This window comes from Bos grunniens, chromosome 5, assembly GCF_055505025.1.
Source record: "Bos grunniens cultivar Pamir isolate PY7600 chromosome 5, Bosgru_T2T1.0, whole genome shotgun sequence".
Taxonomy (NCBI): domain Eukaryota; kingdom Metazoa; phylum Chordata; class Mammalia; order Artiodactyla; family Bovidae; genus Bos; species Bos grunniens.
In genome coordinates, this window is record NC_141169.1 from 113560306 (window position 1) to 113841391 (window position 281086).

Below are 281086 nucleotides of genomic sequence, written 5' to 3' on the forward strand. Positions count from 1 at the left end.
CAGGAAAGAATTTTTTTTTTTTTTTCTTGCACAAATGTTCACACATTACTTTCTTTTTATTTATTTAGTTTTGGCTTTGCTGAGGCTTTGTTGCTGCACTGGAGCTTGCTTTAGCTGTCGCAAGCGGGGGCTACTCTTCGCTGAGGTGCACGGACTTCTCATTGCAGTGGCTTCTCTCGTTGCAGAGCACGGGCTCTACATGCACGGGTTTCAGTAGTTTGGCACACGAGCTTAGTTCCTCTGCAGCACGTGGGATCTTCCTGGATCAGGGATCGAACCCATGTCCCCCGCATTGCAGGTGGATTCTTATCCACTGCATCACCAGGGAAGCCCTCCAGGACAGAATCTTTCTGCTTCTTCCCTTTTCCAGCTTCTAGAAGCTGCTCATGGCTCTTTTCTCCATCATCACAGCCAATTGAGTAGTAGCTTCTTTTCCAGACTCTTCTTCCCTCTGCTTCCTTCTTGACATGGCATCCTAACCCTGACTCTTCCATCATCCCTCTTATAAGGACCTTTCTAATTACATCAGGCCTACTCAGAAAATCCAGGATCATCTCCCTATCTCCAGATTCTTGGCTGAATCACATCTGTAAAATTCCTTTTGTCATATAAATTAACACTCACAGGTTCTTTGAATTGCGACAGACAAGGGAATCTTTGGGGAACCTTTATTCCACCTACCATAATTTTTCTTTGAATGTTTAGTCGAATTTGCCAGTGAAGCTATCTGAGACTGAACTTGTCTTTGTGGGACATTTAAAATTATTAATTGGATGTCTTTATTTACAATAGGCGTACTCACATTTTCAGCTTCTCCTTCTTTTTATTTTTTTTTTAAGTCACATCCGACTCTTTGGGACCCCGTGGACTGTACAGTTCATGGAATTCTCTAGGACAGAATACTGGAGTGGGTAGCCTTTCACTTCTCCAGAGCATCTTCCCAACCCAGGGATGGAACCCAGGTATCCTGCATTTCAGGAGGATTCTTTACCAACTGAGCCACAAAGGAAGCCCAGGTTCTTCATTTTTGGAATAACTGTATTTATTTTTGGTTGGCTGTGCTGGGCTTTGTTGCTTCACGGGCTTTCTCTTGTTGTGGCAGGCAGGGGCTACTCTTTGTTCCAGCACGTGAGCTTCTTACCGTGGCGGCTTCTCCTGTTGCAGAGCACGGGCTCTAGGGCACAGACTCCATGGTTGTGGCACATGGGCTTAATTGCCCCGAGGCACATGGGATCCTCCCGGACGAGGGATCAAACTCAAGTCTTCTGCACTGGCAGGCAGCTTCTTTACCACTGAGCCGCTAGGGAAGTCCTTAGCTGCTTCTTCAGGGAGTTTTAATCGTCGTGCTTTTCTAGAATTTGCCCATTTGATCTAAATTATCTAATTTGTTGCAGTGCAGTTGCTCATAGTATTCTCCAGCTTTATGGATGTATAATTTACAAATGAAATTGTATACATTAAAGGCGTACAACACGATGATTTAACCTATGTATACTTTGTGAAATGACTACCACAGTCAAGTTAATTAACACATCCATTATCTCAGATAGTTACTTTTTTTGTATGTGTGTGGTGAGGATGAAAAAAAAATTAAAACTTCTGGTTACTCAGTCATGTATAACTCTTTGCAACCTCACGCTCCTCTGACCCTGGAATTCTCCAGGCAGGAATACTGGAATGGACAGCCATTCCCTTCTCCAGGGGATCTTCCCGACCCAGGGGTCGAACCCGGGTCTCCTGAATTACAGGTAGATTCTTTACCATCTGAGCCATGAGGGAAGTCCAAAGTCTATTCTCTTAGCAAATTTCAAGTACACAGCATAATATTGGGCAGAGTTTCATTCTGTGCATTAGATCCCCAGGACTTATTCATCTTATAACTGCAGATTAGTACCCTTTGAGCAGCATCTTCCCATATGGTATCCTCTTATAATCTTTCCTATTCCTTAAGTTTAGTTTAATGTCCCTTCTTTTAGTTGTGATTTTAGAAATTTTAATTTTCTTTTTCTCTGATCAGTCTAGCTAAAAGTGTATCACTTTTGTTGACCTTTTCAGAAACCTTTGGGTTTTATTGACGTTCACTCTTGTTTTTCTGCTCTTTAGTTCATTTGTTTTCTGCTCTAGTGTTTATTATTTCCTTCCTTCTCCTTCTTTTGGGTTTTATTTGCTCTTTTTTTTTCTAGTTCCTTAGGGCGGAAGTTTAAGTACTTGATTTAAGATCTTTCTTTGTATTAAAACTAGGCATTTACAGTTATAAGTTGTGCCCTGAGCCCTGCTTCAGCTACATGTTGTGTAGGGGTTAAGGTCATAAGATCAGGACCCACTCCCTAGGTTGAAATTCAGCTCTGCAACTTATTAACCCTTGGCCTTAGGCAACAGCCTCATCTGTAAAATGATATAATATGATAGCAACTACCTCAGAGAATTGTTGTAAGGATTCTATATATATTAATATACTTAAAGGACATAAAACAATGCCCAGAAAATAGAAAGCACTTAATAAGTATAGCTAATATTATTTATTTAACAAATATGCATTGAATCACCACTATGTAGCAGTTTGGTTGTCATGAGAATGATAAACGAGACTAAGGTCCCACTCTCCTGACGCTTATGTTCCAGCTGGGAGAGACAGACAGTAAATTAATTAATTAGTTAATAATAATTTTTAGTCAATTAATTAATTAGTGTGCTAGAGATAAGCTGAGGAACTCTTTTAGATTGGGAAAAGTGGGTTAGGGAAAGTTATATCCAAATGAAATTTGTCAGGGACAGAATATGCCAAGCTGAGGAAAGGGCTCATGTAGAAGTCCCACAACAGGAACAAGAACGGATTGTTTGAGACCCCCTCAGGAAGGCCGGAGGCGGATAGAGGAAGAGTGGTTTCAGAAGAGGTCAATCTGGGACTTTAAATGACTTCATGGGATTCCAGAGTCTGGCTGTTCCGTAGTATTTTTGAATTTTTTGTTGAAGTTATAGTTGGTTTATAATGTCAGGCTTAATTTCTGCTGTACAGTAAAATGATTCATTTATATATGTATATATTCTTTTCATATTCATTTGCATTATGGTTTACCACAAGATATCGAATATAGGTCCCTGTATCTAGGACCTTGTTTATCCATCCTATATATAACAGTTTGCATCTGCTAATCCCAAGCTTCCAGTCCTTCCCTCCCCTCACCCCCTTGGCAGCCACAAGCCTGTTCTCTGTATCTGTAAGTCTGCTTCTGTGTCATAGATATGCTCCTTTGCGTTGTATTTTAGATTCCACACAGAAGTGATATCATACAGTATTTGTCTTTCTCTTCCTGACTTTTAAAATGTTCTCTTCTGAGTGGTTGTTTCCCAATTTGTTACTCTTACAACAATGCAGCACACAGGTTCGTCTCTGCATTCAGCAAGTTTCTAAGATAGATTCCAAAGGTAAAACGATTGGGTTGTATTACTTTTTAATTGGAAACAATGTTATTTAAAAAAATGAATAAATGAGGGACCATACAATGGGGAGTGGGACCCTCTAGGGGCACCACAGCACATTCTGGAAGATTGTCATGTGCTGAGAAGTTAAGCCTTCAGGTAGCAAAGAGCTACTGAATAATAAATTGTTGTTCATCACTTATTAAGTTTATTATGCACCTGGCACTCTGCTTCTTTACATGCAAATTCATATTTCATCCTTGTGAAAATACTCTGCTACAATACTATTGGTCTCCATCATTTTACAGCCAAGGAAACTGAGACGAGGTTAAAATAACTTGCCAGAAAAAGTGGTCCAGCTCATAGGCAGGGTAGTCTGGATTTGAATCTAGGAATCTTGATTCCACTTCTAAGTTTAAGCACTATGTCTGATGGTTGAAGAGTTGGGAATGGGTCAAAGGCAGACCAAAGTGAAGGTGTCTTCTAGCTATGTGAGAACAGCTCTGAGAGTTTTGAAAAAAATCAATGGTTAAAAAAAAAATGAAATACTTGGTTACCACTCATGACTGAAGTGACTTAGCAGCAGCAGCAGCAGGATGCCTTGAATCTACAAGTGAATCCTATTAGTTGCCTTATAATGAACGTGCTCTCTCCCTTTTTTCCCATTGTAATATCACTAAAAGGGCACACAGTCACCAGCATGAAAATAACATCTCTCAGGACTTCCCTGGTAGTACAGTGCATGGCAATCTACCTGCCAATGCAAGGAACACCAGTTAAATCCCTGGTCCAGGAAGACCCCACATGCTGTAGGGCAACTAAGCTCGTGCACCACAGCTACTGAGCCCACGCTCTAGAGCCTGTGAGCTGCAACCACAGAAGTCCACATGCCTAGAACCTAGAACTCTACAAACAGGGAAGCTACCGCAATGAGAAGTTCATACCCCGCAGCAGGGAGTCGTCTGCACTTGCCGCAACTGGAGAAAGCCTGAAAGCAACAACGAAGATCCAGTGCAACCAAAAATAATAAACAAATAAAATTACAAAAAATAAATAAATAACATCTCTCACCCTCCTTGCACTAGATGTGACCATGTATCTAAACTCTTGCTGGTGAGCTATAAGTAGAAGTGTTATATGGCAGCTTCTAAGAACAGAAAATAAAACACTGCTGGGGCTCCCTTTGCCTGCTCCTCCATCTTTCCACAAACTTCTGCCTCGTCTGAAGATACTGAATTGGTGCTGAGGTAGGAGGCAGCAGGCCTCTGGACCTGACACCTGGTGTTTGTCAAGTAGAATAAAACCTAGCCTTTGGTCTCACCCAGACATTCCAAGGACAAAGCTATGGCAAAAGCTGAGCTCTGCTAAAGAGATCAGGTGCCCACTCCTGAGGTCAAGGAAGACCTCCCTGTCTGCACATGCACAGGAAGGCTTCTTGAGGGTCAAAAAGGGAGGGGGCCCCACCCCATAATAAATGTGGACATGCACTCACAGGCCTCTGCAGTGGGATCCATCTTAGCAAAAAGTTGTGCATGCATCTAGGTGTGAAGAAAGAAACAAGTTAATTGGCCAAAGCAATAAACAAAGACCCGGAAGGACTGTCCCATACAAATGATTTACATCACCTCTTTACTGCACTCCTCCTCACTCAGGGTGTCTGCACTTCCGTCCGGGTGTGCATTTCTGCCTGGTTTCTGACTTACTATGCTCCTCCTCACTCAGGATGCCCCCCACTCCACTCTGGGCGTATGTCTCTGCCTAGTTTCTGACTTACCGCAGTCTCCCTCATTAGAAAGGATGTCCATACACTTTCTTTCTGAGTGTGTATCTCTGCTGTGCTTCTGAGTTGGATAAATAAACTGTTTTCCGGTGTGCTTTCCCATACATTGTGCTGTGTCTCTAATAACAAACTTTGTACCTGTTTTCACAGTTTTTGTCTCCTTGAAACAATCTTGCTTTCAAACTGGGGAAAGAGCCAGGGCCATTTTGCTTCTGGGCTCTAGCTCCTGGTGGTCTAGTGGCTAGAATTCCTGGTTTTCATTCATGCTACCCAGGTTCAAATTGCCATCTGTTGGATCATAGAAAAAGCAAGGAAATTCCAGAAAAACATCTACCTCTGCTTCATTGACTACATGAAAGTCTTTGACTATGTGGATCACAATAAATTGTGGAAAACTCTTAAAGAAATGGGAATACTAGACCACCTTACCTGCCTCCTGAGAAACCTGTGTGCAGGTCAAGAAGCAACAGAACTGGACATGGAACAGTGGACTGGTTCAAAATTGGAAAAGGTGTACATCAAGGCTGTATATTATCACCCTGATTATTTAACTTATATGCAGAGTACATCATGCAAAATGCTGGGCTGAAATCAAGATTGCCTGGAAAAATAACAACCTCAGATATATGGATGATACACTCTAATGGCAGAAAGTAAAGAGGACCTAAAGAGCCTCTTGATGAAGGTGAAAGAGGAGAGTGAAAACCTGGCTTAAAACTCAACATCCAAAAAACTGAGATCATGGCATCGGGTCCTATCACTTCAAGGCAAATAGATGGGGAAAAAGTGAAAACAGTGACATTTTATTTTCTGGGGTTCCAAAATCCAAAGACACAAAATTAAAAGACCCTTACTCCTTGAAAGAAAAGCTATGACAAACCTAGACAGCTTATTAAAAAGCAAGGACATCACTTTGCCAACAAAGGTCTATATAGTCAAAGCTATGGTTTTTCCAGTAGTCATGAATGGATGTGAGAGTTGGACCATATAGAAGGCTAAGTGTAGAAGAATTGGTGCTTTCGAATTGTGATGCTGGAGAAGACTCTTGAGAGTCTGTTGGACTGCCAGGAGATCAAACCAGTCAATCTTAAAGGAAATCAGTCCTGAATATTCATTGGAAGGACTGATGGTGAAGCTGAGGCTCCAATAGTTTGGCCACCTGATGCGAAGAACTGACATTGGAACACTGGAAAAGACCCTGGTACTAAGAAAGATTGAGGCAGGAGGAGAAGGGGGTGATAGAAGATGAGATGGTGGGATGGCATCACTGACTCAATGGGCATGAGTTTGAGCAAACTCCGGGAGCTAGTAAAGGAAGGAAATCCTGGTGTGGATTCATGGGGTCACAAAGAGTTGGACATGACTTAGTGACTGAACAACATCAACAGCCCAGGTTCAATTCCTGGGCAGGGAACCAAGATCTCCTTGAAGACCGCTCACTGCTCTCCCTCTGAGATCAGTGCCAGAGTCTGAAAGCCACCAGTTAGCCATGGAGGGTGAGCCAAGGCGCTGGAAGCAGCTGAGCAGGGAACTTTGTGGAGTGAAGCTTCTATTCCTGCCCTGAGCTGCAAGCATCTGATATTTTCTATTCTATTCTAACTTATTTAAAAAACAAAAAAACAAAAAAGTTGGCTGTGGCCCACTTGACATCACAACACACTAATGTTCCCAACAGGGCAGGAATACTGGAGAAATGGTAGAGAAAGTTCAGTCTTTGGGTGTGTTGGGTGCTGTTTGCTTTCAAGAGTTCTCAGAGAGCAGGACACAGAAGCGCTCCAGTCTTCAGCAGAGGTACAAAGGAATGTACTCTGCTGGCAGCCCCCAATCCAAATTGTCCCAAAGTTCCATAACACAGAGAAGATTCGGGGCTGAAAGAAGCCATCTGCTTTGGTATTTCAAACCTAAGCAATTACAAGGAGTGGCTTAAAGCAATGAGAGATAAGGCTAACTTTCCCCCAGAGGCCAGGAGCCTGAAGGCAAAAATGGGATTAAGGAATGTGCCTCCCCACCCTGTTTTAGAGGCTTTGAAAGTGGCGGCCATCAGGCTCAGCCCTGGGATTCACTTGTAGACCAAAACGCGTGCTTAGTTCCTCAATCGTGTCCAACTCTGCGACCCCATTAACTGTAGCCCCCAGCTCGTCTGTCCATGGGATTCTCCAGGCAAGAATACTGGAGTGGGTTGCTATTTCTGACTCCAGGGGATCTTCCCAACCCAGGGATCAAACCCACGTCTCCTGCAATGGCAGGCAGATTCTTTACCCCTGAGCCACCAGGGAAGCCCATAGACCAAAGTATCCAGGCCTAAAAGTTATATGTAGGTGAGCTCTTTGGCTGTGGTCACTTCCTTGCACAGGAAGCAAATAATCTGGAGCTGCTCAGAGAAAGAATTAAACAGTAGTTCCAAAAAAAAAAATAAACAGTAGTTCCCACTCGTCCTCGGGGGACACGTTTCAAGACCAGCAGTGGGTGCCTAAAACCACAGATAGTACGGAACCCCATACATACTGTTATTTCTAGCATCACTACTCTTGATCTTTGGGGTCATTATGATGTGAAATGAGTAATCTGAACACAAGCACTGGGACATTGAAATAGTCTATCTGATCACCAAGAAGGGTGCTAAATGTCTTCTCCATGGGAAATATGTGCAGTGTGGATACACTGGACAAACGGATGACTCATGTCCCTGCAGGAGAGAGCTGGACGGGGCAAGATTTCATCACACTTCTCGGAACACTGTGCAATTTAAAACTTATGAATAGTTTGCTCTGGAGTTATCCAATTAATATTTTCTGATGGCGTTTGACCCTGGCTAACTGAAATGGGGCAAAGTGTAAGTGAAACTGAAACCGGGGATAAGAGGGGACTACTGTATTAGCAAAGAAACCACGAACTTGAGAACATCTGTGACTACTCAACCCTGAAGGAAACCTGCATCAGCAGGAGGCAAGCACTGAAACTATGCGGCCTCAGTAAGCCACCTCCCCAGTGCCCACCTTCCTTGCGTCCTTGGAGAGTAATGGACATTTTCAGAACAGTCATTGTGATTATCTTGTTCTCACTCCACTTACGTGTGTCTGTGCTCGGTTGTATCCAACTCTTTGCCACCCCATGGACTGCAACCCACCAGGCTCCTCTGCCTCAAAAGATCTATTTCCAAACTCCCTCAAATGAGGCTCTGCACAGGACAGCCTTGCTGCATGGCAGCTGGATTTTCCCAGAGTAAACCATCCAAGGGAAAGGGAAAGTTAAACCCACAAGACAGAACCACCATCTTTTCATGAGCTAATCTTGAAAGTAACATTCTGCCACTTCTCCTGTATTATCTTCTCTGTACGCACATGCTCAGTCGCTCAGTCAGGTCCAACCCTTTTGTGACCCCATCGACTGCAGCCAGCCAAACTCCTCTGTCCATGATTTCCCAGGCAAGAATACTGGAGTGGCTTGCCATTTTCTTCTCCAGGGATCTTCCTGATCCAGGGATTGAACCTGCGTCTCCTGCATTGGCAGGCAGATACTTTACCACTGAACTACCTGGGAAGCCCCTCTTACTCCACTGCTGCTGCTGCTGCTGCTAAGTCGCTTCAGTCGTGTCTGACTCTGTGCGACCCCATAGACGGCAGCTCACCAGGCTCCCCGGTCCCTGGGATTCTCCAGGCAAGAACACTGGAGTGGGTTGCCATTTCCTTCTCCAATGCATGAAAGTGAAAAGTGAAAGTGAAGTTACTCAGTCGTGTCCGACGCCTAGCGACCCCATGGACTGCAGCCTACTAGGCTCCTCCGTCCATAGGATTTTCCAGGCAAGAGGACTGGAGTGGGGTGCCATTGCCTTCTCCACTAGTATGTATTTAAAGATAGTTTGTCTTTTAGTTTTTAGGTTGCACCTTTATCTGAACCAGGACTTCCCTGGTGGCTCAGACGGTAAAGCATCTGCTCACAGTGTGGGAGACCTGGGTTTGATCCCTGGATTGGGAAGATCCTCTGGAGAAGGAAATGGCAACCCACTCTAGTACTCTTGCCTGGAAAATCCCATGGACAGAGGAGCCTGGTAGGCTACAGTCCATGGGGTCGCAGAGTCAGATGCGACTGAGCGACTAAACTTTAAAAACTTTTATCTGAACCCGATAGGTAGTTACAGACTTAGGTTATAGTTTGAGCTGGATACAGTGGGATTTGGAAGTTTCTTTATTGGGGAGCAGGTAAGTATGTTTTGTAAGTGGAGAGAAAAATATATAGGGTGATGATTTAATTTACCATCCAAACTAGGACAATTTTTAAAAACTGTTTGTTTTTGAGGGGGGATTCAGGTTGAGCTGTGTGGAATGAGAAATCTTAGCTCCCCAGCCAGAGATCGAGCTTGTGCCACTGCCATGGGAGCGCAGACTCTTAATCATCAGAGTGCCAGCAAAGTCCCTCTCCAAAAAGCCATTTATTTTAATATTATTTATTCAGATGTTAATGTAATTGTGTGTGCATGTTTAATTTAATAGCACATATAAAAACTGTACACATTTAAAGTGTATGAATTAAAAAATTTTGACATATATAAACCATCATCACAATCAAGATAATGAACTTAGCCATCACCTCTTCCAAAGCTTCCTAGTGTTCCTTGGTGATCCTTCCCGCTTAACTTTCTTGTTCAGTCACTCTCAGTCATGTCTGACTCTTTGCAGCCCCATGGACTACAGCACGCCAGGCTTCTCTGTCCTTCACCGTCTCTTAGAGTTTGCTCAAACTCATGTCCATTGAGTTGGTGATGCCATCCAACCATCCCATCCTCTGTCATCCCTTTCTCCGCCTTCAATCCTTCCCAGCATCAGGGTCTTTTCCAATGAGTCGGCTCTTCCCATCAGGTGGTCAAAGTGTTGGATACCTCTCTAGGCCACCACTGTATACTCCCACTATACAGTAATGTGCATTTTTTAGAGTGTATATAACTGCTATGTATGAATATGGCATATACTATTTTTTATAATTTTATTTATTTCATTGTTTATCTTATTTTTGTCTGCGCTGGGTCTTTGTTGCTTTGGGCGGGCTTTCTTTAGCTGTGGCAAACAGGGGCTGCTCTTGATTGCAATGCACAGGCTTCTCAGTGTGACAGCTTCTCTTGCTGTGGCACACAGCCTCTAGAGCTGGCGGGCTTCAGTAGTTGTGGCTCCCTGGCTTAGTTGCTCTGAGGCACGTGGAATCCTCCCAGATCAAGGACAGAACCCGTGACCCCTGCACTGGCAGGTAGATTCTTAACTGCTGTGCCACCAGCGAAGTCCCAGCATATACTACTTTACTGGCTTCTTTCACTCAATATAATCATTTTGAGATTCATCTATCTTATTGTAGGTATCATCAACATATTCCTTTTTTACTACCAAACACTATTCCATTGTATGGATATACCAGAGTTTGTTTATCCGTTAACCTCTTAATGTATGTTGGGGTTGTTTCCATTTGGGGGCTATTGCAAATAAAGCTGCTCTGAACTGCCATTATTTATAATGGAAATATATGCTTTCTTTTCTCTTAGGTAGATACCTTAAGCTTTTTTTTCACTTTTTAAAAACTGTGGCAAAATACACATAACGTAAGATGCTTCATTTTAACAGTTTTTAAGTGTTCTGTGGCATTAAATACATTCACGTTATTGTGTTACCATCACTCTATACATTTCTAGAACCTCTTCATCATCCCAATAGAAACTCCTGTACCTGTGAAACGATAACTCTCATTTCTCCCACCTCTCAGCCCTGGTAACCACTTTCTGTCCTTATGAATTTGCCTATTCTGGGTAACTCGTATCAATGGAGTAATATAGGATCTGTCCTTTTGTGTCCGGTTTCTTGCACTTAACATAGTGTTTTCAAGGTTCCTCCATGTTGTAGCGTGTCTCAGTATTTCATTCTTTTTAACAGCTGAATAGTATTCCTTTGTAGGTATATTTCACGTTTGTTTATTCTTCAGTCTGTTGATGGACACTTGGTTGTTTCCACCTTTCGGCTATTGTGGATAATGCTTCTATGAGTATATATAGGTATCTGGTATATAGCTATCTGTTTGAGTTCCTACTTTCCGTTATTATTTTTTTAACTTATTTTTAATTAGAGGATAATTGCTTTACAATGTCGTATTGGTTTCTGCTGTATAAGAATGTGACTCAGTCTTAAGTGTATGTATATTCCCTTTCTCTTGAGCCTCTCCCCCACCTCCACCAACCCAGCCCTCTAGGTCATCCCAGAGCAGCAGGCTGAGTTCTCTGCGTTATGCAGCAACTTCCCACTGGCTATCTATTTTCACAAGGGAGTGTATATTTGTTAACGCTACTCTCCATTTGTGCCACCCTCTCCTGCCCCCACTGTGTCCTCAAGTCCATCTTCTATGTCTGTGCCTCTGTCCCTGCCCTACAAATAGGTTCATCAGTACCTTTTTCCTAGATTCTATATATATATATATGCACTAATATACAGTATTTGTTTTTCTCTTTCTAACTTACTTTTCTCTGTATGACAGTCTCTAGGTTCATCCACCTCATTTCAATGGACTCAAATTCATTCCTTTTTATGCCTGAGTAATATTACATCGTATATATGTATCACAACTTCTTTATACAGTCATCTGTCGATGGACGTCTAGGTTGCTTCCTTGTCCTGGCTGTTGTAAATAGTGCTGCAGTGAACATTGGGGTACACGTGTCTTTTTGAATTATGGTTTTCTCAGGGTATATGCCCAACAGTGGGATTGCACAGTCACATGGTACTTTTATTCTTAGTTTTTTAAGGAATCTCCTTACTGTTCTCCATAATGGTTGTATCATTTGCATTCCCACCAACAGTACAAGACGGTTCCCTTTTCTCCACATCCTCTCTAGCATTTATTGTTTGTAGATTTTTTGATGAGGGCCAGAAGATCAGTGTGAGGTGTTACCTCATTGTAGTTTTGATTTGCATTTCTCTAATAATGAGCAATGTTGAGCATCTTTTCATGTGTTTGTTGGCCACCTGTATGACTTCTGGGGAGAAGTGTCTGATTAGCTCCTCTGCCCATTTTTTGATTGAGTTGTTTTTCTTTTTAATTCTTTGGGGTATATACCTAGAAGTAGAATTGCTGGATCACATCATTGGAACTACTGATGCTGAAGCTGAAGCTCCAATACTTTGGCCACCTAATGTGAGAAGCCAACTCATTGGAAAAGACCCTGATGCTGGGAAAGATCGAGGGTAGGAGGAGAAGAGGGTGACAGAGGGTGACATGGTTGGATAGCATCATCATCTACTCAATGGATATGAGTTTGAGCAAACTCCAAGAGATAGCGAAGGACAGGGAAGACCCGTGTGCTGCAGTTCATGGGGTTGCAAAGAGTTGGACATGACTTAGTGAATGAACCACAATGGCAATTTTATTTTTAACTTTTTGAGGAACCACCAAACTTTTCCCTTTTCTGCCCTTTTGAGTGAAAAGGAATTCTATTAATACACAGATAATCGTGTAAGCTGTGGCAATCCCATGCAAATTGGGATGTATGGTTGTCTTTTGTGTGTATAGACATATGGAAGAAATGTGGCAGAGAAAATTGTTTCCCTGTATATGTTCTCTGCTTGGCCTATAAAATTTAGGGGTGCATGTGGCTACTCAGAATGAAATCTATATTTCCAAGGCTGCCTTGTGACAAGGCATAACTGTGAAACTAAGTTCTGGCCAGTGGGATATGTAACAGCCGCTACAGTTTCCAGGGAGGGTTCTTACAGGAATCTCTTTCTCCTGACTGGGATGGAAATATCCTGGCTGCTAGATCTCAGAACAGAGATGATTAGGAAAGGAAGATGCACAAGGCAGTGAGATGGGGTTGAAGGAGGCTGGGTCTCTCATGCCCACTGGAATCCCTAATGCCAGCTGTGGACCATCTACCTCTGGACTTACACCAGGAGCAAAATTAAATTTTTGTTTGGTTTGAGGTTTTCTAATTCTAATTCTTCCAGGTATTCTCAGTAGCTAGTTATTGATTGTTTTAGTGCTTGAAATGTGATAGTTATGATCTTGGGGTTAAGTTGGTGGAAACCCAACCTTAAGTCTGACTTTCTTTGATTTGTTCAGCGCTAGACAATTTCAAGCTCCCTCACCCAATACACCTCCTCCTTCCTTTTCTTCTCAGCCCTGTGCTCCCCCTTCTGTGGCAAACAAAGCCCCTCAGCCTGGACCCTCACTTCCAGCAGCTTTCTCTCACTGGCAACCGGAGAAGCTGGCTGTGTCCCAGCAGCTACGGGAAAGAGGCTCCTCCGGGCCCCCTCACCTTCTACTCCCGGAGCTCTAACTCTGCAGTCTCCTCCTGCCAGCCCTTCACTGTTTGTCTCTTCAAGCCACCTCCCGCCACTGTTTACTCATCGAAAACTCGGCACCAGGGCCCCAGGCAGGGGCAGGCAGTGGAAAGCAAAGGGGTCAGAGAGCTGGGCTCATGGTTGACCTCAGGGTCTGAACTGCTGTCATGAGGAGCTTGGCATGAGATTTCTGGGGAAATCTTAGTCCCTAGCATCCCCTCCAGCTGTCCCACATACCCACTTCCCCTGCCCTTTGGAAGCATTCAGCCTCCCCATTTCTCCCCACCCTGAATTTCTTTCTCTTGGCCTCACCGTAAGCAGGCTGTTTTTGTCACTCTCTTGAACAATTTATTGTCTCTCCAGCCTCACCAGCATTTCTGACTCCTGTGCTCCTAACCCTCACCCCTGCCTCCTTGAAGGCAGGAGTCAGCAGACTTTCTGTAAAGGGCAAGACTGCAAATATCTTAGGCTTTGCTGTCCTTTTGCTGTCCCTTGTAGCAAGAAAGCAACCGTAGACAACAGGTAAATGAATAGGTGGGGCTGTGCTCCAATTAAATTTTATTTACAAAAACTGGCAGCTGGAAAAAACAAAACAAAACTGGCAGCTATTCTTTGCCAGCCCCTTCTCTAGGGCATTGTTCTGCCAGGAATCCCTGATTCTCTTCTGGATTTTTAATTTCTTTCCCTGTGTCAATTTCTTCTCCATATTCTATGAATATGTTCAAGTATCTGCCTCTCAATGGGAAAATAGCTGAAAGGGGAGAGAGGATGAGTCAAGGGTGAGGGAACACAGAACAGTCTGGGGCTGAATTTGAAGGAGAGAGCAAGAGATTGAAAGTGATTTCAATGAACATACATCAGGAGCAAGTCCTCATAATGATTATATCTAAAGCATTAGAATAATAAGAAACTAGCATTTTAACTAACTGAAGTAGTTTCCAGGGCCACACCAAAGAGAACCTAGATCATTGAGGATTAGCTTTGACTGGCAGAAATTGGAAAATCCAAAAAAATGATGACTTAAACAAGATAAGAGTTACTCTTTCTCTAAATAAAAACTGAGAGACACAGCCCATGGAGGGAACGGTTCCTCCACAATGACAGGACTCTGGCCCGCTCAGCCCTTTTACTGTGCCATTTACATCTTCCACTTCCAAGATCACCTCATAATACAAGGTGGCTGCTTGAGTTCCAGCAGTCATCTCTGTCTTCTAGCCAACAGGCAGAAGGAAAGGTAAACAATCACTGAGCACACCTTCCCCCCACACTCCATGGTGTGTGTGTGTACGTGTGCTAAGTCACTTCAGTTGTATCCGACTCTTTTCGACCCCATGGACTACAGCCCACCAGGATCCTCTGTCCATGGGATTCTCCAGGCAAGAATACTGGAGTGGGTTGCCATGCCCTACTCCAGGGATCTTCCCCACCCAGGTATCGAACCCGCGTCTCTCATATCTCCTACGCTGGGAAGCAGTTCTTTACCACTAGCGCCACCTGGGAAGCCCCACTCCAGTATGAGCGGCTTCTGTAATGACTTCCAGGTATCCCTGCCTCCCTGGACTTATTTATTCACTTCTGGGAAAGACATAGGAGACATGGGTTCAATCCCTGGGTCAGGAAGATCAGCTGGAGAAGGAAATGGCAACCCACTCCAGTATTCTTGCCTGGGAAATCTCACGGACAGAGGAGCCTGGTGGGCTACTGTTCATGGCATTGCGAAAGAGTTGGACATGACTGAGTGGCTGAGCACATGCACACAGAGAAGACAATACAGGAGACGTGGTAAAATGTTCCTTTCAAGATTAGTCCATGAAAAGACGGTGGTTCTGTGTTACGTGCTAGCTTTCTCTTTCCCTTGGATGGCTCACTGTGTGAAAATCCAGCTGCCATGTTGCAAGGCTGTCCTGTGCAGAGCCTCATTGGAGGGAATTTGGAAATGCATCTTTCAAGGACTGCCGATAGCCACAGGAGTGAGCTCAAATGCAAATCCCCCACTACACACACCCGCAGCAGGGTCTTGAGGTGATTGTCGCCCCAGCTGATACCTTGATCACATGAGAAAGAACCACCCAGCTAAGTTGCTTCTGGATCCCTAACCTGCAGAAACTTTAAGAAACAAATATTTCTTGTTTCTAGGTTTGTAGCTTTGGGATAATTTTTAATGCAGCAATAGATAAAACATTCCCCTTTGAGAATACTTCCCAGAAGTGCCTTCATCAAGCATGTCTATAGATGATTGGTCAAAACTTGCTCCACGACCACATCCAGTTGCAAGTGGTGCTGGAAAACATAGTCTTTATGAGGAGAGTGGCAAATGTCCAGCTAAAAATTGAGAATTCTAAGTGAAGAAGGGATATTGAGAACTACTGCCCATCCCTAGAACAATGACAGTGACCAGAGATATGGCTTGAGGTGATTACCTTCAATGAAAGTTGTGGAACGGATCACTGGAGAGAGGAATGAGTTGGCCATATTGGCTCAAACGAAACAATCTGGGAATGGGGTCAGATTCCCAAGGTTCTCAGGGGCTGAGTGGTGAGGGGGCAAACACCTGAACAAAACTGAGGCTCTGGTAGGAAGAAGGAAGGGTATGTGAATGCTGGGAAGTCAACCAACAGTGTTCTTGCAGACTGAATACTGTATAAGAGGGTGAAGATTGGTTTTCTTCCTTCTCACTTTCCATAGTCTCCTGTGGAGACACAGACAAAAGACTCTGCTACACATTTCGTCCAACAATTCCAGAATCACTTTGTCCAGCCCAGCCCAGATCACCCCATGAGGATGAGACGCACACATCCAACTGTCCACTGCCAACGGGGCACAGTCCATCCACAGGTCCCTCTATTGCAAGGTCCCTCTTCACTGATGGTGAAGGTCCCTCTTCACCATCAGTGTTAACTCACTAGGGCTGCCATGATGACATAGCACAGGTTGGGTGGCTTAAACAACGGAAATGCATTTTGGGGGGACTTCCCTGGCAGTCCAATGGTTAAGACTCCTCCATGCTTCCACTGCAGGGGGTTCAGGTTCAATCCCAGGTCAGGGAACTAAGATCCGGCCTGAAAAGAGAAAGAAAAAACAAAATGTATTTTCTCACTTCTGGAGTCTAGAAGTCCAAGATCAAGATGTCAGCAGGTTTGGTTTCTGCTGAGACCTCGCTCCTTGACTGGCAGATGGCTACCCTGAACTCTTTTTACAATACCACGTGACCACATGTATGGTTCTTCTTCTGTGTGCTCAGTCATTCGGTCATGTCTGACTCCTTGAGACCCCATGGACTTTAGCTCACCAGGCTCCTCTGTCCATGGGATGTTCTAGGCAAGAATACTGGAGAGGGGTGCCATTTCCTTCTTTTCCCACACCAACAACAAATTCTCCAGCTCTTGAGATACCAGCTGCTGCTGCTACTACTGCTAAGTTGCTTCAGTCGTGTCCAACTCTGTGGGACCCCATAGACGGCAGCCCACCAGGCTCCCCCATTCCTGGGGTTCTCCAGGCAAGAACACTGGAGTGGGTTGCCATTTCCGTCTCCAATGCAGGAAAGTGAAAAGTGAAAGTGAAGTCGCTCAGTCGTGTCAGACTCTTAGCGACCCCATAGACTGCAGCCCACCAGGCTCCTCCATCCATGGGATTTTCCAAGCAAGAGTACTGGAGTGGGGTGCCATTGCCTTCTCCGAGATACCAGCTGGGTGCCCAACAATTCAATCAATTCTGACACAAACTGCCCAGAATAGGCAACAGACCGTACAGGTTAGGGCTCAGTCTCACAAGACTGTCCCCTATTTCAGATGCCAATCACCATTCTCAGACTTCTCATATGTGTGTGTGTGTGTATATATATATATATATATATATATATATATATTTTTTTTTTTTTTTCCCCCTTAATCTTTTGACTGCACCACACAGCATGTGGGATCTTAGTTCCCTGACCAGGGATCGAACCTGCATTGACAGTGCTGAGTCTCAACACTGGACAGCCAGGGAAGTCCCAGGCTTCCCACACTTCTGACAGAGGCTCTAAATTAGGGGTTTCCATGACCCTCTCTTCCAGTGCAACTATTTCTTAAGATGGCTCACTCAGGAAGGCTGTTTCCTGACTATTCTCCATTATAAAGGACACACCTGAGGAACAGGGGATGAAGAGACACACCGGGCAGGCAGGATATGGGGGAGGGGGTGAAGCCTCCCAGCACGTCGATGCATTCCCCAACCTGGAAGCTCCATGCTGCTGCTGCTGCTGCTAAGTCGCTTCAGTTGTGTCCGACTCTGTGTGACCCCATAGACGGCAGCCCACCAGGCTTCCCCGTCCCTGAGATTATCCAGGCAAGAACACTGGAGTGGATTGCCATTAGGGTTTACGAAGATTCCGTCATGGAGGAATGATCGATCCAATCAGGCTCCTCCCTTCTTCCCAGAAGTGAGTGGGTAAAGATGGAGTTGAAAGTTCCATCTCTCTAATCCCAAGGCTTCCTCCTTTGGTAAGGAGCTTCCATCTTGAAGCTATCCAGGGGACCCACCAAGAGTCACCTCATTAGCATAAACTCCAGTATGATTGAAAGGGGCTTATTATGAATAACAAGACGCTCCTCTCACCCCCATCGCTCAGAAAATTACTAGGATTTTAGGAAGTCTTTGCCATGAAGTAGGGCATGTGTGCTAAGTCACTTCAGTCATGTCCCAGTCTTTGTGACCCCATAGACTGTAGCCCTCCAGGCTCCTCTGTCCGTGGGATTCTCCAGGCAAGAATACTAGAGTGGGTTGCCATTTCCTCTTCCCGGGGATCTTCCCGACCCAGGGATCGAACACACATCTCCTATGTCTCCTGCAATGGCAGGCGGATACTTTACCAGTAATGCCACATAGGAAACCCATAAAATGGGGACGAAAGACCAAATGTATATTCTTATATCATAACATCACAACCACCTTCTCCCTATGTCCTCACATGGTCTGTTTTCTGTGTGGTCCAATCACTGCTATCTGTTCCTCTTCTTATTAAACACCAGTCTTGCCTGGAAAATTCCATGGAACAAGAATCCTGGTGGGCTACACAGTCCATGGGGTTGTAAAGAGTCAGATATGACTGAGCTCACTTTCATTTACATACACATAGTGGATTAAGGGTCTCATTGTAGCTTAAACGCCTCTTTAAACATCTTATCTTTAAATAAGCTACATTCTGAGGTACTGGGCATTGGGACTTCATGAATTTGTGGGTGGGTCATAACTGACCTTTAACATCATCTTGCTCCAGAAATCTTCCCTTTCATTCACACACGATTCATTCAACAAACTTATACTGGACATATATAGAGATGGCACTAAAAGCCTGCCCAGGGGTAGAGAATGGTATTAGAGGGCCAAGAACTAAGCCTTGGGGAGTGCAGCATTTTTTTTTTTTTTTTTTTTTAAATTTTGGCTGCACCACGTAGCTTGCAAGATCTTAGTTCCCTGACTAGGGATCCTGTGCCCCTGGCAGTGAAAGGATGGAGTCCTAACCACTGAATCACCATGGAATTCCACTCAGCATTTTAAAGACAGAGGAGGGCCCAGAAAAGGAAACTAAGGAGGAGTGAAGGCTGCCCTTTCTGGCATGTGGATCTTCTCATTCTCTCCTCTGGCTCTTTGGCCCTTCCTCACTTTGAGCCCTGCTCCTGCCTCTTGGGGGGCTTCCTAAGTGGCGCTAATGGTAAAGAAACCGCCTGTTAATGAAGGAGACATAAAGAGACACAGGTTGGATCCCTGGATCAGGAAGATCCCCTGGAGAAGGGCATGGCAACCCACTCCAGTATTCTTGCCTGGAGAATCCCATGGACAAACGAGTCTGGTGGGCTGCAGTCCATGGGGTCACAAAGAGTCAGACACCATTGAATGCACACGCACCTCTTCCCCTTGGAACTCCCCATCCCTCCAGGCATGAGAGAAGCCCTTCTGGTGTCATATTTCAGTTGGATGTCAGTGCAGCCCTCTTGCGCTTGGGTGTTTACCACTTTCCAAGAGGATGATGCCCAGATGGGGGTAGAAATGGGGGTTGCCCTGTACTCTTAACAGGGATATAACATCTTAGGTGTTCAGTTTAAACTCGCATCAGCAGAAGCTGTAGCTGTTTCGCCCCTCAGTTCCCAAAAGGCAAACTGATCTTCCCACCACAGAATTCATTTCTTCTAACTCCACACTGTCCAGTCCAATGAAAAACACAATTTCCGGGACTTCCCTGGTGGTCTAGTGGCTAAGACTTTGAGCGCCCAATGCAGCGGGCCCAGGTTCGAACCCTGATCAGGGAACTAGATCCCATGTGCCACAACTAAAGATTCCTGCATGCCACAACTAAGACCCGGAGCAGCCAAATAAATAAATATTTTAAACAAACAAACAAGCACAATTTCTTCTGATAGATAAGATTTTGCTCTGTTCCCTAAGAAATGATAAAAATTCCTTGGGCTTTTTGTCTCCCAAATGCATTTGCTTTCCTCCTGGGGATTTTTTCCATAAAAATGTTATATGGTAATGCCTCCACCTGAGGTACCAGGGAAGGATAGCACTTTCTGGCATAAGTCTTCTCTGATTCCCAAATTCCTCCTCTAATCTAGGAAAGGTTTGATTCCTTCTGCCACACTGTTGAAACCAGAGAAAGGGTAGGAGTTGTGTTCTGATGCTTTCTCTTTGCCCTGCAAGGTACAACGCAAGGCCATTTACTGAGAGTGAAAGAGGAAGGCAAAGAAGTACATAGTTCAGCGGAAAAAAAAAAAAAAAAAAAAGATTAGCAAGAGTCTTGTGAAGACCAGGAGAGAGAGCTGACCAGAGATGCTGGGTAATGTTCTCAGCAATGTTAGAAGGCCCAGGGAGACGGGTGACCCTGAATTTTAAGCCAGACCAGCCTGCCCATACTGCGTACGGCTGCCTGGGTACATCGCTGCCTCCTCTCCCTGTCTCCTTTTCCTGGTTAATAATGCTACTGTCCCCTACCTGGAAACCTCAGCCCCACAAGGAGTCAGTCACTCAACCACCAAGCTTATAGATTCAATTGCTTACATATTCCTCACACCCATCCCCTCTGCAATGTTCTTTCATTGTGTACAACAAATTCTTCATTGGACTCCTACTTCTCTCCTTTCCATTACTCCAGCCAGCTATTACAGTAACTTTTCAGATGCCTTCCAAATTCTCAGAAATTTGGTGATGTCATTCTTTTATTTAAAGCCCACCATGGGTTCCCTGTCACAACCCTATCATCCGTGGGCTTCGTTCTCAGAGCAGTGCAAACCACCGGAGGGCTTTGAGCGTGACATGATTCAATTCACATGTTGGAAACGTCACTCTGGCTTTTACGTGGAGAATGGCTTTGATGGGGCGGGGGTGGGGGGGCGGTGGCGGGAAGAGCAGCTGCAGGAAAGGCCAGTGAGGACATCTTCTGATGCAGGTGAAGTGCTGGCTGAGGCCACATTGCTGGTGGTGGGGATAGAGATACAGGGAGAGATTTCAGCCCGGTGGTCCAGTGGTTAGGACTCCACGCTTTCACTGCCATGAGCCCAGGTTCAGTCCCTGGTTGGGGAACTAGGATCCCGTAAGCTTCACAATGCCACCAAAAAATAAATGAATAAAATAAACTATAAAATAAACATGGTGGCTCAGTGGTAAAGAATCTGCCTGCCAATGCAGGAGACTCTGGTTCAATCCCTGGGTCAGGAAGAACCCCTAGAGAAGGAAATGACAACCCACTCCAGTATTCTTGACTGGAGAATTCTATGGATAGTGGAGCTGGTGGGCTATGGTCCACGGGGTCCCAGAGAGTCAGACACGACTGAGCAACTAAGCACGCACTTTGGTCTAAGCATGCCAATAAATTGGGTACAGATTCTGTGGGAGAGGGGGCTGTTAAGAAAGACCCTTTACTTTTGGAGATTCCAAAGTCCTTGTCTGGAGAAGGAAATGGCAACCCACTCCAGTACTCTTGCCTAGAAAATCCCATGGACAGAGGAGCCTGGTAGGCTACAGTCCATGGGGTCATGAAGAGTCGGACATGAATGAATGACTTCACTTTCACTTTTCACTTTCATGCATTGGAGAAGGAAATGGCAACCTACTCCAGTGTTCTTGTCTGGAGAATCCCAGGGACGGGGGAGCCTGATGCACTGCCGTCTATGGGGTCGCACAGAGTTGGACACGACTGAAGCGACTTAGCAGCAGCAGCAAGTCCTTGTCTTCTGCAGCACTTCACTCTTCCCCCAAGACGTGACTCTCAGTCTTGCCATTGCTCCACAGTCACTGCCAGCTCCTTAAAGGATATGATTCTTTAAGGCCCATGACCCTCTTCCACTCCAATTTTATTAGCTCTCTCTGGGAAAGCTCAGTTACCCCTTAGCTTCAACTCTTAACTATAGGTGACATTTTCTTTTTTTTTTTATAGGTGACATTTTCCAAGTCTGCCTCTCCATTCTTGTTTATCATGTTGCGATCAGTCTTTCTGTAGGTGCCTCATTGAACATGCCCAAAACAGAACCTATTCTTTGACCCTCAATCATGCCCCATTTTCTGTGCTCTTGATCTCAATGCTTTCACCATCTCTCCAAATATTCCTCATTATCTACTAGAACATCATCATCGTCTTTCTCTCCTTAATCCATATATGCTGTGAGCCAACAAATTCCATGGTCCTTAAATACATTTGTCATTCAGTGTTTCTAGCCATTTCCAAAGTCACAGGTTTATTTCCATTCCGCATTATCTCTTGCTTGAACTATCTTACCTCCATGAACCACTTTCTCTAGCTTTTCCCTCTGGGTTTCTGTTGCTTAAAATTAGCATTTCCCTGGGATTGCTCCTCGTGTGGCTTGGTCAAAGTTCAGGTGATGTCATCAGGAACCAGTCTCATATCTCCTCCATGCTCTGCTTCCTCCATGATGACTCTTCCTAGGTTCCATTCCCCCTGTGCCACAGATACTCTCGTCTTTCTCATTCAAGTCAGGAAGTAAGACCTAAAATTGAGCCTCACTGGCTCTGATTGGCCAGATTTGCATCATGAACCCCGTCTTGAACCAATGATTGTGTTCAAGAGTATAGAATGTTTTTATTGACTTAAGACTAGCTCACATGCTTCATCCTTGGTAAGGGGCTGGAAGAAGTTTCATCGAGAGCATCATGGTTGAAAGGAGGGGAAGAATGGTTCCCTTAAGGCAAAACCAGGGTACCATTATCTCAAGAAGGCAGACTGGATGCAGATCATCATCTACTGCAAGTTTCCTCTTCCTATATCCCTTTTCTTAGTGAGCAGTACCATCCTTAACCATCTGAGGGAATCCTTGGCACATTCCCCACATCCAGTCAAATCCCACCAAATGCCAAGATTCTAATCAACTTTTCCTTTCTTTCCCCAATGACAGGTTGCAATAAACTGTCTTATATGTTCATAGTCATTCATTCCTTCCAACCCATAACATGGAGCTTCCCAGGTGGCTCAGATGGTAAAGAACCTGCCTGCAATGCGGGAGACCCAGGTTCAATCCCTAGGTCTAGAAAGATCCCCTGGAAAAGGGAATGGCTACTCACACTAGCATTCCTGCATGGAGAATTCCATGGACAAAGGAACCTGGTGGGCTACAGCCCATGGGGTCGCAAAGAGTTGGACGCAACTGAGAGACTAATACTTTTTTTTTTTTTCCACCCTTCACATATCTCCCTGGCCTACTGCTTTGGATCTTGCCACTTGATCTGCTTTGGCCACTGGGATGTGAGTGTAGGCAACCTTTATCACAACTGAGTAGAGCTTTAAACCCAATCGTGTGGCTTGTCTGGGGGGCTTTTGCGCCAACACTCCACTATGAGAACACGTCTCAGAAGGTGGCTGTTCCTTCATCCTGGGTTCCAGGAAGAAAAGATTTGTGCGGCTGCATTTAGAAGGGGCTTCCTAGGTGGCGCTAGTGGTAAAGAACTAGTCTGCCAATGCAAGAGGCGTAAGAGACGTGGGTTCGATCCCTGGGTCAGGAAGATCCCCTGGAGGAGACAATGGCAGCCCACTCCAGTATTCTTGCCTGGAGAATCCCATGGACAGAGGAAACTGGAAGGCTGCAGTCCATAGGGTTGCAAAGAGTCAGACAAGACTGAAGCCACTTAGTATGCACACATCTAGAGGAAAGATAGCTAAACTACAACCTTCGTGTTTCTTGAGCAAAAAATAAAGTGTATGTGGCCACATGCCATGAGATTTTAAAGTATTTGTTACGTAGCGTAACTTAGAGAAAGCTGAGTATTACATACACCTGAGTTTGAGTCCTTATCATTTCTACCAGGATCACTGCCAGCATTCCCCACTCCCACCGCAGCATCCTCCCCACCATCCTCCTTGCTGGTCATCTGGCCTCCTCCTGCCCATTCTCCACATTGCAGACACAGAGATCTTTCTAAAGGGCATATCTGATCACACGACCTCCCTGCTTACCTCCAAAGCCTCATTTTTCAGATAAAATTCAATCTCCTGGGAATTCCTTGGCGGTCCAGTGGTGAGGATTCCAAGATTCCACTGCCTGGGGCACAGATTCGATCCCTGGTCAGGGACCTAAAATCCCGCTGGCTGAGCAGCGCGGTAAAAAATTTTAATTTAATTTTAAAATTCAATCTCCTTTAAGCACACCCCAGTTTTTCAGGAGCTTATCCAGATCTTCAAGCTTACGCCTTCCCCATACAGGCACCCATTCCCCCAGTCTCACTGAATCCCAGTGAGGTTACTGAATGCAGCCACTCTGCTGGCTCTGCCTACCACGTTCTGCTCCTCATTCACCTAGGTGTTGCTTAGTTGTTCATCAAGGTCTACCTCTACCCATATCTTCTTTGCCTTTTTTTGGGGGGAGGGGCCATGACTTATGGCTTGCGGGATCTCAGTTCCCCGACCAGGGATTAAACCTGGGCCACGGCAGTGAAAGCACCAAAGCCTAACCACCAGACCACCAGGAAACCCCCAGCCATACTTTCTATTATGGAAGCCCCAGCCCACAGTGGAATTAGGTCTCTTCTCCTTCCTCTGTGCTCCCATAGCACAGTGTGCCCAACTACTCCTCTTACAGCGCGAGGTTCCCTAATCTCACTCCTTCCTGGCCCCAAAGTCCCACAAGGTCAAGGACAGCGTCTGGTTTACCTCTGTGTTCCCTGGGCTTGGTGATCCCTGGCACAAAGTGTGTGGTGATACTTGGAAGATGACTCAATAAAAACACATGAATATACGTGTCGGATTTTCTACGACCTATTTCTCCAAATCAGTCACTCTTCTACATTGCTGCCAGAGCTGTCTTCCAATAAACAAGATTTGTTCATGTGACTTCCTTGCTAAAAAAACTATTCGGGCTTGTCTTTGCTCTTACTTAACTTGTCCCAGTCTAATTTCATCCACTGTTTTGACCTCAGGCTGTATCCTCATGATGCCCAAATTTCCAGCCCAGAACTTTCTCCAGTTATATATATAAAACTGCCTATTGTACTTAACCTACTCAGGTAGGGTCTCACAGGAACCTCAAATTGGAAGAATCAGATGAACATTTTCTTTCTCGAAACTTCTTCCTCTCTTGTGTTTTCTCTCAATAAGTAGCATCATCGACCACTGAATTGCCCAAACCTGACATCTGGGAGTCGCCCTTAAGAAATGGGTTAAGGGCATGAACTTGGCAGCCAGATAAATGACTTCAGATGCTGGTTCTGCTGCTTAGTACCTAGGTGGCTTCAAGCAAGTTCCTTAACCTTCTTTAAATCTGTACATTCTCATCGTGGTAGACATACCTTCCCGATCACTAAGACCACTGAATGACAGAGTCATGCTGGGCAGGTAATACCACGTGGAAAGTCCTTACCAAATAGTAGCTTTTATTATTATACTGATCTTCTCTCTCCTTCTCCCTGTCATCCAGCCACTAAGTCTGGTGATTCTATTTTCTCAATCTCTGGAATTTGACCCATCCTCACTAGCCTCACTGCCACCCTCTCGGTCTAACCACCTGTCTTCTGTCATCTGATGATGGCAGAAGCTTCCTAACCAGTCTTCTGGACCCCACTTTTGTCCCCTTTCAATCCTTTCCTCACACTTCGACTGTGGCTTTTTCTGAAAACCAACTCAGTTCATGTCAACTTCCGGCTGGGCCAAACTTCTTTCAGTTCCTCAAATGGCCAGAGCTCTTTGTTCTCCCTCCACAAATGCTGTTTCCTCTTCCGGGCCTGTGGTCTCCAGCTCCACAGGCTGGCTCCCTTGTCCTTCTGCTCCTCATGTAAACATCAGGCTGCCCACCTACAAGGCTCTCTTAGATGACCCTGCTCTGTGTCAGTTTCCTCCAAAGTGCCTCAATGTCCTATATTATAGCACTCATCACGTCACCATAAGGATGGCTTTAGTGACTGTCACCCCTCACTAGACCAGGAACTCCAAAGGTAAAATCTCTGTTTTGTTCACCACGGTATTGCTAGGATTTAGCACAGGCCTGGCCCATAATTGGATCTCAGTACATTTTAAAATTATTTGGACTTTCCTGGTGGTACAGTGGATAAGAATTTGCCTGCCAATACACGGGACACGAGTCTGATCCCTGGACAGGGAAGATTCCACATGGCACGGAAGAACTACAAATCCCATGGGCCACAGCTACTGAGCCTGCGCCCTAGGGCCTATGAGCTGCAACTACTGAGTCCACGTGCTGAAACTACTGAAGCCCGTGCGCCTAGAGCCTGTGCTCTGCCAAGAGAGGCCACTGCAATTAGAAGCCCAGGCACCGCGACTAGAGAGTAGCCCTGCTTGCCACAACTAGAGAAAGCCCATGCACAGCAACAGAGACCCAGCACAGCCAAAAAATAATAAATAAAATAAAACTGTTTAACTTACATTTAATAGGTGAAATGTACACCTAGTAGAAAACCCAAAAGGTGCGAAGGGATGTACAGTAAAAAATAAATCTCTTTTCGCCCTGATTACCCGATCATCACTATATATTTTCTTAAGGGTCCTTCCAAGATATTCTGTGCAAATCCAAGCATATATGTACATACTGCAGGTGCAGTAGCATATTATATACAGTATTCTACACCTGGCTATTTTTCCTTTTCTTTTGTTCTTTCTTGTCTTTCGGCTACACTGCGCCACTTTCAAGATCTTAGTTCCCAGACCAGATCTTAGTTCCTAACCACTGGACCATCAGGGAATTCCCTGTATTTTTTTCTTAACAATGTATCTTAAAAGATATTCATTTTCAGCCTGTATAACTTAAAAAATAATCTGCATGTTCCTTTGTAAAGATGTATCTCAAATTACTGAAGCAGTCCCCAGCCGATAGGTATTTGTTTTCCATCTGTGCTATTACAAACAAAGTTACCCTGAAGATCTTTGAACGCATCATTTCACAGATAACTGAATCCATACCTTTCTCAACCTTAAAATGTGGTGACGTCACTAGAAACCCATCATAAGTTGAAAATATTGTAAGTCAAAAGTGCCTTTAGGGCTTCCCTGGTGGCTCAGTGGTAAAGAATCTGCCTGCCAATGCAGGAGACATGGGTTTGATCCCTGATCTTGGAAGACCCCACATGCGGAGAAGTAACTAAGCCCATGGGCCACAACTGCTGAACCCACGTGCAGCAACGATGGAAGCCTGTGTGCCTAGAGCCCGTGCTCTGCAGCAAGAGAAGCCACTGCAACGAGAAGCCTGCACACTGCAACTACAGTGTGACCCCCCCAGGGCTGCAACTGCAGAAGGCCCAAATGCAGCAACAAAGACCCAGCACAGCCATAAATAAGATAAATACAATGAATACATCTTTATAAAAAATGCACTTAATACTCCTTAAAAGCACATCAAGCTTAGCCAAGCCAACCTTAAACATGCTCAGAACACTTACATTAGCCTTCAGCTGGGCAAAACTATGCAACACAAAGCCTATTTAATAATAAAGTGTTGACTACCTCATGTCATTTTTGGAATACTGTACTGAAAGTGAAAAACAGAATGACCGTCTGGGTTCAGAATGATTGTAGCCATATCGGTAGTTAACCCTGGTGACCACGTTTACCCTGGGAGCTGTGGCTGCTGCCCTGACCAATATCCTGAGAAAGTTTTCTCCCAAACACCGCTAGCCTGGGAAAGACCCAAATTCAAAGTCTGAAGTATGCTTTCTGCTAAATGAACTTTGCTTTCACACCGTCCCAAGGTTGAACCACCAGAAGCTGGGGACTGTCTGTGTGTCATGGGGTAAATTCCTAGAAGTGAAACGGCTGGAGTCAAACCACACCTGCATTTCACAGTGTGCTAGATGTGCCACACTAGTCTTCAAGTTCACTAGTTTACACACCTGTGTGTAACGGACTGCTATATATCCTTCACATGCTTGTCAGCACAATATTACCAGACTCCTTGATCTCTGGCTAAGCTGGTAATAGCAAAAACAATGCCGTCATAGTTTTGTCATCTCTTTTTATAACTGAGGGTGAGCATCCCATGTGCAAAGTTAAAAGACAAATGACATAGTGGGAAATTACAAACCATCAATCAGACAAAGACAAACGAACCGACAGAAAACTGAACGAAAACTTGAACTGGGGACTTCTCTGATGCTCCAGTGGTCAGGACGCCCACACTTCCACTCTAGGGCACGGGTTCGTTCCCTGCTTGGGGAACTAGATCCCATATTCTGTGCAGAACAGCAAAAAGAAAAAAAACAGTGTAAAAATAAACAAAACTTGAACTGGCACTTCATAAAAGAAGATATCCAAATGGGCATTAAGGGAAATATGAATTAAAATCACAGCAAGACTGCACTGTATACTCACCCGAGTAGCTCAAATTAAGAAGTCTGACAATACCAAATGTCCCCGATGATGTGGAGAATAGGAACTCTCACAGAGTTCTGGCAGGAGTGTAAATTGATAAACTGCTCAGAAAAGCTGAAGATATGAATGCTTTATATCCCAGAAATTCTATTCTTGGCATCTATGTTCCTTGAGAAAGTCTCGCCCATGTGTACCAGAGAAGTTATATGAAGGAATTTCGGGGCAAAACTGTTTCTACTAGGAAAAAAAAATGTAAAACCTTAACTCTCCATTCTAGTAAAGTGGAAAATAAATTGTTTACTCATTTTTATGATTTTTTATAAAAATATTTTAATGTTTAATAATTAAAAATAAAAATATATAATATTTTGGAAAAAATAAATCTCCACAACAATGGAAAACCATACAGTAACAGAATGAAGGAATCACGGCTTCATGCATCCACATAGCTGGGTTGCATAAAAATGCAAGCTAAATAAGTCACAAAAGAAGAACATGACTCACCTTATGTAAAGGTCAAAAACAGGTGGAGCTACACTTCTGTACAGCGTCTGAGGATGCAAACACAGAAGGAAAAACTACATTAAAAAGATAAAGAAGGGCTTCCATGGTTGCGCGGTGGTAAAGAATCCACCTGCCAATACAGGAGACATGGGTTCAATCCCTGATCTGGGAAGATCCCATACGACACAAAGCAACGAAGCCCGTGCGCCACATCTACTGAGCCTGTGCTCCAGAGACCAAGTGCCACAACTACTGAGTCCTCAGGCTCCAGAGACCGTGCTTTGCAATAAGAGATGCCACTGCAGTGAGAAGCCCAAGCACCGTAACTAGAGAGTAGCCCCCACTCACCGCAAATCGAGAAAAGCCCTGCCAAGATGCTGGCTTTATTTTACTTTACTGTGTGGGTGATGGTTCTGCAAGTGTTGGCTACGTCTTTAAAATGTACGTATATGTTTCATACACTCCTCTGTGGGTATGATAAAAAAAATAAAAGAAGTTCAGAATGACATGTGTATAATACCACTTAATTAAAAAGAAAAAAGTTTTTAAAATATAAAGAAATAGACATTTATTTCCTCATCTATGCACTGATCAGCTCTGGGAGCTTATGGAAGAAACTGGTAACAAAGATCATCACTGGAATGAGGCAATGGGTCACTGAGAGGCAGAAGCAGGAAGAAAAAGATACTTCTGGGGACTTCCCTGGTGGTCCAGTGGCTAAGACCCCATGGTCCCAATGCAGGGGGCCCAGGTTTGATCCCTGATCAGGGAACTAGAACCCACATGCCTGAACTAAGACTCAGTACAGCCAAATAAATAAATATTTTTTGAAAAAAAAGAAGAAAAGATACCTTTCACAGTGTTAAATCATGTTAACATACTACTCACTTAAAAATACACTTGCATTAAAGAAAACAAGTTCTGTTGGTATTTTCTTTCTTGATCTATTACTACATAACAAGTAGCAAATTTAGTGGCTTTAAACAATACATACCTTTATTATCTCACAGTTTAGGTGGGTCCATCCTAAAGGAGATCAGTCCTGAGTGTTCATTGGAAGGACTGATGTTGAAGCTGAAACTCCAATACTTTGGCCACCTGATGTGAAGAGCTGACTCATTTGAAAAGACCCTGATGCTGGGAAAGATTGAAGACAGGAGGAGAAGGGGACAACAGAGGATGAGATAGTTGGATGGCATCACTGACTCAATGGACATGAGTTTGAGTAAACTCTGGGCGTTGGTGATGGACAGGGAGGCCTGGCGTGCTGCAGTCTGTGGGGTCACAAAGAGTCGGACATGACTGAGAGACTGAACTGAACTGAATTTAGGTGGGTCAGGAGTGCAGGCATAGCTTAGCTGAGTCCTTGACTCAGGGTCTCCCAGGGCTGCACAAGGACTGGGCAGTATTTTCACTGGGAGGCTCACATGGGGAAGAATCTATTTCCAAGCTCATTCAGATGGTTGGCAGAATTCATTTCTCAGTAGCTATATGACTGAGGGCCCCAGGTTTTTGTCCCAATTCCTTGAGACCACTTTGCCAGGTGGGCTTCCCAGCAAGGCTGCTCTAAATGCAGTCATAGGTAACACAGCATGTTTTGGGAGTGTCCTCCCATTATATTTGCTGTATTCTACTGGTTACAAGTGAGTCATACATTCTGCCCACACTTAAGGGGAGGGAGTTACACCAAGGCATGGACACCAACCAGGAGGTAGGAATTACTGGGAGTCACCTTAGCGCTTGTCAGCCACAACTGTTTATTATTTGGGAAGATTTTTTCCCCCAATATTTTTCTATTTTATTTTTTTCCTTTATCTATTTGCAAGAGACCTGTGGATAAGTTAACCCTTTGTTTGCCACATGAAGTGCCAATTCAAATCATTTCTGATAAATTAATAAATGACTTCATGAATCTTCTATTTAGCTGGTAAAGAATATGCCTGCAACATGGGAGACCTGGATTCCATCCCTGGGTTGGAACGATCCCCTGGAAAAGGGAAAGGCTATCCACTCCAGTATTCTGGCCTGCAGAATTCCATGTGGTCCCAAAGAAACGGAGAGGACTGAGCAACTTTCACTTTCACACACTGTTAGCTACAGCAAGAGTGACTTCACTGGGCCTTTGTAGAGTCTGTTTCCCTTACCTGGAAAGCTGAACTGGGTCAAGGCACAGAATTTGATTAAAATTCAAGGACAGGTGAGAAGATTGATTTGGGCCTGACTTGAAGTTTCTCTGACTTTGATTTATGTCAAGATGAACCAAAGAAATAGTGCCAAGAGGAACGTCCCTGGTGGTCCAGTGGCTAAGACTCTGTGCTCCAAAAGCAGGGGGCCTGGGTTCAATCCCTGGTCAGGGAATAAGATCCCCCATGCTGCAGCTAAAGATACCTTATGTCACAACTAAGACCCAGCACAGCCATAAATAAATACATTTTAAAAAAGAAAAAGAAATAGTGCAAAGACAGTGTGTGCTGTGCCAGTTCTGGGCACTCTTCCCTTACCTGTGCCTGGACTACAGAGCCAAAAGGGAGTTGTTCAACTCTTTCACATAGGCCTCTTCCTTTTTAAACAACAAAAGCAAGGATAACACTCTGAATCATTCCAGATTCAGCTCCTAGGCTGTCTCCTAGAGGGACATCACAACTTCCAGGCCAAGGTGGTCATACCATCAACCAGTTAGCCTTCACTGCAGAGAATTGTAATAGATCTATTATTAATATATTCACATTTCTAATTCTTTCACTCCATAGCAAGACCCTTCAAGGCAAGGATGGAATTTGCTTTTCATCTGTATGTCCAGCTGTCCACTGGAGATCTCCATATAGGTATCCCGCAAGCAGATCACCCTGTCCAAAGCTGAATTCACTTGATGCACCCTGCCCACTAAGTGTCTAGATAGCACCCAAGCCTCTTTCGTTGCATCTTTTTTCAAAATTTTTATTTATTTATTTTTGGATGTGCTGGGTCTTCGTTGCTGCTCAAGGGTTTTCTCTAGTTGCAGCAAGTGGAGGCTACTCTTCATGGTGGTGCCCAGGTTTCTCATGCAGTGATGTCTCTTGTTGCAGAGTATAGGCTCTAGGTGCTCGGGCTTCAATAGTTGCAGCACAAAGGCTCAGTAGTTGCAACTTGCTGGCTTTATGGTGCACGGGCTTCGGTAGTTGTGGCTCCCTAGCTCTACAGCTCAGGCTTAATAGTTGTGGTGCATGGGCTTAGTTCCTCCATGGCATGTGGAATCTCCCCAGACCAAGGATCGAACCCGTGTCCCCTGCATTGGCGGACAGATTCTTATCCACTGTACCACCAGGGAAGTCCTCATTGCATTTTGCATGTAGGTTGTAGTTTTCTGTTAACAAAACTATCTCTCCCATTAGATAGTGAGAAACTGGGGGCAGAAACCATATGAATTTTATTTATCTTTGTATCCCTGGAGCCCAGCCCAGACCTCCAGTGTAGGAGCTATTGAATAAATGGCCACTAAACTGAACTGGGTGTCTATATCTTCAGGCCCAGGTACCATACGGGTACCTGGGAAATGCTCAGGACATGTTTGTTCCATTAGATTCGAGGAAAGATGCTTCTCCGAGTCCTCTGCCCGCCCTCCTTCTCTAGCAGGCTTGGATTAATACTGAGAGCCAATAGTTTGTCACATAGCAACAATAGTAAAGAATGAGCTACTGCCGCAGAGAGCAGAAGCTTGCCTGCCGCAGAGAGCAGAGCTATTTTGAGATCCTTTAGGTAAAGTCACAGTCTGATAGGCCCACGCGTTGTGGCAAGTTACCCTCAGCTTAGGGGTACAAGGCACTGAAAACATCTTATTTGCATATCTGTCTCTTTTGCCATCCTTTGGAGCACCCTTTTAGAATATGAAGTACCACATTTTAGGTCATGGTTTTTCTTATTGTTCAGTCAATCAGCTTTTCACTTGCAATAATACTAACATATTTTAATATTCCACTGAATTACTGTACAGATGTGCTAATTTAGAGATCAAATGGCCACAAAACCCAAACAAAAAAGCAGGACTTAGGTCTCAGCCCAAACTTCTCGGCATGACACATGGGCCCTTTGTGGCCTGGCCAGGCCTACTTTTTCGGGATCTTCTCCTCCCTGGCTGTTCTCATTAGCATATGCTCCAGCCTTGGTGAGCAACCTCGAGGCACCAATGTGGCAAGTGCTTTCGCTCATGAATTATCCATCTTTGTTTGCCTTGAGAGAGCCTCTATTGCTCTGTCCAGGAACTATTTACCTCCATGAGTTTCTTTCCAAATAGACGGTGTGCCCAGTGGACAGGAATAGTGGTTTTTCCCTTGTTGAAATCTACAGTATCCAGCAAAGTGCTGGGCACAGAGAAGATGATCAGCAAAGGTTGGTTCAGGTATAAAGAATACAAGTTCTTCAGGTACCTTTCAGGCTCTGCTAGTCCACTTCAGTCCTGGTGGTGGGACACCATGCCTAATGACATGGACAATTATTACACATTCTATGGTTGTTTTTGTGGCCTTGGCAGTCTGTGTTCTTATTTTACAGAAAAGACATTGTGACTGTATGTTTACGTATACAACTGTCTTCTTCCTTTATTCATTCATTCATTCAACAAACACGCATTGGCTCTGAATTCTGTGGCAGTTCCTAGAAGCGGTGCTTCCCGCCCCAAAGGTTCAGTGGTAAGAAGCCTGTATGTGGGGTTGGAAGACCTACGGTCAAGCAAGCCTTGCCTTTGCCTCAGTTTGGGGTCCTGAACAGGACATTTCACTTGCCTTAGAGTCCTAGGTTCCTAGATCATCAGTGAATACAAACACTTATTCTCCTTCTGTTGTAATTGTAAATAATTTGGGTCAAGATATTCAAGATGCCAGGAGAGAGGAAGATAGACTGGCATCTTGATGGACAGGAAAAAAGAAAAAAAAAAAAGACCAAGTCCTTTTCAGGGCCAGAAAGTCCTCCTTGCTGCATTAGAACAGATGAGGGTGGGAAGGGAGACCTGCCCACCCAGACCAGATTCACAAGTCAATGATATCCATTCATTTGTTCAAGAAATTTGAGTTGAGTTCTTGCTTTCCCTTGTAGCTCAGTTGGTAAAAAATCTGCCGGCAATGCAGGAGACCCAGGTTCGATTTCTGGATCAGGAAGATCCCCTGGAGAAGGAAATGGCAACTCACTCCAGTATTCTGGCCTGGAGAATCCCATGGACAGAGGACCCTGGCAGGCTACAGTCCCTGGGGCTGCAAGAGTCGGACACGGCTTAGCGACTAAACCACCACTTGAGTTAGGAGCTGGGGAGAGAGAAATGGACCATATGGTCACCCTTCTCACTGTCACAGGGAAAGACCAACAAGGACTGTAACAGCATGTAATGTGGGGCAATTCAGAAGTATAGGATACTGGCCATGGAGGCCCTGGGAGGAGTCAGGGACTGGGGAGGACTTTAGTGGAAACGGGAGTGTAAGCTGAGATCTGAAGGGTGAATTGGCAATTCGGCGGGGAAAAGGGCTGAGGGTGGTGAGTGTTTCAGACAGAAAGAATATTTGTATGACTGTCCCAGGCACAGAGAAACCACGGCTCGAACAGAACAGAAATAATTCCACTTGGCTGCAAGGAGGGAAGTTGAAAGGAATAAGACAGGTGGGCAAGAGCCATTTCCTGAACATGAAACTTTGCCCTCACGATAAAGAGGAACTATTGAAGGCTTTTGAAAAAACACTTTTGGGCTCTGATGTCATACACCACAGAAATTCATATTGCAGAATGAAAGCTCTCACTCTGACACTGGTAACAGTTCAGTGCATATTCACTCCCATTATTATCATTAATAACATTCATAAACGTAGAGCCATTCTTTACCTGCTGTCTTATCATTTTTTCCCTGTCCTTAGTAATATGGATATCTTTCTATGGTAGTACATATCTACCTACTAGTTTTTAAATGACCACATAATATCCCATTATTGTAAGGCTGTTTGATTGCTTTGTATTGTGGTAAAAAAAAAAAAAAAACGTATATTCCCTGGTAGCTCAGTTGGTAAAGAATCTGCCTGCAGTGCAGGAGACCCAGTTTGATTCCTGGGTCGGAAAAATCTGCTGGAGAAGGGAGAGGCTACCCACTCCAGTATTCTTGGGCTTCACTTGTGGCTCAGCTGGTAAAGAATCCATCTGCAATGTGGGAGACCTGGGTTTGATCCCTGGGTTGGGAAGATCCCCTGGAGAAGGGAAAGGCTATCCACTCCAGTATTCTGGCTTGGAATATTCTATGGACTGTATAGCCCATGGGGTTGCAAAGAGCTGGACTCGATTGAGTGAATTTCACTTTTACTTTCCCCATCCCTCCTCCCCCCAGCCCCTGGCAATCTCCATTTTGCTTTCTGTCTTTATGCATTTGACTGCTCCAGGTACTTTATATAAGTGGAAACATATCCATAGCATTTTGTTTTGCTTTTTAAAACATTCACATAGAGATAGGCAATTGATTTGTTTCCCCCTTTTGGGTGAGGGATATTCTCATCTCTGTGTACTTGTATAATACATCCTAGAGGTACTGGAATTTTCAAAGTCTGTAAACATTTGGTATGAATCTAAACATTTATACCATGCTCTATCCCCACTAACAGTGTATGAAAGCCACAATTCTCCATATCCTTGCCAATTGTTGTTGTTATTTAGTTGTTAACTTGTGTTCGACTCTGTGACCCCGTGGACTGTAGCCCACCAGGCTCCTCTGTCCATGAAATTTCCCAGACAAGAATATAGAGTGGGTTGCCAGTTCCTCCTCCAGAGGAGCCTCCTGACCCAGGGATCAAACCTGCATGTTCTGTGTCTCTTGCATTGCAGGCAGATTCTTTACGTCTGAGACAGGGAAGCCCATCCTTGCCAAAATCGGCTATCACAAAAAAAATTTTTTTAAGAACAGATCTTATTAAATGAGTAATATAAAAAATGTGTTCTTGCAAATGTGGACAACATTTTACATATAGTATATCAATCGATAATTCCTTGTAATGGGTGTACAGTCACTTTCACCTCCCCGTGAGTGTTCACATTTGCAGGAGCAACCCAAGTTCGTGAACTGTTTTTCCCTTGATGACAAGTGCTTTGGAAAAAACTTTGTTGAGGCCACACCTGTAAGAGTTCACTTTAATTTTTGTGAATAGGTGATACTTGCACGTGGTTCAACATCCTCAATTTGGAAGATAATTCAGGAAGTAGTATTCATAGGGCTTGATGACTTGGTGTGAGGAAGAAGGAACAGGGAAGAAGACTATGTGGATTCATGGATGGTGCCCAGATATCCATCCACAGATAGAGGGATCGTGGGGTTATTCGTAGGAATAAGAAACACAGAACACAAGGTATAGATCCTGGGGAAAGGGGGCAGAGGTGAACTAAGCTACAGTGCCAGGGGGTCACAGGGGTAGTATCTCAACCAGAGGCAACTGATGGATACACCCTGCGCTAACATCTATCTCCTCCTATTCTTGTGCCCATTATCTATGTGTGTTTGTGCTCACTCATGTCCAACTCTGCAACCCCATGGACCGTAGCCCACCAGGCTCCTCTGTCCATGGAATTCTCCAGGCAAGAATACTGGAGTGGGTTGCCATTTCCTCCTCAAGGAGATCTTCCCAACCCAGGGATTGAACCCTTGTCTCCTGCATCTCCCGCATTGACAGGTGGACTCTTTACCACTGAGCCACCTGGGAATCCCCAATATCTAGATGTCTCTTTTGGCAATCAGGGCATCTGGAAAGCTGAATTAGTGATCAGAGGGTTTCAAGGTGAACCGAGAATGTCTTAAAAGGAGTTGGATGACCCTGTGAGACACTTCCTTCTGACGACGGAGAAGTGAGTGTCGTAGCTCAGGAGCGCTAGCCAGGCCTGAGGTGCAGGCCTAATCACCTTACATGCAGTGATCTCATTTGCATTCTCCCAGCAACTCTCTGAATTAGGTAAGATCTCTTCCCTTTTAGAAGGAATGACCAGAAACTAAGGTGTACTGAGTACTTGCTGTATTCCAGGCACTGTGATAAACACCATTCATAAATTATCACATTTCGTCTGTGAAACAGTAAAGTAAGTCTAATCAAGAAGTCCACTTTACCAACGAGGAACCAAGTCACACAGCTGCCAAGTGACAGAGTCAGGATTTAAACCCCATCCTGACTGACTTCTTACCTGCCCGTCTCTACTGCCTAGCGTGTGTCCCCCACTCTCCCACCACCCAGCTACCAGCAGGCAATTTCTTCTTTATGAATGTACTCTTCATTTACACATGGCACTCCACATTTGATTAGATTTTCATTTGATTAGGCTAGATATAATCCAAGCTGAAGATTCAATTCCATGTTTTTGGAAACATGTGAAGTTTTCACCCTGATCGCATTTTGTGTGATAAAATGCCTTCAGTCACTCGCAACATGGCTGACTTCAGTGTCAGATTCTGGGTGAAGACCCAGAGGAGTCAATTGCCTGAAGAGAAGGGCGTCGAATCAGAATTCCCGGTTTACAGCAGAGCCTTCCCTTTGCCAGGTCCATGGCCCCTGACTACTCTCTGCAGAATTTTCCCCTGAGATGTTTCACAGGATCTTCTCTAATAGGTATTCCGTGGTATTTGGGGCTAGGTGGGCCAGGGACGTTTGAATGCTGTTTAGCCTCAAGCTGCACCATCTGCAAACAAGGCAAATCTTTCCCCAGAAGTCATGAACTCTTCAAAAAAAATCAGATGAGAAACCTTTCAGGAGGAAATGATGGGCAAAATTTCCAGGTGTTGTGCATATTTTTTCCCTCTGTCCTCTTTACTGTGAACGTGGATATAAACTACTAAAGAGAACTGAATTATTCCTGAAGGCCAGTTCTGACTGTAGCCCAACAAGGTGAATCCATCCTATAACAACTTTAAGGTAAGTTGGTACTGCCCTTTTCAATTTGCCTGCCTTTCTACTGCTGCTGCTGCTAAGTCGCTTCAGTCGTGTCCGACTCTGTGCGACCCCATAGACGCCAGCCCACCAGGTTCCCCCGTCCCTGGGATTCTCTAGGCAAGAACACTGGAGTGGGTTGCCATTTCCTTCTCCAATGCATGAAAGTGAAAAGTGAAAGTGAAGTCACTCAGTCGTGTCCGACTCTTAGAGACCCCATGGACTGCAGCCCACCAGGCTCCTCCATCCATGGGATTTTCCAGGCAAGAGTACTGGAGTGGGGTGCCATTGCCTTCTCCACCCTTTCTACTGCAGTTTGGGGTAAATAAGGCCTGAAGTCACAGGACGGAATTCATCCCTGTTGGCAACCTGAATTGCTTTATTAAGATTTTCACTTCTAGGTTCTTATTTATTCTCCTAGTTATTCATTTAAAAGGCAATAAACAACATCTACCGAGTCTGATGCTGGGAGGGATTGGGGGCAGGAGGAGAAGGGGATGACAGAGGATAAGATGGCTGGATGGCATCACTGACTCAATGGACATGAGTCTGAGTGAACTCCCGGAGTTGGTGATGGACAGGGAGGCCTGGCGTGCTGCGATTCATGGGGTTGCAAAGAGTCGGACAAGACTGAGCGACTGAACTGAACTGAACAAAAATCAAAGTAAACTTGACAGTAAGGAAACATCAACTAAGAAGCATGAGATCTGAAACATGTTTAAAAGCTTTTAACTATCTCCATAGAAACTGGTTTAGGGGTTTCTTTGGGGAGACCTTGCCATCAATTTACCCAAGGCCAAACACAGAGAAATCCTGTAACATGTAGGTACGAATGCTGGTGAGGCCTTCCTCTGCAAAACTGATGTCATAAACACATTTTATTTATATTCAAGCATTTTCCTCCATCATTTTCCCCATAATTACATTATCTTTAAAGCACTGCCTAAACATGGCCTTTTTTTTTTTTAAGCTGTTTTATCGAGAGCGAATTAAAAGAAACACCCTAAAATGTCATCAGGTCCTGGATGCGTTCAGAAAAGTAATTCAACGCTCCTTTGGTGAGAGTGCCGCCTGGTAGGGGCATGTGCACACGTGGTGGGCAAGAAAAGAGTTTAGTAGATCTGGTCTTAAAAAATCTTCCCACTGCTGTGATTTTTGTTTCCTGATTATCAAAATAAAGTATGTTCATTGTCAAAAAAACCTAACATTAAAAGAAAAAGGAAACAACTCGTAGTTGGTGTGATTTTTGGATGGGAGCCCTGGGAAAGCGACGGAGAGGAACGCACGATCTGTGGCCTGGAATACTGGGCGGCAGGGTACCCCTGCCTAATAAATTAACAGGGCTGGGAAGACTGGCTTCCCAAGGGCCCCGGGCGCAGTGCCATCCCCAAGAAGCTCCTCTTCGGCCACCTGTGTGGCGACTTGTCGCCTTCCCTGAGTAGCTGCGCGGCCCCGTCACCCCGCCACCCAGTTCCCACCGATCTCCTACGCAAAGACCCAACCCAGGCACCTTCCCCCGTAAATGTCCACCGACTGAAAATAGATCCCAAGCCCGCCCCTGACCCCCCCCCCTCCGCAATCCTCCCCTTTAAAGGGAGCCACCGGGTGACGCCGGGGGAGTTTGCGGAAGCGCCAACCGCGTTGGGGCCTTGGGCGGATCCCGTGATTGACCCGGCCCCGCCCCCCGGCTCCTCTTCCCCCATTGTGTGAGCGGCTCGGGCCCAGGCCCCGCCCCCTGCCACCTCCCTCCGGAGGCCCAACCCCTCCCCTTTTTTTCACCCCCCCCTTGGCTCATTTCCGGCCGCCGCTGCTACCGCTAGCCTGTAAGGAGGATTCGGCAGAGCGAAGAAACAACAGCCGCCATCTTGTTTGTGTGCTAGGCTTGGGGGGGAGAGAGGGCGAGAGGGAGCGGGCGAGAGTGGGCAAGCGGGACGCCGGGCTGAGTGCGAACTGCGGGAGCGAGAGTGCGGAGGGGAGCTGGGCCGGAGAGAGGCGGCAGGGGGCCGAGACAGTGGCAGGGGGCCCGGGGCGCACGGGCTGAGGCGACCCCCAGCCCCCTCCCGCCCGCACACACCCCCACCGCGGCCCCGGAGCCGGGCCGGCGTCGACGCCTAAGGGGGGACCATTACATAACCCCGCGCCCCGCGGCGCCTTCGCCCGCCGTCGAGGGCGGCCCCGAGCGGAGCCCCGGGGGGCGGGCGCTCCAGGCACCTGGCCGCCGAGGGTGGGGGCCGAAGCGGCGGCCGTATTTATTTTCCGCGGGAGGGGAGGGCGAAGGAGGAGAGAGCGCGGCGCGAGAGGAAGCCGCCTGCGCCGCTCGCCAGAAGCGGGGCCTCCTCGGTGGGCTCGGCGTCGGCGCGGGCAGGCGGCGCTGCTCAGCCCGGCCCCCCTCGGCCCTCTGGGCCGCCGAGCTCCGCGCCCGGCGTTCTCGCCGCGCCTCCGCTGCGCGATGTGAAGCGGCGGCGCCAGCCTGGCTCTCAGCTCGGGCGAGCTCTCTGCGGCCATTAGGGGCCGGTGCGGCGGTGGCGGCGCGGAGCGCGGCGGCAGCAGGAGGAGGAGGGTTCGGAGGGTGGGGGCTCAGGTCCGGGAGGGGGCACCGGGAGGAGGTGAGTGTCTCTTGTCGCCTCCTCCTCTCCCCGCTTTTCGCCCCCGCCTCCTTGTGGCGATGAGAAGGAGGAGGACAGCGCCGAGGAGGAAGAAGCTGATGGCGGCGGCGGAGCTCCGAGAGACCTCGGCTGGGCAGGGGCCGGCCGTGGCGGGCCGGGGACTGCGCCTCTAGAGTCGCGAGTTCTCCGGGATTCGCCGCAGCGGACGCGCTCGGCGCATTTGTGTGCCTGTGCCCTCCTCCGGGCCCAGGCCCGGCCCCTCGCACTTGCCCCTACCTTTTCTCTCGAGTCCACATCCCTCTTCAGCCACCGCGATCCGGCGGAGAGAAAAAGGAACTTCCCCCCACCCCCTTCGGGGGCCGGCGGAGCCCCCTAAGCCCACCCCCGGGATCCGGGCGGGGACCCCGGGCTGAAGAAGAGATTTCCCGAGGATTCTCCTTTTCCTCGCCCGTGTCTCCGAAAGAATTAAAAATGGCCGAGAATGTCGTGGAACCGGGGCCGCCTTCAGCCAAGCGGCCTAAACTCTCATCTCCGGCCCTCTCGGCGTCCGCCAGCGATGGCACAGGTTAGTCTCTGAAGCCCTGGCCTTCCACCTCCTCCTCAGTCTTTTCTGCTCGCTGCACCTTTATTCGTCCATATTTTCTTCTCTCTTCCTAGTTCTCTGCCTCTTGATTGATTTTAAAGGTGTTTGAATGAGCTGATCGAAGGCGTCCAGTAGCCGAACCATTTTCTTTGCTTCCTAAACATTCGTTGCCACACTATGTCATATCGATGTGTGTTCTGGAATTAGGGCTCTTGAGTGGTGCTGTAAAAATGGCCTTTATTGTCGTTATCATGCAGTTTAATTTTGGAAATGCTAGTGCATTTGAGTTGTAAGGGCTTTTTTTTTTTTTTTTTTTTTGCACTTTTAGTTGTAATTTGTGGTTAAGTGAGGAATTATGAATTCTTTCTTCCTGATCGTTACTTGTCCTGTTTCTTCTACTTTCTACTACTCTTCATGAATTCCATTTTGCATAAGATTTTCTGTTGAGGATGAAGGTGTAAAAATTCTTGGTTTTACTTGTTTGTGTGTGTGAGATCCAGGATTTCAGGCTTGATGTGAAGTTAAACGTCAAACTTGAAATTTGGTATGAATTATTTTACTAACCATTCCTAGCTCCCTCCGCCCCCTTATTTGCTTTAAAAATCAATATGGAGCGCAGTTCATTTTATCTCTCTCATTTCTTTGGTGCCAGACCAAAATGTCTGAAATTCTGGGGTTTTAGGTTGGAAGAGAGCAGAGGCATTTTCTTTGCAATTTGTAGTTACTTTCTCTTTGGGAAGAGTTGGGGGGTTAACTGATTCTATGGAGTTATATACTTGGAAATCAAGACTAGATATTGAAAGAGTCGCAATCAAGAACTGCCCACATAAACTGATCATAGAAGAATTTAAAATGTGTGTTAAGTTTTGTATTTGTGGGTTTTGTCTTTTTACACTTTAAACAATGTATGGGGATCCAGATTGCAGTTTTAAGAAACTTCAAATTTTTTACTTCACTCAGTTGTGGACCAGCCTTTTGTCAAGAGAAATGAGACTTGTATCATTCCCTTCTCACAGTGAGTTTGGTGCTATCCTGATGGGCACCGACCTTCTCTTTGGCTTGTCATAGTTGTTTGAGGTGCCAGGATAATGAAGACGAAGAATGGCTGGCCATCTGACAGTCTACAAGATGTTCCCCTTTACTACGGAGCATCTCTTTAACACCCTGAGAAAACAGGCTCGACGTCATCCCTCCATCTGCCAGTGATAGTGCATAATGGAGTTAAATGTACCCTCTGAGTTTGTAGAGAACTTTTAAGCGCGGTTCTAAGTAGGTTTCCTTTCAGTGGGTGAAAAGGTAAGGATATGGCAAAATGCTGTGGATTTTTTGCTTTTATAAGATGTATCCTGAGTTTAAGATAACCTGCAAAGATTGAGGATTTTTGCAGAGTTCCTCTGCTTCAGGCTTGTAACATTGACAGTACATGAACTTTGATCTGTCCTCATTTCTTGAAGTTTCTGTAGTCTTCAGGGATTATTTTTTTTAACCTGTTTTTTCCCTCAGAATTCCTACACGTATTGAGTATCGTATTCCTTTGCGCTTATTAAAATGTCGCTCGGGACAACTTTCACCTTAACTTTAGACTCATTTTCCACCTGTAGATTTGTGTGTTGTTTCTTTAGTTTTTGTGTACTGTGGTAGTTTTTGCTGATTAGTTTTTGTGTAATATGGTAATAGATTTGAGTTAGCCAGTGACTGGGGATATTGTAAAGAAAACTTTTTACCTGTACTATTTTGCCAATTCCTCATTTAAGCAGTTTAGTCTTGGGAGTACTGCAAGGCCTGAAAGGAGACTGCTCTGTTGTTCAGATACTTCTGTTCAGGTTGATCTGTGTACTTGGTAACTTTAACTTACTTTGGTAGTGTTTCACCTGACTTATACACAGAAACTGTTTTGCTACTTTAAATACCTGTGAATAATTGTAAGAGTACTAAATGTATCAAGTAGGTTTTTATATAAAAAAAAAAATTGCTCAACATTGAGATTTAACTCAGTCTTAGTATTAAGAGTTTATCTTAATTACTTTACTCTAAATTTTGTAGTGAAGATTGATTTTTGTACCCCTGCCCCGCCCCACTTAAGATTCTAATCCAGGAATTGTTTGGTATCTAATTTTTAATCCTAACCAGTCTGGATTTTTTGATTGGGGCTGGAGGAAGGATATACTGTCCCCCTGTGAACTTCACATTGGGCACCATTGTATTTCTATCGATTGATTGTTTTACATCCAGCACGGTGTAGTTTTAAGTTTGCAGGTAACTTTAATAGAAACATTTCACTCTTTAAAACTTTACATTTTAAACTTGTAACTTCTGAATTTTTAGAGTTGCCACCCTAGGTAGTTTATAAATGTGAATGTAAATTATGCCTCAGTACTTAACTGATTGATTTTATCTAGAACTGTTCAAAATGATCCCCGAATTCTAGACTCCAGAAACTTTTTTTAAATGGTTGAGGCTTGCAGTTTTAATAGTGTACGTGTACCTGCCAAGAGTGTTTGCATGTGCCAGTTTTATAGGGAAGAAAGTTGGAACACAATTGGGTTGACATGCTAAAGCATTACAAAACAGAATTAGTGCTTTAATCTCCAAATTTGAACTTCTAAGGTTATCCACTGATGCAGAATGAAAATGACTTATTTAATTCTCAGAGATTCTTCTAAAAGATTTTCCAGGTTGATTGTAGTAGCTTGAATTAAGTTCAAGTTTTACATGTCAAAATGAGGAGAAAGAGAATTACAGCTTTTGCATCTTTATGGTCTTGTCTCAATATTCGCACATGATCCATTGAAATTTTTACGTAACTTGGTATGGTTAGATCAGAATTATTTGAGAAATCAAATGACTTTCTGTCCTACCACATCTGTTACCGCCCTACATCATAAAAGCATTTATAAAAAAAATTGTTTTGGTAAAATTATTGACCAGAATAGTTAATATGTAAGTCCTACAAATATTTCTTGAACCTGTTTTGGTAATACCTTGAGTGGCGGGAAAGATGGGGATGATGCGTTGCCTTCATTGCTCACTGGACGTGTTCTAGCACTGCTTTGTGTACATTGGATGCTGTATGGCCAGAGTCTGGAAAGAGGCATGACAGCATGATCTGGTATGTTTAGTAGGCTCTTTCTGGTCTTGATACGGTTTTGTGGCTCTGCGTGTACTCTGTGTCAGAATTAGCTTGGATTTTATGCCCGTTTTCATTTTGAAGGCAAAGGACAGCTATAGCTGCATTTGAACACTAGATTATGGTACGTAATGGATTTTTTGTGTGTGTGGCAAGGATTTTTTAAATGTCTGTTTCTTTCTCAGGACACCATTGTGTCTTAGTGGTTTATCATCAAAGAAAATATTTTTGATTGGAGACTCTCCTTTCTAGCTCTTACACCGGTGATACTATGTTTTAATTTTATTTTGGGGGCATGAAGGTTTGCTTGAGAGTTCTGCTTCTGAAGTTTTTGAGTTATGGCTGTTCAGTCCAGCAAAGTATTGCTGACCTTGTGTTAAGTTAAATTTCAAAACATTTTAAGTGCCTTAAACTCTGGCAATTGCTTATTCTTAAGACTTTGTAAGTTCATTTATAAGGCTCCCAGAAAGTTGTCTGTGGTTGATAGTAAGATAAGATGACGTTAAGTTGTAAATCTTGTGTGTGTTACAGTAGGGTTCCCTTTTTCAGCTAGAGTTCACATTATTTTGTGGAGGTAAGAAATGCATTGCCATGTCTAGCGATTGGATGAAGGGGAGGGAGGAAAGGGTTTCTGCCTTGGTTGCCTTTTGGCGTTGTTTTCTGTTTTACTTTGCTTTTGAACCTTCTCCTTAGTCTGTTCTGTAAAACGGAGGGGAATTAAAACAAAAAGTTGAATATTAGTGCATAGTGGGTTTGTAAGAACAGTAAGCGGTAAATAGGAAAGAGAGTAGGAAGAATGTTGCAGATACAAGTGGGAGTGTAAAAAGCTTCTTCCTGGTATATTTACAAAAACAATTCAAGAGTTATTCTGCCAGTTCTTACACCCAACAATTAATGGAAAAATAAGACATCTTGTTTGGTGTGATTTAAATTTTAAGGTTTCCTCCTTTGAGAATTTCTGAAGTTGATATTTTTTCCCCCCCGTATGGCAAGGCATTAAGAGAAATTAATGGGCAAGCTGAAACTTAAATTATGCCACGTGTAAAATATTTAAAACGTTGGCTATTGCAGATGATTTTAATTAGATGGATAGTAGTTTTCTTCTAAAATTTTAATGGGAAAATTTTTTATTACTGCTCAGTTCTTGAAAAAGATTTAAGAGAATAAATACTGAGCTTTTAAGGCCTATTCTGAACAATCTGGATATCATTTGTTTTTGAATGTACATTTTTTAAAATAAATGCCCCCAACATCAATTAGGAGTAATTTAGTTGAGAATGTAAATTTTGACTAATAGGGAAAAAAGTGAAATGTACACTACTGGGAAAGTGAGTGGCTGAGAGAATGGGTTTTAGAGTCTAACTAGCGGAGTTCAAATCCCAGGCCTGCCTTTATTAACTGTGTGCCTTAGGCCAGTTACTTAATCTTTCTGTCTCAGCTTCCTCACCTGTAGTGCCCAATGTGTAGGATTGTGGTGAGGAGTAAATGAGAGTTCTCTTTATTAAATGCTTAGAATAGAGACTTCCCTGGTGGGCCACTGGCTAAGACTCTGTGGTCCCAATGCAGGCAGCCTGGGTTCGATCCCTGGTTGGGGAACTAGATCCTACATGCTGCAGCTGAGACCAGGCACAGCCAAATAACTAAATGAAATAAATAAATATTAAAAACGCTTAGGGTGGTGCTTGCTGTAATATAGCATGAGCTTATTAAGTGTTAAGTGTTTTTAACCTTACTGCTAAATATACCCCACAAAAGCAGTTCTAGGTATGTTTTTTAATGGATATACAGATAGGTTGGCTAAAGATAATGAGAGAGTAGTCTTAAAAGTAAGGCTTATGGTGCAGAGTTAGCCTATACATCATCTACTCAAATGTGAAGTTTTTTGAGAATATAATATGGCAGCAGAGATTTAAGAGTATATATATGTGTGTGTGTGTGTGTGTGTGTGTATACACACACACACACACACACACATACACTGTCACATATTGAAGGCAGTTAAGAAAGATTGTTCTTACTGGAAATGCTCAAGGTAAGAATGTCTTTTTTTCTAAAGAATCGTGTGGTTGAGCATTTTTTATTTATCTGGATTTTAAAACTTTCTTAAAGGAGGAGGAAGAAAAGTAGAAGGAGCAGGGTACAGCTTTTCAGTATTTTTGGCCACACCCAATAAGAACTACAGTTTATATGGAGAACCAGAGACCCTGTCTCAGCAAGTGAACAAACAGTACTTATCCTGCTTATTTCTTGTGATCTACTCTGATATTTTCTGTTGCATTTTATTTTTTTAAAAAGTGGTGGTTGTGATCCACTACATTGATTTCATGACCCACCATGGCTTGTGGCTCATGACTAGTATTTGAAAAATACTAGTTTAAAAGAGTTGACAGTCTGCCAGTTAGTTGTCCTGTGTTGGACCAACATTTTCTGTGTGCTAGGCATTTATCCTCAGAATGAGGAATATTGTGGTAATCCAGAAAGTCATGGACCCTTCCTTCCTGGGGTTTGCAGATAAGGGGAGGAGAACAACATTCAAGTCTGATGGGGCCAGTATTGTATTTGGGAAGTACAGTGTACAGTGGGAGAAATGGGGGTACCTAACCTGTAGCTACTATTGCTCTGGTGGCTGTCTTTGAAGAAACTGGAATCTGATCTTGGGATTTGAAGGATAGACAGGGCTGCTAAGAGTGAACCCAGGTTAAGGAGAAGAGTCTGGTCTGTCAGGGAATCTTTGCATGTCATCTAGTTGGGGGACAGCAAGAAATATAACTGCATAAGTTAGCAAGGGGTCAGTCATACAGGACTTATTGGCGTTACTGCTTACTAGAGTTTAGACTTTCCATTTTAGCTTTTTTAAATGTATAGACAGAATTGTACCTTAGAGTCTAAGGCTTAGATGATTGACAAATGAGGAATGGTTTGGAAAGGAAAAGGAGAAAATAGGGAGACCAGTGAGATAACTGTTTCAGAATTCCAGCTGTGATGAGAGTGGCCCGGATTAGTAGATGAAAAGAAGTGAGGTTTGAGGGGGCATGGGTGGTCAGCAGAGCTTGGTGATTAATTAAATGTCAGGATATTGCCAGAGAGGGAAATTCCCAGATTTCAGGCTTGGACAGCAGGATTGATGAGGATATCATTTACTGAGACAGCAAGCATAGGAAGAGATGTGTGTGGGTATGGATGGGGGAGGGGTTTTGATGAGTTAAGTTTTGCACATTTTGAAGTTGTGCAATTCTCCTGAATTGAGTAGTCACTATTTTCATTTGGAAAACTTTTCATTTCAGCTAACAAACATTGACTGCCTACCGAGTTATAAGTGTTCGCACATAAAGATGAAGCAAGGTGCAGTGTCTGGTTTCAAAGCCTTTAGAATCTGCTGGAATTGGTATACATATCTACACAGTTTTCCCATAAGTTATACCCTGATACAAGTTGTTAAAATGGGTTAGATGAAGGCAGAGGATAGGGATTATTTCTTTCTTGACATGTATAGCTGCTATATTTATTTATTTTTGGCCACACTGGGTCTCTGTTGCTGCAGGCAGGCTTTCTCTCGTTGCAGGGAACGGGGGCTTCTCTGTCGGTGCACGGGCTTCTCTGTCGGTGCACGGGCTTCTCTTGTTGGGAAACACAAGCTCTAGGTGCACGGGCTCAGTAGTTGGCTACTTGCTGGCTCTAGGTTGAGTGGGCTTCAGCAGTTGTGGCTCACAGACTCAGTAATCATGGCATGTGGGCTTAGTTGCTCCGAGGCATGTGGAATATTCCTGGACCAGGGATCGAACTTGTGTCCCCTGCACTGGCAGGTGGATTCTTATCCACTGTGCCACCAGGTAAGTCCAGGGATTATTTTTGACAGAATGGGTTTGAAGTATTAGGGGAAAAACTTCATAGAGGAAATGTATATTTGAATAAGGGTAGGAGAGCATGACCTACCTTTTCTTAGAAGTAGGGAAAGTTGGGAATTAGGACTCCTGCACTTTCACTGCCAAGGGCCTGGGTTCAGTCTCTCAGCAGGGAACTAAGATCCTGCAAACCTCATGGGCCAGTTAAAAACAAAAACAAAAAACAAGAAGTAGGGAAAGTTGGAATGGTATTTCAGGTGGAACAAACATAAGTGGTTTATGTGTGACCGGAACACAGACTATATGGTGGAATGTTTTCATAGGCGACAGATGGGAAAGGATGTTAGGGTCCTATTTTGGAAAAGACAGAAATACGCTAAGGAATTTGACATTTATCTCACCATCAGGATAAACATTTTATGAGAATAGTGGCATGGTCAGGGGAAGAGTAGTTCCAGAAGCCTTGTACGAAATCGGTAACAGCGACAGAACCTAATGGCTGGAAGACCTAGGGTTTGTCGTTTATCTCTTGGACATGCACATATCTTTTGTCTTTGAGGGTTTTGGTAAGTTGTAATTTTCAAAGTGAATTGTTTATTTTCTTAAGATCCAAGTTTTGTTACCAGTTGTTTGTCATACATGTAGAAAATACAGCTGATTAAAAAAAGTCATGCTCCTCTTTTTCTTTACAGATGTACAGTTTCTAGGAGGCTTTTTTTTTTTTTTTTTTTAAGAAAAGAGTATGATAGCTTCTCTAGGAGTCCCCTAGGCATTCCCTTGGAACAAACTCCAATTAGGCAAACAAATCCAGCCCTCAGAGCAAAGCTTCTCATAACATGTTACTATACTCAAAATCAAGAAATGATCAGTGGTAGTTATGTTAGCATGCTGTTTAGGCTTAATATAAACATGTAATTGAGTTGATTGGTAAAGTGGGTATTTATTGAAATGAAAATAATAGTGTCCTCATCTTTTTAATTTCACACCAAGAAATATCATAAATATGTTAGGGTTAAGAATAAAACTTCAGGTCAGTCACTTTGCAAAGTATAGGTACACCTTTTGATGTCATGGTTGCAAGACTGTTAAGAATGCATATTTTGAAAATTAATACGTGCTTTTGCCTGTTGGCTTTCGAAATTCAGCACCAGCCAACATGCATAGCTGTATGATCCTATAAAACTTAATATTGATTATCGTCTTTGATCAAACTTGTATCTTACGAAACAGATGTTTCGTAAAGTAATAGAAGTCTTACCTGTCTCTCCAGCATGGATTTTTTTTTTTATATATATATAATTTTTGGCTGTGCTGGGTCTTTGTTGCTGCAAAGGCTTTTCTCTAGTCGCAGTGTGTGGGCTTCTCATTGCAGTGACTTTTATTGCAGAGTACAGGCTCTGGGGTGCACATGCATGGGCTTCCGTAGCTGTGGCTCTTGGGCTCTTAGGGCACAGGCTCGGTAGTTGCAGTGCATGGGCTTAGTTGTGGGATCTTCCCAGATCAGGGATTGAACCCATGTCTCCTGTTTTGGCAGGCAGGTTCTTTACCACTGAGCCACCACGGAACACCCACTGTGAATATTTCATTACATTTTTTAGTGTTCCTTTAAGCTCAGTATTGTAGTTTTGAGTGTCTGTGATCTTTTCCTTGACAGGTGGGTTTTTATGGTTAGATTAATTCTGCTTCATCTACAGAGTATTAAAATACTTACGAATTACAGTACTGAATAGAAGTTACCTATCATGAAGTTTACAAAATTGCCTCGATTTTAAAGGCCAACATTGTGCTTTTTTAAGCACCCAAAACAGCTGAGTTAATTTAAGAATAGAAGTGCCCCAAACCATTAAGGAGAGATCTTTGTGAGATTGATAGTTTCATATCTAGCCAAACCGTTTTCAGAATTATTAAAGTTCTGTAGATTTGACTTTCATCTCCAATCCCTGTTTTTTTAAAACCTCAGCTCTCTGCCCACCTCGTCACTCACCTGGCTCCCCTTCAGTTTGCTGTGGCTCAGTTCCTCTCCACTCTTAACTTGTCCCATTCCTACTCGTCCTCTGGCCCCACCACAGGGATGAAAGAAAGGTTTTGAGATCTGGATTGTACATTAATTTAAAGGCACTTTTAATATCACCAGGGAAGTCCTTTAATATCACAGAGAAAGCTAGCTTAAAGGAGTGGATGGATAGATTCTGTCTTTTGAGCAGATACTTGCAAATTGACTAGTTTTAGAATAATTTGTACAGGTATTTCGCTTAATGTACACAGTTTAAGAGAACTGAGTTTTTATTTGAATTCAGCTTACCTGAAGTATAAAAAATAAGCCTGTTTATTCAGCAAATAAAGTTTGAACTTTCTAAATGGGGAAAAAAATTAGTAAGTGCAAGAGATTCTCTTATGCAGTAGAATTAGATTTTGAGCCAACGTTATTTCAGTTTTGCATCCTAGTTTGTAGTTTTAAACTTTTCTTTATACTCAGACAATCCACTGTTTGGGATTATATTGTTAGTAATCCTAATTTTGAAAGTTATACTTCAGTTATATATTTCACAGTAGTGAATGTCTGCCCAATTTCTCAGCTAAGTATTTATTGTACAAGAGATGATACAGTTAAATCTGCTGTGAGGACCACAGAAATAGAGAAGACACCAAGGGTAATCTACAGAATCAGAATGTAAGAATGAAAGGGTGTTTTGACTCAACACTAGTTTCCTACATGTTCAGTCCAAATTCATTTTTGTTTAAATTGTCACATTTCTTATCCACGGTCCATTGGCTGAACCTAATGTATTATGCTAAGCTTTTCAAACCAGATTAAAATCTGTCCTGTTTGGCTCATTTTGTGCCACCATGTTTGGACTGAATGTATACTCAGGTGAAGAAACATTATTTTTTACCACATCGCCTGGCATTTGGGATCTTACTTCCCCAACCCAGGGTTGAAACAAGCCCGCTGCAATGGAAGCGATGGACCATGGACCTCCAAGGAAGTCCCGAAGAAGCATTTTACTCAAAGTTCTTTTGTATTTGAGCATCTGAGAACTGTATATGGAAACCTGTCAATAAACTATTTGATAGAAGCAGCCTGCTGTTGATGTTGATCGGTTGATACTTTGAAAAGTAAGCAGGAAACATCTTACAGGATAAGACGTTCAAGTTGTTCGTGATACTATTCTACAGTGTTTGTCATGGGATACTTTAAAGGTAATGGGATAAATTTCAGATTTATACATTTCTAATCAAAGAAAAAGGGGAGTCAGCAAATTAAATATGTTAGAGGCTCACCTTAGTATCTAGAAAAAGTTCTCTCTGTCATTTACTATCTTAACTTCCTATTTCTCAGTCCACTGCAGTCTGGCTTATGCGCTTCACTGCTCTTAACTTAGACCACCAACTATCTCCTGTTATCTATATTCAGTGAATTCTCTCTCAAGCATGGAACACCACGAACATTGCCTTCTTGGAACCTGGTTTCCAGGACAGTATTCCTGGTAGATGGACTGGAGGAGGATGTTGAATTTTAGCATCCTTTGCTGGTAAGATCATTGTCCTTTAAATACGGGCATGTCCAGGTTATCCAAGAGAGTAACTTCAGAGTCATTCCTCTCTTTTTCTCTCCGTAACCCCCTAACTACAGTTAGAGAGTTCTTCTGGTAGACCTCTTTGATGCCCCTTTAGCAGCAGCCTCCTCACCAGTCTGCCTTACTCTAGACTTGTCTGTCGATTTATTTTTCATCTTCTTTGTCTGAGTGAGCTAGAGCATGAAGATTTGTTCATATCCTGAAAAGTGAAAGTGGCTCAGTCCTGTCTGACTCTTTGCGACCCCATGGGCTGTATTAAGTCCGTGAAATTCTTCAGGCCAGAACATTGGAATGGGTAGCCGTTCCCTTCTGCAGGGATCTTCCGCACCCAGGGATCGAACCAAGGTCTCCCACATTGCAGGCAGATTCTTTAACAGCTGAGCCATCAGGAAAGCCCAAGAATACTGGAGTCGGTAGCCTATCCCTTCTCCAGTGGATCTTCCCAACCCAGAAATTGAACCGGGGTCTCCTGCATTGCAGGTGAGTTCTTTACCAGCTGAGCTACCAGGGAAGCCCTTTATTCATGTCATATTTTGCTTAAAACTCTTCAGTTGGGAAATTCTTCTCTTTACAGTAAAAATCCCAAGGTATTAACGTTAAGGATCTTCTAGGTTGCTGCTTTTATTTGTTTAACACGTAAATTTTATTCAGCTGATCTGACTAATCCCTGTGAAGGGCAAGTTGAGGTGGGGGCCTCAGAAGGTGATTTATTTGAACGTTTATATTTTTCCTTTCCTTGAACGAAAAGGAAGAAGCTGAGGAGCTTAGTAAGAGTCGTGGATTGAGGCTGGTCAGTATTGAGACCCACTGTTCAGTATTTGTTTAAATCCTGGCATTTAAATTTCTAATTATTTTTCCCTTGCATCTTCATACATACTTTTTGTTTGGGATTTGCTTTTCTACTAGTTTTAGATCATTGGGTTTTATTTCTGTTTATGACAAACTGGTTAAAGACATAATATCTCATTTTTAGTAATCTTTTTCCTATATGCTGCTCATGAACTTGGAACCAGGTTTTTTTCTGGGAAGCCCCTTGCAGAAGAACCTAATGGGGAAAGCTTGGAAGTTTGATTGTTAAAGTAAAACCCTCGTATTACATTTATTGAGCTTTAGTACTCTTAACCCTTTGGGGTTTCCCTGTTGGCTCAGTGGGTAAAGAGTCTGCCAGCAGTGTAGGAGAGACAGGTTTGATCCTTGGGTTGGGAGGATCCCTTGGAGAAGGAAATGGCAACCCACTCCAGTATTCTTACCTGAAAAATCCCATGGACAGAGGAGCCTGGCAGGCTGCAGTACAAAGGGTCTCAAAGAGACAGATGCAACTGAGTACACCTCTTATCTTAACTCTACCAGTATAGAACTGATACAGTTTGGGTAATTTTTCTTAGTCTGTAAATATTTAAGTTTTTATTAAAAAATGTTTTCTCAGTTTAAAAATGTTCAGAAAAGTTATACTTCTCATAAGGTTGACTACTACTCTAAAACAACTGCTAAAAATGAAGTCTATTTGCTTACTTACATAGAACATTCAGCTGGAATCCAGGGGCTTTAATAGAGTCCCTATTCAGTAACAAAATAGTACAATCTCAGGGAAGCCGGTGATGGATCACTAACTGCACCTATAAAATGAGAGAATCAGTCATTTCTGATCTTGGGCCCTCCCTGGCAGGGGCCGTGTTCTCTAAGAGGCCTGAGGAAAATGCATCTTCGCTCTCCCAATTCCTCCCCACCCCATGTGTGCTGTGCTCAGTCTCTCCAGTCATGTCTGACTCTCTTCGACCCTATGGACTGTAGCCCACCAGGCTCCTCTGTCCATGGGCTTCTCCAGGCAAGAATACTGGAGTGGGTTGCCATGCCCTCCTCCAGGGGATCTTCCCCACCCAGAGATTGAACCTGTGTCTCTTGAGTCTCCTGCATTGGCAGGTGGGTTCTTTACCACCAGCGCCACCTGGGAAGCCCAGTATGTTTCTGCTTTTATATTTTGTCTGTTTCCAAGTAAACACTACTAGGTGATCTGAGGATCCTTTGCTCAGTCCCACCTGGTATATAACTTTTAAAAGAGGGTTAATGAATTTACACGTTTTTTAATAGGCACATACATTTATATACTTTGGAATTTTACTTTTTTTGTTTTTAAATATGTAAGAACCATCTCGTTCTTTAAAAAAAAACACCATTCATTCATGGGGGTAGAATAAGTAGCCTTTTGATAGAAGAGGTAACATGAGCTCAGTTGGAAAGTAATTGGTAAATTAAGTCAGCTTATAAGAATTAGGTTTTAAACCCCAGGTATTTGGACCCCTTGAACTGTGCTGTTAGGTACCAGTGATGGCTGATGGCATTTGGGAATCCTAAATGTGCAGAACTCTGAGGCACAATCAGACTAGCTCAGAACAGTCAGTGGTAATCAAATGAAATAGTAAGATCTGTTTAGTCGTGGGTCAAAGTAGATGCGACTCTCAAGCCTTCTTTGCTGTGCAGGCTTTTCCCTGACTGCGGTGAGCGGGGCTGTTCTGCTCACAGTGCGCAGGCTTCTCACCTTGTTGGGGAGGACGGGCTGTAGGTGCGCAGGCTTCCTTAGTTGTGGCCTAGGGGCTTAGTTACCCTAGCATGTGGAATCTTCCCGGATTCAGGGATTGGCAGGCGGATTCTTTACCACTGAGCCACCAGGGAAGCCTGTGACACTCTAGCATAGTCTTCCAAATTTAATTAATTTAATCATTGAAAATAACAAGTTTTAAGGAAAGGTTAAGAGAACTTTTATAAATTTGTAAATCACCCAATCAGATATAAATATAGTGTGCAGTTGCAGAATTGCTGGAAACGTTTATTATCATATTCATTTATTGAGTATATGTGAGGTGCTATGGGAAATGTAAATGTTAAATGAGACCCTTACCTTTCAATACTTAAAATTTGGTAGAGAAGAGCACACAAATATTTAGCTATAACAACAGGTAGAAGATAGGAAGTACATAATTGAGATTGTAACAATGAACCATCTTAGAAAATAGGAGTACTTGAATCAGACTGAGTTGAAACCTGAGTGGATCTTTTGTAGTGATCACTGAATTAGGTCAATTGAAAATACAGGATTGCCATTAAAAGAATAACCCTATAACCATTGTCAAGGTCTACCAGCGTTAGCTTTCCTGTCTGCTTCACAGTGGAGCCTAACTTTGTAATGAGATGTTGAATATTTTGAAACAGTAACCAAGTGCAGCAGATTGGCTGTAGTACAGGTTAAGTTAAATCCTCAAGGTGAGGGCCTGGAATAAGGCTTCTGTATTACTGAAGTTGATATCTCCTCAATGAACTCTCTATATGTGGCTTTTAACTACTTCTGAGATTCTTGGAGGATTAATGAGAATAATGTATTTATTGAGGAAATGCAGACAATATGACACATTGAAAGTGCCTTATAAAAAGTTGTTTTTGTTATTATAAGCTAGTTATAAGCTAGTCTTACCTCCTAATAGAGTGATGATTCTGTTGAATAATAGGTAACATTTTCATAGTTCTTAATATGTGCCAAGCACTACTATAAATACTTATATTGTCGAATTCTCACAAATAATCCATGAAGTGGCTACTTCTCCTGTTGTGGAAACTAGGTTCTTCTGTGTATACTTTAAAATAGTCTTGTCTGGTGATTTGAAAAATTGTTAGGTTGTTTTTTTTGTGGGGGGGTGGTGTTGCTTGGCATTTGGGATCTTAGTTCCCCAATCAGGGGTGGAACCAATGGCCCCTTGCAGTGGAAGCATAGACTTAACCACTGGACTGCCAGGGAAGTCCCCTGTTAAAATTTTGATTGGCCTTGCATTGAATCTATAGGTCAATATTGGGGAAGAGTTGATGTCTTTATGTAATATTGAAGATCTGTACCCATATGTTTTGTGATGTTACTCTGTTCATTTAGATGGTCTTTAGTTTCATAGTTCACGTGTATCTTCTAATACTATTGTCAGGTCCCCCCCTCCCATTTCTTAAATTATTTCTAATCATTTTTTACTGATATACAGAAAATGCAATTTAATTTGCTAACCTCTTACTATTTCCACTTCTTTGCCTTGGAATTTCACTGTTGACAGGTGTATTGTTTGCATACAGTAAGTTATGTTTCTTCCTTTTCAGTCTTGACTCATGAATATTTCTTGTATTATTGCTTTGACTAGAGACTCCAGTTCAGCACTGAATAGAAATGGTTGTTTTGGGTATCTTTGTCTCGTTCTGATGCTAAAGAGGCTGTTTTTAATGTTGGTGCGTTATCCATAATTGCTGTCAGTTTTTAGGTTTTGGAAGAGCCTTTTTTATCAATTTAAGGAAGTTCTCATCAGTTGTGTGTGTGTGTGTGTGTGTGTTTTATCGGAGTGTTACTGATTTACACAGGCTTCCCTGGTGACTCAAGAGTCACCTGCCAACGCATGAGATGTGGGTTCAATACCTGGATGGGGAAGATACACTGGAGAAGGAGATGGCAACCCACTCCAGCATTCTTGGCTGGAAAATCCCACAGAGGAGCCTGGCAGGCTGCAGTCGATGGGGTAGCGAGAAGAGTCAGACACGACTACAGACGAGAGCATCGTTGATTTACACTGTTAGTTTCAAGTCTACAGCATGGTGATTCAGTTATATATATATCTGTTCTTTTTCCCGTCGGGTTTTGATTGCTGTGGTTTTGTTTTAAAAATCGTGATTGGGTATTGACTTTTATCCAGTGCTTTTATTCCAGTCACTGAACCTAATGTTTTCTTTCTTCTCTGTTACTATGGTGAATATGCAAACCTCTCTTTCATGGATTCCTGAGATGATCCCAACTTGATCATGAGATTACACCTTTAAGACACTGATAAATTTGGTTTGCTCTTTTTTAAGGATTCTTGCTTCTCTGTTCATGATTTTCTTTTCTTGTACTGGCCATGTGTGGTTTTTAGAGTATTTCTGTTTTCTAGAAGTATTTGTGTGAGGTTGAATTGTCTTTTCCTTGAAAGTTCAGTAGGACATGCCTGCAAAAATACTTACATTTGGTCTTTATGGGAAAATTAAGCAATGGTTCTTTGATAGTAATAGCAATATTCAGAGTTTCTCTGTTTCCTTTTAAACTTTTTAAATGGAAGAATTCAATTTAATAGAAAAAAGAATTCCCATGTGCCTGTTACTTCAGGTTACTAATAATTTTGTCTCTTCCCCCACTCTGTTTTTTCTGCTGGAGTTTTAAAAGTAAATCCCAGGCTTCTTGTTTCACTAGAAATGCTTAAATATGTATCTCAGGATTTATTTCAATAACTATTCTGTTGTCGTACCCAACAAAATTAATGATTTTCTTAATATCCATTAATCAGTATTTGTGTTATCTTGATTCTCTTCTTAAAATGTATTTCCACAGTTGGGTTTGAATCAGGTATTCAAACGAGGTATTGTTGAATCTCTTGAGAACTTCTACCATTGACTTGTTGGAGATGCAGGGATATGTATAATTTCTTTTTGATTGAGGTTTATTGAGTGCTTAACAGGAATTCATTAGTTTTGTCACTTTTCCGTTTTTTCTTGGTATAAAATTGATTAGTAATGCCACTTTTTCTTTTTATTGTCTTTTCTCCTTAACTTTCCCAGAAGTTTATCTTTTATTACTCTCTTTGAAGAACTAACTTCTGGTTTTGTTCGTAACCTCTCCATTTTTCTTTTTTGTTGCATTGCTTTTTTATTTGATCATCTTTTTCTTACTATTTTTTTCAAATATCTTAGATATTTGTTGATTTCTAGCTGTATTTCCTTTAAGTTTTGAAATGTATTCTTATCATTATTCAACCAGGGATTGAACCCAGTGAAAACCTGGAGTCCTAACCACTGGGCTGCCAGGGAATTCCCCATGTGTATATTTTAAATTTCTAAATAGGTAGAGATTATTTTTTCTTAAACACTAAACATATGCTGACGGTGGAATGTTTCCTTGTGTACTCCAGGGGGTCAGTAGAATGCAAAGCTGCTTAAAAGTTTGTATGATTCCAGTGTTGTGAATTATGTAAATAGAAGGAAATGAAAGAAATATATAATTAAGCAGTTGTCTTGAGTAGTGATGTCAGGTAAATTTTATTTGAAACCTTATTTATATTCCAAAACTAATCATGAGATACTTTATTTTTATGATGGAGGGGCACATGATTTTTCAGAAGGAAAGAGAATAATTCTGTACTCTAAATCACATCCTGAGATCCTGAGGTACAATTCAGTTCAACTAAAATATCACCCTTTGAGGAGTTGGTATGTAAGTAAGTAACTCATGTCATTCCCAGAGCTACAGTCTGGGTGCATAGGTGGGGTGAGGGGTGGGGGCGGGGGGAAAGACGGCAGGAGAGGAGGAAGAGAAAGAGACACACATGTGATTTCAGTGCCATGACAGAATGCAAAAGAACAGGAAGTTCACATAGAAGAAGAATTGTACTTAAGAACTGAGGGTAATTAGACCAAGAAGATCATTATTAAAGTGGTATCTTGTCTTTGGGTGAATTATCTTTAATAGGATTATCAGTTGTAGATTGAACTATATTTACTTTTTAAATACCCAGTAGGGCCTTTTTTGTTTAAAATTAATTACTTTTGGCTGCGCTGGTTTTTCCTTCCTGCGCGCAGTCTTTCTCTGGCTGTGGTGCTGGAGCTCCTCATTGCAGTGGCCTCTCTCGTTGCTGAGCAGAGGCTCTAGGACACATGGGATCACTAGTTGTGGCACTTGGGCTCCTAGTTGTAGCTGGAATTCGTGTCCCCTGCACTGACAGGCAGATTCTTACCCGCTGGACCACCAAGGAAGTTCAGCAGTGTCCTTTTAATGTTAAAACTACTTGGAGAATTAAAACTCAAAACACCTCAGTCCTTCTATTTACATAACACTGGATGGAGGAGCCTGGTGGGCTGCAGTCCATGGGGTCGCTAAGAGACACGACTGAGCGACTTCACTTTCACCTTTCACTTTCATACATTGGAGAAGGAAATGGCAATCCACTCCAGTGTTCTTGCCTGAAGAATCCCAGGGACGGCGGAGCCTGGTGGGCTGCCATCTGTGGGGTAGCACAGAGTCGGACACGACTGAAGTGACATAGCAGCAGCAGCAATCATATATACTTTTAAGCATATACTTATAAGTATATGCTTTAAGCATACTTTCATTCTACTGTCCCCCTGGAGTACACAAGGAAACATGCCACCATCAGCATATAATGAATTAATACTGTCAACAACCAGGGACAGTTTTGCACTTCCAAGGCACATTTGGTGATATCTGGAGACATTTTTTATTGTCACAAATTGGTTAGAGGTACTACTAGCATTAAAAGGAGAGACCAGGGATTTGCTGAGTATAGTGCACAGGACAATTTTTCCTTCCTCCCAAGCAGAATTATCTAGCCTAGAACGTTCAGTAGTGCCAAGACAAGGAACCCTAGGTTAATCTATAGTCTTCGCATCTTTTTGGCACGGGGGTAGGGCAGAGATGGAGTGGTGATGGTTCGTAGGTTGGTGAAGGAACTGGACGCATGGTTTCATATCTTACTCAGCTAGATTTTGGTTAAGGAGAACTATTCTGTGGTTTGAAGTCAGGTGAACACAACTTCATTCAGCTTTGTGGCAGGCGCTGTGTGATAGCAGTTAGAGGTAAGCAGCTCCTGTCTTTCTGGAGCTTACCCTGAGTGGTCTACAAAGAGCAGGTCTTTTTCTTTATATCAGTTGTCTTTTTTATAATTATTATATTTTTAATCTTTTGTTTCATTCTGAATTAAGTTTGTGTATAGATTCTGGATTTAGTCTGTGTATAGATTAGTTATTTTAACCCCTTGTAAGAAATTCTGGAATAGTAAACAATTTTAATTGTATATCTTTTTCATGACTGTCAATACAAACTTTCAGCAACTTGTAATGTATATCACACTAATATGTATTCTTCTTTGGTTTTATTTTAGGTACAGTTTATAAATGTTTAAACTTGTTGGCATGATAGTACTCTTTTATATATATTTTCTATGTGCAGACACACACAAACATGTAAAATAAAACTTCAGTGTAACATGAAAAACTAATACAAACAGTATTCCATGGGGTGAGGTTTAGAGATGATATTTAATGCTGATCAAGAACAAGTATAGAGAAATCTGTAATTTTGACTGTCATACTTTAACCTTTATCTTTCCTCTTTGTTTTTAGATTTTGGCTCTCTGTTTGACTTGGAGCACGACTTACCAGATGAATTAATCAACTCTACAGAATTGGGACTAACCAATGGTGGTGATATTAGTCAGCTTCAGACAAGTCTTGGCATAGTACAAGATGCAGCCTCTAAACATAAACAGCTGTCAGAATTGCTACGGTCTGGTAGTTCCCCTAACCTCAATATGGGGGTTGGTGGCCCAGGCCAAGGCATGGCCAGCCAAGCCCAACAGAACAGTCCTGGATTAGGTTTGATAAATAGCATGGTCAAAAGCCCAATGGCCCAGGCAGGCTTGACTTCTCCCAACATGGGGATGGGCACTAGTGGGCCAAATCAGGGCCCCACGCCGTCTGCAACAGGTGTGATGAGCAGTCCCGTCAGTCAGCCTGCCATGGGAATGAACACGGGGATGAACGCTGGCATGAGTCCCGGCATGCTGACTGCCGGCAATGGACAAGGGATGATGCCTAATCAAGTCATGAACGGTTCAATTGGAGCAGGCCGGGGGCGACCGAATATGCAGTACCCGAACCCAGGCATGGGAAGTGCTGGCAACTTAATGACTGAGCCGCTGCAGCAAGGCTCTCCCCAGATGGGGGGACAGACGGGACTGAGAGGCCCCCAGCCTCTCAAGGTGAGTGCAGTTTCGGTTTGTGTGCCCTGTCAGTGTATTTCTGAGTGTTCCAGGGGTGGAGGAGGAGGGCCTGAGGTCATTTATTCTTTACTGTTCATGTTTACTCTTCTTATATTATGTAGCATCTCCCACATATTATATGCCAGGGATCTATTGTCACAAATTTTATACTGCTCTTACATTAAATGTAAGTGATAAATTTATTTTAACAACTTTGAGTACCTTCACAGTTTGTTTCAAATGATTGCCAGCTAATTCCTGTTCCCTGTGACACAAGTATTAGAATATTTTCATCTCATTTTAGCCTTCATAGCCTCCCTTAAAACACAGTTTTGAGAGAGCTGGCATTATACTATCTTCAGATAGATTTCATTTGTTCCCATTGCTTGGAATGTCCCTGGTTTTTAAGAGATGTGTTATTTTTTTTCCTTATTGGTTGATGGATATTAAGATGCGTTTTTGTTTAGTCACTTAAGTTGTGTCCCACTCTTGTGACCCATGGAGTCCAACCTGCCAGGCTCCTCTGTGCATGGGATTTTCTAGGCAAGAAAATGGGAGTGGGTTGCCATTTCCTTCTCCAGGAGATCTTTCCGACCCAAGGATCTAACCCACGTCTCTTGCGTTGCAGGCAGGTTCTTTACCACTGACCACCTGGGAAACCCTAAGATGCCATTAAGCCCCAACCAACGTCCCAGGTGTTCTAATTAACCTGATCTTGGCTGTTATTTGAAAGACTTTTCTCTTTTAAAAAGCCTACTTTCTTAGCCTTATCAAGTAGAGAATGTTAAATACATTTAAAAATACATTTAAATATGTACTCTGTGTAATTAAAATTTTATCAGTGTATATTTGATGTTTATTCCTCCATATTTTTCCTGCACATTTCATTCCTTTTTCTTGAAATGGCATCACACTACAGTTGCCAGTCTCTGACATGTAATTATTCCTAAGTTCTTGTTGAATGAAAGAGATGGCTTCACTTGTAAGGTGATATTAGAGGTGGGAGAGATTTTCACATTGAGTTAGGAGCAAGCATGCTCTGTAAGAGGAGTAATTTGAGCAACATTAGGACTTGTGTATTCCTGAGAATCATGATGGTGAGGGTTCTAGAGTGAAAGTAAAACGTGGATGAATTGGGAGCGGGAACCCTGAGGGCACGCAGATAAATGAAAGCCCTTAAATATATGTGTGTGGGGGGGGTGTGTGTGTGTATATATTTTATAGCTACAGGGTAAAAAATACAGACAACTTAGGAAAGGGTTCTGTTTGGGGTCAGCTGCCTACTCGAGGCTCTCCCTTTCCGGCACTGTCATGTTGTGTGTTGGTGTGGCTTACTTAAAATATTTGGAATGAGAAAGAACAAGAAGGTAGAGTATTAAGTACCTCTTCTGGATTCTGGGGATATGCCTGTTAGGAGTCCCTGCCCTCCTGATGTTTGTATGGGGCAGGGATGGTACACCTTACGCCTTCACTGACCCAGCAAATATTTACTGAGTTGTGGCTTTGATGCTGAAGCTAGAGCAGTGGATAAACTCACTTCAGGGAACTTACTTTCTAGGCTACACATAAGATGTAAATTAATAGTATTCCAGGTAGTGCTGTGAAGAAAAATAAGAAAAGGCTCATTAGGAGAATGCCTAGGTTGAGAGTGGATCACTGTTGTATTTATAATCTGAATCACACATTTCTACATCAGCATTGTTTCAGGTTGGATATATAGCGAGTAAATTAATCAGACAAAAAAATCCTTGGCTCTGTGGAGCCTAATGGGGAGGGGTAATTCAAATATAAAGATTCTATTACTAAAATATTTGTTTTAAGTGAATACCACCTATATGAGTACTGAACCCATAAAGTTTAAAAGTAAGAGTATTAAGTATAAGGCAGAGAGGAAGAATCCATGCTGAGAGAGAAAAAGACAAGTCTTTATGCCAAATCCTGATGGATTTTAAAGGAGACTCTTTCTCCAAATTTGCAATCTTGATGGGTGTGGTTTTAGGTGTGCTGTATCAATTTGAAAAATAGTCCCTATGGGGAGGTGAGGCCCCTGAATTAAGTGTAAGAGTCATAGGAATGAGTATGGAAAATGTTTAGGATTAGATGTCTTTTCGCTTCTGAAAGATCCCTAGTCTTCCTTGTTTATCGTTGTACATACCACCCTGCCACCGCCTCTCCCACCCACCACCAATTGACACAGTGCTTGGGGAATGACTGGATATAGATGTATTTATCAAATCCATTAGGTAGACCAGGTCAGGATGTAGTTTAATTTTGTTTTTATTATTTGGGGATTCATGGAGTGTGTGCATTACTGTTGATGCATGCAAGTCTTATTAAGGGATTTTGTTTCTTAAATATTCCTGAACTGTTCACGTTGTTGTGTTCTGGGCGCTGGTTTTTGTTTGTCATGTGTGTTACCATCGTGTGTTTTATGTGTTCCTGTGTTCCCTAAGTTTCTGTTTTTAATGCATCGGACGCTAAGAAACAACCTGTAGAGTCAGATTTATTTTTAAAGAAAGATAAAATACTCCCCTGCGGTCCTCTGGTTTTAGTTGCCTGGAACTGACTGTGGCTTCCTGGTCCTCTGCCTTTTCAGTTGAGGTGGAGATCTGTATCACTGTGGTCCAGGTAGGTGGTACGTAGTTGGACATCTGGATCACATTAGCTGTAGGGAAGGGAACAAGATGAGATAACTCACTATAGTGTAGCAGAAATTAAGTACAGTATATTCCCTTCCTGTTATACTTAGTGAGAGAGTAGAGGGGGTTGAATAAATAGAAACGATAGGGGTGAGGGGGTTGGTTGTGTTTATTTTCTAACACAAAACTCTGAGGGAGATGGCACACAGAAAGCCTGAGGGCCTTTGTTGGTCACGGTGACCAGAAGTGTTAGGAATGAATTATCGCCATCTGACCAGCAGTTAGTGCAGTCTGTATATTTGAGACCAGGGTCTGCTAGAGTGAACTTGGAATTTCCAGGTTATGCATTGTGATTGAGGAAACAAGCAGTGTCAGAAATTGTTGAAACTTGGTGAGAGCAATCAAGGTGATGTCTGTGTGAACAAATGTTTGAAGGACCGAACTCTACGAGGATGTACTTGATAAAGACATTATGCATCTAAACAAGAGATGTGAAGGCATCTTACTAGTGCCAGGGTTTTGTTTATATAAATTGTGGACTCTTAAATGGCTTTCGTTTTACATCTACCGTGGATTTCCATGCTAATAAGAAACACAAGTGAAATCCAACTCCCCCAAGTGTAGGCGAGCACACTGTTGGAACTGTTAGTGTAAATATCAGTCCTTTAAAAGCAACATGTAGCAGCAGTGCTCCCAGCCCCATTTGGAACTACCAGAAGAAACTGAAACTTTTCACGTAAGCCTGTTTTTGTATTTGGTTATCCCTACATTTTCACTGGTCAGATTCACATAGGAAATTCCAGTTATCGGAGACCAAATACGTTTTTACTCTGGCTGCATCCCACTGAGGCTGCCTGTTTTTTTATGCTTTCACCGAAACGATGCCACTTCCTCAGTCTCATTCCCTATCATCATCCCTGCCTCTTTGTGAATTTAGTATTTTATTTCCTTTACAGGTTAGCATTCAGGAGCCAAAAAATAGGGAAGGAAGGTGTGCCACTCACTGCCTAGTTATAGGGAAAGGGAAAAGCTGAAGCAGATATTGGAGATTCAAGAAACATGATGCTCTCAGGTTTGCAAGTAAATGGGTAAGGGAGATAAGTAGTACTTCTGCCATGGAGAAGTAGTCAAGTTCTCATGAAGATAATGAAAGGTCTGGTACACCATCATTTTTTTCCCCCTTATGAGTAGAAAAAAGTGAGGACAGATGGCAAGAAAACCTGTTACATGTAGTCTACAAAAGCTGCGTTCAGGGACTTGAATTAAGACAGTGACAGTGGGCACGGATGCATGGGACTGGGCGGCTAGAGGTAGAATTTGAAGGACCCTTTGATAGATTGGATCTGTCCAAGAAAGGTGAGAAATCTGGCATGACTCCTTTAGCATCCTTAGTTTGTATCCTGAGTGCTTGCAAGTAGGCAGTGATTGACTTACATGGGGGTCTTATGTGGAAGAATAGAGTTGTGAGTTGCATCATTGTTATCAATAAAACATTTGGCTTTTGAATAATTAATGCTGTGTTCTTTAAGCTACAGTATGATGGCTCCACACAGACTTACATAAAGACAGGGAAATACTTTTTTTTAAAGCCATGCTCTGCAGCATATGGGATCTTAGTTCTCCGACCAGGGATCCAACCTGTGTGCCCTGCAGTGGAGGTGCAGATTCCTAACCACTGGACTGCCAGGGAAGTCCCCGAACTTCCTTTTTAAAGTACATAGGGATTACGAATATACTCAGATTACTTTAAGAGCCAAGGAGGCAATTTAATAAAGCAGCTAGGTCTAAGATATCAAGAAATGCAGGCTTTAAAGTTTATGCGCTGTATCTAGGTAATTCAGATTCAAAAAAATTTTAAATCACTGTTCTACTGTGTCCCTAAATTTAAAAAAAGACATATCCCCCAAACTACCAGTTTTCTACCTTGTTTTTGGTATTTGTTTGTTTGTTTTTTTAACCCAGCCACTCCACACAGCATTTGGGATCCTAGTTCCCTGACTTCAAACCCATGCCCCCTACACGGGAAGCACAGAGTCTTAACCACTGGACAATAAGGGAAGTCCCCTCCCCCACTCCTTTTTTTTTTTTAATGCTGGAATAAGCATTCAAATGCTTTGGTATATCAAGTTCTCTAATATATTTAAGGATTAGATGGTTTATTGAGTTGAATTGAATTTGTTAAGTTACAGTTTGCACATTAAATGAAAGTTATTTAGTCATTGAAAGTGGAGATGAATGGCAAAACCTGCTTAGTAGGTATAGCTAAATGAAGACACATTTTTAGTAACATCTCATATTTACAGGCAATACCTCTAAATTCACTGTACCTCAGGCCCCTAGTCTTTTTATATATGGAGAATTTCTTTTAGAATTGTCTTTGTAAATTAGGAAGTGGAAAAGGAAGGGAAATAGTATGTCCTGTTAGTGTGGGGAATAAGATGTAATTTCTTTTCTGTTTCTTGTTCTTAGATGGGAATGATGAACAACCCTAATCCTTACGGTTCACCATACACTCAGAATTCTGGACAGCAGATGGGAGCCAGTGGCCTTGGTCTCCAGATTCCGACAAAGTCTGTACTACCAAATAGCTTATCTCCATTTGCAATGGACAAAAAGGCAGTTCCTGGTGGAGGAATGCCCAATATGGTGGGTAGTAATCTGTCTGCAGATTTGTTTTCCATCTGACACTTGAGCAAAAGAAATGCGTTTGGGACTTCCCTGGTGGTCCTGTGGTTAAGACTCTGTGCCTCCAGTGCAGGGGGCGGGGGTTCCATCCCTGGTTGGGGAACTAAGATCCCAAATGCCATGCATGCTTGGTGCAGCCAAAAGATTTTTTTTTTTTTTTTTTTTTAAAGAATTCTGTTAAACTTTTATGTTTTCTGTTCTGCTATAAAGCACAACACTAGGATTTAATGGGATGGTCCCTGTGATCAAGGAAGCTTATGCCTGCCTTCCATTTCACATGGTTTTTTTTTACTTGGGTATTGATCAGTAAAGCTGTTAGCCCAAACAGAAGCAAGTGGGGCTGCCACAATGAAAGTTTGGGGGTCCTGCCATATTCAACTCCTTGTATATGCAGTTCTTTCTATAGAATAGGAAAGTGGAACCTTTTTCCTCTTCGGTCAGTCATCTGGATATCTATTGATTTATATCTGGTACTGTTAGACAGAAGTAACTTCTCCCTCTCAAAGTTACACATTTTTAACAGTGACTGTTATGGAAAAATCTCCAACTCTTCTAACATTGCTGTTTTTCTAAAGTAAAACTATCTCTAGTTGTAAATGTGTCAAATAGTCCATGTGTGTCTTCAAAAATTGTACTGTAGGAATTTTATTTCTTTTTCAGATATTTTAGGTTTTTTGCTTTATGTCCCATAGTCACTGAATGCCTGTATTTCAGATACTCTGCTAAGTACTGGAGACAAAAGATTAACACGTTTCTCTGTCTCCAGAAATGTTTACTTTTCTATAGGACAAGACGAATTTTGTCCAGAGTTTACAAAAACTAGTTTTTCACCCACCTGAAAGGCCCCTGCCAGGTCTTCTGAGAAGCTCTTCACTGTTTCAAAACCTAACTTGAACATGCCTTTCACAACAGATTCCTTTATTTTCCCCCTTGCATTGGACTTTACCGTGTCCTCTTTGTTTTACTCTATGTTACACATACTTTGATTATATTAGTTGTTAATATAGTAATAGTAATTTATTTTCTTGTTAAATTAAGCTTCTTGATGGTAGAAGCCATCGTTTATTTATCTTAGAATCCCCTGTGTTAAAAAATTGGGTGTGGCACCTAGTAGATGACATGTCGTTAAAGGTTTTCATTGAAAATCTCCAGGTCCGTGTTTATTCAGGAGGTAGCACCCAGTGACCCCTAACATTGAATGTGTCTTTACTGTTGTACCCCTTAGGGACAGCAGCAGGCCCCACAGGTCCAGCAGCCAGGCCTGGTGGCTCCGGTGGCCCAGGGGATGGGTTCTGGGGCACATACGGCTGATCCGGAGAAGCGCAAGCTCATCCAGCAGCAGCTTGTCCTCCTCCTGCATGCTCACAAGTGCCAGCGCCGGGAGCAGGCCAACGGGGAGGTGAGGCAGTGCAACCTTCCCCACTGTCGAACCATGAAGAACGTCCTAAACCACATGACACACTGCCAGTCGGGCAAGTCCTGCCAAGGTGAGTGGGCTCAGAGGTTTTTTGTGCTCCGCAGTCAATATTTATTTATAGTCAGAGCTGATCACATTTTCTCTCCCCTGAGACTCCTTACTGATAATGCCTTACTCTATGTTATGATCAAATTCAGTATCATTTTGTGTGTATCTAGAGATATGGTAGTAGAGGAAGTTTTAGAGACTTCTCTTTTGCAAGGGACTTTTATTTGCCCCAGCATAGCTTTAAATATTGAGAGTTTGCTGTCATGTAGGCAAATACTAAAAAGAATGTTACCCAACTTAATATAATTATAGAGCCATTAGGAATCTGTATTTTTATTGAAGCATAGTAGCTTCACGATGTTGTGTTTGTTTCTGCTGTACAGCAAAGTGAATGTTATACATATTCATATATCCATTCTCTTTTAGATTCTTTTCGCATGTAAGTCATTAGAAAGTATTGAGTAAAGTTTCCTGTGCTATACAGTAGATTCTTACTAGTTATCTGTTTTATAGAGTATAGTAGTATATATATGTCCTTCCCTATCTCCCAATTTTTCCACCTCCCCTGCCCAGTAACTAGAAGTTTTTTTTTACATCTCTGACTCTCTTTCTGTTTTGTAAATAAGTTCATTTGTACCCTTTTTTGGGGGGAAGGTTGCACTGGGTCTTTATTGCTGCATGCAGGCCGCAGGGGCTACTCCCTGTGGTGGCTTCTCTTGTTTCGGAGCACAGGCTCTAGGAACTCAGCCTTCAGTGGTTGCGGCTCTCGGGGCCTAGAGCTCGAGGGTTCAGAAGTTGTGGCACACAGGCTTAGTTGCTCTGTGGCGTGTGGAATCTTCCTGGACCAGAGTACTCTTGCATTGGCAGGCAGATTCCTATCCACTGAGCCACCAGGGAAGCCCTGTACCACCACCACCCCCTTTTATTTTTTTAAGAGAAATCTGTATTTTAAAGATTTTTCTCACACAGTGTTGTGGTCAAAAATAGAGGCTCTGGAAATCAGATTGCTTGAGTTTGAATCCCACTTGGGGTGCTCTGTGACTTTGTTCAAATCACTTAACCAGTTTTTGCCTATTTTCTCAACTGTAAAATTTGAGGATTAATAACTACCCTTTAGGGGGTGTTAGGAAGATGCATTAATAACATTTGTAGCACTCATTATATGGTTGATAAGTTAGCTAATAATAATGTAAAAAATCACTTTTCTTATCAGTGGCACACTGTGCATCTTCTCGACAAATCATTTCCCACTGGAAGAATTGTACAAGGCATGATTGTCCTGTGTGTCTCCCCCTGAAAAACGCTGGAGATAAGAGAAATCAACAGTGTAAGTGATGAAATCTTTTGAAACTTTTATATCAAAGTATTCTTAGACTCTTCCCCGGTGCGATTTGGTGAGATTTAACATACTTCTTGATTATATGAAGTTCCTGTGACTGCCAGTGCTGTCATACTAGATTATTTCCACTTACCACAAACTTCATAATAATAAGGTTAGAACTGAAGTGTTTATTACTTAAAATAAGATCCAGAAAGATCATTGCTTTGACATTGGGCAGATTATTACTCTTCTCTACCTGTGATGTAAATATTTAGATAATTTGAAATTAATGTTAAAGAAAAGTTTGAGGTTATTTTTAGAAGCCTGGGGTTGATGAGCTTTTCTTAGAGAAAAAGTATCAAAAGTAGAAAGTGCAGCCACCAAGTCTCATTTAGGATTTAAAATTGAAAGGTGGCATTTAGGATTGAAAGATAAATTTGGAACTGCATATAGCATATTTTTAAAAGGAATGAAATTCCATAAATGAGTAAATAAATCATAGATATCCTAGTAGAGAATTAGGACTAGGAAATAGTTCACCAGGAGGAGGAAATACCCAAAAGTTCCCTATTAAATTAAGTAATGAAATAAAATACCATTTCTCTCCTGTCAACGCTGTCATGCATTCTTCATGGGAACATTGATAACAGCTTGTGGGAAGGCTTTTGGGTATTTTGGATCAAAAGTTTTTCATGCCAGTGATGCCCTTTGACCAATCAGTTCTATGCTTAGAAATTTAAGGAAATAATGGGAAACAAGATGCATGTATTTCATAATCACACAACAGTATTTTTGCGTTTAAAACTCAGACATGATAGTATTTCCTGTCTCAGCATCTTTAATGTTGTAATACTCTTTCTTCTGTTTTCCCTAGCAATTTTGACTGGAGCACCAGTTGGACTTGGCAGTACTAGCTCTCTAGGGGTGGGTCAACAGTCCACTCCCAGCCTAAGCACTGTCAGTCAGATTGATCCCAGCTCTATAGAAAGAGCCTATGCAGCCCTTGGACTGCCCTATCAAGTAAATCAGATGCCGACCCAGCCCCAGGTGCAAGCGAAGAATCAGCAGAACCAGCAGTCTGGGCAGTCTCCCCAAGGGATGCGGCCCATGAGCAACATGAGTAAGTCTGTGTCCTCCTCGTCATGGCAGACTTGCAAGTTAGCTTCTTGGATTTCTTTTTTACCTTTCTGAGTCTTTTTTTTTTTTTTTTTTTAAATTTTGATCTCTTCTACTGTTTTTGGGGGGAGCATTGTGCTGGGTCTTCATTGCTGTACATAGATTTCCTTTAGTTGCAGCAAGCAGGGGCTACTCTTCGCTGTGGTGGGCAGCCTTCCTGCAGTGACTTCTCTTGTCACGAAGCACAGGCTCTAGGCTTGCGAGCTCAATAGTTGTGGCGCAGGGGCTCAGTAACTGGTTGTCCCTACTTTTGAGACATCTCTAGTGTGGATGAGCAAGTAAGTGAACAAATAGACAAAACAGCAGGATCTCTACTGCATATTTCAGGTAGTAGAAATTCTGTAGCAGAGAGGGGAAAGAGGGAGCCACTCCTGGAACTCCGCATTAGAGCTTTTCTCTGTAAGGCCCCCATGACCCTGTTTAACCACATGCTTAATCTTCTGATTACTATTGGATTCACTTAATGTATAAAGATTTTGTTGGGGCTTAGAAAAAAATATATGTTCTCCTAAGGCTTAAGATTCTCCCTAGGGCTTAAAATATTACATGTTTTCTCCTTGATTATTAGGTGCTTTGAATTTTTCTTTTGTTCATTTTTTTTTTTCTTTCTGACTTACTCTCTGCCAGTGCCAGTGGTGTTTTTATCCCTACATTTTTGTATCTCAAGTGAATGCTCACTCTTAGGGTCCTAAATACAAATCTGTGTAAAGGTATCTTTCTCAAGTTAGATTGAGCCATTACTTGCAATCAGTGCCAAAGATTAAATGAACCTGGATACTTTGGAGGGAATGTCTTTTTTCGTATGCCATCAGAAGGCAGTAAAATAAGCAAATCAGTAATAGTATAATCACTTTTTTCTTTACCTTAATACTGTTACCACCAGTGAAACAAATCTGTGTTAAGGATGTGTAGTTTTCTTAAAAATGAATATTTCATAGTGACAGATAAGCCACTACCAGCAACTGCATTTCAGAGCCTGCCTTGATGCTGTTAGGAGAGTTCTGCCTAACGATTTGGGAAGCGTGATGAAAGAAGACAATAGGATTTTTATTAGACGCTGTTGAGAAATCCAGTCAATTATTTGCATTTTAGGGAGGAGTTTTGTTTTCTTATTTTTAACTAAATATCTTGAAGGATATATTAATAAAATTGTTAATCAAAAAATTTTAACCACATGAAAATCTGGTTTAGTATAAATATTGCCATTGATGGTTTTCTTTGTTTTAAAGAAGTAATATTCATTAAATCATTAATTTAAAAAGTAATAGGAATACATAGAGCTATTCAAGCCAGTTTGAAGGAGTAGTCAATTTAAAATGTGTAATGCAAATACTGTCTTTAATTCTCCTCCCTGGGGATCATCATCCTTAGCTTTCTTAGGTTCTTACATAGATGGTGCTTATGAAAACACGTGCATGTGTTAAGTTCGGTTCCCTAAACAATTTTAGTTCTAGTTTTTTGCTCCTTTTGACACCATTACTCTTATGTTTATCCATACATATGTGAGTATAACTGTAAGATGGAATAGCAAGTGGAAATCTAAGTTGGTGAAAATGTGTGTACATTTTTTTTTTCATTTGTTTAACGGTTACCAGATAGCTTTCCAAAGAGTGGATCAGTTTACACACCTATGAATTTTCAGAGAAATGCTGCTTTTCCCAAACCTTTCTCAACATTTTGTATTCTCAAACTTTAAGGGAATTCATAGGAATTCCCTGATGGTCTAATGATTAGGACTCCATGCTTCCACTGCAGGGGGCACAGGTTCAACCCCTGGTTCAGGGAACTAAGGTCCCCACAAGCCCAGTGGCCCCCCAAAAAAAAGTTTGTGGAATTTCATACGTGAAAAAAAATTATATGTTTTTCATGTATATTTTTTAAGCCATTGTATTTCTTTTTTTATGTAAATTGTTCCTTTCTTCTTCATGTTTTTCTTACTGTGCTATAAAGGAACTTTGTGTAGTAGCCTTTATATATGTGTTGCTGATTATATTGCAAATAATTATCATATATAATATTAGCATTTTCCCCCCCAGATTTGTCATCTGTCTCTTGATTTGGTTTATGGTGATTATTTTACTTATTACTAATTACTGTTACATTTCTAAATATCCTTAAAACTTCTGTTTTGGGTCTTTTGAATGGACAAAAAATTCTTGTAATGTTTTATTCTAGTACTTTCATAGTTTTTCCTCTTCCTTTCTTTTTATCCTTAATTTTTGTTGTTTTTGTTATCATTTTTTGGTATTTAAAATACCATCTCTTGCTTTTTGTTTTGATGTAGGTGCTAGTCCTATGGGAGTAAATGGAGGTGTAGGGGTTCAACCGTCGAATCTTCTTTCTGACTCGATGTTGCATTCAGCCATAAATTCTCAAAAGTAAGTTTTAATCTTGGCTTGTGCCCTTTGTCAGATTTCAGACTCTTGTTAGAGCTCCTTATTTGAGCTTTTTAAGTTTACTTGATTTGACAATATCCTTGGTGAATGATGACAAATTATGTGTTTTCTTTAGGCTCTGTATAACCTCTTTAGAAATTATATCAAGTATTTGGGGTAACTGACACCTGTACAAATACAGTAGGAAGTTAACAAATGCAGCTGCTTAAAAAGCGAGTTTGCTTTATCCCAATGCTAGCAGTTAGTCCATCGCCCAGTGGATTCTTGGGTAAGCTGTGTCAAAATGACAGCTCAGTCTTGTAACACAAGACTCAGTCTTTTAAACACAAGGTTATCAGCCACCCCTCTACACAGTGAAATGTTGTGTGTTTTAATTGTTTCCCCTCACAAGTACAAATACATATATACCATTTCCCCCAGATTTATGTGTAAACAGACTTGTCATAGTGTATTGGCCCTATTGCAGTCATCACTGTTAGCTCTACTTAAATTGAGAGCCTCTTTTTCCTACTACCCTTCTTTGCTAAAACTGTTTCACTCCTTCTTAAAGCCCACTGATGAGTGACAATGGCAGTGTGGCCTCTCTGGGTCCTATGCCAACAGCAGCTCAACCATCCAGTACTGGAATTCGGAAGCAATGGCATGAAGATATTACTCAGGATCTTCGAAATCATCTTGTCCACAAACTGTAAGCTTGTTGGCATGTCTTATTCATAAGGAGTTATAAGGTCAATCTGCCAGGCACTTAAACACGAGAAATTACTGATTTTTCTATAGCCTGGTTGCTACTGATACTTCTCCTGTGGCTTTCCTGCTTCTATTCTCTGCTTCTCAACTTTTTCTCCATTATTTCTTAGGTGTCTTTTAGCTTTTAACCATGTGTGAGGATTCTGTCTAGTGACAATAATCAATATATATTAAAGATTATTCATTTTATTAATCATTTCCTTTACAAAGTTAATATTTTAAAAGAAAAACTAGGTTTTAACTGAGATCATTAGAATAGTAGTGGCAACACAGCCTTCTGTTAGCCTTGGTAAAATTTTTATTATCTTGACAAATTGAATCTGTTTGGGTGGCCTCTCTGGTCTTCTGGTCTTCTAAATGTGTACATAGCAATTACTTGTGAAATACCTGTGCACTGTTTTTTGTGAAGTTAATGTATGCCAGGCACACTGCCTCACAAACACTGTCTTGTTGGATGAAAGAGGCGTAAGGCATATAGAATGGTAAAATGTAATATACCCGATACCCTAAAAATTGAGCTTTGCCCTCACTGGTTACAGAGCTTATACTTCAACAAAATGCAGCACTTTTTTTTTTTCTTGGAAGAATCAGGGTTTGTTTGTTTTTTTTTTTTTTTCATTTCCCCTCTACTTAATAGAGAGATCTCCAGTTCATCCAGTTTTTTTTATTACCTTGAAACAGGGTAGTCTGTCTTGTTTTCTTAGTTTATTTTTATGTTACATTAGCTTATCAGTTATACTTGAGCTTCATTTAGGAATTCTCAAATGATAGCACCAGAAATGGAATTTGACACAGAGAAAAAACAGATTATTTTTAATACAATGAATTAATAAGGAATAACCAAAACAAACTTATCTTGTGATCAAATTGTTTAGAAACTTAATAGAAACGGTAGGTTATTTGGGATTGATCATCTGACTTGATGTTAATATTATATGCTTGAGAACTTTTTACTAACTCGGATTTCCATTTATTTCTTCTCCACCTGGTGCCTGCAGGAAAGTTAGTGCCAGGCATTTTGGGGAATTGCTAGAGAGTAAAAGACATTGAATTTAGCAGAATTTTCTTTGCATTTTTGCTCCCTTCACTTCAAGTTTTTGATCTTTTAAGATTTTGTAGAGACTATTAGGTTTTATTTTACTAAGCTGAGTGCAAGAGTAGAAGGATCTTAAGGCTTTTGCTACATGATGCTATAGCAAAGGTCAGGTTTTCTCACTTCCCTTTATGCAGATAGCACAGTTTTTTCTTTTTTTTTTTTTTGCCTTACATTAGAGTCATAGGGACCAGAGTATTTCCATGGAGTCATTTCTTATATTCTGATCAGGAAAACCCTTTGATTTGATTAATACAGACACTTCTTTTGGTCAGTAATTTATGTTTGAACACATCTCAAGCCTTATTTTAAAATTTTACCCAAAGTATTCATTGTATAAAAATGAGAAAATACTAACCAGGAAAATATTTAAAATACTGTGTGTTTCTATGATGAGAAAAAAAAGCTGACGTGATATAATAGTGGTAGGATTTTATATTCCTAGCGTTCAAGCCATATTTCCCACTCCGGATCCTGCTGCTTTAAAAGACAGACGGATGGAAAACCTAGTTGCATATGCCCGGAAAGTGGAAGGGGACATGTATGAATCGGCAAACAATCGAGTGAGCATCTGTTTTTTCTATTTAAAGCAAAAGTGGACCTCTTCTGGTTGTTTATTTTTGTTCCTCTGTGTTGCATGTACACAGAACACTATACCTCAGAGGACACCCTTTAGCCATTCTGTCCTGTAATGCACTGTGGAGTTGCGATAACAAAACACTTTTTTTAAAGTGTATGTCAAGAATCTTGCATTTTTCCTCTTAATACAGCGCACTCATGTGGCACTTTATCTGGGTTGTCCTTCTGGCAGCTAAAAAGTGGTTGAGCTGTTACCATGCTCCGTGCTGTTTTCACTGGAATATGGTGGTGAATCAGCTGCTCAGTATCTTCATCTCAAGTAGTATTTCTGTATCAGTTGAACTTTCTTCTCTAAATTGGCACTTCTTTAAGAAGTAGCATATTCTTGGCACATGTTGGGAATTGTACTTTGAGAAGTCATGCCTTACTGTGTATATTCATTATATAGCAATTTTTTACTGATCATTTTAAATGTGAGCTCATATTTGGAATGATCTAAGAAAATAGATTAGAATGCTTCTTTTCCCTTTTCATTTCTGCCTTTTTTAAATGAGGCAAATATTTGCTCTTAGTTCGTTTTTTCTGTTACCTGATGGTAGTTCATCTTTTTTCCTCATCTCTACTTAACAAAATTCAAAAAGGCGGAATACTACCACCTGCTAGCTGAGAAGATCTATAAGATTCAGAAGGAACTAGAAGAAAAGCGAAGGACTAGACTACAGAAACAGAACATGCTACCAAGTGCTGCAAGCATGGTGCCAGTTATGAACACAGGGCCTAACATGGGGCAGCCACAACCAGGAATGACTTCTAGTAAGTGCTTTTTGTGTATTTTTAGGAGAAACTGAAATAAAATGGTTTCTAACCAAATTCACTAATTTGCATTAGCTTATGTTACTATTCTGGAGCTTTCAAATGACTATTGCCTTTTCAAAGAACTTAGTTTGTTCTCTAGTAAAAACAGTAAACAGTGTATTGAAGATTCCTAGATTTGCTACTTGTCTTAACAATATGGCATCATTTTTAGTGCCAAAGGTATTCTTCTCTCATAGTGACACCTAGGAACTGATAGCCCATGGGTTTTTACTGACTTGCATGTGGCAGGCAGCCAATTGATGTAGACTCAGCAGGCAAGCACATTATTGGCTTTGATACATCCTAAACAGTATCAGATTACTTACCTTGTCACACTTTCTTCTTGACCCAGTATGTTCATAGGCTAAGAACTGTTTAAATGATGTGTGAACGGCTGTGATGGGGAAAACCTGTGTTTTTTTTAAGTCAGGAAAAGCTGGCTACCTGTAAGTAGTGCCAACTGAGCCAGCAGGTACCAACTCTTAGGCCACTGGTGGATGGTGAGTGGGCTGAGAAATTGACACCCCACAGGTCTTGAAGTAGTCAGGTGGAGAGCTTTCAGCAGCCTCATGTGTTAACTGTGGTGTGCTGGATACATTTTCTCATTGGACCATGATGGTGAAAAGAATTGAGAACAGCATTTCTGGCAGAGAGAACAGCATGCACGGAGGCCCCACTAGCAAGGGAAAATTGCAGGTGTGTGGGTTTGGGTTGGTTTTTTTGTTTTGGTTTTTTTTTTGAGTAGGTAGAACAATTGTTCGGAAACAAAGTCAAGATTGGGTTGAGGATACTGCTTCAGTGCTGATAGTTTGAATTAGAGCAGTACCTATGATATAGAGACAAGTGGATAAGTTTGAGATATTTGAGTGTGCTACAATTTACTTGACTTCTTCAGAAATTGGAGCCAAGTTTAAAGTTTGTCAGGTATTAAATTGTAGTCTGTATTTTAAAATACAAACAATGGTTCTAGTGTAGGCAGGAACAAATACTAGTGGAACTGAGTAGCCCTAAGTGCGTGTTTATGGAATGAAATCCCTCTCTTATCCCATACACAGAAATCAATTGTAGAAGAATCCAAAATTTTGTTTTTAACCATAAACATAACTAATGAGCAAACCAGGGGAACCAAGCGAACCACCTTTCATAAAAAAGGTGATTTTAGACCATATAGATTTTAATCATTCTTAATTATTTCTATTTTTGTTTTTAAGAGGTACATGATATATAGTTCAATATAATATGTATATTATTTAAAGTCAGTGTTCACAGTGGACATGTATACATCAAAACACATTATTGGGGGTACACAATCAAAATCGGTCACTGGACAAAATCTGTGGCTCTTGTCTATAGAGAGATTCTTTTTACCAGTGAAATAATCAGGCTTAATCAAATGACAGCATATTAAATACTATATTCGTCTTTTTAAATATAAGATCTCACATTATTTCCTGTCAACAGCAAAAGCACCCTGGTTCATATAGAAATGGACTAAAACCATTTTGAGGTATTTTCTTGTACTGCAGAAAAGCATTTTCTTCAGATTCCTCTCTGGTTCAAACCTTTATTCTTTTGATAGACTGAATTCTGTAAGTTACTACTCTTATTTAAATGGGAACAGCTGGCTGAAAGGTGCGTTTCTAACCATCTCTCTGTTCTGCTCTAGATGGCCCTCTCCCTGATCCATCTATGATCCGTGGCAGTGTGCCAAACCAGATGATGCCTCGGGTAACTCCACAGCCTGGTAAGGTTTTTGTTTTTTAACAGAATTCCTAGTGTATTACAAGCTTAAAATTGTCACCTTGATTGCTGCTGCCACTCAGCAGCAGGTATCACGATTGTCTACTTGAGAAATCAGAAAGCCTTTTAGATTAGGAGCCCAGGGAGGGGGGAAATGTGAAGAGCAGGTTGACTGGCAGGTGTAGGAGCAAAAGGTACAAACGATCACGCATTCATTCAAAAACAACTAGCCAAGATGAGGTTTATTCCATCCAAATTTGGTTGAGACCATACATTAATTAACAGTGCCTTTCTGTAGCTGTTGGGAATGAAACAGAGATTCTTTCACAGTTGGAAGCAGGTTCCTTTATTTGTCCTGATAAAATGACATAGAATTGTAAAGAAGAACTCTCTTATTCTCCAGTCACATGGTGTTCAGGTTTAGTATTTGTACTGATTACAGGTTTGAATCAGTTTGGCCAGATGAGTATGCCTCAGCCCCCTATTGGACCCCGGCAAAATTCTCCTCTTCAGCACCATGTACAGTTAGCTCAAACTGGAACACTTAACCCGGTAAGTTTGACCTCTGGGTCATCTTTTTGCCCTTTACTTGACCTTTTTGAAGTTCCTTTTTTCTGAGACAACAAATTCTAACACTAGCTTAAACAGCTAACTATATGCAATTAGTTCTTAATGCTGTTGTTTTTTGGGGTTTTTTGTTTTGTTTTTCGTTTTGTGTAGAATTCTGTTGTATTTAGCCCTTATCACAGACATGATTAAATGATTAAAACTAAACCATATACCACAATTAGACAGTATTCTTAATTTTCACTTACCTCTGTTTACCTATATTTGTTGTTTTTAGAAATTTATCCTATAGAAATAATTCCTGAGATACTGAAAGGATATAATTTGAAGAAAATTCATATTAAGGGTGGTATATTATATAATGTGTTTTAGAAAATGGCCATAGCCTGAATGTACATTAAGGGATTCATTATGGTTAAATTATGGTACATCTGTAAATTGGAATGCTTCATAAGTGTTAATTTCAGAACTTATATGATGGCATGAAAGCTGTTTACAGCTTTAATTGGGAAAAGCATGTGTCTAAAGTATATAGGATACTGTACAGTTAAGAACTCTCTCTGGATTATAACATATAAAATAAACACTAAAAGAAAGATTTGCTTCCAAATACTGTTCATATCTAGTCACAGTACTAGAAAGCTTGTAACAGCACCCAGTCAGCACTGCCTAGAGTCTCACTCAGCGTTGAGTAGTCTGCACACTTGGACAGAGTCCTCTCTCTTCTGTAATGCCTATCGTCCCCAAACACAGAGCCTGCCCAGGGAGGAACCTGTCAAGGGTGATGGAGGGGCAGTTGTTTGGTTCTCAAGAGTGGAGAAGAGGGACTCTGAGCACCTCATTCCTCCTTACACAGATTCTAAACCTGTCATCCACCTTTCCATGTTGGCCCCCAGCCCTTACCCTACCTCTCAGAGTTAGTACTATCAGTCACTGGGCCTTTTTGGAGTTGTCTCTCGCCTCTGGTCTGCTGTGTTTAATGAGGGGTTTTATTTTTCATTTTAATCTCTGAGACAAGTGCCTTTCTTAGATTATGAAGTTTTGGGCCTTTGGTATCCATAATTACTCATTTTAGAGTCTTACAGCTTGTGCTTTAATAATACCTACATAAGCAAAAACCTCATGAAACTGATTTGCTCTTCTCACTTATAAAACAAGCAGTGTATAAAGACAGTTACCTCTGTACCTCGGTCTAGATGCGTGTGTGTAACTTCTTTAGAGTGGGCTTTAGGGTAAGTAGTGAGGCTGTTCTCTGTTATCTTGGCATGAGTGTCTGCTGCTCTCATGCCACTTTCTTCTTGTTCTTCCCCACCCTCCCATAGCAGGGCCAGAGCAATTAATTGGTGATTCTAGCCTTAGTAGAATAACTAAAATGAAGCAACTTGGTGCTCTGTGTTTTGTTTTTTGTGTGTGTGTGTGTACAGCCTATGGGCTACGGGCCTCGCATGCAGCAGCCTTCCAGCCAGAGCCAGTTTCTTCCTCAGACTCAATTCTCAACACAGGGAATGAATGTAACAAATATGCCTTTGGCTCCGTCTGGCGGTCAAGCACCAGTGTCTCAAGTATGTCTCACAGATGGTTGTTCTAAATTTGTGCAATTCTTGAAGCTTCTCTTGATGTAGGTTTTTACAGAGAAGGGCAGCAAAATTAAGCTTTTAATAAAAATAGTTATGGACATAGTATTCTGAACATGAAGTGATGACTCTGTGATACACCAGTGGTATTCCTTGCTAATAAGTAAGAAAAAAGTGACTGTGGTTTGTTTGCTCAGTTGTGTCCAATTCTTTGTGACCCCATGGACTATATCCCACCAGATTTCTCTGTCTGGGATTTTCCAGGCAAGAATACTGGAGTGGGTTGCCATCTCCTTATCCAGGGGATCTTCCCCACCCAGGGACTGAACCTGGGTCTCCTGGATTGCAGGTGGATTCTTAACCAACTGAGCTACCAGGAAGCCCAAGTAAGAAGGAGATTAGATTTTAAAGAAAACCATTTTAGCCAGTTTTTAAAACCATGAACTCTTTAAAAATGGTATCTTACTGAGTGCTATAAAGCAGAAGAGAGAGCTTTGGCTGAAGAGAGCATTGGACAGCTAGAAAACAACATGTTCACCTGTCCCATGCCCCCACAGCACCTGAGACATCTACCTAACTAAGTGCTGTGTACTGGTTGGATTATCCAAAGACAGGCCCCCAGTAATCGGGTTTTTGACACATTTTGAAATGGAGACATTCATTGCTGATTTCTGTTAAATGTATATAGCCTGCCTATGTAAATACTTCTTTGACTGTGTTCTGAATTGCATCTTGTTTTGTTTTTCCTTTTAACAGGCACAGATGTCCAGTTCTTCCTGTCCTGTGAACTCTCCTATAATGCCTCCTGGGTCTCAAGGGAGCCACATTCACTGTCCCCCTCTCCCTCAACCAGCTCTGCATCAGAACTCACCCTCACCCGTACCTAGTCGCACCCCCACCCCTCACCACACTCCCCCTAGCATAGGGGCTCAGCAGCCACCAGCAACAGCAATCCCAGCCCCTGTTCCTACGCCTCCAGCCATGCCACCTGGCCCACAGTCCCAGGTTCTCCATCCGCCTCCAAGACAGACGCCTACGCCGCCACCAACACAACTTCCTCCCCAAGTGCAGCCTTCGCTTCCTGCTGCTCCCTCAGTCGACCAGGCGCAGCAGCAGCCTCTGTCCCAGCAAAGCACAGCAGCCTCTGTGCCCACCCCGACGGCACCCCTGCTGCCTCCGCAGCCGGCAACTCCAGTAAGCAGAGTCTGGGCTTTCAGCAGAACCATGTCAGCTGTGCTGTAGTTTTACACTACTTCAATGCGGTTTCTTTTTTTTTTATTTTTTTAAGCTGGGAGGTGGGTGGGGGTGGTGAGCTTGCAGGATCTTAGTTCCCTGAGCAGGCATCCAACCTGGGCCCTTGGTAGTGAAAGCGCCGAGTCTGTATCACTGGACCTCGGGGGAATTTCCTCTGCCATGTCTGTTTTCTGTCATTTCTTCTCTCGTTGTCGCCTCCTCAGACTGGAACCTCTTACGTTTACGGACTTTTGCTGTCATACCTCACATAGAAGGACCTCAAAGATTTTGTTTAGATCTTATGTTGACCGCGGTCATGTTGTATTCAGAGGCTTGAAAGCATGTAAGGGGAGAAGAGCTACCAGACATTTAATACTACACGTGAATTTTACAGATATTTAAAGAGTCTTTTCAAACAGCCTGAACTGCTGTGCTCAAGAGCAAATGAACAAAATCACTGATTTATGAATGTCTGTGGTACTAGCCAAAGTTAGAAAATTCATGAGGTGTTTCATAAGGGCCTGAAACACTCCTTGCAAAAGATGTGTTACCTGTGTAGCAGAGATCCAGATGTCCACCTGACAGTTGATCCTTATTAACAGAACTCTGCGTGTCACTGTTCAAACTTTCTACATGATCGCTGATACTAACACTTCAGTTCTCTGTCCTGTTGGCAAACTGAGAAGTGCTGTGAGTCATCGCTACTTCTTAATACATTGTTCATGTGTGACTGGTTCATCTTAGCCTCTGATATGTAAGAAAAGGCAGGATGCAAAAAGGCATCTTTATTCTGTGTAGGACAGATTCTGAAAATACTGACTTCCCATTAAGAGGTATGTTATTGGAAGACTTAGGAAAAATAGAGATTGTTAGTTATCCATTAGAATGTGATGACTCAAAACAGCTGCTCATGGTGGGTATTTATTATATTCTCCCAACTTGGACATATGAAACTTTTTCTAAGGAGAGTTAAAACTAAAAGATTGCCCATCAGTCATTCTTATTTTCTTTCCATTTTTCTATAAACATGAGCTCCTCTGGGGCAGTCCTTTCTGAAACCTCCCTCCCAGGCACTGTCACAGAATGGTACTGGAGAAACAGTTGTTGACTCTTATGACTACAACCAGCCAACCGATATTTGTTAGTCCTCAGTCTCCTTTTCTTAAGCAACATTTACTTCAGGGGGGCCAACTAGGTAGAGTAAGTGAAAGCACCATGGGTGTACATGCGTGCTAAATCACTTCAGCCGTGTCTGACTCTCTGCAACCCTATGAACTGTGGCCCACCAGCTCCTCTGTCCACAGGGATTCTCCAGGCAAGAATACTGGAGTGGGTTGCTATACCCTCCTCCTCCAGGGCATCTTCCCCACCCAGGGATCTAATATGTTTCCTGCATTGCAGGCAGTTTTTTACTAGCCCCAAAACACCATAAATGGGTGTAATGACATTAGCTTAGAAATAGGTGGTTATGCTGCCATCTTGTCATATAGCCTAAACTCTGGTTTTGTAATAGACGGACTTTTTTTTTTCTCTCCCCCGCCCTTTTCTACCCAGCTTTCCCAGCCAGCTGTAAGCATCGAAGGGCAGGTATCAAACCCTCCATCCACTAGTAGCACAGAAGTGAATTCTCAGACCATTCCTGAGAAGCAGCCTTCACAGGAAGTAAAAATGGAGCCTAAAATGGAAGTGGAGGCACCAGAACCAGCAGATACTCAGCCGGAGGATATTCCAGAGGTGAGAGGAGGGTAGTTACCACCTTTTTGGGTTAGGAACGTGTTACAGGAAAGGACTCTGATAATTAGGTCTCATTTTACTGATTTCCGTATGAGAAGGGGTCTTGAGCTCCGTTCACAGGGGAGAGTAAATAAGATAATGATGGTACTGCTACTCAGTTACATGACTTTGGAATACCAAAAATTCCTACCTTGCCTTCTAGACTAAAGCAGAAGACTGTAAAGTAGAACCTACAGAAACCGAAGAGAGAGGCACTGAATTAAAAACTGAGACAAAAGAGGAAGAAGACCAGCCAAGTACTTCAGCGACCCAGTCATCTCCAGCCCCAGGACAGTCAAAGAAGAAGAGTAAGTTTCTTAGTCTCTGGGTTCGTGGAGGCAGAGGGAAAACTAAAGACTTCAGTAGAGCGAGATTGGGCTTCTTGGGCCTTGGAATTGAACTCTCATGTGATTTCATTAAGCTTGGCGCCCTGGGCCTGGTCTTCATTATTACTAATGTTGGAGAAGGAATTTTCTTTCCTTTAAGTGTATTTGCTTCCAGCAGTCGCTGGGTGGCAAACAACTTCTCAGAACTCTTTCAGAGGACAGAAATTATTAAATAATAGTCTGGATCAAAATGCAGGAAATAACAGCAGTAATAATATTCTTTGTTTTCTTTGTTAACTGCTGTGCACCAGGCACTGTACCACAAGCTTTCTGGTCTCGTCTGAGAACCACACAGCCCCTCTGTGAGTGAGGTCCCTGACCCCTGTTTCACAGTCGGGAAAACTGAGGCTCAGCAAGGTCCAGTAACTTATCCCAGCTCTCTTAGTCCAGGCAGGCTGATTCAGAGTCTCTGCTCTGAACCATGCTACTGAATGGTAATGAGGCAAGCAAGTCTGCTTAAGCAGAAAGTGTTTAACAGGTCCCATGGAAGTTAATTTACTAGCTAGTTTAGGACTAGAACTTCTTATGGCTCTAGTGACCCCTTCAGTGTCACAGGTGGTAGGACTTACCTTAGAGGGGGTCTGCTAGCTCCTGAGATGATATATATGAAAGTGTTCCATGAATACAATGCACCTTCAAATGATGGGGCTAAAAAATTATTTAAAAATAAGGTTGTTGGGACTTCTTGGTGGTCCACTGTCAAGACTCCTTGCTTCCACTGCAGGAGATATGGAGTTCGATCCCTTGTTGGGGAACTAAGATCCTGCTAAAAAATAAATAAAAATAAAGTTTTATATATGGAGATGTGATTTTGATGTAGGCTGCAACAGACCCAGTCTTACTATTAGGAATTAATATTTAAAACAGCTAATCTCACAAATTTGCTCAAATTCTGTTTATTTTGAACATAGCAAAATATTAATATATTAAGAGACAAGCTTCTCCCATCTATTTGTTTGAATTTTTCATGGCAGCCCCCACCACGTGGTGAAAAAATACTCAAGTACTGACAGATATACCATCTTGAAGATGAAATTAATTTGTAAATAGAAGAAATAAGTCTCTGCTCACAGTGATGGACCCTGAATGGCCAGCTTCTTAAATGGAGTGTAAATTAATTCCATTTGGCGCACACCAGCAAATCTTCCTGACTTTTGGGAACCATACTGAGAACACATTTGAACATAATTTGATAATTGAATACATCATTCTGGTGATAACAATTTAGGTTTTTTTTTTTTTTTTTAAGAATTAAAACTAACATTTGCCATTGAAACAGTAAATATGTCTACTGCTGAAGCTCTAAAACATCAAACATTTTAACGAAGGACTCTTGGCCTTCATTGGTTCTGATTCCTTTGGTGATAAGACAATACCAGGTCTAATTTCTGACTTGTTATACTCTGCTATTGTGAAGAGGGGGCTTCTTTCTCTTCTTGCTTGACAGCATCCCCTGCCCATCGTATCATTTGGAATATGCTGACAAAGTCTTTTCATAAATTTTTGGAGCACTTAGGATTCTCTTGCTACTTGGTCAAGACTAAGTGAGTTTCTGACTAAGAAATTTAACTGAGTCATGACGGGTATTTAAAGATGACTAGACAGGGTGTTTTAAAGGATCTGTCTGAACCAGAAAATAGAAACACCCTTAGTGATCTTTGATGGGGACAACGTAGGGAATTTTGTGTATACCTCAAGACCCTTGAGGTATATGTTATAGTTTCGACTTGAACTTTTTCTCCTCTTTCTCTTAGTTGGTAACTAATTTCTAATATACTCTTTTTCAGTTTTCAAACCTGAAGAGTTACGACAGGCACTGATGTCAACACTGGAGGCACTTTACCGACAGGATCCGGAATCCCTTCCCTTCCGTCAGCCTGTGGACCCTCAGCTTCTAGGAATCCCTGTAAGTATGTGGGTGCTACTTCTCATTTCTCTTACAATCTGGTAACAGCTTTTTTTTAAAGATGGAATTCACATATTATACAAACTGCCCATTTAAGTGTACAATTTTATGGTTTTTTGTATTAACAGAACTGTGCGACTATCACCACAGTCAGTTTTGGATCATTTTTCATCATCCCAAAAAAGAAACTGTGTCCCTAAGCAGTCACTTCCCTTCCTGCCCACAGCCCCCCTACTCCCAACCAGCTGTTGGTCTGCTCTCAGTCTCTGGTTTGTCTTTTCTGGACATTTCATCAAATGGAGCCTTGTAGTATGTGGCTCTTTGTGACAGGGTTCTTTTCATTTAACATAAAGTTTTCAAAATTTGTCTATATTGTAGCACAATCAGTACTTGATTCTTTATGGCCCACCAGTGTTTGTGTGGATATACATATGTTCTCTCTGCCCACTCATTAGTCAGTAGTTACTTGGGTTTTTTATACTTTTTGGCTGTTGAAGATAGCATGCCTATGAATGTTTACGTACAAATTTGTGTGTGTGTGTCTTTTTTTTTCTCTTGGGTATATATCTAAAAATGGGACTGCTGGCTCATATGCTTTATTTTTATCAGTTGAGCAGCAGTAGTTTCATGATAGAAAAGATAGACCCAAAGTAGCTTCATCTGCTTTTACTTTTTTTTTTTTGCTTTTAAAGTTGCCTTTATACACCAGACTACTGGCAAGTTTCATTTGAGGATTTTAAGTGGTGTTGGATAAGGCATTGGAGTGCTTCAAGGGGTAAAAATTGGTTGGAATCTTTTGTTTTTTTCCCCTCTGTTTTTTTGTTTTGTTTTGTTTTGTTTTTTAGAGTACAGGTCTGTGAAGTTTCAGAGCAAAGTTTTTTTTTTTTTTTTAATTTTATTTTATTTTTAAACTTTACATAATTGTATTAGTTTTGCCAAATATCAAAATGTCCCCTCTGTTTTTATAGATGATCTTAGTTTCATCTGTAGGCCCCATCTAGTACTAAAATGCTAAGGGCCTTTGACTTCTTGGTTTTTAAGTTGATCACACACATACTATAACAAAGTGTGTGGAATTGCTCCGATAGACCATTAGCTTGCTACTAGAAAGTCTAGGATTGAAGGCAAAAGGAGAACAGGGCGACTGAAGATGGGAAGGTTAGATAGCATCACTGACTCAATGGATATGAGTTTGAGCAAACTCCAGGAGATAGTGAAGGACAGAGGAGCCTGGTGTACTGCAATCCACGGAGTCGCAAAGAGTCAGACACAACCGAGCAACTGAACAATAAGAAGCTCGAGAATAGTTGTTATTCTCTCTGCCCCTGTCTGCTTAGTATGTCTATAGACTGATGATTTAAGGAAGTGTTGGGGGACTTCCTGGTAGTCCAGTGACTTAAGAATCAACCTTGCAATGCAGGGGATTTGGGTTCAGTCCCCAGTTGGGGAACTAAAATCCCACATGCTGTGGCGCAACCAGGCTTGAGTGCTCTGGAGCCCACATTATACAACTCGGGAGCCTATGTGCCACAAGGACAGGTCCCGCATGCCACAACTAAGACCCGATGCAGCCAAATAAACAAAAATATATTTTAAATAAATAAAGATGTGATGGGCATCAGTCATTTATTTGGACAGACACATCAAAGATTCAGCATTGCCTAGAAAATGTCAAATGGTTATACTGTGGACCTTGAATATACTGAGGTTTTTGGTAATGTTGTTTGGTGTCACTTGTCCTTCTAGGATTACTTTGATATTGTGAAGAGCCCTATGGATCTTTCTACCATCAAGAGGAAGTTAGACACTGGACAGTATCAGGAGCCCTGGCAGTATGTGGATGACATTTGGCTCATGTTCAACAATGCTTGGTTATATAATCGGAAAACATCACGGGTGTACAAATACTGCTCCAAGCTGTCTGAGGTCTTCGAACAAGAAATTGACCCTGTCATGCAAAGCCTTGGATACTGTTGTGGCAGAAAGGTAGGAAATTTTTGCACAGATAAGAATTACAGTGAAAACTTGACCAGTTAGAATCCTTGGATCATCAGGTTTTAAGTTCATCTTGAGTTAGGGACTTGGTCATTTTTGCCTGCGGGGCACTGTGCCTGGCATGTGCTAGTTCCCCTGTGCGTGCCAATTCACACTGAGCTGTTTGTGCCCTCTTCAGTTGTTTGGCAACTGGTGGAGAAGTAACAGCTATTAAGCTTACCTCAGAGTGGTGGAATAATACAGTAGTAAACTGGAGTAGTTTTAGTTCGGTGAACTGTCTTGGAATCTGAAATTGCCTATCGTGAGAGACATAATGAGGACTACGGCTTAAGTTCTCTTTCTGATTTGCCAGTGTAAATATTTTAGCTTGCCCTTCAAACCATATTCACCAAATGGTTTCTCTTGCAGTTGGAGTTCTCTCCACAGACACTCTGTTGCTATGGCAAACAGTTATGCACAATCCCTCGTGATGCCACTTACTACAGTTATCAGAACAGGTAAGCTTGACCTGTGTGGACCAAGGTCACAGTGTCCGCGTGTCCAGGGAGTGCATGCGGATGGACCAGCACACATACAGTCATGGTTTGTGTGTGGCTTGCTTGAACACAGCTGTACAGCACAAGTTCTGATCTTTGCATTCTGCCGTTGCAAAATTGCATGATTTTCTAGTAGAAAGGAGCCTTGGGTCAGTTGTCTGGGCCCGTATTTTTATAAGCCAGGAACCCAAGGCATGAAGAAGTCAAGCAACTTTATGAGTTGGTAGCATTCATGGGATTATGTCCCAGGCTCCACATTCTTTTCCCACTGTCTTTTTATAGCTTACCACAGCCTCTGGCAAAACAGAAAATTGTCAAACTAATTGGTCTATCTCTCCGTGAAATTCCCAAATCTACCCAGAAAACTTTTAACCAGAAATTTGTTAGCCAGCTGTATCTTTTAGGAAATAATTCCCTTTTTGTGTGCAATGGATTCCTCAGTTTTTCTTGGAGCATATAAAATCAGAGGATCCCAGGGTACTTGCTTTTTTCTCTATTAAGTACATCAAAAGGAGCACCTCCAAAAACAGCTCGGTACCGGCCTGTTCCTTACAAGATGCACATGACCGTGGATAGTGTGCTTTTAACAAGTTAGACACTTCGGCCTTTTCTCCTGCTAAAGTAAGGACTGTAGTCACACAGACTGCATTCATTAATCATGATTTGTCTCTTATTTTGTGAAATCAGTCAGCAGTGTACCTGGCATGGGGTGTTGACTTGGGGCTCTAAGACAGTGTAAGAGCATGGCTGGACAGTCAGTACTTTGATAAAGCAGCCCCATGGTGATGGCTTTTTGCTGAACTTGTGCACTACAGCTGTATTTCTAGCTTTGAAAAAGTTACTTAAACTTTTTGTTTTATTTACAAAAAGTTAGGTGTGTTCTCCTAATGCTTTGTAGTGGTAAGAATCCACAGTTTTTTATTCATGAAAACCTAGGAAAAAATGGGTCTCAAGTTGTTATTAGCACCTTATATTCAAAAAAAGCAAGTGACAGCTGGCATGCTATAGTCTCATGCTATCATCTTGGCGTTTATATACCATTTTTGGATTTTAAACACCAGTCTACAGCGCTTGCAGTCTTTGTACCAAGGAATATGTAATCACGTGTCTGCACATACCACTGCCTTTCATTTCCCTCTCAAACTAGGTGGCTACAATCAGTATTTAACTGCTTGTGCAGACTTTTTATTGTACACTGTGGTTTCCTTGGGATCAAAGAGAAATTGGTGTTTTTTGTTTTTTTCAGACCAAAATTGTTTTTAGATGATTATTTCCTAGTACTGTGTTCATAGTGGATTTTTGGTTATCCTATCTTTGATTATTTGTATCAAGTAGCATTAATTACTCAAATGAAAGGGTATAGGTCTGTGTGAGGCTTGTTTATTTGCTGTAATCATTTGCTACTTGTGATCCCATTGAGATATTTAATGCTAATCTGTGCTTTGCCTTGGCTTTCTGCTTTGTGTTGTCTTGTCTTGCTTTTATGTTTTTTGTTGCCCTGCAATCCCTCATTTCTTCGTTTGTTTTGTGTTTTTTTTTTTCTCCTCATGCTTGTCGTTGTCTGCACTTGGCTTTGATTGCAAAAACCAAAACCCAAACTGTGGTGCCCATAAATCTGCATCATTGAATGTTCTTGTCGCCGTTGATGACCTGCTCTCTGCTCCCGTCCCCCTCCTTGGCCTGCTGTGATTGGTGGCTTCGTTGCTTGGCTTGGGCTGTGTTGTGTGAACGGAACAGTTCACCCCAGTATGGCCTTCTTGCCGACAGGTATCATTTCTGTGAGAAGTGTTTCAATGAAATCCAAGGGGAGAGCGTTTCTTTGGGGGATGACCCTTCCCAACCTCAAACGTAAGTAACTATTATTTTAGAAAGTACTGTCTTTTCAGTTTGTTGTCAGATGATCGTGCTCAGGCTTCTAAGTGGTCTTGGATTTTGTTGTCCAGGATGGTATAGCCACAGGTAGCTATTTAAATGGAAATTAAAATAAATAAGATTTAAAATGTCTAATTTCGGTTGCTCAGTAGACGTTTGTGGCTCGTGACTGCCATATTGGTCAGCATAGATGGAGAACATTTTGATCACAGCATAAGTTCTCTCGGTACTGATTTAGGGGGGTACAGCAGTACTGGATGGTCATAGATTCCTTCTACAAGGAAATAGCTTCTCCCAAAAAGTGCAAGTGTGGAGTGCAAGGTAACTTCATCGTTAATTGTTTTGAGTTTGAGGAGAATTGAACAAATAACCACCATACAGCCTTCTCATAAAGGTTAATAATACCAAAATCCTTAGAATCATGTGTATCATAATATCATTAGGGATTTAGGAGGTTGTGAGAATGACTTATTTTAAAGAGACTTGGTTGGACTTCTGCAATCCACAAGCTCTTGTGGTTCGGTAAATGCCAAAAAAATTTTTTAAACATTGCCTAAACTGCCTCTAATCTCTTAAGATTCAAACCGTCAAATTTTAACTGTTTTAGGAAGAAAGTACTATTTGGTGTCCTTTAAATATTCTTCAGCTTCTCTTCTGATTTAACCTACAATACACAAGCAATTCAGAATATTTCCCATAGCAATTCAGAATTGTTATGTTACTAGTAAAAACAGGGCTTCTGAGAAAAACTTGGTGTCTTCAAATTGGATTTTGAAGTTGTACTTTTCCTTCAGTCACCACTGACATATAAAATGGTGGGGTCTGGTACTGGTTTGGGTCCCCTTGAGCCTTGAGATTTTCTGACTCTTGGCTAACCAGGGAAGTCAGGTCTAGGTAGGTTTCCCTGATGCAAAAAAGGGAGGCATCCTTACCACAAGTTTTGTACCTTAGGACAGCAGGTCTCTGACTTTGAAGTGTGTAGGAATCCCTCTTCCAGTTCTGCAGTTGGCAGTGAGCCTGAGAGTGTGCGTTACTGACAAGTTCCCAGGTCCATCCAGGCTGATAGTCTTCCAAACTCACTTTGGGTAGCAATATCTTAGGGCACGTAGCGATGAATCTGGAGTCTGTAACTAGGAGAAAACAGTTTCAATGGGGAAATCGCTTCATTTTTATGAGGAAGAATCACAGTAGTCAAAGTTAGGTCCCTAACTTTAAAAACTTTAAAATTTTTTTAAGTTTGTTGTAGGTGGCCTCCTGTGTTTGTGAGACTATGAGCAGAGTAGTAGGCTAGATTTCAGGATAGGAGGCCATGTGAAAAATTTTTAATGAACCCTTTTTTTTTTTTTTTTTTCTTTTTTGACTAATCCCATCAGTAACCTGAACTATGTATTCTTAATGCTGAAATTTTTTATTAATATAAAAAGTTGCTTGATTGGACTGTCCTAAAAAATGCCTTTTTTTTTTTCCAATAGTGGTTTAGCTCCCTCTATACGCACTGTCTTTCATACTGCTAGACTGAGCTGTCTAGAAACATTAAACTATTCAAAGGTATAAATACATAACACTAAGAGTAGTAGGCAAGATTTTAAAAGGAAAAAAGTACAAATTCATTTTTAGGTCTTATTGGGTTGTCCTGTTAGTGGGAACAGATTTACTGTAAAGTCATTTCCCAAAACATAGGCATGTAAACGTGTGTTTTGTGGGAGCTTAGAATGTACTACTTGTATCCTTGATATAGTCTTAGATTTAAATAATCTCCTTACAGGGTGGGGTTTTTGTCATTTGGTTATTAGAACAATAGTCAACTTGCTAATCTTCTTGTGTTGCTTTTTCTTATTGTATCCTTTTCTTTCCTTAGTACAATAAATAAAGAACAATTTTCAAAGAGAAAAAATGACACTCTGGATCCTGAACTGTAAGTAGTTCCCCTTGAGTAGTACACTTTCATTGTCCTTCTTCCTGTCATTCTCTTGGTTTGTGCAGCCAGTGTGGTGATGCTATTATTCTTGGGCTAAATCTGTAACCTGCATCTAGCAGGAAAGGTAGAAATGTAAAAAATTGAGGTTATGGTTTACATTTGCATTTCATTAACCCTCCCTAGTGTTTTGGTGCTTTCGAGGCTCATGTGAAGCACCAGGCTACCTCTGCTCAGTGCCGTTATTCCAACTTTGTCCTCTGTGTGTTCCAACCGTTTCGTAATCGCCTCCTTTATTGTGACACCTTTCAGAGGTACAGAGATGTACTGGTACTAGACATTCCTGGAATGGACAGGATGGTGTCAGACTCGGAGGTTTAAGCAGCAGTCATTTTTTCTATCACTTTTTACTCCATAAAATGACTGAATTTAACTGTGTTTGAGATTCGCTCTGTTACACTAAAGAGCTTTTAAAAACACTATTACTTCAATTCTTTGGACATGATCTTGGCCATCTTTTGAATTGTCAGAAAACGAGAAATACCGGCAGTTTTCATTTGGTTCAAGTTTTGGATTTAACTCGACGTTTTGCCTTTGCAGGTTTGTTGAGTGTACAGAGTGTGGGAGAAAGATGCATCAGATCTGTGTCCTCCATCACGAGATCATCTGGCCATCGGGGTGAGGCATCAGTATTTTCCCCAGACTTTGTTGCGAACTTTAGCAAGTTTTTGTCATCTTTGCAATGATTGTATTTTATCGTCAAAATTAATTCCTCTTAGAATTATTCTCTGGATTGGGAAAAGGTCATTAAAATTCAGTTTTGAAACAGTAATGAACCTGGAATCCAGAACAGTCCTTGTCTTATTGCATCGGTCAGTCCATGTATAAACATTTCTCTCTGCTGGTTCACAGTTTCTAAATTCTTTGGTGGTCATTGCGCATCAAAAGTAAACATAGAGGATTCATCAGTAGAGGTAACAGAAATCTGTAGCACCTAGAAACTAGAAAGGAAGTGTTAGACACAACTAAGTGTTGGTTACTCGCTCACGTCCAGCTCTCTGTGACCCCATGGACTGTAGCCCACTAGGCTCCCGTGTCCATGGGATTTTCCAGGCAAGGATACTGGAGTGGGTTGCTGTTTGCTTCTCCAGGATATCTTCCCAACCCAGGGACAGAGCACAACTCTCCCACATTGCAGGTAGACTTTCCTGACTGAGCCACAGGAAAGCCCTTAAAGTGTTAGTTGTGTCAACTAAACTTGACAGATTTTGAATGTTGCTAATATTGCAGTAGACAGACTAGATGATGTCAATAACAGAGAACGCCAAAACGACGACTTTGTTTCTGCCTCCGAGAGAACATTAAAGTGAGATTGTATACTGAATGGTGGCCCTGGTTAGTCTGGATTATTTAAAGTCTTTTGGGCAGTTGGATAACAGGTAACATGGGTGTTCCCCCCTGCAAGGCAGAGATGCATGAAAATGATGAGATACAGACTTCAGTGAGCTAGATACACTTGGGCCTCTTGTTTCTTGAGTATTCTCCACGTATCTCCCCAGGCTGCCTATCATCAGTGCCTCTCACGGAAATACGTGGATTTTTGTCCACTGTGACACTGCCAAGTGTTTACTGCCACGGCTGCCTCTTGCTCTCCAGGAATGAGGCTGCTCCCAGCTCCCTTCAAGGGAAGGGTTGGGGAGGGGATGTCTGTGCATTAAGTGACTCTCATCAAGATGGGAGCTCTACTCTCTCCTCTGCTTTTTTCCTGGACTAACCTGATGCTAGTTTAGAGTTTATGGGGGAAAAGGAGGCTAAATAACAAAATTTTCAGAAAAAAAAAAACTAAGGAAAATAGTAGTAGATTTCTAAAGGCTTGTCTTTAGATAGGTTTCTCTCCTTAATTACAGAGGATGTGAGGATCACGAGACTTGCAGTGATCCTTGCAACTGAAGGTCAGCCAGCTGGTTGACGAGTACTTTTGTGGTGTCGTTTTTCTGAAAATTCTACTTATGCACACATCCTTATGTAATTTCAGGAACAAAGAGAATGTACATATAAAATCTATTCATGCTGCTTTCAAAATGTCCCTTTTTATATTCCCACCTGTAACATACACACTTTTGCTAATGTGATTGGCCAAAAAACAAAAATTTCTGCTTTAATCTGTGATCTTCACCATCTTTGCACATGTAAGCTAGTTTATACGCTCTTCATATCTTCTACCTATTTATCTTTTTTCTCTTAATGTTTTCTGAAAGCTCTTTGTATATTGGTTGTATTTCTCCCAGGTTGTTTTTTTATTTTCAACTTTATGCATACATAAGATAGATTCTGTAGAGTGCGTTATTTGAAATGCTTCTCTAAGTTGTTTAAACAAAGTCTTGGTTTACATTTTAGATTTGTCTGTGATGGTTGTTTAAAGAAGACTGCACGAACTAGAAAAGAAAATAAGTTTTCTGCTAAAAGTAAGTTCCTTTCTTACACGTAAATTTTGGGAAAACTTTGCTTGAAACATAGTTAAAAATTAACATCCATAATGAATTGTTTTGTTTCAACATTATTTTAGATATTTAACCAAACTAAACAACAAATAAGTTTTCCATGATGTACTTGAAGTTGAACTGTAGTATCCTTTTTGGTGTGAAGTTACTTACACCTAATAATGTGTGAAAAAGAGCAGATGTATTTTTCTTGTTCCAACACATTTCCTGATAGAGGCCAGAATTGCCATCCCGTGAGTGATTCCCTCAGTTTTGTGTAGGGTCTGCATTTAGTCCTGTGTGATCTTTTCAGTTGGCTGGGGGTGGCAGTAGTTTTAGTTCTGGAGATAGATGCCTGTGCAGTTTTTTGCTGTTTGGTGGTGTTGTTGTTGAGTCCATCTCTTTGCAACCCCTTGAACTGCAGCACGCCAGGCTCCCCTGTACTCCACTGTCTCCCAGAGTTTGCTCAAATTGATGGCCATTGAGTCAGTGATAATCTTGCTAGTATTGAAAAGGCAGAAATGAGATATGGTATTGAAATTTGACTGATAGTAATAAATGTGCACCTTGGTTTCTCCTGAACTTGCAACTTGTAAATTCCTAGGACTGCCATCTACCAGGCTTGGGACATTTCTGGAGAATCGTGTGAATGAGTTTCTGAGGCGACAAAATCACCCTGAGTCAGGAGAGGTCACTGTTCGAGTAGTTCATGCTTCTGACAAAACTGTGGAAGTCAAACCAGGCATGAAAGCAAGGTATGTAGTTATTTCCCCCTTCTCTGTGGATCCACAATTGCTCACACATAGTTACTGTTGATGATTCTAATCTGAATGAAATGTTGTACTTCTTCCCTCCACTATGAATTGTATAGATTTGTAGATAGTGGAGAGATGGCAGAATCCTTTCCATATCGAACCAAAGCGCTCTTTGCCTTCGAAGAGATCGATGGTGTTGACTTGTGCTTCTTTGGTATGCACGTTCAAGAGTATGGCTCTGACTGCCCTCCGCCCAACCAGAGGTAGGACTTTCCTGTGGTTACTTTGTAATTTGTGTGGAAGTTTGAAATTACAATAAGGTGAACAAGCATAGTGGAAAAGAAAATGTTTGATGTGCTTCTTTTGGAAATGCAAGTTCTCAAGTGTGTAGTACAGAAGTGAAATAAAAAAAAATAGAAAATACTGCTCTTCCATATTCATAACAACAGGGAAAGAGATATGAATGGCAGCCTAAAATATGACTTTTCAGAAAATGCACTTAAATCTAGGTTGTGTCTAGTACCTTCTTGAGATTCTACTACAAATGAAGTAGAATATGGTGTAGAATTCTCCACATAGTATAAAGGCCAGAATAAGAGTCTGCCAGAATGTATTTGGACTGCTCAGTAGTGACTAATTATGCTGTATCTCAGGCCCTCTAGGTGCTGAGATGGTAATAGGGCCACAGACCCACAAAACTCCCTGATGAGCTCATGATCTAGTCATTTACCTAAATAACTGTAATATTGTGTGATAAACATTAAAAATGACAAGGCGAGCCAAGGGCACAGAGAAGAGAGATGTCTTTAGCCACATCGTCAGAAACTCATTATGCAACTTGACCTGGCTTCTTTCTCATTTGATACAGGAGAGTATACATATCATACCTCGATAGTGTTCACTTCTTCCGTCCTAAATGCTTGAGGACTGCGGTCTATCATGAAATCCTAATTGGATATTTGGAATATGTCAAGAAATTAGGGTAAGCATAAAAACAAATGCTAGTTTTAAAAACAACTTGTTTAAGCTGATTAGTTTTAAACTGATCACCACTGTGGTATTTTGGTGAGATACAGTACATGCAAATATGTAACTTTGGTTTTTTCTCCTCTACTTTGGTTTTCATCTGGCAGAACTATAATTTAGAGACCCTTTGAAATTGTTGGCTTTGCCATGGGAAAGAAATGGGTATTGTGATGCTAGTTGCACCCACCCCAAATTACTTTGTTTTGTTCAATTAAGCCGTTTGATACAGTTTGATTTGAAGAGCCAGAACTTTAAACTGCACTTGGTCCTTTCACACCTCTAAGTATCAAAACCAAAATCACACTAAGGTCTGAAGATACAAAACTCCTTCGTAGTGGTTCCTTACCTTCAAGGTATATATATGCTTGAGAATGTTTAGCACCTCACCTTGCAGGTTATTCCTCCTGATGGTTTGCATTTCATTTAACTCTCTTGCTGACATGGATTGACTTTCCTTTGCATTGTAGCTTTTGTTTGATCTTTAAATGGAAATTGGGGATTTTTTTGATCCAGGGTTATGCCTAGTTCTGGCGTAGATCACACACTTCATGTTATCTTGGAGAATCGTTAGTTTCTGTACTGATTCCTCTTTGTGGTTTAAAGTGTAGCATTCTTTCTAGAATGGATGATCTTTCTCTTCAATATTCCTTCTGTTTGTGTTGTTAGATACACAACAGGGCATATTTGGGCGTGTCCGCCAAGTGAAGGAGACGACTACATCTTCCATTGCCACCCCCCTGACCAGAAGATACCCAAGCCCAAGCGACTGCAGGAGTGGTACAAAAAGATGCTCGACAAAGCTGTGTCCGAGCGAATCGTCCATGATTATAAGGTCAGGACAGGGATGGCAGCACCGTTGCTCGACTAGTCCTGCTGCTCTGTATTCGGCTTGTTTTACTACCTTAACAAAAATCTTGTGTTTCTTCTCATTCTTCCATGTAATTTAAAACAACCATTTGTGACTGTAAGATGTCTCATAATAAGAAACTTGAACTGTTAAATTTTTTACCTGTTTTTACTTATGGGGAGGGAAAACATGAGCTGCTGCTGCTGCTAAGTCGCTTCAGTTGTGTCCGACTCTATTCGACCCCATAGATGGCAGCCCACCAGGCTCCCCTGTCCCTGGGATTCTCCAGGCAAGAATCTGGAGTGGTTGCCATTTCCTTCTCCATGAACTGGTATTGTCCTAATAAGCAGCCCAGAAAATCGTTCTTAGCTATATGGTTTCCGGTATCTGTAACTGGGATTTTTCTGAACATACTTCTCAGTAGAAACTGCCAATATTTCTAGGATTTTTGCAAGGCCAGCGCGCCTCCCATCACGCCGCATTCTGTCTCAGAAGTGCTGGAGGCATGGGTGTGAGTGCTGCTGCCTCTGCCTTTGTTCCCGACAGAGGCATCTGTCACTTGGTTACATAGAGGCAGATGATCTCCCCGTCCTCAAGGGTAGAGGAAAGAGGAAGCCAGAAATACTGACTTCAGACCAGACCTTTCCCTGTTGGTGACACTGTCTCCCCAGGCACCAGGCTTGGGCACAAAATCCCTGCTGTCTTGCACAAAATCCCTGCTGTCTTCCAGAAGACAAATCTGGTTCTTTGCATTTCTTGAATCCATTAGCTGTGACTCTGCTGCTATATAATAAACACTTTTTTCCCCCCCAAAAAAATAGACATTGCTATTTGTTCTTGGATATTTTCACAGGACATTTTAAAACAAGCTACTGAAGATCGATTGACAAGTGCGAAGGAATTGCCTTACTTTGAGGGTGATTTCTGGCCCAACGTCCTGGAAGAGAGCATTAAGGAACTGGAACAGGAGGAGGAGGAGCGGAAGCGGGAGGAGAACACCAGCAACGAGAGCACAGATGTGAGCGCTCTGCGTTTCCCTTTTCCGCCTCTGCCTCCGCTCATATGACCCAGACGTGAGCTGAGGCTTTCACCGGGCCCTGAAGCTCCAGCTGTATAAATTGGGCAGGCGGGGAATATTGGTATAGATAAGTTACTATGGTTCTAGTTTAGAGATTTTAAGCCCTTTTTGCACCAGCTGCTACTGCTAAGTTACTTCAGTCATGTCTGACTCTGTGCGACCCCATAGACGGCAGCCTACCAGGCTCCCCCGTCCCTGGGATTCTCCAGGCAAGAACACTAGAGTGGGGTGCCATTGCACCAGAGCTCATTTTTAAATGGAATCTTAGATTTCTAGTAATGGAAACCCTGGAGAACAGAACATTACCTGTCTAGAACACGAGGTTGATAAACTGTTTCTGCAAAAGTCTGAATGTTTCAGGCCTTATATTGTCTCTAGCACATTCTTTTTTTCTTCTTTAAACAACCATTTAAATATAAAAACTATCATTCTTAGCCGTACAAAAAACAGATCTGGGCCAGAGTTTACCAGTCCCCCCAACAGAAGTTGCCTTATAGCAGGTCACCTGAGGAGTTTTTCCTTGTCATTTATTTCCCTGCAGTATGTTTTGGTTGCCCTTGCTGAGCCTGAACTACTGAAGTCACCCTTAGTCTAAGAACTCTTTACAGCCTGCAGTTTAGATTCCTCGATTGAATGTTTTTCAAGGGTTTTCTTTTTTTTTTAATAGTAGGTCCATGAAATTTTAGAAAGTGAGTCGAAGGAAATAGAGCCAGGGCCTTTGGCTCCCTGCTCCCATGTACACTTCACTACCTGTTGCTCACTCCTCTCCATCCTCAGATTTGGTATGGCCTGGCTCCACCTGACGTGTCTCCCGGTCCGCAGCTTCCGCTGGCCAAGGAGCTAAGGCTGCTGTTGCCTAATGAAAAGATAGAAGAGAGATTTTTCAGTGAGAGAAAATTAATGCAAAAACATTAGTAAACCTTAGTTTACTGTAAACAACAGCTTTAAAAAGAGAGGAGCAATGAAGAGAAAGCAGCTGTTAGAAGGTTATGATCTGTTCCTCCATTAGAAACTTGTTCTTAACAGTTATTAACAAATAACTGTTCCAAACTTCTAAACAGTCTGTTAACAAAGAGTTATTAACATTTTCTTGTTCTCTTATGGTAACCTGCAGGTGACAAAGGGAGACAGCAAAAATGCTAAAAAGAAAAACAACAAGAAAACTAGCAAAAACAAGAGCAGCCTGAGTCGTGGCAATAAGAAGAAGCCAGGCATGCCTAACGTATCCAACGACCTCTCACAGAAATTGTATGCCACCATGGAGAAGCACAAAGAGGTAAGGGGACAGCCGAAGAGCAGGAAAACCAAGGCCAGGGTCCTCCAGAACTGCCCACCGTAGTTGGTATCTATGATGTGAGCACCAGATCATATGAAACTCAGAAGGAAGGAAATCATTTGAGGGAGAAGAAAGCAAAGAGAGGGCGGTGAGAACAGGAAATGGTAAGGTGTCTTACTTGGATTTGTAGCTGTTACAAAGCTATATGGTGTTGGGAAAAGTGTAAGCATAGTTTGTCTGACCCTATTGTTTGTAACCGTTTTATGTTTGTGTTTCTGTCCATTGTTCAGAAGATCGGCTTGTTGGATATTTTTTGGGTATCTTTGTGGTCTTGCTTTAGACCAAAGCCCCTTAGAACTCTATTTGGCCATTCAAGTTTGTAATGGAACTTTGGCAAAACGAATGAATGTTTTGCCTAACTGAAAGGGAATTGGCAAATGGAGAGAATTGAAGAAAAGTTAAACTTTGATATATGCATTTGTGAATGCCTTCACAGCAAAGTTAAAACTTTGAATTATTTGAATATTTATATTGGTTATTTGTTGTTTGGGAATATAACTGAGTATGTTGGGTTTTTTTCCCCTTCGACATTATTGTTGGTAAGATGAGGCGTGTTGAAGATGTTGCTTTGTTTAAACATCTGTTTATCTCCATGTTCAGACATCAGGTTCTTACAGGAAGAGGCTATTAATGTGGAGAGGGAACTGATGGTTTGACTTTAGGTGTGGAACTCTGAAATAACAGCGATTAGGAAAGGCCCTTAGAGTATGTTGTAGTCGGTATGACTTCAGTTGTAGATATATCATCTGAAGAATTTGTGGGTAGTAGTCTCCTGTTAGGAGTTAGAATCTAATTGTAATCATTTTATTAAATTTAGGTGTTGTTTTAGCTCTAGGGTGACATTCAGCAGAGTCAGTCACGATGGCTGTTATTGGAGGTTGGCCATAGTGAAGGTTTCCTAGGGAGTCACCAGGTGGTTTGATCTGCCCCCACTTGTTAGATACAGTACTTCCCTGTGTGTGATCGCATTTTCACAACACTCCTCCTCACTCTATGAATGCTTGCTTTGAGCCGCAGTAGCAAACCCAGTATCACAGATCCCCCCTTGAGCTTTTAACTCTGGCTTTGATGCGTCTTTACTCAGTGTGGATGCTCTTGTCCTGTGTTGTTTTCTGGCACGCGCAGTCTTAGTCCCACGTCCCGTCTCCCGCTCTCACCCGGGGCCGAACCCATGCCCTGCAGTGGAGTGCAGTGTTTACCAGTGGGCCACCGAGAAAGTCACTGTGTTCTTTTCCTAGACTCTTGTTCTGTGCCAACATTGCTGCCCAGATATATAACAAATATTACTGCCAGTTTGCACAGATTTTCAGCCTCAAAAAAACTGACAGGATATAGTGGGCAATACAGCAGTTACAAGTTCTTGATGTCTTGAAGGTTCCATTTTACATTTTATTACAGAAATAACAGCAGCTTTCTCTTGCAGCCTTTATACCAGTGGTTATGGGAAACAGTGGTTGTGTTGTGTTTTTAAACTTCAACAAAAAATTTTTGTTTCTGTAGCAAGGAAAAAGATTTTTTTTTTCTTTTTCCCTTCCAAACTTACAGGAAAGTTCTACAGAAGATGCCCTCCTGTTGCCTTCAGCTAGATTCATCAGTTAACGTTCTGCTACATTTTATTTCAGTAAGCTCCTTCTAAGACAGAGGACACGTTCTGCATTAGCGTGCTGTGACTTCACACTCGGGAAACCTCACCCCTGTAGCCACCTCCCATCTGCTCCTCTGCTCCATGTTGAGTTGCCGTGTCTCAGTTCCTAGCTTTATTTTCTTTCATGACATGGGCATTTTGTGAAGACTCCAGGCCAATTGCTTTGTAGAATATCTATCCATTTGGGTTTTTCTGATTTGTTTCCTTATAATTAGAGTCAGGTTAAACCATAGATTGCATTTTAAAAGTTGACCTCTTTGAAGCAGAATGTCCCCTGTATGGCCCTGTGTCTGACCATTCTTCTTTTGAAGAATTACTGAATGAGGTAGAAAACATAAGATGTAGATGTTTTAGGCCCATTGTAGTCAGTTTCAAAAAAGAGAACAAATGCGTGAAGCAAGAGAACGAGGGCAGTATAGTGTAACTTTGCGGGGTGGTCACAAAACGAAGCCAGGCATCCCAGCCCCCCAGGTGCACTGGCCCAGCTGTCTGCAGTACTCTAGTTCCAGAGTCCAGAGGAGACTGTCTGTTTTGCAGGTCTTCTTTGTGATCCGTCTCATCGCTGGCCCTGCCGCCAACTCCCTGCCTCCCATTGTTGACCCCGACCCCCTCATCCCCTGTGACCTGATGGATGGGCGGGATGCCTTTCTCACCCTTGCAAGGGACAAGCACCTGGAGTTCTCGTCGTTGCGAAGAGCCCAGTGGTCCACCATGTGCATGCTGGTGGAGCTGCACACCCAGAGCCAGGACCGCTTTGTCTACACCTGCAACGAGTGCAAGCACCACGTGGAGACACGCTGGCACTGCACCGTGTGTGAGGTCGGTCCCTTGGCGGGGAGGGCTGGGGGTTCCAGGTACCTGGGAGGTGGTTCAGAGGTGGTACTGGCCTGAGGGCAGGCTCCGGGGCCAGTGTGAGGACCAGAACAGGCCAGGTGGGGCCTGGTGTCAGATTTGAGTGGTTGGGCTAAAGAAGCTTTCTCTAAATTAGGGCTTTTTAGCCCAAGCAGGATATGTAAATGCCTTTGAATGGCTTGAATCCTGGAGTGTTGACCTGCGCCTCTGTTTTCCCCAGGATTATGACTTGTGTATCACCTGCTACAACACTAAAAACCACGACCACAAGATGGAGAAGCTCGGGCTGGGGCTTGATGACGAGAGCAACAACCAGCAGGCTGCCGCCACGCAGAGCCCGGGAGACTCCCGCCGCCTGAGCATCCAGCGCTGCATCCAGTCGCTGGTGCACGCCTGCCAGTGCCGCAACGCCAACTGCTCGCTGCCGTCCTGCCAGAAGATGAAGCGGGTGGTGCAGCACACCAAGGGCTGCAAGCGCAAGACCAACGGCGGCTGCCCCATCTGCAAACAGCTCATCGCCCTGTGCTGCTACCATGCCAAGCACTGCCAGGAGAACAAGTGCCCCGTGCCCTTCTGCCTCAACATCAAGCAGAAGCTCCGGCAGCAGCAGCTGCAGCACCGGCTCCAGCAGGCCCAGATGCTGCGCAGGAGGATGGCCAGCATGCAGCGGACTGGTGTGGTGGGGCAGCAGCAGGGCCTGCCCTCCCCTACCCCTGCCACCCCTACCACGCCGACGGGCCAGCAGCCCACCACCCCGCAGACACCCCAGCCCCCACCCCCCTCTCAGCCCCAGCCCACACCTCCCAACAACATGCCGCCCTACTTGCCCAGGACTCAAGCTGCTGGCCCAGTGTCCCAGGGCAAGGCAGCAGGCCAGGTGACCCCCCCGACCCCTCCTCAGACTGCTCAGCCCCCACTTCCGGGACCCCCACCTGCAGCAGTGGAGGTGGCCATGCAGATTCAGAGGGCAGCCGAGACGCAACGCCAGATGGCCCACGTGCAAATCTTTCAGCGGCCGATCCAGCACCAGATGCCGCAGATGACTCCCATGGCCCCTATGGGTATGAACCCGCCCCCCATGGCCAGAGGGCCTGGTGGGCATTTGGAGCCAGGGATGGGGCCCACTGGCATGCAGCAGCAACCCCCATGGGCCCAGGGAGGACTGCCCCAGCCCCAGCAGCTGCAGTCCGGGATGCCCCGGCCAGCCATGATGTCGGTGTCACAGCACGGGCAGCCCCTGAACATGCCTCCCCAGCCGGGCCTGGGCCAGGTAGGTGTGAGCCCTCTCAAGCCAGGCACTGTGTCTCAACAAGCCTTACAGAACCTCCTGCGGACTCTCAGGTCTCCCAGCTCCCCCCTGCAGCAGCAACAGGTGCTCAGTATCCTTCATGCCAACCCCCAGCTATTGGCTGCGTTCATCAAACAGCGGGCTGCCAAGTACGCCAACTCCAACCCGCAGCCCCTCCCCGGGCAGCCGGGCCTGCAGCCCCCCGCTATGCCAGGTCAGCAGGGGGTCCACTCCAGCCCCGCCATGCAGAACTTGAACCCCATGCAGGCAGGTGTCCCGAGGGCTGGCCTGCCCCAGCAGCCCACGCAGCAGCAGCAGCTCCCGCCACCCATGGGCGGGATGAGCCCACAGGCTCAGCAGATGAACATGAATCACAGCACCATGCCCTCGCAATTCCGAGACATCTTGAGGCGACAGCAGATGATGCAGCAGCAGCAGCAGGGAGCGGGGCCAGGGATGGGCCCGGGGCTGGCCAACCACAACCAGTTCCAGCCTCCCCAGGGCGTGGGCTACCCTGCCCCGCAGCAGCAGCCGCCACCGCGAATGCAGCATCACATGCAGCAGATACCACAAGGGAGCATGGGACAGATGGGCCAGCTCCCGCAGGCCCTGGGAGCAGAGGCGGGAGCCAGTCTGCAGGCCTACCAGCAGCGGCTCCTTCAGCAACAGATGGGCTCGCCGGCCCAGCCCAACCCCATGAGCCCCCAGCAGCACATGCTCCCGAGTCAGGCTCAGTCCCCGCACCTCCAAGGCCAGCAGATCCCGTCTCTCTCCAATCAAGTGCGATCTCCCCAGCCTGTCCCTTCTCCGCGGCCTCAGTCCCAGCCCCCCCACTCCAGCCCTTCCCCACGGATGCAGCCTCAGCCTTCTCCACACCACGTCTCCCCACAGACCAGTTCTCCACATCCTGGACTGGTCGCTGCCCAGGGCAACCCCATGGAACAAGGGCATTTTGCCAGCCCGGACCAGAATTCGATGCTCTCTCAGCTCGCTAGCAATCCAGGCATGGCAAACCTCCATGGTGCGAGCGCCACGGACCTGGGACTCGGCACCGACAACTCAGACTTGAATTCAAACCTCTCACAGAGTACACTAGACATACACTAGAGACACCTTGTAGTATTTTGGGAGCAAAAAAAAAATTATTTTCTCTTAAGACTTTTTGTACTGCAAACAATTTTTTTGAATCTTTCTTAGCCTAAGAGACAATTTTCCTTGGAACACATAAGAACTGTGCAGTAGCTGTTTGTGGTTTCGAGCAAACATGCGAGATGAACCTGAGGGGTGATAGAATACAAAGAATATATTTTTGTTAATGGCTGGTTACCACCAGCCTGTTTTTTTTCCCTTGTGTGTTTGGTTCAAGTGTGCACTGGGAGGAGGCTGAGGTCTGTGAAGCCAACCACATGCTCCTGCCTTGCACCTCCAATAGGTTTTATTATTTTTTTTAAATTAATGAAAATATGTAATATTAATAGTTATTATTTACTGGTGCAGATGGTTGACATTTTTCCCTATTTTCCTCACTTTATGAAAGAGTTAAAAAAGAACATTTCTAAAACCAGAGGACAAAAGGGGTTAATGTTACTTTAAAATTCATTCTATATATATATAAATATATATAAATATATATTAAAATACCAATTTTTTTTCTCTGGGTGCAAAGACGTTCATTCTTTTAAAAATGTTTAAAAAAAGAAAAAAAAGAAAAAAAAAAAAAACCCCTTTGCTCCCCTCAAGTCAACTTTTGTGCTCCAGAAAATTTTCTATTCCGTAAGTCTGATCGTAAAAACTTCAAGTATTAAAGTAATTTGTACATGTAGAGAGAAAAATGACTTTTTTCAAAATATACAGGGGCAGCTGCCAAATTGATGTATTATATATATTGTGGTTCTGTTTCTTGAAAGAATTTTTTTCGTTATTTTTACATCTAACAAAGGAAAAAATTAAAAAGAGGGTAAGAAACGATTCCAGTGGGATGATTTTAACACGCAGAATGTCCCTGGGGTTTCTTCTGTGCTTGCTTTCTTCCTCCTTACCCTGCCCCCACCCCCCACACACACACACTTTCTGTAAAACTTGAAAATAGAAAGCAAAAACCCTCAACTTGTAAATCATGCGATTAAAATTGATTACTTATAAATATGAACTTTGGATCACTGTATAGACTGTTAAATTTGATTTCTTATTACCTATTGTTAAATAAACCGTGTGAGACAGACCCCTGATTTTGTTTCACTTCTTGCGGTTGCATCTCTGTGTTGGAAACCATTGGTTTAAATGCCTGACATCTGGGATTTCGGGCGGAAGGTGAGAGCACTGGCTTAACAGCCCTCCCTAACTACTACGTGAAGTGATTTTGTGATAAGATAGATTTTGATAAATTCATCCAAAATTTTGGAAAAAGACTTGCCAGGGAAAAAGACAAGCACCAGCTAAACATTAATTGTATCCATTTGAATTGATACAAGCCTTTATCAGCTTGATACAGCTCCTTCTCTATGGTCCCCTATGTATGACCGCATGGTCGTCATTCAGTCACCCTCATCTTAAAGGAGTAAGAATGACCACCTAAGAGGAGTCATACCTGCTGAAGTCACAAGTAGCTCCACTGGAAGCTGGGGCAACAATACAGCCCTGTTCTCTGTGAAACACACTTTATTTTGCTGACTGCCAGCCAAGAAGTCCTGGGGGGATGAGGCTGTAGGAAAAGACACTCTGGAAATAAAACCCACAATGGGAAGGCTGAGAGAGACTAGCACAGAGTCTGGTACTGAGATGGGTGTTGAAGAACAGAAGGGGAACCGGCCCTTCCTCTACAGAATATTACATCCACTGTGGACAAGTCTGAAAAGTCAGAAGGACCCTGGAGTGAGCTGCTCTGGCAGCATTTGGCAGGTCTTCCTTGTTACTCTAATAGAGCTTTAATTTACATTGACTCGATCATCTGCTAAAGGCTAAGGAAAGAAGACCCTCTTCAAGTACCTTAATTCAAACTCCTGTTTGGCCTTTCCACTAGTTTACTTGGTCTCAGCAAAAATAACCAGTATGTCCATGTGAGGTGGACCAGCACACTCAAGCCCCCATCCCAGAAAATGTTAGCCAGTGTCCACCTGCCTCAGGTCAGTGGTCCAGCAGACATACACGCAGCGCCTACGTTCTGTGCCAGGCCGGACAACACACGTGGATGCGGTGCAGCTTTGCCCTCAGGCTAGCCAGCTAGTGATCTAGAAGAAAAGACAGAATGATGCTTAAACAAGATAAAGTGGAAAGTCTTAAGCATTGTAAGCAGGGAACAGAGGAAGTAGGAGTAAAAGCTTCTGGCTATTGGGAAGTTTCTGGGGAGGACAGCACTTAAACTTTCCTTTGTGGGGACTATCCACAGCTTTGTGGGGGAGATGGATGGGATCCAAAGGAGAGAGGTGAGGACGGTCTCCGCCCCTGAAGAGAAGAGTCAGTTCCTACTGGGAAAAAAACAGCTTCAGGTCCCCATGACAGACCAGAGAGAAGATATGAGTGCCTGTTACAGAAAGGTCCCCAGTGTGGTCCCCACAACTAGAGACCCAGGGTAGATCTGAGCGCCCAACAAGGAAGATACTTAAAATTCCATCCATTTCCAAGCAGTGGATTTCCAGCCTAGGTAACCCTAGCCTCTTTGGCCAAATACAGCTGGATTGAAGTGTTAACATTCGCAATTTTGCAAGGAGGAAGTGGGGACAGAAATAATTAAATGGGGAGGAGGACACAAGCTGTCCTCGCCCAGGCCAGAGGCAGTGCTAGGGAGAGGAAAGATTGAATTAATACACAGCCAGGGATACAAGAAGGTGATTCCAGTGTTTCTGTGTATTGAAAATTACCACAATCAAAAGGTCTAAAAGGAGCCCCAAGTTTCCAATTGGGCTGTTTCTCGGACATCAGTCTAGGAAATGGGTGCAGCAGTGTCCAGGTGCTTTTTCATTTACTAGCTCACTGAATCCTCAAAACCAGCTCCAAAAGCTGACAGATGAGAAGACTGCAGCTTGGGAGTGTGTGCAAGGTCCTACAGCCAGAGCGAGCCAAAGGCTGCTGGACTCCAGCCCTGCCTTCCCCGGCATCCTTTCTCTCACTGCAGAGAAGCCCCGGTGATGGCTGACGACACAGGGCTGTATTCCAAACAAATCCAAAACACAGACTAAAAACTGAAGGGACAAAAACTAAGGAATAATAAACTTAAGTTCCAGGGTTCTCCAACCAGGGAACCTGATCTCTAGTTTCCCGAAGTGTTAAGTTCAGGACGTAGTCATGCTGTTCAAGGAGCGCACAGGCCAGCATCAAAAAGGATAAAATGTTTAAGAATAAATTTAACAAAAGACATGCACAATTGTACACTGAAAACTACAGAACATCACTGAAAGAAATGAAAGACCTAAAGAAATAAAAGGACATCCTTGTTCATGGATCAGAAGACTGGGAAGACCACATATTGTTAAGAAAGTGCGGACATACCTTGTTTTATTGTGCCTCACTTTATTGCACTTTGCAGATACTCACTTTTTTTTTACAAGCAAGATTTGTGTAATCCCTACATCAAGCAAGTCTACCAACGCCAGTTTTCCAATGATATTTGCTCACTTCATTTCTGTGTCACATTTTGGTAATTCTCCCAATATTTCAAACTTTTTCATTATTATATTTGCTATAGCAAATAGAAGGGGGGAAAGCAGAAGCAGTAACATTTTATTTTCTTCGGTTCCAAAATCACTGCAGACAATGGTGACTGCAGCCATGAAATTTAAAAGATGCTTGCTCCTTGGAAGGAAAGCTATGACAAACGGTATTAAAAAGCAAAGACGTCTCTTTGCCAACAAAGGCCTGTACAGTCAAAGCTGGGGTTCTTCCAGCAGTCATGTATGGATGTGAGAGCTGGACCGTAAGGAAGGCTGAGCACCAAAGAATTGATGCTTTTGAATTGTGGTGCTGGAGAAGACTCTTGAGAGTCCTGTGGACAGCATGGAGACCAAATGAGTCAATCTGAAAGGAAATCAACTCTGAATATCCATTGGAAGGACTGATGCTGAGACTGAAGCTGAAGCTCCAAACTTTGGCCACCTGATGCAAAGAGCTGACTCACTGGAAAAGACCCTGATGCTGGAAAAGACTGAAGGCAAAAGGAGAAGGGGTGGCAGAGGATGAGATGGTTAGATAGCACTGCTGCCTCAAGGGACATGAATTTGAGCAAACCCCAGGAGATAGTAAAGGACAGAGGAGCCTGGCGTGCTGTAGTCCATGGGGTAGCAAAGAGTTGGACACGACTTAGCAACTAAAGCGGAGAAGGCAATGGCACCCCACTCCAGTACTTTGGCCTGGAGAATCCCATGGATGGAGGAGCCTGGTAGGCTGCAGTCCATGGGGTCGCTAAGAGTCAGACACGACTAAGCGACTTCACTTTCACTTTTCACTTTCATGCATTGGAGAAGAAAATGGCAGCCCACTCCAGTGTTCTTGCTTGGAGAATCCCAGGGACTGGGGAGCCTGGTGGGCTGCCATCTATGGGGTCGCACAGAGTCGGACATGACTGAAGTGACTTAGTAGTAGTAGTAGTAGCGACTAAAGAACAAAATGGTGATCTATGATCAGTGGTCTTTGATGTTACTATTAAAATTGTCTTGGGAAACTAAGAACTATGCCCATCTAAGATGGCGAACTGAATCCATAAATGTGCGTGGTCTGACTGCTCCACTGACTGGCCATCCCCTCATCTCTCTCCCTCTCCTCAGGCCTCCCCATTCCTTGAGACAAAACAATACTGAAACTGGGCCAATTAATAACCCTATGATGGCCTCTAAATGTTCAGGTGAAAGGAAGAGTCACACGTCTCTCCCTTTAAAGCAAAAGCCAGAAATGATGGAGCTTAGTGAGCAAGATATGTCAAAAGCTAAGACTGGGCTGAAAGCTGGCCTCTTGCACCAAACAGATTAAGTTGTGAGCGCAAAGGAAAAATACTTGAGGGAACTTAACATTGCTACTCCAATGAACACATAAATGATAAGACAGCAAAACAGCCTTACTGTTGATGTGGAAAACAAACTTTTAGTGATCTGGAAAGAAGATCAAACCAGCCCCAACAGTCCCTTAAGCCAAAGCCTAATCCAGAGAAGGCCCTACCTCTTTAATCTAGGAAGGCTGAGAGAGGTGATGAAGCTGCAGAAGAAAAATCTGAGGCCAGCAGAGACTGGTTCATGAGGTTTAAGAAACCACATCCGTGACACAGAAGTACGAGGTGAAATACCAAGTGCTGATGAAGAAGCTGCAGCAAGTTGTCCAGAAGATCTAGCTAAGATAATTAACAGCAGTGGTTGCACCAAACATTTTCGATGCAGATAAAACAAATGAAGATGTGAAGAGCTGACTCATTAGAAAAGACCCTGATGCTGGAAAAGACTGAAGGCGGGAGGAGAAGGGGACAACAGAGGATGAGATGGTTGGATGGCATCACCGACTCAATGGACATGAGTTTGAGTAAACTCCGGGAGGTAGTGAAGGACAGGGAGGCCTTGGCGTGCTGCAGTCCATGCGGTCGCAAACAGTCGGAGACGACTGAGCGACTGAATAACAATAACAAATGAAGACACTATATAGGGTCTTCATAACTAAAGAGAAGTCAGTGCAATGCCTGGCTTCACATCTTCAAAGGACAGGCTGACTCCCTTCTTAGGGAATAACAGAACTGATGACTTGAAGTTGAAGCCTGGGCTCGTTTGCCATTCTGAATATTCTAGGACACTTGATAATTAGGCTAAATCTACTCTGCCTGGGTTCTATAAATGGAAAAACAAAGCCTGGATGATAGTACTCCTGTATAAATGTTGTTTACTGAATATTTTAAGCCCACTGTTGACATACTGCAAAGAAAAGAAGATCTCTTTCAAAATAGTGCTGCTTCTTGACAATGCACCTGGTCCCCCAGAGCTCTGGCAGAGATGTAATGAGATTACTATTGTCCTCATGCCTGCTGACATCCCTTCTGCAGCCTGCGGGTCAAGGAGTAACTCCTACTTTCAAGTCTTATTTTTAGGAAACACATTTCATAAGGTTATAGCTTCCACAGATAGTGATATTTCTCTGATGGATCCAGGCAAAATCAGCCGAAAGCCTTCTGGAAAGGATTCACCACTCTAGCTGCCAACAGATTCAAGGCAAGAGGTATTAACAGGAGTTTGGAAGATGATTCCAACCCTTGTGGATGACTCTGAGGCATTCAAGACTTCAGTGGAGGGCTTCCCTGGTGACTCAGTGGTAAAGAATTCGCCTGCCAATGCAGGGGACATCGGTGCAATCCCTGATCCGGGAAGATCCCACAAGCCATGGAACAATTAAGCCTGTGTGATACAGCTATTAAACCTGTGCTCTAGAACCCAGGAGCCACAGCTACTGAAGCCCGAGCTCCCTAGAGCCTGTGCTCCACAAGAGAAGCCATAGCAATGAGAGGCCCGAGCACCACAAGTGGAGAGTAGCACCTGCTCACCGCAAGTAGAGAAAAGCCCATGCAGCAACAAAGACCTAGAACAGCCAAAAATAAATAAATTATTTTTTTAATTAAAAAAAAAGACTTCAGTGAGAGGAAGTAACTGCAGAGGTGGTGGAAACAGCAAGAGAATGAGAAGTGGCACCTGAAGAAGTGACTGAATTGCTGCCACCTCATGATAAAATTTGGGTGAGGAGTTGCTTCTCATACATAAGCAAAGAAAGTCGTTTCTTGAGATGGAGCCTACTCTTAGTGAGGATACTGTGAAGACTGTTGGGCAACAGTGGGGTAGAAGATTACAGAAACCTAGGTGATAACAGTGGCAGAGCTTGAGAGGACTGACCCCAACTTTGAAGGAAATTCTACTGGGGGTAAAATGCTACCAAACAGCTGTGCATGCTACAGAGAAAGCATCTGGGAAAGGAAGAGTCACTTGATGATTCAAACTTCACTGTTGTCAATTTTAAGAAATAACCAGTCACCCCAACCACCCTGATCAACATCTCCACCAGCAAAATGGTTACAACTCACTGAAGGCTTAGATGGTTAGCATTTTTAGCAATAGTATAATTGTATACAATACTATAATCTAACAATAGTATTTTTAAATGATTTACTTATTTATTTTTGGCTGCGCTGGGTCTTTTTTCTGCTGTGTATGGGCTTTCTCTTGTCGTGAGCGGGGGCTACACTTCATTGCAAAGCACAGGCTGTAGGTGAGCAGGCTTGAGTAGACGCAGTGCGTGGGCTTTGCTGCTCCAAGGCAATGTGGGATCTTCCCAGATCAGGGATCGAACCCGTGTCTCCTGCATTAACAGTCAAATTCTTAACCATGGGACCATGAGAGAAGTCTCACAATTTTAAAATTAAAAGATATGTACATTGTTTTTTAGCCATAATGCTATTGCACATGTAATAAACTATAGGACAGTGTAAACATAACTCTTAATTTTAAGAGTTAAGCACTAGGAAATAAACAAATTCATGTAACTCACTTTATGGCAATACTTGCTTTCCTGCGGTGGTCTGAAAACAAACTGTCAATATATCTGAGGTACGCCTATACTACTCTCCAACTAATCTACAGATTCAATGCAATCCCTATCAAGAAAATGTACTTTTTTTTTAAGAAGAAATTGACATGCTGATCTTAAAATGCATATAGAAATGCAAAGGAGTCAGGGACTCCCCTGTTGAGCCAGTGGCTAAGACTCTGTGCTCCCAATGCATGGGGCTGAAGTTCAATCCCTAGTCAGAGAACTAGATCCCACACACTGCAACTAAGAGTTTCTATAGCTGCAACTAAGACCCGGGGCAGTGAAATAAAATAATGAAAGAAAATGAGACCCACATATTCACGGACAACTTATGCACACCAAAGGCACCAAGGTAATTTGACAGTGAAAGAATAATCTTTTAAGTAAATGATAGTGAAACAAGCAGTTATAAGTAAAACACCAAAAAAAAACCTGATTTACACATCAAACCATATACAAACTAAAGCCTTTGACTGTGTGGATCACAATGAACTGTGGAAAATTCTTAAAGAGATGGGAATACCAGACCACCTGACCTGCCTCTTGAGAAGCCTGCATGCAGGTCAGGAAGCAACAGTTAGAACTGGACATGGAACAACAGACTGGTTCCAAATAGGAAAAGGAGTACGTCAAGGCTGTATATTGTCACCCTGTTTATTTAACTTATATGCAGAGTACATCATGAGAAACGCTGGACTGGAAGAAACACAAGCTGGAATCAAGATTGCCAGGAGAAATATCAATAACCTCAGATATGCAGATGACACCACCCACCCGTATGGCAGAAAGTGAAGAAGAACTAAAGAGCCTCTTGATGAAAGTGAAAGAGGAGAGTGAAAAAGTTGGCTTAAAACTCAGCATCTGGTCCCATCACTTCATGGCAGATAGATGGGGAAACAGTGGAAACAGTGGCTGACTTTTTATTTTTGGGCTCCAAAATCACTGCAGATGGTGACTGCAGCCATGAAATTAAAAGACACTTGCTCCTTGAAAGGAAAGTTATAACCAACCTAGACAGTATATTAAAAACCAGAGACATTACTTTGCCAACAAAGGTCCATCTAGTCAAGGATATGGTTTTGCCAGTGGTCATGTATGGATGTGAGAGTTGGACTATAAAGAAAGCTGAGCGCCAAAGAATTGATGCTTTTGAACTGTGGTGTTGGAGAAGACTCTTGAGAGTCCCTTGGACTACAAGGAGATCAAACCAGTCCATCCTAAAGGAGATAAGTCCTGAGTGTTCATTGGAAGGACTGATGTTGAAGCTGAAACTCCAATACTTTGGCCACCTGATGCGAAAAGCTGAGTCCTTTGAAAAGACCCTGATGCTGGGAAAGATTGAAGGTGGGAGGAGAAGGGGATGACAAAGAATGAGATGGTGGGATGGCATCACTGACTCAATGGACATGTGTTTGGGTAGACTCCAGGAGTTGGTGATGGACAGTGAGGCCTGGCATGCTGCGGTTCACTGGGTTGCAAAGAGTTGGACACGACTCAGCAACTGAACTGAACTGAACTGAAAAGTTAAAGCTACAACTACTGAATTTTCTGGAAGGAAACATAGTAAAAAAAAAAAAATCTCTGCAAATCTGGAGAGGCAAAGATTTCTTAGGATGCAAAAATCATGACCCATAAAAAAATTTTTTTATTAACTTGAGTAAAACACAGTTTAATACTCATAAAACACCGTTAAGAAAATGTGAACAGCCCACAACCTGGGAAAATATTCACAATACACATACTTGATACACTAAAAAAAAGACCAGCATCTAGAATAAAGAACCCCTACAACTTAATAGTAAGAAGACAGATAACCCAATTAAAAAATAGGCAATAAGATTTAAGCACACACTTCACATGATAAGATATGTGAATGACAATAAGCAAATGAAAAGTGCTTATTAACATCATTAGTCTTCAGAGAAATGCAAACTAAAACCACAAGATACCAAAACCACAAGATATACACCCACTAAAATGGCTCAAATTGAAAAGGCTGTCAATACCAAGTGTTGGTAAGAACACCGAACTACTAAAATTCTCCCAGCGTGCCATTCAATGTTTAAAATGCCAAACTCTGGAAGACAGTTTGAGAGTTTTTTATAAATTCAATCACACCAGTATTCTAAGACCCAGGAATTCTATGAAATTCCCAAGTATTTACCCCAAACATTTGTCCATGCGGAGAACTGCGCATGCACGTTCCCAGCAGCTTTATTCCTAACAGCCCCGAACTGAAAGCAACCTAATGTCTAGCGCCAGGTGGATGGACGCTCAGCCACCAGGACACTGCCCAGCAAAGAAGCAACCTCACTCATGCAACAAGGAGGATGAGCCTCGAAAGAACGCAATGCTGCGTGAAAAAAGCCAAATTTAAAAGCATATACTGTATTACATTTATGTGAGATTCTAGAAAAGGCAAAGCTAGTCCATTAGTAGCAAAAATCAGAACAGTGGTTGCCGAGGGCCAGATGGGGGTAGAGTATGGCCTGACCGTGAAGGCACCTATCGGTAAACTCCCTGGGGTGGTGGGAATGCTTGGTTTCCTGTGTGGGAGTGAGGGTACTCATCGAACTGGACTCACCGCATCTCACCTCACCCCAGAGAAGACTCCTGGCCAGAGGCCGCATCTTCCCTAGCCTCCCCCACTGCCAGGCCATTGACGCCAGCAAACACCAAACGTCACACTGTGCAGCGTGTGTGACACACAGCGTTTCACTGAACTCTCTGGTAAGGATGTTCTGTGATGGTGCAGACCTTGGCCCTAACCCTAAAATATAAGTCTGTCCTACACTGAGCCACTAGCCACACGTGGCAACTGAGCACTGGAAAGGCAGTTCCTACAACTGGGGGACTGAATTGTTCTTTAATTTTAGTGAATTGAAAGGGAAATGCTACTGTAGACAGCACAGTTCCAGCTCTCCCAGAAGTGAGGACCATAATCCTCATTTTACAAGTGAATAAAGTGGGATTCTTGCGAGGTCCCTAATGTCAGTCTACGGGGAAAATATTAAGCTTCTCCCACTCAGGTTAAAAAAGGAAACGTGAAATTGATTGTCCTCTAATGGATCAGCTCAAAGATACAAAATCATCACAAAGAAACAGCACAGTTGCCACGCCTACACTGACGTCCCCAACGTCGCTGCTACCCCATCAGAAGGGCCCATCAGCAATGGCTTTGAGAGAAGACAGGCCATTGCAGACACACATCCCAGCCCTGGCAAAGGGTCAGCCCAGGGATATCCAGACTCTCCATGCCAACCACCTCCCGGGGTGTGGTCCCAGATGTGGAGCCACAGTCTGGGACTGCCTGTCAACCCCCACCCCTGGCCCCTGGCCATGCGGCTGAAATAGTCCTCTACTTCTCCAGGCAAATACATTAACTAGCATGTGTCCATCAGGCCCACGCCCTTGCTTGTGGCACCCGGGGCGTGAGAACCAGAAGAGCTTCCTGGTGCTGAGGCAGGTTTCTGAACCTGCAGGCAGAGATTCGCAGGGACCAAGCTGGCTGGCGAAAGTGATGAGGGACCCCCGCTGGACTGGGCAGCTGGCCTTTCCCAGGGGACTCCCCAGCTCTTCTGCAAGTCTCCGCTGCGGGGGACCACACCAGCCATGGGGCTCAGCACAGGGCCAGGGACACACTGTAAGTGCTTGATGGTGGCTCAAGGCCTCCTCCTCCAGGAAGCTGCCCTGATAACTGGTGCACAGACTCCCTCCTTCGATGGACAGAGCACTTGCTGTCACAGCACGTTTGGGCTCTTGGTCACATGCTGTCCCCACTGTGCAGCACCACATTCCTTGCTAGCCTGCCTTCCAGCCGTGTGCACTCTGCCAGCCCTGCCTCCACCCCCACCAGCATGTGACGAGCACCTGCTGACCACGCAGCTCTCGGGGACGGCATCACCTCCTCAAAGAGGTCCTGACCACCACTTTCCGGCACACTGCCCTGTGTCGATGTGCTCCAGAACCCTGTCTCTAACCAATACTTTTCCTGTTTATTATTTGTTTCAACCCTGTTGACCCGTTTAAGCCCTGGTTCCCACTGGCTGGGTTATTCTGGTCAGTGGGAACATTTGCAGCCAAAAGTTCTTGGGAACTTGCACCTGCCAGGTACCGCTAAGCTTTCACATACATTGCCTCACCCAACACTCACAAAATCCCAGCAAGGTAAGTTCTGTTAGTACTCCAGTTTTCACATGAGAAAACTGAGATGCAGGAAGATTCAAGAACATGGACTTCCTTGGTGGCTCAGTGGAAAAGAATCCACCTGTCTATAGGGGACCCAGGCTCAATCCCTGGCCTGGGAAGATCCTACATGCCAAGGGGCAACTAAGCCCATGCAGTACAACTACTGAGCCACGTGCCCTAGAGGCTGTGCTCCACAACAGAAGTCACCAAAATGAGCAGCTCGTGCACCCCGACTAGAGTAGCACCCGCTCTGGGCAACTGAAGAGTGACCAAATGCAGCAACAAAGACCCAGCAGCCAAAAATAAATTAATTAATCTTTTTTAGAAAAAGACTCATGGAAGAAAACATAGAGAAAATCTTTGTAACTTTGGGTTAGGCAAAGAATTCCTAGATATACCTCTTTAAAAATGATAAACTGGACTTTATCAAGATTTAAAACTTGCCTTGCAAAAACGATGAGAGAACAAGCCATATGAAGAGAATGTGTGTAAATATCTGTGAATCATAAATACAACAAAAACCGCTATTCAAAAAACCAAACAAACACAGCAAAAGTAAACGTCCATCAAACTAAAAAGCTTCTACTCGGCAAAGGAAACAATCTGCAAAATGAAAAGGCAACCTACCAAATGGGAAAAAATATTTGCAAATCATATCTTTGATAAGATTTAATATCCAAAATATATAAAGAATTCATATAACTCAACAGCAAAACAAACAGCCAACAATCCAATTAAAAAATAGGCAGAGGATCTGAAAAGACATTTTTCCAAGACCACCAGATGGCCGACAGGCCCATGAAAAGGTGTTCAACACCACTAATCATCAGGGAGACACAGATAAAAACCATAGTGAGAGACCACCTCACACTTTTTAGAGTGACTATTATCAAAAAAGACAAGAAATAACAAGTGTCTGTGAGGATGTGGAGAAAAGGGAATCCTTATCCACTATTATGGACATGTAAATCTGGTACAGGCACTACGCAAACAGTATGGAGTTTCCGAAAATAATTAAAAATAGAACTATATGAACCAGTCATTCTACTTCTGGGTATCTATCTGAAGGAATGAACCCTAAATCAAAAGGATATCTGCACCCTTGTGTTCACTGCAGCAATATTTACAATAGTGAAGATATATTAACCACCTGGGTGTCCATTCACTGACGGATAAATGAATACAGACAATATGTTAAATGTATACAATTGAATAGGGGCTTCCCAGGTGGTGCAGTGGCGAGAACGTGCTTGCCAATGCAGGAGACAAGAGAGACTCAGGTTGGATCCCTGGATCAGGAAGATCCCGTGGAGTAGGGAATGGCAACCCACTCCAGTATTCTCGCCTGAAAAATCCCATAGACAGAGGAGCCTGGCGGGCTACAGTCCATGAGGTCACAGAGTCAGACAGGACTGAGCACAGAAGATACAACTGAATATGATCTAGTCACTGAAAAAAAAAAATCCTGCCATTTGCAACAGTACGGGTGGACCTTGAAGGCGTTGTTGCTGGTGCTGTTGTTCAGTCCCTATGTCACATCCGACTCTTGTGACCCCATGAACTGCAGCACCTGAGAACATCTTACCTGCCTCCTGAGAAATCTGATTGCAGGTCAAGAAGCAACAGTTAGAACCGCATGGTTCCAAATCGGGAAAGGAGTACGACAAGGCTGTATATTGTCACCCTGTTTATTTAACTCATATGCCGACTACATCATGCAAAATGCATGGCTGGATGAAGCACAAGCTGGAATCAAGATTGCAGGGAGAAATATCAATAACCTCAGATATGCAGATGACACCACCCTTATAAAGAGCCTCTTGATGAAAGTGAAAGAGGAGAGTGAAAAAGTTGGCTTAAAACTCAACATTTAAAACACTGAGATCAAGGCATCTGGTCCCATCACTTCATGGCAAATAGAAGGGAAACAATGGAAACAGTAAGAGACTTCATTTTCTTGGGTTCCAAAATCACTGCAGATGGTGATTGCAGCCATGAAATTAAAAGACACTTGCTCCTTGGAAGGAAAGTTATGACCAACCGAGACAGCATATTAAAAAGCAGAGACATTACTTTGCCGACAGAGGTCCATCTAATCAAAGCTATGGTTTTTCCAGTAGTCACGTATGGATGTGAGAGTTGGACCATAAAGAAACCTGAATGCTGAAGAATTGATATTTTTGAACTGTGGTGTTGGAGAAGACTCTTGCGAGTCCCCTGGACTGCAAGGAGATCCAAACAGTCTATCCTAATGGGAATCAGTCCTGAATATTCATTGGAAGGACTGATGTTGAAGCAGAAGCTCCAATACTTTGGCCACCTGATGCGAAGAACTGACTCACTGAAAAAGACCCTGATGCTTAGAAAGATGGAAGGCAGGAGGAGAAGGGGATGACAGAGGATGAGATGGTGGGATGGCATCACTGACTCGATGGACATGAGTTTGAGTAGGCTCTGGGAGTTGATGATGGACAGGGAAGCCTGGTCTGCTGTAGTCCATGGGGTCACAAAGAGTCAGACATGACTGAGCAACTGAACTGAATTGGTCCAAGTGTCACAATAGTGGTTAGTCTCACTAATCACTATTGAGTGCACTTATCATAGGAAACCAGTGACGTTTTCAGATTTAATTGTGGTCAGTGGAAGAATATGCTCCTGCTATTCAGTTTGTTAGATAAGGCCCACACCTGTTTTGCATCTCCCTTTTTGAAATGTCAGGATTGCGTTAAAGGAATTACTTACTTCATGTGTCCCCACAGCACCACATCACATTTAGAAAGAGGGGCTAGAACATCACCATGGATTTATAAATGTTTATCCCCTTCCCTGCAGGAGGGATTGGGCTTTTTTTTTTTTTTTTTTAAGGTTTCCTAGTTGATTTCAAGGTGATCAGCTGAAATGAGCAAAAACCATGGTGGGTTGTCATGAGGATTAAATAAAATACTCAAAGGCACCGGGCCTAAGGAGCTGTTTATTAAATATTCACAGACTCTGAACCTGGATTGATCAACAATGGGAAAAGTGTGGTTTAGTGAAAAGCTTTTTCAGCACCAACAAGGCTGATTTACTTAACTTTTCTACGCTTCACTCTCATTTCTAAAAAGGATAAAAACCCCTCCGGCCTTTTAAGTTTGTTGTGGGGAAAAACAAAGTTACAGGATCAATGAGAACAGGCAGCCTGGAAACACCTGACACACATCACAGTAGAAAACGCTTGGCCTCTCTCCCTTTCACAGGCCGATGGGGACTGAAAAAAACACAGCGTCTCTTAGGGTCCCTGTCAGTGTCTGTGATAATAAACTGCCAGCTGCGTAGACCTTGCTACATGTATTAGTAAATACACCCCTCAAAAATGGGCATTTGATAAGCACCCATCAATTAACTGTACACCTGGAAGTGGTGCCACCAAATTAACTGCCATTATTCTACAAAGAAACGATTTCAGTTCTTTAACTGATACTTCAAAATTCCTACTTACATTTTGCATTTGCCTTCCAGTAATCTGCTAGGAGGTGAACCTGTCAATAGGAAGGACAAAAATTATCTATCACCAACGCCCTCAAAAGAACGCTCACTTAGAAAACCCAAAATAGTCAGCTGGAATTTTCAGAATTCAATCAACCCCCTCTCTACCTACCTCCCACTTTTGATTCTGCCTATAGACTCCTCGTAGTTGATCCAGCCCAAATCAAGAAATGTTTAAAAAATAGTAAGAGTCAAAACTGCTGGGGCCTGGTGATCTTGTTTGCTGGGACACAGTCGTTGGGACTTGGGAAGGGGCAGATTCCGCAAAAGAGCTGCTTTAAACTAATAGCTAGGCGCTCAGATGAGGTCAGATGAAGTCACAGCATCTTTGAGCTTTTCAGAGCTCTATGCTCAGCCAGGCAGTATTCCTACATACCTTTGATTTATTCAACATTAAGGCTCTGCCCCTGCTCCCTGATCTTATAAACGTCTCTAGGACACAATTTCTCCATCTATATAGGGAGGCTAATAAAACGCTTCCTCAGTGCGTTGTGAGGAATTATCTCTGACAACGTATCTGAAAGTGCTCTATCCTTTGCAAAGCACTACTCACATACTAGTTACGTCTTCCTAAGTCCAGCCGTTTTCACGTCAGAGCAAAGTGTGGCTTACAGAGATCAAACGTCTTCCCAAGGTCTCAGAGAACCAGGGCAGAGCTCGCTCGGTTATCTGCAACCATCCAACCCTTCTCAACTTTCAAAGCCTGGTTCGAGTACGCGTTTTCCTCAGCCCAGCGCAGCGGGCAAGAGACAAAAACGGCCCGGGGTTCGCACCCCAGCGCTGCCTCTCACGACCTCCTAGGACACACGACTGCTCCGTGCGCCTCAGGGGAAGGATGGGGTGGCGACCCCGCCTGGCCAGCCTGGATACCTAACAATGGCAGTTAGCTTCTTGTCAGTCCAGCTGGCACTCCCTCTCCTGTCTTCTCTCCGCTCGGGGGCCTGCAGTCAAGGCCGGGACACTTTGAGGGCTCGCTGAGTGCCAGGCACTGTGCTCGTGGCTCTGGCCGACCGCGACCCCCTCCTCAGCCCAAGACAAATGGTGGTGGTGTGCCTGTGGGGGGTCGTGCCGCCCCATCCTCCCCATCACGGGCAGGCGGGCATCCCAGCTCTGGCAGCCCCCGGTTCAGTAGTTCTCCTATCTCGCTGCCCCGCGACGACTCCAGCGCCCCTACCCTAAACGGCGGTCACTGACCCGCCCTGACTGGCCCCCGGCTGTTCAGCAGTCTGGCCGGGCTCGCACCAGCAGAAGCTGCACCCTTCCCGAGGAGCGGGCCGGGGCGGGGCGCGGGCCGGGGTCGGGCCGCGGGGCGGGGCGGGGCAGCCGGCGGTTGGCGCCGGGAACCCGCGCGCGCTCGCAGGCCACGTGACCCATGGGGCGGGGCGGGTATTGCGAGCAACTCCGCCCCAGGCTGGTATTCCCGCCCCGTAACCCCAGGGGGCGCGCCAAGATCTGGGCCTAATAGTTATCGTCCCATTTTGCAGATGAGGCAAACTGAGGCCAGCCCAGAGTCACGGGGCGGTGGGAGGGGGTGGAGGCCGGCCGGGTGTCAAAGCGGTTAGCACCGTGCCTGCCCCTGGTTGGGGCGGGAAAGCGCTGGTCTCCTTTCCTTTGGATTATATTGGAGCGGAAGCCCTAAGAGGGCAGAACTGTGCCGTTCGGTGTTGTGCCCGAGCACAGTGGGCACGCAGTAAATCAGTTGACTCAATGATTTACTCCGGCCCTGCCTACCTCTCTAACTTCAACTTTGAGTCACCCAGGCTTCTCCTCAAAAGCTTGTACAAGAATCCGAGAAAGTCCAGACAGGAGGGATATGATATGGAAAAGAGCTCCCAGCCTGCACTTGTGCAGAGGAATTAATCCAATTTACAGAAAAGGTGGAGAGAGACCAGCTAGGAGACTTCAGTGAAACCCAGAGCAGGATGATGGTGGTCTGTTTAAGGGGTGGCAGTGGAGATAGAAGGGGAAATGTTTGAGATAGGTTTTGGAGAATTAAGGGGATTTTCTGATGGATTGAAAGTAAGGAACGGAGCAAGAGGAAATAAAGAAGCAGTTCTTAAGTGGCTGATGGTGCTGGATAGTGAAATGGGGAACTAGGAGAGAAATAGGTTTAGGTTAAGGGAATAAAGTGTTCTGTTTTTCTATTTATGATGTAAGTTATCTCTACAGATATAAAAGTCTAGAACTCAGCGGACAAACACATGGACTGAAGATGGGAATGCAGGCCATATAAATGGTATTTACAGCATTAAGAATGAAAGACATCACTTATGGTGAGAAGATAAAAGAAGCAAGCAGGACAGAGCCCTGAAAATCACCTGGACTTAGAGTTCTGGTATGAGAGGGAGGCCCTGCAAAGGGGAGGGGACTGGCCAGAGAAGCAGGAGAAAAACCATGAGGGACCCAGAAAGAACAGTGTTTCAGGAAGCATGGAGTCATCAGTTTTGGCAAATGCCACTGAGAGAACAGCGATGTGGCTGTACATCAGAGAAATTGTACTTGAATTTGACAGAGCGCGTTTGGTGGAGTGTAGGGACAGCAGCAGCAGAAGTGGAGGTAGGTAGTGTGCACAGACAATTCTTTCAAGACATCGAGGGGTGGAAGAGAAGAGCGCAATGGTCAGGGACAGAGGAGGTGATTTCAAGGGATTTATTTGTCTAGAATGGGTGACACATGAGCACATGTGTGCAGTTATTTGGGAATGATCCAACAGAGAGCAAGAGATTTAATGATCCTGGAGAGACAGGGGCAGTGACTCACAGAGGAAAGGCCTCAGAAAGAGGGGAGTATGTAAGATTGTATATAAAGGCATAGCTCAGACCAGCCAAAAAGCATACCTTTGTGACAGCTCAGACCAAAGACCCAGGAGCTCCACTGCAGAAGAAACAGCCACACTATTTCAGGGTAGCCACTGTTGCTTAGCAACCTGTGTTTAGTAAGATGTTTCAACTGAATTCCTCATTAACTGCCATTTCAACTTAGGCTAACAGTTCACATCACTGGGACCTGCCTCAGCTTCCTTCCCTCCCCCAAAGCTGGGTACTTTTGTGGAAATGCCATGAAACTGGAAAGCTCAGGTTTCTGCTTTCTTCTACTGTTGATGATATATCCATTGCGATGTGAAAAATAATACATCATAAAGAAGATGGATTTAGGGACTCTGACTCTGATTTCATCTTAAAGGGAGGTTGTTGAAAACTGCAACAGCAAAGTGTTGAGGAAACTTCCCTGGTGGCTCAGTGATTAAGAATCCTCCTTCCAACCTGAGGGATGCAGGTTCGATCCCTGGTTGGGGAACTAAGATCCCACATGCCACAGAGCAACTAAGCCAGCGTGCCCGAACTATCGAACCTGTGCACTCTGGAGCCCATGTACCACAGTTACAGAGTCCATATGCCACAACAAAAGATCCCACGTGCTGCAACTAAAACCAAATGCAGCCGAATAATTTTTTTTTTTTTTAATTTCAGGGTTTATATTTCTAACTCAGGACTCTCTGGTGAACTCCACTACCTTTTTGCCCTCTTGGAGGCATATCAGGCTAAGCAGAACTCCTAATTCCCTCTATTCAACCACCCAAACTCACTTATTCCTTGTACAGTTTTTACCAACTACAGAACATGGTCAACCCATCTGACATATTTACCCAAAGTCATTCTGGATTCCACCCTCTTCCAAACCTACTCCATACAATTAATTACTGCCTCCAACATACTTCTCAAATTCTTCTACCTTTCTGCAAGTCCTCTAAGTCTGCCCTGGTCCAAGTCACCACCATCCCTCCCCTGGATCAGCACAGGAGCCTTCTAACTGGCCCCCTGCTGCTCCCTTGATCTACCTCCAACACACTCTCCACGAAGCATCCAGAGAGTGAGCTCTTAAAACAAAATCTAAACAATCTACTTATTTCCTTAAAAATCTTTGAAGGTTTCTGGTTACATCTTTCTGCCAACTGGAGCCCTTTACCTCCTCCTCTAAATTCTGTGTCTGGGAACTTCCCTGGTTGTCTATTGGCTAAGACTCCACAATCTCAATGCAGGGGGCCCAGGATTGATCCCTGGTTCGGGAACTAGATCCCACATGCCACAGTTAAGAACTCAAATGCCTCAACTAAAGCTCCTTCATGCCACAACTAAAGATCCCCCATACCACAACTAAGACCTGATGTAGTCAAATAAAAAAATACATAGTTTTTAAAAATATAGGATACCTTTTGGTGGCAGAACCAACAGTACTCGTGGACAACGTGGGTATGTGGCTGGAGGTAGAAAGTCTTGAAGAAAACAAATTAAGAAAGACTTTCACATGTATCTGAACTGAAACTGAAAGTTGCTCAGTCGTGTCCGACTCTTTGCGACCCCACAGACTATACAGTTCATGGAATTCTCTAGGCCAGAATACTGGAGTGGGTAGCCTAACCCTTCTCCAGGGGATTTTCCCAACCCAGGAATTGAACCGGGGTCTCCTGCATTGCACGTGGATTCTTTACCAACTGAGCTATCAGGGAAGCCCACTCACATGTATCTAGTGGACCTCAAATTTAGAAATATATTTAACACATGTCAAGGCCTACTTATTATATTTAGATTCTCAATTAAGAGTATAGCATAGGCAAAGAATTTGGAATAAATCTTGAATTCCAATCAAATGTGATCTTAAAAACTGTCTAAACCCAAAGTGCCACTGTTTCCTCATTTGTGAAACAGTGACTGATTGTTCCTGATTTAAGATGTTTGTACAGCTCCATGGTAGAATTTCCTTGATGGCTCAGTGGTAAACAATCCGCCTGCCAATGTAGGAAACAGGGTTCTGATCCCTGGTCCGGGAAGATCCCACATGCTGTGGAGCAATGAAGCCCGTGTGCCACAACTAATGACCTTGCGCCCTAGAGCTGGCGCTCTGCACAAGAGAGTCCATGGCAATAAGAAGCCTACGGATTGCAAGGAAGAGTAGCCCCCACCCTACCCCCACCTCTCTGCAACTAAAGTCCACACAGCAAGGAAAACCCAGCACAAATAAATGAATTTTTTTTCTTTTTTTAATTTAAAGCTCTACTACAGCACCTAGAACTGTAAGGACCGTTGTGGGAAACCCCAAAAGAATGAGGCAGAGAGCCTCATATCTGAGATTTATTTCAGGAGATGGTGATGCAAGGTAGAGTGTTGCAGAATTTTGAGCATGTGGGACATTTATACCATTGGACCTAAGAGTTGAGTATTCCAGTTTCTGCCTAAACAGGGAACAGTCTCTCTGCTAGGCATCCCAGCACTAGAGCACATTTAATTTCTCATCAGGGAGAGGGCGAGGTTTTTCCTGGAGGGTGCCTGAACAGTACCTTCTTAAGTATTCAATAATTGTTTAATGAAGAACGGAGTCGGTGTGATAGCAAGAGGTTACCGTGGAGAAACAAGAACTGTGCTCCCGGGCCGGGCAGGTCTGGGGCGGGGAAATTTTCACGTCGCCATAGCAACGACCCCCTCCACGCGCAGCCCAGAGGAAACTACAAGTCACATAAGTAGCCGCGGCTTCCCCGCCTCCAGGGGAGGCGGGGCTCAGGCCAGCGCGGAACCGGCTTTACCTCTTTCCTGCAGCGTGATTGGCCCTCGGCCCTGAGAGGCGGCCAATGAGTGCGCTCCGGGAGAGCGGCGAGGCCAATATGGCTTCCTGCACCTGGTGACGGTTGAAGAACCTGTGTTAGGTCTCATGGAGAAGCCACGGGGCGTCGAGGTGAGAGGGAGAGGACTTCTCGTGACTGGGAAAGGGAACCCCGAGAGCCTCGCTCGGTGGGCCTTTGAGCGACGCCTGGAGGGTGGAGGATGGAAGAATGGATAAACAGGTAGTTAGGCTGAGCAAGGCCAGAGGCGATTGGCGTCGCCTTTTGCTCCCGTTCTCCTGGGTCCGAGTGAGGTTGAGGGAGGAACAGCTTCACTGCTCTGGGGGAAGAGGAACTGGGTTCAGAATATGAGAGCTCCTGAATCTTCCTTCTCCCCCTTGTCTCATGGTGGCGTCTTTAGGGTCTGTGAGGCCTGTCACATCCTGGTGGGAAGTAAAGGAAGATTAAAGTTTAATAAACACTCCGCATCTGGAGCGTTCCCATTCGTTATCTCCCACAATTACAAGCCCTGTGTTATTGTCTGTTTTTTATGGATCATGCAGCTGAGGCTTGGAGAGGGTAGTGCTTCTCCCCAGGAAGGTCACCCAGCTGTAAAGTGAAGGAGATGGGCGCTAAGTCTGTCAGGTTCCAAAACTCTCCCTGTTTTGCTTTTTCCATTCTTCCCACCACCTGTAACCCATACATCCTTTCATTATTTGGCTTCTGGTCACCTTATATTTGAATTTCGTTTCTGGCACACTTGCATGTGTAGTATAAATATAAAGTGGAATTGCTCAAACACTCTACAAGAGTAAAGAATCATCATCATCAGTGTAGAGTGTGAATGATAACTCCCAGTTTTAGAGCTGTCACTGACTCCTGGGAACAGAACTAGGCTTTACATAGTGCCTGGGTGCTCATCGCAGCCCTCTAAAGAAGGCTCGTTACAGCCATTGGACGGATGGAGAGACCAAGAGCCCTAAGTAGGAGAGCCTGGATTCCAACTCCGGCATATCTGACTTGAGAGCCTGTGCTTTTAACCAGTAATGATCACCAGCATTTATTGAGTACTTGCTGTGTGCAAGTCACCATTCTGAGTGCCTTTCCCATATTAACCCCCAAAGCCTATGAAATAGGTGGAACTGTCCTCATTTACAGATGGGGAAACCGAGGCACTGAGATTGAACTGCTGCCGGTCATATACTAGGGCCGGTTTTGGAGTCTTGGCCTAGAGCCCAAACGCTTCACACCTTTTCTGCTACATGCCATGAGATTCATATACAATACCTCATTTTACATTGCACGTCTTTTGAACCAAATATTTTTTTGTTTTATAGATGAGAAAATTGAGACCCAGACAGGTTAAACAACTTGCCCAAGGACCCACAGCTAGTTAGGATCAAGGCTGAGTCCAAAGCTATGGTATTTCCCACAGTGCTAGTATGTCATTTCCTCAAATCCTCTTTAGGGCAGTCTGGGCCCCAAATTAACTTTCATCTGACTTAAATTGTTTTTGAGTTGAAATTACTTTGGTGTACACCTGCTGAAGGGGGAAGAATGAGTTTCTAAAATACATCTTTTCCAAATGTCTTCACGAGGCACCATGCTTAGTATTACTATTTTCACATCACTGTGTTCTGTGTGAATTGTGGTAAAATGTCGTCACGTGTAAATCCGCAGAGGACCCTGGTGAATTCCTAATACATGTTTCTGTCTGGCTAAGGTATTCTTTCGACTTGCAGTTGAGAAATGTATAAACAAGAGTAAAGATCCTGGTGTTTACGAAAGGGGTGTTTGATTGTACCTGCCACTCGGCCCAGAAGCATTGACTTGACTAAGAACTGGAAAGGGAGTTGATAGCAGACTTGCAGTTTCCCTTGTCTTACAGTAAGCCAACCACGATTGCTTCTGCCTGCTTCGTGTCATCCTTTTCCTAGGAGACTCCGTCTTCAGAACCGATGGAGGAGGAAGAGGAAGACGATGACCTGGAGCTCTTCGGTGGCTATGACAGTTTCCGGAGTTACAACAGCAGCGCGGGCAGTGAGAGCAGCTCCTATCTTGAGGAGTCAAGTGAAGCGGAACATGAGGATCGGGAAGCGGGGGAGCTGCCCACCTCCCCGCTGCATCTGCTCAGCCCTGGGACGCCCCGGTCCTTGGACGGCAGTGGTTCTGAGCCAGGTGCCTTCAAAGTGTCCCCCGAAGATAGGGAGGTTGCAGAGGCTATGGATGGAGAGGCAGATGTAGGCCAGGTGGGCGGAGCTGTCCAGGTGTAAAGGGCTCTTTGATCTGATGTCTAAGGACCTGGGAGAGAGACAGAGGCACCCCAACTATCCCCAAGGGTCATTTCAGTCTGATTTCAAGTCGTGATTTCATTCTTTTCTCACAATTAATATTCATTCAGCACATATTAGATGCCGGTCATTAACATGGTGGTGCTTTTGCGTTTGTGTAAATAATAATAGTTGGTGGATTTCTAAGCCTGGGTCTTGAGAACATATGACACCTAATGTGATCTGGTTACTCTCTGGGAAGGGACAAGAAATAGCTCGTGAGTTGGAAGTGAGAGGGAAGGAAATACAGAATTAAGTGACCTCCAGGTAAGAGGATGAGGGCAGATAAGAATCCCCGTGAATCATCTAGAAGCCAGTTGGCTTCAGAGGTGTGATGCTTGCATAGCTGCTGGACCTGTGTGTCAGGGCCTCCAGTGTGGGGACTGCCTGTGCAGAGAGGCAGGTTAGATGGTCTGTGATGACACTCCTGTTTCCTGGTCCCTTTACTCTTTAGAAGAGGAGCATCTAATACTCTTTGCCTCTCCATTCATCCTGTCTTCTCTTCCTCTCTCCCCTTTTATTTTTATTTATTAAATTATTTATGTGTCTGTTGGTTGCGCTGGGTCTTCATTGCTGCACGCAGGCTTTCTCTAGTTGTAGCAAATGGGGGTACTTCGTTGTGGTATATGGGCTTCTTGTGGTGGCTTCTCTTATTACGGACCACAGGCTGTAGGTGCACAGGCTTCAGCAGTTGCAGCACATGGGCTCAGTAGTTGTGGGGCACGGGCTTAGTTGCATTGTGGCACGTGTAATCTTCCCAGGCCAAGGATCAAATCCGCCTCTCCTGCACTGGCAGGCAGATTCTTAGCCACTGTACCACCAGGGAAGTCCTATTTCCCCTTTCTTTTTTCTCCCTTCTATCTTCTTCCAGTCATTATCTTAGAATCTTAGAACTAGAATGAACTATTAGAGACCATCTAGTCTGGGGGTGCACTCACCTGGCCACACATTAGAATCATCTGGGGAACTTCTCATAACCACTGATGTCTGTGTCCCACCACAGAGCAGGTCATTCTAATCAGGGCATTTTTAAATGCTTTCCAGGTGATTCTAATGTGATATCAGGGATGAAACATTGATCTAGTTCAGCCTCTTTAGAGATGAGAAGAAAACAGGCCCACAGAAATTACATTTTTGTCTTCTCATTTTCCTCTTTGCAAACTTTCCCCAGTTGTCCGCAGGGATCTCCTTAGCCCCACTGCTGACACACAGCCAAGGGATGCCACACAGCTTCAGGGGTACACACCCAAACCGCTTCCTCCTATTCCAGCTCTGTCAGCCTTAGGGGGTTAATACAGTGCCCCAGGTTTGAAGGGCCCATCATTTTGTTTGAATTGGGGTGATGATCGAGGGAGTCACGTGCTAAATTCTCTTCCCAGCTGTCTGTGAGATGTGTGGGATCGTGGGTACCAGGGAAGCCTTCTTCTCCAAGACCAAGAGATTCTGCAGCGTCTCCTGTTCCAGGAGCTACTCCTCCAACTCCAAGAAAGCCAGTATCTTGGCAAGATTACAGGTGAGAGGCAGTGACGTGGAAGACCCTTCCTGGGGCCCTGGGTGCTGAGTCAGGAACCACTACCTGTGCTGCCGAGGGGCCCAGAGGGCTTGGGCAGGACGTTGCTTGTGGCTCTCTGAGGTTATAAACGGCCTGGTATTTCTTATGCACCCATTTCTGGAGCTCAATAAGTTGCAGATTCATGGAGCTACCCTTCACCCCCAACCCTCAACCCTCAGGGTCTGATGTGTTCTCAGAAAGTTCTCTTTTTGGCTGTGCTGCATGGCATGTGGGAATCTCAGCTCCAGGGATGGAACACATGCTCCCTGCAGTGGAAGCGCAGAGTCCAAACCACTGGGCCGCCAGGCAACCGCTGCCCTCAATAAGTTATAAACAAGAACTCGGGGGGGAGTCTGACACCCATGCCTTCCTGTTGCACTTTTACAAATGCTCTGAAAGGAAGCTGGGAAATGGGCCACAAGCTTCTCCGGCCATGGGGTGTTTGAGAAGATGGTGCCTTGACTCTGACTCCATTCCACAGGCAGCTGCCTAGAGTCTTACCAACCTCTAGTTAGTATTACCAACTAGTCTTACCAGCCTCTACTTTTGACATTTGTAGAACTCTGAGAAGGGGGAGGATTCTTGGAGATGTGTTGTCTAACCCACATACTAATTGACAAGTGTGCTGAGGTCCCGAGAGGAAGAATGATTTACCTGTGGGCTCTGTAGGAAGAGGACAGAGCTGAGACTGGAGCCTCATCTCAGGAGCCTGGCCTTGTGTCTTCACTACACTGGTTTGCAAACTTGACTACACGTAGGGGTCACCTGGAAAGTTTCAAAAATATCATGAAGATTCTAGTTTAATTGGGAGGGAGCACAGCCTAGACATAGGAGGCTTTAATGAGCACCCTAGGTGATTGTCCTGTGAAGCCTGATGTTTATTGTGGGTCTCAGCCCAGCTCTTCTAGTTAGAGCCTCGTGCATGTTCTCTCTCACTCGTGAGACAGCTACTGTTGTCTCCCTCACTTTGCAGCTTTTAGTCAAGGCATAAGAAAGTCCTTCCCAGGGAGCTAATAATAACATTGTTATTAACTACAGTCTGGGGATACTTGAGAAGGGCTTGGCACCCTCAGTCTAACCAGTGATTCCTAAAAAATGAATTTTTAAAGATTACTATTTCAAAGCCTCAAAAATTTTTACTAACTTACTCAGAGGTACACAAATAAAATTGAAGAGCCAGGATTTGGCGCCAGATCTGTGTGGAACTTCAGTTCAATTCAGTCGCTCAGTCGTGTCTGACTCTTTGCGACCCCGTGGACTGCAGCACGCCAGGCCTCTCTGTCCATCACTAACTCCTGGAGTTTACTCAAACTAATGTCCATTGAGTTGGTAATGCCATCCAACTATCTCATCCTTTGTCGTCCCCTTCTCCTCCCACCTTCAATCTTTCCCAGCATCAGGGTCTTTTCAAAGGAGTCAGTTCTTCGCATTAGGTGGCCAAAGTATTGGAGTTTCAGCTTCAGCATCAGTCCTTCCAATGAACATTCAGGACTGATTTCCTTTAGGATGGACTGGTTGGATCTCCTTGCAGTCCAAGGGACTCTCAAGAGTCTTCTCCAGCACAATTCAAAAGCATCAATTCTTCAGCACTCAGCTTTTTTTTATAGTCCAACTCTCACATTCATACATGACTACTGGAAAAATCATAGCCTTGACTAGATGGACCTTTGTTGGCAAAGAGACATGTCTCTGCTTTTTAATATGCTGTCTAGGCTGGTCATAGCTTTTCTTCCAAGGAGTGTCTTTTTGTTTCATGGCTGCAGTCACCATCTGCAGTGATTTTGGAACTTAAACCCACATTTTTTTATTTTGAATTTTGGCTGTGCCACTTGGCTTGCAGGATCTCAGTTCCCCGACCAGGGATTGAACCCTGTCCATGGCAGTGAAAGTGCCAGATCCTAACCACTAGACAAGCAGGGAACTCCCTAAACCCACATTTCTAGTTCACTGATCTCTTTTTTTTTTTTTTTAACTTTTTACTTTGTATTACAGTAGCTTCCTTTGCAGCTCAGTGGTAAAGAATCTGCCTGCCAGTGCAAGAGAGGTGGGTTTTATCCCTGGGTCAGGAAGATCCCCTGGAGGAGGGAATGGCAACCCACTCCAGTCTTCTTGCCTGGGAAATCCCATGGACAGAGGAGCCTGATGGGCTACAGTCCATGAGGTTGCAAATGAGTCGGACACAACTGAGTGACTAAATAACAACATAGCCGATTAACAATGTTACGATAGTTTCGGGTGAACAGCAAAGGGATTCAGCCATACATATGCGTCTATCCATTCTCCCCCAGTCATTGATCTCTAATAAAGTCTCTGGGCCTCTCTGATCAGTGCTTAAGCTACAAATTACCGACCAGGTTTTCCTTCTAGCTTAGATTGTAAAGAATCTGCCTCTGATGCAGGAGACCTGGGCTCGATCCCTGGGTCTGGAAAATCCCCTGGAGAGGAAATGGCAACCCATTCCAGTATACTTGCCTGGAGAAAAATCCCATGGACAGAGGAGCCTGGCGGGCTACAGTCCGTGGGTCTCAAAGAGTCGGAAACGACTAAGCGACTAACACACAGTTCAGTGGCCTTTCACTCTGGGGTAGGACACCTTTGAGCACCTCATAAACTCTGTTCAGTTCATGAGCCTCCTGAAGCCCCGTCTCTGCCATAAACCTATAGGAGCACCAGGGGAAGGAGAAGGCTGAGAGCTTTGGCCACCAGCAAGAAGTTCCTGGCAGTAGCAGGGCTTAAAAGATGGAAAATGTATCCCTCCCTGCCCTCTGGCTCTGCCAACCCCCGCCCCAGCAGGTGAACAATGGCTAAGTGCTTCCAGAGTTCAGCACAATGTGTGACCCTCACCCTTGCAACTCCCCACTGAGCTAAGCATTATAATTGTTATCATCTTGATTTACAAGTGAAGAACCTGGAGTCCCAAAGAGGTTACCAGGGCAGTCCAAATCCAGAGCCATGTTATCAGCCTTTAGGCTACAGACAGGCTCTCCTCCCTCCAGGGAAAACCACCTACCAAGAAGGCCAAAGTCCTGCACAAAGCTGCCTGGTCTGCCAAAATTGGAGCCTTCCTCCACTCCCAGGGGACAGGACAGCTCGCCGATGGGACCCCAACCGGGCAGGACGGTAAGTCTGTGGGGACTGGTGCTCAGGAAGCCGGTGGGGTGTGATGCCAGGACTCGGCAGGTGAGGCGGGGGTGCTCCCTAGGAGCCAGGATTGGAGAAGGGGGCCAGCTAGAAAGGGCCAGCCCAGGCTCACTTTAGATGTCATCTTCCTCACCTGGGAGTAACTGTGAGATGGCCCAGGAGATCCTTCAATCACTCTCACTCTTCTCTTGAGCTCTTAAAAGCCAAGAGTTAGCTTCCTCTGTTTAGCATTGCCTGTAGCCCTCTGGCTTTTATTTCCCTGGGGCAGTGGAGACCTAGATCTCCTGTGAAGAAGGGTGATGGGATCAGGAACTTCTCTCTCTCAGCATGAGTAGCTGTTTCTAAATAAATGAAGACTGGAAGCTATGCACTAGGTGGTCTGACACAGCTCCCAGATCAGGGCAGGAGGGGCTGTGGTGTGTGTGCCTCCCACCCATCTAGATTGGCTGTGGCCAATGAGAGGTTGGGGGCGGTCTGAGGAATTTAAGCCAGAGGGTCTTTTCTCCTGGGGAGAAAGATCAGACGTTTCCCTCTGAGAGCTTCCTTGACTGAGAGTCTGGCAGCCTCTGGATGAGGTCCTCCCCGTCCCATCCCGATGGCCACTGCTGAGGCAGGTATGGGGTGGGCCCGGGCTGCACGGCAGGAAGGGGCCTGTGTTTCCGCTCCCCAGGCCCGGGTTCCTGCGGTGGCCACTGCTGGGGCAGGTATGGGGCGGGCCCTGGCTGCTCCCAGTCCTCGGGGCCGCCTGGGTTCCTGGAGTGGCTGCTGCGAGAGCTCCCCGCGTCGGTCGACCCCTCAACTCTGGTCCTCTTGGCTCTGCAGCGCTGGTCTTGGGTTTCGACTGGGGGAAGTTCCTGAAGGATCACAGTTACAAGGCTGCTCCTGTCAGCTGCTTTAAGCATGTGAGTGCCTTGGGCACGAGGGGAGGGAGGGCAGGGCCCGGGCGCTGCCGCCGGCTCACCCACCTGGCTTACCGCTTCGGCTCCGGGAGGGAACAGCCTGAAGTCTGGGTGCTCGAAGCCTGGCTTTGCCACTCGCTCCAATTCACCGTTTCTGTCCACTTGTTCTTCACCAAGTCCTCCCACAGACCCTCACCGAGGGCTTCGAGCACGCCCCTCGGAGGTCGCCCCCTAGGCTTATTCACATAATGGCACTTTGTGTTCTGGTATCCAGAGCCAACTGTGAGAATCCCTTTCTCTTTTCCCCCATCTTTAGTGCTTTCCTGTTGACAGCTTGGTGCTTGTGAACTGCCCCCGGCCCATTGGCTCCTGGGAGGCAGATATGGGTGCCTCCTGGAACCCCTTCTGCTAAAGGCTTCCTGTCAGTGCCTAAGTTGTATCCGATTCCTTGAGACCCCGTGGACTATAGCCCGTCAGGCTCTTCCATCCATGGAGTTTTCCCAGCAAGAACACTAGAGTGGGTTGTCATCTCCTCCTCTAGGAGATCTTCCCAACTCAGGGGTCGAACCCTGCATTGGCAGGCAGATTCTTTACCACTGAGCCACCTGGGAAGCCCCGCTGTCACTGAGAAGCGGCCAAGGCTGAGACCTGGAGGGCTGGGCTTGGAGTGCAGGCCTGAGCAGTGGTCCCCCACAGGTGCAGAGAGAAGCCGAGGGGGCTCTCTTCGTCTTTCAAGCCAATTTCCTAAACCCCAGGAAATCTGGAGAAGGCCTGTTTATTTTGGTTGCATTGGGTCTTTGCTGCGGAGCACAGGGGCTCCTCGTTACGGCACAAGGGCTTAGTTGCCCCTTGGCTTGTGGGTGCTTAGTCCCTGACCAGGGATTGAGCTCACATCCCCTGCACTGGCAGGCAGATTCTTACCCACTGTACCACGAGAGAAATCCAACCACCCAGTATGGCGATTGAAGGAGCGCTGTTTGTGTCTCAGAAGCGCCTGTTACGCAGTGAGAGTGGGAAGCCACTAGGTGTCTGCTGGCACAGGTGTGATGTGCCAGAGGGTGACAACTAGGAGCCAGGCCTGTGAGATTAGCAGAGCTGTCTGACACCCCGACTCCCATGCCGACTAGGCTCTTCACAGAGGCGGGCGCATCCGTTCATCGCTTCCTCCCTGGTCCTGGGCCTGGCCTTCCACACACAGTGAGGGGAAACACCGAGGGGCAAAGGAGAGGATACGGTGTTTTGTGAGGCCCTGCGGCCAGCCACTCTCCTCTGCCCACCCAGTGGCTCACTGTCCCCTTGAACCCTCTCACCCCCACGCAGGTCCCACTCTATGACCAGTGGGAGGATGTGATGAAGGGAATGAAGGTGGAGGTACTCAACAGTGACGCCGTGCTCCCCAGCCGGGTATATTGGATTGCCTCGGTCATCCAGGCTGCAGGTGGGTGCTCCTCCGGCCAAGGCAGGGTCAGGGGCTGGGGGCGACATCTCCAGATGGACAGGTAGAGTCGGAGCAGACATCAGCTTCATAAAACAAAAAATCCCGCCCACTGGAGTTTCGTTCTCCCTCCTTGCTATGCTTTCATGCTACCTACCTTAGAGGGGACCACAGAGCTTGGCGAGTTTGGAAACTCCCATTTTGAAGTTCATTCCGGGGTTGATCAGGCCATAGAAAATTACTCCCCCTGCTGTGCCATACTGCTTTCCAGGTACATGGCAGGGGTTTGTTTTCGCTCTGGCTGTTGTAGAAGGGGTTCTTGGAGTAGGCAGCCTGGTTTAGGCTGGAGAAGTGAGAAGGCCTAAGAGTTCATCTCCCCTTCCTCCTGCTCAGGGTACCGGGTGCTGCTCCGGTATGAAGGCTTTGAAAATGATGCCAGCCATGACTTCTGGTGCAACCTGGGGACTGTGGATGTCCACCCCATCGGCTGGTGTGCCATCAACAGCAAGATCCTGGTGCCCCCGCGGAGTGAGTTGATGAGAGTGCTCCCCGTCCTGGTTCCTGTGGGCCCCCTGGGAGAAGTCAGAACAGCCCAGAGCCCTCCTGCCTCTTCGCTCCCTCTCCTCCCTCATCCAGAGGCCCCAGGGCAGATCCAGGTTGGGGAGTCCAGGATTGCCGGCCTGAGAAGGCAGAAATACGTTATTCAGGCCCTCTGCTGCTCTCTGGGGCAGACTGGCACCCGTCAGCAGAGTGGTGGCAGTCTGTATTCAGGATTCTGCTCTGTCTCCCCAGCCATCCATGCCAAGTTCACCGACTGGAAGGGCTACCTCATGAAACGCCTGGTGGGCTCCAGGACACTTCCTGTGGACTTCCATATCAAGGTCTGGCACAGCACCCTGGGGTCTCCTGACTGGTCTGCTCCTGCCCTTTTCCCCTTCTGTTGGTCCTTGGTGCTGCTCACTGGAGTATTTTTTCTAAGACCCCCTTGGGTTAGCCCTCAGAGCAGCTCCAGATTCCCTAAGTATGGGTGGTGGGCGTCATCTACCATTAGCTTCCTCCCTTCTCTGATCCAGCCTCATCGGTCACGTTGCTTTGTCTGCTGGCGTGCTCTTCCAGATCCTTCCCTTTGCTCACAGCATTTTCAGGAGCGTTCATTCATCTGGGCTTCCCAGGTGGCGCTAGTGGTAAAGAACCTGCCTGCAGTGTAGGAGATCTCTCTGCTTTCGATAGATTTGATTAAGTGCTTGTTGTATACAAGGCACGGCCATCTGGCACTCTCCCCCTCCTGGTAGGATTTGGAATTGCACTGCTCTGTCCCCACCACCACTAAGAAACTGGAATGGCTCTCCCTGAGTCCACAGTGCCCTGGTGCTAGAAAAGCCACAGAACTTCCATAACCATCCTCTATCCCAGGCAGGACAGCACGAGAATCTCAGCAGACAGAACCACCTGTCTCTTCACCCAGGCCCCACCACCGGGGCTCTAGAGCAGCTGTGGGATCTTGATCACTATCCTTGGCTGTGTCCAAGAGGCTGGCATTACTGCTGAGGTGCTAGGAGAGCCGTTCAGAGCTGCAGCCCAGCGGGGCCAGGGCTGAAATTAGAGGTATCGAGGCAAAGGGTGCTCAGTTCTTTATAAACACCAGGCTGGTTGAGTGAGTGCTGTTGGCAGGGGCCGGAAGCTAGAGAGCACTGGGAGGGACTCGTGATCAGAGTGCAGATCCCTGAAAGAGCTCAGAGCTGGACCCCAGGACGAGATTTGTGGCTCAGCTCTGGCACTAATGACCCTGTGTGACTCCAGGTTAGTCACATGACCTCCCTGGGGCACCTGTTTCCTTAATCTGAAAAGCAGTCTATGATTCCCATCACAATGAGTTGCTGGCATTTTGGTGCACACATTGTAAATATTCTATCATCCCAGGGACTTGGAAGCCAGGGTGGAACCTGGCCGGCAGGAGGGGCCCCTCTGCCCGTTTCCTCCCGCCCCCTGCCCCGTCCCATCCTCTGGTTACTCCCAAGGGACAGGACAGGACAGGACAGGACAGTGGGAGGGAGGGATCGACCCCAGCAGGCCTGTGTTCTGATGTCATTGCAGATGGTGGAGAGCATGAAGTACCCCTTTCGGCAGGGCATGCGGCTGGAGGTGGTGGACAAGTCCCAAGTGTCCCGGACCCGCATGGCTGTGGTGGACACAGTCATCGGGGGTCGCCTGCGGCTCCTCTATGAGGATGGTGACAGTGACGACGATTTCTGGTGCCACATGTGGAGTCCCCTGATCCACCCTGTGGGCTGGTCCAGGCGAGTCGGTCACGGCATCAAGCTCTCAGGTTAGCCGAGTCCCTGGCCAGCATGGGCCTGGGTCAGGGGGGCACATCTCTGCACCCCACAACTACTCTGAGTAATGGGGGCAGTCATCTTTACCTGAGGATGGCAGGACTTGACCAGGTGTCCCAAGGGGTTGAGTGACTTGACCAAGGACACTCAGCCTGAAGTGTGTTCTGTGTGTTAGTTGCTCAGTCATGTCCAGCTCTTTGTGACCCCATGGACTGTAGCCTGCCAGGCTCCTCTGTCTGTGGAATTTTCCAAGCAAGAATACTGGAGTGGGTTGCCATTTCCTTCTCCAACCTGAAATGGTAAAAGTTAATTCGCAACTAGAGGTTCCAGGCCACATCCTCTCCTTGCGACGTGGGAGGAGTTTGGGTCCTCAGGGCTGAATAGTTCTGACAGAGAGCTCCTCCGTGCGGGTGGGAGGTTGCTGAGCAGCCCCACATTCTGGGGGAGGCGTGGAGATGGTCATGTTAGAAGCTTCAACTTCCTTCTCTCCCTTCCTCCCTCCACTATCTCCCTAAAAGAGAGGCGCAGTGACATGGCCCACCACCCCACCTTCCGGAAGATCTACTGTGACGCTGTTCCTTACTTGTTCAAGAAGGTGAGGCCCAGCCCTGGACACTGCCCCTTGGCTGCAGGTCCACTCCAGACCTGAGGCCCCGGCTCTCCCTTCCCTCCCCATTTCCTTGCCAGGCCAACGGCAGCTGAGGCCTCTTCCCCGCCCCTCCCCGGGTCAGCCCAGAGATTGCCCAACTGCCCCATTCCTTTAAGGTTCGAGCTGTCTACACAGAAGGTGGCTGGTTTGAGGAGGGGATGAAACTGGAGGCGATCGACCCCCTGAATCTGGGCAACATCTGTGTGGCGACCATCTGCAAGGTGAGCCTGGGTGCCCTCCCGCCTCCAGCAGCGTTTCCTACGGGCAGGGCGGTGGCAGAGCGCCCCCTACTGGTTGCTCCCGAGTGGCCTGGTTTTCGGGCACATAGACTGAGCTCCTGGCTGGGAATCTGCTTTCTCGTTGGGGGTCGGAGGCTTGCCAACCCTGTGGGCTGGCCCAGGCGTGTCAGCCATGGCATCAAGCTGGCAGGTTAGCCGAGTCCCTGGCCAGCCACCCGTGGGTGCTACGGAACACCTGGCCTGAGCCTGGTCCTGGGGTAAGTGTAGGCCTTCCTGCCACTGCCTGCTGTCTCCTTTGGGGGCTGGCATTGCCATGCCTCAGCCGGGCTGGTGTTGCTGCAGACCTCTGTTACTGCTGCAGCCTGAGGAGCCAGCCACACCCCTCGGCCCTCCTGGGGACACGCTGATTTGTCCATCTAGCCAACTTCCAGGCTCTGCCCCCTGTTCACCCCTGAGAACAGTGACAAAAGGACAGACAGCGTCCTTGCTGGCACAGCATGTGGTGTCCACTGAGGGGGTCAGGAAGATGCCCTGGGACAGGAAATGGCAACCCATTCCAGTATTCTTGCCTGGAGAATGCCATGGACAGAGGAGCTTGGTGGGCTGCAGTCCATGGGGTTGCAGAGTCTGACATGACAGACCACACATGAGGAAGCTAGATGATTTTACCGTTATGGGTTACGTGAGTGCTGAGTGCTCTGAAAAGCAGCTCCATCCTATCCCTGTCCTGTCACCTCACCCTGGAATGGGGGTGCAGTTTAGAACACCAGGTTCTGTTTCCTTCTCCACCACCACTAGGTCCTCCTGGATGGTTACCTGATGATCTGTGTAGACGGGGGACCCTCCACAGATGGCTCCGACTGGTTCTGTTACCACGCCTCCTCCCACGCCATCTTCCCAGCCAACTTCTGCCAGAAGAACGACATTGAGCTCACACCCCCGAAAGGTAAGACTGGCATACAGTTGGAGGGAGCAGGGTTGAGGCCACAGGCCAAGCCAGACCCCCAGAGTTGAAGTCTGAGTGGACTGGAGAGGTGACAGCACTCCCCACGGTCACCACTAGCCTTTAGTCTGGGCTGCCTTGGCCCCATGGCCCCATGTGGCTTGGTGAGCAGAACTCCCACCTGTCCCTTTGGGCAGTGAGCACCCTGTACTACAGGACCATGGTCCTAGAGCAGGTACCAGCCTGGGCAGGAAGGAAGAAGGTTGCTGGAGAAACTTCGGGCTGAGTCCTGATGGAGCTGCAGAAGCCCCTTTGGCGCTGTCTGGGACTCCCCCTCACCTCCCTCCCTCCCTCATCTCCGCCTTCCACTCCAGGGTACGAGGCTCACACTTTCAGCTGGGAGGCCTACTTGGAGAAGACCAAGGCAAAGGCAGCTCCATCGAGACTCTTCAACATGGTGAATAGACCAACCCTGCCCACTACCACCCAAGGTGGCGGTTCCAACCCCTTCTCCTCTCGAGTCCCTGCTGCTAAGATCAGCTGTTTCGGGGACAAGTCCAAACTCTGATGGATGCGGATGCGTGCTGAACAGTCAGCCAGTCCCTTTCCCAGAGGGGCTGGTGCCTGGGATCACAGTGCAGAGGGGTTCCTGGTCTGAGGACCCTGCCCCCACAGGCAGGCTCAGACCCACTCCCATACCCAGGGCTGCCCCGCCAGGGTGGGGACCTAGCTGATTTGTTTGGCCTTTATCCCCATCCCAGGACTGCCCCAACCACGGCTTCAAGGTGGGCATGAAGCTGGAGGCCGTGGACCTGATGGAGCCCCGGCTCATCTGTGTGGCCACAGTGAAGCGGGTGGTGCACCGACTCCTTAGCATCCACTTCGATGGCTGGGACAGCGAGTACGACCAGTGGGTGGACTGCGAGTCCCCAGACATCTACCCTGTTGGCTGGTGTGAGCTCACCGGCTACCAGCTCCAGCCACCTGTGGCCACAGGTCTGGGCTCTCCTGGCCCTGAGGGGCTCTTGACTTTCCTTTTCATTTTCCTTCCTGCCAACCACCCTCCACCCCACCCCCCATGCCGCATGCCCACCTTTGGCCCTCTGGCATGAGATTGAGCATCTCCTGGACCACTTCTAGGGAGAGAGTGGCCCTGGTCTCCCCTCCTGCTCCTGACTTCTCTGTCTCCCTCTCCCTCTGGCCTGCAGAGCTCCTTCCTTGACCTTGCCCACTCTGTCATATGCTCGTGCCCTTGTGCACCAGGTAAATCCCCCAGGCCCCTCTAAGCACCCTGGTGATGCGGGTGGGAAGAAGGGACAGCTGTCATCCAGTCCCTCCCCGCAACCCCCTCCCCGTTCTCATGGCCCAGCTCTGGCTTTCCTTCAGGGGCGTCCCCTGTGTAAGGGAGGCCCGTGAGGGGTGGGCAGGGGTCTCGGGACGTGCCTGCAGCCTATGTCCTCTCAGAACTCTCTTCTCACCTCATGTCCATGTCTTTCAACAACAGAGCCCACCACACCTCTGAAAGCCAAAGAGGCCACAAAGAAGAAAAAGAAACAGTTTGGGAAGAAACGTAAGTGATGCTCTAAAGCTGCCCGGCTGGGGTGGGACCTGGGATCACCTGAGCCTGTGCCCCTGGGCAGGGGATCACTACGCAGATCAGTCACACTCTTCATATTCCCACCTCTCCTTTGCCCCTTGCCCCATGCACCCATCCATCACCCTGTGTCTTAGGGACCCACAGCACAGTTAGGGAGTCTTCTGGTCTCTGGCAGTGGTCAGGATGCTGAGGAAAAGACACAAGAGACTATATAGGTTGGAGCAGGGGTCGGGGGTGGCCTGGTCTCTGAGGCCTTGTGCAGCTGTGGTGTATGAAAGTAAAAGATGTAAGAGCCAACAGACGGAAGGCATTCTCTCATGATCCCCAGAGGGAGGGAGCAAGGGTAACCACCGGGCTTGGGAACCTCTCACAGGCCGGCCCAACCTCACAGGCCCCAGGCTGAGCTGCAGTGAGCTGGGCTCCCCAATGTGGTCTCCGCAGAAGAGAGGATGTCCCGAAAGGGAACAGAAAGGAAACAGATGCGGTCCCTGGGCAGGGTTAAGATCCTGTGAGGGTGTGGTGTGGTTTGAGTGGCAGGATCCTGTGCCGTTCCGAATCAGGGCTGGGAAAGGCACGGTGTAGAAGTGAAGACAGTGAGGAGCAGAAACAGGAAGCTTAACTACCGTGGCGGGGTGGGGGCACTAACCTCTTACTGGGGAGAAGCTCTGCGCCTCGGACACACAGCCCTGAGGGTTGAGGTCAGAGCTGGGCCTCCGTCCTCCCCGGCTGGCACCTACCCCTCTGCTGGGCTGCCTGACCGCTGTTTCATGTGGATACAGCCCTCGCCTGGGTTGAATTCTGTTTTTATTCCAAGGAAAAAGAATACCACCGGCCAAGACGCGGCCCCTCAGACAGGGGTCCAAGAAGGCACTGCTGGAGGAGGACCTGCAGGCAGCGGCGAAGGCCCCGTCGGAGCCCGCCCCTGATGAGAGTAAGCCTCCGGGGGCCGGCAGGCGGCTCCCTGCTCAGAGGCCGGTCGCCTCCTTTCCAACCTGGCACAGAAGAGCAGAGTCAGGCTTAAAGGGCATTTTCTGGGCACTGAGAAACCTCTCTCAGACCACTGGGCCTGGAGGGCTTCCCAGACACCACCCCCCCAGCTCTGAATGGAGCCAAGCACCAGCCTGGCCCTCTCCACCCCCAGTCCCAGCCCTTAGCAGGGTGGGCTGCCTGCCAGGCTGGTGGGACAGGGCCCTAGGCCTTGGCTGCTGTCTGCCCCACAGATGGGAAGGGGCTCTCCCCACCACACCCAAGGGCCCCTGTCTGTAGGAAGCCCAGTTCCTTGCATCCTGAGCTCCATGCTCTCTCCTCCTTGCCCCGCACCTCTCTCCCTCTTCAGTCATCACCGTGCGTGTGAAGGAAGAGCACCTGGACGTGGCCACAGCTGACAAGGCTCTGAGTCCAGAGCTGCCAGTACCCGTCGAGAACATCAAACAGGAGACGGACGACTGAGCCTTCCTCGCTGCCAGTCAGAAGCCAGCCTAGGGCGCCTCTCTTGCCACCACGCCAACCTGCTTTACTTTGGAGACTGAGCCTTTTTGCATAAATTTTGCCTGGTACTGTGGGGACCGGGGACCCAAGGAGCAGCCAGGGTCTCCTCTAGCCTCTGGCCTCCTCTCCAGCAAGGCCATGTGACGGGGGCTGCCTGCGAGCAGCTCCCTCTCCAGCTCGAGTTCCTGAAGCTCTTCCACACTAGTCCCCTCCACTCCCCCAACACTGCTCCATTGCCAGGGCGGGGGCTACACACGGGAGACAAGCTGGCTAGTGGTTAGGCCCGAGCAGGTCTCGAGGTGGGGACAGACGGTCACCTGATGGACGTGAGTGGTGTGAGGGGTACAGCCTCTGTCCCAGACTCCATGCGGAATGGCCCCTCCTGCCTCGGTTGGGGCTCTGCTCCTCCTGGCACCCCCAGGAGGTTGCGGAGCCCTGTGCTGGTGCCCAGCTCTGGCAGGCAGCTGAGCAGCAGTGACCAGCATGTAGGTCCTGGTGACTTGTGAGGTGGCCTTGATCTGTTTTCCCTTGGCATGAGTACTGACTCCATTTCCAAGAGGAGCAGAGATAAGGTCTGCTCCCTGGGAAAGGGAGCTTTCCAGGGCCTCAGGTCGGGGAGACCACACCAGTCCCTGTGCCATGGGAGTGGGGGGTGGGTGTGGGTGTGGGTGTATGCACATGCGTGTGCACAAGCATGCAAGTGTCCCCGAGAGAAGGTGCCCCCAGTGTTGAACTTGCCACTCTGGAGCCCAGCTGGACGGGACCCGTCCTCCTCTCCCCCTTTCTGTAGCCAAGAGCAGGTCTGGCCTTGCCAGGAAGTCTCAGGGCCTCGACACGGGGGTGGCTGGCCCTGCTGGGACGTGGCCCTGGAGGAGCTCCTGGAGGCAGGGATGTACTTCTTGGTCCTTTTCCTCACCGTGCATGTCCTTAACTCCATAATATATTTTGATTCCGCTGCTCCTCTGAAAGTACATTCTAGAATTTCACCTGGTGTCTGCCCACATTTCAGCTGCTTCTGCTCCGCAGTTAAGTCTCCTTTGAAGCTGTCTTCTCCCTCTGACTCACCCTCTCTTCAGGAGACCTGGGACCTAAGTGGTAACAGGCTGCTGTCCTCAGCCCTTCTTTTTCCTTCCGCGTGTTTGAGTAGAGACAGCATGGCTAAGTGTGTCCCTGTGTTCCCCTGTAATAGCTGCCACGGCCCATGCTTGCCTGATGGGGTGCTGACCTTGGGTGTGTTGAGGACTCTGCTGTTGGGTGTCATCCCAGAGATGGGCAACCAGCCCAAAGGGAGCCAATTTCAGTTCAGAGAGAACCAGATCATTTGTCCTTTCCTAAAGGCACTGTGCAGGCTCACGTGGAATAGAAACGACGCTCTTGCAGCCTGAACTCCCCTAAATGTGACAGGGGCTGTGCCTCCCCTCACCCCACCTCACATTGATGGGTGGGTCATTGGAGGAAGGTGGCCAACAGTGGCTTGCAGTTCCACAGCCTGCTCTCATCGCTGGCCTTTGTTGAGGGTGACTTGCCCAGCTGAGAAGAATCATTTTCCCCTATGCTCTTGCCCTTAAAGGATCAAGTTCTGCCTGAAGAGCTTCTGGGGCGATGGGACTTGTTTGGCTTTCAGTTTTGCTTCTTCCTAAGTGAAGAAGTTGATGCCCACAACTTGATGCTTGGGTGCAGCAGGCAGGGCTAGAGGACAAGTTTAGCCACCGTTACAGCCCCAGATGGGCTTCCCACACCTAAATCCTATGAGACGATTAAATCCCTTTCTTGCTGCAGTCAGTCTGTCAGTGTTCCTTCTGAGACACCACCCCACCAGGTCGGTTACAGAGACGGGGAGAGTTCACCCGTGAAGAGTGCAGAACAGCACGTCTCCACAGCAGTATGCTATGTTATCTGTCCCTGCCACTCCCCTCCCAGGACCCCGGGCTCCCCAAAGGCCCAGCCCGTGTCTTCATGTCCCTGGGACCTAGAGGTTAGTCGGTCACAGACGGAAGTGTTGACCTCCAGGACATTTTAGCTCAAGGCACAGAATGAACCTTGTCCCTCCATTGCCCTTGCCTTTGGATGGGACTTGTTGAAGTTCCACAGCAGTGGCGGGGGTCGAGGGGGTGGGGAACACCTGAAGACTGGAAGACATCCTGAGGAACAGAAGCCTCTCTACTCCTTGCCCCGTTGCCTGACGGCCTGCAGCGAGCGGCTCCCTGGTACAAACACTGGTGGAACCCCCTGCACCTTCCTTTACTGTCACCCCGTCGGACTCGGCTGCTCGAGGGATGGGGAAGCAAGGGATTCCACATTTGTGACAGCCTCATGCCAGACACTAGTTTACAGGTGTTCACACTGCTTGCTTCATCTTTGATCCTGTGAGGATGTGCTGACTTTATTTTACAAGTAAGAGAAAGAAGGCTTGTTAAAGTTCAGTAACTTGGTGGCCTAAGTTGACATGAAATGGCAACAGTGGGATTAAACTCCATCCAGCTCGTCGGCCAGGTCACAACCAGGACTCGGTGGCTTCAATCTGGTGAGCACCCCAGTGCAGAACATTCTGCCGGGGATCAGAGCCCGTGTCCTTCAAGGCCTTTGTATTCCTGGGAGGAAGCAGCTACTTTCAATAGAAGTAGAAACAAATCCTAGGGCTTCCCTGATGACTTAGTGGTAAATAAAACGCCTGCCAGTGCAGGAGATGCTGGCTTGATCCCTGATATGGGGACATGCCACATGCTGCAGGACAACTACTAAGCCTGTGCTCCAGAACCCAGGAGCTACAACGACTGAGCCCATGTGCAGCTAAAGCTGAAGCCCAAGGGTCACCACGGTGAGAAGCCTGTGCACCGCAATAAGGGCAGCCCCCACTTGCTGCAATTCCAGAAAAGCCCGTGCAGCCAAGAAGACCCAGCCTAGCTGAAATAAACCCCTGGTGTGGTCACTCACCTTGAGCCAGACATCCTGGAATGTGAAGTCAAGTGGGCTTTAGGAAGCATCACCATGAACAAAGCTAGTGGAGGTGATGGAATTCCACTTCAGCTATTTCAAATCCTAAAAGATGATGCTGTGAAGATGCTGCACTCACTCAATATGCCATCAAATTTGGAAAACAACAGTGGCCACAGGACTGGAAAAGGTCAGTTTTCATTCCAGTCCCAAAGGCAATGCCAAAGAATGCTCAAACTACTGCACAATTGCACTCATCTCACACGCTAGTAAACTAATGCCCAAAATTCTCCAAGCCAGGCTTCAGCAGTACATGAACCGTGAACTTCCAGATGTTCAAGCTGGTTTTAGAAAAGGCAGAGGAACCAGAGATCAAATTGCCAACATCCCCTGGATCACAGAAAAAGCAAGAGAATTCCAGAAAAACAGCTACTTTATTGACTATGCCAAAGCCTTTCTGTGTGGATCACAACAAACTGGAGAATTCTGAAAGAGACGGGAATATCAGACCACTTTACCTACCTTCTGAGAAATCTGTGTGCAGGTCAAGAAGCAACAGTTAGAACTGGACATGGAACAACAGACTGGTTCCAAATAGGAAAAGGAGTATGTCAAGGGTGTATGTTGTCACCCTGCTTATTTAACTTACATGCAGAGTACATCATGAGAAACGCTGGGCTGGATGAAGCACAAGCTGGAATCAAGACTGCCGGGAGAAATATCATGAGTAACCTCAGATACGCAGATGACACCACAGTTATGACAGAAAGCAAAGAAGAACTAAAGAGCCTTTTGATGAAAGTGAAAGAGAAGTGAAAAAGTTGGCTTAAAGCTCAACATTTAGAAAACGAAGATCATGGCATCTGGTCCCATCACTTCATGGCAAATAAATGGGGAAAACAATGGAAACAGTGACAGACTATTTTGGAGGGCTCTAAAATCACTGCAGATGGTGACCGCATCCATGAAATTAAAAGACACTTGCTCCTTGGAAGAAAAGTTATGACCAACCACGACTGAAGCGACTTAGCAGCAGCAGACAGCATATTAAAAAGCAGAGACTTGACTTTGCCAACAAAGGTTCATCTAGCCAAAGCTTTGGTTTTTCCAGTAGTCACGTATGGACGTGAGAGTTGGACTATAAAGAAAGCTGAGCGCCAAAGAATTGATGCTTTTGAACTGTGGTGTTGGAGAAGACTCTTGAGAGTCCCTTGGATAGTAAGGAGATCCAACCAGTCCATCCTAAAAGAAATCAATCCTGAATATTCACTGGAAGGACTGATGCTGAAGCTGAAACTCCAATACTTTGGCCACCTGATGCGAAGAACTGACTCCTTTGAAAAGACCCTGATGCTGGGGAAGATTGAAGGCAGGAGGAGAAGGGGACGACAGAGGATGAGATGGTTGGATGGCATCACCGATTCAATGGACATGAGTTTGGGTAAACTCTGGGAGCTGGAGATGGACAGGGAGGCCTGGCGTGCTACAGTCCATGGGGTCGCAGGGTCGGACATGACTGAGAGACTGAACTGAATTATGGTCCCAGTTACTTAAAGAAAACTATATGTTTTGTCAAATGTAGTCAAGGGGGTGATGGAGTCTCATCTGTGGTGCCAGCAGCACACCTGTACCCTTGCTCTTCCCACCCCAGCAACAAGCAAGGCCCCCGAGATTGGGTGGGAAAAGGCTGAATGGACAGCAAGCCAGCAGTGACCGTCATTGTGGGATTCTTCTGGACACACGGTCCCGGGAGGCTGCAGCTTAATCAGCCACTGCCCAGGGGACAAAACGGCGTGCAGTCATTTCCCCATAGGCCCCCTCTGAGCTTAGCGCAGAGCCGGAGAGGGTGGACATCACTCTCAGAAGCCACCAGAAGTAGATCTGGTCCCTGCCCAGATCTACAACCTCATGAACCTAGGACCAAGACAAGTCAGACCCCTACTACCATAAGGGCCTTGAAACCTGACCCAACCACCCCTCGGCCGACCTTGTTCGCTCTCTGCCGTCTTCTCTTCGTGGGGGTCCCCCGGGCGCCAGGCCTGGGGGCTGGTGTCCGCTTGGCCTTCCTGGCAGCCTGGCCTGGGCAGGCTTCAAAGACAGCAGCTGCGGCCTTCACCCTCTGGCCACGGGCACTGGGAGGGGTGGCACAGGTGGCCCCCACGCGCAGGTTCAGCCCAGCCAGCCACCTGAGAAGAAAAGGGGTAGTGGGGAAGCCCCTGTGCCGAGCTTTCCTGAGGACAGCGAGGAGGTCCTCAGGGATTTGGGGATGGTGGGGCCTAGTGGGTGAGAGTGGACACACCAGTTAAGTGATCCTGAGCAAATCAAACTTCAATCCCCTTCCTGTAAAAGGGGGCCGGTAATAAACAGTCGTGGAGGACTGGTGAGCCAAACCGATCGAGACGAGCTACTGAATTTAACGTCATTTTACAGTCACCATCATGGCCTTTATAGATGATGAAACAGCACAGAGAGGCCATGTTCCTCAAAAGGAGACAATCACAGAGGCGGGTTTGAGCCCCGGTCACTGGGCTCCGGGGCCCTTGCTGCTTTCTTGGGCAATGATGTACAGCACTCACACACACTGACTAGGTCCACTCGGCCAGGCAGATTTCACCCCCACTTTATGGATGAGGGAACAGAGGCTCAGGGAAACCCACCCCAAGCCCTGTGGGGTAGTTCCCCAGAGAGGGTAACTGGTCCTGGCAGGATCCTCCCCTGCCAAAGGTGCTCAGATGGCACCGACTTGGTGCCCCCAGAGAGACGGTGGGGGCTTGAGAGCAGCTGGCCGGGCCCCCAGCTGGGGGACTTCAGGCGGAGGTGCTCACCTGTGAAGCGGGAGCAGCTGGCAGTCACAGTGGAAGGGGTTGCCGCTGAGGTCAACGAGCTCCAGCTCACCAAGACCGGGCAGGGCAGGCAGTGTCTGCAGCTGGTTCTTCTGCAGGTGTAGGCTCCGGAGCCGGGGCCCCAGGCCTGAGAAGGCCCCAGGAGGAATCTGCAGGAAGGCGCCAGGCCCTGGTGTGAGACCCTGCACGCCTGTCCCAGCCCCAGGCCGGGGGAGTGGCAAGGCCAAAGCAGGGCAGGAAGGGCAGTGCTGGTGGGAGACTCAGGCTGGGCCAAGGCCAAAGCACTGCCCTCTGCGAGTCACCCAGACCCCCAGTTCATGGTTCTTACTGCTAGGCCCTATCCCCCCATATAATATATATTATAATTATTTATATATATACCCCCCATATAATTATAACAAAAGCCCTGCCCACAACGTGTGTAACAGCAGGTAATCCCACAGACCCTGGGGAGCTCCTGCCTCCAGGCCTCAGCAGCGTCCTCCCTGCTTCGCTGTGGCACAGCATTCGGCCTGATCTGTGGCCTACACCTGAGCTCCTAGGGGCAGGCGCAGTGCCCGGCTCATCTCGGGGCCCCACGCCCAGCCTGGGGCCCAGCGAGGCAGGGCAGCAGTGTGGGCTGCCTCCCCTCGCCCCTCTTCCCCTGCGCCCACCTGCTCCAGGCCACTGCTGTTCAGGAAGAGGTGCTGCAGCGAACGGCCCACGGGCCGGAAAGCGCCATCTCGTAGGGCCCCGAGCGGGTTCCCCGAGAGCTGCAGCTCCAGGAGGGCCGGCAGCCCCTCCAGGGCCTCAGTGGGCACCTCGCCCAGCTGGTTCCTGTCCAGGTGCAACTTCTCCAGCTCCCGAGCGGGGCCCAGCGCCCCAGGGGACACTCGGGCGAGGCGGTTCCCACTCAGGTAGAGCCAGCGCAAGGCCCGCCCGCCTGCCAGGTCACCAGGTGCCAGGTGGTCCAGGGCGTTGTCCTGCAGGTGCAGGGAGAAGAGGCTGGGCAGGGCGAGCAGGGCGGCCCCTGGCATCCGCACAAAGCGGTTCCGCTCCAGGTACAGGTAGCCCAGGCGGGGGGCCCCCTCGAGAGCGGCAGCGCTGAGGCCGGAGAGCCGGTTGTCTGACAGGTAGAGGTAGATGAGGCTGTCCAGCCCCGCCAGGGCGCCCGCCTCCAGCTCCGTGAGGCCGCAGTGCTGCAGGTGCAGCGACACGAGACGGCCCAGACCCGGGAAGGCCGCTTGGGGCACCACGGGGAAGCGGTTCCGCCTGAGGTCCAGGAGCTGGGTGTCGTTGGGGAAGCCGCGGGGCACGGCCTGCAGGCCCCTGCCCTCACAGCTGCTGTGCCGCGACTCCGGGACGCACACGCAGGTGCGCGGGCAGGGCCCGGCCGCCCCGGCCTCCTCCCCAGGGGCGCCGCCAGGGGCGCGGGGCCGCGCGGCCTTCAGCTCCTCGGCCTCCTCCTCCTCCTCCGCCCCGGGCCTGGGACAGCGCAGGTCCGAGGGCCGCAGGGCGTCCAGGGCCTCCCCGCGCAGGCGCCGCGGCCCCCAGCACGCGCCGTCCGAGCGCACGCGCGCCCGCGCCAGCCACTCCAGCAGTGGCCGGGCCCGGCAGCCGCACCACAGCGGATTTCCCTGCAGCCGCAGCCGGCGCAGCTGCCCCGGGCCCTGCAGCGGCGGCAGGGCGTCCAGCTGGTTCCCGCGGAGATCCAGGGTGTGCAAGCGAGGGCAGCGGGCGAAGGCCCGGGCATCCAGGGCCTGCAGGGCCCCGTGGTCCAGCCTCAGCTCCCGCAGGCCGGGGAGCGCCAGCCCATCCTCCTCGCCCGTGTAGGTGAAGGGGTTGTGGCCCAGCTCGAGGCGGGCCAGGCCGCGGGCCTGGGACAGGGCCGCCCCAGGCAGGGCCTGCAGCTCGTTGTGGTGCAGGCTGAGCCGGCGCAGGGCGGGCAGGCCGGCCAGGGCCTCGGGGGCCAGCACGCTGAGCGCGTTGTGCGACAGCTGCAGCCAGCGGGCGCGCACCAGCCCCTGGAAGGCCATGGCGGGCAGGTAGACCAGGGCGTTGTGGGCCAGGTTCAGCGTGGTCACCGCGCCCAGCGCCCCAAACGTCCCTGGCCGCAGCTCCTCCAGCAAGTTCCCCGCCAGCTCCAGCCGCTGCAGCGAGCCTAGCCCGTCCAGCGCCTCCTGGGGTAGCGCGCGCAGGCGGTTGGAGGCCAGGTTGAGGAGGAGCAGGCGGCCTAGGCCTCGGAAGGCACCCTCGGCCACCAGCTCCACCTGGCAGCGCCGCAGGTCCAGGTGCGTCAGGTGAGGCAGGTCCCGGAAGGCGGCCGGGGGGATCTCCTTCAGCATGTTGCCCTGGAGGTCCAGACGCTGGGTCAGCTGAGCAGGGAGAGGGAGGGGATGCTGAGGGGCACCCGGACCACAGCCTGTGCCCCTTGCTGATGCTGGCACCTGTTCTTCCCTCACCTGGAACAGCCTCCTCCCCCTCATTCTCTTCATCCTGCTCCCTGACACCTGCTCCAGGGTATCCACAGCCACCCGGGTATCCCCCACTCTGGCACTTTCCACACTGAATTATCACTGACCCCTCTACGTTCACTCTCCAGCTCTTGACTCCGCAGGGCAGAGACCATACCTTATCCCAGTAGGTCCCCAGTTCGCTGCCCTAGGGCCTGTAATTAACTCAGTATCTATTATAGGTCACATAACTTGTTCCAGTCACTTAGGATTTTAAATAGATCATCTCCCTGTTGTTGGCTGTTATCATTCCCATTTTACAGATGTGAAGACAGAGGCTCAGGGAGGAAAAGTGACTTGCCGGGGCCTCCCCCAGCCAGGTAGTGGCAGAACCTCCGGTGCCAGCCCAGGCTCCTCCCGCTGTCCTTCTCCACCCCACCTTGCCCTGCTGACCTCAGGAATGGCAGTTGGCACCTCGGTGAGGTTCTGGTGCCGGCAGGCGACATGCCTTCTGGGATTGTCACAGACGCAGGCCTGTGGACAGCGCTGGGCCACTGCGCACCGATTTGGCCCTAGCGGCAGCAGCAGTGGAAGCAACAGCACCAGGGAGAGGCTCTGGGGCCTGGCAGAGAGAAGGGCCAACTGTTCACAGAACAAGAGACCCACACTGTCTGCTTCCCTGAGCCCTGCTTCTTGTCCCAGAGCCCATCGGACATCTTCCTCCTTTGGTGCTGGGGAAGCTTTCGTTACCCTGAGCCTCCAACCCCTCCACAGAGCTGGAATTCCGTTTTAACAGAGGAGACGGGATCAGAGGGACGACCTGGCGAGTCTCTGTGACTATCTGCCCGTTGCCTTGGTGAGGCCTTGCCCAGTCAGTTCAGAGGAGTGAACAGGCAGTGCAGAGGCTCCTGGGTCCAGGGGAGGCCTGTCTTCCCGGGGTGAGGCTGGCGATGGAGAGTCAGCCATTCCTCAGACTGATGTGGCATCGGCACCCTGGTGCCAGGGAGCACGACACCCACCTTGAGAAGACGGCCCAGCAGCTGGAGGGGCAGACCCAGGCCTGGCCCGAGTGAGGCTAGACTTTGGGGGACCAGGTGTCATGGGACCCGAGAGCCTCAAGGAGCCTTGGTGGCTGGCCAGCGCCACTCTGACAGGCAGGCTGGTGGGAGCTCTGCCTTCTCTGCTGTTTATCCCTCTGCTGTCCTCTCTCCATCTTAGCGCCACCCAGCTGGCCTGGCCTGGGGGAAACTGAGGATATGGCCTTAGAGCTGTGCTTTGGGCCTGGTCTGTCCACTTACCCATCTATCCACCCACCATCCATCCATTGCCCAGCAAGACCCCTTCACCTCCCAACTGCTACCTGCCTCTCCACAGGGCCCACCGTGCCACGATGGCACTCCTTGCCGCACCACACCCCCCCGCCGCAGCCTTCCGCTCACTGCTAACACCCAGAGGGAACTTTCTGAAATACAGCTGGGCCCTGACACCCCAGCTGAAAACCCTCCAGCATCTCCTCACTGCCTTTGCTGGGAGGTCCTGAGTCCTGATTCCCTGACAGGTACCCACCCGCTCTGAGCCTTCAGTGTACCGTAAGTACGCAGAGCAGCTCCCTCCTGTCTGCCTGCCACGCAAACCTCACCAGCTCTTCCCGTGTCTGTCCTTAGCTCTGAGCAGCCCTTCCTGACCCCTGGACTGGCTTCTACCCTGAGCTGCCCCCATTTCTGTTCGCTGGCTTGTCACCATCTATTTTGCAGTCTCCTTGGAGTCCCAGGGTCCAGCCTGGCCTTGGGGCTGGTGGCATCCTCTAGTCTGTAGTGAGATTGGGGCTCAGCGCAGGCTGGAGTGGGGTGGGGGCTGCGTGGTGACAGATCTCTGCAAGGTCAAGCGTCCAGGAGGGCTGCCAAGCTCTCAGCCGGGCTCCTGGAGGACTAGCCCAGGGGAGCTCACGGGAGCAACTGCACCCGCCATCTTCCTCAAAACCCTCTTTTGAGACCCTTGGAGAATCTCTGTCCGGGAAGATCCCAGAGCCCCTGTCCCCCCAGCCCTGAGAGGCCCAGAGAGGGATAGGGGCTTGCCTGCAGCCATGCAGCTTCTCAGACCCCCCCAGCAACCCTGAGGCCCCAAGACTCACCCCGCCATGCCGATCGCACGGCCAGTCTGGCCTGGAGGCGCAGCACAGGGAAAGGCTGGCAACAGTCCCCCGCCTGGACGCCGGGGGAGCCCCCCCTCCCGGCCCACAGACCTGGCAGCAGGGGCAGAGCTGAATGGGAGGCTTTGTGAGGTGAGGGAGAGACGGGCACCACGGGAGCAGCGGCTGGAGTTACAGGGCCTCCTGCTCTGAATCTGGGCCTGGGCCTGAGACCCAAGTCCCTGGACCAGCCCAGCAAGGAGGGGCCTCGAGGGCCAGGCAGCCCGTGGGTCCCAGACCTAGACTTCCTCCTGCTGTGGGTCAGTTCCCTGCTCTGTTAATGTGCTCACACACAGTGACTGGTTTACGGGGCTGCTGTGGGGTTACGGTCGGCATCTGGCACACCATAGGGGCTCAAGAACAGTTAACTCTGCCTTGTTTGTGCTAACATTTACCTATGTTCTTCAACACTTTACACAAGATATTCTGCACATTTTTTGTTTTTCCACTCATCATGGAACTAAGTTGATTAGTTAGTATTGGATGGTATTTCATTGTATAAATGTATCGACTTGCCTCCATTTTTTATTGCAGTGTTGCACAGAATACCTAAATACTATCTTCCTGGGGACATGCACACTTAAAAAAAAAAAACAGTTTATCTAGACTGTAGCAATTATGTATCCTATGATTTTCCACATCCTATACTTTAGATCTGTGTTTCTGGTGGAAGTGCAGCTTTCATTCTTTTTTAAAAGCAAGAAACAGTGTCACACCACACACAGACTTCCCCATGTGCTTTATCTCACACAGCAAGTTCTATCCACAGTATCCCATGGGGTGTATTCTTTTATGTCTGGGCTTTTTTTTCGATCAGTATTGTTTGTGAGATTCGCCTGTGATGCATATTTTAAAAATTTGTTCATTTTCATTTTTACCCAGCATTCCCTTCTGGGACAGCGGCAGGAGCGTGGTCCGCCCCCGATGGAGGTAAGAAAGTGTAGCATCTCCTTGTCTCTCCTTTCTACCCGAAGGCAATGGCTTTCATGTAGTAGTATAGTTTTTAAATATATCAAACAGTGCCATATTATTTTGCAAACATGTTTCTTTCACTCAGCCATGTTTTTGAAGGTTTATTTAGTAGATCCATGTAGCTTCTGCATCTGGTTTGTTCACTTTGAGTGCTACACATATCTCACTGCATGTCTGTGTGCCATAGTTTAACTCTTCTACTGATGGATATTTGGTTCTTTATTTACTTTGGCTGTGCTGGGGTCTTAGTTGTGACATGTGAGATCTCTGCTGTGGCACGCAGAATCTGTAGTTGTGGCACCTGGGAATCAAGTTCCCTGACTGGGAATCGAACCTAGGCCTCCTGCATTGAGAGCTTGGAGGCTCAGCTGCTGCGCCACCAGGGAAGCCTCATTCGGCTATTGAATCTTCTGGTATTCCTCACCAAGCTGCTTGTCTCCTTCTGCGCGTGTACAAGTTTCTCTCAAGCAGACCCTTAGATGGGAACTTGGACTCACAGGCCGTGTATGTTTTCAGCTTTATGTGTCTGCCAAATTACTCTCTGAAGCGGCTTTCGTTAGCTTGACGTCCCTCCAGCAATGTGTAAACGTGCCAGACTCGTCTTTTTTCTGGTGTCACCTCTCAATCGTATCTGCCAGCCTGGTCTATAACGGTATTACCTAGAGTTTTACTTCGCATTTCCTTCAAACTGGATGTATATTCTCAGCACGAATCCTTGCTGTGTTGCAGTGTCTTTTTCTACTCTCTCACCTTGTCTGTTAACTTCCACGGTATTTTTGGTGACTTGTTTTTCACTTTGTTTTTCAAATGTATTTGGCTGTGTCTGGTCTTAGTTGCGGCGCATGGGCTCCAGGGTGCGGCCTCAGCAGTGGCAGCCTGTGGACTTGGTTGCTCTAGGGCACGCACTTTGTTCCCTGACCAAGGATCAAACCCACGTCCCCTGCATTGGCAGGCAGATTCTTACCCAGTGTACCACCAGGGAACTCCCTTTTATTTTGATGAAGGCAAATGTCCTTATGGTTTGTGCTTTTTGTGTGTCAAAAATGCTCGTGTTTAATTTTTCCCTTAAAAACAGCTATGGCTGTCAGGCAGTGGAGTTGGACCACTCTGAAGACTGGTGCACGAAGGCAGCCTGTGCCTTCACCCCGTCCTGACCCCTGCCCTCCCCAGGCTAACTCCCGTCCTGAAAGCTGGGTTTGTCGCACACGTGTATCCCGGCTTTGGAACCCGGGGTGCTGGGCTGAGGCTGCCTTTGCTCAAGGCCACTGTTGATTCACCTGTGGGGGTCACGGTGTGCTTCGAGCCCACAGCACGCTCTCACTGTTGTGACGTGGCCTGTGCTCCTGGTCCGCTTTTCAGATGTGCCTGTGAGCCATTTCTAGGTTCCTGCTGTCGCAACAGTGCTGCTCCGGGCGCCCCTGACCACATTGCGTGGGCCTTCCAGGATGGAATCGATGGTTTGCAAGCCACTGGCCCAAAGCTGAGCTCCGTTTACTGGGAACAGCCTGGGGCTGAGCAGGTCGTTTGCAGCTGGTGGGGGGGGTCACAGGCTGCCTCAGCGGAGGCATCCGTGATCTCGCAGACCCCAAGTCAGGGTGTTCAGGGACCTGGTGCCTGTGTAATCCTAGGATTGGCTGTCGTCCTCAAATGTGGGCATTCGAGTCTGGGGAGGAGATTCCAAAGTCTGCTCTCAGTAGGCAGGGGAGAAGCCCCCGGCCCCTTCCTGCACCTGGAGTTGCTCTGAAGGACGGGGCAGGGGTGGGCATCCTTTGTATCACCTGTGAGAGGTCCTGCTTGGACGTCACGACTCAGCTCTTGAACCTGTAACTCGAGATTCTTCTCTGACTTCACCGCCCACCACCCCCACACTGGGTCTCCTACACCAGACTGGAGCTCCCCAGAGGCTGGGTGCCGCCCAGGAGCTCAAAATGGCCAGACCCCCACTGGCCTCCTGCCTGACACCTGGGATGGGGCGAGGGGAGGGTGAGGCCTGGGCATCGCTCTGCCACCCAGCCAAAAAGGATGTTGCCTGAGTGGTCCATGCCCAGTAAAGACACACTGCCCCCTAAGCAACCTCGGAGGGAGCTCTTCACTGTGGGGCCCGCTCCAGGGCGGGAAGGAGAGGATTAGGCTGTTGTCACACCACCGCAGCAACAAGAGGACCCCAGGGGTGGTGCCCTCCACTCTGGGCCGCTTCCCATGCAGGCCCAGGGGCTCCTGCCTCGGCCGCCAGCAGGGCCTGTGGCCACATCTGGACTGTGTTCCACTCAGCTGGGTCCGTAAATGGAATAATGAAAGGTCTGGTGGAGCCCAGGTTAGGTAAGGCGGGACGTGGGGCTAGGCAGGTGAACCAGGGCCCAATTCCCCTGCCCAGAGCAGAGGCCTTCCACTGTCCCCGAACTCCAGGAGTGGCTGCCCCTCCTGGGCGCCACCCACCCAGCTGTGCGAAGGGGACAGGCAGGCCCATGACAGAGAGAGGGGGCTACCAGGCTGACCCCCGGTGATGATACAGACTGGCCTGGGAGCTCTTGGGCAAGGCGGACTGCCCCTTACAGACCTAGATGTGGCAGGGGTTGGGGGGCGCATCACCGTGGCCCCGTGAGGCAGGACCCCAGGAACCAAGGCCTGAGAATAGCTGCTTTAGGGGAAATGTTTCTCAGTGGTCACTGCTGCCACACTTTATTTGTGAAGCCCCGGGCACAGCCCAGACACACACAGAGCACATGGGGAAAGCACGGAGTGTCGCAGGGCTCCTCCAGCCCAGCCCAGCCCCCACCTTGCCCCGGCCCCAGCAGGCCCTGTCCCTGCCCACACCGCTGGAGAACAGCTGTGGGCCTGCCCAGACCCTCCACCTCTCTGCCAGGGCTCCCAGGCCACACCCAGACACCTTAGCGGCCCACACGGGGTGCGGAGCCAGAGCTGTCCAGGCAAATGCAGCTCCCAGACCCTTGCGTCTGCCCCCCGCTTCCCTTCCTGCCCACGCGGTGTGGGCGGACACCCACACCCAGTCTTGCCCTCTGCCACCCCCACCCCATGGCCCCAACCAGAGTGGTCCTGGCCCCTCAGGCTGAGCGGCCGCACAGAGCGGGGTGGATGGTAGGGGCAGGGGTGGCCGGAGGAGCCAGCCCTGGCGACAAGAAGCAGAGCAGCCCTGAGCAAGCAGCCCCAGGCAGGACAGGACACATCCGGCCAGCAGTGCCCCAGGCCTGGTGCCGCCCGCAGCGGGGGCAAGGAAGGCAGGCAGGGGGATGGCCGCCGGGGCCTGGCGCCTGCGCAGAGAGCAGAGCGTCCTCAGACAGCGGCAGCTTTAATGGCACAGCAGCCTGCAGCCCTGGCGCCTGGGGGCCATCAGCTCCGCTCCAGCGGGACCAGGGCAAGTCCGGCAAGGAGACATGAAAAACTCAAACCCCGACCAGAAGCACACGCCTGCACGTACGCCACACCAACACACACACTCGGGAGACGACACGCGAGACAAAGCCCGTCCCTGCCGCCGGCCAGAGTCCTTCAGCTGAGTCCCTTCCCAAGTCATGGTCCAGGCGAGGGATGGGCAGAGGCCAGCTTGGCATCTAGACCTTGTACAGCGTCTGCAGTAGATTGTGGCGGGCAAAGGAGCAGGATTCCAGGGCGCCGTTGGGCCTGTGGGGAGAGAAGGGTCAGTGGGCGGGCCCCGCTGGACCCAGGAAGCTCTGGCTGTGCGGTGCCAGCTTCCCAGCTGTGATGCTACCCAGAATACACACCACACTCGGGTTTTCTAATTTTCACGACGACTCTGCAAGGGGGACGTCAGCTCCTGCCTTTGCAGGTTGGGGTTGGGGAGGCACCTGAGGCCACATGGCCCCGAGCTGGCACCGGGCTGGGAACCTGGCCTCCGCTCCGCCAGACAGGCTCTCCCAGGCTTCTCCAGCGGGCACAGGGCCAGGGAGCCTTCCTGAGCCACTGGTCCCTGTGAGCGACTGGACCGTGGGAGTCCCAGCTGGGCCCCTGAGAGCCACAGGTAACCAGATCGTTAGATGGTTAGTTCCACTGCCGAGAAAGAAACTGGCGAGGTGCTCAGGGGGACAGGGAACCTGGCGAGCAGCCAGGACCGAAAGCCACGGACGCCTTGCCTGGTGCAGGCTGGGCCTGGACCCTAGAGCCCTGGGCTGGAGCTGAGGGAAGGGAGCACACGTGACCCTCACGGTCGCCTATCAGGCCCAAGCCCCCCTCCTCTGATGTGGATACGTTGAGGCCTGCACTGGAGGGCCGGCAACAAGCCGGGAGGAGGCAGTCTGTCACTGACCAGCAGGCGAGGGTGTCTTCTAGGGGTTTGGGGGTCCATGCCCAGCCCAAGGGCCAGACAGGGACGACAGGAGAACAGAGGCGACAGTCCCAACCAAGGGCTGGAAGGACACGGGCAGCCGGGGATGGCAGCTGGGGACACTCTGGACAGCCTGTGGCAATGGCTCCTGCAGCGGGAACAGGTGCAGGGAAGCGCGCACCTCGGCTGGCGGGGGAGGCCGGGCTGCAGTCCTCATGAGACCATGCCCAGGGCTTGGACTTGCCCTGGGCTTTGGCAGAGGAGCAGCTGCAGCACAAGGGGATGCCTGGGCTGGGGCAGGGGGTGGAGGGGTGGTGTGTGGTGGCAGGGGCAGGCAGACACAGCGAGGGAGTCAGGCCAGACCAAGGAGGCACCTGAGATGCCAAGTGGCAGAGGCCAGCTGGGTCCTCGCGGCCAGTGGGTGGTCCTCACCCTCCTCTATGCAGGCCACCCCCACATACTCCCTCACAAGCTCTAAGCGCCCTGACTGATGCCCGGGGGCCCAGCGATGTCACGTGTCCCCCAAGGTGGGGGCCCCTTCTTTCTCCTTGGACCCTCCCATGTTCCCCCATGGTCCTGGCTTCACCAGAAGTATGGTGGTCAGAGCCTCGGAGACAGCCTCACCCACCCCTCAGTTTGGCAGAAGGGGAGACTGAGGCCTGGGGAAGGCAGGGGCTCGGCTGGGGGCCACACGGGGCCTCAGTGAGGGCAGGGACGGGCCTCCCACCCCACCCTACCCCACCCCACCCCAGCTGGGCCTTGAGGTTAGGAGGCTCCTTGTTCCTTGACTGTGGCCAGCACCCTACCAGGCCCAGGACCCTCCAGGACAAGGCCCCCTTGGCCTAGGCTGCTGAGGGAACAGACACAAACTGCTCCTGGGATGCTGCCAGGCATGGAGCCCCGGTCGGCAGCAAGACGTGGGCAGACCCCCTCTGACCCGGTGTTCACTGCCTTGTCTGCAAGACAGGGCCACTACCGTGTCCCCACTCTCAGGGAAGATACTGTGCCCGAGCCGTGTCCTCAGCTGTCCAGGCCTGGTGAGACTCAAACACAGATGCCGAGAGCTGGGGAAGCCTGCGTGGCCAGGCTGGGGACATGGACACTGGCCGCGTGGCCGGCGGGCGGACACTCACTTGGTCATGAACGCTAGCAGCAGGGGGGCAAGGGCCTTGGGGAAGTAGTCCTGCTGCACCACGTGGGTCAGCGCCATCAGGGGGCCGTACAGGTTGGCAACGGCCTTGATCTTGTCTTCACTCTGCGAGACAGACACACAGCAGAAGGCTGGGTGAGCACCGACGCAGCCCCTGCTGAGAGCACCCCACGGCCGAGGTCAAGCTGAATCCCACATCCCATCACAAAGGCAAAGCCTGCTTAAGCAGACCCAGGCCTGGGGACGGTGGGCGAGCGGCCCCAGCAGGACTCGAGGTGCCGGATGTTGGGGTGTACCCCCCCACCTGGGCCACGCTCCTTTTGGCGCACCTTGAGCAGCCCCATGTGGATGAGCAGCCGGGTGAGGAAGGCGTTGGAGTTGAAGGCGGACGAGCTGAAGGCCTTCTTCATCAAAGCATCTACAAGGCAGAAGCAGTCGAGAGGACTCAGGTCATGTGGCCCCTGGGCACACAGGCTGGCCCTGTCTCCTGTCTCGTCAGGAGGTGGACGTGGGGTGGATGTGGCCACGGCAGCCAGACGGCGGGGCCAGCCAGCACCAGGGGAAGGGCTCAACCCCCCTCCCGCCCCTACAGGGACGCCTGGGCCTGGCCTGGCCTCAGGTGGAACGGGCGTGGGCAGACGTGAGGTGAGGCAGGTCACCCTGGGGCGGTTTCAGCTGGTCTCTGGAGGTGGGGGGTTGGGGAATGGATGGGGGAACGGGAGGAGGTGTGGCCAAAGCCATGCAGGGACCCCACGAGCTCCTGCTCCTGTGTGAGGCTATTCTGGTAAACAGAATTCAGGCAACCTGTCCCCACAAATGCCCCAGGAGGGGCGGGGCTGGGCCCTCAGGGAACAGACACAGAGACCCCGCCTGGCCCTTCCCGCCCCTCCCAGCCTCCCCTCCACCAGCCCACCAAGCGTCACCCACTTCTCCAATCGCTTCCAGCCTGTCCTCCCCTCCCTGCCTGGCCCAAACACTGGCAAGGTGGAAGGTGAGAAGTGCTGTGAGGAGAGGAACTGAGAGGATGGGGTGGCGAGAGAGGGTCCCAACAGGACCAGAGACCCTCGGAAGCCTGGGGAAGGCCTGGGGACCTGCGGGTGGAGGGGACAGTGTGTGCAGCGGCTTGGAGGCGGGGACAGGGTTCAACTCTCATCACCCCTCCTCAGAGAGGTCTGACCTTCCTGCAGAGGGCACCACCTGGCCCGAGTTCTCACCGTATAGAACTGTATGGCTTTGGGAAGGGCCTCAGGCTCCCCATCTGCAAAAAACAGAGAGGCGAGCACCCGACGAAGAACAGATGGGAGGGCAGCGCTCTGAGCCGAGCCCAGGGCAGCGAAGAGGCCGGAGCTGTCTGGGCCACCCCCCGCACGCACCTACAGCGTCCTGCACAGCCGTCCGCACCGAGGCTTCATCCTTGAACACGGAGGACACCTTCAGGAAGGCGGAGACCACCTTCTCCGGGTCAGACGTGTCAGTCTGAGGACACAGGAGACGACGGCTGGTCACCAGGGGCCTTGGCAGACGTGGGCCCCTGCCTGTGGCTAGAGGAGGCCTTGGCAGGACATGGGCCTTTGCTGGGCAGGGACACGCTGTCCCCCCAGAGCCGGCAGGGGCCCGGCCGCCACAGGTGTGCAGCACCCACGGAGAGTGTACACACTAAAAACCACTGTCTCCAGGGACCCCCTCTTGCAGCCTAACCCGATGAAATAATCCAGCACGCAAATGACGTTCACATGGAGGAAACCTGCCTCAGCTTAACCGACAACAGAGGAAAAGCGAAATGTTGGGAATCCACGGAAAGTGTGGATGGTTTAAGTGCTACCTCTGCTCACTGACATAAAGGGCGTGATGAGAGCTGTACTGACACAGAAAACAATGAATGGTGTTCAGTGAAAGGGTGGCCACACGAAGGTCTGCATCATATAATCTCATTTACCATGGGGGAAATCAGATAACAAGAAAAAAAAAAGAGATCACAGAACAACATAAGAGGGAAATAAAAAGCCAAAATACCAAGCCAACTCTGCGAGTGGCCCCTTTTATTTCTTCTAGACGCACCTCGCAGACACTGTGGGCTTGGCTCCAGACCACAGCAATAAGGCAGATGCCACAGTGAAGCCAACCACGTGAACTTTGGGTCACCCTGTGTGTGCGTCTATGAAGTGTGCAGTAGCATCATGTCCAAAAAAACACGTATATTAACTCAAAAACACGTTCTTACTAGAACATGCTGTTATCTGAGCCTTCAGAAAGTCGTGATCTTTTGTCAGTGGACGGTGTGAAGCACTGTGAGAAATACCAAAATGTGACAGAGACACCGAGCGAGCAAACACGGCGCAACCACGGCATCAAGAGACTCGCTCGCCATGGCTGCCTCACACCTTCCGTTCGTGTAAAAACAAACGCGCAGCCTCAGCTTTCTTATCTGCCAAATGACAGTAGAAGGGCCTACGTTCCGAGGTGCCAAGAAGGTTGAGTAAAATCACGTCCAAGTGCTCAGAGCAGTGGGGGCAGACAGGCACTGGGCGCTGTTGAGCTCAGGGTGCTCGGTAATCACCTCGGCAAGAACGAGTCACAAGTGAGCAGCCTGGGGCCTGCTTGGGGGCCTGGGACCTTCACAGGGGCAGGAGAGCCGTCTAGAAGCCGGTCCTGCAGGACGTGCAGAGGGAAGCCTAATAACCGTGTGCTCCCGTGACAATCCTGTGAAAATTCCCCAACCCCAGTTATCACTGAGACGCCCCAGGCCTACCCTTCCTCGCAGCCCAAGTTGTGTCCACAGTGTGCGCAGACCTGTGCCAGCACTTGTCACACTCATTACACGAGTGTGCATTAGCTATGACGCTTGGCAGCCCCGCCCCCGCCCAACCCCAAGCTGTGCCGGAACCTCTGCTCCGGCAGCTCCAGCAGCCGAGGCCCGAGTGGGGCTGGCGTCAGTGGTACTGTTACCTGCTGGGCTATCAGCATGGAACTCTTGGGCCCGAGGCGCAGCAGCTTCTCCGGGGAGGGGAAGGCCAGGAAGGTGGAGACGTCTGCGGGAGGCGGGGAGGACAGGACAGGAGCTGGTTCCTGGGGGACAGGCGGCACAGGTGGCTCTGGAGAGGTCCATGTCCAGACTCCTTGCCCAGAAGGACGCCCCTCACTCAGGCCACTCAAGGCTCAGAGTCCAGAATTTCCCCAAATTCCCCAAGGGTGAGGGGCCTGCAGAGGCTGCCTCTGGTCAGCTCTTCGCGTAGGAGCCTCTAGGGTGTGGGCAATCACTTCCTTCAGACTCCAAGAGCCTGGTGCGGCCAAGGGGATCCTCGGGATGACATGGGATACTGCAGAAATGACTCCAAGGCTCAAGGGGCCCCACCAGGAGCCGGTGTCTTAGCTGGGATGACCACTGCCGGTGGGCACCAGAGGCGCCCGGCCATCACACTGGACCATTAGCCACATTCAACACAGCCTGGCCCTCTGTGCCCAACCCGAAGTCCCCCAGAAGCTTTACTTGGGAACCTGAGGGAACAGACATGCCTCCCGGCCGGGAAAGGAACACCAAGTATCCAAGCTGGGTCACGACCCGGCCACTGTCTCCAGAATGGGGACCATCCCTAGGGGTCACCAAGATGGGGAGGAAAGTGAATTTCCATTTTTGCCTGTTTTTTACCCTACTCTTTTAGAAACACTTATATGCCTCCCGCACAACTGAAAACCCAGGTATGACTTTACAGTTGCCCTCTGTGTCTGAGGTTCTACACCCACAGATTCAACCAACCACAGATCACGGAGCCGCGCTGCAGTTCAGTCACTGCAGACACCCACACAGAAGTGGGCTCGTGCAGGGCACACCCGTGCTGTTCAGCAGTCTACTGCACGTGGCGCAGCAGCACTGTGCGTGTGGATAACTTATAAATGAGCAGACACATCTGTCCTGGGGTTAAGTAAGACAAATGCAGCCGCACTGGGGTGATTTCCTCTTTTCCATGTGGAAGCGCGCAGGCAGAACGAGTCTGCAGTCCTGGGACCAAGACACCCCCACCCCCCCCTCCCGGGGGAGCGGTCTCAGGACCCCAGGACCCGGGGCGGGGCTCTGACCTGCAGGACTCACCCCACTGTTCGGGCCCTGGCCCTTCCTTGAAGGTGTGCTCGACTCCTCGCCCTGCTCTTCCTGCTGTGGCTCCTCTTCCTCCTCCTCCTCTTCATCCTCCTCCTCCTCCTCTTCTCCTTCCTCCTCCTCCTCCTCCTCCTCCTCGTCCTCATCCTCGTCATCCTCACCCTCGTCATCACTGCGGAGGAAGGTCTGGCTGAAGCAGACCCCTCCCTGTCCGGTGGCCCACATTGGCCTCGAGAACCCACAGACCCCCAGCCAGGCAGGAGCCGGGCAGGGAGGGCCGAGGAGCAGCTGTCCCGGACTGGGGACCTGGGAGTCGCCTGGAGGCCCGTCCCACAGGGACGCCTGCACTGCATCTTGTCCCTGTCCCAAAGAACCCGCAGTCCCACGGGGGAGAAGGAGGAAAGGAAGAATTCTGTCATAGCTGGGGCCCAGGGCTGGGCGGGAACACTGCCCAGGCTGAGACGCCCAGGACGGTGCCACCCACGTCTTGCTGACCACGGGAAACTACGGTCAAGGGGGAGTGAGGGGGCCGCCCTGCCTCTGATGAAGCCTGTTCCACTTCCCCCGGACTGGGGGGCCCCTCGAGCCCTTCCTGGCCTAGGTCCTGCAGCAGCACGGGGCCTGGCCCTGATGGGACACGATGGAGGGCCTGACACAGAAATGACACCCATCTAGAGGTCAGAGAGGCAGGCAGAGACGGGTGCTGATGGATGAGCCAGCTCCCATCCAGACGGAGGAGGCAGCCCCCTGCCCCTCAAACCCGGAAGACCCTCGCTCCTGCATCAACTTCTGCCTTTTCCAGTCGACCTCCAAGACTGGTCTCAGGAACAGCCCGGGCCCATCCCATGGCCACTGCACCCCACATCACTGCTGCCCCGCATAGCGTCACCTCAGATCGAAGCGCGTCCCTTGGGAGGCTTCCCCGACCCTCCTGCTCTATAGGGTGACTGCTCTCAGCCCCCTCTATGTCCCTGTGATATTTACACGCCATCACTTGATTATCATTGTCTTATTCCTTGATCCCTCGCCCACGGCAACAAGGTCTCAGGAGTCAGAAACCTTGACTGTCTCGCTGTCAATCCCCTAATGCCCAGCACGGTGCCCGGCACACCACAGGGACTCCACCCATGTTTTCTGAATGAATAAAGGGAGGAACGAAGAATCCGGGGCCCCAGACCCCCCACCTGAGGGACGCCAGCACCGCGGCCATGTTGAAGCCTTCCAGCACTTCCTGCAGCTGCTCACAGCCTTCTTCTCCCAGCATGTTGCCTGCTCGCGGGGAGGGGCCGGAGGTCAGCACAGGGTGGGGCCCACTGGGCAGGCCGGGGCCGAGGCCACCCGCCTCCTACCATTGAGGTCCAGTTTCTCCAGTTCCGTCTTGTCTGCCACGGCCTCAGCGACGGACAGAGCAGCCTCTCTCTTGATCTCACCAAATGACAAATTCAGCTCCTAAAAGATAACGGGAAGGGGTGGAGGCAGGCAGACACAGGAGCCAGAAGACAGGGGGACCAGGAGACACGGGGTGACCAGGAGACAAAGGGGTCAGGAGCCTCCGCTTCCCCAGGTGAGGGTTTGAGGCAGACTCTGTCCGGCGTAGACACACCGCCACGACAAAAGGAATACTATTCACCCAACAACTCCCACTAAACTGCAACGACCCGAGTCACTCTTCTCTTTGAAAAGTCAGAAACCCTAGCTCGGAGGGGTGAAGAGACTTGCAGAGTCACTCGGGGAGAAGGAGGTGGAAAGGCCGGGCTGTGAACCCAGGCCCACCTGCCTTGACAGGCCTGAACCCTGCTCCCCGCACGCTGTCACCCTGAGAGCGGGGGAGCCTGGACCCCGGAGGGAGGAGGTAGGGGGTCGGCCAGCACCTTCAGCTTCGGCAGGCCCCCGTGGATGGCGTCTGCGATGGCGATGGCGCCCTTGGAGCGCACCAGGCAGTCCCCGAAGTTGATCACCTCCACCTGCCGTAAGGTCTTCAGCGTCTGCAGGAGGAGGTGGGGGACAGGATGAGGCCCTCCTTGAGCCAGCGTCACACCGCCCTGTGCCCGGTCCAGTTGCCTCATCAGCTCTTCCTGTTGCCCCCGGAAGGCCTCCCAGCCTCTGGCTAAGCCCCTTCCAGGGCTCCCTATTACTCATGGGAGGTCTCAAGGAGTCAGCAAGGCCCCCTCCATCCCCCAGCCCTCAGACACACCTTGACCCCCGGCCTGGTCACACCAGGACCAATGGAGTAAGGGTCACTCCCGTCTCTGGCCTGCCCACGGGCTGCTGACCCCTTTTCCCGAACACCCCTCCTGCCCTCCCTGTCCACACAAAGTTCACTTGTCCTGGAGAACTTGGCCACAAGGTGGCCTCTTTCAGGAAGCCTGCCCTGCGTCTGGCTGGAACTCCCTGTGTGCTCCCCAACGCTTGCTCAAGTCTCTAAGACCCCACAGCAGGCCTGCCAGACTCCTGTGGGGTCGTGCAGGCCTCTGAGGTTGATGGGAGCAGCAGCGTCTCCCACCCAGCAGCCCCGACGCCCAGCAGCCACTGTGCTCGCAGTGGACTGGCTCCTTCCTCCCCTCCTCGCCCTCGGGGCTCCTTGAAGGCAGAGTCCCAGACTCAGCTCTGTGTGGCCTGCACTCGGTACAGCGCTGGGCACTAGACGGGGGCTCAATAAACAGCTGAGGAAAGAATCGATGAGGCCAACAGGCTGGAGCAGCCTCTACGTGGCCTCTGAGAACAAAACCAGCACCGACAGCTGCGGCTGCATGGAGGTCGCTCAGGATGGGGCAGCGCGGACACGCAGAGCTGCCCCCAGGGCCCAGGCCCCCTGGTGACAGATGCCCCGTTCGGGACACGTGCACGTGGCTGAAGCCACGGGATACACACCAGGTGGGTGGGCCGGGGGGAGAGCAGCCACCTGCCGACGGGTCCACAGCAAAGACAACCACCAGTCCTGGTTTCCGTGGCCCACTCGGGCCCTGCTGTGCCCCTCTCACCTTGGCCATGGCCACGGCGCCCTTCTCGGTGAACGTGTTGTCGTTCAGGTTGATGACCCGCAGCAGGGGGTTGATGGCGAAGGCTTGGGCCAGGGCAGTGACGCCGGGGTGGTTGATCCCATTCTGGGGCATGTGGACCTCCTCCAGAGTCCCGATGATCTGTGGGGGGCAGGAGTGAGAGCAGTGGGCCCCGAGGTCGGGGGCGGGGCCAGGGGACACCCTGCGGGCAGGAGGGCAGTACCACCAACCAGGTGTGGGAGGGGCTTGTCCATGAACAGAGGGCAAAGCATGCTTCAGGGCACAACCACACCTGATCTTCTCGTCTCACGAGGGAGACCTACCTGGGATCAGGACCATCACCAGACAGATGACTGAGATCAGAGGGGCTAAGTAACTTGCCCAGGGCCACACAGCTCTGAGCACTGGTGTCTCTGTCTGGCACCTCTGCACTGCAGGGACCCTGGGCTTTGGCCTGCAGTCAGCCCAGGCCCTGCTCTGTATAATGCAGCACCGCGTGGCCTTTCTTTATGAGGGTGCTGCTGCCTTATTTACACAGTATGAGTGGCAGCCCATCTTCTGCATCCTTTTCTTGGGGTGAGAAGGCTTCCTGAACCTAGCGAACCCCCTCACTCCAGCCTTCCCTCACCTCCTTTTCTCTGCCTGGAACACTCTGTCTCCTCCTTTTTCTGGCATTTTCTTGACAGGCTGACTCCTAATGTGTTTAATAGCTCTCATTTTGGATGCCTCCTCCCACAGGAAGACTTCCTGGATTGCCCTACCCCAACCCCCCCAGCACAACCCAACACTCTTCCTCTCTGCCCCCAGGGCGCCTCATCCTTCCCCTCTCATGGTGTTCATCCTTCTAAAGTGTCAAAGCCACCTTCCTGTCTGCATCCTAACAGCCCCCAAGATCTCAAGGAGAGGCCCACGTCCCAGTCTCCATCACCACCCTGGAGGGACTGAGGACAGGCCTGGCCTAATTCTGTACCCAGGCACCTTGTCATCTCTGGGCGCCCAGCACAGCATGGGGATTCACAAATGAACACAGGCAGCCCAACTGAGGCACATTCCAAGTCAGGGCTCTTAATATTTTCTGTGCCATCAGGCAACCTGGTAAAGCCCTAGGGCTCCCCCTCTGGATGTTTTTAAATTTTAAGCTAAATTATACAGAATAACAAATCAATTCAACTGCAAGACAAGTATCAAAATGTTTAGAAAACTGCCTAAATGTTTGCTGTACTCATACATATACCTCTTAAGCCAACGGATAATAAGACCTTGGAGAACCATTAACTTTAATGTATGAGAAACAAATACTTCTGTCTATCCACAATGGCTATCATTTGACATGAAAATACCTGTGATTTCTCCTGGTAACAATGCCACAAGAATTTCTAAAGCTGAAGTTTACTGTCCACATTCACCATGGAAGGTAAATGCTGCATTTTATTAGCTCTGGTAGTGAAACAATCATGCACTATCCCCCTGACCACATTCAAAGCCTTCCTGAACTCTATTCACAGACCAGTGGGATCCCACAGCGTGCATGCTCAGTCATGTCCAACTCTATGCAAAGCCATGGATCGTAGCCCACCAAGCTCCTCCGTCCGTGGGATTTTCCAGGCAAGAATATTGGCGCGGGTTGCCATTTCCTACTCGAGGGGATCTTCCTGACTCAGGGATCGAACCCAGTCTCCTGTGTCTCCTGCATTAGTAGGCAGACTCTTTACCACTGAGCCACCTGGGAAGTCCACGGACCTGACTTAGACGCCCTGCCCTGAAGGACACCTGAGAGCACCCCCTCCAGCTGCTGCTCCCACCCTCCTCCCTGGCTCATGGGCAAGTTTCATGGGCTCCATCCCAGCGCCCTTCTCACTGGAGCCAGGGACTGTGACCCCACAGGCCGGGGTCAGCACTCACGCTGCTCTGGCACTGCCGCTCGTTTCCCAGCCTGGCAGGTCACAAATAGCACTGACGATTCACCCCAGAAGGCGGATCACGCCACCTTTCCGACTCGAGTGATGGGGATCCTGTCCCGAGAAGATGAGCTAGCAGCCTCGGAGGGGGAGGCGAGCCACCCGAGGTCTCTTCGCCAAGTTCTTGCGTCTGCCGGCCATGTTCAGCCTGCCCCAGGGCAGGGAGGGCAGAAACCACTCACCCCGAAAGCTTCTGCCAAGGCGGTGGCTCCGTCATTCTCCAGACGGTTTCTGCCCGCCACGAAGACCTTCAGTGCCAGTGGCTTGCCTTGGGCACTGGACTTCCGATGACACTCGGTCAGAGCTGCTGCCAGGATCTGGGGGAGGCAGGAGGCCCTGGTCTTCAAAGTGCTGTACCAGCCACGGCCCGGGTGGATACGGGACGAGGAACTGCTCAGCAGCAAGCACCTCAGCTGGGCCCAGCACTTTGCAGGAACATGGGCTGTGACATCCACCTCTGTGTCCACCTATCCCGTCAGCCTGTGGGGCTTAGCCTCATGGTAGGGACGGGGAGAGGGAGATAACAACACCGAGTGACGTGGGCAAGGGGCTTCATGGTCAGCCCACTTTAGCGTCAGGACCCTCTGTCAGGTGGGCACCATCGCGACTCCCACACTCTGGCTGAAGAAACTTGGGCTCAGAAAGCGACAGAAACTTTCCTGCAGACACCATGCAAGCGGCACACCCTGAACAGAACCTGAACCTTCTGGCATCTCCTCCACGCTCCGCAAGGCCTCAGGGGAGCTGGCCAAGGAGGGCAGGGCTCCCCCCACCATGACCCATCTGACACCCGCCCAGGCTCTGACCAGCCATACAGCGGGGGCTCACCTGCTGGGGGTAAAAACCTAAAACGTGGTTTGCCCTGACCCTGGGGTGGTGCCAGGAGGTGGCCTCTATCTAGTGACACCAACAGAGCAAGAGGTCACAAACACTAGTCGGCTGGTGGGTTGAAGTGGAGAGACGGCAGTATAGAGGATGTAAACGGGTCCTGGGCAGTGCGGCAGCAGACACTTACACACACCTGCCAGGCCTTGAGCGCTCCCAGCCAAGGTGCTTTCACACCTCATTCAACCTCAAAACCAGCCCGGGAGACAGAAGGCATTAGCCTTGCTCTGCAACGAGGGAGCCGGCTCAGTGTGGCTGCACACAGCTCTACTCCGGGGCACATACAGGACCCGGGACACCGCCAGCGGGGGTCGGGCGTGTGTTCAGGGCAGAGCCCACCGACTTCTGCTGCAGGCCAGCCTGAGGGATCTGCAGAGGCAGCTCTACTCCGGGTGGGGCTGGACTGGTGTCCTGCGCTGAGGCAAACACTGTTGTCTTAACACACAGCTTACTGCCCCTAGACCGGAGGCCTGCAGGCTGAGACGGCCCAGCGTGAGCTGCCCGCCCTCCCACGGGGCAGGAGGTGACAGGCCATGTGCAGGGCAGGCCACTGTGGCTCCTCAGCCTAGGCCGCCTCGAGCACACACAGGTGCCTCCTGCTGCTCTGAGCGGCCACGGGGATGCTGGTTCAAATCCCACATCCGGCCCACGCTAGCTACATCATCTGAGGCGCTCGACCCAAGAGCTCTAAGCTCAAGTGCCGTTATCTGAAAAGGCAGGGACAGTGTTACCCACCTCTCAGTAAGGGGGGAGAATTAAGGTGACACGTCTTCAAAGAGAAGACGTCCCTGTTTGCTGTCAGTTCCTATGTCCGGGCCCCCTGCTCGTTTTGGTCAGACGGTGAGGGAAGGAGAATGGGAATGCAGACTGGCGCTTGGCCTTTCTAGAAGCTAGGCCAGAAACAGCCAGAACGGGCCAAGAAGAGAATAATCAAGGCTGGCCTCCCTGGCCCTTCTGCCCTGACCAGCCTGGTTGCTGGCAGGACAGAGGAGGCACCCTGGGCAAGGGTCTGACCAGGGACAAAGGTGAGCTGCGCCCAGGCCTCCCCGAGTGGCCCCTTGCTGTGGGCTCCCTCCGCCACTGCACATGCCAGCCCTCACATGGCTCTGGCAGCTGTTCCGAGGGCACAGCGGGTCTGGTGATGCCCAAACCCTGTGCTCTACAGAGCCAGCAGGTTGGAGCACGTCTGCAATACTGCCTGTGGGTTGCTAAGGCAACACAGAACTGAGGATGGTTGCTTGGCAACTCCACCCTCCCAGATCCATCTCCTGTCCCCACTGGCCATAGGCTGCTGCCTTTGAGGCCTTTGTCCTTTGAAGAGAAAAACAAGAGGCGAACCATCCCAGACGGTGGGTGGCCAAGGGCACATACTCCAGGCGGATGCAGATGTACCAGGGGACCGGGCAGGGAGGAAGGCGGAAGACACAGGGATGTGGGGGAGGGAGTGGCCACACCCACCTTGCCACCACCGATGCCCATGCCACAGTTGTTGAGCTTGAGTTCGTGCAGTGTGAAGCAGGCGGAGCTCTTGAGCAGGGCCTCGAAGCCTCGCACGCCATCAGGCCCGAAGGCGTTGTCACTCAGGTCCAGCTCTACCAGCTGGGCCCCGGCCGTGATGAGTCCCTCCCCGAGAGAGATCTGGGCACAGAGGAGCTCGCGTCAGTTTCACAGACAGGGACCAGGTGCTACTTCTGTGCCAGGCCCTTCCTGCCCTCGGGGGGCATCTGGCAGGTGGGGACCCGGCAGAGACACAGACTGTCTCAGTACAGAGCTGACCATGTTACATTGGACTGAAAACCCTGCAGAGGACTCTTAATTCAGCTGTAGCCTGGGGCTTAGTACGGTCATCCGGGAAAGCATCCTGCAGGAGGCCACATCTGAGCTCAGTCTGGATGAGCAGCAGCCAATCATGGAATACGAGGAGGTTCCAGCCAGAAGTAAACCCACTAGCAGAGGGACACAGCACGAAGCGGCAAGCTGTGTGTCTGGGGACAAGCCTCCAGGAGAGGCGGGGGTCAACTCAGGCAGGCGCCAGGCCAAGAACTGTGAACTTGGGCCTGAGCGCAGTGGGCTTGGAGGCGCGTGAGGTGTACAGAAGACACAGCCCCAGACTTGGGGAGGGCAGACAGACAGGCAGAGGGAGGCTGGAGGTGTGAGACAGGGATCCAGGCAACAGAAGAGGCTGCGGGGGCCAGTGTGATGAGAGGTGGTGGAGGGGAAACTGAGTCTCGTCAGGGTTCTCACAGAGAGAGGAGGGGACCTGCAGAGATGGGTTCACTGGCCAGGGAGGGGAGGAAGGACCACCGATGCCCCAGGGTTTCCAGCGGTGACTGAGCACCCAATGTGGGTGCCCCATTTCCCACCTCAGCCCAGGACCAGATGTGGCCAGAAGGTGCTGAGCTCTCCCGGGAACCTGCCAGGCTGGGATACCGAAGTTCCCCAGGACAAGTGGGTGGGGCAAGGCGGCTCTGCCAGGGCTGGGCATGGAGGGGGCAGGGTTTCAAGGTGGGAGGCGTAGGGAAGACACTGCCCTTGATCCGGTGATGGACAGGGCAGCTGAGGCAGTTTCCACGGCCTCCAACCCCAGATCGACAACGAAGGGCCATTCTCTGGCTCCCCCGCCTGCTGAAGAAAGCCCAGCCCCAGTGATAGGGCTGCAACAAATCTCAGCCCTTAAGCGGTCAGAGGCTCAAGCTCTCCCTCTACACCACTCCACCATCCCTGCACTTCACGCCATTCCTGGACCCCAAATTTGTATTCCTGTTTCTGAGACGTGCTCTAACCGTAAGTTTAGTATGGAGATCACGCCTTCTGCAGAACTTCTGCAGAAGATTAGAGGCTAAAATGTAGGTAAGACAACAGCGCAGAGGCGCCCAGCCAGGATCTCGTCAGTCAGTCTCCTTCAACTTTTCTAACTCAAAAGCCTTTTGTATACACTCACGTCAATTCACTTAACCTGTGCTCTGAATCCTAGCCGCCCCTGGTTCCTGTCCACCCTTGGAGACTTGTATCCAGCTTGAGCAACTCTGCCAGGGCTCCATCAACCTTCCACCCAGGGAGCCCGCTCTCCAGTGTCCCCATGGGGACAGCTGTCCCATCCTGGATGACCCTTAACTGTCTATTGGACAGAGGTGCTTTAGAGATGAGGCTAGTGCCGGCATCTCAGGAGGGCCGGTGCTGGCTGATCGGAGGCCTGGGAAGATAGCACCAGCACAACACAGACCAGACTGACCGGAAGCTTGCCCAGCCTCGCTGGGAGGCCTCGCTGGGAGGCTGCCAGCCCCGCCCCCTCCCCTTGAGCCCCAGGCAAGCCACACTGGGTCCTGTGACCCTCCGTGCCTCCCACACATGCACACAGGCTGGGAGCTCCACCCAAGCCAAGCTGAGCCCAGGAATGGGGAAAGGGAAAACAGGCAGAGAGAAGCCACCCATGATGAGAACCAAAGCAGAAAGAGTGGTATTGGAGAAAGGGAGGGGCCGGAGGAAGACTGGGCAGCCTGTGTGCAGAGTCAAGTCGAGAGGGACCTCAGGACACAGAAGGAGGGGCTGGGATGAGGGGATAATCATCTGGGGAGGAGACCCACGCTGCCTGTGGGCGAAATCTCTGAGCTCAGGTCTCTGCTGCGCTTCCTGTCACTGGGCCGCCCAGTCTCCCAGGGACCTTGAGTCCTCACTCCTGGCTCCCCATCACCGCGTGTGCTGCCACCTGCTTGTCAGGACACAGACAGCGACCGCGCTTGCCTGGCTGCCATGGCAGAATCTCGGCCACCCCCAGGGCACTCTCAGCCTCCACAAAGAGGAGGCTGTGAGGGAAAGTCCTGGGAGGTGCTAAAGGGGTCCCTGCGGCCCGGGGCGCAAGCAGAGGTCGCCTTTACTCACCAGGGCGGGAGGGATCTCCGACCGCAGCCTCCCCGTGAACATGTCGCTCCAGTGGCATCGCTTTGGAAGGAAGAAGAGAGTTAGCCGAAACCCTTCGAGATGGCCTTCAGACAGCCCCTCACCCCCATGGACCTGGGACCAGCTGTGATGGACGCTGACAGGACCTGGAGGCCCCAGAGGAAAGGACCGTGAGTATCAGCAGCAGTGTCAGGAAAACCCTCCATCTGTCCAACCCTCTGGTTCTCAGAGAAAAAAATAATCAGGCTGAGAGGGAAGGAGGGGACTGGCCCCAGGCCCCCCGGCAAGGCAGCGGAAGGACCAGGACCAGGACACCAGACTCCTGGCCCAGTGCTCCTTCCCAGTCCAATTTTCCCCCATGGTGTGGGCCATAGCAACACGGGACATGATCTTGGAGAGTGGAGGAAAGGAAACGAGACAACATAGAACCCAGCAGTGAAGAAGTTACTCTCTTTTCAACCCTCCTTACCACCTCCAGAAGACAGGTTTGGTTTGGGGTTGGTGAGTCTCACCCACGCCCCCACTTCCAGCTCATCTGCCTTTTTAACAAAGGGAGAGAAGGCTTCAGGTTCAGACCCTTTAGATGACAGTGACCTCGAACTAGAATTTAATAACACTCTGATTTCCTTTATAGTAAGGGATGTGATTTTTCCAGCTAGAAAAGAGATCGCGTTTGCTTTTAAATTACTTCCAAGTGAGCTGATTTAAAGGCCATGCCAGTTAAATATCACAAAAGCAGTGGCCACGTAGCTGGGTCACATACCATGCTGGGGAGCAGAGTTGAGGCTCCCAGCACACAGCCCTACCTCTAACGCTAGGTCTGTGTCCACTTAAAATATCACCTCTGACAGCTCTGGCCTTTCCTGGCCAACCCTCGGAAAAATGGACACAGGAGAAGCAACTCTTCCCTGAAACCCAGGCCTCAACACGTATGAACTAGACCCAACATTAAGTACTAGAGAAGCTGGTGTTGGCAAAACTCTCACATCCTCCAATAAAGCAAATCACTAACACCCCTGCGGACATCCTACACAAGTTGGCTTGGGGAGATACACCTGTATGTAGGTGTGTGGGGTCAGAACCGGCAGCTCCAGCCTAAGCGCCTCCCTACGGACAGTGTTCTCATCCAGAAGCTTCCCCAACCTAGCTCTGATGGGCTGAGGTCAGCGTGGGGCTTCAGGGCACGCGGCTGCCTTCTATTCCTGGCTCAGCTGACCCAGGCCTGCCACTCCCTGACTCTGACCCCCAGCATCTTATCTCTGAAACAGGCTTTAGGCCTCGCTCATATCCATGTGGGTAGTATAGCAGTTGAGAGGCTGGGGTGCTGTCTGGGCTCCAAGCCTGGGTCACACTTTGCTCACCTGGCAAGACCTAACGTGTGAGGTGCTACAGGAGTGGAACTACCATCTTATCTCGCCTCAGCGCTGTGCCCAGGGCACCGGTGTCACAGGCACCTCTGCCCCGGCTGCTGCTCCAACACCCCCAGCTCCTTCCTGCAGAGAGGCAAGCTTGAGACTCTGCGGTGAGGCGACTCAAGGCCCTGGGCCTGCACAGGGGGATGCGAAACAGGCCCTACTCCCACAGCTCAAGCACTCTCACTCCAGCCTGCCTGTGGTCACCATGGCAACCACCCAGGGAGGAAAAACTCCTCTGCCAGGGCTCCATCAAGGAGCCCAGACGCCATGTAAGGCCAGGCAGTGCAGCCAATGAGGTGGCGGCACTGGGGCTCCAACCCAGGCCCTTGGATTCCTACGCTCAGCTGCAGGCACGTCTCCTCTGTTCCTGTCCTTCAGGGATCACCCGGGAGAGCAGAGTTCCTTCACAGAAAAATGTTCCAGTTCATGCGCAGGCAAAGGACAGGCCCTGGGCAGGAGAGCAGAAGCAGCCCTGCCTTGGCTGTCTGTTAACCTGACCGTGATCCTCTTGAGGACACAAACATCAGAGGCCACACCATTGACCAGCTCGGGGCCCTCCGCTTCCTCTCACGGCCCTGGCCTCGTCTGCCTTCCCTTTGAGAAAGCCCTGAGGGCCACGAACACGTGCTGGACTTGGAAATGTGAGCACAGCTCAGGCTCTGACCAGCAGCAGGATCTGAGGAGGCTGACTCAGCCGCCCTGAGGCCTCAGTTCCCTTGACTCACAAGATGGAGACACAGCTTTATGACGGCACGTCTCTCACAGAGCATGAAGGACCAGCATTCAGAGGAACTCGCTCTGAGAAACACCAAAACGGAAGAATCTCTGGGTTGGCTGAGGAAGGGCACTGTTTGCGTCTAACCTTCAAGAAAGGACCAGCCATTAGGCTGTGAGAAGGGCAGGTAGAAGGCCCCCACTGAGCAGCCTTCCTTCCAACCACCAGCACCTGAGCTGAGGTGTGGCCATTTCTGCCCCAAACGCGCCTCCTCCGAGGGGCAGCCTTTGCTCAGGAGTCTTTGCCCAGGCTGGGCTGAGCACCTGTCAGAATGGCTCCCAGATCTGTGACATGAGCTGCAGGCTCTCTCCAGCTCTGCTCCTTCCTCTTTCCCTTTCTCACGTGACCCGGTAAACCTCTTATCCTCCTGACACCTTCTCCGGGTCTGTGACCGCCGGGCTCGAGCAGACACATCACACAGGCAGAGGGGCCCCAGCTGGCGCTGTGCTCCAGGAAGCCTGGAGCAAGGGGGCTGTCCGAGGTGACCACCCCCAGGGCCCAGGAGGGACTGGACACAGGCACCTGCCGGGGGGGTGGTATGTGAGCGGAGGCCTGTCCCCAACCAGGCTGGGCCTGCTCGCCCCCGACCTCACCTTCAGCTCCGGCTTCTTCTCCAAGGCCTTGGCGATGACTCTGGCTGCCTCCACGCCCACCGTGTTGCCCTCCAGGCGCAGGGCCTCTAAGCCGTCAAAGTCTTCAATCTCCTTAATCACATCTTTGGCTGCCCGGGGACCAAAAAAATCACATTCTTAGACTTCATGGGCCACAGATGCAGGAGCTGAGGCCCAGCAACCACCTCGTCCCTCACGAGGGCTACAGTGCACCTCCTGGGTGCCAGGCCCAGGCTCACCAAGGGACTCAGACAGGCTCACGGTATAGTAGGGGACGTGGCTATGCGGACAATTCCTCTGTAGTCGTTAGTAGTTAGTCGCTCAGTCGTGTCCGACTCTTTGAGACCCCATGGACTGTGGCCCGCCAGGCTCCTCTGTCCGTGGGATTCTCCAGGCAAGAATACTGGAGTGGGTAGCCATTCCCTTCTCCAGAGGATCTTCCCGACACAGGGATCGAACCCAGGTCTCCTGCATTGTAGGCAGATTCTTTACCATCTGAGTTACAATTTCTCTGTAATGAGTGTTAAAACAAGGCTTGGGAACCAAGGGAAAAGAGGAATCGGCTGGTGTGGGTGAAGAAGGTGCTCGGGGCACCTTGTGGGTGGTGTGGGTAGAACCTGCCAAGAAGGGGCGAACACCGGCAGGGTAGGGAGAAGGCACACACGCATCCAGGGCGAGGTGACTCGGGCTGGCGTGCGCATTAGTGTGCTGCTTTATTGTGATGAAAAATCCCATACACTCTAAATGCCAATCAACAGAGGGCAGGGTAACTCACTGGGGCGCGTGATATAAGCAGTCACACTGACGTCACTACGAATGGCAACAGAGCTGTTTACCTGACTTGGAAAATAATCATCTTACAGTGATAAGTGAAAACATTGTATGAATTCTTACACACACACATCCCCCCCCCCCCCCACCAAGTTTTAGAAACCAGACGTTAAAGCGGTTATCTCCAGGTGGTGGGATTCTGGCTCAATCTGTGTTTTCCCAGCATCTGTTCAATATACTCTCAATGTGTCTGGTTAGAAAGCAGCTTTTTAAGTATCTGTAATTATGATCCCAATTACTTAGAAAAAAAAAAAAAGAGGAACTCAACTATGTGTTTTGGGAAAAAAACACAAAACTTGAAAAAAAAAAGCATCAAAATTAACAGCAGTTACATCCCTGGGCTGTGTTATAATGAAGATAATTTTTCCCCCTTCTTTCAATGCTTCTGTATGCTACAATGAGCATGTATTAATTTTACAATCTGAAAAAAACCATGCAGGTTACATGAAAGACAAATCTAGTCTGGCTGGCACAGGATGGATCGGGGTAACATGGTGGGGAAGAGATGGAGAGGAACGTGAGAGAGAAGAGCGGAACATGACCTTCTAGGCTACGACAACCACAGAAGGGTCGTCAGAAAGTCTGTGATATGCTAGGACTTCCCTGGTGGTCCAGTGGTTAAGAAACTCCCAATGCAGGGGGCCTGGGTTCAATCCCTGGTCGGGGAACTAGATCCCACAGGCTACAGCTACAACGAAGACCCGGTGCAGCCAAGCAAACAGTTTTAAAAGAGAAAGCTCGTGACCTGCAGCCTCTAAGGGGCTCCCTGAGAAGCTGTCAGAGCTGCAGGAGAGCTGGGGGTCTCCCTCCTCTTCCCCACCCCCGCCAACAGTAGCACCTCCTCAGAAACCTTGCTACCTCCAACCAGGTCCATTTTTCTTTCGGCCCTGTTGTGCAGTATGCTGGGTCTTAGCTGGGATGGACTGTGTGGAGTCTTATCCACTGGACCGCCAGGGAGGTCCCTGAACGGTTACTTGATTATCACACAGAGACTTCATTAATACCGGCTTCCTCGCTGGGTCATCCGTTTGCGAAGAAAGGGCCTTTCCTCATCTCACTTCGCCTCTGCTCACTGCTACCACGTTTCCTAAGGTTGTTACTGACAAGCCTGGTCTTGTTAAGTGACCTGAGGTAAGGAAGTGCCTGCGAAGGTCACACAGCTAGAGTAGTGACCAGCATGCATTTTATGACAAGAAAGACTAGACAGGCACGAGCCTCCCATTTCCTAGGAAGGTACGCTGAGGCTTCAGAGAATGAAGCCACTCTGCCCAGAAGTTCAGGGGAAATGGCAACGCTGAGCTTCAGACAGGTTTTCCCAAAATGAACGTATGTGCTGCTCCCCAAAGTCTTGCTTCTGTGCACAACCACAGACTTCACACAGGGGGGCCCTGGCAGAGAAACCCCCAAACCCCTCTCCCCCTTTGGAGCTGCAACTCCACAGCGCCAGGTGTCCAGGTCGCTTCTGCAGCTGGCACTTAGGGGCAGGGCTGGCGTGGCCTCTCAGCCTTTGGAAGACCTGCTCCAACAGGGCGTCCCCCTAACATCCAGGGAACGGCCGGCTCACCAGGAGGGAAGATGGCTGCTCATGGGAATGTTTACACCGTCCTTAGAAGCGAGGCGAGATGCCAGGGCCCCAGGGGAAGCCGTGTATGTGACACAGGTACAGAGACCGGAAAGTCCTGTGCTTGCCACGAGCTTAGCCAGGGAGTCAGAGTGAGCGTGCAAGGAAGAGCACCCAAATGGAAAGAGCAGGGACGGGAGAGGGTGGGGGTCACAGCCGGGTCGCCTCTCGCTTGACTGGCAATCCAGAGTTACTTTACACAGAACTTAAAAACAGGCCAGGGATGGGCCCCAGCTGGCCCTGACTAACCACCAACCGTCACCAGGCTGTGTGGAAGGGGGTTCTCCTTTCAGCCTCGACTGCCTCACAAAGAAACAAGTCCCAGGGGCTCTGCTACCTAAGGTAGCAAGGCCTTACTTTGGTCCTTACATGACTCAGTGAGCAGAGAAAAGGACCTAGTTCTTTGTTTTGTTTTCCAATTTTTGGGGCCTAGTTCTAATCAATGGCCTCATGGCCTTCCTTGGACCTCACCTGCTCACTCCCAGCCAAGACAGAGGCCCTTTCTGGGCTCACGATCAGGCCACCAGGCCCCTTGATACAGCACTCAAGGGCCTCTGCCCAGGGCTCCTTCTGGGATTCTGACTTCTTTTCTCTCAAGCCCACCCTGTGTGTCCCAGCTCCTGGGCCAAATCACATGGTTCTCCTGCCTGCGGTGCCCACTCTCCTTCAAATATCTGCTCATCCTCAGGAACTTCTGGAGCCCTCCTCCTCCTCCTCCTCCTAAGTCGCCTCAGTCATGTCCAACTCTGTGCGACCCCACAGACGGCAGCCCACCAGGCTCCGCTGTCCCTGGGATTCTCCAGGCAAGAACACTGGAGTGGGTTGCCATTTCCTTCTCCAATGCATGAAAGTGAAAAGTGAAAGTGAAGTCGCCCAGCCACATCCGACTCTCTGTGACCCCAGGGACTGCAGCCCACCAGGCTCCCAGCCTCTCCCTAAGTGGAAAACATCTGATCCCTTCCCCAACCTCACTTCCCAGAGCTCTTCCATGTCTCTGAGACTGTGTTTCATCTCTCTCCTGTTGGCTGTCTGAGGACCTCATTCCTACTCCAGGTCAGGAGCTCCTCAGAGGACCGGGCTCTAAGCTGCCCATCCCTGGTGACCGCCAAAGCAGGAGGTGGCACGTCCAGCCTGAGCCAATGAAGTGGTTACGTGCATCTATTTTAGGAGCTGACAAACCTGAATTTTCTTCCCAGCTCCACTGCTTAGAGCTGGGCCTTAGGAAAGTCCTATCACCTCCCTAGGCCTCAACTTCCCAATTTGCAAAATGGGGTGAAACCTACCTCCAGACCTTTTCGGGGGGGATAAACGGAGACACTCTTTGTACAGCACTGAAGACTACGTGACTCAGTGTTAACAACCAGCATTTAATAGCAAATTCACGTTTACTGAGCTGGGCTGAATGTACACTGAGACGCACCAGACCAGGGACTCAGCTGGACCTCCGATGGAATCCTGGCTCTGCTATTCAGGGCTACACCACCTTGAGTAAGTTACTGAAGACTCCCGAGTCCTTTACTCCTTATTTATCAAATGGCAACATGTTTACCTCCCTTTCCCAGGGATGATGCAAGGATCAAAAGTGACAAAGCACAGGAAGGAACTCTAAAGATTAAGGCCCTACAGAGACGTTAGGAATGTGCAAGGACTCAAGCGGTCTCTGGCCTGGAGGATGGGAGCCAGTCTGCCTGTACACTAGGACAACCGGGCAAGTCCAGACCAGTTTCTCTGGTTGGGCTGGAACCTCAAGAGGCCCGATGCGGGCACCTTCATTTCCAGATGCCTGGGATTCGGGGTGGATGCGTGCCAGCCATACTCTGGCCACAGAAGCAAAGACAGGGTCTGTATTCTGCTTCTAGTTCTGTCCAGGCCTAATGCCTGTTCACAGACAAGCACATCCATCCCTCCCCAGGGGCGTTCACTATGTGGACTAGACTCCCAAGAGGGCCCCAAGTCTCTTTTTTTTTTTTGGCCTGCGCTGCACAGCATGTGGGATCTTAGTTCCCTGACCAGGGATTGAACCTATGGTCCCTGCAGTAGAAGTGCAAAGTCTTAACCACTAGACCGCCAGGGAAACCCCTGGACTGTCCTTTTCATGCAGCCTTACTGCTCTCAGGGGTGCAGTGCTCGGAACCTTCCCGCTCTCGGAAGGGCAACGACTGTCCCCAGACCAACTCTGGATTGTGCGGTGAACTCGGGGGTGGATCTGAAGTAAGAAATCAGGGCCGGATCCTGGGACTGCAGCTCACTGTGGTCCTGCGCTGCCAACCATTCCCCCAAAGAGGCGTTTCCCACCTGCCGGCCTGAAGCCACCGGCAGGGATGCCCACAATGTGCTCACGGACAAAACATCTTTAAGCCTCACTGGGCTAGGACAAGTGTGATCATGAAGCTAACCGGGCCTGACAAGTGCTCCCTGTCCCTCCAGGGCCATTCCACACGGGTACTCACCATCGTCCGCAGTGTTGAGTTTGAGGCTCTTGCCCTTGAAACTCAGCTGTCCCCCGGCCACCTGGGTCTTGGCGAGCGTCTCTGCTAGCTTGGCAATATCTTCAGAGGCCATGGTGGCTGTGTTGGTGGGCTCCTCTGGAAATCTGCAGACTGAGGAGGTCAAAGTGCATTAAGAGAGGATCTCTGGGCATCTCCAGGTTGAGGAGGGCCGGGTAGGACCATTTCAGCTGCCTGAGCCCACCTCCCAGGATAAGGAAATCCCAAGCACTAAACCACTGGGAGAAATAAAAACACTGAGCAAGGAAGAGTTCTAAAAAGGCAAAGGTTTCAACCTCTGTAGAGTTACCGTCTAACTACAAGCCCTCCTCTGCCCAACTGCCCCAGGCGGGGTACCAAGCAGAGCCATGTAAGTTGACCACTGGGTCCCCAGGGAATGGCAGTCGAGTCCCAGTCTGACGGCTATGAAGAGTCTCCCCAGAGCACACACCTGCCTGATCATGTTGGGTGCTTTCTGTTTGAGGGTCCCATTCCTCAAACAGGACACAGATGGCTATGGGATCCAGGTTATCCATCCCAAAGAATGCCCCACTGCCCTCGTTGGCATGACTCTGGGGGTGGGGCACAGGGCACAGCCCACTGCACAGCTCGTTTCAACCTTGGCCAGGAGACTGGGCAGCCCATGGCGGCCAGACCTCAGGGGTTCCTAGGCGACCAGAGGTCTCTACATCACAACAGCCACCATCACAATAGACTGAGGACAGAGTTGCTGAAAAAAAGGAGCTTCTAGCTTATAGTTCAGCAGATTGGCAGAAAGGATCACTACATTTACCCAAAGAGGAATGGGTGATCAGGAAGAACAAGGTTATTTAGTGTCTCAGACAGTGATAAGAAAAAAAACAAACAGGAAAAGGGGTAAGAAGCTTTGCTGTTTTCCTTTTTTCTTGGGAGGGGGGAATGGATTTAATCTAAAATAGAGTGGTGGTTGTTGTTCAGTTGCTTAGTCATGTCCAACTGTTTGCAACCCCATGGACTGCAGCACACCAGGGTTCCCTGTTCTTTACCATCTCCTGCAGCTTGCTCAAACTCATGTCCATTGAGTTGGTGATGCCATCCAACCATCTTGTCCTCTGTCGTCCCCTTCTCCTGCCTTCAATATTTCCCAGCATCGGGGTCTTTTCCAAGGGGTCAGTTCTTCACATTAGGTGGCCAAAGTACTGGGGCTTCAGCTTCAGCCCTCCCAATGAATATTCAGGACTGATTTCCTTTAGGATTGACTGGTTTGATCTCCTTCCAATACAAGGGGACTCGCAAGAGTCTTAGAGAAGGTATTATTCAGAAAGAAACAAAGACTTGAAGGATACTGGGGACTGACCCACGCAGATATCTGGGGGAAGAACATTCTTGCAAAGGCTCTTGTGGGGGAAGGCGGTGGGGGGCGGGGGGGGGGGGCGGTCAGAGGAAGTGCAAGGAGGCCAGTGGGGCTGGAACACAGAGAGAGAAGGAGAAAAGAGGTAAGAGATAAAGAGAATTAACAAGAGGCCCCAGTCACAAAGGCCATTTTAAGAACCGAAGCTTTTACTGTGAATGACAAAGGGAGCCACTGGAGGGTTTCTAGCAGAAGAGGAACTGTGATGTGACGTTATATTCTGACAGGATCACTCTATCTGCTGCGTGAGGCAGGGAATCTCAAAGCTGCTTCAAGAATGAACGAGGGGATGAAACTGAGCATAAAACAGCCTGACACCGCCACCACCCCACTCCTTGTAATTCCAGTTTGGGACAATTTAAGGCTAGAAAAACGGTGGTGAGGCGTCCAGACGAAATAGGAACACATAACTTCTCAGCTGGAAAAGTCCAGTACGCACACACACACACACCCCATCCTATCCACTATAAAGACTAGGCAACACACACACCGTTCACTGTAAAGTCTAGGCAACTGGACCACAGAGAGATGAACTGACTGGTCCAAGGTCTACAAAGGGCCAGCAGCGAAGTAAACACAAACATCTCCTCTCCCTCCCGAGCAGGAGCCTGGCACATTTGCCTCCGTGCACATCCACCGCTCCTGCCCAACGTCGGCAGAGACTCACGAGGGTCCCCGGGGATGAGGCTGCACCAGCCCAGGTCCTCGGCGGGTGTGGGCCTCTTGGGAGGCGGCGGCGGGAGAGCGACGTGCGAGTTCGGGCCGCGATTGACAGGCGGGGCCGCACCGGAGTCCCATCCGGGATCCCAGGCGGACGTTCACCGCCCTCGGATTGACACCGACGCGAACAGGGGACGCCGCTGCCGGCTGGGCGAGCCGGGTGGGCCTGATGCCCTCTCTTAAGCCTCAGCCTCGCCGCTTGGGAAAAGGGACAGCGCCCCTCCCGGCTTCCCAAACTCCCACCCGCTCGGCGCTCGGCGGTCGAGGGCACAGGGGATGAAAGCGGAGGGGGCATGCAGAAAGCGCCACACCTTCCTCGCCCGGTTCCACGGCCGCGCCACCCCCGCCTGTATCCCCAGGCAGGTGACAAGGAAAGGAAAGGGATCCCCGACCCTACCGTACACAGGCTGCGCCGCCGCGTGGGGCGATCGGAGTGCGCGCGTGCGTCCGGCGGGCGCGGACGGATTTAGGGTCCGGGTCAGGTCAGGTCAGGTCGGGGTCGCCGCCTCCGATCCGGGGCTCCCGATGCTCAGCTCCACCGGTAGACGTCCGTCAGCTTTGCCCAAGCGCTTCTCGCCGCTCGCAACTCCGACACCACCTGCTCCCCGCACGGCGGCGGATGATGGCGGAGGGAGGTGGATTTTGAAAGCCGGCAGTTTCTTTCCTTCGATTTGATTTGTCGGAGGCCTGGTCCGGCTTCCCCTACCCCTGCGCGCGCGCGGCCTGTCGGGTATGGTAGTCCGCTTCTCCTGCGCGGGGAGCCGCTGGACGCCGCAGAGTCGCGCCCGCGAACTACCATTTCCATAATACCCGCGCGGCGTCCCAGGGCGCCTCCGCTAGGTCCCTCTGTGCCCTCCCTTTTGCGGCTTCTGGCTCTTTTTCCCGGAGGCCGCTGGGCGGCGTTGAACCGCGAACTCCCAGGGAGACTACAATTCCCTAAATGCCTTGAGGCCGGGCTGGCTCCGCCCTTCCGGAAAGGCTCAGGTTCACGTAACTTTATTGACAACGGCTGGTGCTAACGGAGACTCGAAGCTCAATCTGTTCCGCAAGCTAAGAGGTGTCCATTTCCTAAAGGGAAAACCTCGCTTTTTTTTGTCCCATGAAATTGGAAGGACATTCGAGGACTTCCCCCCAAATAGCCACAAATTCCTTGATAATTAAAAGGAGGGGGGGAAATAGTAACTCTGTAGCAAAGAAACTCTACCACACCACCCTTAGCCATATTAACGTTCACATTAACGCTACACTGACGCTGACATCCATCGCACACCTCCCGCTGTGCTGAGGCCACAGCATCACCATCCAGTCCCAGCAACGCATAAAATTAATCTAATCGTGAGGAGCCATCGGACGTACCCAACTGAGGAACACGTTACGGAATAATGTGTCTGTACTCTTCCAAAAATGTCTGTGTCGTGAAAGACAAAAGCTGAGGAACTGTTGCAGATAAAACGTGACTGAAAAGACACGATAATTAAATGCAACATGTAGTCCTGGATTGGATCCTGGGGTCGGGGTACAGAGAATTATTATAAAGGGCAATATTGAGACAGAAAAATTTGTATGTTAGATAGTAACATTGTAAAAAAAAAAAAAGATAATAGCATTGTTTCCATGTTAAACCTGTTGTTCCTTTTAAATTGTACCTGATTATGTAAGAGACTGCCTTTGTTCTTGGGAAATACATGCTGAAATAATTACAGGCATGCTGTTGCAACCTAGTCTGGAATGGCTCAAAAAATGTATACATTCATATGTAGCGGTAGAGAATGCAAATATAGCAAAATGTAAACAAGTGAATCTGGGTGAAGGGTCTGTGGGAGTTCTTTCAACATTTTTGCTACTTTTCTCTAGATTCGAATTTTTAAGTAACAGAACACAAGTAACTATTTTCTTTTCACAAAGAACTCTTTAACCATTATGTAAATAAGGTGTTCATTATAAACACTTCAACCAACATAGAACAGGATAGAAACAGAAAAGTAAACCTTACCAGAGAAACTCCAGTTCCCAGAGATCAGCACTGGCAACACAGGCAGACTTCTTTCCAAAGTTACCTCTCACAACTCGGCCCACACACCCACTTACGCTTTCGCTTTACCTGCAATTCAGAGTTAAATGTCGTATGTGCCAGGTTCTTCCACATACAACCAAATTAATCTTTACAACCACAAAGGAAAAGGGCATCATTGCTACCCTTCCCAGCAGAGATGAGAAAACAGAAGCTCCAGACTCTAGTCCGAAGTACTACTGAGTTGTGGATCCTCTGCCTTCTCCCTTTCCTCTTCTGCCTGTAGAGCCCATATTAAATGCCACCTCCTCCAGGAGGCTTTCCTTGCCCTGGTGACTCCACCCTGAATGAATCAGCTTCCTGTGGGGCCCCTCAGCAAGCTTCAGAACCCTCACAGCTGTGGGTCTGAGAGCTTTTTCACAGAGTTAACATTCTACTTGGCAGCTTCCTCCTTCATCTGAAGAGCCTCTAGGCAGGTACTGTTTCTATCTGGGCAGCATTCTCTGGGGTCCTGGCCTGTCATAGGTACATCAGTTCTGTTCAGTTTAGTTGTTCAGTCGTGTCCGATTCTTTGCGACCCATGAACCGCAGCACACCAGGCCTCCTTGTCCATCACCAGTTCCCAAAGTTTACCCAAACTCTTGTCCACTGAGTCGGTGATGCCATCCAACCATCTCATCCTCTGTCATCCCCTTCTTCTCCTGCCCTCAATCTTTCCCAGCATCAGGGTCTTTTCCAATGAGTCAGTTCTTCACCTCAGGTGGCCAAAGTATTGGAGTTTCAGCTTCAACATCAGTCCTTCCAATGAACACCCAGGACTGATCTCCTTTAGGGTGGACTGGTTGGATCTCCTTGCAGTCCAAGGGACTCTCAAGAGTCTTCTCCAACACCACAGTTCAAAAGCATCGATTCTTCAGCACTCAGCTTTCTTTATAGTCCAACTCTCACATCCATACATGACCACTGGAAAAACCATACCCTTGACAGGATGAACCTTTGTTGGCAAAGTAATGTCTCTGCTTTTTAATATGCTGTCTAGGTTGGCCTTACTTTCCTTCCAAGGAGCAAGCATCTTTTAATTTCATGGCTGCAATCACCATCTGCAGTGATTTGGGAGCCCAGAAAAATAAAGTCAGCTGCTGTTTCCACTGTTTCCCCATCTATTTGCCATGAAGTGATGGGCCCAGATGCCATGATCTTAGTTTCCTGAATGTTGAGCTTTAAGCCAACTTTTTCGCTCTCCTCTTTCACTTTCATCAAGAGGCTTTTTAGTTTTTCTTCACTTTCTACCATAAGAGTGGTGTCATCTGCATATCTGAGGTTATTGATATTTCTCCCTGCAATCTTGATTCCAGCTTGTGCTTCTTCCAGCCCACAGGTTTCCTCATTTGAACTGGATTTCAGTCAGGGTCACAGGATGTTTCCTTAAAATGAATCATCATCTGAAAAGGCTGAGAAGCTTCCAGCTAGGCCTGATGTTATTCCTGAGCTGATTCTGGCTGCTGCTGCTGCTGCTGCTAAGTCGCTTCAGTCGTGTCCGACTCTGTGCGACCCCATAGACAGCAGCCCACCAGGCTCCCCCGTCCGTGGGATTCTCCAGGCAAGAACACTGGAGTGGGGTGCCATTTCCTTCTCAATGTATGAAAGTGAAAAGTGAAAGTGAAGTCACTCAGTCGTGTCTGACTTAGCTACCCCATGGACTGCAGCCTTCCAGGCACCTCTGTCCATGGGATTTTCCAGGCAAGAGTACTGGAGTGGGTTGTCATTGCCTTCTCCAAATTCTGGCTAGGACTGATCAAATCAGTCTAAATTTTCCTTAGGATGACCCTAAGCCTCCCTCTTCTAGTTTTACTTTCTGAGACTCTTCTGATGGGGACCTCCCGAAGGGAAGAGAGAAGTGGGTGGCAGAACATCTGAGGTAATCTTCTCTGCCTCCTTGTCTGGGTGATGGATCACAGGGTTTTTTACAACTGCAAGTTTCTTAGCAGAAACTCAATGGCCTTCAAAGCCCAGGGGTAACGGGGTCCCATGGGGCCTGTGGAGAACCAGTGGGTAGGTGTTCTGCTTGAAGGTGTTCACGTTCAAAGCTAAAAATCACAAATCCAGGCCCTTAGCAACACAGATTCTGTTTGTTACTCCTGAATCTAGATTCTATCCCAAACCCCTTTATTTTATTTTATTTTATTTTTTAAAATATGGAACGCTTCACGAATTTGCGTGTCATCCTTGCGCAGGGGCCATGCTAATCTTCTCTGTATCGTTCCAATTTTAGTATATGTGCTGCCGAAGCGAGCACCCAAACCCCTTTAAAATGGGGAGACTACAGTTTAAAGGGAAGGAGGGGGTTTGCACACTGAGTCCAAATGTTAGGGGAAGCACACTGACTGAAATCGCCCACCCTGGCCAAGTACCTGAGTAACCATTTGCATGAGTTGTTTTAAGACAGGAGGTCCTGGTAAGGAACACGAAACTAACAGGCCACCACCAATGGGAAGAGTTCGGGAAAGGTCAAAAGGAGACACCATGTGTTCGACCACCTCCCAGAATCCTTCTTGCTGGCATCCATCTTGGCTGGGCGATGCGATGAGTGTGCCTTCAGGAAGGACTCTGAGTCAGAATCATTGGCTAAAGACAACCTGGAAACTAATCCCATCACCATAAAACCCGAGACTGCAAGAACGTGGCAGAACAGTCCTCCTAAGTGACCTTACCCTATTGCTCTCTGCCTGGGTGCCCCTTCCCAATAAAATCTCTTGCTTTGTCAGCGCATGTGTCTCCTTGGACAATTCATTTCCGAGTGTTAGACAAGAGCCCATTCTCGGGCCCTGGAAGGGGTCCCACTTCCTGCAACACAGAGTCTTGAAAAATCAGTGTTTCCAAGCAACTCATTTGTCATCTTCTTTCTCTCTTCCCCTCACTTTCTCCAACTCTCTCTTTCAGAGAGACTAGTCTGTTTGCCTGACCCTGAGAAAAGAAATGGAATGGACAGATGGAACCATCTTAGGCCATCCCTTGCCTCTTTTCTTTTGTTCTTCTTCTTCTTTTTTTAATATTTATTTGGAGGCACCGGGTCTTAATTGCAGCATGCAAGATCTTTAGTTGTGGCAATGCGAACTTTTAGTTTCCACATGCAAACTCTCAGTTCGTTGACCAAGGTTGAACCTGGGCCCCCTGAATTGGGAGCACCAAGTCTTAGCAACTGGACAACCAGGGAAGCCCCTGTTCTCTTTTCAGCAAATGGAGAACTAAAGCCCAGAGGTCAAATAACATAAATTACACAGTAATTTAGACAAGAAATAGTGGAAGCCAGATCTCTGGGGTTCTTTTTCATTACACATGCAAAATAAGTCACCTTTTGAGTGTGAGTTGGGAATAAGAGGAGAGTGGATGTTCCAGACCCCTTTCTCCATTGTGCAGCAGCTTTTATTGTCTGCTTTCTTTCTTTCTTTTTTTAATGTTTTGAAGAGAAAAAGCAGACTGCCTCTGATTAGTTTGGTTTTCTTGAACTGAATGTTTTAAATTCCATTCTGGTGCCTAAAAACAAACTTAATTGCCAATTTTGAATGGAATAAATAACAATATTTATTCTGGTTTCCTGAAGAGCTACCAAGGCTGCAGACTTGCCATTTAGTCAGATCAAAAACAAATGCCTGAACTATGTCAGACACGTGAGGAATGCGGAGAGAAAGTCCCAAGAACCAACTGGGTGCTGGCCTTAGGTTCCTCCTGGAGAGAGGCAAGGAGGCCTGGCTTACCCACATTGCTGGAGAGTCTGCCCCCTCCCCCAGTGGGAGGGGATTACTACATTATTTGTTAAAGATAACTCAAACCAGGCTCCCCCCAGGTTCAAGCCCAGAGCTCCCTTAATGATTTCTTTTTAACCTCAATAAAAAAATGATACTCAAAAGAACTCATTCACTCCACAAATAGTTATCTACTATGTGCAAGGCATTATTCCAGAATCCAGTGTTGAGTAAGATGGAAAACAGTGCCTGGGGAGGAGCTTAAATTTGGGTCTAATGTGTATGAAGGGTTTCCTGGTATCAAATTCTTTTAGTAGATTATATCCCCTTTTAATAGTTCTTTTGTTTCAAAATGGAAATTATTTCATTTTTAAAATGAAAACTGACAGCAATTTTAAAAATTAGTATAAATGTAAAAGAGCACAGAGAAGAAAGTTAAAAATTACCTATTTTGTTTTTAACAAAAATATTACGTAGACTGATGGAGGGATGAATATATGATAAAACAAATACAGAAAAAGTTTAATAGTCAGAGCATAATATGGGCTTCCCTGGTGGCTCAGCAATAAAGAATCTGCCTGCAATTCGGGAGACTCGGGTTGTTTCCCTGAGTTGGGAAGATTCCCTGGAGGAGAGCATGGAAACCCACTCCAGTATTCTTGCTGGGAAAACCCCATGGACAGAGGGGCCTGGAAGGCTACAGCCTAGGGGGTCGCCGAGTCGAAATGGCTGAGCAACTGAGGCAACTGCGCACGGATAGCGTAACAGAGGGCTCTGTCGTTCTTCAGTTTTCCGTATGCTTGATCGTTTTCAGGCGTACTGGGGACAAATGTGAGCATGTTTCATCACCTGAATTTCATCCACTGTGTTATAACCTATCTCAGCTTCTGGGTTCATGGGTCCATCTTCATTTCTGAGAATTGGAATTCTATGGACTGTTTCCCAGAAGAATGTGTTATTTATTTAATCACACAGTACTTTGCATGCAGGAACTCAATCTTCATAGTAACCCTATGGGGAATGTTCTCATTACCCTCAACCTAAGCCTAAAATTGTGCACTTTATCTTCATGGTCTTTCCCTAACCCCGAAGTTAAGATCCCTTTCTGGAGGGCTGGGACCAGGGACTGTGCTGGAGCTGTGGGGAAAGGGGTTTACTTACAGTCCCAGGAGTGAGGCCTGGCAATGAATGCTTTTGAGTGAGTAAATGAACAGTGTATACATGATTGCAATTAAGGCTGCCCTTCTCTGGTGATCTAGTGGTTAAGAATCTGCCTTCCATTGCAGGGGATGCGGGCTTAATCCCTGGTTGGAGAACTAAGATCCCACATGCCACAGGGAAACTAAGCCTGTGTGCCACAACTAGAGAAGCCAGTGGTGGTGGTGGTTTAGTTGCTAAGTCGTGTCCGACTCTTGCGACCCCATGGACAGAGGAGCCTGGCAGGCTACAGTCCATGGGATTCTCCAGGCAAGAATATTGGAGTGGGTTGCCATTTCCTTCTGCAGGGGATCTTCCCAACCCAGGAATCGAACCCGGGTCTCCTGCATTATAGGCAGAGTCTGTAGCAACTGAGCTACAAGGGAAGCCCCCAGAGAAGCCAGTGGGCAACTGCAAAGATCCAGCACAGCGTGGAAAAAAAGAAAAAGATTGCCATGCACTCAGGCTTTTCCCAGGTGATAAGAAGGCATCCCTGAGGTCCAGCCCATGGCATGCCTAAGCTTGGAGCGGAAGGTGCTCACTGGAGAAGGGATAACTGAGTGATGTACCTGTCAGTTCCTCAAAGGTCAAGTGTCCACTTCCTATTCTCCAGCTACCCACTCCCATGACAGGCCCTTGGAGGTAATCAGTGATATGCATTCAGATTTAAGATAGTCACATCATGACATTCACATTCACATCTTACAGGTAGACAGCCCTGGCGTTGAATTCTGTCTCTACCTCTTTCTTAGCTGTGTAACCTTAGTGAAGTGAAAGTGAAAGTCGCTCAGTTGTGTCCAACTCTTTGTGACTCCATGGACTATACACTCCATGGAATTCTCCAGGCCAGAATACTGGAGTGGGTAGCCTTTCCCTTCTCCAGGGGATCTTCCCAACCCAGGGATCGAACCCAGGTCTCCCACACTGCAGACAGATTCTTTACCAGCTGAACCACAAGGGAAGCCTGTGTGACCTTAACCAAGTCAATTAACTGCTTTGTGTCCGTTTCTTTACTGTGAAACAGGCAACAACTGCTTGATACCAAATTCTAGAGATGGCGGCAGCTGAGAGGAGATCCGATGTCCAGTTGAATTGCAACCTGAATGATGAATAGTCCTCTTTTAAGGATATGTGTTTTTCCACTGGCAGCCTGGGATGGTGGAATCACCACGTCACCAGGTAGTTCATTTGAGGCAAGATGCAGTAGTCCAGCTGACCTCAACAGCTTCAGTCATAAAACCGGACTGATAGTAACAGTGGAACCGAATCTGATAAATCTGTCAAGAATGTTTCACCATACATTGTACAGGGGATATGGGAACTAACATGGATTCACCCCTGTGGGCTGGGCACTGTTCTAAATATTTTACATGTATTATTTAAATGTAGTGTTTGAAACAAACTTTATGTTGATTGGGTTTTCTTATCTTTATGTTACCATTGAGGAGCCTGAGGCTTCAAGATTGCCTGGGGTCACATAACTAGCAAGCCCTGGAGCTAGGACTCCGACCAACCTTTGTCTACCTAAGGTTGCCTCAGTGCCAGCTCCACTCTTCCACTTAGCCTCCCTAAATTGCCAGGCTCGGCCTATGGATACCTTTAACCTATGATCTTGGATTTCTTACAGGTGACCCAGCAGTGCTTGTCAGAAATACTAAATCAAAATCTCTGAGAGCTCCCTGGTGGCCTAGTGTTTAGGATTCTGGGCTTTCACTAACTATGGCCCAGGTTGGGGAACTGAGATCCCGTAAGCCATGTAGCACGCCCCTCCTCTTCCAAAAAAAGAATCTCTGAGATAGCAGTGAGGTGGGGGTGATTAGAGGTCTCCATTTTATTTCATTAAATTTTTTATTTTTGGCCATGAAGCTTGTGGGAATAAACTCGAGCCTCCTGCAGCGAAAGTGTGGAGTCTTAACCCCTGGACGGCCAAGGAATTCTCTAGAAGTCTTCATTTTAAACAAGCCACAACCCTCCTCTACCCCACCACAGTGAGCCTGCGTGGACGTGGCTTTTCCTTTCTGGACGTCCCCCTCATGCCAGAGACTGCCTTTCTGTTGTTGTTGTTAACCTCAGAGGAGTGAGGGGAGCGATGGCACCCACGGAAGGAAGGGCTGGAGAAATGCCGATGGTGCAGGTGTGCTTTCCCCCACCCCTTTCCAAGGCTTCCTTGAGGTGGATAGTGAAAAGCACAGGGGGCCATCTAAAGCGTACAGACTCTGCAGTCAGACTTGCCGCCTTGGACAAGTCACTTAATCCTTAAGGGCCTAGATCTGATAAACAGAGTGCCTGATGAACTATGAACGGAGGTTCGTGACATTGTACAGGGGACAGGGATCAAGACCATCCCCAAGAAAAAGAAATGCAAAAAAGCAAAATGGCTGCCTGAGGGGGCCTTACAAATAGCTGTGAAAAGAAGAGAAGTGAAAAGCAAAGGAGAAAAGGAAAGATATACCCATTTGAATGCAGAGTTCCAAAGAATAGCAAGGAGAGATAAGCAAGCCGTCCTCAGTGATCAATGCAAAGAAATAGAGGAAAATAATAGAATGGGAAAGACTAGAGATCTCTTCAAGAAAATTAGAAATACCAAGGGAACATTTCACGCAAAGATGGGCTTGATAAAGGACAAAAATGGTAGGGACCTAACAGAAGCAGAAGATATTAAGAAGAGGTGGCAAGAATACACAGAAGAACTGCACAAAAAAGATCTTCACGACCTAGATAATCACGATGGTGTGATCACTTACCTAGAGCCAGACATCCTGGAATGTGAAGTCAAGTGGGCCTTAGGAAGCATCACTACGAACAAAGCTAGTGCAGGTGATGGAATTCCAGTTGAGCTATTTCAAATCCTGAAAGATGATGCTGTGAAAGTGCTGCACTCAATATGTCAGCAAATTTGGAAAACTCACCAGTGGCCACGGGACTGTAAAAGGTCAGTTTTCATTCCAATCCCAAAGAAAGGCAACGCCAAAGAATGCTCAAACTATCGCACAATTGCACTCATCTCACATGCTAGTAAACTAATGCTCAAAATTCTCCAAGCCAGGCTTCAGCAGTACATGAACCGTGAACTTCCAGATGTTCAAGCTGGTTTTAGAAAAGGCAGAGGAACCAGAGATCAAATTGCCAACATCCACTGGATCATTGAAAAAGTGAGAGAGTTTCAGAAAAACATCTATTTCTGCTTTACTGACTATGCCAAAGCCTTTGACTGTGTGGATTACAATAAACTGTGGAAAATTCAGAAAGAGATGCGAATACCAGACCACCTGACCTGCCTCTTGAGAAACCTGTATGCAGGTCAAGAAGCAACAGTTAGAACTGGACATGGAACAACAGACTGGTTCCAAATACGAAAAGGAGTACATCAAGGCTGTATGTTGTCACCCTGCTTATTTAACTTATATGCAGAGTACATCATGAGAAACGCTGGGCCGGATGAAGCACAAGCTAGAATCAAGATTGCTGGGAGAAAAATCAATAACCTCGGATATGCAGATGACACCACCCTTATGACAGAAAGTGAAGAGGAGCTAAAGAGCCTCTTGATGAAAGTGAAAGAGGAGAGTGAAAAAGTTGGCTTAAAGCTCAACATTCAGGAAACTAAGATCATGGCATCTGGGCCCATCACTTCATGGCAAATAGATGGGGAAACAGTGGAAACAGCAGCTGACTTTATTTTTCTGGGCTCCCAAATCACTGCAGATGGTGATTGCAGCCATGAAATTAAAAGATGCTTGCTCCTTGGAAGGAAAGTTATGACCAATCTAGACAGCATATTAAAAAGCAGAGACATTACTTTGCCAATAAAGGTCCATCTAGTCAAGGGTATGGTTTTTCCAGTGGTCATGTATGGATGTGAGAGCTGGACTATAAAGAAAGCTGAGTGCTGAAGAATCGATGCTTTTGAACTGTGGTGTTGGAGAAGACTCTTGAGAGTCCCTTGGACTGCAAGGAGATCCAACCAGTCCATCCTAAAGGAGATCAGTCCTGGGTGTTCATTGGAAGGATTGATGCTGAAGCTGAAACTCCAATACTTTGGCCACCTGAGGTGAAGAACTGACTCATTGGAAAAGACCCTGATGCTGGGAAAGATTGAGGGCAGGAGGAGAAGGGGATGACAGAGGATGAGATGGTTGGATGGCATCACCGACTCAATGGACAAGAGTTTGGGTAAACTTTGGGAGTTGGTGATGGACAAGGAGGCCTGGCATGCTGCGGTTCATGGGGTCTTAAAGAGTCAGACATGACTGAGTGACTGAATTGACTCAGTTTTCTATTTGTAAAATGAGCATGATAAACCCAATCTTCCAGGATTATGGTGAGAATTAGGTAAACTGTTTAAGTTTCTTGTGCCTCCCAACATTTGCCACATGTTTAAAATTCATCTCAGTAATGTACCTCCAGTTCCTAAGACTGTATGGCACAAATGTGGAAATGATAACATTTATAAAGATAAAATCTTCACAAATCTCACAGTTGATCCTCACTAAATAATTTTCTTTTTTTGACCTCACTGCACAGCGTGTGAGATCTTAGTTTCCTGCGTGCCTGGATCTCAGTGGTATCTGACTCTCTGAGACCCCATGGACTGTAGCCCACCAGGCTCGTCTGTGCATGGGATCTTCCCACAGGAATATTGGAGTGGGTTGCCATTTCCTTCTCTAGGGGATCTTCCCAACTAAGAGACAGCACCCCCGTCTCCTGTGTCTCCTGCATTGCAGGCAGATTCTTCACCACTGATCTGTTGGGACAAATGCTCAGTCATGTCCGACTCTTTGTGACCCCGAAGACTGTAGCCCGCTAGGCTCCTCTGTCTATGGGATTTTCCAGGCAAGAATACTGGAGTGGGGTGCCATTTCCTCCTCCAGGAGATCTTCCTGCCCCAGGATTGAATCTGCATCTCCTGCATCTCCTGCACTGCAGGTGGATTCTTCACCCCTGAGTCACAGAGGAAGCCCCTTAGTTCCCTAACCAAGGATCAAACCTGCACTCCCAGCATTGGAAGTGCAGAATCTTAACCACTGGATCGCCAAGGAAGTCCCCCCTCAATAAAGAAATTTATGTGCATATACATACATGTGTGTAAAATGAAGAGGGAAAAGAACTCTAGGAATCAATGGTAGGGTGGGATGGATGACACGGTGTTTGGATCTGAAGCTCTGGATTCAAATTCAACCTGGACCTCTGACAGCTGGTTTCTCCTTCGGGTGATCTCCCCTTAACTTTTGGGTCTTCTTTGTTGAGTCGTCGTGTCCCACTCTTTGCCACCCCATTCACTGGGTCTTCTAAGCGGCCTCACATCCTTTAGGGAAAGATCCTAGACAAACAACAACCTTGGGTTCCCACTCTTGAAAAGGGCACAAGGCTCCTAGGGTTTTGGGGGAGCCTACACTGAAAGCAGCTAGAAACTCTGGGGCGGGGGCGGAGGGGGTGCTCTGTACACGCATGAAGAAGGGCGGAGGCGCTCAGGGAGACCAGCACCGTCCCAGAAATGCAGAATCGCCAAGAGAAAAGCCCTAAGAGGGCAGGACACTTGCAAAGAAAATAAAGGTGAATTCCAGGCATGAGCTGTCGGCGAGGAAGGGGGACCTCCCCGCCCCCTCCGCCCCCAGGTGCGCGGCCCGCGCCGCCCACCCCCGGCGCCCGGCGAGGGAAGCCGCGCTCTAGGACCCGAGGAGGAGGGACTGCAGGGAGACCGAGCCTCCAGCGGGTGCTGCCGCGAGCGGCAGGCCGGCGGGGAGGGCTGGAAATGAAAGTAAAGCGCTCCGGAGCCACATGGACGGAGCTGCCGGGGCGGCGGCGCCGGGAGCAGGATGCGGCTGCCCGTAATTAAATAGCATTTACTCTTATTATTACTAATAATAATAACGTAATCATACCTCTAGTCATAGCATACCATTTATCGGGCTCGGCGCAGGCCCGCGGGGAGCGCAGCCCGGCCGAGGTGAGTGCAGCGTGCGGCCCGAGCCCCGCGGGGCAGAGGCCGGGGGCCCGACCGCGGACGGGCGGCCGGCGCGGGAAGGGCTCGGGGTACCCGGGGGCCGCGCCGGGCCGGGCGGAGGCGCGGGGACCCCTGGCCCGGCCGGAGCTGCGCTGGGGACGCCTGGAGAGTGCATGTTGCAAAAATAAAGACACAGCTTCCTCCCCCTCCGCAATCCCCCTTTCCTTCTTTTTGGGGCTCCCCCTCCCGGCCCCCGCGCCCAGCCCCAAAGTTTCAAAGTTATTGTGCGGCCGGGGGCACCTGCCGCTGGGTGATTTGGCCGCCTCTGCAAGCCCCCGGGAGGTGTCTCGGAATTTCTTGCATGGGGGCTCTCTCTTGGGCGTCCGGAGCTTTGGGGTGCGCGGAGCCTTTGCGGGTCCCCGCGATGGGGTTCGAGGGGATTGGCGATTGGCGGGGGCGTCGCTGGCAGCGCTCCCCTTCCTTTTGTGTGCGCCTTGGCCCCGCAGCGCCGGGAGTTGGAGGGACCGCAGCGCGGGCGGAGGACAGCGGCCGCCAACGGGCCGCCCCTGCGGGCTGCGGCGGCCACGCGAGCCCGGGGATCCGGGGCCTGCGGCCCGGCCGGGGGGAGAGGGCGGCAGGAAAGGGGGGCGCGGTCTGGGTGGGGGGAATTTCCGGTCGTGGGATCGGTCCCAGGACTCCTAGGCCTGCGAGAATTCCGTCGTCTGACCAGGTGCGCGCAGGGGCTGCGGGGGACAGCTCCAGTGCCTGCGGGGCGCCCCCTGAATATGGGTCCCCGAGAGCCACCCACAACGGCAGCCTCGGACCCCTCTACTACCCTCCGCGGGCCTCAGGACCCTTCCCGGCCTGCCCCTTTCTTTCCCTGATTTCCCCCTAAAATCTGACCGACTAGGACGTTTATAGGTGCCTGATTTGGGGGTCTTTAACAGAGACAAAGCAGTATTCCCAGGAGAAAAAAAAATCAGGATTCACTCTGATGGACTCTGATGGGTGTGATGCCTACATGCCATCTGTGGGGAAAAGTAGGGGCTGGAGAAGGGGTCTGAGCCCAGAGTAGGGGACTGGGGGCCCCCAGCAGCTTTGTCAGGGATTTCATTTTCCTGGGGCTGCTTACTGGGACTTTGGTCCTGGGTACAAGACTTCGAACCCCAACTTCTTAGCATTTTCCCTCAGAGCTTGCAGTTCATCAAGTTCCATGAAAATAGCAGAATGCAGATCCTTGAATCCTCACACAAATGGGATAATTATAGTATGTTTAGCAACTGTTGGACACAAAATTCCAGCAGAATCTTTCATTCTGTTACCAAATCTTCCTCTTCCTCTCTCTGCAAATACAAGCATACCCACCTTGGTTGTCTTTCCCCATTTTTACTTCCCTTGGAAATTGGACTGCAAGCTAGAAATGATGCCCAGCAGATCACAATTAGAGCAGGTTTGAGGTGTGGGCTTCCTTAAGCTGGGAAGAAGAAACCTGTTCCAGAAGGGTTGAGATCTGAGGATGGGAGAAAACTTTTGTGATCCCTGAGCTGGGATGACGGCTTCCCCAGTGTCTCAGCAGTAAAGAATCTGCCTGCAATGCAGGAGTCTTGGGTTCAATCCCTGGATCAGAAAGATCTGGAGGAGGGCATGGCAACCCACCCCAGTATTCTCGCCTGGAGAAGCCCATGGACAGAGGAGCCTGGTGGGCTGCAATTCACAGGGTCACAAAGAGTCGGACACGACTGAACATGCATGCACGTTCGTACTGGGATGAGGTTCCATGGATACTGTGAATGACTGCTGGCTTTTTGTTTAGGATGAACAATAAAGAATGTGGGTTTTGGTGGACTATTTGGGGCTAAGAAGCTCTGTGGGATGATCTGGGCTCTTGAATCTTAAGTATAGGACAGTTGAGGCATCAGTAGGTTTGGATTTGAGAATCCAAACATAATAATCCCTTAAATAGCACTTTTTAGTTTATAACAAAAGGGTTTCCACATATGTTCTCTCATCTGTCCTCCATAGCAACCATGTCAGCTCGACATTTTTCAATCTTAATTTTCCAGATGAGAGATCTGAAGCTTAGAGAGTTGAAGGTCTTCCTGGAAAGTCACACAACAGAGTTAGGATTCCTGCTTTGTTTTCTGCCTGCAAATCTTCACCCTCTCCCAGAGCCCTGCCTACCTTAGCAAATTAGTCTTCAAGAGCCTCTTATGGTGTACAGTGTGATGCTGTGGAGTCGGCTTGGGTTGAGTTTGCCACTTAAAGGCTGGCTGGAAAGAGAAAAGTTAACTCTAGTGAAGCAATGAGAGAACAAGAAGATGATCAATACTGGGGTCTAGGCGGTGAGAGCGGAGAGAAGAGAGAGCTCTCAGGGTAACCTGGAAAAGTTAGGGAAGGTTTCCTCCAGCAGGTGGATCTTGAGCTTGAAAGGATGAGGAGGTGTGGCTGGGGTGGAGAAAAAGTAGGGGATTCTGGGCTCCTCACCACTGCTTCTGCGCCGCGACGTTGGTGTACATTTTCTCTGATTCTTCCAGCGGCTCCGTGAGGGGTAGGCACTATTATCTCCATTTCACAGATGAAGAAACTGAGGAACACAGGAACACAGGACCTTGGCTGGTCACCCAAGGTCACCTGGCTGGATTTGAAGCCAGTCCTGTGTGACAGTTGAGTGGGCTACATGGTGTCAGAATTGGACCACCTCCATCCCAAATATGGAGAGCAACAACAGGGACCCAGACAGTCTGAACTGGCAAACGCTCTAGGGGTGAGGACCCAGGCTGAAAGGTCGGTAGGCTCCCCAGGGCCAGAGCTTCACTGAACCAGCCTTGTGTCCCATGGTCTTATGGGGCTGGCCCAGTGCAAGTCCTCTCAGGCAGCTATTGGAAGCCTGATTTTAGAAGGCAGACTGGTGGTGGAAGGAGACTGGGTCCCGAGCATGAGATCCGAGCTCAGTTCCCAGTGCCTGCCAGCGCCTGATTTGATACTGCCGAGGAGCTTGTGCTTGGAAAAGAGAAGGATACGGATGATTAACCCGAGTCTCCCAAGGACAGAAACTGGTTCTGATTCACCCTCTGTGTCCCAGGCCCCCGTGGAAGTGCCAGGAAGACACGATCAACTATTGTCTTGTCAAATTGAATAATGTCCCAGTGTAGAGGAAGAAGATTTATTTTGCCCTGGGGGTTGGAAGGTCTTCCAAGAAGTGCCACTTAAAACATTGGAAAGGAAAAAAAAGAATAACGTGTTGGAAAGATGGGTTGAGAAAGGGCATTCTAAGGAGAGGAGCTGAGCTGGACAAAGGCAGGGCTGTGTAAAGTCAGACCGGGCAGGTTGTCTGGTACAGTCCACAGTGCGGGTGGCAGGTGTGAGTTCAGGTTCAAGTCAGGCTCTGCCACCGTGGTCCCTTGGGTTCTCTGGACCCAAGTTTCCTTTTCTGAAAAGGAACTCTGAGAGTTGATGATGTTTTATGGTAACCTCTGGGAGAAGCCCAGTGCCAGGGGATTGGGACAGGAGACTCATATGAGAGGAACTTTGTTGTTCAGTGGCCCAGTTGTGTCTGACTCTTTGCAACCCCATGGACTGCAGCATGCCAGGCTTCCCCGTCCTTCACCATCTCCTGGAGTTTGCTCAAACTCATGTCCATTGAGTCGGTGATGCCATCCAACCATCTCGTCCTCTGTCGCCCCCTTCTCCCCCTGCCCTCAGTCTTTCCCAGCATCAGGGTCTTCTCCAGTGAGTTGACTCTTCACATTAGGTGGCCAAAGTATTGGAGCTTCAGCATCAGTCCTTCCCATGAATATTCAGGACTGATTTCCTTTAGGATGGACTTGTTTGATCTCCTTGCTGTCCAAGGGACTCTCAAGAGTCTTCTCTAGCACCATAGTTCGAAAGCATCAATTCTTCAGTGCTCAGCTTTCTTTATGAGAGGAACTAGGGGAGTTTATGCAGAAGGCAATGGCACCCCACTCCAGCACTCTTGCTTGGAAAATCCCATGGACGGAGGAGCCTGGAAGGCTGCAGTCCATGGGGTCGCTGAGGGTCAGAAACGACTGAGCGACTTCCCTTTCACTTTTCACTTTCACGCATTGGAGAAGGAAATGGCAACCCACTCCAGTGTTCTTGCCTGGAGAATCCCAGGGACGGGGGAGCCTGGTGGGCTGCCGTCTATGGGGTCGCACAGAGTCGGACACGACTAAAGCGACTTAGCAGCAGCAGCAGGGGAGTTTAAAATTTTTTAGTAACTTCACAAACACCAATCCAGCGATTAGCTAGTGGCCAGCTGTTATGAGTGCTTTCTCCTGGATAAGCTTATTGAATCTTTATGATAGCCATATACAGGTGGGTGCTACAATTATCCCCATTTTACAGATGGAGAAATTGTGGCACAGAAAGGTTAAATGTCATCCTGTAAGTGGCAGAGCTGGAGGGCAAACCGGGACAGTCTGGCTCTTGAGTTGGCCCACTTGGGGACCAGGTGAGGCTAGGCAGGAGGGAGGCAGGAGACTCGTGGGGCCGGTGGTGGTACAGTTGAGACAGCAGAGGGTGGAGGTGTCCTCTGAGGAAGTCTGACTGCAACTTCAGCTGGGGTTGATGAAGTGACGGCTATGTGTCAGCTCCCTGGAGCCTCCACGGAAGCCAGCTCCTTTCATCACATTTAATGGTCCATAGAAAACGGGCTCGTTTTCCTTTTCTCTGTCAACACCAGCTATGGGGCTCCTTCCCACCTTATTTATTTCTCCTACTAAGTCTGTTTCTTTGCAAGCGCCCTGATGGCTTCTGCAGGTGTGTTAACGCCATTTCACCATCAGGCCTTGGAGGCCCAGAGGGAAGGGGAGGCAGCCTTTCTGCATCCAGGAGCTGTCTAGAGTTGACTTCAGTTCAGCAGCATTTCCTGAGCTCCGGATCAAAGCCTGAGATTCAAGCTTGATGGGCACAGCGGCTACAGCGCCAGCAACCACCACAGCTGGACGCAGCTGTGTGCCCACACTGTACTTGTGCTTTCTGTGTGCCTTCTGTTACCAAACCTGCTAGCAGCCCCATTTTGCAGAAGAGAAGACTAAGGTTCCCAGATCATACGACTGAGGTAGAGCAGGAGGGTCAGGGGGAGCCCGAGCCCGAGTCGGAGGTCTTAGCTGCCCTGCCAGAGAGATGCTGTCAAGCTGTTTCAGTTTCCAGGGAGCTCTTTGCTTTTTCTTTTCAAAATATTTATTTATCGATGTGGCTGTATGGGGTTTTAGTTGCAAGATCTTCATTGTGTCATGTGGAATCTTTCCTTGCGGCACGAGGACTCTCTAGTTGTGGCACACAGGCTCCTGAGCGTGCGGTCTTGGTTGTCCCGCAGTACATGGGATCTTAGTTCCCTAACCAGGGATTGAACCTGTGTCCCTTGCATTGCACAGTGGACTCTCAACCACTGGACCACCAGTAAAGTCCCTTGAGCTCTTTTCTTACCTGCCTGGAAACCCTAGTTATCTAACATGTGTGTCTAGTCTCTCATTCATCCTCATGATAATCCTTCATGATAAGAGAAATCTCTGTTAGTCAAAAGAAACCAAGGGGCGACCCACCCACCCTCCAATTCTTCCTGCTCTGTCCACAGTGTGACTCAGAGAGGGGACCAACCGGGTGTCAGATACCCTGAGACCGAGAGCTGGGGTCAGCCAGCAAGTGTCTATCGAGCACTTCCCTGAGGGCTGCAGGCAAAGGTCGAGACTGTGACCCTTTTCAGAGGCTCCTCTAAGCTCTGGAGCATTCCGTGTCAAACCCTGTCCCTCTGCAGGCAGAGGGGTCCAAAGTCCTGGCTTTCGTTCCCCGCTCCAGCACACACTAGCTGCGTGAGCGGGGCACCAGCACCTCCTCAGTCTTGGCCTCGGTCTTCTGGTCTGTGAAATGGCCTTGCTGATTCAGTCCCATCTGCCTCAGGTTGGCTCTGAAACTTAAATGAAGGAACTTTGAAAGTTATAAAGACCACCCAGTGTGATGGCCATGAATACTGAATAACCTCCAGAATGTTCCTGAATCTTCTCAACTGCCCGCCTTGATCTGGGCCTTGACCACAACAGCAGGCAGCCTCCTAACCTTCTACCTTCGCCTCTTAGGACCCACTCCCAAGGCAGCAGCCAAGGGGTCTTCTCAAAATTTAAAGGAGACCCTGTCAGGACTTCCCTCATGGCCCAATAGTTAAGACTTGCACTTCCACTGCAGGGGGCATGGGTTCGATCCCTGGTCAGGGAACTAAGATCCTGCATGCCACACAGCCAATATATAAAATAATAATAATAATAAATATTTTAAAAAATAGATGAGATTGTCAGTCCTCTGCTGAAAACCTTCCGGTGGTTTCCCAGCACACGTGGAGCACAGAGCTGGCTCTCGCACAGAGTGACCTGCGTGTAGCTCTCTGACTAGCTCCAGCCTGTCCCCTGCCCCTTTTGCTTCCTGCTTGACCTGCTCTCGTTCCAGTCCTGCAGCCTCAACTGGCCTTCTGTCTCTTCCTTGAACATTTTAAGCTTGTTCCCATCTCAGGGCCATTCCCTAAGCTGCACCTGGTGCCAGGTGCGCCCTTACCCACCTCCCGTGTCCCCGTGACTGGCTCCTTGTCCCCGTGACTGGCTCCTTGTCTCTTAAATGCCACCTCTCAGGACAGGCCTTCCCTAAGCTCCCAGCCACCCCACCCCCGTCATTCCCTGCCACGTTCCCTATTTTAGTCTCTGTGTAGCTCTTATCTGTATCTCTGCTTGTCTTGTGCATTTAACACTGACCTTTTTATTTGTTTTTCCACGCCTGAACCACAAGCTCCCCAAGGCCAGGGACTTCATTAATCTCATTCCCTCGGCTCCGGTAGAGCCCACTGCACACAAAGGTGTTCTGTGGTTGTTTGTTGAGTAAATGAACAGTAGTAGCAGAGTGGTCCAGAAGAGCCCTTGCCCAGAAAGAGTGGCCTAGACAGAAAGCAGGGCTTCCCTGGTGGCTCGGTGGTAAAGAACCCGCCTGCCAATGCAGGAGATGCGAGTTCCGTCTGTGGGTTGGGAAGATCCCCTGGAGGAGGAAATGGCAACCCACTCCAGTATTCTTGCCTGGAGAATCCCATGGACAGAGGAGCCTGGTAGGCTCAGTCTATAGGCTCTAGGAGTCGGACACGACTGAGCACACAAGTGTCATCATTAGTCTTGCAAGGTGGATATCATTAGGTCCATCCTATAAAGGACAAAACAGAGGCTCAGACTGATGCCGTGAAAGCTAGCATGAGTCAGGGCTATGATGGGAACCCAGCTCAGGGCCCTTTACACTGCTCTGGCCTCTCTTCAGCCCATGATGCAGGCAGAGCAGCTCATGAAACTCTTGGTGCTCAGGTGTTAGGACCACAAGGATTTCTTCTCCCATGAACAGGAGCAGTGACTTCAAATTGCTCAAAAAAATAAAAAAAAGAATAGTAAGCAGTCAGTCGGAGCTCTGGGACCCTGGTTGAGTTCTGTTTTTTTTTTTTTTTTTAATGTGTGCATGCCCATAACTCCCAAGAGTAAGCTTCTGTTACTTTTCTATTAAAAAAAAAAATAAAACAAAAGAGTTATTGTTCAAATGTCTCACTTGAGCAGCATAGCAGGTGGGTCTTGATGGAGAAGCAGGAGCAGAGCGTTGGTCCCCTGGAGAGAGATGTAGGTTTGAACCCTTCTGTGCAATTGGGCCCTTAGGTTGCTGGGAAGGAGAAAGACAAGGTGAAGAAAGTATTGAATCAAAGCCCTTTGGAGCCAGGGTGCTGCGGGAGGGTGGGGATTAGGCCTTGCTGCTGATGCTTGCTTTTACTTTGGCTTATGGTGGGGCGCCGGAGGAGGCCTGGGGCAAGTTTCTTGAACCTTGGTTTCTGTTCAAGGTGGCCAATTAAAAGAAACAAATTATAGGTTGCTGAGGCCTGTGGGTATCCATTGCATGTCCATTCCTGAACATACGTGCAGCCTGCTTCCCTGGGAGCAGTGTGGCCTTGGACAAGTCACAGAGCACTCCAAGCCTCATTTTTTGTTTTTTGGCCGCTCCACGCTGCATGTGGGATCTTAGTTCCCAGGCCAAGGATCGAACCTGCACCCCCTGCATTGGAAGTACAGAGTCTTAACCACTGGGCCACCAGGGAAGTCCTCAAATCTCTTTATTTTTTTAATAAAAAGACTTTACTTTTATAGGCCTCGCTTTTGGGTGGAAAGTGGGGATAAGAGCCCATATTTTTGAGATTACTGTGGGGATAAATAACCTGATCCTGAGAGCAGGGCTTCTCAAGCCCCTCTGTACTGCAGACCTGTCAGGCAGCCTGGGGCATCCATGAATGCCTTCTCAGAATACTCTTTCTAGATGCATATGGTAAAAACACACAGGATTACCAAGGAAATCAATGCTCTTGAACTACAGTTTGGGTCTCTTTTAAATCATTGCACTAAAAAATAAGAACTAGCAGTGAGTCTATGTAACTACCAAAATTTCAAAGTTGGGGTGAGCGTGAACCAAGATTTTGTTGTGTCTGCAGCAGCTGAAATGTGACAGGGAAAAAGCTGTGATTTCTGTGCCTGGCGCTCTTGGGGTGTTTTTCCTGTGTTCCTAATTGGAGGGGAATGGTCAGTATGAGGTAGAAGTTTGTGAAAAAAGTTGTGTTTTCCCAGACCCCTGAAAAAAGGTCACAGACCCCTGAGTTCTCTCCTTGGGACCCAGGTTCAAAACTCCTGCCATAGAAGTGGCTGGACACCGAGCAGGTGACCTCCAGAAATGACTTCCCTGGAGCAGAGGGTTGTCCATTGGACAGATGGGGGATGGAGGAGGATGAGGGGAAGGGATAAATGCAGACCCGGCGAGCTGACGAGTGAGGTCAGAGACCATGGAATTAAAGCCTTCCCGGTCTCTCTGGGTAGCCGTCGAGGGCCTGGTGAGTCAGGAGAAGTGCCAGGCATGGAGATGACGTAAGCTCAGATAGTGTTCGTGTGGTGTGTAACCTGTCTGCACACTGTGGTGGGGCGGTGAGTGCCGGGGGTTGGAGGGGGAGGTGGAGTGCAGGTCCAGGCTGAAGGCAGCCTGTGGGGGTGGGGGAGCACTTTTGAGTTGGGAGGTGACACTATCTGAGCCCCAGAACCCACTGCCAGAGTTCAAAGCCCAGTTTCATCACTTAGTAACTAACCCTGGCAGGTCACTTCATCTCTTTGTGCCTTGGTTTCCTCATCTGTAAAATGAGGGTAATAGTGGTACCTTCCTAAGGAGTGTTATAAGGATTAAGCGGTATACTTAATGTTATATATAGTGTCTTATAGTATGTTATATATAGTATCTTACTCTCTTGGTATATAGTATCTTACTCTATTGGTATATAGTATCTTTTTAAAATTAATTTATTTTATTGGATAGTATCTTAGTATAGCATTATAGTTAAAGCTCACCAGGGCTTCCCTGGTGGCTCAGTGGTAAAGAATCCCCCTGCCAGTACAGGAGATGCAGGTTCAATCCCTGGGTCGGGAAGATTCCATGGAGAAGGAAATGGCAACCCACTCCAGTGTTCTTGCCTGGGAAATCCCATGGACAGAGGAGCCTGGCTGGCTCCAGCCCACGGGGTTTCCCAAGAGTCAGACAAGACTTAGCAACTGAACAAACAACTCAGAATAATATCCGGTAAGAGAAAGTGCTCAATAAATGGTGACTGAACTCTGCATCTTCACTTTTATTCCAGCTTTCATGAGACTGTACTTACTCAGAGTGTATTTTTCTGTGCTGCTGAGAGATAAAGCAGATACAGCTTCTTCGTTCAAGGAGCACCTAGTTTAGGGAGAGAATGGGAATATGAGCACATACTTTCAGTTAACTAGGATCACTGCCGTGCTTGTGCGCTTGGGGAGCTGTGCTAGGGTGGACTTTGGGGCAGACAGCCTTCCTGGTAGAAAAGCCACCTCAGCTGAGCTTTAAGAAACAGGCGTTAATCAGGGTTGTTCTAGAAAGAGCGGGCAGCTTGAACAGGAAGCTGCGTGGTCCAAAGTTGCTGGAATGTCACATTCCAGACCGGGCCACGGGCTCTGTGTGCCCTGGATGAACAGCCTGGCCTTTGTCCTCCTGGTAGTGGGTGTCATGGAAGGTTTTGTTTGTTTTTAACTTTTTATTCACAGGAAGTCGCGAAAATGGTAACAAAGGGTTCCCTTTACTCTGCTTCCCTTGATGGTGATATATAGCCAATATCAAAATCAGAAAAATGACATTGGTACATTACTGGACCACAGAGCTTATTCACTTTTCACCTTTTTTTTTTTTAATTGATTTATTATTTATTTGGCTGTGCTGGGTCTTAGTTGTACGGTGCTCGGTGCTCAGGAACTTCACTGTGACATGTAGATTCTTAGTTGTGGCCTGTGGGATCTAGTTCCCCGACCAGGGATTGAACCTGGGCCCCCTGCATTGGGAGGGTCGAATCCTAGCCACTGGATCACCAGGGAAGTCCTCACATTTTTTTAAACCTACATCCATGTGGGTGTGTGCACGCATCTGGAAGGGTTTTGAGCAAGGGAGTGATGCTGATATGTGAATTAGACAGAGATCCCTGACCAGCAAATGGCAGCAGATTGCAGGGAGCACAATGGTCAGAGGTGATGGAAGGCCTGCTTGTGGAGGTGGTGGGAGAAGCGTGGACAAGCGTTTCAGAGGTAAAGCTGGAATTGGAGATTGACTGAGAGAAGGATGATGGTTGGATCTATAACTAGAGTTGGAGAATGACGGAGGAGGAGCAGGATTAGGGGAGAAGCTGCTGAGTTAAGTCTGGAATGTATTGAGTCAGAAAGAACACTCAGCTCAACTGGAATGGGTACCAAGGAGGACTTTCTGAACACGGAGGCATCCATGTTGGGTCTTAAAGGATGAGTAGGAGTTGGCTGGGGGTGTGGCTGGGGAGGGGGAGGGCATTCCAGGTAGAGGGTTCGGGATTAGGAAAGGCACAGAAGTCATAAGCAGCCTGGGTATTGGGCATCTGGGTAGCATTTCCCACAAGGTAAAAGACGCGAATCTGAAATATTGGGGAGGGGGTGAGCCTGGTGGGAGGAATAGATTTGTGAGTCATCGACATGACTCATGAGATCATGAAATGCAAGAGCTCATCTAGGGGGAGCAGGTGGAGTGAGGAGACCAAGAGCACTGTCCCTGAAGCTGAAGACCTGGGCGGACGAGGACAAGGACCCACAGATGCAGCCAGCAGTCCCAGAAAAGGCCAGTGAAAAACTGGCCCCTCCTGGACTCAGCAGGTAGGAGGTCCCTGGGACGAGGAGGATCCTTGGCAAGCACCCTCAGTGGAGTGAGCGTGGGCTTGTCGTGAGTTGGGGAGTGGAGTGGGAAGTGTAGATGTGGAGACAGAATAGACAACTCTTTCACAGAATGTGACCAAGAGAGGGAATCAAGTTTGTGCTCGCCAGAAGGGGATTCAGGATCTGAGGAGGGAATTATTTTGAGGGGTGAGGAAGACTTGAGTGCGATGACAGATGGAGGTTCCTGGGGCTAGGTCTCTTTGCTTAACGGGCAACACTAAAGGTAACGGCCATGTGCGTGGGCTTGAGGGCCAGGCTGCTAGGGTTTGAATCCCAGCTCTGCCTAGTTCCAGCTGTGTGACCTTGGGTAAGTCACTTAACTTCTCTGTGCCCTCTGCTTCTCCACAAATTGGGAATGATAGTAGTCCCGATGTCATAGGATTATGCAAGTCTTAAGAAAGGTATTATGTGGGGTGGGAGGTGGGTAAGTAAGTGTTAGTCGCTTAGTCATGCTGACTCTTTGTGACTCCATGGACTGCAACCCACCAGGCTCCTCTGTCCATGAGATTTTCCAGGCAAGGATACTGGAGTGGGTTGCCATTTCCTTCTCCAGGAGATCTTCCCAACCCAGGGATTGAACCCAGGTCTCCTGCACTGCAGGCAGATTCTTTACCGACTAAGCTACAAGGGAGGGTGAGAGGGAGGCTCAAAAGGGAGGGGACATATGTATACTTATGACTGATTCATGCTGATAGATGGCAGAAACCAACACAATATTGTAAAGCAATTATCCTCCAATTAAAAATAAATATTAAAAAAAAAAAGAAAGGTATGTGTATAGGGATCATGACAGTCCCTGGAACATCATAATCACTGAGGAAATATTATTACCTGATTGTGTATCTTGGTATCAGTTTTTTCATTCATTTATTCAACACTCATTCATTCTTATCTATGTAATGCTTGGGTTGAATGAATTGATACTCATTCATCCATTTCTTTTTCATCCAAACCACCATTTCCTGAACACTTGCTCTATGTCAAACATGGGCCAGACGTTGAGATTTTGGAGAACCTAGCATAGTCCCTGCCTGGTCTGAGGAAGATCTGAGTCTCTAAAATTCTGTCATCTTCAAACCCTTCTCCAAAGTGGGAAAAACATCGGGTTTCCTTCGTGGCTCCCAGGTCAATGGTTTGGTCTTTTTCTTAGGAAGGACAGTCCACGGATGCTTTGGCAGTCCCAGAGCACTGGGTTTAAAATCAGGCTCCTGGTTCCCATTTGGCCCCTGTCCTGCTGTTGGCGTCAAGTCAGTCATCTCATTTTGTATTTTAGATTACAAGGCAAATACTTTCTCCCTGCAAAATGTCCAAACCCTGCTGAGGCGTTTAAAGCAGAAGGGAACGTGGTCTGTGTGCTCTTGCCTCTTGGCAGATCCTAGTTCCCAGAAAGAACCAGTGAAACTGGAGAATATTCTCTCAAACGCCTTCTTTATATAAACACACATTACACACAGATGTAATCATACAAACCCAAATGTTCTGAAATCTGTTTCTTTTTTTCCTTTCTCAACCATGTACAGAGGCATTGCCATGACAGTACCTATAGATTAAATAGCTGGTTGTATTCCATAATGTAGTAGTTTGATTAAACCAGTTCTTTACTGATGGACATTAAGGTTGCTTCTAGTTATACAGTACCAGAAAAAGGGATAATCACTGCACTCCCATTTTATTTATTATTTTTAAGGCTTTTTTAAAATTTTTCTTGAAGGTTAATTGCTGTACAGAATTTTGTTGTTTTCTGTCAAATCTCAACATGAATCAGCCATAGGTATACATATATCCCCTCCTTTTTGAACCCCCCACCCCGCCATTTCCCTCCCTATCCGACCCCTCTAGGTACAGTCCCATTTTAAGTGTGAAGGAAATCTTTTCCAGAAGCCCCTTGGCTGATGTCCCCTCCTTCCTATTGGCCAGGATGATGTCACATGCCCTTGCCCAAGCCAATCACTGGTAAGGAAAAGAACCATTATGATCGGTTTAGCCCAGTGCAGGTTCACCTGCCCGGCTGTGTGCAGACAGAGGAAGTGATGCTGGCTGCTGGGTAGGCAGCTTGCTCATTTTGGTAGGTGTTGCTTCACAGAGACCTCACCAGTTCACAGGCTGAGTGCGTTACGGTGTTGGAGACTGCTCTTTCCTTCACCTCATTGACCAGGCTCTCTTCTTTCATTAGCCTCATAGGTGAAAAGAGTTATCTTGTTGTTTTAATGCGTTTTTTTTTTCTTTAAATTATATTTATTTATTTTGGCTGTGCTGAGTCTTCACTGCAGTGTGTGAGCTTTCTCTAGTTGCAGAGAACAGGCTTCTCACTGCAGTGGCTTCTCTTGTCGTGGAGCGCAGGGCTATAGGGCTCAATAATTATGGTGCATGGGCTTAGTTGCCCCGGAGCATGTGGGATCTTCTCAGACCAGGGATAGAACTTGTGTTCTCTGCATTGGCAGGTGGATTCTTAACCACTGAAGCACTAGGGAAGTCCTCTGAGTATCTTTTCTTAATGAGTTATGTTCCTGTGAATTTCCTGTTTATATTCTTTGCCCGTCTTATTTTTTTAATTATCATAATAATTTTATTTATTTTTTATTGTGCTGGGTCTTTGTTGCTGCAAGGGCTTTTCTCTAGTCGTGACTCTGTAGTTGCAGTGTGTTTCCTGTGAATTTCCTGTTTTATGTTCTTTGCTCCTCTTTTTAAGTAATCATAATAATTATAGAATAAAAATCAGTTCAGTTCAGTTCAGTTCAGTCGCTCAGTCGTGTCTGACTCTTTGAGACCCCATGAATCGCAGCATGCCAGGCCTCCCTGTCCATCACCAACTCCTGGAGTTCACTCAGACTCATGTCCATCGAGTCAGTGATGCCATCCAGCCATCTCGTCCTTTGTCGTCCCCTTTTCCTCCTGCCCCCAATCCTCCCAGCATCAGAGTCTTTTCCGATGAGTCAACTCTTCCAATGAGGTGGCCAAAGTACTGGAGTTTCAGCTTTAGCATCATTCCTTCCAAAGAAATCCCAGGGCTGATCTCCTTCAGAATGCGTATCTTGTGTCAAACATGTCATTGAACTTTCACAACAACCCCTGACAGTAGCTACTATTCCTGTTTTAGAGGCGAGGGAAGTCAGACACTGAGAAATTAAGCAGCTCATATGCAGTTAATAGGGAGCCAGATCTTGGATTTGAACCAGCATGCCCCTGGGTATGAGGTCACATACCATGCTGACATATTGACGGAATCGTTTTCTGTTGGCTCTTTTAATTCACAGCTGTATTTCTGAGACGAGCTCATTTGAGTCAGGTCCTACTTAGAATTCCTAAATTACCAGAATCTGGACCCAGAGCTGGGGGGAGGGGACCGCCCAGTCTGGTGGTGGGATTCTGGGGAGATTGGGGCCTTGGTTTTCTCCTTGGACTTTTTTCTTTAGAGGGAAACAAGATTTATTTGGCTTACATGCTCCTTGCTCTTTCACCAAGTGCCCTCTCCAAGCCGTGCCTGACCCTCACCCTGGAGGAGCTCACTCCCTCTTTGGCTGAGAACCAGTGATCTTTTAACCACTGTCTTCGTCCGCTGTGGCTGCTGTAACAAAATCTTATAGCCTGGGTGGCTTAAACAGCAGACATTTATTTTCTCACAGTTCTGCAGCATAGATGACCCAGATCAAGGTGCTGGCAGATTTGGTTTCTACTGAGCACTCTCTTCCTTCTTACAGATGGCTAGCTGCCTTCTCACTGGCCTCGTCTGGCCTTTTCTTGGTGATGCCTGCCTTTAGGGAGAGGGAGGGAGAACTGTGTGGTGTCTCTTCTAATAAAGGAATCAATCCTATCAGACCAGGAGCCTACCCTTATAGTCTCATTTAACCTTAATCACCTCCTTCGAGGCCCTATTTCCTAACAGTCACATTTGTGGTTAGGGCTGCCAACATGTGGTTTGCGGGGGACACAAACATTCAGTCCGTAGATTCTACTCTTCCCACTTCCCCAAAATTCATGGTCTCATCACATGCAAAATGGATTCATTCCATCACATTAACCCCCAAATTATCAACTCGTTCCTGCATCAACTGTCAAGTCCAGAGTCTCATCTGAATCAGATATGGTTGAGACAAGAGGGATGATTCATCCTGAAGTAGAATTCCTCTCCGGCTGTGAACCTGTGAAACCAGGCAAGTCACAAGCTTTCAAAGCACAATGGTGGGATGGGCATGGGACACATTCTCCTTCTCAAAGGGATTCACGGGAAAGAAGAAAGAGGTCACAGTTTCCGAGTATGTACAAAGCCAGGGGGGCAAATTCCATTTGATTTTAAGGCTTGAGAAGCATCTTCTTTGGTTTTATGTTCCTCCTTCCTGGGCCCCTGGGGCGCAGCATCACCCCCACAGCTCTGCCAGCACTTTGCCACCCCCAAGACTCTGGGCTTGTAGAAAAGGAAGCAGGGGCCCCACCCTTTGAAATGGAGCAGGTGGCCCTGATGATCCCTGAATCACCTTAGGGTTATATTTCCTTTTTCTTAAAGAATAGAGCATGTTTGTAGCCACATAGCTCTGTTGTCTTGTCCTGTAGAATTTCAGAAGTCCTCCAGCCTTCTCTTCACTCTTTTTTTTTCTTTTAAGCTCAAGAAGAAACATGATCTCTTTCCCCCCAGACTTTAAGCTTTTTATTTGTATTGGGGTATAGCCTATGAACAGGGTTGTGGTAGTTTCTGGTGAACAGTGAAGCCACTCAACCACACACACATGTATCCATTCTCCCCCAAACCCCGCTCCCATCCAGGCTGGCACCTAACATTGAGCAGAGTTCCGTGTGCTCTACAGTAGGTCCTTGGGGGTGATCCATTTTAAATATCGCAGTGTGTATATGACCTTCCCGAAGTCCCTAACTATCTGGCAGCCATAAGTTTGTTTTCTAAGTCTGTGAGTCTCTTTTTGTTTTGTAAGTTCATTCTGTATCATTTCTTTTTAGATTCCACATATAAAGATGCCATACAATGGTTCTCCTTCCCTGTCTGACTGACTCCACTCAGTATGACAATCTCTAGATCCATCCATGTTGCTGCAGATGGAATTATTTTTCTTTTTAATGGCAGCCTGCCTTCATTCTGCCATTCAGTTTTCTCTGTCCCCTTCAGTTCAGACTGGCATTATTTCTGCTGCTATAATCCCATCTCTGTTTCTGATTTCTGCTGATGGCTGGTTTGAGCTGTACTAATCTCCTTACCAAACAGTTGTTCAGCCACACACCAAACAGTTGTTCTGGTGTGCTTTTCAGAACACTCCTCATTTTTTTTGCAATATGGATACATTCTGGCTATAGATATGGATAGTTCTGGTTCCTTTTGTTAAACAATCCCTCCTTCAATTTATCTCTCTTCTCTGCATTTTAGCATAAGCAATAAGGAGGACCCGTGCCAACACTTCTATACTTGGCTTAGACTTGGCTTAGACCCGCTGCCTCTGTACTCCTCTGCTAAATACCCAGTTTCATCACTTGCAAAGTCTACCCTCCACCAAACACAAGAACACAGTTCAGCCAAGTACTTTGTCACTTTTTAACAAGGATCACCTTTCCTTCAGTTTCAGGTAACCTATCCTTCATTTTCATCTGAGTTCTTACCAGAATTGCCTTTCGTGTCCATGTTTTTACCAACGGAGAGGCAGGAGACTATGGTTTGATCCCTGGGTCGGGAAGATCCCCTGGAAGAGGGCATGGCAACCCACTCCAGTATTCTTGCGTGGAGAATCCCATGGACAGAGGAGCCTGGCAGGCTGCAGTCCAGGGGGTTGTAAAGAGTCGGACGCGACTGAGCACACACACATTTTTACCAGCAGTGCTTCCATGGCAGTCTAGGGGGTTTTGGTAGCATGCACCTCAAAACCTTTTCAGTCTCTACTCATCATCCAGCTCCAAAGCCGCTTCCGTATGTTTAGTGTTTGTTATAGCAGCACCCCACTTCTCAGTACCAAAATCTATATTCGTCTAGACAGTCTGCCAGAACAAAACACTGGATCAGAACCCTCTGCTCGTGACCACATGAAACCTGAATTCCTTCCTCAGAGGCTGTGTCTCCAAGTACAGTCAGTCACACTTAGGGCTTCAACATATGCATTTGGCCGGGGACACAAACATTTAATTCATAACAACCACCGGTAAAAATGTTCTTCCCAGGGGAGGGAAACTGAGGAAAGGGGAGGCATGTGGGGCGTTCGGTGCCTCCTGGGGCTGGGGCGGGGGGCCTGTCTTTGCTCACCTGGCATTTGTTAAGGCGGCTGTCTGAGGCCCATCTCTCCAGGCCTTTTCACCCAGGTCCCACCATCCCTACATGGTCATGAACAACTTCCCTAGCCTCTTGGAAGCACTATTTTCCTGCCTGATGGGGTCGTAGTGAAACTTAAGTAAATCTCATTTGTTTAATGACAACACGTTTTCATGTAGGGCAGAGCCTTCCTACTCACCATGCTCCCCAGTACCCACCCCAGGCCATCCACACTGGCCTCCCTGCTCCTCCTCAAATACGCCAACCAATTTCTACCTCAGGACCTTTGCACCCACTGTTCCTTTCCCCCAAACATTCACAATGACTTGTACCCTCTGGTCATTGAGGTCTCTGTTCCCGAGTCCCCTATATAATTATAGCACCCTGTCACTCTATCTCCTTATTTTCTCCTTCATTATTATGATTTAAATCTATTTGTTCCTTTGATTTTTAAAAAATATTTATTTATTAATGTATTTGGGTGCACCGAGTCTTTCATTGCATACGGCACACAGGATCTTTGATCTTCACTGTAGCATGTGGGGTCTAGTTCCCTGACCAGGGACTGAACCAGGCCCCCCGTGTTAGAAGTCTTAGCCACTGGACCACCAAAGTCCCCTAAATCTAAATGTGGTGTCCCTGCTCCCCCAGAACATGTGCTGTATAAACAAGGGGAGACTTTATCACCTTTGCTCATTGCTGAATCCTCAATAGGCCCACAACGGGGTGGCGTTTCTCCAGCGGATTGCGGGTGGCTGGGGGCTCTTCTAAGGCTCCTCTTCTCATCTGCATGTAATGGACATACTGCAAGTGTTGACTTGAATATTCAGCATAGGAACTCTGATAACGGCCGTCATTTATTGTCTGCTGTGTACCAGGCCCTGTGTACCAGGAGTGCCTTCTGTGTATTAATCCTGTTGGTGGGCACTAGTTGTAATCTCCGATTTACACAGCAGGAAACTGCCACTCAAAGGGGATCGGAACCCCTCTGCATAGCCCACGTGTGTGGCTGCGCTGCTGCCTTGGGAGTTTGGTGGTCAGAGAAACGCATTAACGCCCACCGGCAGTGGAGCCTTCATACTGCCTGGGGCAGAGAATAAAGAGAATGTTTATTCCCTGGCATGAGGTTCAGATTTGTCAGGAATTACCGCTAGGATGGTTACAGGCAGCATTTGTTTCTGTTAAGTCTGTTCAGACCTCAGGACCTAGAGAGCTGATGCAGAAACGCGTCTGTGACCCCCGGGGTTTTCTGAGAAGACCGTGGGCTGAATGGGGCCCAGGGGGGTCGCAGTGGGGGAGCAACAGGGCACGTGTTCCCACGAAGTGTGCACTGGTGTGGGGAAATTGACCAGCAAAGGTCAAGAGAGGCTCTTGGCTGAGGAGGACGGGGTCTGATCTGTGGTTTGAAAGACCCCTGTGATGGCATTGAGGAAGTGGGGGCAGGCAACACCCCAGGTGGTGGGGAGGGACGGATGAGGAGACCATGAGTGTGGTGGCCATGGGCATGGCAGCTTTGGGGGTAGACACTCTGGCCACGCCCTGGGCTGCTGGTGGTCCAGGCCGGCATGGTCCTTCTTCCCTCCCATCCCCCACCCTCCCCCAGCTTCTTGGCCAGTGCTGGGCTGCCCTGTTGTCTTTCCACCCAATGAGCCTGTCTTCCAGGGCAAGGGTTGGGTCTGACCTCAGGCTCCCAGGAAATGGGATAACTGAGTGTGTGATAGTGCTGTTGGAGAGAGTAGGAGCAGCTCCATGGAGGAACCGGGCTTGAAAAGATGGATGGAGTTTCATTAACGAGGCGGATGGAGGAGCATGGCAGCATAGGCGGAAGGAACGGCAAAGGGAAAAGCCTGGAGGCGGGAAACCCCCCAGGCCTTCTGGCTGGAGCCCTGATGTGGGGCATGGGTGTAAGGATGATGAGCGCTTGTATCACAGACAGGGACACCGAGGGCCAGGACACCAACCAAGAGGCCCGCTCGGGGAGGCACGGGCAGCCTGGGGCCACTGCTGCCCGCCTCCTGCAGGAGAACAGGGTCTCACCGGTTGGGTCCATCCCAGGAAACACTCGCAGCGTCTTTGGAAGAGGGAGTGGATGACACACACTCGCACGGTTGTTGGACTGTCGCTCCGAGCCAGGCCTTCCGCACGTGTCATCTTCTGAACCCATGACAGCCGGCGCGTCGGGAGCACCATCAGCCCCACTTTCCCCATCCGTCAGGCATGTGACCAAGATCCAGAGTCACGTGGTGTGCAAATGCTGGCCCTCATACCCAGGTCTGAGTCCAGAGTGCTGTCCCAAGGCCCTGGCAGGGCCAGCAGACGCATAGTGAGTGCTTGCCAGTGGCCCCGGTCCTGCCTGGAGTGGGAACGGGTGTGAGCAGCGCTGCTCTGGGAGCCTGAAGACGCGGCATGGCTCCAGCCCTCCTGGGATGGACCGGCGAGCGGACCAAGGTTCCCGTGGCCTGAGCCCCTCGCTCTTAACGCTCTCATCAGTCTCCTTAGAGCCTCAGGGGCACCCTGCCCGACCTGGGCCGCATGGCATCTCACAGCTTGGAGTGTGGGTAGGGCTGTGGCCTCTGACAAGCTGGGTTCCAGCCACGGGTTAAGTGACCTTGGGAAAGAGACTTGATTTCTTTGTGTCTCACTCTTCTCATCTGAAAAATGGGGATAGTGACCCCCTGCCCGCTTACCTTATGTGAGGACAAGGTGGTCCAACCCGGAGTGGGGAATAAAGAACAAAGAAGCAGAGAATTTTTAGAAAGTATCAATTTGGTACACTTGCTGCCTCTCCAAAGCAGTTAGGTGTTTTTTATACTTTTTTAGACCTCTTTGCCAGTGAGGCAGTGAGGACCCTCTCCCTGTGTCTGCATATCAGCCCTCTGAAGATGTTGTGCGGGGCTGAGATATGAAGCCGGAGGGGTCCTGCAGTCCCCGGCTGTCCCATCCCCCAGCCTTGCCTGAATCCTCTCACAGTAATGGTTTGATGAGCAGAGCCTGGGAAGGGCCTGGGAGTGGCTGGGATAGAAAGTGCTGGGCAGCGGGGCAGTGAGTGCCCCAGACTCAGTTTCTCCCCTGGGGTAGGCCTGACCCCCTCGGGGCTGTCACTGGGCGGGATTAGCTGAGCTCCATGGTGGCATGGAGGAGGAGCCCAGCAGGCTGTTTGGATCTGGCCAGGAGCTTCCAGCTCCCGGGGAGGAGGGGGGGCCCTCACCCTGGGGGTACCAGACCCCAAGCTGCTCTGCCTGCACCTCCTTCTCTTGAAGCACCCCTGCCTTCCGTTTTCACTCCCTTCATCTCTGGAGCAGATCCCTGCACGAGTTCAATGCCATTCATTTGCTCTGCAGCCTTGGGCCACCCCTCAGCCTCTCTGAGCCTCGGTCTCCCCTCATCCATAACATGGGGAATTCATACCACCTCACTGAAACGGTGCGGGTACCAGGCCACCACGGCCTGGTTGTGGTGGAGGCCAGCCAGCTTATGACGAGGGCTCCCTGAGCTTCAGTTTCCTGGTAAAATGGGGACAAAGTGACACCCACCTCAAGACTTCCCTAGAGGTCTGGTGGTTAAGACTCCGTACTTCCAATGCAGGGGGCATGAGTTCAATCCCTGGTCAGGGAACTAAGATCCCATATGCCACATGATACCGCAAAAAAAAAAAAAAAGATACCCACCTCCTGGCAGATTCAGTGAGCCTGATACAGAGTGCCTGGCCCACGTGTGATGCTACACTGTAGCTGTAATCATGGCCATGCTGGCATTTTCTGTGTTTCTTCTCTCTAAACTGTGCCTGCTGGTAAAGCAAGACTTTCCCCTTGAACTTGAGGGTGTCCTGTGCAGTTTGGCAGCCCCAGCCACGTATGGGGAAGGGGTGGTGGCCTTCACGAACCCCCCTGTCCATTGAAGGTGCTGTACAAACTCAGGGTCCAGGGGAGGTGCAGGTGTGGATGGAGAGCCGTGTGCTGGAGGTCTGTGTGGCCCCCGAGATGGGTCACCGGCCTCAGGGACGCCCTGACACCCTGTGAGATGGGGTGAGCAGGGAGTAAGGGAACACACGGTGGGGAGGCGGGTGTAGATGGCGACCAGCCCTGCTGACTTCCTGATGGACGGCGTTCTCTCCACAGAGACTGATGGAGAGGCAGAGACGGAAGGCGGACATCGAGAAGGGGCTGCAGTTCATTCAGTGAGTGTGTGTTTGGGGCGGGGGGTGGGCAGGGGTCGGAGGGTGGCACATCTTCTCCAGGGCTCCCGTTTCTTGCTTACTGAGCTTTTGCTGTTCTGGCTGCCCTGTGTGTTGGGGAGTGAGGAGGTGGGACAGGTTGGGAAGGGGCTGGCGGGGCGGGCCCTGGGGGTGCTCTTAACCCTGAGCCATGATCTGCACACGTGCACACGCTTCCTGACCTGACCCTGGCCACCCTGTGGCCTTGTCCAGCATATCATTTTACCCTCCCTGTCCACGCATGCTCCTACGCTCCCTGTTAATTCTCTTGCTTGTCTGTGCACATCCCATAATAAGTCAGTAGTCTTTGCTTGCTGAGCACGTCTTTCTATTCCATGCTGGGCCCTTCACATCCGTCGTCTCTCTCATCTTCACAACAGCTCAGTTTAGCAGGTGGTTTTATCTCCATTTTGCAGATGAGAAAGCTGAGGCTCAGAGAGGTTAAGAAACTGGTTTAGTCACACAGCTACTAAACGATGGAATTCTAACCTGGGTCTTGCGGACTCCAAAACCCAAATTTCTTTCCATTATTTGCCCCTGGTACCCATATGCCGTGTTGGTTTTTTTTCATCTTTTTCTTTACACACAAAATATTTTTATTAACTCTTTTCTCTCTCTGAAATGGACCCTCAGAGGCACGTTTATCGTGACTCTGATGAAGTGTAAGCTCCCAGCCCCTCATTTGTAAGAGTTCTTTCCAAAGCCCTGAAAGACTGCCTAGCAATTCTTCGTTTCTCATTTTGTGTCTTTATCTTAAATATGACTGCCTACAAAACTGGGGTTTGCACATACGAACCCTCATTGTTGTCGTTCAGTAGCTCAGTTGTGTCCAACTCTTGCGACCCCATGGACTGTTAGCCTGCCAGGCTCCTCTGTCCGTGGAATTTTCCAGGCAAGAATACCGGAATGGGTTGCCATTTCCTCTTCCAGAGGGTCTTCCTGACCCAGGGATCAAACCCACATCTCCTGTGTCTCCCGCACTGAAGGCAGATTCTTTACCGCTGAGCCACCGCAAAAGCCCCACAAACCCTCATATACTCCCTGATTTTGTGCTCACGCAGACCTGCAAAATGCAACCTGCCTTTTCAGCACAAGCTCGGTCCTTTTCCACACACAGACACACACACACATGATCTGCTGTGTGTTTATATTCTCACAACACGCTCTCCTTCCTCAACTTGCAAAACAGCCACTTTCCTGGCTTCTGCCAGCTCAGAGCTGTGGCCTCACCCTTCTTCACAGGGGGCTCGTCTTCCATCTGGGGGAGAGCGTTGATCTTGGTCAAATGCCCAAGTTTTGCTCAGAGGCCATTCTGGAGAACAAGGCAGGCCTTGGGAATCCTGTCTGTCATAAAAATTCTATCTTCAAGTCACTGATTTCTGTGTAACTGGACCTCCAAGCCCCAGTCTTCAGCCCCCGTCCCGGTGCCCCTGCTTTCTGTGGTCTCAGCGTCTGTGAAACAGAGAGAATGCCCCATCCTTCTCCAGATCGTTGCGCTTGAGGTCAGTGTTAGCTCCGTGTCTTCCTTCCCCTTCCCAAAGGGGAACTCTGAGGAGGTATAGCAGTGGGTCACCCTCCCAGGAGCCCACACGTTGGTCTCCTGAGGAACTACAGGTTATACAGTCAGGCCTGTTCCTTTAGAAATGGCTGTTTCCTCGTGTGCTGACCTCGTGTGCTTTGCTAGGCACCAAACACCGTAGGAGCCATGAAGTGCTGCGGACAGGTGGGTGACAGGCTTGTGTAGAGCCTTAAACACCAGAATAAGGTGACCTTAAGGACAGAGTGTGACCTACTGAAGATGAAGCTGAGGCTGGAGGAAGAGAGGCTGGAGGTGGAAGATGAGTTAGGAGGAGAGCGGCGGGCAGCCACGGCTGAGCGAGGAGGGACAGGCCCTGGTTTCTGATGGTGGGCGGCAAATGAGAGGGTGGGTGGCCGGCCCCACTGTCACAGTCAGGGACACCTCCCCCTCCCCACAGGGGACCTCCGGGGTCTCCACTCACCACTTGTCACTCACCAGCTTAGGCTGCCTTTAATGAGATCTTACCTGACCAACCAGGAATTGAACCCATGCCCCCTGCATTGGAAACAGAGTCTTAACCACTGGACCACCAGGGAAGTCCCTGTGTTAGTCGCTCAGTCGTGTCTTACTCCTTGCCACCCCATGGACTGTAGACTGCCAGGCTTCTCTGTCCATGGATTTCTCTAGGCAAGAATACTGGAGTGGGTTGCCATTTCTTTCTCCAGAGGATCTTCCCAACCCAGGGTTCGAACCCACATCTCCTGCATTGGCAGGTGAATTCTTTACCGTCTGAGCCACCAGGGAAGTCCCTAAGCTGTTCTTTTTTGCACAGGTATTCACAGTGGCTCCAGGCAGTAGAAGGAGCCCCAGCCCTGCTCTCTGGCCCTGGCTTGGACCTGCTGTGTGACCTTGGGCCTGTCACTGCCCCTCTCTGAATGTCTGGTTTCCCCTCTGTGACATGAGAGACCAGAAGACAAACCCCAGCTTCCCTTCCAGTGCTGCCTTGTAGCCTCACAAATGTGCCTTGGGCTCATGCTTGCTTTCTCCTTGCTTTCTCCTTTCTCCCTGAAGGCCCTTCCTCTCCCTTCCTTTCTTTCACACTTTCTCCTGGGCTCAGCTGTTCTGAGCTGGCATTGTTTTGGCAGGAGAGGGTGCCTAAGGTCCCACCTACTCTGCTGAGTTTGGCAGGAAGGGTTAGGTTCTATGTGCTGGGCATTGGTTGGGGTTTGTGTGTCTTGTGGGCAGGGACAGAAAAAGTGCAGAGACTCCCAAATGAATGGCCCCCAAGGTAGACTTTGGGTGCTGCCTGTGAATCTGAAGTTGCAAGTTTGGTTTGCAGGGACGTGGTCGTACCCAGGGACTGGTTTCTTAGGCAGAGGACAGCCAGCCAGAGCTCCTTCTCAGCAATGTGCACCTGGAAAGGTCTATACAGTCAAAGCTATGGTTATTCCAGTGGTCATGTATGGATGTGAGAATTGGACCATAAAGAAGGCTGAGCGCTGAAGAATTGATGCTTTCGAATTGTGGTGCTGGAGAAGACTCTAGCGAGTCCCTTGGACTGCAAGGAGATCAAACCAGTCAATCATAAAGGAAATCGACCCTGAATATTCATTGGAAGGATGGATGCTGAAGCTGAAGCTCCAATAGTCTGGCCACCTGATACGAAGAGCCAACTCATTGGAAAAGCCCCTGATCCTGAGAAAGATTGAAGGCAACAGGAGAAGGGGGTGTCAGAGGATGAGATGGTTAGATAGCATCATCGACTCGATGGACATGAATTTGAGCGAATGCTGGGAGATAGTGGAGGACAGAGGAGCCTGGCGTGCTACAGTCCATGGGGTCACCAAAGAGTTGGACATGACTTAGCGACTGAACAACCACAGCAGCACCTGGGAAAGCCTGGCTGCCAGGCCTGGGGCAGAAGCAGGACCTTCCACCATCCTTTTGTAGGAAAGAGAGGGGCAGCATGGTGTTGATTTAGGGGAAAAAAAACAAACTGCTGTCCCCTCATCTCAGTCCACAAGGTGATGTCTGAGGTCTGAGCTGGGGGAACCAGCTTCCAGGCATGGTCTCTAACCTGTGGCTCTGGTTCCTGGGTCTGTGGGAGGCTGAGAACCCTGGAACCGTCCAGACCTTGTGTCCTTTTCCCATAGGTCAACCCTACCCTTAAAGCAAGAAGAATATGAGGTGAGCATCAGGGGCTGGGCTGGGGGAAGGCAAAGGGCAGGGTGTCCCTGGTGGGGGACATGGGGCTTGGGTGACAGAGCCCGAGCTGGGTGCAGAAGACCCCCTGAGCACCCTCATCCCCACGCCCTGCCCCGGCAGGCCTTTCTGCTCAAGCTGGTGCAGAACCTGTTCGCTGAGGGCAATGACCTGTTCCGGGAGAAGGACTACAAGCAAGCGCTGGTGCAGTACATGGAGGGGCTGAACGTGGCCGACTATGCCGCCTCCGACCAGGTAGCCTTGCCGCGGGAACTCCTGTGTAAGCTCCACGTCAATCGGGCCGCCTGCTACTTCACCATGGTGAGCTCCCCCCACCCGCTGGTCCCACCCACACGCCCCTGTGGCTGCTCCGCCCCCATGCCCCTCACCCCCGCCCTCTGCTCCCAGGGCTCTCAACCCCAGCGCACAATGGACTCACCTGGAGAGCTTTTAAAGGACTAATACATAATAAAAAGTGTTGTCATGATATGGAGCCCAAGCCCTGCCCCAGATGAGTTAAGTTAGGTTCTCGGACGGCCTGGGCCCTGGCAGGAGTCTGTGGGCCATCAGAGCTGAGGACCGGCGCCCTTATCACCATCTCTTTCTGCAAACCCCCTCCCCATCCTCCACCACCTTCCTCCTTTCTCCAGACTTCAGGTTCTGCCTTTCCCTCATTCTTGCAGCTCCAGCCTTCTCCTCTTGCCTGTCCTCGCTCAGGGCCTCAGTCATTCCCCAGATCCTACGGGGCTCTGCAGTGGGCTCTGCCGAGGGTTAGGGTTAGGGGAGTCAGGGCTGGATGAACGGGTCTACCAGATGCCCGTTCACGGTGTGTTCTGTGTGCTGAGCCACTTTCCTGATGTTGCCTCCTCTGGAGATGCCTGTGTTACTTGCAGTCCGTGGTCTTCTGAGTGGCCGGGCTCATGACTGTAGAGTTCGAAGGCCCTTCCCCTTCATGTCCTGCCAGGGCTCCTTGGCTGGACAACAAACACCCTTGATTGGGTCTGAACACCAGAGCTGTCTCCTGGAGCCCTTGCCCCCGCCCCGTCTGCGAGGAAGGGAGGAGGTTGGTCCTCGGTCCCCGTGGAGGCAGGAGGCTGAGGGAGGGCGGGTAACAGGCTGACGGGCGGCCCCCTGCTCCTCTCTGGCAGGGCCTGTACGAGAAGGCGCTGGAGGACAGCGAGAAGGCGCTGGGCTTGGACAGCGAGAACATCCGGGCGCTGTTCCGCAAGGCGCGGGCCCTGACCGAGCTGGGGCGCCACAAGGAGGCCTACGCGTGCAGCAGCCGCTGCTCCCTGGCCCTGCCCCACGTGAGTGCCGCCTCGCTCGCGGAGGCCAGGCTCCCCATCCTCTCTGGGCCCACGTGCCTCACCCCTCTGAGCCTTGCTTTCCTCCGCTGAGATGCTGATATTAACACCAGGCACTGCTAAACATATACTTGTGTATCAACTTACTTAATATTCAGGTTCTATATTAACTTACTTAATCCTTGAGAGAGTCCTGTGAGATAGACGCTCTCATTATCCCCATTTTAAAGATGAGGAGACAGAGGCATGGAGAGGAGGGAACTTACTGAAGATCCCAGTGAGGGGGCAGGGTCGAGACTTGAGCCCAGTAGTCTGACTCCTTTTATATACATACATACATACACACACACACACACATATATATATATATAAAATTTTGGGGGGCTTCCATCGTGGCTCAGCTGGTAAAGAATCTGCCTGCAACACCAGAGACCTGGGTTCAATCCCTGGGTTGGGAAGATCCCCTGGAGAAGGGCGCGGCTACCCACTCCAGTATTCTGGCCTGGAGAATTCCAAGGACTGTAGAGTCCGTGGGGTCAGGAAGACTTGGACACGACTGAGCGACTTTCACTTTTATTTGTTTTTGTCTGCGCTGGGTCTTCGTTGCTGAGTAGGCTTTCTCTAGTTGCAGCGAATGGGGGCTACTCAAGTTGGGAGCATGGGCTCTAGAACACAGGCTCAGTAGTTGTGGCTCACGGGCTCAGCTGCCCCGGGGCATGTGGGATCTTCCTGAATCAGGGATTGAACCCACGTCTCCTGCATTGGCACTGAGCCACCAGGGAAGCCTGAGCAGTCTGACTGTTTAATCTCCACCCCTCTCCTAGAGTCAAGGGTTGCAGTGAGCACCTAATGGGGGTGTCGTGTGTGTGGGATCCTGACGTCCAGGGTGTCATTGGGTGGGGAAGGTCAATGGGAAAATCCAGTCAAAGGTCTTGCTTGCCCCAGCTCACGCACAGCTGGGCACATGTCCCCTCCCCATTTATCCATCAACTTAAGAAATATTTATGAAGCGCCCACGGGGTGTCCAGATCTGTGCCTTCCAGGGATCCACAGTCTGGAGGGAGACACGTGAAAACAGCCCTGAGGTCTAGGCCTGGCTGCATGGAGCCTGACGTGATCCTGGCAAAGCCCCTCCTCTCCTCTCTGCAGATCAGCTCCATGTCTATAAAGTGCCCTTCCCACTTTGTCTCTGGAATCATGGGTGTGAAAGGGCTTGGAGAAGGGTAAATGCTGCCTAGGAAGGACTAAGAGAGCTCTCAGGAGTGGTCAGGATCCTGGAGGGCTCCCAGGAGGAGGCAGGGCTTGAGTGGGGCTGGAAGAAGCAAGAAAGATTTGAGTGGGCAGAGCAGAGACGAGGCTGGAGGCAGGATGATCAGGAATGTCAGTGCCAGAGAACTGGTCTGGGTTTGGGTTCTAATCTTGGGCCTGCTATCTACGAGCTCTGTGCCCTTGGACACAGGGCTTAGCCCCTCTGAGTCTTGGTTTGCACCCCTTTGAAGTGGGGGCGATGACATGAAGTGGGGGTGATGGTATACCATGCACCATAGGGCCGTGCTGAGGGTGGAATCAGAAAGTCATACAGGGAAGTGGGCACAGTGGATGGACACAGTAAGAGTTCAGAACACTCACTGTTGTTATACTTTCTGTTTATTATTCTTGCTTCTCCAATTCAGTTTACTGTCTTTTGATCTAGTCCCCGACCTCCACCGAGTTCTTCAGCATCTGCAGCAGGTCCACATCTGGGTCCTGGGCCTGCCTTCTTATAGGAGGAGAGGGTGGCTCTCACCTCGCTGTACAGGCCAGGGAGCCAGACCTGTGAGGGCTCCCTGTGAGGGCTGGTAACTCCCCAGAGGGATGTACCCACGTAAGGACTTCTGCCTTTGAGTCAGAGAATTCCCTCGTTTTCCTGGGCAAACGCTGACCAGGCCCTGCTCTGTGCTGGGTGTCAGGACCAGAGGTGACCCAGACCCTGGGCTCCAGGAGTTGTCAGTGAGGTGGGGAGGTGGATGAATGAACAGTGTCCCCAATGCCCATCTGAAGTCAGGACTGCAGTCGCCGTTGCTCTGTTCACTGACTGGTCTCCCCACTGAACTGGCGCCTCAGGGAGGCCAGGGCCCCACCTGCCCTGTGACTGCAATGTCCCTGGCCTCCAGTTGTGCCTGGCACATAGGCGGTGGTACAGACATGGAGGGTGGAAGGGGTGCTGGGTGCCATTACTGAACACAGCCGTGGGCCAGGCTCCTTCTAGACTTTACCCGGCCTTGTTCCTTGGCACCTGTGCTCCATCTGCTCGTCCTCACCTGCAGAGAGCTCCAAGACACTGTTTGATAAAAGAAGCCCATTGTAGAACAAGCAACAGGTATAATATAATCTCACTCATATACAAAAAGAAAGAGAAAATCCCCACAAAGCAAAACTAAACATCCTTTGTCATCCACGTGTGTGTGAGTCCCTAGCTGAGATCTGTAGGGACACAGAGCACCCTTGTTGGCTAAGCTCCCCCTATGGGAGTGGGAGTCTAGGGTGAGAGTCCAGGGAGTCCTTACTCCATCTCTGACATTTCTGCCTTCTGCAGTAACTGTTACTTGAATTGTGGAAACAAAAAGATAATATTGAAATGAAACCCCAAACGTATTCCTTTCTACTCCCCATAATAAAGGGAACAGGAGAAGCACAGTTTCCTGGCCCCAGCCCCCCACGCACCAGCCGTGTGACCTGAGCAGCTAGCATCCCCTCCTAGGATCTCGCTTCCGTACCCATAACCTGGGGTAATGGGGACCCTGTCCCCCTTTGCTGGGCTGCGCAAGCGTTTGGAGCACAGCTTCGCAAGTCGGAGCAAACTCACCCCCCTTTACCCTGTGTCTTGCCTTCTCAGGATGAAAGTGTAACTCAGCTTGGTCAGGAGCTGGCTCAGAAGCTTGGGCTTCGAGTTCGGAAGGCATATAAGAGGCCCCAGGTAGGTGGGCCCTGGGCGCTGGGGCTTGGGTGGGGCTGGGGGGTGGGGAGACGTGTAGAGGGGGGCCGGGGCCTTTGAGAGACATAGGTGAGGGGGGCTGGGGCCAGGCCAGGACAGAGGGGGTGACAGCAGGTAATCTTCCCTGTCTGTTGGCTGAAAGCCCTGGAACGGCTTTCAGAGCCTCTCGGAAGAGGAAAGAACAGCCAAAGCTCCCAGCTCACCCTAGACACCAGCTGTTAAAGCCTGCTCAGTCCCCTGTCCTGGCCGACCTTAACATCCCAGAGATGGCCTCAGTTGACACTGGTGTCCTTCAGCCTCCTGTTCTCAAATAACCCCCGTGTGGTGCATGTTTGAATTGTCGGTATCTGTTTGGCTCATTCACATCCACGTGTATTCATTTGGCTCCTACTTTGGGCCAGGAAGCCACATTCAGGAGAGGGTATGGCTCTAGAGTCTCTGCTGTGACCTGGAGCAAGTTAGTTCCTCTCTCTCCCCCTTCTTTTCCACATCTGGGATGTGGGGATAATCGTGTCCCCTCTCAGAGGGCTCAGTGAATTGCTGAAGCTGAAGTTCTAGTACTTTGGCCACCTGATGAGAAGTGCCAACTCCTTGGGAAAGACCCTGATGCTGGGAAAGACTGGGGGCAGGAGGAGAAGAGGGCGACAGAGGATGAGATGGTTGGATGGCGTCACCAACTCAGTGGACTCAAGTTTGAGCAAACTCCAGGAGACAGTGAAGGACAGGGAAGCCTGGTGTGCTGCGGTCCATGGGGTCACAAAGTGTTGGACACACTTAGCAAGTAAACAACAATAGAGGGCTCATGGGAGGATCACAGGGAGAGAGTGTTTGAGACTGTGCCGGGCACACACAGGAAGTGTGTGCCTAGAAGTCCTCTGCCCTGGTCGTGGTAGCAGGAAGAAAACATCCAAATGGAACTCACAGAGACAGGGTGGGCGACTCCCTGCAAGCCTGGGGGCAGGAAGCTTGGGAGGGCACCACAGACCCCACCCGCCTGGTTGGGGCTCCTTTGCAGCCCCAGCTGGTGGGAGCAGCTGAGCACCTTTGCAGAATCGCCATCTCTTCCTGTCTCTCTCCAATCTCTGGCAGGAATTGGAAACCTTTTCTCTGCTCAGCAACGGCACTGCGGCTGGTGTGGCAGATCAGGTAGGATGGGGCAGGACCCTGAGCCGATCCCCACCATCTGTACCACTGCCCCGCACCCCACCCCCTGCCCAGGACCAGCCTATCTTGGTTCATCCATCATGAGAGCTTTGGGTTTGTTCTCGGATATAAACAACCTCAAGCAGCAGAGCCAGAGGCAGCACACTGAAGGGTTGGGCTCAATCTGTCCCCATTCTCACCACTGCAGCCAGTCCCTGCCTGGAGAAGTGGGGTGATGACGGCTTGGGCCTGCACCAGGCTCTTGAGGGCAGCCCTGGGACCCAGAGCACCTCCCCGCTCCCAGGAGGGGCCTCCTGGGACCACAGGGGCGGAGTGGGGGTATGGAGTGTGGCTGCGGTGCTGGGAGTGGTCCCCACACATTAGAGTCAGGGTTAGGTCACTGCAGGGGGACCGTTGGGGGTACCCTCACTTGTGGACCCCGAGAAAGAAGCCAGTGGCAACAGGAAGAGTGGGAGTAGGACTGAGAGAGAAAGGCGGTTGAGATCGGACCACCAGGCCTTGTCTAGGGGGCGGGGCAGGGCCCTGCACACATCAGACCCCCCACCACCCACCACACAGGAACTGCTCAGGAGGACCTGGGGAGGGGGACGGGCTGTGAGAGCTGACCGTGGCTGGCGTCCCGCCTCCTTGTTGTACGTAGGGGGAAACTGAGCACAAGAGTGACGAGGGGACTTGGCCAGCGCCACACAGTAGGACAGCTCATTCACTCATTTACTCCACAGACTCCCAGGGAACCCCTTCTTGGCTCTGGACTGCCGCTGGGCCAGAGCTGAGACAGGCGTGTCCTTGCCCTTGGGCACCTGGCAGGCTGCAAGGGAGGCACATGTGGACCTGCCTGGGTAGCGTTCAGGATGGTTTGTAACCAGAATGGCTAGGTCTGCCGCATACCGGGTCTTCAAAAAAAATTTAAATTAAGGGAATGTCTTAGTCTGTTCTGGCCACTGTAACAGAATGCGGGGAATTTCCTGGTGGTCCGCTGGCTAGGACTTGGCACTTATTGCTGGGGCCCCAGGTTCCATCCCTGGTCAGGGAACTAAGATCTTGGCCATGTGGTATGGCCAAAAAAAAAAAAAAAAAAACAGTCATGTACTGGGTGACTTACAAATAAGAAATTTATTACTCACAGTTCTGGAGACTGGAAGGTCTCCTGCTGTCACTGGTGGCATGGCCTAAAGGAAATGACATCATGTCCTGGCCTTAGGTTCCCTCTGTAGAATGGAGATGACACTGGTGCCCGGGTCCCTGGGTGGGTGTGTGGCTGGCATAAGGGAGTGCAATGCCCGAGGCAGGGCTGGGCCTGTCGGGTCTTTCCAGGGCAGTGCTGGGGAGCCCCTGCAGGTCCTTGGGGCCCATGAGGGGGTGTGTCTGCTCATCACAGCAGGCAGAGTGGCGCTGGGCAGACACAGCGGCTGCTGAGAAGACAGTTGTTGAATAACTGAATGATCATGGCCAAAGGGGCACAGCAGATATGGGTGGGATGCTCAGCTCCACAAGGGCCAACCCTCGGTGTCCACTGAGTCTGTAGCCAAGGGGTGCCGTGCATGGCAGTGGGCACCCCAGCCCCTGGCAAGCCAGCCACCCATCCCTGCAACCTTATGGATCCCCCACTACATATTGGTCACAGGGATGGGAGTCTTTAAGAAGCCCAGGCAGAGAGGATTCCACGATGGAGAGGACCCTGCCTCCCTGTGCTAGCATGGTGCCATGTATGCGTACACATGTGCACACGTGCACACACACCCCCACATCCACCACACACTCCCACACCCACATACCACCCCCTACACACAGTGGCCTGCAGACACGTGGGACGGAAGGGCAGGAGGGGCCCAGCTGGATCCCCTGACCTTCCAGAGGTCCCACTGAGATGCTGCATGTGAGCCTGGCCACTGGGCTCCCCACCAGATTCTCCAGTGTGGAGGTGCCAGCCAGGCAGTCATTCCCTGCGTGCCTGGGAGCAGAGATGGCACGAGCTGTGCCCACAGGGCGCTCCCCGTGGTTTGGAGACAGCGAGGCCCCAGGGCACTCTTGGCAGCCTGGGGAGCCAGACGCAAGGAGGACTGTGAGATCCAGGACCAGACAGAGCCTGAGGCAGCCTTGGCCTCCTGCTCACCTTGGACTTCGCAGAGCAGCCAGGCTGCGGGATGCCGGCAGGTGGAGAGGAGGGAGCCGCTCACTTGAGTGCCTGGAGGCAGGTGGGGAAAGGCAGGCCACAGCCCAGTGCTGGGCACGAGCCAGGCGAGTCCACTCGGGTCAGGCGTGGAGGCCGGTGGACGAGAACGCCAGGTTCCCCAGGCCAACCTCCTGGTGGCCTGGGTTTAAAAGTTGATGTTTCACATTCGACTGACACATGTAGCACTCCCTGTGTGTCGGGCACTATTCTAAGCTCTGTACAAATGCCACGTGATCTCATCCTTTTAACAGCCCGGGGAGGAGGTGACTGTGCTGTCCTCATTTTACAGATGAGGAAGGGGGCCCAGAGAGGGTGGGGGACTTGGTCAGGCCCACAGCACAGGCTTGGGCCCAGCTTTTCCTCCAGTGGGAGGTCCACAGGGGGCAGGGGAGTCCCACCTGGGCCAGTTGGGCCTGGGGCTATAACTGGGCGAGGGGACACTGGTCAATCAGGAGACTGGTGTTTTAGGCTTTGAGCTGTGACCTGTCCATGCCTGGCATGCACATGGAGGGCTCAGTAAAACACCCCCTTGTGACGGGCAAGGAACCAGCTCAGAGGTTGCGTCCCCTCCCTCTGAGGACACTCTGGTGAGAGGCAGACACAAGGCCCCTGACCAGCCGGCCTGGTGGTTAACACAAGCGGGCCACTCAGGGAGGGGCCCTCCCAGCCCGTGTCTGTCTGACCCGCCCCGTCCCCCTTCTCTACAGGGAACTTCCAATGGATTGGGCTCCATAGATGACATCGAAACAGGTAGTGTCCGTGATGCCAGACGACGGGGTGGAGATGCGCCCTGGGGAGAACTCAGCCCCCACCCCCCACAACCCCGGGAGGTCAGCCTGGTCAAGCCCCTGCAGATCCCTGGCCCTGCAGACAGGGCTCCTGGGGGCTCCCTGCCCTGGGGACTGCCTGAAGTACAAAAGAAAAGAGTGAGTGCAGGAAAACAGACTCCCCTACAGGGCGAGTCTCCAGCCTGGGAGGTATGGGGTCACCTCAGTGGGACCCAGGTGGGGGTCCACCTTTCTCGAAGTCCTCCTCTTTCTTTGTCTTCCTCACTGGCTTCCAGGAGGGGTCACAGTTACAAAGTGTCCTTGAGAGGGGGTGTTGCATACCCCAGAGGTGGGCACTGACCTGGCCCATCTGGGAGATGCCACAAGACTGAAGTCCCCTCTGCCAGCGAAGCCTCCCCGTGGGGTCAGGCCACGGGGCAGGCAGGGCTCCAGGCTCCGGGGAGGCAGGGGAGGAGGGCAGATGGTAGCTGAGGAGCCCCGGGCCCCAGGCCAGCTCCCCCATTCCCACCAGATGGGACTCCCTGCAGCTACTGAGCCCACCCCCATCCACAGACTGCTACGTGGACCTGCGAGGCTCCCCGGCCCCCCTCCCCTCCACCCCCACGATGCCCCTCTTCCCTCACGTTCTGGACCTGCTGGCCCCCCTGGACAGCAGCAGCAGGGCCCTCCCTGGCACTGAGAGCCTGGATGACTTCTCCGATGGGGACGTCTTTGGTCCAGAGCTGGATACCCTCCTGGACTCGCTGGTGAGCATGGCTGTCCCCTCCTGTTCCCAGAACCCCTCTCCCCACTCCCCGCTGGGACCCCATCACATCCTCACATCCCAGGTGAGGGGGAGGGAAGGCCCGCATCCACGTCGCAGTGGGGAGACTGAGGCCTAGGGGAAGGCTGCTTGCGCTGGATGAAACAAGAAAAGTACAGATCACGCATCCAGGAGGGACTGAGGTCCGCCCTGTGGAACGGGCCTGGGCACTTGCATCTCGCTGGTGTTCTCCTCCAAGAGGGACTGAGGTCCGCCCTGCGGAACGGGCCTGGGCACTCGCATCTCGCTGGAGTTCTCCTCCAGGAGGGACTGAGGTCCGCCCTGTGGAACGGGCCTGGGCACTCGCGTCTTGCTGGTGTTCTCCTCCAACTCCTCCCTCTGTTCCCATCTCGCAGTCTCTGGTGCAGGGAGGCCTGCCTGGCGGCGGTGTGCCCAGCGAGCTGCCCCAGCTGATCCCCGTGTTCCCCGGCGGGACCCCGCTGCTGCCCCCTGTGGTGGGGGGCTCCATCCCCGTGTCCAGCCCGCTGCCCCCTGCCTCCTTCGGCCTCGTCGTGGACCCCTCAAAGAAGCTGGCGGCCTCTGTGCTGGATGCCCTGGAGCCTCCGGGCTCAGGGCTAGACTCCCTGGACCTGCTGCCATATTCGGAGACCCGGTTGGATGCCCTTGACAGCTTCGGGTCATCCCGTGGTTCCCTGGACAAGCCCAGCTCCTTCCTGGGTGAGGCCTTCCGCCACCACCTGAAAGTTGGCAAAATGCCATCTGTCTCTAGTCTCTGGAGAGTGCAGCTGGGATGACAACTCCTTCCTGGTCTGGGGCCCCTGGCTTTGCGTCTCCTGTAATGCCCACCACAGCGTGGGCCCAAGACCTCAGGGGCTGGGTGACTTGCTTAAGATCAACAGCAGGGCTGGTATATAGTCTGGTGCTCTCTGCCCAGCCTCCCAGGACCCTGGGATCGCCAGACTGGTGGGAGGATGATCCTGGGGCTGGGGGCAGAATGCAAGGCCATGGGTTCCTCCAGCACCACTCTGACCTAGGACCCTGCAAGGAAACAGACCTTCCTGGGCCTCTGTGGGACCAGTTTTCCGACAGACCTAGCCTAGAGTGCTCGCTGTTGATGGGAATTCCCAGGGGGCACAGATGGGCTTCACGGAGACTTCCTGGAGGAGGTGACAGCTAGCAGGATTGCCTGCCAGCCGACGGAGCGATGCTATGCAGGCCTGGTGTTGGAGGGTCTGGTGGATGAGCAGAGGTGTTGCCCACAGGGTGGGTGGGTTGGGGGGCCTTTAAGGCCTGAGGCTGGTCTCAGAGGACCGTGAGCCAAGCTGAGGAGCTCAGGCTTTCTCCCGGGGGCTGTCAGGGCATAGAAGGTGTAAGCGCGGGGTGGATGTGCCTGAGCTGGGAGGCTTCTCTGTCCCTGGGCGATAGCTCACATAGGAGAGCATGTGTGGCCTGGATGGCTTCTCCAAGTTAGAAATACAGAAGAGAAATACAGAAACATAGAGGGCCCTTTACACCCTTCAGGACAGGTGACCCCTCTGTCTTCTCGCCCAGAGGACACCAACTCGCAGGACCATCGTCCCTCGAGCGGTACTCAGAAACCAGCCCCCTCGGTGAGTGACTCGGCCAGGATGGGTGCCCAGGTACCTCGTGCTCTCCGGGGGGTGGAGGCAAAGCCCTGTGGGCTCCAGAGTGGGGGTGAGCCCTCAGCGTGGGATGAGGTCCAGCAACCTCAAGAGCAGGTGGGCCAGAGATGGTCTCTTCCTGGCCCTTCCACACCCTTCCTGGCCTGGTGGCGTGCTGGGAGCAAGCAGAGGGCTTGGCCCTCGCTTTTCTGACCGGAGAGGACATCGAGACTCAGAGGATTGAGTGATCTCTCCAGGGTCATTAACATCCCATATCTCAGGATTCAGCCAGCTTTGAGTTGAGGAGAGCATCTGTCCAGGACTCAAGTGACCTAGACTCTGGCCTCAGCCAAGACAGTAGCTGTGTGGCCCTGGGGAAGCCACCAAACCTCTCTGAGTTTTGCCTTCTTCCCATCTAATGAGGCTGTAGGGGCTTGGGAGAGAGGATGGGTTGCGGGGGCTGGTGGCGGGCTGTGCCTGGGCCCCAGTCAGGGCCACTCCTGTTCACTCCTTTTACGTTGGGCTTTGACTCAAGGAAGGGCTCTAGGCCAAGGTCACTGTCGCGCAGGCACCTTGACTAGGCTGAAGTAGCCCTGTTGGATTCTTGGATCATGTTACAAGGACCTCCCCGTCTGGGAGGCTGGGGGAAGGAGGAGGGTCCCAGGCTGTGGTTCGGCTCTTGAGTGGGATGGGGGGGATGTCACACTTCTGGTGCCCAGGCTGGCCCTGGTGGCTCCGGCCACTGTCCAGCGCCTAAAATGGCCAACCTCCTCCTGTTACAGCCAGAGCCTTCCATGCCCAACACCGCCTTGCTCATCAAGAACCCCTTGGCTGCCACCCACGAGTTTAAGCAGGCCTGTCAGCTGTGCTACCCTAAAACAGGTAAGGCCACACCTCCGTGCTCCACCCCTCTGCCCAGAGATAGCAGGGGTCTCAGGAGCGTAGAATCCCAGAATGACAGAACCCCAGTGCACCGGTCAGAGAGAAGTCTGGGAAGACAGAAGCCCTGCTGGCTATTTAGAGCAGCCAGGGATGTCAGGGAGAAGGCAATGGCACCCCACTCCAGTACTCTTGCCTGAAAAATCCCATGGGCAGAGGAGCCTGGTAGGCTGCAGTCCATGGGGTCGCTAAGAGTTGGACACAACTGAGTGACTTCACTTTCACTTTTCACTTTCATGCATTGGAGAAGGAGATGGAAACCCACTCCAGTGTTCTTGCCTGGAGAATCCCAGGGACGGGGGAGCCTGGTGGGCTGCCGTCTATGGGGTCACACAGAGCTGGACACGGCTGAAGTGACTTAGCAGCAGCAGCAGGGATGTCGGGTGGGGCAGGGACTTTCAAAACTGCCAGAAAGGCTGGAGGGGTGGAAGCCAGGAGACACCATCGAGCCTGTAGGCTACTTCTTCACAAGCTGAGGCCCAGAAGTGGGGTATACTGCTCACACAGAGCTCAGGGGGCTGCTGGCCAGTATCACGGCTATCCCATAGCCCAGAGGCTGGTTCCTGGCTGTGGAAGGCAGGGTCTAGCTAGCTGCTGCAAACATATCTGCTGAGAAAGTGCAGCCTGCATCTCTGTCCACATTCACCTCTCCATCCAGCTCTCACTGGGTGAATTCAAACCTTGCCTAGAATCCAGAGGACAGAGGAGCCTGAGAAAGGTTATTTCCTGGGCTCCCTGCCCCTGAACCCAAAGGAGACTGTAGGAGCAATTCCAGCTAGGTACCTGGTGTTGGTAAACAATTTTCAACACACCTAGAATTTCAGATTTCTAGACTCAACATCATTTCATCTGCCAGAATTCCACAGTCCTGATGTTTCAGAATAATATTCTCTGGGTATCTCAGGGTTACAAATCTTCCCAGCCTGAAATTCTCCATCTCAGAGGGGCTGGAGTTGACAGGACCTCAGAGGTCATCTATTGCTGTCGTCCACCCCCTCCCCATCACATGCATATCACGCCTGCCAGAGTCATCCTGCGAAGGCCATGGCCCTACAGGGCCAGGGGACAAAACGCCGTCTAGCTGGGTGTCTGTGCCCACGAGGAGGTTTTTTTCCTTGTACGGAGTGCATCCCCTCCCTGATCCGCAGTCCCCTGCTAGGGAAGCAGAGCTTTTGCCCACCAGGTGCTGGCCAGCCACGTCACGTAGGTCCCCATGAGGGACCTTGGTCCTTCTGGTCTCTTTGGGGAGACTCACCCCACTCTATTGTTGGGAGAGAGGAGTCCCTTGGTCAGAAGACTCAGGAGGACCAGGGGAAAGAAGAAAAGGAGCAGGGGAGGGAGGCTAAGGAAAGCTGGCCACGCCTCCATGGGCAGGAAAAGGAGGAGATAGAGCCTGCTCTCTGCCGGCCTCTGTCTTCATCATTTGTTCCAAGCAGACACTGACATGGTCAGGCTCTCTGACTGGAGAGTCAGGGCGGTGGTGGAAAGGGGGTGGATGCTGAGAAGGGGCTCCTCAGAGGGGATCTTCGGCCAGCCCCAACACCCTGTCCGCAGGGAGCACAGGCAAGGAACTGGCGGGAGGCCCGGAGGAAGGAGGTGGGCTTCTAGGCAGCAGTGGGGTGGCCAGTCCCCCGTCCCCCTTCAGTTCTGCCTCCGGAACCGCAGTCCCGGACCTCCCTTCCCCCACAGGCCCCCGGGCAGGCGACTACACCTACCGCGAGGGCCTCGAGCACAAGTGCAAGAGAGACATGCTGCTCGGCCGGCTCCGGAGTGCTGAGGACCAGACGTGGAAGCGGATCCGGCCCCGGCCCACCAAGACCAGCTTCGTGGGCTCCTACTACCTGTGCAAAGGTGGGTGGGCCGCCGCAGGAGCGGGCGGCACGGCCAAGGGCCCAGCTGCCCACAGCTGGCCGCGGCTCTGCGCCTCACCGCAGGCAGACAGGCAGACAGACAGGTGGTCTGGAGAGGATGGAGTCAACGTAAGAACAAACAACCCCGGCCCTGACCAGCTCTGCAGACAGACAAGAGCCTCTGGGTGTTACACTCGAGCTGGGGCCTTGGCAGCTCCTGGGTGGGAGGATCAGAGAGTTCTGATACGCTGCTGGGCCCCAAAGGGCTATGGGAAAGATGTGGAGAGAACCTATGTAAAGCACTGGAGACTGGACCATAGTAAGGGCTTGACAGACACTAGCTTTTAAAAACTCGTGTGTTGTCATCATCCTCCCTTCTGGCTCACGTCGGGTTGACATGTTGTGGATATTCGGCAGGTACCTCATTTGCTTTCTTCTTCTTCTTCCCAACCAAGCGTCTGGGTGCCATCTGGGTGCAAGACCTGAACAGTCTTGATAGCGTTCAGAGCTTTAGAGTGTCACCCTTTTGTTGCCACCGTCACACATCCTCACGACAACTCTGAGTGAGGAAACTGAGGCTTTGGGAGCCCGCCCCAGACTCCGCCTTTGTCCCCCAACCCAGCCTGTGGCAGTAGCCCACCCAGGCTTTCTGGATCAGCTTGTTGTCTTCCCGGCTGGTTCTAAGAGCTAGCTTTATTTTTTTTAATATTTACTTACTTACTTTTGGCTGTGTCAGGTCTTGGTTGCGAGATCTTCCTTTGCAGTATGTGGGCTTTTCTCTCGAGTTGTAGCACACGGGTTCAGTTGCTCCACCACATGTGGGATCTTAAGTTCCCTGACCAGGGATTGAACCTGTGCTTCCTGCATTGAAAGGTGGATTCTTAACCACTGGACCACCAGGGAAGTCCCTCAGCTGGATCTTAAAGACTTGTCATTTCTGAGCCTGAAGGTCTCCAGTCATGCGCAGCCAGTGTGGATGAAATCCCGATTCCATGAGGCCTACAAGTCCCCCGTCGGCCCTGAGCAGTCGCCACATACACTGAACCCTGACTCTTGTACACGTTGTGCCCTGGGAGCCTGATCATCCTCTGCTCCTCCTTCAAGCAGTGCCCAGATCTTGGGAGCCCCCCCAGGGCTCCCCGATGGACTCAGAGTTGGTCACAGTGCAGAGCCCACTGTCTGTGGGGTCACTTGGCCACCGGCCTGCTCATCCCTGTGTGCCGGCAAGCCTGGCCAGGGGCCAGGGGCGACTTAGAGTGTAAGGGAGGGGGATGAAGAAAGAAAAGCAGTTCCCACTGCCAGGAAATGGCTGGTCTCCAGGTTATAAACCTGCTGCCTTCCCAGCTCCCTGGCCCCCAGGAGTTTATTTATTATTATTCTATTTACTATCATTACTTTTTATTTTATATATTATTTCACTTAATTCTTACAACAACCGTGTTCTCATTTCATGGACAGCTGAGGCTCAGGAATAACAGGGAATCCCCAGGCCACATCTGCCAGACCCCAAGGCCCATGCTTTCCATCACCAGGAGTATTTTCCTAGTGACTAATAATAATATAATAATAAAACCTCCCATGTTTATTTAGAGGCTTATATATGTCTGGGCTTCCCTGATGGCTCAGATGGTAAAGAATCTGCCCGCAATGCAAGAGACCCTGATCCCTGGGGTGGGAAGATCCCTTGAAGGAAGGGCGTGGCAACCCACGCCAGTATTCTTGCCTGGAGAATTCCATGGACAGAGGAGCCTGGTGGGCTACAGTCCATGGGGTTGCAAACAGTCGGACACAACTGAGCGATTAACACTTTCACTTTCTATATGTCTACAAAGCCCATTTGTGCCTGCCATCTTGCCTGGCCCATACACAGCAGCTCTGTGCAGGGGAGGAGCAGGGATGACCACATACTCTCCCAAGCCCCGCTGGGTGGCTGCCTGTCCGGCCGGCCGCGGCAGTGGCCGCGAGGGTGCTGCGGTGCCGTCCGCCTGGCGGACCGTGTGTCCTGTTGCCTCTTTGCAGACATGATTAACAAGCAGGACTGTAAGTACGGGGATAACTGCACCTTCGCCTACCATCAGGAGGAGATCGACGTGTGGACGGAGGAGCGGAAGGGCACCCTTAACCGCGACCTGCTCTTTGACCCGCTGGGGGGCGTCAAGCGCGGCAGCCTCACCATCGCCAAGCTCCTCAAGGAGCACCAGGGCATCTTCACTTTCCTCTGTGAGGTACCAGCCCCTCCCCAGTCCATGCACAGACCGGGGTGGGCTCCATGGTGGGTGATGAGCCCGGGAACCCGAGGGTTTTGGAGGCCTGTCCTTCCAATGAGTAGGTTCCTGGGACTGTCATAAAGTTAGGCCCATAGGACCCTATGGCACTAGAGCCCGGATCCTATCCAGTCCCCTCATTTTGCGGAGGTGGAAACTGAGGCCACAAAGAGAAGGAACCACACCTGGCTCTTGACTTCCGGCCACCAGAGGCCAGACTCAGGTGCCCTAGGAACTCATGCTAAGCTCCCCGCGCTTCCTCGTTCAGCTGTGCTGGTTTAATGCCCATGGTACCTTCCGGCCCACTTCCCTGCCTGTGTCCAGGCCAGGCCCTCTCCCCGGGGTGCCCTCCCTATGTTTCTGCGTCTTGGACCCTCTGAGTCTCAAGGGTGATGCCAGCAGCCCCACCAAGCTGTTCATTTCCTCCCCAGAGCTGTCACAGGAGACCCTGCTGGCCCCTGCCTCCCCACCAGGCATCACGTGATACGGGCAGGGACAGGCTCCATCTCTGGGAAGTGAGGGCGCTGGGTCTGGGTTGCCGGCACGGTTTGGTGCTGCTCGGCCAGCCCCCATCCCTCACACAGCCAACCCTTCCCTCTGACTTAGAGCAGGTGGGCCTCCCGCTCCCTTCAGGGGACCACAGTCTGCAGCCTAGGGGTTGCATAGACTTCACAAAGCACCTGCAGTTCTGTTAGATCCTTCTTCGGTTTCACAGTGGATCCGTGGGACAGAGCAGGTGTGGTTTTCCCCTGGGTTACAGCTGAGGAAACGAAGGCTCAGAGATAAGGAGTAACCCCTGCCCCAGCCATTTGGAGTGGTGGGATCAGAGAGGTGGGGGCCACAGACCCTGGGGTTCCCTTCCTCATCCCCCTGACTCAGGGCAGGGCTTGCAGGGACCCAGTCTGTCCCTCTGGGGTGGCCATGCTGGGTCCCAGCCCACCCCCTCCCTGGGCAGATCTGCTTTGACAGTAAACCCCGGATCATCAGCAAAGGCACCAAGGACTCTCCGTCTGTCTGCTCCAACCTGGCTGCCAAGCACAGCTTCTACAACAACAAGTGAGTGAGGCCCACAGCCAGACCCATGGCCTGGATCAGGGAGGGAGCAGGTAGAGAGGCCCCCTGGGGCAGCTTAGATGCCTGGGGAGCAGTTGTGGCCATAGGGTGGGCCTAGGGTGTCAAGGCAAGGGGCAGGATTTGAGACTCAGATCCAGCATCCACCTGGAAAGGACAGAACCACATGTACTGAGCATCTACTATAGTCCAAGCATTTTCTTACGTATTTTAATAATCAAATCCCAGGGACGGGGGAGCCTGGTGGGCTGCCGTCTATGGGGTCACACAGGGTCGGACACGACTGAAGTGACTTAGCAGCAGCAGCAGCAGTCATTAAAGTCCTCCTGTGTGGAGGAGTGAGTGTCTCTGATACATGGTTGACAAAGCTGAGGCTCAGAAGCTGCTTACTCAGACAGCAAGTGAGGGCCACATCCCTGACTCCCATCCAGCGCCCTCCACGGTCCTGACACAGGCGTTGGACAGTGAGTGTGAGAGGCTGTGGGGTCCAGCACCCACCTATGGTCCCTCTGATTCCTCTTGGCTGTGCCCCAGCCTGAGTTGATGGAATCAGAGTTGGGTCCAAACCCCAGCTCAGACCCTGGTCTGTTTTATATCCTCTGACCTCTGTGACCCTTGGTTTCCTCTTCTATAATGTGGATGTTAATCCCCATCTCCCAGGGTTACTGGGAAGGTAGTTAAAATTCCCAGCCTGGAGGAGATGCTCAGGCGTCATCCCTCCGGGTGCAAGACCAACTCTAGGGTATCAAGCTGGGGAACCCAAGGGAGATGCCCTTTCTGGGGGTCTGGTGCAGCACCTTCCTAAGCCGTCTCCAGGGTGAGGCTGGGAGAAGGGCACACCGCTGGGATTTGCGGCAGACCTGCCTGAGCATAGAACCCCCGCCCCTTCCCTCCTGTGCCAGTGGTGAATAGGGGGAGGCAGCAGGGTAGGAGACCTTCATCAAGTGTCTGGCACAGATACCAGGGAGAGGGCCTTGGCCAGGGATGGGGAGCTGCAGACTGCATCATGCCCCGCCCCCCCCCCCACCAGGTGCCTGGTGCACATCGTCCGCTCCACCTCCCTCAAGTACTCCAAGGTTCGCCAGTTCCAGGAGCACTTCCAGTTCGATGTGTGCCGCCACGAGGTGCGATACGGCTGCCTGCGTGAGGACAGCTGCCACTTCGCCCACAGCTTCATCGAGCTCAAGGTCTGGCTCCTGCAGCAGTACTCAGGTGAGGGCTTAGGTGGGGGCTCAGGTGGGGACTCAGATGAGGATTTACGTGAGGGCTCAGGTGGGGGCTCAGGTGAGGGCTCAGGTGGGGACTCAGGTGGGGACTCAGATGAGGATTTACATGAGGGCCCAGGTGAGGATTTAGGTGAGTACTCAGGTGGGGGCTCAGGTGAGGGCTCAGGTGGGGATTTAGGTGAGGGCTCAGGTGAGTATTCAGGTGGGGGCTCAGGTGAGGGTTGAGGTGGGGGCTCAAGTGAGGATTCAGGTGGGGGCTCAGGCGACGATTCAGGTGGGGGCTCAGGTGAGGATTTAGGTGAGGGCTCAGATGAGTACTCAGGTGGGGGCTCAGGTGAGGCCTCAGGTGAGTACTCAGGTGGGGGCTCAGGTGAGGCCTCAGGTGAGTGCTCAGGTGGGGGCTCAGGTGAGGATTTAGGTGGGGGCTCAGATGAGTGCTCAGGTGGGGGCTCAGGTGAGTACTCAGGTGGGGGCTCAGGTGGGGATTTAGGTGGGGGCTCAGGTGAGGGTTGAGGTGGGGGCTCAGGTGAGTACTCAGGTGGGGATTTAGGTGAGTGCTCAGGTGGGGGCTCAGGTGAGGATTTAAGTGAAGGCTCAGGTAAGTACTCAGGTGGGGACTCAGGTGAGGATTGAGGTGGGGGCTCAGGTGAGGGTTGAGGTGGGGGCTCAGGTGAGGACTCAGGTGGGGGCTCAGGTGAGGGTGAGAGGACTGCAGGGTTCAGAGGAAGGCAGTGATGTTGTGATGGGGGCTGCAGAGAAACCAGTACTTCCTGGACATCCTAGGACTCAAAGGCTCTACATTAGGGGGCTTCCAGGCCCAGAAGACCCTGGGTTTATCCCTGTGTGGGCACTGCTAGGGGAGCCAGTGCAGAGGAGCCAGGAGGCAGAGCTCCATGGGCCATCTGGGTGGTCTGGTCACCAGTGGCCCCTCACTGAGCCCCACTGCTCCTCTGTGAGGCAGTGATGTCAGCTCCGCCTCAGCGATGAGGAGGTTAAAAGCCATTCACTTGCTCTCTGGCTCACCTGATGGGATTCCTTGAGCACCTACTCCATCAGGGTCCTGAGTGAGCATGTGGAGGCCCCTGGCCTCAGGGGCCCTGGGATGTACATGAGAGCAAGGCAGACAGTTGGATGGGGAGGTAAGGGACCCTCCATCCTTCTGCTCCAGGAGGCACACTGTCCCCTGCTGCCTGTCATTGTTCACTTAACAGCATTTTTGTTCTGTGTGCAGCATAAAATAACGGTGCATCTAACAAGCCTTGTCTTCTGAGAGTTGGTGGAGTAGGGTGATAGAATTTCAGATGTACATCAGTAACATGAGGAAAGGAAAGCAGAGCAGGAAGACGGAGAGGGACGCGGGATGGGGCATTTGGGATTAGGAAGTCTTGGAGGGCTTCTCGGAGTAGGTGGCATTTGAGCAAGGAAGGGCAGAGAGAGCGTTCCAGGCAGAGGGATCGGCAAGGCTGGCAGCCAAGGAGCAAGCTTGATACAGAAGGAAGGATGTCTGTGAGGGCAGAGCAGCTTCGTGCTGGGGGGAGGGGCAGTGTCAGAGATGAGGCCTAAGAGGTGAAAAAGTCTCGAGATCATAACAGAAATAGAAATAGTTGCATGCATGTGTGCATGCTAAGTCACTTCAGTCATGTCTGACTGTGACCCTATGGACTGTAGCCCGCCAGGCTCCTCTGTCCGTGGGATTCTCCCAGGCATGAATATTGGAGTGGGTTGTCATGCCTTCCTCCTGGGGATCTTCCCCGACAGGGATTAAACACCAGTCTCTTATGTCTCCTGTGTTGGCAGGCAGGTTCTTTACCACCAGCGCCAGCTGAGATTGTTCTAAATACAATGTGCAGGGTTCGGGGGTCGGGGGTTGAGCGGGTAGAGTTGTATGACCTGATCAGTGTTTTTAAGAATTCGCTCTAGCTACTGGGTGGAGAACAGAGGGGCCAAGGGCAGATGGAGGGGGGCCCAGGGGTGTGGCTCAGGCCCTGGTGGCAGCGGTGGAGGTTGTAGAAGTGATCGGATTCTGGGTGTTTTGATGGTGGAGCCAGCGGGAGCTGATGAACCAGACATGATGTAAGAGACAGAGAAAGGGCATCAGGTTGACTCCAGTGGGGACTCTGTGGGCTAAGACGGGGAGGAGCAGGTCAGGGGATCACATCTAGGCTTGTGTGGGATGTGGGGCGGTCTGAGCTGCCTGTTGGACTTCAGGTGGAAAGGTCAAGCAGGCAAGCCAGATGTGGGGGTCTGGAAGGTCCCAGGAGAGCTCTGGGCTGGAGATGCATCCATCAGCAAGAAGGTGGGTGCCAAGCAGATGCCTGGCCGAGTAAGGCCCTACTGGTGAGCCGCCGTGGGGGAGCGATATCCACAGGGCCAGACTGCAAATGAAGTGGGTCTGCAGAAGGAACTAGAAGACCAGAGCCAGGTTGGGAGGAGGGCAGGCCTCGTGGAAGAGGCTGTGAGCTGCCCCTCGGAGGTGCGCTCAGTGTCTACAGTCAGATTGGGAGGGTCTGGGCCACCAGGCTTGAGTATCTGTCCTTTACCAATTGGCAGTGAAGTCCTGGCCCCTCGGTAAGCGGGGCAGCCGGGCTGGGCCAGACATGAAGCCCTAAGAACCTGTGGGCTAGAGGCCACCGAGCAGGGGTCAGACTTGAGGTCCCCCCTGAGGGAGGCAGGGGACAGGGGAGGGACAGAGACACTGGCGTGGATACAGGGAGGCCCCTGTCATCCTGCAGAGCCCACATCTTGCTCCTGCATCTTATTCTCTGTCGGACCTGGAATAAGGCCTGGAATCAGGCCTCTGTCTCCAGCGGCAGATGAACCAACGGGCCTAGAGAGCGTGCAGGGTATCCCTGCTCCCCTAGTCTTTCCCTGGCCTAACTGGGAAGTGGGGCTCCTCCCTGGGCCTGGGGTGGCACCAACACCTCTTGGACCCCCCGCCTTTCTCCTCACTGAGCTCCAGGGATGCCATGTCTTTCCCCCCTCTCCCTTCCCAGGCATGACCCACGAAGACATCGTCCAGGAATCCAAGAAATACTGGCAGCAGATGGAGGCTCACACAGGGAAGGCCAGCAGCAGCTTGGTAAGACCCTGGGCTGGCATAGGGGGTGGGGTCAGCCCCCACGAGGGGCATCCCCCGTTCCCCATCCCTTTGGTTTATCTTTATGTAATGGAGAGTCCAACTCTTTGTAATCTCATGGACTGTAGCCCCCCAGGCTCCTCTGTCCATGGGATTCTCCAGGCAAGAATACTGGAGTAGGTTGCCATTCTCTTCTCCAGGGGATCTTCCTGACCAAGGGATCAAACCCGGGTTTTCTGCATTGCAGGCAGATTCTTTACCATCTGAGCCACCAGGGAAGCCCCCACCTCTTTACCTAGTCATCATTTATTTAACAGAAAATTTTAAGAAGAACACAAAGAATTTGTGTATAGCTTTTTCTAGAGTCCCCTGATGTTAACATTTTACACCTGTCCACACTCACTTTGTGCTCTGTGTGTGTGTGCATACACACATATACATTTATTTATAGAAACACACTTTTCTGAACCATTAGAGAGTAAGATGGAGACATGATGCCCCGTTACCCCAAAATACTTCAGTGTAAAAATAAGGACACTCTCTTCCATAATAACCACAGTACAGTTACCAAACATCACCAAATTCACGCTGGGGTGATTATCCGGATTGTGCTGTACTGTACGCGCGTGCTTAGTTGCTCAGTCGTGTCCAACTCATCGTGACCCCCTGGACCGTAGCCCGCCAGGCTCCTCTGTCCGTGGGATGCTCCAGCAAGAATACTGGAGTGGCTTGCTGTTTCCTCCTCCAGTGATGTACTATTATTCAAATTTTTGTGACTCCTCCCCAGATCCCAGCAACACATTGTATTCCTTTATTGTCTTTTGTGTGTGTGTGTGTCTTTGATTGCCTTTAATCTAGAGCAGTTCCTCAGTCTTTGTGTTTCATGACATTGACTTTTTTTTAATATTTATTCTTTATCTATTTGGCTATGCTGGGACTTAGTTGTGGCACCTGGGGCTTTAGTTATAGCTTTAGGATCTTTAGTTATGGCTTTAGTTACAGCTTTAGGATCTTTAGTTACGGCTTTAGTTATAGCTTTAGAATCTTCAGTTACAGCTTTAGGATCTAGTTCCCTGACCAGGGATCCAGGGCCCCTGCATTGGGAGCACAGGGTTTTTAGCCACTGGACCCCCAAGGAAGTCCTGACACTGACATTTTTGAAGAACCAGATGCTTTGTAAAAGGCCTGTCAGTTTGGGATTGTCTGATTGGAGACATGTCACTTCCATTTGTCCCTTCCCCGGTAACTTGATTAAAGGTGCCTCCACTGGAAAGCTTTGTCTGTTGTGAAGTTGATCTCTCCTCCTTTGTAATGAATGACTGTCTTCCTGGAGGGCCTCTGAGACTCTGTAAACGTCCTGGTGTCCCTCAGCCTTTGCCCCCACTGCTCATATCACTTCCTATCCCTCTGGATCCTCACCCGGGTCCCCTGCCGTGAGCTGGCGCGTGGTGGTGTTTTCGGGAGGGGAGACTGAGGCTCAGGACACGCTAGAGACTTGCCCGGGGCACTCGAGCAGAGCAGCAGAGGTGGTCTTGGGTTCTCTGACGGCTCGTCTAGAGTCCACTCTGCTCCCGCCCCAGCCGCTCCATCCCCATCAGCCTGAGGGCACCTCATTCATAAACCGCGGATCAGAATCCTGCCTGCCATCTCCAGGGCCAGTGTGAGGCTCACAGGAGCTGACCATGTCCCTGCTCCATGCAGGGACCCCATCACCCCTGAAGCTCACACTCTCCCCAAGCGGCAGGGGTCATTGTAACTCTATCTGATAGAGGGGAGAGAGGGGTGGTCTTAGGGCCCAGGAGACAGTCACGTGGGGGATGACTCCCACCATGCCCCGCCCACCCACTGGTCACCTAGGGAGGACCCTGGGCCTCAGGCCCCTCTTAAGGCCGGCCTGGGTATGGCTTGGAGCCAGGGAGCAGGCAGGCTGGCCAGTGGGGTACGCCTGGGCCAGGCTGGCTGACCTCGGCCTTCAGTCTCCTGGCCTACCTGCTCCTTCCTGGTCCTTTTTCTTTCTCTCTTCTCTTCCTAGTGGTTCTTGTCCTCCGCCCCTCTCCCACTCAGTCCTCTTCCCCACCCGCCATGCAGTTTATTTTTGCTCCTGGCCAGGAGCCCAGCTGGGAAGCAATGCAGGACTCAAGCTGGACCTGCAACGTTGTCTGCTAGAGAGAGAACACCAAGTCTGCACCACCACCATTCCTCTGATCCCCCTGCATCCTGCCCCCCCGAGATGCCACTCTCGGGCCTGGCTCAGGAGCAGGCCTTCTGTGCCAGACCTGGCTGTGCCCTGGGCATGAGGTGTCTCACTTGCCATCAGAGGGTGGGGCCAATGGCAGCTTGAGGTCAAGGACAGGATGCCAGGGTAGAAGCTGCTCGGGCCTGGTGCTCCTGGTGCAGCTGTGCCACTGTACAGGGGAGCTGGAGCACCTGCCTCACATCAGATCTCTGTCCTTAGGCCACTTACCCACGGCAGGGTTAGTGACCGCTCTGAGCCTCTGCTTCCACTCAGTCCAGTGGGAATGACCCCTACCCCCAGGTCTGCTGCAAGAAGATGCTGAGTCTGCAGTTCTGAAAAGGAAACTGTGGGCCAGCGTGGCTGTTCCTTAGAGCAGTGGCTAAGCCATGGGACTCCTTGGACTCCACTTACCTCACTTGTGAAATGGGCCCTCTCACACTTCTGTGAGGAATCAATGGGACGTCTCAAAATCACTGGTGACACATAAACTTCCTGCCAGCTTTAGCCAGGCTGCGGGATCTGAACCACCTCTTATTGACTGATTCATCTAGTTATGAGGGCCAGGCCCGATGGAGAGCAGGGCCTAGAGGGTGGGGATAGGGGCCTGCCAGGTAGCTTTAGCCAGGTTACAAAGGCGGGATTTTACCTTGCTGTTGGGATGTGTGTTAACCTGGGGCTGAGCCAGGCTGCATGTCTCCCAGCAAGAGGGTCATTCAACACCCAGGAGGGACTTTCCTGGCAACCTAGCATTTAAGACTGTGTGCTTCTGACATAGGAGACACGGGTTCAATCCCTGGTCAGAGAACTAGGCTCCCAAATGCTGGGTGACACGGCCAAAAAAAAAAAATCCAACAAAGTGAGAGCCCCCTCCTGCTCAAGGGAGGCCCTGGTCTAGGCAGTGCCAGGGACAGAGGATCCTCCCGTGGCAGGAGAGGAAGAGGTGAGGGCTGCCTGGAGGGGTGACCCCACATCTGAGGCCCCAGGGAGCTTGGGGAGGTCTAGCTGACAGGAGGGCCAGCAGGGTGGCCAGCACAGCTGGGCGAGGGGTTGCAAGCGGTAGGAGACAAGGCTGGTGGGCACCCCTTCCATCTCTCGCCCAGCCCCCGACCCTGCCCCAGGCAGGAGTGCGGAAGAGCAGGCCCTCTGCCTGCAAAGGAAAGGCTGAGACAGAGAATGGGAAGGAACACGGTGGGGCTTCAGAGAGGCTGGGACTTCCCCAGTGCTCCGGTGGCTAAGACTCCACGCTCCCAATTCAGGGGGTCCCGGGTTCAATCCCTGCTTGGGGAACTTGATCCCATACGCTGTAACTAAAAGATCTTGCAGGCCATAACAAAGATTGATGATCTGCATGCCGCAACTGAGACCTGACGCAAACAAATAAAAATAAATATTAAAAAAAAAGAGAGTCCAGGGCTGCTCAGAAGTCTGTCCCACTGATAGGCTGGCAGGCTCCTCCAGCCCCACCCTCTAGGACCTGCTCTCCACCAGGCCTGGCCCTCATAACTAGATGAGGCAGTCAGCGTGAGGTGGTTTAGGTACTATGGCAGCCCACAGGATGGCCAGCTGCTACCTAGGAGGACTTCAGGGAAGGCTTCCTGAAGGAGGTGGTACTTAAGCTGAATTTCAGAAGTTTCCAGAACAAGCCTGATAGAAAGGGGCATTCCAGGCATGTGCAAAAGCAGGGAGCTGAGAGGTCACAAGCCATGCCCAGGGATACTCCAGCAGCTCCACAGAGCAGGCCCGTGGGGACTAGCCAGATAAGGTGACAAGTACTCTCCTTCAGGAGACCAGAGCCCTGTCCCAGGCCTGGCCCCCATGCTGAGAGGCCGTGGGGCCCGGAGTTAGGGGGTCGGTTCAGTCCAGTCAGTCATGTTTTACTCTCGGCGACCCCATGGACTGCAGCACGCCAGGCCTCCCGGTCCATCACCAACTCCCGGAGTTTGCTCAAACTCACGTCCATTGTGTCAGTGATGCCATCCAGCCATCTCATCCTCTGTCGTCCCCTTTTCCTCCTGCCCTCAATCTTTCCCAGCATCAGGGTCTTCTCCAATGAGTCAGCTCTTCACATCAGGTGACCAAAGTATTGGAGCTTCAGTTCAGCATCAGTTCTTCCAACGAATATTCAGGACTGTTTTCCTTTAGGATTGATTGGTTTGATCTCCTTGCAGTCCAAGGGACTCTCAAGAGTCTTGTCCAACACAGTTCAAAAGCATCAATTCTTCGGCGCTCAGCTTTCCTTACAGTCCAACTCTCACACCATACATGACTACTGGAAAAACCATAGCTTTGAATAGATGGACCTTTGTCGGCACAGTAATGTCCCTGCTTTTTAATATGCCATCGAGGTTGGTCACAGCTTTTCTTTCAAGGAGCAAGGGTCTTTTAATTTCATGGCTGCAGTCACCATCTGCAGTGATTTTGGAGCCCAAAAAAATAAATCTGTCACTGTTTCCATTGTCCCCATCTATTTGCCATGAAGTGATGGGACTGGATGCCATGATCTTAGTTTTTTGAATGCTTTAAGCTAGCTTTTTCACTCTGCTCTTTCACTTCCCACCAGTAACTGGGAATGGAACTACTGACTCCAAGGCTCCAGGCAGCTTGTGTGTCAGACCCCAGGGCCTCAGCCTGGTCCTGTGGCTTCACCAGCCCCTCTCGCCAGCAGGGTGCCCCACGGACCCACGGGCCTAGCACCTTTGACCTACAGATGAAGTTTGTGTGTGGCCAGTGCTGGAGGAATGGGCAGGTGGTGGAGCCCGACAAGGACCTCAAGTACTGCAGCGCCAAGGCGCGGCACTGGTGAGCCAGGCGCCAGGCAGGGGCATGGGCAGTGGGGGGGGCAAGCGCCACGGGTGAGAAAGCCAGGCTCCCTGAGGAGGTCACACAGCCCTCTGCATCCTGCAGCTGGACCAAGGAGCGGCGGGTCCTCCTGGTGATGTCCAAGGCCAAGAGGAAGTGGGTGTCGGTGCGGCCGCTGCCGTCCATTCGCAACTTCCCACAGCAATACGATGTGAGTGCCAGGGCGGGGTGCAGGGTGGCATCAGGGCTTCAGATATGGGGCCCAGGAGGGCTTGCCCGCTCGCTGGGGCCATGACACTGTCCAGCAGGACTCAGCAGACTCTCCCTACGCCCCCACTGCAGCTCTGCATCCACGCACAGAACGGCCGCAAGTGCCAGTACGTGGGGAACTGCTCCTTCGCACACAGCCCGGAGGAGAGGGACATGTGGACGTTCATGAAGGAGAACAAGAGTGAGTGGGCAGGGTGGGGCAGAACTGACCCTGACAGCCCCACTTGGCAGGCCCCAGGGCACCCGCTGAACCTCACTTTTCTGCCAGGGCCCTGCCCTGGGCCGTGCCCTCTCTGGGTCTCCAGTGGACCAGGCAGCCCCGCAGCTGGGGTCCCGCAGGGGTCGTGGGACAGAGTGGAAGGAGGATCCGTGCTCACCAGGCCCTCCATCCCCTCTTGCCCACCAGTCCTGGACATGCAGCAGACCTATGATATGTGGCTGAAGAAACACAACCCTGGGAAGCCAGGGGAAGGGACGCCTGTCGGTTCACGGGAAGGGGAGAAGCAGATCCAGATGCCCACGGACTACGCCGACATCATGGTAACGCCCACCCGCAGGCTGGTCCCAGCTTGACCTGGCAGGGTCGAGGGGAGGGCCTCAGTCTCCCGGGGGAAGCGATCTTGGCAGAGGGGTGGGGAGTGGGCACCCACGGTGGCCGTGTCCCCAGATGGGGTACCACTGCTGGCTCTGTGGCAAGAATAGCAACAGCAAGAAGCAATGGCAGCAGCACATCCAGTCTGAGAAGCATAAGGAGAAGGTGTTCACGTCTGACAGCGATGCCAGCGGCTGGGCCTACCGCTTCCCCATGGGCGAGTTCCGGCTCTGTGACAGGTGCCCCCTGGGGAGGGCCGGGCTGGGGGGCCGGAGTGGCAGGGCCTGGAGGGCTGTGGGGTGGCTGGCTCTGGTTCTGCTTGGCTGGGAGGTGGCAGGCGGGGGTGGCGTGTCCAGAAACAGTCACTCCTGGCATGAGGACCATGGGGGCATTGGAGGCGGGGACTGCTCCTCCATGTGTGAGATCCTCGGGGAAGGCTGGGCCAGGCCTGCTGTCCTGGGGCTGATGCTGCTGGGGAGAGGCTTGTCGTTGCGGGGAATGGGGATTTCCAGCCCCAGGCCGGGCAGCCTGTGGAGGCCAGGGCACAGGGCTTGGGCAGTGAGCCTCCTGCTGCCCGCAGGCTCCAGAAGGGCAAAGCCTGCCCGGACGGCGACAAGTGCCGCTGCGCTCACGGGCAGGAGGAGCTCAACGAGTGGCTGGACCGGCGTGAGGTTCTGAAGCAGAAGCTGGCCAAGGCCCGCAAGGACATGCTCCTGTGCCCGCGGGACGACGACTTCGGCAAATACAACTTCCTGCTACAGGAGGATGGGAACGCCCCTGGTGCCGCCCTGGAGGCCCCTGCCACTGCCGCCGGCACCGGGGACTAGGCCAGCTCTCGGCCACAAGTGAAGTCCTAGGATCAGGGGCCGGGGGTGGAAACAGAGCGCTGTTGGGAGGACTGGGGCCAGCCAGGGCTGGGGGCAGGGGGCATTGGGCAGCCCCCCACCCCGGGGCCCCATCCATCCTCTCTGCCCCCACCCCACCACCGCCCCCGTGCATACCCAGGTACACGAGCTGCAGCCTGCCCCCTTACCCCTTGGTCCCAGGGTTCTTTTCCTACCGAAGCCCTGGGCAGTGCCTCCCCTCCCCGACCCCAGCTCTCCTGGTTGTGGAGGGAGGGGTCTGGCTGACCCCTCCAGCTTCAGCCTACAGCTTTAACTTCTGTCTGCTCCTCAAGGGGGCCCAATGCTCAGGGCTGGGGAGCCTGGGGTCCCCCACTTGAATCTGCAGCAGGAGGGTCCTTCTCCCTGCCCCACTCCCACCCCACCCTCCCCGCCCCTGGGGGCAGATCAGGACACAACAAGGGCAGGAGGCCCCCAACTAGCTTTAAAACACAGCCCCAGGACAGGACTGGAGACACTGCACAGGTCACTTAACCCTCTGGGGCCTCAGTTTCCCCTCTGGTTGGAAGAATGGGAGCTGCTGGACTTCATGGTCTCTGCAGCCTGACTGGGGAGCCTGGCTCTCTGCTGAGGCCATCTGCCCAGCCCTTCTTGTCTGTGGGCCACCGAATGTAGATAGTAGATCATCGGAGCCTTCAGAGATAACACACCCCAAACCCCCATTTTGCAGATAGAAAAACTGAGGCCTAGGAGAGGGGAGTGATCTGCCCAGCATCCCCAGCACACGGCATGGCTCAGCTGGGACGCACATGTGGTCACAAGACTCAGGGCCAGTTACCAGCCGGAGCCTCCAGGCTCTCGGCAGGGATGTGACAGTCTCTGTATCAGCAGCTGGGATCCCAGGCAGCCCCACCCAGGGGTGGGTCATGGCCACACCCTGTAGAGGGACAGTTCCCTCTGAGGATGGTCGGAAGGAGTGTAGCAGTGAAGGTCACTTCCCTATGGCCTGCTCCAGAGAGGAGGTTACCTGGCAGGGCGCTTGTGGGCTCAGGTTCTGCACAAGGTCCTGGGGGGAGGGGACTGGGAGGGTGGGCAGTCATGGGACGTGGGGAGAAGGGAGACTTGATCGTGGGCACCATGGGCTGCTCCAGGATCGGACACAGCCCCTCTTTCTTGGGACTCAGCAGAGTCCTTCCACCTTCTCCCCTCAACCCAGACATACAATTAGGACCATCCATCCCAGCCCCTCCCTGATCCCGGCCCTACCAGCTGCCTGGGATCCCAGCTGACCCCCAACTCCCACCCGCCCCCCCCCACCCAACCAAGCCCTCTCCCATCCCTCCTGTCTCATGTGTCTGCGTGCACCCCCTCCTCTCCATCCCACCCGCTGTGGGCAGACCCAGCCTCCCCCGGTTCCCTAGACATTCCAGAACGCCCCACACCATTGGCACAAGAGGTGGGGTCCCCCGGAAGGAGCTGAGGACCAAGGCTGGAGTCAGTGGTGAGGGGTGGGGGGTGAGACAGAGAGAATGGAATACCCTTTATTTCCCCTCAAACAAGAATTTCGAGTGTGCGATGATATGATGACGGGCACCCTGGGCCACAGAGAACCCTGTTCTCGCTGCCGCTGCCCGACCTCTTCCTGATAATTGTGGCATGCATCTTTCCTCTCCCCGCCCCTCCCCCCGGCAGGCCAGCACTGAGGGGTCTGGGTGCTGGTGGCGTGGCTGGAGGGGGAGGAGAGACCCGAGGTGGGGGCCGTGGCCGTGAATGTTGATGACACTTGTTTTCCCTGATCTGTGCCGTTGCAGTCTGTCGTCACCAGCCTTGTTTTTAGTGTGTATATATGTCGCCCCCGTGATGCATATATACACAGGTATTAAATATATCGCTCTATATAATATTATATATGTGTGTGGTATCCAAGGAATCACTTCTAATGATAAAGAATGAGGGCTAAAGATAAAGCATTTGGCCAGAAAATGCAGCCATCCTGGCATAACAAGGATTTTTCGGGGTCAGCAAGCCTTTCACAAGGATTGAGGGACTGAAGCAGGGTGGGGAGAGCAGGTAATTTGGGCAGCAGGGGCAGAAGTGGTCCCTGCCTGGGCTCCGCTCTGCCTCAGAGCTTCCAGACCACCCCCGCTGAGTGGGGAGGGAGCACGTGTGCTCAGGGAAAGAAAAGGGCTTGGTGTCTGTCTCCCACCTGAAGGAATAGGGTTAGAATCCAGATTTTTCTTCTTCTCCAGCCTGTTATCCATGCAGAGGCCCCTGGGATGTTGGAGGCACCCTGGCCTGGCCGGAGCTGGATTCCCCCATGGGGTTGGAAGTGAGCCAGAGGCAGGCAGGGAGCAGGAGGTGGGGGTGGGAGACAGGCGTGTACTCTGAATGATGAGTGTGTTTATTTCAGTTGTGAACCCGACCGAGAGGCTCAGAGAGTTGGAGTGGGCCTGTGTCCCCCCGCCGCCGGCAGGCAGGGACTAGACATCACGGCAGATACGGCAAAGCGGGGACAGGCACCCCTGATGTGAGGGTCCCTTAGGGATGGGGCCGGGAGGGAGGCTGCGTTTCTCAGGTGGGCAGTAATCAACTTAATGGTCCTTTAAAAATGTCTGTGTATTAAAAATTTAAGAATACCACACTTTAATATTAAATATTCATAAGGTCTAGTATCTTGATAATAATGTAGATGTTTTAATAACAATTTTTGTCCTTCTTAAAATAAAATGAAAGAAACTTGCTTCTTTTAGCCTTTGTTCTAGAAAATAAACACGTGCACTTTGACCTGTGTCCCCGAGGTGTCACTCCTGCTCCTCCCTTCCTAGCACTTGTGCCAGGGGGCCCTTGTGGGACGAGCTGGCTGGCTGGCTGGCACAGGGCATTCCCCAAGGCAGAAATTCCGAGGGGTGAGGGGCAGAAGGTCTGTGTCCTTGCGCAAACAAGGCAGCCTGGCTGACCCTGGCTCACACAGAGCCTCGCTGGCGGGGACAAACTACTCTCGGTTTAAGTGGCCCCATGGGCCACCCTTTGCTGGCTCTTCTGCAGCCTGTCTGCTCGTGGCCTCTGTGTGGGGACTCAGCAGTACCCACACTTTCCTGCTTTTACCCTGTGCTATCTCTGTGCCCTTTCTGGGGGTGGCTTATTCCAGAAAGGTAAGGGGCTCTGACGAGCTTTGGAACGTGAGCCTATATGCAGCCTGGACTCCTTGGTGCCTGAGGGAGGTCTGAGTCACATGGGACCAGCTTCCTCATCTTTAAGAGACAGCAAACTGGATCAAGGATTCTCAGTTGGGGACTCCTGTATCTGCCGGAGGCCCTTTTGCAAATCTCCTGGATTGTGTGTGGCTACAGGTGACAGAAGGGGTCCTGACGGGAGCAGCTATCATTGAGAGTAAGCTCTCGCCAGACAATTTCAAACTACAGGGTGCAGTGGCTCCAGGGACAGAGGTCGAAGGTCTGTGAATCCTCTGAGGACAGGGAATCATCTGGGCTGGGTACTCAGTAGGGGCTCAGATGCTTGATAAATGACCAGATGAATAACAGGAGCAGCTGACTTGATGGAGCACCTTCTGCATGCCAGGCACTGTGGATATAGCAAGTCTGTCTCTATAGCAACCTGAACATTTGGAGTCCACATCTCAGCTCACAGAGGTTCCGTGAAGGGTTCCAAAGACCCTCAGAAAAGAGACAAAAAAGATGGAGAATCAGTGGCAACTGGGTGATCAGCAGGGTCCCTTCAGCACTGGTGTTCTGGGGTTCCCAGCACCCCTGGCTGCACTGTGAAAAACCAGCAGGGTATGTCAGGGTCCAGCTCTCAGGAGAAAATGCAGACCTGTCCTCAGGCCGAAGAGATCGTTAACATGCATCAGAACCTCCTTTAAACTTAGAAAGTCAAAGAATAAGATAAGCAGTACTTCAGTGAACCGAGTGGACTAAATTCTCAAAAATTCCCCTAAATTCTCATCCAGTTTTCTCTTAGCTCAGGTTGGTAGGCATTAGCTGAACACTTGTCCCATCTCAGATCTTACAGATACAAGATGATAGACAAAACGTGGCCTTCTGGGAATCCAGTCTGTGAGGTGGAGATGGGCCTGTAGGGAAGAGTGTAGGATGATGTGACAGACAGTGGTGGGAGACACCAGGTGCCACGGAAGGTACCACATCCACGCTGGGGAGCTGGGGAGGGCTTCCTGGGGGGAGGTGAGCCTGGATTTGAGCCTTAAAAAGATTGTATCGTCGTAATCAATGTGTACTTATTACTCTGCATCTTCCCTTTTCTTGGTTGCATTTCACACGTGCATCTCCACCTGTGACATGTAACCTAGAAATGCCCAATGTAACCTAGATATTTATGGTCAGTGGCTTCATCCATCAAGGTGCCTGAGCTGGCTTGAGCTAACTAACCCAGATATGGAACGTAGGCCCATTTCTGGCCTTTGGTCCTGTGATTAGGGGCCGCCTTGCGTACCGCCATCACTATGGTTCCCCAGCTCCTCCTTCCTGCCTTCGGGGAAGCTGCTTGTGAGAGGCTGCCTGGGCACCTAGGGGACTCTGCCCAAACTGCATGCACATACAGCCCCCACCGGCACAGCCACCAGACCTCTGAGCCAGGAGACCCAGTGCGTGCGGACGATCCCAGCATGCCTGCCATGTGGGCCCTCTGGACGTGTCCAGGTTTCCGTGTGCCGCCCCTCCCCTGCCTCTGCCCCCCCACCCCAGCCGCCTGACCCAGCGTCCTGCTGATGTGGCCCCTGTGTGAGCCATGGGTGATGCTGCCAGCTGGACATGCTGACTGTGAGTGGGGGTGCCACGTAGACTGACTTTCCATGGCATGAAAATTCCCTAATGGCAGGGCCTTGCCTGGCCCGGTCTGTTATTTAGCTTTGAACTCCTTACAAGGTCTAGGCTGGTGCCAGGTATGCAGTGAGCAATCATTCACAGCCTTAGAGGCTTCGTACATTTGTGCATTGGAAGGGGTCTGACAGGAGCGAACTTCCGAGAATGAAATATCACGCGGCAGGCAGGCACATTTGAGACACGTAGGGACTTCCTGCTGCCTCCCAAATCACACTCTGTGTGCACCTGCCCACTCACCACTGGGGTAAAGCCAGTCGGGCACATGAAAGTGTTCGTGGGCCAAGAGATGGCTAATGCACCGACTTAAACCCAGCCCCAGCCCCAGCCTGCGAGTCACAGGTCAAACTGAGGCAACCTGCACACCAGGTCCTCCACACTCTCCGCCCTCCAGAGTTGGACCCTCCAGGGTCACAGAGGCAAAGGGAACTGGGAGGATAAATAAACTGAGTCTGTTATGAGGAAGGGGAACAGGGAGGGAATGAGATTCCTGAAATGCACCTTTATCAAAAGCTTTGAGCTTTGAGCCACATACTGTTTTTTGTATTCAATAATGGAAATTAATTTTTAATTTGGGGAAAGAACAAATGGTTTGGGGAGGGCTATTAGGGTGGATCACTTCATGGGAAATAGATGGAGAAACAGTGGAAACAGTGTCAGACTTGATTTTTGGGGGCTCCAAAATCACTGCAGATGGTGACTGCAGCCATGAAATTAAAAGACGCTTACTCCTTGGAAGGAAAGTTATGACCAACCTAGATAGCTTATTCAAAAGCAGAGACATTACTTTGCCAACAAAGGTCCGTCTAGTCAAGGCTATGGTTTTTCCTGTGGTCATGTATGGATGTGAGAGTTGGACTGTGAAGAAGGCTGAGCGCCGAAGAATTGATGCTTTTGAACTGTGGTGTTGGAGAAGACTCTTGAGAGTCCCTTGGACTGCAAGGAGATCCAACCAGTCCATTCCAAAAGAGATCAGCCCCGGGATTTCTTTGGAAGGAATGATGCTAAAGCTGAAACTCCAGTACTTTGGCCACCTCATGGAAGAGTTGACTCATTGGAAAAGACTCTGATGCTGGGAGGGATTGGGGTCAGGAGGAGAAGGGGACGACAGAGGATGAGATGGCTGGATGGCATCACTGACTCGATGGACGTGAGTCTGAGTGAACTCCGGGAGTTGGTGATAGACAGGGAGGCCTGGCGTGCTGCGATTCATGGGGTCGCAAAGAGTCGGACGACTGAGCAACTGAACTGAACTGAACTGAACTGATTAGGGTGGAAGGGGCTTCCCACGGTAAAGAATCCGCCAGCACAGGAGAAGTGGGTTCGATCTCTGGATCAGGAAGATCCCCTGGAGGAGGAAATGGCAACCCAATTCAGTATTCTTGCCTGGGAAATCCCATGGACAGAGGAGCCTGGCAGACTACAGTCCATGGAGTCACGAGAGTTGAACACAACTGAGTACCATGCATACACACACATGTTGGGGTGGAAAAGAGGGTAACTGGAGAATAAGCTGGGAACTGTTGGGAAAAGGAGAGGCTTGAAGGCATCCTGACGTATCTGCTGTTTGAGCAAAATGGGATTTTGGAAAGTGGGGAAGGATGACATAGAAATCAGCTACAAGTGCAGGGAACCAAAGGCTTATTGCACCCAAACAGAGACAGAACAGAACCAGAGACAGAACCAGAGCTGAAAGGAGCCGTGAAGGTCGCCACATTTGGTGGTTTTGGAGCTGAGACTCCAAAGAGCAGTACAGCTTGTTCACGATGCTACATGTGGAGGGGAGGAGCCCGATGATCCCCCGCCCCGCCACCTCCCCCGCTCGGGCAAGGCTGGCGTCGGTCTTTGTAGAGACTGCCAAACAGAATCATGGCTTCAACCTCACGTTCAAGTAAGTGGCCCAGGGACCACAGAGGCCAGTGAGAGGGCCAGGGAGGGGACTGTTGCAAACAGCCAATTGCTGCCCAGGCCCCCAGGCTGGGGCAGAGGCTGAGAAGCAGGACGGTGTCCCAGAAAGAGTCTCAGCCAATCTGCGGGGCCGCTCCCCTTCAGTGGCACCTACTCTGCCTGCCTGCCAGTACCTGCCCGCTGGGCACCTGCCTCATCTCCCCCTCCCCTCCGTCCGTGAAGGCCAAAGGGATCTCAGGCTGCAGGTTTGTCCCTCCCCTTAGAAAAGCAGGCTTCAGGTTCTGCAGATAGCGTGCCCCAATTACCCATGCCACACGCACACCGTGTGCCTTCCAGGGCACGTGTGCATGTACACAGCCTATAGACCAGCATCAAAACACACCAACACCCCCTCGAGACTCACAAGCTCGCAGGTAAGTGCATGACGCCCACTTGTGGGCCTGTGCTCACCAACACAGTACATCCTCTGTGCCCAGCTGCCTGTGGCCGGGGTTGCGGGTCCCGCAGGGCCTGGCCTCTGAAGCTTCTCTGCCGAGTGGGCCTGAGTGTGCAGTGCACGCTCACTGTGGGCGGGCAGCCAGCTCACTGTTCTCACCTGGCAGGCCTGGCTCTGGCTCCCAGCCTGGAGGAGAACTTCCCTTTGCAAAGTTAGATAACACCAGGCTCTCTGTCAGAGGATTGGCGCTGTGGCTCCACGTGCTGATGCTGGCGCCGGGCCAGGCCCGCCCTGCCAGGCAGCGGGAAGGGAAGGCCTGGCTGCAGCCGGAGCTGGCAGGTGGCCGAGCCGGGGGTGGACGGGCGGGCCGGGGCCCGTGCTGCCCATTGGCTGCCTCGGGCTCCCGCCCCGCCTGCCTCCAGAGCCTGCGGCTCTCCTGGGCCAGAGCCTGCCTCTCCAGCTGCTTCTAAACTCCCCCAGCAAGCACCTCCCGCCAGGCCATGTCGAGCTGTGACCGGATCGGAGTGGCCCCTGCCATGGACATGCCGGAGGTCCTCAAGTCCCTGCTCGAGCACTCTTTGCCTTGGCCAGAGAAGAGGACAGGTAGGAACGGAGGTGGCCTGCAATGGCCAGCCACCCAGGTGCCTGAGGGGTGGGGGCCACCACGGGCACTGTGGCCGGACAGGCATCTCCAGGCTAGGGAGGGTCCTCAGCAGGGGTCTTCTCTTGGCTTCTTCCCCGGGCGAGGAAGGGCTGGGGTGTAGAGAGGGTCACGGTGGGGAGGGCCTCTGCCTCTCCGGGGATGCCCCCTAGGCTTGCTGGCCCTGGGAAGCTGCGGCCAGCATGCGGCCACTGACAGGTGCGGGGCTCACGCAGGACCAGGACAGGACCAGAGGGCCCTGCTGAAGGAACGCTCCGGATGCTGACGGCTTATTACGTTCCCCCCTCCGTGTGTTGGGGTGCAGGGGACCAGCAGAAGCTGTGGCTTCAGGCGGCCAGCTGCCTGTGTCCTGCAGGAGAAGCTGGCCTCCGGGCGCCTGCTTCAGCTCCCGCTCGCCGGAGGTGCTGGACCCGGCGATGGGGTGAAGGCTGTTATGTAACAGGACCACAGGCTGGAAGCCCCGGTTCCTAGGATACCACAGGCAAACACGGGGCGAGGGAGCCTGTGGAGGAGGGTGTGGACAAGGGGCAGAGCCAGCAGCCAGCACCAGGTGTCTCCCGAGTCCTGCCTGAGAAACCCGGGGGCCATGAGAACTCTGGGGGCCAGCCTGCTTGGGGCTCTCCCTCCCGACAAATATTTCCCCTCATCTCTTCTGTTCTGAGACGTCAGGTCCTCATTGCTCAAGCCCCAGGGATGCCTTTAATGGAGCCCAGCTCCCCCTGGCTGCCAGAGCCTGACCTGAAGGCCAGGTGGCCCTTCACGGGACCTTTCTCAGGCCTCTCCCTCCCCTCCCCACACCTCACCTCCCCTGCAGGTACCTGATCCACCCCATCACCAGGTAGCCCTGGCTGGGCCCGCAGGCCCCGCTTCCACGGGACCCTTAGCCCACTCCCAAATTCTGGGGCCCGAGGACACACACCACAGCCCCTGCCTGGACACGCCTCTCAGGGAACTGGGCTCAGGAAGGGAGGGTGGCAGGCTCTGAGCACGGAGACACCGCCTGAGGGAGGGAGGCAGCGCCCAGAGCCCACGGCAGGGTCCCCCATGGGCTCTCTCCCATGGAGCTCTGGGCCCCTCGGACCTCACCCGTCGGCAGTCTGTGCCCTCTCGGCACTCAGGGTCCTGGCTGCTCACTGGGAGAAGCCCATCCCCTCCGGAAACTCACAGCTTGGCCTGGAAAAGAACCACGGCTGATGTTTTCTTGCCATTCCTGAATGTCCTGTGTGGGGAGGTGAGGCGGGACATCTGGATGTTAAGGGCTCCCTTCTTGGTCTGAGTGCTAGAGAAGGCAGGGTGGGCCTGTGGCCCAGGGCGGGCACAGGGGGCAGCTGGGCTGCTGGTGGGTCTGCGGGGACAGCTCCCACTTGGGCAGGGAAGAGTTCTTGGGGGCGACTCAGGGTGCAGCTCCTCAGACCAAGGCAACAAGGCTTATGAAGTGTGGCAGCAGCTGCTGGTTCCTGGATCCCACCTGGTCCCCAGAGCCCTGTGGAATGTCCCCATCAGTCACTGTGGATGGCAAAGTCCAGGCCCAGAAACCCGCCCCCCTCGCCAGGGTCTCAGGCAGAGCTTTGTCAAGAGCTGGGAAATTGACAGAGGACGGTGGGTCTGGTACAGCCGGGCTGGTCCATGGGAGACGGACCATCTCAGGCCACCTCCTGTCTCTTCTCCATGTGCCCTCTCACTGAGGGTCCGAGGCATGAGACCCTGACAGATTGCGAGATGCCGACAGGTGGATAAAATGATGGAGTGAGGGTTGGAGACTCAAGGGAGCCAGTACACCCCACAAAGACCTCACTCTTAATACTGCCCTCCATCTGCTGTCGCCACTTTCCAAAGCTCCCAGACTCTCCAAATCTTTCATGAAAGTATCCACCTGAAGGCAGTGTACCTTGGTGAAGACAGGGCACAGGACATCAAAGCTGGAATTCCCAGCCAGCAGGGAAAAAGTGTACTTGACCCTGGGACAACTCGGGGGTTAGGGCCCAAGTTGAAAATCTGCCTGTAACTTTATGGCCACCCCCAGATCCATGGTTTCACATCCTCAGATTCAACCAACCGCAGATTGAGTAGTACTGTATGTATTTAGTGAAAAAAATTCACGTATAAGTGGAACCCTTGTGGTTCAAACCCGAGTTGTTCGAGGAACAACCTGTGCTTTAAAAGTTCTTGACGAAGGGGCTTCTCCCCGTGTGCATTCCTCATGCTGGCTTCAATCCCCCCTGGGAGGAGGATGACAGAGGTCTGGTTGCCTCCTGTGCTTCAGCTCACGTGGGGGTCATGGGTCACGTGCAGGGCACACCTGGGGTCCAGAGGGAGGAGACATCCAAGGAGAGTCCTGGGGATGGTGAGACAATGCCCTCACAAGACCCTGCTCGCCCTGCAGACTGTGTTCAACGATGCTCCTTGAACCCCAACTGTGGGGCCTCTGGCTCTTGTTGCCCCTGGGCCTCCCTTCCTCCTCCCCAACTTCCTGGAGGAACAGACTTTCTCCAACAGAGCTGACCAGGCTCCAGACTCCCTGTTTTCAGGCTACAACCACCACCCAGTGGCCTGTCACTCTGGGCCACCCAGGCAACCAGCTTTCTTGCGGGAAGAGAAATCTCTGCCCAGCAAGAGAGTGGATCTGTGCCCCAAGCCTTGACTCAGTTTCCCCTCTGTCTGTGGGCCCTGTTCTTCCCGCTCCCCTGCCTGCCTTTTCTCCTGTGGATCCTCTCCCAGGAGGCATTCTGTTCCAGACTGCTCACCCTCCACTTTCATCTCCAGTTTACAGAAAGACGCGGCTTCTCAAACCACATGGTTAGCGCTTTTACTCCCCAACTCCTTGGCTGTGCTCAGAGGCCGGCACCTCATCTTTCGGCCAGCTTTGGCCACTCAGGCCTCCTTCTCAGGGAACCACGGAGCACAAAAGCACACCGGAGGTGGAACAAGGCCTTCACTTTGAGCTGGGCAGGCGGGATCCCCAGGTCAGGAGCTCCTAACTGGAATCACTGTGGGCTACCCAGCAGGTATCCCTGACATGCCTCTCTCCATCCCCAATCTGTGAAAAGAATACCTGCTTCACAGGCTTCTGGCCAGGATTAAATGACATATCCCAGATGAAAGCGTTTGCAAACTGTGAAGTGCCACGCTGTTTTCTCTGCAAAAGATAAACAGCAGCTGGCCCTGGTTAGGCTCCTTCCATGGACATCACATCTGCCGTCTGACCCTCACTCCCTCCTTTCCGTGGATATTCTCCTGGAAAGAAGTGGATGTGGCAAGGCTGTGGGCACACAAGCAAGGCTGTCTCCATGGAAACACGTGCTGAGGTTCCTAGGGTCACGGTGCCATCAGCCCTGTGCCAAGCAGGACAGCCCAGCTGAGCTGGCTCAGTGGGACCTGGTGGGGCAGAAGCAGGGGTCTGGGTAACCTCCCATTGGGGAACTGAGGTGAGCAGGAGAGAGGGTGGACTCAGAGCAGCCTGGGCTGTCCTGGGCTTGGCCTCAGTGATGGTCTATGTGGTCGCCTCCACTCCCAGCCTGGGGGAACCAGAGCAAGAAATCATGAAATTTGCTTCCATGGAAAAAGAGCCTGGAGAAGTGGCCTTACATGTACTGCACGTGTTATCTCTAATCCTTGTTGTGCTGTGCTGTGCTCAGTCGCTCAGTTGTGTCTGACTCTTGGAGACTAGATGGACTGTGGCCCAACAGGCTCCTCTGTCCGTGGAATTTTCCAGGCAAGAATGCCGGAATGGGTTGCCATTTCTTTCCCCAGGGGATCTTCCCAACCCAGGGATTAAACCCGTGTCCCTTGTGTCTTCTGCACTGACAGGCAGATTCTTTACCACCACGCCACTTGGGAAGCCCCTAACCCTCGCTACCATCTCCTAATGGTAAGGAAACACACTCAGAGGACTGGCTACCCTCAGGGTCAGTACGCAGGCCAGCTTCTTCTCCACCTCCCTTGTCAGGGGCTTACCTTTCTTCTCTACCTGTCCCAATCAGAGAAATGTGAGAAACTCATTCTCACCTAGTGTGGACACTGACAGCAGTGTCCAGCAATCCAGATGACTTTTGCATCCTAATGGGCCTGTCCCACGGCTAGGTTAAGGGAATGAATCCTGGTTCTAATGGCCCCTGTTTCCCAGGTGTGGCTGGGGACTATGCTCAGTGCATTTACATTGCTACTGCTAAGTCACTTCAGTCGTGTCCGACTCTATGCGACCCCATAGACGGCAGCCCACCAGGCTCCCCCGTCCCTGGGATTCTCCAGGCAAGAACACTGGAGTGGGTTGCCATTTCCTTCTCCAATGCATGAAAGTGAAAAGTGAAAGTGAAGTCGCTCAGTCGTGTCCGACTCTTAGCGACCCCATGGACTGCAGCCTACCAGGCTCCTCCGCCCATGGGATTTTCCAGGCAAGAGCTCTGGAGTGGAGTGCCGTTGGCTTTTACATTACCATCTGTGAAACGGCTTTGCAAGAGAGGTGTGATTATCCATTCTACAGACCAGGAGACTGACACTCAGAGATGGGAAAGCCAGACACTTGTCGAGGGGCTCCAACCCAGCTTGGCCTGCTTCCAGGCTCCTCCCTACCCACAGGCTTCCCCGGGGTCTCCAGAACCGTCTCAGGGCAGCACCTCCCCAGTCATCCAAACATTCATCATGCTGAGCGCTTGCTAACATGTGGCACGGGAGCGAGTGAGACAAACACTGCCCTGCTCGCCTGCTGTCTGCATTCCAGTGGGGAGAGAGACAGCAATCAGGAGGGTCAGGGCCAACCTCTCTGAGAGGGGGACATTTGAGCCAAGGCCTGGAGAGTGAGGAAGGGCCAGTTACACCAAGAACTTTCAGGCTGGGGGAACAGTACCTACAAAGGCCCTGTTTGGGTCAAAAACGACACGTGTCTGAGGAATAAAAGGCCACTGTGGCTGCAGAAGGTGAATACATGGGCAAGGAGGAAGAGTGAGGTTACAGAGACCCGCAAGGGGAAGGACTGCAGGGCCTTGAAGGTCATAAAGAAGAGTGAGGCCATCTTCTCCCTGACTACAAGGTCCCACCCTCCCCCAACTATTCTTGGGGAAGTGGCTGGTTGGGAGGAATGGGGTGTTGCCAGGACAACCCAACATGGGATTGTAGTCAGAGATAAACTTCAGGTGAGTGCGTGTTATGCTCCCAAGTGCTATTCTCAGCAGTGTGCCTGAACCGCTCCTTTCCGTCTCAGGCTCAGAGAGGTTAAGTAACTTGCCAAGGTCACACAGGAAGTAGTCCAAGCAAGAATCAGACCTACACGTTCCAGCTCCAGAGTCCACTCCCTACCAACACCGCCTCCACTGGAGAACCCTTAGCTGTCAGAAAGTGGCTGTTGAGACGTGGCAGAGCCTGGAGGTAAGGGCTTCTCTTTGGAAATACTACTCTTAGGGTGGATATCATTCTATATTTCTAAGCTGGGCAGTGGACAAAATGCAAGCCAAACAGGAAACTAAGTACTCTTGAGAGTACTGAGAGATGGGCAAGAGTTGGTGAAGGGCCCTCCACCCACCACCTCTCCCCTAGAACACACTGAGACCACGGTACAAACCGCGGCCCAGAACTATGCAGCCACAGGTATGTGGGCTCAAGAGGAGGCAGTCGTTGGCAAGGCCAGTGGTGGAGGACTCGCCATAAGGGTGGCTTTTATTTACTATTCTAGGTTTGATTGTGAATTAAACACAATGAGTGTTATTTAATGTTAGTAATGTTCCAAATGTGTATGACCTAGCTCTGGAAAGTTTTTGTTAGCCCTCCTACTGGCACCAACAACAAAGTAAGCCAACAAATATTTAGTGGGTGACTACCCTGAACAAAGCTTTGTGCTCTCCTGCATTTGGGATCGCAAAGCACACAGATAACTGGCCTTTGTTAGTGCTCAGTGGAAGCCTTCTCATCGTCCTGCTCTTGCAGACACCAGGCTCATGTCACATTTTGCAGTAAGTCAGGAGAGAGGGTCATACTGTCCTGCAAGATGCTGACTATGAGGCCAAAGAGTCATTATGGGGTATCTGGCCAAAGACTCCCATGCTGGAATTTTAGCTCCTCTGAGCTTCAAGTTTAAATTACCCAAATTGGCATAATGGTTTCATGTAAGGCCCTTTGTTCTGCACATGTTCAATTGAATTAAATTTTTAACTTGGGTTGGTTAGCAAGTTTCTGGAACACTGAAGAGTAGAATTTAAAACCAGACCAGCTCTGGAAAATGGACATTTCATATCCCTTCTCGACTCTAGAACCCACCTTGTCCCCCCATCTCAAAGAATCCTGCTCCTCACCCAACACAGCCTGAATGAAGCGGAAGGGTGGAGGCCCACACAATCCATGCCATACACCATTCAGGCTGGCACTTGACATTGCTTCCCACACGTAATTCTCATAACCACCCTGTGACGTAGGCAGATCCATTTCTGTTTCCAAGAGAAAAATACATGAGACTTAGGCAGCAGAAGTCACTTGTTTGGACAAGAGGTCAGGCAGCCACTGAGGAGGGTCTCTACCCAGGCCTGCATCTCATCCCCACAAAGTCAGCACTGCCCCAGGACCCCCACCTTCCTCAAGAAGCTGCTGCATTGAAACCCTAATACTTTAGAATACAAAGGTGCTACTTCACAGTTTTAACATCTTAATCATGTAACAACATGTTCTTTTCATAGAGTTTACTTCTTTGTCAGGGCTCTCTGTGGAAATTACACTATGGAACACTATGAAACACTGTGGAAATTAGCTAACTGCTTCTCAAATGTTTTCCTCCACTAAGAGGAGGGGCTGCAGTGTTCCTCCCACTTTACTGATAAGAAACAAAGGCAGAGAGAGGACGCTGTGGGTCTTCTCAGATCCGCTGGAGAATGAAGACAAGAACATAATGGCGCCCGCCTCCTGGATGGTGCTGTTGAATGCTGCCAGTCGGCAGCGTGGCTAACCCCCCAGCCTGCAAGTAAGCACGAGAGAGAACATGTTTATGACGTTCCTGCGGTGTTTGTGACATACCATTTACCCTGTGGTTATCCAGGGGAAAAAACCCTCTGTGGGGAGTGTCAGTACATGAACAGAAGACTAAATCAGAACAAAGTTTTAAAGCCCTAACCTGTTTACCCAGCTTCTTAACCTGCTTAGCAGTGCCACTTGCCTGTTAGATCAGTTGCTCCAGGCTGGGTGGTAAATGAAGTGGGTATTATCCCCTTTGAATAACTGAAGATTAAAAAAAAATTGTTTAACTTTTTTTAATCTTAAAAAAAAACACCTAAATCTAAAATGTCATACTACATACCACCTTTGTCATAAACAAATGTTACAACTTTCCACTGTTTTGTTACTATAAATCCTCCTCTAATATCTTAAGAATTTTTTCCCCTTCAATAGTGTCATATTAGCTATGAAAATATACATTTAACAGTAATCCAGTAAGTCTGTCCCTGGCCAAACTAGCCATTGTCTTTTTTAAACTCATACTTTTTTTCCCCATACTTTGTTTTAATCAATTTCCCTGAACTGTCCTTTGAAATTTGTTTCTAAAAACCTCTAGGTCAGTTTATCCTAAAGATATCTTAGTTTAGCCACATAGAGAATTCCCACTAATAACAACTCTGCAACACAACAGATGTTCTGTACATAATTTAGTACTTTCACTAACTAGAGAGTGACATGGGCACTGTACCTCCCTCTAGGATAATGGATACATCAAGCAGTGGATTTGTACCCATCAAGGGTAGCAAAGCTATGAAAATGATTTGTTGACTGCATGTTTGCAATTGTGCATTTTAGGACTTCCCTAGTGGCTCAGTGGTAAAGAATCCACCTGCCAATGTAGGAGACATGGGTTCAATCCCTGGGCTGGGAAGATCCCCTGGAGAAGGATTCTTGCCTGGGAAACCCCATGGACAGAGGAGCCTGGCTTGCTACAGTCCATGGGGTCACAAAAGTCGGACACCACTTAGCCACTAAACAACAAAACAAAAACAATTGTGTATTTTACATGAACTGGCTTACGCTAGCCTCACAAGGTCAGTCCTTCCCCATCTCTCTCAGACAAAGAATAGGAAAGGTGGCCTGGAGAGATGAAGCAATAGGCTGGAGATATCAGACTCAAAAAGTGATTATAGTCTAAGTAATGAGGCTATGAGAACTTGAATTTTGGAGTCAGGCTCTGTCACCTGTGCTCCACAACCATCCAGAGTTCTTTCAAATCTTTTGCTTTCCAGGCTTGCTCAGGCGCCCAGCCTCTTGCTTCAACTGCCAGTACTGATTGTATCAGGCTGACAACTTTGAGCTAGCTGGGTGTCACGGTCACACACCTACTCTATGAATCAAGGACTGTGCCCTGCATCTCGCAGCCTCGCTCCTGGAAGGCAAGAGTCACTGGTCTCACAGGAACAAATAAACTAAAGTCACTGGTCTCATAGGGACAAATAAGCCAAAGTCCCTGCCCTCTCAGGCAGGGAGTACCTAGTATTGTTTGGGTTCAAAGCAGGGTATGATTCCTGCTATCAAGAGGTACAAAGTTTGAGTGACCTGTAGGATCAGGTTCCTAGAAGGACTCAGCATGTGTCCGCCACCCAACCTCACGTTTGACATTTGTACCCGCGTTTCCCGATGAACTCCTAGGAAGCATGTGCATATATTTTGAGAGGGAGGAATTTTGCGTTTGTTTTTTTTTTCCCCTAAGAAAAAGAAGGGAATGTCCTAGAGAGAAACACAATTTCAGAGCTGTTTAGGACTTGAGACTTATCCAGCCCAAGCCCTACATTTTATGGACGAGGAAACAGGCTCGGGTGAAGCAACTGGATTTTCCCAAGGTCACAGGCTAGTTAAGCGCGAGGACGGAAGCGCGTACTCCCGCCCTGGCTCAGGGCCCAGGCCCTCTCTCTGTACCCGCGGCCTCAAGAATGCGCCCTCCACACTAGTGTTTATCTGGCCGCCACGCCCGCACCAGAAACCCGGGATCAGGGGGTAGAATCTGACACCATCTTCAGCGGCAGCCAAGCCTGTTCCGTCCGTCCCTACGGGCGGGCAGGTCGCCGTCCCCGACCCCGCCCTCAGCCAACCTCTAGGTCGCGGGGTGGGGGAGAGGCGGGATAAAAGCTGCGCTGTGAGTCCCGGTACCACGACCCTAGGCAGAGTCCCTAGAACAGAAAGGCCCGCCCCTTCCCTCCCCGCCGCAGCTCCGCACGTGCTGCGCCTCGTGCACCGCCCCGGGCCCCGCCCCCTGCCCTCCATTGGCTGCTCCGCGCCTTCCTCCTGTCCCCCTGCTCCCCGCGCGGCGGGACTCGGCTGCAGCTCCACGTGACCCGCGGAGGGGAGGGGGGAGAGGATGGGGTAAACAGCCGCGGGGACCCCAGGGGTCTCTCTGATAGGCTACCTCCCCACCGGCATGGCCGCTGCCAGCCCCGCCTCCTCTGGGTGGCGCTTCCGGAAGGTGGCGAGACTGGGATGCGAGGGAAGGGAGAGCGGTTTACAATGGTCCGAGAGAAGGGCAGGGGTTACGGCGAAGGCGAAAGCGTGGGTTGAGGGGCAGGGGCTGTCGCCGGAAAGGGCCCCCTAGACCCAGGCCTCGGCAGGCGCCAATCAGGTGACAGCGAGGAGGACGGGGCGGGGCCTGCGGCCCTGCTTCTCACCTGGCCCGGCACGTGTGGCGTTTACCCTAGGGGCGGCCTAGCCAATCACGATCCGGAAGGCTGCGCCTGCCCCCGCCCCCTCTCGCGGGATGGGCCAATCCAAGGCCGCCATCCGGGGAAGCTGGCCTGGCTTTATGAATAATTAATAAGCCAGAGCCAGTCCGCCTGCGGGGTAGGGATGGATGGGGAGTGGGGGGGGCCTCTGCGCGCCTGCGCAGTAGCTGCCTGTGTCGGCAGCTGCGGCGGGTCGCACGGCTCCGTCCCATCTCGGGGGGCGGGCAGGCGGGCGGGGGAGGCGAGGCGAGGCGAGGCGCGCGCGAGCCGAGCGCGGGGCACGATGTCCGACGCGGGCGGTGGAAAGAAGCCGCCTGTAGAGCCGCAGGCGGGGCCGGGCCCGGGGCCGGGGCGCGCAGCTGGGGAAAGGGGCCTGCCGGGCTCCTTCCCTCTGGTCCTCAAGAAGCTGATGGAGAACCCCCCACGCGAGACGCGCCTCGGTGAGGGGAGGCGGCGGTGGATGGGGTGGGGTGGGGGTTCCGCGCTGTTCTGGGGGCGGGGTTTCTGCAAGGGCGGGGCCTTGTGAGGGCGGGGCCGGGGAGGTCGGAGGTCTGGGTGAAGTGGTCCAGCCTGGGGGATGGGGCCAGGAAGGATTCATGGACGGGAGGGCGAGGCGAAAGGGGGTAGGAAGGGGTCGCGGAGGAGCTGAGAGAGGCGGAGTCACATGGGGGTTGGTGGGGAAGGGTGGGGGAGGGAGGCAGTCGGGTGGGGGTCGCGGGGAGGAGGTTCATTGGGGAGGGTCCGGAGCACGCGCGACGTGAAGGGATTACCGAGGAGTCTGATGGGGGTCGCAGCAGCTATTCCAGTGACGCTCCAGGACGCCTGCCCTGGGGACCCCTGCATCAGAATCACTTGGGATGCTTGTTTAAAATGCCCATTTCTGGGCCCCACCCTTCACCCTTCACTGGATCTGCGGCTTCAGAGACAGGACTCTGCATTTTAAGGGGCACCACCCCACTTCCGTGATTCCACAGTCCGCTAAAGTTTGAGATGCCCTGATACACCGTAGCGAACTGCTTTTGTTTATGGCTGTCCTCCTCCCAGCGGGGAGGAGGACCTGCCTTCTTCCCTGCTTGTGAGTATCCTCAGGTTCTGGGTCCTCACTGGAGATTTCTTGGAAATGAGTTTCAGGGCTGCTGCCGAGGTGGAGAGGGGTGTCAGGAGGAGACAGGAGGTGCCTTCTGAGGGGGAGATTGGGATGAAGGTAGAGGGATAAGGGTCAGAAAGAGGCCACTGAGGCCCTTTACCTGGTTGTTTGGGACTGACCCTGGACTTGGAGGCCACAGGGTTGGTCTTTGTCCTGTTTGCTGCTGTGTGTGCTTAGTCAAGTCCCCACTGTTTGGAACCACATGGACTGTAGCCCACGAGGCTCCTCTGTCCATGGGATTTTCCAGGCAAGAATACTGGAATGGGTTGCCATTTCCTCCTCCAGAGTATCTTCCCGACCCAGGGATCGAACCGGGTCTCCAGTGTCTCCTGCACTGGCAGGCAGATTCTTACCACTGGGCCACCTGGGAAGCCCTTGTCTTGTTTCCTAGGCCACAGAGGTCCCTGGGGCTTTTGTGGAAAGCAAGTTTGGCCTTGTTTTTGGTCTGAGAGCGTGGGGTTCAGGGAGCAGCAGGAATACCACCTATAGTGGAGTTTCAGGGGCACTGAGGTATGCTTTCAGTCTTCTGAGATTTGAATTTCCAAGAACCACTGGTGTCTTTCAGGGATTTGGGAAGGAATGGGCCTTCTGTGAATTACCGGTCTTGGGGAATTCATTTTCTTTTAAAAAATGCCATTTCTCTTCCTTTCTTGGGTGTGTTCTGAGACTCCCATCCCTATGGCTATCACGGTCGGGTTATAAATAGCTTCAGCACATTAGGTGAGGCCAGGCTCTCTCCTTCCGCTTCAGGACCTCATATGCACAGACCCTTTTGTTTATTTTTAAGGCAATGCTTTGTTCCAAATCTGGGGCTGAGGCAAGCTGCCCCGGGACGGGTGTGCAAATCTGTCAGGTTCTGTCAGATTACCGAATAACAACCATCCATAATAATAATTCCATCTCACATTTGCAGAATTCTTCCAGAGCCCCTTGACATAATCTTATTTAGTCTTCTGCAGCCGTCCTGTATGGTATTACCCCACTTCTCAGATGAAGAAAGCAGAGGCTCAGAGCTGTGAGGGTGTTTCCTTAAGGTCACGTCACCAGTCCTTACATTGTATCACTGGTAACCACTGATGAACATCTCCTACAGTTAAAACTCCATCTTATAAAAACACTGATTAACAGTGTGCTTAATTGCTCAGGCCAGACAAACCCTGGAACTTGGTACTAGTTCTCCAGTATGGCTGTCTTTCTGTCTCCTCCCTTCTTCCTCTTTTAATCCCCACGACCCCCATCCAACAGGAATCTCAGTCATCTCTGATCAGAATGTAGAGTCAGTGTCTCAGGGAAGGAGAACAGGGAGGCCATCTGGCCCACCCAGCTCACCAAAGCTTGGCTTTCTTACTTCCCATTTGGTTTTAAACCAAAGCCTGGTACAGAAGGCAGTTGCAAGAATTCGAGTTACTTTGTATTAGTAGCCATGACCAAATTCTGTTTGTCAAAACCTCCACCTTTTCACTGGGTGTGTCCATTTTTATTGAACCAACAAGCTGCTTTTTGGCTGTCTGAGGTCTAGGCGTCCATGCATGACTGGTTTACTTCCAACATAATCGTATTTGATTTCTGTTTCATTTCAGAAACCAGAGTTCAAAGTTGTCGCCCTCAATTTGAAAACCCATTATGAGCTTGTCATGATCTTATCTCCCACTTCCCTCATTTGCCTCCCTGTCACTCTGATTTTCTTCCAACCTTGTCACATTTTTCTCTTTTTTTCTCAATTTGCCCTTTCTTGGATATCCATCCACGTGTATAACTTTCGGGCTGAGACAGTTAGGTGGGTTCATGTCCCCACTGATTGATTTGTTTTGCTTTGAATGGGAGCATTCTTTCTTCTTCAGCTCCATGCGTCTGTTTCTTCCCAAAAAACCTGCCTTAAGTCTCTGCTCATTCAGGGATAAGCAAATGGTCTCTGGAAATGGTTGCTGTGAAAAAGGTCCTGAAAAGACAGCTCCAGGCCCTCTCTATCTATAAACCCAGCCTTCTTCATTCAGTACACTCATCTTCCTGGGGTCTGCTGTCTTGCCTGCTCCTGTATTGGTCCTCATGATCTAGAAATGAATCAAACACAATCCCTTCCCTGAGCAAGCTCACCATAATAATGAATGCCTGGCGTGTGCCAGGAGCTCTACAAGACACTTTCAAATGTTACCTCTAGTCTTCACCAAAGAAGGAGCTTTATCCTTACTTACAGTGGAGGACATTGAAGCTGAGAGAGGTTAAATAACATGGCTAAGGTCACACATCACTGCAGTGGGTGGCAGGCAGGATGGGACAGGACAGAAGAACAAGCAAGTTCTTGGCCTGAGGAGTCAGCCCTTTCCTAAGATAGCAGGATCAAAAACCCCATTCCCCAGCCCCCGACCCCCGCCGATAGGCTCTCTCCAGCAGATGATAATCCCACAGCCTGTTCTGAATTAACCCTGGGACTACATCAGGCCTCAGAGCTGATGGCAAGCATCCTAGGAAGCCCAGGCATGGATTTGCAGCACATGAGGGTATGCTGCCATCTCTAAAGGAGACCAGTGGTCCTGGTTCAAGCACCAGGTTATAACTGGAGAATAATGTGGGCTCTTGAAATGCATGCATGGATGGATCAGGACTCCGAGAGAGATGGCTCTGCCCTGTGAGGCTCACCATGTGCCTCCTGGGGTTGAGTTACTCTCTCAAGAGATGTCTCATCACAGATTTTGTGTCTACAGATAAGGAAAAGGGGAAGGAAAAGCTGGAGGAAGACGAGGCTGCAGCAGCCAGCACCATGGCCGTCTCAGCCTCCCTCATGCCGCCCATCTGGGACAAAACCATCCCGTACGATGGCGAGTCTTTCCACCTGGAGTACATGGACCTGGATGAGTTCCTGCTGGAGAATGGCATCCCCGCCAGCCCCACCCACCTGGTGCAGAACCTGCTGCTGCCGGTGGCTGAGCTAGAAGGGAAGGAGTCAGCCAGCTCCTCCACGGCGTCCCCACCATCCTCCACTGCCGTCTTTCAGCCCTCGGAAACCGTGTCCAGCACAGGTTGGTGATGAGCCTTTGGGCAGGGCCACCTGCCTCATCCAAGGAGATCCACTTCCCAGGGGGCTGCGTGGTCCCATTGGACCTACCATTAGCAGAAGCCCTCTGCTCCCCCACCCTTCAGCACAATCCCCCACGGCTGGAGATAAAAATAGCCATCCCCTCAGTGGCAGCCGGAGCCTTCCTGTCTTTGGTTGCTACAGATGGTCAGCCCAGTGCAGTGAGCAGTCCCAGTCGGAGGCTTCATAGGATAGCAGTGCCATCCTGCCTCTCCGCAGTACTGCTCTCTGCCGCCGTGTGCACTTTGCCTCAGATTCTTAGGAAGCTCAGGCAATAATAATAACAACAGCAAACATTTATTTAACATTTATTCTGTGCCAGGCACTAACACATAATCCTCACAAAACCTCCTTATGAGGTTGATACTTTCATCCCCATTTTATTTTATTTATTTAGCTGCACTGGGTCTTGGTTGTGGCACGTGAACTCTTAATTGCAGCATGTGGGATCTAGTTCCTTGACCCGGGATCAAACCCGGCATTGGCAGTGTAGAGTCTTAGCCACTGGACCACCAGGGAAGTCCCCTGTTATCCCCATTTTCTAGGTGAGGAAACTCAGAAGTTAGGTCACTTGCCCAGGGTAACACAGCTGATGGGAAGTGGAGGCAGCACTTGAACCCAGGATGTCCGACTGTTTAGCCAGGTACTTCTCAGGTACTACCACGAAGAAGGCATTTCCACTGCCAGGACCAATACCATCTTTGGGATTCCTGCTTCATCCTCTTGTCCTTTTTCTGTTTTACCTCCATTTGGTTGGTTTTCATGCCCCTGGGTCATGAACCCATCAGAGCAGACATGGTCCCTGTTTCAGGGGCTCTGCAAAGCTTTCCACAGGCTCAGTTCAAGGCATATAGGCAGATGTCTCCTGGAAAAGACCCCAGGAGCTGGTGTGGAACCCAGGAAACCTGCACCCAAGGAATTCTCATGCTCTATTTTTTTTCTTTTTATAATGGAAAAATGTTCAGATATGAAAATGAAGGGCTGCTATAATAAACCTCCAATAACCATCACTCAGGTTCTGTAGTAATTGGCTCATAACCAGTCTTGTTTTCTATAACCTCCTTCATTCCCCTAACCTGATTATTTTCAATCAAATGTATATGTAAAGTATAGTTTTTTTAAGAACAGAAATACCAGTTTTACATCTGAAATTGACAGTAGATCCAAATGTTACTGTTTTACAGTTTGCTTGAATCAGGAGCCAAACGAGACCCACACATTTCAGTTAGTGATGTGTCTTAAATCTCTTGTAGTCTGTGGGGTCTCCTTTCCTTTTTATTTCTCTGCAGTTTGTTTGTTGAAGCTGAATTGTTTGTCCTATAGAGTTTCACACATGCTGGATTTTCTGGTTATATCCCTCTACTGCCTTTTAACATGCTCCTCTGTCCCTCGTTTCTGTGCTGTAAACCATTCAGCTTCAGAGGCTTCAGCTGATTCCAGCCGAATTCTTGTTTGAAGGCAGCTCATTTTTGTGCTGGTCAGGTTATCCTGAAAGGCTGGTTCCGTGTGTGGGTAGGGGACAGAGCTGGAAATGAGCCCTCTTCTTATACCTGAGGCCGCCTAGGTGGAATTTCCCTCTGATTTTGTGTTTAAGTAGACCTTAATGAAGTGTGGCGTCCAGAGGTGCCCCTATCATAGGTGCACCGCTCGATGAATCTTCAGAGTGAGCCCACCCATGTAACTACGCCCCATTCAGAGCAGAGAACAGTCGGTATTCTGGAAGTTCCTCCTGACCCCACTCAGTCCTCACTCCCCAGAGGTATCCACCATCCTTATTTCCATCACCAGAGATTCGTTTTGTTTATAGATGAACGTTCTGTAAATGGAACTGTATATTACGTTCTCTTTTTCTTTAAGTAAATTACATTTACACGTTCACATTTAGAGCTTCCTATGGCTAGCTTTATAGTAACATACAAATCATGTGGGCATCAGTGACTAAAAATAGATTTATAGAACATACTTATGGACTATTCCTGTGACAGAAAAACCACGATACAAATAAAGTAAGATTTATACTGAAGAGTTATACATGTGGTAGAAATGAAACAGTTCATTTTTCAGTTCCTCTGTAATAAGTAGTCTGTATGCTTTCGTGACTAGCTCCTTTCCTCAACTCCGTGTATGAGAATCATCCATGTTGTTGCCTGTAGCAGAGCTGTATTCATTTTTTGTTGCTGAATGGTATTCCGTGTTTTATTTTGCCTCACTATGCGGCATTTGGGATCTTAGTTCCCACACCAGGGATCGAACCTGTGCCCCCTGCAGTGGAAGCACAGTCTTAACCGCTGGACAGCCAGGGAAGTCCCTCCAAGTTGTATTGCATGGCCACACCACAGTTTTTACCCACTCTTTAGGGGATGGACACAAGAGATGTTTCCAGGTCGGGGTTATGCCTAATAGCACTGCCATGAACATTTGTGTGTGAGTCTTTTTTTTTTTTTTAATTCTTATTTTGTGAGTCTTTGTATGCATTTTCTGTTGGGCATTTTCCGAGGAGTAGAGCATCGGATACCCAGTGTTCGATGGGAAGGGTTGTGACTTGCACGTAGACTCACTCTAGATTGTTTCAGGACCACCCGCCTCTCTGTCTTTCTGAATACTCCCTGGAAGGGAAGCTGAGTTGCACCCAGTCAGCTTTTTGTAGATGTTTCCAAATAGGATACAAAGTGGCTGTTGCCATTTGTACTCCCACCAGCAGTACAGGGGCGGTCTAGTTGCCAGGCTGTGGTACCTTGGCTGTTGGTTGTTTATTCCTATAGTTACCATGTTGGTCCCTGGCCACTCATTCTTCTGACACTCAGCCCTGTTTGTAATTAACCTGTCTGATAGGATACAAGTTGTTTATATGCACTATCCAGTTAAAACCTATGTCTGATCATGTCACACCTCTGCTCAGAACCCTCCAGTGACTTCTTTCACCTCAGGGGAGAGTCAAAATCAGTAACACTGTTGACGTCCGGACCAGATAGTTTTTGCTGGGGTTGGGGAAGGGCTGTCCTTGCACCGCAGCATGTGTAGCAGCACCCATGGCCTCTACCCACCAGACGCCAGTGGAACACACCCCTCCACCCTAACAGGGTCACGTGTCCCCTGCAGAACAAACTTGTTCCTGACTGAGAACCACTGCTTTACTGGGATTAAAGGTCCTACGCTTTCTGTCCCCATCCTGTTACTCCTCCCTCTTAGTCACCCCAGCCACAATGGCCTCTGCTCTCCTCAAGTCTCCCAGTACTTGCCTGTGCACAGACCATGCACTTGGTGTTCACTCTTTCTGAAATGTTCTCCCAAATATCCACATGGCATCCAACACTTCTGTATGGATGTTTGTAATGTATCTTATGTAACGTCATCCTTCCCCATAGGATAACATTCCATGAAGGCAAGGATTTTTCTTTTGTTCACTGCTTTGTCTTTGCCAGGACAGTCCTTGGCATATAGTAGATGTTTAATAATGTATCTATTGACTGAATAATTATTTTTGTGTCCTCTTATAAGTAGCATTGAGCAAGTAGGCCAAAGGTATAGATTAAAAAAAAATAACTTATCCCTAATAACACATAAGATTTGAATAGGGTTTTGCTTTTTGTTTTTTTGGCCAGACTTAAATTTTAGTTTATTTACCATCCACGTGACCCTAGGAAAACCTTGTCATTTCTCCAAGCCTTGGTTTCCTCATCTGTAAAATAAGGTTAACACCCATCTCCCTTTCAGAGTTGTCATGAGACTGAATGAGCACAGCCACTGATTCGTCTCAAGGGGATTCAGAAATGGAAGCCATTTCATTATTCAGTCTGTGTCCCTAAACCATTATAGTTCCTGGTGAGATTCAGCTGCTTCTCATTACTTGAGAACTTGAAACCACAGGAAGTTAAGGGGGTATAATGATTTAATGTTTTGCTTAACATTTCTGGGGGGAAAAACAATTGGAAAATCTTGTCTTTTTCGAAGGCCCCTGTTTCCTTTTGAGCATTTTGTTCCTAAAGGGAAGAATTCTTTTCGTGTTTGCGTTGTTGAATTGAATCACATATGCCAGTCTGGCTTGTGAGGGGCTGGTGCTCTTATAGATTTTCTTCCCTCCAAGCAGCAGTCGCTTCTGTGACCTTGAGATTCAAGTAGGTGTCTGGGTATGTGACGTGAGCCTTGGCTATTTAGTGAGTCTAGGCTTTTTCAGGACCACCTGCCTCTCTGTCTTTCAGAATCCTCCCTGGAAAAGGAGAGGGAGACCCCCAGTCCCATCGACCCCAACTGCGTGGAGGTAGATGTGAACTTCAATCCCGACCCTGCCGACCTGGTCCTCTCCAGCGTGCCCGGCGGGGAGCTCTTCAACCCTCGGAAGCACAAGTTTGCCGAGGAAGACCTGAAGCCCCAGCCCATGATCAAAAAGGCCAAGAAGGTCTTTGTCCCTGATGAGCAGAAGGTAACTTGGTACATAGTGAAAGTGCAGCGTGGGCTCAGGGGTCAAGGGGCTTTCCCCAACTTCCATTCAGTTTCCCTGGGAGGACCCACCCTCCTTGGGGACACATCGAGAAAGGCGTGCATTCAGAGCTTTGGGCCACATCCTGCAGCAGTTGAGAGAAAGGCATTTGGGTGGCGTTTGGCCCCGGCTTGACTCCCCGCAACGTCTCTTTCCATTCTAGTCGCCGGCTATGCCCGTGCTCCCACTTCCCTGGCTTCAGCCCAGCCCTTGGGCAAGAGCTCAGTCGGCCACAGAAACCGGGATTGAACAAGCCCTCACTTTGAAGGACAAAAGATAGCTGCACATTGCCATGACAGGGATGAGCCAGCAGCCTTCAAGCTGATGGTTTTATAGGAGCTGGGATGGGAGGAGTTGTTCAGTCACTAAGTTGTGTCCGACTCTTTGCGACCCCATGGACTGCAGCACACCAGGCTTCCCTGTCCTTCACCAACTCCCAGAGCTTACTCAAACTCAGGTCTGTTGAGTTGATGATGCCATCCAACCATCTCATCCTCTGTTGTCCCCTTCTCCTCTTGCCCTCGACCTTTCCCAGAATCAGGGTCTTTTCCATTGAGTCGGCTGTTAGCAACGGGACTGGGAGGAGAGGAGGATCTTGTAGTTTTTCCCTTCCCCACTGAGAAAAACTCAGAAAAGGGACTTCTCACCTAAGCTTTATAGAGTCAGGCAGACCTCAGGTTCCTCATCTGTAAAATGGGAATAACCATACCTGCCTCTTGAGAGGTTTCTGAGGCTTTTACAATAATAACGATGAAAATGGTAAACCTTTATGGGGTCCTTACTATAAGCCAGGCATTGGTATAAGCACCTTGCACATATTAACTCTTCTAATTCTCAGGCAACTTTGAGGTAGTTACTGTAATTACCCCCCATTGTAAAGACAAGGTGGGGAGACATCGTGAGGTTAAGGAACTTGCTCGGTTCCACTGCTAGAAAGTGGCAGAACAAGATGTGAACTCCGGGAACTGGAGTCAGGGTGCAGACCCTCAGCCACAGCCTAAGTGAGGCAGGAGTACAGACAGTGCTGTATGTTGGAGCAGCAGAGAGAGACCACTGGTAAGAGGAAGGCCCATCCTTCCACCAGTGGTCCCACTTGGATTCTGTGGGGTCTGTGGATAATGCTCCCTGGGTGTAAGGGCTGGGCCCCTGGGAGTCCCCGGGTCCCAGCTGCACCATGTGGGTTAAAAGAGGAATCGGTGTGGGTGGGGTGGAGTGCTGGCAGGAGGGGAGGGGTGGGTTCTCTCTTAGGAAAGTGGAGAGACCCACCAAAGACCCTTCCCCACAGGACGAGAAGTACTGGACGAGACGCAAGAAGAACAATGTGGCGGCCAAGCGGTCCCGGGACGCCCGGCGCCTGAAGGAGAATCAGATCACCATCCGGGCAGCCTTCCTGGAGAAGGAGAACACGGCCCTGCGGACGGAGGTGGCGGAGCTGCGCAAGGAGGTGGGCAAGTGCAAGACCATCGTGTCCAAGTATGAGACCAAGTACGGGCCCTTGTAACACGCGCCCCCGCTGGGGCGCTGCCTCACTCAGACCTCTGCCCGGGGCCCCTGAAACCCACCCCCGCGTGGAGACTTATGACTCGTCGTGGGCGCATGGTGGCGCACCTGCCCCGGAGCCTTCACGTTCAAGCTTCATTATCACACACGACCAGTGCGGCGACTTCCCTGGGGGCCAGCCTCCTCCCTGGCGGGACTCGAGAGAATCTACGAGGCGGTGAATAAGCCTTCGTCTCTGTCCTTGGCTGTCGCAGCTGGCCCAGAAGGGGACCTCTGGAGCACAGGCTCTCCTCTCCCAGGGGGCCCAGGCTTCCGTGACTCTCCCTCTTCTCCAGCCTGGGCCGGGCCAGGCCCGTATCTGCAGAATGAGTGGTGATGACTGTCGCCCTTACGTCTTCTCAGGTAGCTGGGCACATTTCTAGGCAGGGCGGGTCTGTCATCCTCCCCAGAAAGTCTTAGAGAGAGAAGCCTCTGTTCCTATCTTCCTCAGAGGTAGAAAGACATGCCAGCTCCTCTGTAGCGTCCGTGTGGGCACCAGGCCGTGGAGGCGTGGTCTCTACGCAGCCGGGGATGACCTTTGCATCTGGGCCTGCAGCAGAAGGTCACCCAGCCGTTCCTGGTTCCCTGACCCCTTTTCTCTGTGGCTCGAGGCTTGGGAGGAGGAGGCCCTGGTGAGGGGCTCCCTGTGCGTTCCATCCACTGCTGGGAGAGACTCCCAGGGCGGTGGTCTCTGCGCCCTGGTCACCGTGCTCATCTACTCTTCTCCGGGGCACTCGTGGAGGCTGCCTAAGTCTCCTTTGTCCCACCAGACTGGGCCTCTGGCCCTGCTGTTTTTCCTCACCCAGTGACCACGCTCAGATCTTGGATTTTACCTGAAAAGTCCCCTCGTCTGGGGAGCTTAACTTCCTGGAGTGGAGACGCACCTTCTGCATGGTGTTCAGATACCTGGCCTCCACGGCCCCCTCTCACCCTCCCCCAGCACCGCTGGTGGAGAGCCAGGCATGTTTCTCTAGAAGCTCCCGTTCTTTCTTGCTCTGCTTTCTCGTGCGGGCCATGCCCAAGCCCGCTCTCCCCGAAAAGCAGAAGAGGGCTTCCTGGTTCTCGCTTCAGGATCCACCCAAGTATGAGCAGCCTAGAGGGCGTCCCCGGGCAGGGCCCTGGTCACCGGGTCCCACCCAGCTCATATGGAAGAACAGGCTCCTGGGACTTGGACATAGGCTAGAAACCCCTCCATCCGGGTCCTAGGAGACGGCCAGCTGTGCAGGCCCGGCCAAGGTGTGGGTGGAGGGGCCCACCTCGCGGCTGCTCCTTCCTCTCATGTCCGGCTGGACTCATCCTTCGGTTCTGCCCGGAAGACTTGTTACGGACATCTGCGGAACCCTCTGCTCGCTGTGGTCAGCCGGGCACCTGGAGATGGGTGTATTTATTTGCTCAGGGCAGGCAGCCTGTGGTAAGGAGGGGTCAGAGGTGACAGGCACACTTTTGTTGCGTTCACCACTGGTTTTATTTAAAGTGGTGGCTCCGAGTCCTGGGCCTTGACCCCTAAAGACTTTTTATAACAGATGTTAAGAGCAGGGGAAGCCATCCACTGGCCGTGGACCACACCCCAGGGGAACACACGGCCCTCCAGGGACCTGCACCCCCACCTCTCCAGGGGACTTGACAAAGGTCCTCGAGGCCGAGGGATGTTGGTGCCCCTTCCCCCTCCCCCGACTTTGACTTCGTGGTTCTATGAAAACCATGTTAACACTTTTCACTCTTATAACCACAGCAGGGCAGTTGCATCCAGCATGTCCATGTCCTGCCCTGGGCAGCTTGCCCGCCCGGGCACTCTCGCTCTGGTCTGGCCACCCACCCAGAGGGCACTTCTCATTTTGTTATTGGGAGAAGAGCCACCAGCTTAAAAGCTCTTCATTTTCTTTGGCCAGAAAGTGTATGGTTTGTGTTTTCTCGGTTTTTTTCCCCCCCTCTAAGGGATGGACATTTAGTCTCTGGGTGGCGTCCACTCTCCGACCCCAGCAGGTGTGGTGATGGCCTGCTGTCTCTTCTCTCTGTCCCACTTTCTGCCTGTCTGGGTGCCCTCCCCTTGCACCTCCTCCCCCAACCCTCCCCCCCCCCGCCCCTGCCCCAGGCAGTGGGTGTCTGGTTCCTTCCCAAAATGCTCACTTGGAAAGAGCGTGGCTGCTGGCCTCTTCTAGAAGAGCCCCTTCGAGTCAGGAGTCTGGCGGGGACAGGAAGGAGAGGTCCGTGGAGATTGACATGCTGGGGAAAAGGGTGCTCAGGTAAGCGTGTCTTCTTAGTCCTTGCAGGAGAGGTGGTGCCTCCTCAGTTTCCATCGTGGAGTTGGGAGTCTTCTTGACTCCCTGCCAGGCCCTCTCCATCTTAGGGCTAATGGCCAAAAACTGAGGCTCCTGTCCTCATGTCTTTGACACCCTCTGCAAAGCACCAGAGACGAGAGATGCCAGTGTGAGTGGCTTTCCCTGGGCTTGCAGTGGGCTGGGACGGGCCATGCCTTCCTGAGCGCCCCCTTTCACCTCAGTTGCAGCCTCCGAACAGACAAATCATGAATGAGATGGAATGTTGCAAGAATATGCATATAATAAATGTATATCTAGACATAGAATACATATATATTTAGGGAGAGCTTTCACAGTGACCAGCAGTCTTGTGGAGGACCTGGGTAACTCTTACCCTTGGCCCAAGGCAAAGGGTTTGCCTGTCTGGGGCCTGAGGTTGGGGAAGGCACGTAGCAGTGACCCTTGATTCTGGGTAAGCGTCGCCCTGGTCAGGGGGGACCTGCTGTGGCCCTGGCAGGCAGCGTCTGCAGTCGTCCAGGCAGAGGTGGGGCAGCAGGCGAGGGGGCCAGCTGACAAGGGCTGCTCTGTGCTGGGCAGCTCTCCATCCGGGACCCTGGGAGCAAAGGGCTCAAAGCCCCCTGGTTTTCATGGCAAAGCCCTACCACCCCAGAGCTCCTTTAACATCTGTTAATTAAGTGCAATAAATTTTTCTAGAAAATGGCAAAGATGACTTCCAGGTGGATATTGCTGTCTTACAGTGTTGGGGACGCCAGAGCACCACTTGGTTTTATTTTTCTAAGTGCATGTGATGTGACAGAGTGTGTGGGGCTCTGCGCCCTCCCCCGGGAGCTGGCATTCCAGCAGGCCCCTCTCTCCTTCACCCGTGTCGGGGAAGGAGGCACGGCGCAAACCCCTTCTCCCTGGCCGGCGCGGGGCAGATGCGGAGCGTAGCCCGCTGGCCTTATGTGCGTGTGTGCGTGCGAGTGTGCCACTGCTGGTGGGCCCGGGTGACGTGGCGGGAGGGAAGCCGGGGATGTAGCCTTTTCAAACAAAATTAAATATTTTGAGACGAGAATCGCGGGGCTGTCTTTTCTGTCCTCCCCACGTCAAGGCCGAGCCGCCCTAGCCAGTCTGTGCCTGCTTCTTCACGTGTCAGGTGGAAGGAATCCCTGCCCCCTTAGCCACACAGTTCCTGAGAAGGGACAAGTGCCAGGCCCCGGAATCGTCCTCAGCAGTTAGAACAAATGAAAGCGCAGCACGGCTGTTGGAACGCCAGGGAACTGCTCATGAGAAGTGTCCCCAGACGGAATCCTCAACAGTGCTCGGAGTGGGATTCTCGAGGTTTTCCTTGTTTACTTTTGCCACATTTTCTGTCTACACTGTGAGACCGTCACAGTTAAAAGACAAGGTTAAACACAGGGTGCAGCTGTCTGCTGGGCACCGGAGCTGTCGGGCTGAGCCACTCAGCATTGGCGTCCCCAGGTCCCCTGCTCAGGACAGGCCCAGGCTCCTGGGGTGAGAGCAGAACAGGCTGTCCACCCTTGGCCGTGCTCACTGCCAATTCCACCCCCCTTCCCACATCTCTGCCCACTCTTGATGCTGTGTCTGCTCCGTCCACGTGTGCGTGCCTGGAGCTGGTGCCTGTGTGCGGCCATGGCCGTTCTCCCCTGCTTCCCATGCTGCACGCCGTTCGTGCTCCTGTGGTTTAAGGGACCGGTAATCATTTCATTTCTAAGAGGAAGAAACCTATGTTTGGAGTTTGGAGATGGGCCGGCAAGGTGGACTTTTTTTAAATGGCCATTTTACAGGAAACACTGAAGCTCAGAAAAGCATTCCTAGACTGTCCTTAGCCTTGGGCTTAGAGCAGTGTCACTTACTCCCATCTTTCCACCAGCTGCACCCTCGGGTCTTCCCATTCCTGACGACTTACAGAGCCTTTCAGCTCAGCCTTCCCCTCCTCCCTGCTCCCAGGACTGTGAGCCTGGGCTGGGTGCTTTGAGGCGCTATCTTATTTAAACTTCACTGTGGGAATGTTGTCCCCCCCTCAAAACCCCGCACAGATGTGGAAACCCAAGTTTAGAGAGACGTCATTCAGCAAATATTTATTAAATGTCTATTTTGTGTCAGCCCTGCCTCCACAATCTGCTTGGAAAGACAAACATTACACAGAAAAGAATGACGGATGCAGTAAGCGGTGCAGCTGAGGAGACTGGGGAGTCTGGGAGAGACCATTTATATTAGAGGGGCAGGGAAGATCTCTTTGTAGGTGGCATTTAAGCTGAGACCAGAGGATAAAGGGATGTGACCTGCCCCCAAGGCTGCCACACAAGTTGGTCACAGAGCCAAGTCCATGGGCAGCTTCTGACCCCATCCACACACCTCAGTTCCCCGGATAGATGTGACCCAACCAGCTGGCCGAAGGGGTGGACACAGGAAAGCAGTTACAAGAGGGCCCAGGGTGCGTGAAAGCCTGACACCCCAGCCTCCTGTCACTGAGGTTGGGAATAAGATGCCAAGAGGCCCAGGGAGGCAGATGAACTCAAACAGATCCTTTGGCCCAGGGGTCACATCTTTAGGCAGACAGATCACTGTGCAGGCCTGCCCCACCCCTGAGCCACCTTGTGGCCTCCAGGGGCTGCCCACATGGTTAGCTGACCCAGGTGGCGCTAGTGGTAAAGAATCCACCTGCCAGTGCCGGAGACCTAAGAGACACGAGTCATATCTCCGGGTGGAGAAGATTCCCTGGAGGACAGCATGGCAACCCACTCCAGTATTCTTGCCTGGAGAATCCCATGGACAGAGGAGCCTGGTGGCTACAGCCCATAGGGTTGCAAAGAGTCAGACACAACTTAGCAACTTAGTACATATGCAGCCCTGGGCACAGCTGATTGGTCAAGGAATGAACATGTGACCCAGCTGGGCCTATGAGGCCGTTCCCTGAGATTTGTGCCCTTGAGGTCTCTGGAGAAGATCTGTTGTGATCACTGTGTTTTCTGCTCTGGGTGCAAATGCTCTCGCCCAGAGTGGAGATTCTTGCGGTCTCAGGAAGCACAGGGGCTATGGCCTGGTGAGCATGTGGCATGCAAGAACACAGGCTCGGAGTTAGTCCCAGGTTCAAGTCCGCCTCCATCACCAATTTGGGGTGTGACCTTGGGCAAGTCACTTCCCCTGTCTGGGCTTCTGGTTTTTTATCTATAGAATGGGCCCCAGCCTCACAGGCAGCTCTCACAGAGCGGGTGCTCCCCACGTGGCAGCTGCCACTGTGGCAATGCTGCAGAGGGTACTGACCGACTGGGACATGAGGCTTTGAGGCCTGGTGGCTGTCAGCCATGGCGCAGCGGGCAGGGTGGGGGTGAGGGGGTGTCTACCGGATGATGTGGGATCCAGCCAGGGTTCCCAGGCCCCACCCCCTGAGCTATTTCCCTCTCTGTACAGCAAGGACGTGCCGCATAGATAATGTTCCAGTACCTGACACAGGGCTCCCTCCCGCCCACCTCCCTGGAGGACAAATCCCCCAAAGCTGGACACATGCCCCCTTCCTTGATTATACCCAGTGACCAGACAGCTCCACACACCTCCCAGCGGCTGCACCACAGCAGCCCAGTTGGCAGCTCCTGATGTCAGCACCTAATCTAGGAAAGCTGCCAGCCAGAGATGGGGCTGAGCAGCAGAGGAAATGGAAGACAGGCTTGAAGGTGGGTGCCCACAGCCCCCCAGCCAGCCCTCCCTGCGCCCTCCTCAGCATCTTGC

General features: G+C 49.5%; 6 protein-coding genes, 5 long non-coding RNA genes, 1 other non-coding gene and 1 pseudogene across 48 annotated transcripts; 4 read left to right on the top strand and 9 right to left on the bottom strand.

Moving 5' to 3' along the window:
- Nucleotides 1–15646: 15646 nt before the first annotated feature.
- LOC147373137 (uncharacterized) lies at nt 15647–40721 on the bottom strand. 11 transcript variants are annotated; one of them, XR_015164549.1, is made up of 8 exons: nt 40596–40700; nt 29802–29944; nt 29156–29273; nt 28808–28854; nt 28304–28540; nt 28043–28164; nt 15930–16568; nt 15647–15789 (listed from the first exon to the last, which is right to left on the bottom strand). It is a non-coding gene; the product is annotated as an uncharacterized LOC147373137 (long non-coding RNA). The 11 variants fall into 11 exon arrangements; XR_015164551.1 differs by lacking the exon at nt 15647–15789 and adding an exon at nt 23948–24079 and having other exon boundaries at nt 15913–16568; nt 28304–28380; XR_015164546.1 differs by lacking the exon at nt 15647–15789 and adding an exon at nt 23948–24079 and having other exon boundaries at nt 15913–16568.
- Nucleotides 39836–104255, top strand: EP300 (EP300 lysine acetyltransferase). 4 transcript variants are annotated; one of them, XM_086403012.1, is made up of 31 exons: nt 39836–40884; nt 59637–60274; nt 65383–65559; nt 66824–67085; nt 68277–68390; nt 69259–69504; nt 71845–71938; nt 72507–72644; nt 74242–74359; nt 75017–75188; nt 76897–76974; nt 77413–77522; nt 78962–79099; nt 79868–80305; nt 81899–82078; nt 82281–82425; nt 84291–84409; nt 86156–86395; nt 86813–86901; nt 88708–88788; nt 90671–90727; nt 91328–91405; nt 93125–93192; nt 93812–93962; nt 94079–94225; nt 94831–94944; nt 95655–95820; nt 96689–96853; nt 98028–98189; nt 100432–100713; nt 100967–104255. In XM_086403012.1, exons 1-31 carry the CDS (start codon nt 40791–40793, stop codon nt 103139–103141), a joined length of 7236 nt encoding a protein of 2411 aa, XP_086259138.1. In that variant the 5' UTR covers nt 39836–40790; the 3' UTR covers nt 103142–104255. The 4 variants fall into 4 exon arrangements, with proteins under 4 accessions (XP_086259138.1, XP_086259136.1, XP_086259140.1 ...); XM_086403010.1 differs by having other exon boundaries at nt 39992–40884; nt 88678–88788; XM_086403014.1 differs by lacking the exon at nt 65383–65559 and having other exon boundaries at nt 40213–40884.
- LOC147373139 (uncharacterized) lies at nt 80370–97771 on the bottom strand. The gene is made up of 3 exons (XR_015164543.1): nt 97664–97771; nt 89759–89942; nt 80370–83269 (listed from the first exon to the last, which is right to left on the bottom strand). It is a non-coding gene; the product is annotated as an uncharacterized LOC147373139 (long non-coding RNA).
- Nucleotides 103157–119574, bottom strand: LOC147373140 (uncharacterized). Of its 2 annotated transcripts, none has more exons than XR_015164544.1 (3): nt 118842–119574; nt 118242–118281; nt 103157–105261 (listed from the first exon to the last, which is right to left on the bottom strand). It is a non-coding gene; the product is annotated as an uncharacterized LOC147373140 (long non-coding RNA). The 2 variants fall into 2 exon arrangements; XR_015164545.1 differs by having other exon boundaries at nt 118401–119574.
- A 3734-nt stretch (nt 119575–123308) lies between these two features.
- On the bottom strand, nt 123309–131774 carry LOC147373141 (uncharacterized). 2 transcript variants are annotated; one of them, XR_015164558.1, is made up of 3 exons: nt 131038–131774; nt 128418–128528; nt 123309–124324 (listed from the first exon to the last, which is right to left on the bottom strand). It is a non-coding gene; the product is annotated as an uncharacterized LOC147373141 (long non-coding RNA). The 2 variants fall into 2 exon arrangements; XR_015164557.1 differs by lacking the exons at nt 128418–128528; nt 131038–131774 and adding an exon at nt 125686–125823.
- Nucleotides 123918–142265, top strand: L3MBTL2 (L3MBTL histone methyl-lysine binding protein 2). 4 transcript variants are annotated; one of them, XR_015164542.1, is made up of 18 exons: nt 123918–124124; nt 125819–126059; nt 127591–127724; nt 130760–130883; nt 131727–131806; nt 133124–133241; nt 133632–133766; nt 134031–134119; nt 135333–135564; nt 136090–136166; nt 136337–136441; nt 137258–137405; nt 137777–137859; nt 138164–138398; nt 138611–138665; nt 138907–138972; nt 139814–139930; nt 140336–142265. XR_015164542.1 is itself a non-coding variant. In XM_086403016.1 (17 exons), the coding sequence occupies exons 1-17, from the start codon at nt 124113–124115 to the stop codon at nt 140446–140448; spliced, it is 2109 nt and encodes a 702-aa protein (XP_086259142.1). In that variant the 5' UTR covers nt 123918–124112; the 3' UTR covers nt 140449–142265. The 4 variants fall into 4 exon arrangements, 2 of the variants coding, with proteins under 2 accessions (XP_086259142.1, XP_086259141.1); XR_015164541.1 differs by having other exon boundaries at nt 123918–124015; XM_086403016.1 differs by lacking the exon at nt 138611–138665.
- A 569-nt stretch (nt 142266–142834) lies between these two features.
- On the bottom strand, nt 142835–149334 carry CHADL (chondroadherin like). Of its 2 annotated transcripts, XM_086403017.1 has the most exons (5): nt 149150–149257; nt 146918–148618; nt 146247–146413; nt 145409–145607; nt 142835–143078 (listed from the first exon to the last, which is right to left on the bottom strand). In XM_086403017.1, the coding sequence occupies exons 2-5, from the start codon at nt 148586–148588 to the stop codon at nt 143046–143048; spliced, it is 2070 nt and encodes a 689-aa protein (XP_086259143.1). In that variant the 5' UTR covers nt 148589–148618; nt 149150–149257; the 3' UTR covers nt 142835–143045. The 2 variants fall into 2 exon arrangements, with proteins under 2 accessions (XP_086259143.1, XP_086259144.1); XM_086403018.1 differs by lacking the exon at nt 142835–143078 and having other exon boundaries at nt 143842–145607; nt 149150–149334.
- A 5185-nt stretch (nt 149335–154519) lies between these two features.
- RANGAP1 (Ran GTPase activating protein 1) lies at nt 154520–181638 on the bottom strand. Of its 3 annotated transcripts, none has more exons than XM_086403021.1 (16): nt 181385–181638; nt 178842–178991; nt 173922–174049; nt 171121–171180; nt 168700–168879; nt 166539–166673; nt 164381–164539; nt 163271–163384; nt 162749–162848; nt 162584–162668; nt 161394–161571; nt 160253–160372; nt 158680–158782; nt 157636–157724; nt 157290–157411; nt 154520–155495 (listed from the first exon to the last, which is right to left on the bottom strand). In XM_086403021.1, exons 2-16 carry the CDS (start codon nt 178951–178953, stop codon nt 155426–155428), a joined length of 1755 nt encoding a protein of 584 aa, XP_086259147.1. In that variant the 5' UTR covers nt 178954–178991; nt 181385–181638; the 3' UTR covers nt 154520–155425. The 3 variants fall into 3 exon arrangements, with proteins under 3 accessions (XP_086259147.1, XP_086259146.1, XP_086259148.1); XM_086403020.1 differs by lacking the exon at nt 181385–181638 and adding an exon at nt 179903–180050; XM_086403022.1 differs by lacking the exon at nt 181385–181638 and adding an exon at nt 179329–179503.
- Nucleotides 181639–185187: 3549 nt separating this feature from the next.
- On the bottom strand, nt 185188–185294 carry LOC147373145 (U6 spliceosomal RNA). Its single transcript, XR_015164954.1, has one exon. It is a non-coding gene; the product is annotated as a U6 spliceosomal RNA (small nuclear RNA).
- Nucleotides 185295–193399: 8105 nt separating this feature from the next.
- ZC3H7B (zinc finger CCCH-type containing 7B) lies at nt 193400–250053 on the top strand. Of its 14 annotated transcripts, none has more exons than XR_015164560.1 (23): nt 193400–193885; nt 215545–215603; nt 219312–219345; nt 219484–219681; nt 220509–220667; nt 223540–223620; nt 224728–224784; nt 227683–227725; nt 228316–228509; nt 228922–229243; nt 230078–230136; nt 230931–231030; nt 232777–232938; nt 234957–235162; nt 235917–236257; nt 237303–237484; nt 240492–240577; nt 245476–245609; nt 245715–245820; nt 245952–246060; nt 246286–246419; nt 246547–246710; nt 247052–248087. XR_015164560.1 is itself a non-coding variant. In XM_086403024.1 (23 exons), exons 2-23 carry the CDS (start codon nt 215551–215553, stop codon nt 247296–247298), a joined length of 2964 nt encoding a protein of 987 aa, XP_086259150.1. In that variant the 5' UTR covers nt 193400–193885; nt 215545–215550; the 3' UTR covers nt 247299–250053. The 14 variants fall into 14 exon arrangements, 8 of the variants coding, with proteins under 8 accessions (XP_086259150.1, XP_086259152.1, XP_086259153.1 ...); XM_086403024.1 differs by having other exon boundaries at nt 230048–230136; nt 236157–236257; nt 245473–245609; nt 247052–250053; XM_086403026.1 differs by having other exon boundaries at nt 230048–230136; nt 236157–236257; nt 247052–250053.
- Nucleotides 250054–252703: 2650 nt separating this feature from the next.
- LOC147373147 (uncharacterized) lies at nt 252704–254721 on the bottom strand. The gene is made up of 2 exons (XR_015164565.1): nt 254525–254721; nt 252704–253514 (listed from the first exon to the last, which is right to left on the bottom strand). It is a non-coding gene; the product is annotated as an uncharacterized LOC147373147 (long non-coding RNA).
- A 201-nt stretch (nt 254722–254922) lies between these two features.
- TEF (TEF transcription factor, PAR bZIP family member) lies at nt 254923–278411 on the top strand. Of its 3 annotated transcripts, none has more exons than XM_086403035.1 (4): nt 254923–255113; nt 268692–269006; nt 273262–273482; nt 274825–278411. In XM_086403035.1, exons 1-4 carry the CDS (start codon nt 255011–255013, stop codon nt 275038–275040), a joined length of 855 nt encoding a protein of 284 aa, XP_086259161.1. In that variant the 5' UTR covers nt 254923–255010; the 3' UTR covers nt 275041–278411. The 3 variants fall into 3 exon arrangements, with proteins under 3 accessions (XP_086259161.1, XP_086259162.1, XP_086259160.1); XM_086403036.1 differs by lacking the exon at nt 254923–255113 and adding an exon at nt 260369–260532; XM_086403034.1 differs by lacking the exon at nt 254923–255113 and adding an exon at nt 265003–265282.
- Nucleotides 255320–264900, bottom strand: LOC147373149 (uncharacterized; annotated as a pseudogene).
- Nucleotides 278412–281086: the final 2675 nt, after the last annotated feature.

Bases quoted from the DNA above. Each gene is read 5' to 3' on its own strand.
- TEF (XM_086403034.1), top strand. From the start codon at position 265,126: ATGTCCGACGCGGGCGGTGGAAAGAAGCCGCCTGTAGAGCCGCAGGCG. The intron at 269,007-273,261 runs GTTGGTGATGAG...TCTGTCTTTCAG, and splicing joins GGAAACCGTGTCCAGCACAG to AATCCTCCCTGGAAAAGGAG. The intron at 273,483-274,824 runs GTAACTTGGTAC...CCTTCCCCACAG, and splicing joins TTGTCCCTGATGAGCAGAAG to GACGAGAAGTACTGGACGAG.
- L3MBTL2 (XM_086403015.1), top strand. From the start codon at position 123,992: ATGGAGAAGCCACGGGGCGTCGAG. The intron at 124,016-125,818 runs GTGAGAGGGAGA...TCCTTTTCCTAG, and splicing joins AGAAGCCACGGGGCGTCGAG to GAGACTCCGTCTTCAGAACC. The intron at 137,860-138,163 runs GTGAATAGACCA...TCCCCATCCCAG, and splicing joins CATCGAGACTCTTCAACATG to GACTGCCCCAACCACGGCTT.
- RANGAP1 (XM_086403022.1), bottom strand. From the start codon at position 179,413: ATGGATAACCTGGATCCCATAGCCATCTGTGTCCTGTTTGAGGAATGG. The intron at 174,050-178,841 runs GTGAGTACCCGT...GTCCCCGGGCAG, and splicing joins ACTCAACACTGCGGACGATG to CCAAAGATGTGATTAAGGAG. The intron at 162,849-163,270 runs GTGCTGGCCGAC...GTTATCTTTTAG, and splicing joins GGGGCCTGCCGAAGCTGAAG to GAGCTGAATTTGTCATTTGG.
- ZC3H7B (XM_086403024.1), top strand. From the start codon at position 215,551: ATGGAGAGGCAGAGACGGAAGGCGGACATCGAGAAGGGGCTGCAGTTC. The intron at 228,510-228,921 runs GTGAGCATGGCT...CCCATCTCGCAG, and splicing joins ATACCCTCCTGGACTCGCTG to TCTCTGGTGCAGGGAGGCCT. The intron at 229,244-230,047 runs GTGAGGCCTTCC...TACACCCTTCAG, and splicing joins CAAGCCCAGCTCCTTCCTGG to GACAGGTGACCCCTCTGTCT.
- CHADL (XM_086403018.1), bottom strand. From the start codon at position 148,588: ATGCTGAAGGAGATCCCCCCGGCCGCCTTCCGGGACCTGCCTCACCTG. The intron at 146,414-146,917 runs GTGGGCGCAGGG...GCCTTCCTGCAG, and splicing joins ACAGCAGTGGCCTGGAGCAG to ATTCCTCCTGGGGCCTTCTC. The intron at 145,608-146,246 runs GTGAGCACCTCC...TTTTCTTCTCAG, and splicing joins CAGCTGCTCCCGCTTCACAG to GTGGCTGGCTGGGCTGAACC.
- EP300 (XM_086403010.1), top strand. From the start codon at position 40,791: ATGGCCGAGAATGTCGTGGAACCGGGGCCGCCTTCAGCCAAGCGGCCT. The intron at 80,306-81,898 runs GTAAGCAGAGTC...TTTTCTACCCAG, and splicing joins CTCCGCAGCCGGCAACTCCA to CTTTCCCAGCCAGCTGTAAG. The intron at 94,945-95,654 runs GTAAGCATAAAA...TTGTGTTGTTAG, and splicing joins GAATATGTCAAGAAATTAGG to ATACACAACAGGGCATATTT.